Source organism: Malus sylvestris, chromosome 1 (assembly GCF_916048215.2).
Source record: "Malus sylvestris chromosome 1, drMalSylv7.2, whole genome shotgun sequence".
Taxonomy (NCBI): domain Eukaryota; kingdom Viridiplantae; phylum Streptophyta; class Magnoliopsida; order Rosales; family Rosaceae; genus Malus; species Malus sylvestris.
The window spans coordinates 14,480,690-14,755,938 of NC_062260.1; the positions used below are offsets into that span (position 1 = coordinate 14,480,690).

At 38.5% G+C, this 275,249-nt stretch overlaps 13 protein-coding genes, 2 long non-coding RNA genes, 1 other non-coding gene and 7 pseudogenes across 20 annotated transcripts; 17 read left to right on the forward strand and 6 right to left on the reverse strand.

Moving 5' to 3' along the window:
• Nucleotides 1-5,418: 5,418 nt before the first annotated feature.
• On the forward strand, nucleotides 5,419-7,705 carry LOC126619923 (aquaporin PIP1-1). The gene is made up of 4 exons (XM_050288368.1): nucleotides 5,419-5,774; nucleotides 6,473-6,768; nucleotides 7,174-7,314; nucleotides 7,419-7,705. The coding sequence occupies exons 1-4, from the start codon at nucleotides 5,447-5,449 to the stop codon at nucleotides 7,512-7,514; spliced, it is 861 nt and encodes a 286-aa protein (XP_050144325.1). The 5' UTR covers nucleotides 5,419-5,446; the 3' UTR covers nucleotides 7,515-7,705.
• Nucleotides 7,706-20,363: 12,658 nt separating this feature from the next.
• Nucleotides 20,364-22,715, forward strand: LOC126619958 (uncharacterized). The gene is made up of 5 exons (XM_050288400.1): nucleotides 20,364-20,520; nucleotides 21,529-21,666; nucleotides 21,761-21,880; nucleotides 22,077-22,179; nucleotides 22,260-22,715. Exons 2-5 carry the CDS (start codon nucleotides 21,572-21,574, stop codon nucleotides 22,509-22,511), a joined length of 570 nt encoding a protein of 189 aa, XP_050144357.1. The 5' UTR covers nucleotides 20,364-20,520; nucleotides 21,529-21,571; the 3' UTR covers nucleotides 22,512-22,715.
• A 3,281-nt stretch (nucleotides 22,716-25,996) lies between these two features.
• On the forward strand, nucleotides 25,997-27,559 carry LOC126620025 (uncharacterized). Its single transcript, XR_007622227.1, has 3 exons — nucleotides 25,997-26,214; nucleotides 26,358-26,429; nucleotides 27,227-27,559. It is a non-coding gene; the product is annotated as an uncharacterized LOC126620025 (long non-coding RNA).
• A 7,889-nt stretch (nucleotides 27,560-35,448) lies between these two features.
• On the forward strand, nucleotides 35,449-39,535 carry LOC126619859 (receptor-like protein EIX1; annotated as a pseudogene).
• Nucleotides 38,367-118,060, forward strand: LOC126619950 (receptor-like protein EIX2; annotated as a pseudogene).
• Nucleotides 50,694-57,876, forward strand: LOC126619966 (uncharacterized; annotated as a pseudogene).
• LOC126619988 (uncharacterized) lies at nucleotides 108,826-110,853 on the forward strand (annotated as a pseudogene).
• LOC126619756 (receptor-like protein EIX2) lies at nucleotides 114,092-160,916 on the forward strand. 3 transcript variants are annotated; one of them, XM_050288170.1, is made up of 3 exons: nucleotides 114,092-114,568; nucleotides 157,749-160,594; nucleotides 160,688-160,916. In XM_050288170.1, the coding sequence occupies exons 1-2, from the start codon at nucleotides 114,175-114,177 to the stop codon at nucleotides 160,589-160,591; spliced, it is 3,237 nt and encodes a 1,078-aa protein (XP_050144127.1). In that variant the 5' UTR covers nucleotides 114,092-114,174; the 3' UTR covers nucleotides 160,592-160,594; nucleotides 160,688-160,916. The 3 variants fall into 3 exon arrangements, with proteins under 3 accessions (XP_050144127.1, XP_050144134.1, XP_050144142.1); XM_050288177.1 differs by having other exon boundaries at nucleotides 114,097-114,194; nucleotides 157,480-160,594; XM_050288185.1 differs by lacking the exon at nucleotides 114,092-114,568 and adding an exon at nucleotides 157,288-157,374 and having other exon boundaries at nucleotides 157,480-160,594.
• LOC126619836 (receptor-like protein EIX2) lies at nucleotides 116,050-118,060 on the forward strand. Its single transcript, XM_050288251.1, has 2 exons — nucleotides 116,050-117,738; nucleotides 117,832-118,060. Exon 1 carries the CDS (start codon nucleotides 116,050-116,052, stop codon nucleotides 117,733-117,735), a length of 1,686 nt encoding a protein of 561 aa, XP_050144208.1. The 3' UTR covers nucleotides 117,736-117,738; nucleotides 117,832-118,060.
• Nucleotides 131,705-133,602, forward strand: LOC126620006 (uncharacterized). Its single transcript, XR_007622222.1, has 3 exons — nucleotides 131,705-131,853; nucleotides 132,273-132,410; nucleotides 132,972-133,602. It is a non-coding gene; the product is annotated as an uncharacterized LOC126620006 (long non-coding RNA).
• LOC126619913 (uncharacterized) lies at nucleotides 149,597-153,871 on the forward strand (annotated as a pseudogene).
• Nucleotides 160,917-160,966: 50 nt separating the features above from the next.
• On the reverse strand, nucleotides 160,967-162,271 carry LOC126619975 (uncharacterized). 2 transcript variants are annotated; one of them, XR_007622214.1, is made up of 2 exons: nucleotides 161,493-162,271; nucleotides 160,967-161,286 (listed from the first exon to the last, which is right to left on the reverse strand). XR_007622214.1 is itself a non-coding variant. In XM_050288419.1 (2 exons), the coding sequence occupies exons 1-2, from the start codon at nucleotides 162,016-162,018 to the stop codon at nucleotides 161,177-161,179; spliced, it is 384 nt and encodes a 127-aa protein (XP_050144376.1). In that variant the 5' UTR covers nucleotides 162,019-162,267; the 3' UTR covers nucleotides 160,967-161,176. The 2 variants fall into 2 exon arrangements, 1 of the variants encoding a protein (XP_050144376.1); XM_050288419.1 differs by having other exon boundaries at nucleotides 161,745-162,267.
• A 5,509-nt stretch (nucleotides 162,272-167,780) lies between these two features.
• LOC126613788 (uncharacterized) lies at nucleotides 167,781-168,716 on the forward strand (annotated as a pseudogene).
• Nucleotides 168,717-171,852: 3,136 nt separating this feature from the next.
• On the forward strand, nucleotides 171,853-176,378 carry LOC126619866 (receptor-like protein EIX2; annotated as a pseudogene).
• A 1,596-nt stretch (nucleotides 176,379-177,974) lies between these two features.
• Nucleotides 177,975-183,622, forward strand: LOC126623705 (ascorbate transporter, chloroplastic-like). The gene is made up of 11 exons (XM_050292667.1): nucleotides 177,975-178,294; nucleotides 179,323-179,915; nucleotides 180,219-180,326; nucleotides 180,633-180,788; nucleotides 181,208-181,423; nucleotides 182,016-182,231; nucleotides 182,443-182,580; nucleotides 182,679-182,780; nucleotides 182,846-182,911; nucleotides 183,121-183,205; nucleotides 183,308-183,622. Exons 1-11 carry the CDS (start codon nucleotides 178,240-178,242, stop codon nucleotides 183,403-183,405), a joined length of 1,833 nt encoding a protein of 610 aa, XP_050148624.1. The 5' UTR covers nucleotides 177,975-178,239; the 3' UTR covers nucleotides 183,406-183,622.
• A 1,041-nt stretch (nucleotides 183,623-184,663) lies between these two features.
• On the reverse strand, nucleotides 184,664-187,554 carry LOC126623707 (cytochrome P450 86A8-like). Its single transcript, XM_050292683.1, has 2 exons — nucleotides 186,636-187,554; nucleotides 184,664-186,512 (listed from the first exon to the last, which is right to left on the reverse strand). The coding sequence occupies exon 2, from the start codon at nucleotides 186,499-186,501 to the stop codon at nucleotides 184,840-184,842; it is 1,662 nt and encodes a 553-aa protein (XP_050148640.1). The 5' UTR covers nucleotides 186,502-186,512; nucleotides 186,636-187,554; the 3' UTR covers nucleotides 184,664-184,839.
• A 5,986-nt stretch (nucleotides 187,555-193,540) lies between these two features.
• LOC126621285 (origin of replication complex subunit 5) lies at nucleotides 193,541-198,242 on the reverse strand. 2 transcript variants are annotated; one of them, XM_050289702.1, is made up of 5 exons: nucleotides 197,997-198,242; nucleotides 195,608-196,452; nucleotides 195,111-195,524; nucleotides 194,511-194,823; nucleotides 193,541-194,407 (listed from the first exon to the last, which is right to left on the reverse strand). In XM_050289702.1, exons 1-5 carry the CDS (start codon nucleotides 198,081-198,083, stop codon nucleotides 194,360-194,362), a joined length of 1,707 nt encoding a protein of 568 aa, XP_050145659.1. In that variant the 5' UTR covers nucleotides 198,084-198,242; the 3' UTR covers nucleotides 193,541-194,359. The 2 variants fall into 2 exon arrangements, with proteins under 2 accessions (XP_050145659.1, XP_050145667.1); XM_050289710.1 differs by lacking the exon at nucleotides 197,997-198,242 and adding an exon at nucleotides 196,858-196,922 and having other exon boundaries at nucleotides 195,608-196,445.
• An 877-nt stretch (nucleotides 198,243-199,119) lies between these two features.
• On the reverse strand, nucleotides 199,120-201,976 carry LOC126625672 (ATG8-interacting protein 1-like). Its single transcript, XM_050294706.1, has 3 exons — nucleotides 201,813-201,976; nucleotides 200,213-201,105; nucleotides 199,120-199,583 (listed from the first exon to the last, which is right to left on the reverse strand). The coding sequence occupies exons 2-3, from the start codon at nucleotides 201,083-201,085 to the stop codon at nucleotides 199,479-199,481; spliced, it is 978 nt and encodes a 325-aa protein (XP_050150663.1). The 5' UTR covers nucleotides 201,086-201,105; nucleotides 201,813-201,976; the 3' UTR covers nucleotides 199,120-199,478.
• Nucleotides 201,977-202,976: 1,000 nt separating this feature from the next.
• On the forward strand, nucleotides 202,977-205,087 carry LOC126625494 (uncharacterized). Its single transcript, XM_050294576.1, has 8 exons — nucleotides 202,977-203,153; nucleotides 203,256-203,336; nucleotides 203,649-203,905; nucleotides 204,031-204,100; nucleotides 204,276-204,355; nucleotides 204,497-204,559; nucleotides 204,649-204,725; nucleotides 204,828-205,087. The coding sequence occupies exons 1-8, from the start codon at nucleotides 203,076-203,078 to the stop codon at nucleotides 204,926-204,928; spliced, it is 807 nt and encodes a 268-aa protein (XP_050150533.1). The 5' UTR covers nucleotides 202,977-203,075; the 3' UTR covers nucleotides 204,929-205,087.
• On the reverse strand, nucleotides 205,019-206,926 carry LOC126625500 (uncharacterized). Its single transcript, XM_050294579.1, has 3 exons — nucleotides 206,565-206,926; nucleotides 205,632-205,760; nucleotides 205,019-205,369 (listed from the first exon to the last, which is right to left on the reverse strand). Exons 1-3 carry the CDS (start codon nucleotides 206,898-206,900, stop codon nucleotides 205,190-205,192), a joined length of 645 nt encoding a protein of 214 aa, XP_050150536.1. The 5' UTR covers nucleotides 206,901-206,926; the 3' UTR covers nucleotides 205,019-205,189.
• A 4,340-nt stretch (nucleotides 206,927-211,266) lies between these two features.
• On the reverse strand, nucleotides 211,267-211,815 carry LOC126613798 (uncharacterized). The gene is made up of 2 exons (XM_050281395.1): nucleotides 211,774-211,815; nucleotides 211,267-211,668 (listed from the first exon to the last, which is right to left on the reverse strand). The coding sequence occupies exons 1-2, from the start codon at nucleotides 211,813-211,815 to the stop codon at nucleotides 211,267-211,269; spliced, it is 444 nt and encodes a 147-aa protein (XP_050137352.1).
• A 52,241-nt stretch (nucleotides 211,816-264,056) lies between these two features.
• On the forward strand, nucleotides 264,057-269,503 carry LOC126632106 (L-3-cyanoalanine synthase 2, mitochondrial). Its single transcript, XM_050302339.1, has 10 exons — nucleotides 264,057-264,344; nucleotides 267,380-267,489; nucleotides 267,621-267,678; nucleotides 267,788-268,051; nucleotides 268,166-268,303; nucleotides 268,413-268,464; nucleotides 268,594-268,673; nucleotides 268,792-268,851; nucleotides 268,932-269,012; nucleotides 269,199-269,503. The coding sequence occupies exons 1-10, from the start codon at nucleotides 264,159-264,161 to the stop codon at nucleotides 269,295-269,297; spliced, it is 1,128 nt and encodes a 375-aa protein (XP_050158296.1). The 5' UTR covers nucleotides 264,057-264,158; the 3' UTR covers nucleotides 269,298-269,503.
• Nucleotides 269,504-269,969: 466 nt separating this feature from the next.
• Nucleotides 269,970-270,058, forward strand: TRNAY-GUA (transfer RNA tyrosine (anticodon GUA)). Its single transcript is given in 2 exon segments — nucleotides 269,970-270,006; nucleotides 270,023-270,058. It is a non-coding gene; the product is annotated as a tRNA-Tyr (tRNA).
• The last annotated feature ends 5,191 nt before the right edge of the window (nucleotides 270,059-275,249 follow it).

Below are 275,249 nucleotides of genomic sequence, written 5' to 3' on the forward strand. Positions count from 1 at the left end.
ATGGATGAGTTCATGCTCATGTACTCTAATTTAAATTTGGCCCATTGGCTTTCTATATGCATATTAGGGTTTTTATTTTATTTTTTTATTACAAACGATATTACTCATAAAAAAAAAAAGTGTTTATCCACCAGAGAGAATCAACCACCTGTTGTATAGAGTTTTTAATTAGCTAAAGGGTGCATACTTTACTTGCACACTGCAACATTTTACTTTATTTGCTAAGACTTTAATGCTTGTTTGTTTCTAAGACTTGTGCTCAATATATTGAGTACCATGTGAGTTGGTATCTGAATTATTACGCGAGTAGAAATTAAGTCCTTAACACTCATTTCTACTATAAGATTCAAAATTATTCTATTTATATTATTGAGGGGACTTTTAGGTTGAGTTGGACTTGAGTCTCGATGGAAACCCTTGTACTTTCCTTGGTTCGTTCCAACATGAAGTCCCAAAATACCTCAAAAGAATTAGCGCGTCTTAGGAAATACTCTGCTTGTAATAGTGGCACAAAAATTGAATGATTAAGGCAAATTATGGCTTGCCTAAGAAAGACGTGGTGTGGAAGCTAAAAGCTTATCAGTTTAGCATGAGATCAAACTTGTGCATGGTTGCATGGTTTTGAAAGATGAATCATCTGGATTCCCTAAGGGTCTAAGGGTGTTTATAATGGCTAAGGAAGCTCAAATGAAACCTCAAATAACCCCTGAAACTCCAGGAAAGTGATTTCCTAAGGATTAAAGGCTTTCTGCACTTAGAGAAGAATTTCCATGCCTCGTGCAATTTAGTCTTGAATCCTCTCTACCTTGTCTCTCCTTTGCATTAAGTTCATCCTTCCCTTTTGTAGGTGCAAGGTCTCTTTCTATCTTTCCTTAGGGAATTCCTTGACTTCCTTGTTTCCTCTCGTTTTGGCTTAGTCTTCCTTTTTCTTTCCTTTGGCACATCTATGACCTTCCTTTTTGGTGCAACATTGAGAACGTCGTTGCTCCCCTGAAGATTGAGTCGCGCACTCTGCCCATAGAGCCCTCTTCCCTGGTCAATTATCCACGGACGTTACTTTTAACAACGCTCTTCCTTGTTTTCCTTCCTCATTTTTCTGTGTGAGCTAGGAAGAGAAAGATCCATTCTCTCCTCATTAAGGAATGCTTTGCACTAGGTTTTCACATGATCCTGAAGCTTTGGGTTCTTGTTTCTTCCTAAGTGGGTTGGTTTGCTTGTTAAGGGAAAGGGAAACTTGGTTTGTTCTCTCCTAGACCTACCTATGTGGAACTCAAGAATCATGAGCTTGGACTTTTGGTGCTCCAAGAAGCTCAAAGTCTTCCACAATTTTGGTTTCATATAGGTTCGATAATCTTTTGTAACCATCCACACCACAATCCACTTGTCAAGCCCCAATATGTGGCTTGGGCTCATTTTATCGTGTAGCATGGTTAGCTTGACTTGTCTACAATGACCACATCATGCTTATGCATGGATTTTCATGGGCTTGTTGTGATCATGCAAACATCACGCTCACAGATTATTATTTTATTGGCTTGATGTGATTGTAAATACACTTCCTTCTTGATTTCGCACCTTTGCATGTATTTAAGCTTGGATTGGGGCATTTTTATGACAATCGGGCTTTGAGATGTGATTGAGCTTGTATGTGAGATTTTTGGGCCCTAACACATATTTTGTCACTTTAAGTCACATGACTTACACGTGAGACACTTCATGTGTTGGTCGGCTGAGCACCTGAGCTTTGTTAGGCTAATGTATCAAGAAAACATGCACCACATAGAGCAATTGATGGAACAGATTCATTGTAATCGTGACATTTTAGACAAAATATTATCGTCATTGTAGCGTCCTGTATTAATAATATAAGGTCATGTATATATAAACTTCAATATATCATTATCTTATTAAATAGAGACATAACGGTGATAATAAACCTGTTTCATATAAATCTTCCGCAACATGACATCCGATGGCTGCCACGTGGACTGTAGGGTTCATGGACGGTCGATGAAAAGTGCGTGGTGGTTGAACTTGAAAACGTGAAGTGTCAGCATGATTGAGATGGTGCCCACGGAGGCATGTGAGTAGGTCACAGGGAGGATCACAGCAATGGTATGAGTTGGATTGAATGAATGACCGGCCAATCCTTTGAGACAAAGGATTTTTAGAGGAGTTTCAAACAAAAGCGTTCGTGGTCTCTCCCTCGGTCCTACTCATTTGTGTGTTTTTAGCAATGATTCATTCCTACTATCTTTTTTTTCTTTTTTTTATATAAATAGGGCATGGATAATGTTGATATATATATAAAGATAGATAATAATTCTATTAATCAATGGTTTAATCAATTATATTCGTATTAGTAATATATTGGGATACCAAAGTGTTTGGCCTTAGCTCAAATGGAGAGAGAATGTATGACACTAAATTAGAATTACGGTATGTGTTAAAAATTAGATTATGGTATGATCAAGTTTCTTTTTCCTTCAATATACACAATTTGAATAAGTCCACGCACCTCATGTATTAAGTTTTTTTATATTCAGCAACTATTGTTAAAAAATAATTGCATAAATCCAAACATTTATTTATCCAGCCTTGAGGTAGATCGACTGCTACTCCTCTGATAGGAAAATAATGATACATCATTCTCATACCGATGACAATTTCGAATAGATAAATACTAATTCTCCTTCTCTCAATATATAGAAAAAAGGAAGTTTGTGTACCAATATCCGCCATAAAGGGATCAAGTCATAACATAGGAGAAGCTATTACCTTCAATATAAAGAAAAAGTCAAATAAGTCCATGCATGGTGCATGATTTAATAAAAATTGTAAAAATTAGGACCGGCACAAGATTTAGAATCATTGCAAGAGAACTTGTATATGCTTAAAAATAATTAAGCTACTTCTTATATTGCCAATTGATTTTATAATATAATCCCAACGTTCTTCACTTCGTCTTTGAGTAATTCAAACTTCATTAGTACATAATTTATTTGTTTTATAGTGTAGCGACTTTTGCACAATGCATGCGCCTTTTATTTTTCTAGCATTAAGGCACATACCATCATTATCACATACTTGTTGAACTTTTGTTGTCATTTTATTTTTATTTAGTGGAGAATTTTCACACAATGACCAAAGTAATTGATGGTGGACAAACTCAGAAGCTAATTTTATCAATTTTAAATCTTAGAAATCAAAATGAAGAGTTATTTAAATCTCAAAAATTATTTTGATTAAAAAACTATCAAAATATAAAAATGTAGCCGTTGCGTTCCATTCTATTGCAAAATGCTCTACTTTTCTTTACTAGAAGTAGAAGACCCTCACCTGTCGTTTGATGCTTTATAGGCTGCCATGATGCCATCCCTTTCTCAACGGTCCTCAAAACGGAGGTGAATAGTCTGCCTTCCATTTCCATGCTTTACTCATACACTCTTGTGGTGTATGGTCACAGTTAAATCACGTCAACATTTTATATTAATTTTTTATAAAAATAATTAAAAAAAAGTAATAAAAATATAAAATGTTAACATGATTTAACCGTAACCATATATACAAAAAATAACAAAGAAAATATGAAAATAGGATGACAGATAATCAACCTCACCTCAAAACACCCAAATTTCCTCAAACCTCTACAAAATTCATAACTTTACTTTTTCTTTCTGTGGGCCGTGTTCTAATTCACAACTAAAATTTAGCAAATGGGACGGTTTTATACCGTTAAATTATCTCATTGCCCAAAGTTGCCTTTTGCTTTATAAAGCTAATGCCTCGGTAATAGGGTCTTCTTTTTTTTTTTCCTCTTTTTAAACTTATCGTTATCATCCAACACATATTTTTTTATAGTTTAAATGGGTGCTATTAGTTTATCTTCACTGGCCTGGATAACAAGATAGTCCGATCTTTTATTTATTAAATTGGCATGTTAAGAAAGATAGTAGTTTCTTGATTCAATCATGACCGTCGATTTTTCATACTACTAAGTACTGCTAAAGAAAAATTGTTATATTATAGCAAAATTATGTATCGTTAATTCACATGATGAGAAATGCAAATACATGTATAAAGTATCTTCGATATGAACACACAAAATTTTAATATTAGAACATCATTCACGAGAATCAAACTTAAAATTAATGAAACATAATAGATCACATTTATAAACCATATGATGTGTCACCAATATAAAATAAAGGGTAATGCTATGGAGACCAAAATTTTCAAACCAAATTTGCAAACCAAATGATGTGATTGCTGATGATTGAATTATTACTTAAACGTTGGTTAACGTACTTATTTTCTATTGGTGACAAGACATTTGGTTTGCAAATTTAATTTAAAATTTTGATATCTCTAACATTATCCAATATTATTCTAGACTAAAATAATAATTCAATTATCAATAACTAAATTATATAATTTATAAAAAACGGTTTAAGTAGACGGTATCCTTAAATAACTAAAATGAAACTTAGCTTTAAAAGATTGGAAAAGTGGATTAAAAGGCAAGGAATAAATAAAAGCGAAGAAGAAAAGAAAAGGTGGAGGGAAATAAGATTAAATTGTCCAACGGGTCTCTGGAAAGACAAAGACAACCCACCATTCATGACATGGATTGGTGACAGCGACGTTGTCCTCATCTTTCCTGCACTCTCCAGAAACATCTCTTGATTAATCCACATAAAACATCCATTACCACTAATTTACTAGAAAAAGGCATAAAGGTTAAGATTAAGCACACACCTTTTGAGAATAGTTCCAAATAATTCACCTACCAAAACTTGAAAAGGATGTAACTCATGTATATTTTGTTTTTCTGCTACAATGTTTGATTTTATTTTCAACATAAGAAATACAAAAGAAAATCTGTCCGATATACTGAGACTGATTTTATTTTCGAATGCTGTCGTCTTGTTTGACTTGAATATTTTTTTTTTTTGTTACAATGTAGTAGAAGGATTATTTATTTAATAGATCATATTGAAAAAATTAATTAGGTTTGAAATCATTTAGTCATTTTAAAATTATTTAATAAATAGACGAATTATATCTTTTAATTAAATAATTTTTTTTTACAATAATGATCAAACGGTTAAATAATTTATAGTTTGGTTAACTGGTTCGAAGTTTTCAATCATCAAGAATAATTGAAGAATGAAATGAGAGTAGAGAAAGGTAAACCGCAAAGATTCTAGCGAGATCCTTTTTTTTTTTAATATATATTTTAGGGGGATAAAGAATAAAGGGAATAAAATGCCTTTTCATCATTTCATTTGTTTAGCATACTTTAACAGCTCAGGCAGACAAACAATTTTCCTTTATAAATCTCACTCAGTCATCCAAAAACCAAACCCTTGCATTCTTTCAAGAGAGAGAAACCACACACAACCCCCCAAACCAGAGAGTTCTAGAGAGAGAAAAACACAAACCCATGGAGGGTAAAGAAGAAGATGTGAAGCTGGGAGCCAACAAATTCGCAGAGAGGCAGCCCATAGGGACCTCAGCACAGACAGACAAGGACTACAAGGAGCCACCGCCGGCGCCGCTGTTCGAGCCCGGCGAGCTCAAGTCCTGGTCTTTCTGGAGGGCTGGGATTGCTGAGTTCATGGCCACCTTTCTCTTCCTCTACATCACTGTCCTCACTGTCATGGGGGTTTCTAGGGCACCCAACAAGTGTGCCTCTGTGGGTGTTCAGGGCATTGCCTGGGCCTTTGGTGGTACCATCTTTGCCCTTGTTTATTGTACTGCTGGTGTCTCAGGTATACTTCTCCTTCTCTCTCTCTCTCCTGTTTTTTCTTTTGTTTCTTTGGCTTGATCTGTTGCTTGCTATGCTTCCTTTTATTTTGGTGTTTTTTTGGTAAGTTTTTGGTTAAGTAAGTGCAGATATGTACAAGAATATTTGGGTTTTGAGTTGTTTCTTAAGTTGATGTTTGGTTCCCAGGAAAATGAGGGAAAGAAAAGTAATAGTGGAGAAAGAAAGTTTCTTTTTCTTTTACTTTAGCTTTCTGAGAGAACCAACTGGAGGATTGGAGGACTTTACTGTTTTACTTGGGTGTGTGAAAATTGATGAAAAATAAATAAACCACTTACCAAAAAGAGAAGAAAAAAGTGAGAACTTTAGATTATTGGGATTAACTGTAAGGGTTATTTTTCTTAAATTCTTGTATAGTTAGCAATTTTTACTGCTGAAAATCAGAGTAGTAGAGTAAAAAATTTTGGATTTGTTAAAGATATCAACTTTGTTCCTGATCTTCTTGTTGGATTTACTGGTCTTTTATAACTTTACCTCACAAATTCAAATTTCTGGAAAAATGAAAATCTGCATCTTTATTTTGCAGTAAAAATTTGACAGTGTATAAATTAAGCCAAAAATGAATTCAAATCATATGTTCCTCACCAATTTTCATATTTCGTCGTAACATTATATTAACCTTTGATATATTGATAATTTGGACAGGTGGTCACATAAATCCAGCTGTGACATTTGGTCTCTTCCTAGCAAGGAAGCTCTCCCTGACCAGATCCGTGTTCTACATCATCATGCAAAGCCTTGGGGCAATGGCTGGTGCCGGGGTGGTGAAGGGGTTCCAACCGAAGCAGTATGAGTTGCTCGGCGGTGGAGCTAATGCGGTGAACCATGGCTATACCAAGGGTGACGGCCTAGGCGCTGAGATTGTTGGCACTTTTGTTCTTGTGTACACTGTTTTCTCTGCCACTGATGCCAAGAGAAATGCCAGAGACTCTCATGTCCCTGTAAGTATATCTCACCTTTACTTGTTTACACACTGCGCTCATAACTATTTTCTGTAAATGTTGCATCTGTCTACTTGTATCATTGTAATGCCATGGTTACTAAGGCATAGATTTCATTGAGTTTTTAGTATATTGTGATTGACTGTTTAGCTAACCGCCACTCAATCGTTGTTGCTATTTGCAATATCTTTGGTTAAAAGTTAATGTTTTATGGCTCTGGTACATGATTACAAACTTGTTCTTTGTGCCAAAATTACCATGCCGATTAGTCAATCTTCTCTGTGATTTAGAACACTTTATCTACAATACTCGAGCATCATACGAAACTCTTTCATGTAGTAGCAACTGGTATCCCTATTGCAGCTATGTCTATAAACATGTTCTTATATACGAATGGAAATGCAGATCTTGGCTCCACTCCCCATTGGGTTTGCTGTATTTTTGGTGCATTTGGCAACCATCCCCATCACCGGAACTGGCATCAACCCTGCTAGGAGTCTCGGAGCTGCCATCATCTACAACAAGGGCCATGCATGGGATGATCATGTGAGTAAAACTAAATTGTTTACATCATGAAGTTGCATCGATCTAAATGCGCGGGAGAGGATACATATGTCTTACATCTTCAATGATTTTGTTGTGTGTTGCAGTGGATCTTCTGGGTCGGACCATTCATCGGAGCTGCACTTGCTGCACTCTACCATCAGATAGTCATCAGAGCCATCCCATTCAAGGCCAGGGATTGACATAGTAATCCCTTTCGGGTCTCCCCGTCGGGCCTTGTTCTGTCTAAATGCTGTGATTGTGTTTATTTCGTTCGTTGTGTTTTAATGTCGAGAGTGGAGTATTTGGGGTGCTAATGTGCATATAAGTTATTTATCCTGTTACATTAATGGAAAACTTTATTTAATTTATTTATACTTTGTTATTATGTTAATCCTTGCTTTTGCATTGGAAGGCTTTAGGCATTTGTTACCAAGTAATTTGGGACTCGAAAGCTTTATTTAATTCATGACTTGCGTAGCCACATTTAAATTGTCTAATCAACAAAAATCATTCTTGAACCGAGTTTATAACAAGAGACAATGCGTTTCCTCTGTCTGGTTTTCTTTGGATTTCTTCTACTTAATCATTTTCATCAAATAATCTGGATCCTTGAAATTTGATCTAATGGTTGTAAATAGGGGTTTAGATTTATTCTAAAAGTTATAATAATTTTAACTGTTTAATCAAATTTCAAGAGCTCGAATAGTTTGATGAGGAAGATTAGGTGTAAGGGATCTATAGATGATCCCTTTCCGTCTCATTTCTAATTTGTTGACACATGTTCCTTAATTGTAAATTTAACACTGTTACTTAGTCCTCTTCATCAAATAATCTAGATCTTTGAAATTTGATTCAATGACTACAAATAGGGTTTATTCTAAAAGTTATAATAATTTTAACCATTTGATCAAATTTCAAGAGCTCAAATAGTTTGATGAGGAAGATTAGGTGGAAGGGATCCAGAGATGATCCATTTCCGTCTCATTTCTAATTTGTTGACACATGTTCCTTAATTGTAAATTTAACACTGTTACTTTACATAACATTTGATTGGAAAAAAAACCTGAAAAATTAAAGGCACCATAGCTGATGAAACCCTTCAGCATCCTCCCCCAATCTATCATCGCAACCACCAAACCCAACCTCCCCACCATGCATTTCGGCCACGAGATGGATCGATTAGATTAGATATTCTCAATCTATCATCGCAACAACCAACCCCAACCCTTCAGCATCCTTCCCCAATCGATCGATATGATATTCTCAAATTTCAAACTTCACACACTATTTGTCAGTTGTGACTGTTACACCCCACCTCTGTTTTATTTAAAAATGATTTTTAGTTCTTAATTGGTGAGCCCAAGGGGCCCACCCCTTTATTTGTGTGTCCCCATGACCCTCTTCTTTCTCTCTTTCCCTCTTTCCCTCTTTCTTCTCTCAACTCTATCCGCACTCTCTCCTTTGGCCCGAGCACCACACTCACGCACCCACCATTGTGGCTCTCCGATGACACACACACACACACACACACATCCTCACACCCAACTGGCCACGACGCACCACCCATCACCATCACTCAGACCTCCATTATCTCCCTCACATCTTCGGTCTATCTTTGGCACTATGCACAATCACTGTACAAGTGTTTTCCAACGAAGGTAAGTTGAACCCCACTCTTCCATCTTTCTCCCTGGTAGTCTAGAAGGCTTAGTGGTTGCTAAAAAGTGGTTTTTTGTGAAGGTTTAAACGTGAAAACTGCTCGGGGAGCATTCTCCATATTTTCCGGCGAGCACAGTCCATTTCGAGGCAATTTCCGGCCAAACTACAGCTAGTTGGCCAGCTTGCAAGGTATCAATCTCTTCGTCTCGCTGAGTACTACAACTTTCCTTTTTGAATCACCCAATTTCGTTGAGTATTGAAGAAGTTATATTCATTTGAATCTTACCTAGTTTCTGGCGCCCTCCACGGCTTTCAAGGCGTTTTTCGGTCAAACCACGGCGAATTAGACATCGTGCAAGATACCATTCTCTTCGACTCTTCGAGAACTACAACTTTTGTTTTTGAATCACTTGATTTCGTTGAATTTTGACAAAGTTATGAACGTTTTAAATTAAGGAACTTTCCGGCCGAATTCCGACCTTCTTCTTCCTTGGGTCTGGCCACCCATCAAACATAGGCCTTTGGGCCTGTCCTGCTGAGCCCAACCCAAACCCATTTCTTTTAATTATTTATTTTGTTTTAATCTATTTGGTTTAATAAAAAGGCATTTGGGCTGTAGATGTTGGGGGCCCTAAGCCCAACCCCAACCTTTTTAATTATTTTTGTTTATTAAATTATTATTATTATTTTTTAATCCTGAGGCCTTCGGGCCATGTTCCTTAGGGTCTTAGGCCTGTGCCCTCTAAACCCCAAAACCCCTAGGCTTAACCCAACACCCTTAAGACCTAAGTCCAATTTGGCAGAATATTCTGAGGAATATTCCCCTATTAACTTCTATTGACGTTTACGAAATTTATCCGGGACCGTTCTTAGGGTAATTTGAGGTCCTAAATCTGTTTCCGACGTCCGTTTTCCTAAATTCAATTGTTTTAATATAGTTTTATTAAATTGGACCCTTTATGTGCTTAAGGGCAATTTATTGTGGCGTTCTGTCTCCGCTAGTTTGCGTGGCTCTTCGGCGGCTAAGTATCTGTGAGTGGACCCCTTCTAAAAATGCATGTTTTGATAGTAGAAATGCATACATGAAAAACATGATTTGATGACTACGTTTTATGAGATAATATGCTTATTGAGGCTAGTTTGAATTATTACTATTTTTCCTATAACTCGTATTCTTATAGAATATTCGATGGATGACGATATGATATTTAGAACATGTTTTGAACACCTCCTTATAATATAGATGATGGATGACTTTATACTATGAAGTTGTTTTTCAATATATATATGTTCAATGATTTTGTACTTACCTAGTGGTCCTTTCCGCTACGGAACGTAGGGATAGATTCATGTCCGTCATGGGGCCTGAAGTGTTTCCTCTGGCTATTTAGCACAGGGACGGGAAGCCGGCATGAGGCCTGAAGTGTATTTTCCTCTGACTGTCTGCTCAGAGACGAGGAGCCAGCATGGGGCTTGGGGGTTATCGGACAATTCACTAGTGATTATTATATATACGAGTTATGATTTGAGACATTACACGACATGCTAGGTTTCAAAAAACATATGTTTATCATAATATACGTGTTTTCATAAAACCTGGGGGTTAGTATGTTGATAACTATTTTATTATATATATATATATATATCAACTTGGTCTACTCATGTTTGTTTTGCGCCTCCTTTAAGGGCTTAGAATCGAGGCATACAATCCCGGCGTCAAGGCACTTCCGCATCGGCATCTTCGAGTCCTCTCGGTGTAGGACCCACCCCTTTGTTCATTCAATTTTATATTAATTCTTTTAGTATTCTAGTTAGTTGTATGCTCTGAACACGTTCCTTAAATGCTTATTCTTTATTCTTTTATATTTATAAGTCTTATTTATCCTTTATTTTCAGCAATTGCACTCAATAAATGGCTTTCTCCACCCTCGGGTGTTGGTCAGCACCAAGGTATAAAATATCGATGATATCGGAAATATCGGTAGTCCAAAAACACGGAAATTTCGATGGAAATATCGGGATATTATATATATCGATAAAAATTGAATAAAAACCACGGAAATTGTAAGAAAAACTTGGAAATTTTTATTGAAACTTTGCAGGATGTTTATTTAGTCAATTATCTATTAGTTTATCACAAAAATTGGAAGAAAATGCATTGCATTATAGATATAACTGATTTAAGTTGATTATATAGCGAGCTGGCAAACATTGTGAGTGTAGAAAATATGTAGTAATTAATGAAAGAAGTTTAAACACACCATAATCATTTATATATAATGAATTAGTACAATATTTTACATTTTATACATTTCATGGTAAGATACATGAGTGACTTAGTAAGGTCTAAAATATCGATGATATCAGAAATATCGGTAGTCCAAAAAAATATCGGTAGTCCAAAAACACGGAAATTTCGATGGAAATATCGGGATATTGTGGATATTTTAGACCATGGCCAGCACGTGCCTATCTTGGTATTCGGGGAATATCGGGATCGGGACATGTCAGTGACGAGATGGATCGATCACATACCGATCAATTAGATATTCCAAATTTCAAACTTCAAACTTCACACATATTGACGAGAGTACGAGAATTTGAAAAGTGAGAAAGGAAAGGAAAGAAAGCTTCGTTGTTGTGAGGAGCGGCATCGGCGGCGATGGGGTGGTGTCATTGGTGTGGTTGCAGTGGTCGGCGGTAATAGGTTGTGTGGTTGCAGTGGCCATCGGCGATGGGATTCTGTAGTTGCAGTGGATAGTTATCGAGTGGGTTTTTATTTTCTTTGATTTTTAAATTTTCAATTAGTTTATAAAAAATTACAATGTTAACTTTGGTGTTAAATTAATAGACAAATGTCAAAAAATTAAGAACGAGACACAAATGAGACATTAAATTCGGAAAACAGATCCCCGACCCTCGAAAGCTTTATTTAATTAATGACTTGGTTAACCACATTTAAATTGTTTATTCAACAAAATCATGCTCAAGCAGAGTTAATAACAAGAGAAAATGTTATTGATTCTCTAAAAAAGTTGTTACTTAATTTCTTCGTTATTTTCACAAGGGTTAGATGGTTAGACATTAGGGTTTGATGATTCGTTTTGTTTGAGAGGAATGAAGAAGAGAGGAAAAAATATTATATGTTAAGTAAATAGGTTGAAAAAATTGTCAACGACTGTATTTTTACTTTAAAATCTATTTTGGTCATCAGTAGTTTCTGTTGTAGGCCTATTTAATTGAGCGATCTAAGGTTTAGAGAGAGAGAGGGAGGCCGACCACTTTAGAGAGAAGAGAGATTGATTTAATTGTGAGGTGTGTTTGATTCACCCCATTGTGCCTTTATTTATAGTAGTTGGAAGGGTAAATACCTTTCCCTTTATGATTACAACATTTAATAGGTAATCTAATCCTAATAGGAATATATAATACTTTCCCATATTCTCTAGGATTTACACAATCACATTCCTATTCTAAATAGAACTGCAACACTCCCCCTTGAGTGTGTAAATACTCAACAAACCATCGCATCAGATCTTCAGCAGAGAAGGTAGAATAGTTGATGAAGTCATTAGCACAACGAGTCATCGCGAGTCTCAAATTTAATTTGAAGTATGCATTTGTAAAAACTCACAAAACCTCGCTATGGTAAAACTCAAGGAATGGGGAAAACCTATAGACTAAGGAGAAAAGTAAGAAAATATGCATAATGTCTAAAACAATCGTCAAACTGGACGAATGTAGTGAACTCAATGGAGTATGATCATCCCAGAATGGGTGCCTCGTTAAAACCTAGTTAGGTAGCAAAAACCCAGTGGGAAAAATGCTCCTAATCGTAGGGAAAAAGAGTACATTAAGATCATGTGAGTATGTTTCTAGATACTCCCCCTGAGTTAAACATAACTTCTTAAATAAGAGAACTACAAGCGATTTAATTCTGATAATTTACGCATACCGATTCCTTGGACGAGCTTCTGAAATGTAGACTTGGGCAATGACTTGGTGAAGAGATCGGCCAAGTTGTCCTGGGAACGGATTTGCTTGACTTCAATGTTCTGATGCTGCTGCTACTGGTGTTAGTAAAAGAACTTTGGCGCTATGTGCTTGGTGTTGTCTCCCTTGATGTATCCCTTCTTTAACTGCTCGATACATGCTGCATTGTCTTCAAAGATTGTCGTAGGAAGGTTAACGACTGATGTAAGACCACTAGTGCTTCGAATGTGTCCCATCACTTCTCTCAGCCAAAAGCATTCACGCGATGCTTCATGTAGGGCGAGAATCTCAGCATGGTTAGACGAAGTCGCAACTAGCATTTGCTTGGTAGACCTTCAAGAAATAGTGGTGTTTCCAACGGTAAAGACATAACCCGTTTGAGAACGTGCTCTATGTGGGTTAGACAGATATCCAGCATCTGCGTAACCAATAAGGCGAGAATCAATCATAGATCCATAGGGGGCGGCAACACTAGGAGATTTGTGGGTATAGAACAAGCCCAAATCCGTAGTACCATTGAGGTAGTGGAAAATGTCTTTGACACCATTCCAGTGCCTGCGTGTAGGCGCATTGTTGTATCTAGCCAATAGATTCACAGCGAAGGATATGTCGGGTCTAGTGCACTAAGCCAAGTACAATAAAGCACCAATTGCACTTAGGTAAGGAACTTCGGGTTCCAAAATCTCTTCCTCATCCTCCTTTGGATGGAAGGGATCTCGTTTAGCATCTAGAGTCCGAACGATCATGAGTGTGCTCGAAGGCTTAGCTTTATCCTCATTAAAGCGACGTAACACCTTTTGGGTGTAGTTCGATTGATGTACTAAGATTCCATCTGAACAATGCTCGATCTCCAGGCCGAGGCAATATCGAGTTTTCCAAGATCCTTCATCTCAAATTCCAATTTCAAGTGTGCAGCAATTTCCTCAAGCTCTTCGGGAGTACCAATGAGGTTCATGTCATTGACATAAACTGCAACAATTGCAAATTCGGAATGTGACTTCTTTATGAACACGCATGGGCATAGTTCGTTGTTTACATAGCCCTGACTTGTCAAATATTCACGCAGACGGTTATACCACATCCGCCCGGATTGTTTCAATCCGTAGAGTGACCTTCTCAAACTAATTGAGAGAGTGTTCCGTGGTCTAGAACTATTTGAGCCAGTCAATGGAAGTCCTTCTGGAACTTTCATGTATATTTCCGTATCTAGATCCCCATAGAGATACACGGTTACCATGTCCATAAGCTGCATATTCAGTTTTTCGGAAACTACCAAACTAATAAGGTAGCGGAACGTTATAACGTCTATTACGGGGGAATATGTCTCTTTGTAATCAATTCCAGAGCATTGAGAGAAGCCTTACGCTACGAGGCGTGCTTTGTATCGCACTATTTCATTCTTCTCATTACGCTTCCTCACGAAAACCCACTTGTAGCCAATAGGCTTCACGCGTGGTGGTGTAGGGACGACAGGTCCAAACACTTTACGTTTCACGAGCGAATCAAGTTCGACCTGGATTGCTTGTTTCCAGTTTGACCAATCGGTTCTACGTCGGCATTCATCGACGGAACGTGGTTCAATGTCATCGCTAAGCATGATGTCAGTAGCTACTGAGTACGAGAATGCGTCGTCGACGATCATCTCATTCCTATTCCAAACCTCATCCAATACTGTGTAATGGACCGAAATCTCGCGATTCTCGGGAGGCCGACATGTTTCATCTGAAGCATCATCGTAATCTAGAATAACCTCATGCATTGGAACAGATGAGTCAGCGATGGTCGGATTCAAACTAGGGTCACTAGTTGGTGCCATTTTCCTATTCCGGGGTTGTGAATCCTTTAAACTAGGGGGTCTGCCATGCTTCAGGGTCGGAGCAGATGATTGGTTAGCTGCCAATGTACCATGCCGTGTGGAGGGTGCGACTTCCCCACCTTTGGGGACAGCTCGGCATTCCCAAACGGGCTGTTGATGTACACGGGGTACATCTATCCTTGCAGGTGTGTTTTGCAGCGGGTATATGTGATCTTGTCACCTTTGCTAGATCATTAAAAGCATCCGGCATGCTTTGAGCAATGCTCTGAAGATCTATAATTCGTTGCACCTCAGTTTCAGACTGGGCAGTGCGGGGATTTAAATGAGACATAGTGGGAGCATACCACGACAATTCGCGACGTTCTACAGGAATGTTAGCATGCTTATCTCCCTCTAACGATGGGAAGACTGTCTCATCAAAGTGACAATCCGCAAAACGTGCGGTAAAGAGATCTCCTGTCAAGGGTTCTAAGTATCGAACAATTGATGGCGAATCATAACCGACATGGATTCCCATTTTTTCTCTGAGGACCCATTTTGGTACGTAGCGGCGGCGCTATTGGCACATAAATGGCGCACCCAAACACCCGTAAATGCGAGACGTCAGACTTGTATCTAGTGACCAACTGTAACGGTGAATGTGGTTGGGTAGCGATGGGCCTCAGGCGGACCAACATAGCTGCGTGCAATATTGCATAGCCCTAGACAGATACCGGCAGTTTGGTTCTCATAACCAAAGGCCGAGCTATCAATTGAAGGCGCTTTATGAAAGCTTCTGCCAGGCCGTTTTGGGTGTGAACATGGGGCACAAGATGTTCTACATTAATCCCTACTGACATGCAATAATCGTCAAAAGTCTGTGACGTAAACTCTCTAGCATTATCCAGTCGAATCGACTTAATCGGATAATCAGGGCGGTGAGCCCTTAGCTTAATGATTTGAGTTAGGAGTTTAGAAAACGCGGCATTGCGTGTGGACAACAAGCAAACATGTGACCATCTTGTCGATGCATCAACCAACACCATAAAGTATCTAAATGGTCCGCATGTTGGTTGGATAGGTCCACAAATGTCCCCTTGAATCCTTTGAAGAAATTTAGGAGGGTCTTGATTAATCTTTGTATGGGAGGGTTGAGTATTCAACTTCTCTAAAGAACACGCTATGCATGGCGGGACTCCAACGTGTGGATGTAACTTATGCTCGTGTGAAGATTTGAGGATACGGCGCATCATGTCACGTCCAGGATGTCCCAAATGGTCATGTCAAAGCAACAAAGTGTCCTGGAACTCAGGCATAGAGCCAGCCACACTGTGGGCCTCTATGCTGCGAATGGTTGTGATGTACAACCCACTCGGCAGACGTTCCAACTTCTCGTGAATATGCTTCTGGCCATATTCGTATGAAGTGATACAAAGAAATTCAGAACCATGATCTTCAGTGGTTTCAAGATGATATTTATTATCTCGAATATCTCTAAAACTCAGCAATGTTTTTCCGGAACGTGGAGAATAGAGTGCCTCATTAATGGTCAAGATTGTACCATTAGACAACATGATACGTGCCTTTCCGTATCCTTCAATCAGGTTGGATGAGCCTTAGAGAGTTGTCAAATGAGCTTTCTTGGGTATGAAGTTAGTAAAATATTGTTGTTCACGCAAAATGGTGTGCGTAGTTGCACTATCTGCCAGACAACTAACTTCCCCACTAGACATACCTAGAAATAAATTGATTGAATTGGTCACATGCATAAATATAAGTCCATTCATTCAATTAAGCAATTCGAGAAAATAATATCCATTCCAATAACAATCCATAATTCAAAACAAACCAAAACCAAACAAATGATTCCAAATACATAGAAAAATTGTTCAAAATTAAACCATAAACCTAGCAAAATAGGGGGTAGGGGCCGGCCACTCCTAGTGGGTTCGGCCACTAGGGGCTAATGCCCTAAAACATGTCTAATTTAGTCTTCCATAGGTGCTGATGCCTCTTGGAAGTCTGATATCTCCATTGATGTGGTTGCATCGTCCGGATGATCCACATGTACAAAGTTAGACTCAAGACGGGAATGATACTTGACAATAGCCTCAGGGGAAGCTCGGCATACGTGTGACCAATGATCCTTTGATCCACAGCGATAGCACATATCCAGTTCAGTAGAAGCGGCCTGAACGGGAGCTTTGCCCTTGTTCTTGAAGTTTGGGACCTTAGGTGCGAGTGGTGGACGTTGTTGGGTTGCAATTCTTCCCTTAGGTGCGGCACTCTGTTGGCCTTGGGCCCGTGGTTGGGCTTGCCGCCCATTTCCACAGCCACGACGGTTTTTTCATCGTTTATGGCTGCTAAAATTGGTCGCATACGCTTCAGGCGCAGCGTTTGAGCCAGTGGGTCGAGCTTGATGATTCCTCATCAAAAGCTAGTTCTGTTTTTCAGCAAGAAGTAAAACAGAGATCAAATCCGAAAACTTGGTGAATTTCTATGCCCTATATTGTTGCTGCAGGACAATATTGGTGGCATGGAAGGTCGAATAGGTCTTCTCCAGGAGATCTGATTCGGTTAGTTCCACTTTGCAGAATTTCAACAAAGAACGGATTCTACAAACTTCAGAGATGTATTCATTCACGGACTTAAAATCTTGGAAGCGAAGATGCTACCAGTCGTGTCTTGCTTTAGGCAAGTATATGTCTTTCTGGTGATCGAAACGGTCAGCTAGAGCAAACCAGAGGGTGCGTGGGTCTTCCTCAGCGAGATACTCAGTTTGCAATGCATCATGGATGTGTCTTTGAATGAAGATCATTGCAGTAGCCTTATGAGCTTCGTCGACAGGTTTGTCGGCAATAGGTGTCTCAATGGTGGCTCTAATACCCTTTGCAGTGAGATGAAGCTTCACATCTTGAACCCACTTTAGATAGTTTCTTCCAGAGACTTCGAGAGCGGAGAAATCGAGCTTGTTCAAGTTCGACATGTCCCTAAAACAGAAGGAAAAACGTGATTAGTTATATGGTAAGCCATAGACATATATCGTAGAACATACAGGTTATATAGACATGTATTGGTTTAATTTATGCATGAAAACTTCAGGTTTCATGTGGTATGTTTTGAATGAAAACTTCAGGTTTCAAAGACACTAATTTTGAAACTACAGGTTCAAATTAGTTTTATGAACGATTAGTTCATAATGAGAGGTTCCTGCAAGAAACACATAATGCAATATACTAAGTGTAGTGGATTTGAGTTGGCTTCGGGAACTCAAGTGTGAGAGCTTCGGTACTACGAAAGTATGTGATGGTTCAAAGTATAAAAATAAATTATTGAATCGTTAATGTCCAAAAGTGATCTTCAGGTCAATAATTTTGGATTCATTATTAGATTAGTGGACTACATGTCACTTTTAATTAATTTAATACATCGGGCCATATAGGGTCGATTGTAGAAGCAAATAATATTAACATACTGGTTAAATTATTTAAAATGCTAAAATAATAGCTTGTGGGTGGAAAAATGCCCCAAAATAATTTGGGCATGGGTGCTGTGGGTAAGGGAAGGCACGGGGTGCCTTAAGTAAAAACAGCAGGGCCTAACAGGGCCTAGGGTATGGCTGCAGGCCACGAGAGGGACAAAACCCCCAGCCGTAGCTGGTTTAGGTGTTTTGGTCCAAGGGGTCACGGGGGCAAGCCCAAGGCTTGCATGTTGGTCACGCAGGAAGCCCAGCTAAGCTGGGGCCTTGATTTTGTGGCTCAAGAGGCCCTCAGGCTTTGTGTGCCTTGTGTGCATAAGGCGCCCAGCCGAGGGCTGACAGGTTTTTGATGCAGGCCGAGAGAGGCCATGGGCTGCAGGCCCATCAAAGAAACCAAAATCAGGCCGAAGCCTGTTTTCCTTTTTGGCACAGGGATGGTGCGATGCACCAAATCCCATTCCCTTTTTTTTTTTTTTTTTTTTTTCAATTCCCTTTAGGTTTTAGGAAAAACCTAATATGCTTCTAATTTAATTTTATACATTGACTCACAAATTCCACATAACAATTTAATTGTGCGATGCATGAAACAAATATATATAGTGACAAATATATGAACATATACAATATATATATTGGAAGGAAAATATAAACATAGGGGGTTCATGCATCATGGGGAATGTTTTCATGCTTCATTGGTCGTTTCAAATATCTTCCTTTATTTTAAGAGTACATGAGCAGCAGAAAACGAATAAGCCTTTGAATGTGGTGGATGATAGCCTCCTCCTACGATGCTTCAGTTCCTCAGCTTCTGGCAAGAGCGTGCTGATAACGTGTTGTAGGCCTATTTAATTGAGCGATCTAAGGTTTAGAGAGAGAGAGGGAGGCCGGCCATTTTAGAGAGAAGAGAGATTGATTTAATTGTGAGGTGTGTTTGATCCATTCCATTGTGCCTTTATTTATAGTAGTTGGAAGGGTAAATACCTTTCCCTTTATGATTACAACATTTAATAGGTAATCTAATCCTAATAGGAATATATAATACTTTCCCATATTCTCTAGGATTTACACAATCACATTCCTATTCTAAATAGAACTGCAACAGTTTCTAAATTCTCTTCCATTTGTTTTGTTTGTTCTTTTATTGTGGCACGTAAGTTTTCTTTAAGTTCATTCACAATGGAAGAATTTCATACTTACTATTATAGTCTTGAATAAAATGATAAAAAAAGGAACACAACAAAGTCGTTCGGTATGTGACAATCGAATATCACTCACACCATTCAACAGACCACGATTGATTTAAGCTTACGGCTGGGAATGACAGAATATCAGAATTATGATTCAGCAAAGGACAGCAGAACGAGCAATGCCAAATTTTGTCAATTAGGACCGAACATTGTGACAACTTACGAGCATTTTCAAAGGAGATATCAAATTTCAAACATAAATTTAAATTTGATAGCTTATATAACACTTTGACATCTTTTAAAGTTTTATTCTCCACCTAATATGTCAAATTAAACTATTATTTTATTATAATAAATGTTTTTTATTTTAATTTTAACAAACGATATTTAACATTGAAGGGAGGAGAGTGTGCTTAACCTTACAATGAGTTAACAATAATGTGGTTCAAATTCGCCTTTGGTGAGAATTGAACCTAAGAACTCTCACTTACAAGTGAAGAGGAATACCACTAGATCGTAGTACTTAGTGGCATTATAATAAATGTTTTATAACAAAAAACAATTATAATATTAGTAAAATGCATTTAGTAATCAATTAATAAAAGATTTGAAGGTGATGTCAGTTTTGGCAACAAGAGTGAGGGCTGCCAAACTCTTTTTCCTAGTTCGACTTTTACTGAGATCCACTGCAATGCATTATTTTTTTTTGAACAAACTATATTATCTACATTAACAGAGAATGAATGTGAGCTAAGCCTTACAATGAGCTAGCAAGGAAGTGGTTCAAATTCTCTTTTGAGAGAATTGAACCTAAAACATATCACTTATCGATGACAAAAAATATCATTAGATTGTAGTATTAAGTGACGCATCCACGTGTTCTATCAAAAGTTGTGTTTTTTTTAAGCAGAAAAATTGGGTACCAATAGTGGGCACCCAAAAACAGACACAAAGCGCGGGCCTTTCAATTCTTCCCCATACAAAAGCCCAAATTCGAGTAACCCAAACTCTCCTGTCACCATTTCTCCCACTTCTCCCTCGACATTTTTCCATCTCTCTCTGCCCGTGGTCAGCCTTCACGCCACCTCTACCAGGTAACACCGCCACTCATCCTCCACTGCACTTGCTGATTTTTCAGTCTCTAGCTATTTTATCGGAATAAGTTCAATTTTTGTATTTTTTTTTTCTTTTCATATGGTTTAGATCAGTGCATATCCAATTCTCCGAAATGAACATTTCTGCTTTGATTTGTGCTGCGAAGCAGTCTCTGCTAAGTTAATAAAACCCATATAATATAAAGTTTCAATTTTGATTTGAGTTCCAGTCTTTGAATTGTTTTCTTTCAATTTGGTAGCTTGGTAGAGCAATTTGCTAAAGTGGGTAGTTCCTGTTCCCCTCAAATTTGCCGAAAGATTTGAAATTTTAGATGATGTTAGGATTCTGGATATGGGATTTGGTGGGTTTTGATTAGTTTGGCATCAATTAGATGGGTTTTGAGCAATGATGGATTGAATGGGCTTTTGCTGGTTTTTGTGTTTAGTTTATCTTTGGGTTATCTGTGAACTAGTTTTTCTTTTAGTACCAAAATAAAATTTAATTGATGTCAAGGGCAGTTTAAATAGGGTTTTAGTAGACAATGGAACTTGTTTTTCGTCAAATTCTCCTTGTGATGTAGTTTTTGTAAGTGAATTCTTCTTTTAATGATTCAGTTCTGTGTTGAAATCAATTCCCGGTGTTAATCTTCCTTTTGTTGTTCTTTGGATTACAGATTCTACTCGTTTTGTAAACTTTTAAATATTTAATTTGTTGTAATACTTGGTTGTTCTCTTGATTCCTAATATTTTTATTCTGTTAATTTTTTTTATTTGTTATCGCTTAGTTTCTCTAGTAATGGCTTATGAAATTTTTTCATAAATTGCCTTGCATAATTTAATAATCCTAGTAAACTTTTTTATTTATAATGTATATCTTGTTGGAAAAAAAAATTCTCTCCATTAAACTTTGAGTTTCTTCTCTTGGTGGTTAATAACAGATAATACAAACTATAGTCAACCAAACAGCTATTACACTGCTGTGCTAATCTACTGCTTTCTTGTTTCTAGGTAGAAATTAATCATTGGTTGGAGAACCTAAGGGGAGGCAACTATGTCGTTCATGAAGGGAGATTTACTTACGAGAACTAGAAAGCTGGTGAAGGGCCTGGCCAAGGCCGAGCCTGTTTGGCTCAAAGCCATGGAAAAGTTTGCCCCTCTCTTTCTCACCATTTTGTAATTCTTGGAATGCCTTTTCGTTTTACTTATTTGTTAAAAACTTCATGTATTGTGAATTTTTCAGGGCACCGCCTGTAACGTTTCCTCGTGCAAATGCAATTCAGAAAATCACTCTCCCAGAGGATGTTTACATAAAGAAGTTTTTCCAGAAGCATCCAGATTCCAAACATGAAGATGCCATCAAGTATGGTTTATCTTTGTTTTTTGGTATAATATGAGTTGTTGTCTCGTTACTGTTATTTGGTCTTGTCATGAGTTTATCCTTGGCTAGTAGATGTGGTTGGTAATTCAGGATTGAACATGTTGCGTGAATCCGAAGACTTAATAACTTCTTATCAGAAAACGCAGGGCTTATTAACTTATCCGTCATGTTTGAATAGGATTTCTTCTTTTGATCCTCCTCCAGCCCGCATATTTGGTTTGCGGGTACTTGAGTTGAAGGAGCAAGGTGTTGCTGAGGAAGAAGCAATGGCAGTAGCTGATGTAAGTATTTGGATTTCCTGTCCCTAAATGTGTGCTTTTTCTAAGTTGTTTTCTGACTGTTGTTTCACGTTGTCTTCTAGATGGAATACCGGATGGAGAGAAAAGAGAAGAAGAAGGCATATTCCCGCTTGAAGAAAATTGCACGCCTTCAAGGGAAGAGGCCTCCTCCCAACCCATATCCCAGCGCTATCAAGGAAATACAAGCTGAGGAGAAGAAGTTTGTTCGTGACCGTTTTTACAATCCCAAAATTATTCAACTTGTAAGGCAATTGCAAGAGGACAAGGCAGCTGAAGCGCAGGAGAGATTCAGAGCAGGAGGAGGTTCCGGGTAACTTAAAGTGCCGTCTTTTGATAATAATTTAGTTCAGTTAGCTTCCTGAGATTTTTACTGATTTGCTCTAGCTTTTGATCAAGTATTAGCCTAGTGTATTGGAAATGATTCTTAGGTACTTCTCATTTGCATCCATTTATGGTCGATGAAATGCTATACATTTGTGAAAATCATGGAATATGAATGCTGCATTTTCCGTTTTCCAGTTTGTGTATTTTTATGAACTGCTTATCCTTCCAGACCACTGGTAACGTCTTTCGTAATCCCATACTCAATAATAGATATTTCCAGTGTTCGAAATGTTAGCCACTTGGTTTTAAGATGCGACTAACTACTCTTGGTCCATCGGTACTTCTCTCTAACTATTTTGCAGTATGGCAATTCAATTGTTATAGGGCTTCGGGTTCATTTCTAATAAATCATTAGGCATCAATCATACCATATTTATCGTAGACTTGCATCCAAACTTGTTGAAGATGGTAGAACTTCTATGCTAGTAAATAAGGGGGCAGTGTAGAACATATCAATGGAGAAGAACCATCTAACTGGGACGCCAAGGTGACTGTTTTCCAACCAAATCACGTTAAGCCATGTGAGTAAGTTAAAACACATGATGTCGGGTAATAGGCTTGACATACCACCACCTTGGCGTCTTGGTTTGACTCTCATGGTGAATGGATAGATATGACAAAGAATCCAGCTAATGAATGTGTTTAGTATGCGTTCCATTAATGTGTGAAGATTGTGCATCAGCATGTCTTTATCATTTCATAAGCTGATTCACCGTCGGAAACTAGTGCCTTTTTACCAGTGATGATATTGCCAATCTAACGTTTTAGATTGTCTTACAAAAGAACATTTCTCTGAGCGATAAAAGATATACTCCTAATAACAATTCATTTGAGATTGATTCTGTATGAAGTAATATTGCTTGTAAGCGATTCAGCTAAAAGTTCGTTTACGACAAACATGTAAACAAAGTTTATTAAACTTGATTCTACAACCCATAAACGTTTTCAAGTTTCTTTGCCAAACATAATTCAAAGCATTCTTAATTGCTAGAGAGCACTATACTTCTCACACCCCATTTTACTTCTCACACCCTTCTTGATAATTTCTGTCTGTTGATCTTCTTCAATTCATCCGATCCGACGATCGAAAATTAAAAAGATGTGTGAGAAGTAAAATTGGATGCATGGATATCACATCCCTTGTTTAAAGTCAAAGTGTAGTTCAATGTTGTCACCATCTACCTAAATCAATTCCCACCAAAAAATATAAGCTGATAAATTACACATTCAATTACAATCAACTTATATCAGTTCAGATTGATAACATTTTAGACTATCTAACAAAAGAAGAAAATATTATCAGCGAGATAATCATAAAAGAGGAGAATAACGATTCATTTGAGGTTGCAAAATACTGCCCATAAGCGACCCAACCAAAAGTTGTTTTACAATAAACCAAGTTTATTAAAAATTGATTCTACAACCCATAAACGCTTTCAAGGTTTTTTATTTTTATTTTTTTTCCAAACATAGTTTAAAGCGTTTTTAATTGCTAGAAAGCACTTTTAGCAATTTCGGAAGTAGTCTCAAATAGATTGGAAACAAAAAGAGGTATCATTTGCTAGTGCTGAAAATAGTATGTATTGGCAATTGGTGTTAACCTAATGGGTGATTTTCCTCCTAAACAATGAATTTAACAACATTATCACACATAACAAAGGTAATAAACATTTTCTAGGCAACCAAACAAGTCCTAAAATTAATTCCTTGCACGCAATCATAGAAGTTGAAACATATTAGATAAGATAGACCAAAATGAAGGGGAAAAGTATGGCCACCAATAAAAAGCAGAGATGAAACAAACATTTAACAATACTATCGGATCCTCTTTGTGAGATCGGAGGATTAATCAATCATATCCGTTTATCATATATTATACGATAAAAAATCACTTTGAAATTTTTATTTAAAATTGAAGACAAAAAGTATATAACGAAAATTAGCCGCATGATATACGATAATTGATCTTCTAAATCTTCACGAAGAGGATCCGGACAGGATCCTCATTCACTTTAAGGCTTCACCAACTCCAACCAACCCCCTAAATAAAAGTATTAAATTTGCTCGGATTGATGATCTAACTTCCAACAGTATTCAGCTCCCTCCCTCTATGCTTCCTACATTTAATTTCTTGGGAGACAATTTTCTTCACTACAAAGTGAAATAGCAAATCTAGATGAGCTGCCAAGGCAATGTGGTTACTTATTCGAATTCATTTGTTCGTAAATTAGACTAGGTTATGAGTATGACATTGTCTTGTCAATCTATTATTTAGGCCTTTTATAATGTGTAGAAAAATTGAGTTTGACTCTAATTTAAAGCCGAAAAATTTGAGTTTGATTTCAATCTACTAGCAGATGCTATTTAAGTTAGTTGGTTAGAGTAATGTACCCGTCTACTAAGTTTAAAATTACCTACCATTGATTAAATTAGAGTATTTTTGAATATTGAATTGTAAAAAAAAAAAGTATTTTTGCTCATCAACTCTTTTATTACTGTTAAATGAGTTTAAATTCAAGATATGTATAGTGAACAGACACAGATCTTAAAATTTAAAGAACTATCTGTCACCAAAGTTGCACATCATCACACATTAGATTGTTATGCTGGAAGATTTTGCCATACAACAATGTTTGTCATTGTTCAATTCGACTGGTTCAATATTCTCTATCGTTCTGTATATCTCTTAACTATGTCTTGTGATTTTGAGGAGAGAGTTTTTAGCAAAAATAATAAAAATCTTTTATACACACTTTGCTTGTGAGGAATTGAATTATATAATAAAGCTGTAAACGCATCAACATCTCTGGTCCCATAGCCATTTTTGGGTGTGGCCAGCAATTTAATGCTCGCTTGATCCTACAGCTAGCTAGCTGCAGGTCAATTATTTTGGTGGTAATGCTTTGAAGATAAAATTTACAAATTAAATTATACGTCACTGATAAAAATGAACACGATTATCAATACTTAAATAGTAAATCAATTATCAATTTTTATGTTTTTAAGTATTCAAAATTTTGCCTACAAATTAAGTCCCCTATCATTACCCTTATTTTGGTGACAAATGAGATTAATCACTTAGTTAAAAGTCAATAGAAATCAATCATATATACTAAAACCCAGTTCGGGTGGGTACTGTTGATGACTGTTTTGCCCCTCAGTTTATCCTTGCTTTCATCCGTTGTGGTCTGCTTCGTACAGTAAATTTACGGTTTTGCCCTTTTCCATGCGTCTCTTATCTTTGATATGTCTGCTTCGAGTACGAGAGTTTTCTATTTCGTTTAAACCTTTATTTCTTCTGCTCATTCTCTGATCCGTGCCTTATTCTCACTGTTTTTCTTTGATATTGTGGTGTTTTGAACCCAAAATTTTTCGTATTTTAAGAGATATTATTTCTGGTATCTGATTTGTGGAGGGTTTTGGATCCTTTTAAGCGTGGGGTTGTGGGTGTTTTGTCCAGCTTCATAAAATTGGTCTCTGTTTCTAGAGTTGTGATCGGGAGGGGCGAAGATTTGGCCCTTTTTTCATTCGAATCCGTCTGGGATCGACGAGATTCAGAGTACTTATTATCAAATTGGTCGCACGGACCACTACGAGGAAGACATCCTCTAAACCCTCTACATAAGCATCGAGGTAAATCCGACTTCTGCTCTGCTTCACAAATTATTTGTTATTTTCCGTAATATATTTGATTTCTAGAACTATAATTTCAGATTATTGCCCCTTCGATTTTTGTCAGTTTGGACCAAACCCTAACCGTTTGGTTTTGTGATCAGTTGCACTCTTTGTTATCTCACTTCATAAATCTCGGATTTGGCAGGAATTGGAACGGCGCTGTTATTTTTTGGGTGTGTTATCTCTGCTTCTGTTTATCCCAATTTTAATATGTATTTGCAATTGTTGGATTAAAAAGGGTTTGTGATTTGTGAAAAAAGATGAGTCAAGCGACTCCAATTTTTGAAAGTTATCTGGTTTTGGTTTGTATCGAAAACAGGGAACACTGAGAGGGAGATGATGACATAAAGTATTAAGTTTAATTGTGATTTAATTTTTTTTTTATGTTGTTAGTGGATGAATCCATCTGTTGGTTGAAGTGATAGGTTTTAAAAAATGAATATGTCAAGGTGTAAATAGTCGGAGGTTTATGGTATTTTGCAGGTTTTCTGTTGGTTCATGGTTTTGGTAGTTTTGATTTTTTGGACGTTATGATCTCATTTGTGATTATCAAGTGGATAATGGTTAATTGTAATTTTCAATTTTTTATGCTATTAGTAGTTAAAATTAGGGGAATGGCTTCAATTTTGTTAGTCAATTAATTTAATTTTTTGTGTATCTCAAGCTTCTAATTGATTTCCTGCATCATTGCTTAGTTTTATTCACTGAGATTTGAGTGGTTAATTTTTTTTACCTTATGACCTCATTTGTGATTATCAAGTACATAATGGTTAATCGTAATTTTCAATTCTTTATGTTGTTAATGGTTAAAATTAGGGGAATAGCTCCAATCTTGTTGGTCAATTAATTTAATTTAATTTTTGATATATCTCAAGCTTCTAATTGATTTCCTGCATCATTGCTTAGTTTTATTCACTGAGATTTGAGTGGCTAATTTGGATCAAACTCTAATGATTTTCCTTTTCAACAGTTGTGGTCCTCTGTTAGGATTTTCCTGGAAAAGAGTATATTTTCCGTTTTGGTTGCTCAGTTGCTCAATCACAAATTTGCAAATAGCTCTGGTGGTGCTATTATTTTTGGGTATGTTTTCTGTCATTTTTTCCCCTGTTTGATCATGCATTTATGAATGTTGGATTAAAATGTGTTTATTTTTGGGAAGAAATGAGACGGCTAGTTAGAGTTTTAGAAACCTTTGTCTTTCTTGCTTTTTATGGCAATGAGAAGAAGGAAGAAAACATTGATCTTAATTGTAATTTTCAGTTTTTTACACTGTTAGTGTTGAAACCTCTGTTTTGTAGACAAATAGCTGACATGTGAACATTTGCAAATCCATGTTATTTTCGAAGTTGTTTTTTGTTTTCCAATGTATTTTTTTCTTCATATCAACCTGGATGAAATGATTGTTAGTGGTTTTTAACCAGATGCTTGGTTTCAAAATGATTAATCCTATTAAGAATAAATAATTGCTTGGGGTATAAAATGTGTATTGTTGATGCTTTGGTCAACCTGACCATAAAAATAGAGTGGATTTTGGTTTCTTTGACTCTTTTGTTTGCTTTGTTTGTTGTTTGGACCTAAGCTTAAAATACTTACACAATACTTGACAAGAAAAATAATATTTAGGATTAGGTTAGTGTTTATGCAATGATAACCATAGACAATTAATTCTCTGGTGGCTTATTTCATGCTTTAGTGTTTATGCAATGATAACCATAGACAATTAATTCTCTTGGTGTATGCTTTTCGCAGACGATATAGTGTTGATAGATGAAACTCAGGAAGGGGTAAATGCAAAGCTTAACCTTTGGAGAGAAGTGTTGGAATCTAAAGGTCTTCGCCTAAGCCGATCAAAGACAGAATATATGGAGTGCAAGTTCAGTGCAAATGGAGGCCAAAACGAGTTAGGGGTGAGGATCGGAGATCAAGAAATACCAAAGAGCGACCGTTTTCGTTACCTAGGATCTATCTTGCAAAAGAACGGAGAATTAGATGGAGATCTCAACTAGGCCTGGCAAACGGGTCGTGTCTGTCGTGTTCGTGTCGTTTTCGTGTAACACCTGTTATCTTAACGGGTCGTGTCGTGTCACACCTATTATCTTAACGGGTCCTTAACAGGTCGGGTCACTTTACCCAACGGGGAATTAGATGGAGATCTTATAGGACGGCAATAAGGCCGGCGATGCTGTATGGCACAGAATGTTGGGCGGTGAAACATCAACACGTACACAAAATGGGTGTAGCGGAGATGAGGATGCTTCGTTGGATGTGTGGGCACACGAGAAAGGATAAGGATATCCGGGGTAAAGTAGGAGTAGCCGAAATTGAAGGAAAGATGAGAGAAAATCGGTTACGGTGGTTTGGACATGTGCAAAGAAGGCCCACTGACGCTCCGATTAGAAGATGCGACTATGGGACAGAGGTTCAGGGCCGAAGGGGTAGAGGAAGACCTAGGAAAACTTTGGAAGAGACTCTAAGAAAAGACTTAGAGTACTTGGATCTAACGAAGGACATGACACAGGATCGAGCACAATGGCGTTCTAAGATTCATATAGCCGATCCCACTCAGTGACTTGGATTTTCCAAGTCTCCAACCGAGAAGTTTTCCTCACTCGGAAAATTAAGGGAACACTACCCCAACCTACATGCTCCACTCAGAAAGCTTCAACATACAAGCTTCAACAAAAGAAAATTCAAAGAACTTAGCGAAGAAGGCTTTGGTGTATTTAACACAATACGTTGAAATGAAGGAAAACTTATTTATTGATATCCCCGATAAGCTACAAATATGTACATATACATGAGTCAAAATAAACAAACAAGATAGAGCCTTTACAAAGGTTGCTTAGGAGAAGTCTCAGCAGTCGGTAGAGCCCCAGAAAGAGAAGGCATCGAAGGGGGATCATTCAGAGCCTCAGTACTGGACAGAACCCTAGAAGGAGGAGGCATCAGAGGTTGATCATTTGGAGCTTCATTACGCGGTACAGCCCCAGAAGACGAAGGCAATAAATGCCTTTGGAACAAACCCACAAATCTCTGATGATCAAGTAAAACCTGACCATCAGTTTCCTTCATCTGGTCAAGCTTCCTCTTCATGTTTGTAGTATAGTCATGTGCGAGCCGGTGCAACTGTTTATTCTCATGCTTGAGCCCTCTAATCTCCTGTTTGAGACTCATCACTTCGGCCGCCAATGATTCAACTTGGCGGGTTCGAGCAAATAGGCGTTGGGCCATATTAGACACAGAACCTGCACACTGAACACTGAGAGCCAGCGAATCCTTAACAGCTAACTCATCAGACCGTTTGGAAAATAGCCTGTTATCTTTGGGAGTGAGAAGGTTCCTGGCCACCACCGCAGCGGTCATATCATTCTTCATCACGGAATCCCCAACGGTAAGAGGACCAGTAGGGGAGACGAAGGATGGGCGCCATATGTTGTCTGGAGAAGGCGGGGCTGCCTCTTCAACAAGGTTCAAGTCAAAACGACGGTCGGAGGGGCCAGACATTTTCAAAGGTGTTGAAGAGAGAAGAAGTCGGACAAATCAAGATCTTAGAAGTGCAAGAATGGAGCTTCTACTGGTGGAGATTCAAGTGTGCTTTGGAACTTAATGCCAGCCCCTATAAAAAGCTGCACTCGACGGAGCTTCAGACATCGAAGAGGCGCCTGCTCAGAAATCGAAAAGGCGTTTGCTTTCTCAAAAGCTGGGCTGCTTAGAGACCACGATGGTGATCTCATAAATCGAAGAGGTTTTTGCTTTCTCAAAAGTTGGGCTGCTCAAAGACCATGAAAGCCGATCTCAGAAATCGAAGAGGCGCTCGCTTTCTCAAAAGCTGGGCTCCTCAGAGACCACGAGGGCCGATCTCAGAAATCGAAGAGGCACCTACTTTTCCAGCCTTGTCAGCACCTGTCACACGCACACTTAGCTTTGCGGAAATTATGGGTATTCTGTCGAAGACTTCTGGGGAAGTAGAAAACACATGAATCTTACTGTCCAATCACCCACTTCCCACACGCAACAATAGCTCATGGGTACCACAGATAACTTTGCCAAAGTTCTCTGCCAAAGTTGAGCACGTGAAGCTTGCAGTTCCCACTACATCGCTCTGACCAAGAATGGTAAAAGAATAGCAAAGAAATAGCACTAACAAAGTTTAGACCCATAAATTTTGAAGGTCTAGCTACCATATTATTACCCATAAGGGTAAAGGAACAGTACCACTGCTAGATAATTGGAAAGTCCCTGTGTGTCAACCTCTGTGCCTTGTGGCAAGGTAGACTAGCAAACATGCCCAACCTTTACTCACATTTCGAGAAAACACTCCCAATAAGATTGCTTGCTCCAAAATCGAAGAGGCATCGTCCTCCGAATCTCGAGAGCCAGACTCCCAACATGACTACTTTCTCAAAAATCGAAGAGAGGGTAAATGAACAGTACCATTGCTGGATAATTGGAAAGTCCCTGTGTGTCAACCTCTGTGCTTCGTGGCAAGGTAGACTAGCAAACATGCCCAACCTTTACTCACATTCAAGAAAACACTTCCAACAAGATTGCTTGCTCCAAAATCGAAGAGGCACCGCCCTCCGAATCTCGAGAGCCAGACTCCCAACATGATTACTTTCTCAAAAATCGAAGAGACACTGCTCCCCGAATTTCGAGAGCCAGACCCCCAGCATGATTGTTTTCTCAAAAATCGAAGAGGCATCGTTCTCCGAATCAATCGAAGAGGCGCTCGCTTTCTCAAAAGCTGGGCTGCTCAGAGATCACGAGGGCCGATCTCAGAAATCGAAGAGGCACCTACTTTTCTAACCTTGTCAGCACCTGTCACACGCACACTCAGCTTTGTGGAAATTATGGGCATTCTGTCGAAGACTTCTGGTGAAGTCGAAAGCACATGAATCTTACTGTTCAATCACCCACTTCCCACACGCAACAATAGCTCATGGGTACCACAGATAACTTTGCCAAAGTCTCTGCCAAAGTTGAGCACGTGAAGCTTGCAGCTTCCACTACATTGCTCTGACCAAGAAAGGTAAAAGAATAGCAAAGAAACAGCACTAACAAAGTTTAGATACATAAATTTTGAAGGTCTAGCTACCATATTATTACCCACAAGGGTAAAGGAACAGTACCACTGCTGGATAATTGGAAAGTCCCTGTGTGTCAACCTCCGTGCTTCGTGGCAAGGTAGACTAGCAAACATGCCCAACCTTTACTCACATCCGAGAAAACACTCCCAACAAGATTGCTTACTCTAAAATCGAAGAGGCACCGCCCTCCGAATCTCGAGAGCCAGACTCCCAACATGATTACTTTCTCAAAAATCGAAGAGACACTGCTCCCCGAATCTCGAGAGCCAGACCCCCAGCATGATTGCTTTCTAAAAAATCGAAGAAGCATCGTTCTCCGAATCTCGAGAGCCAGATACCACATGTCACTTTTTCAAAGTGCTCTGACAGAGTTAAAACATGTGAAGCTGGCAGGTCCCACTACCGTGCTATGACCAAGCAGGGTAAAGGAATAGCATTACTACTTGTTGTTAGGGAGACTCCTATATGTGTCGACCTCCATCCCCAACGGACAGGGCAGACCTACAAAAATGCTTAACCCTTCCTCATATCTGAGAGGGCACTCCCAACGAAGCCTTTCGAAATATTCAGCTGTCTTTCCCCCCGATAATACCTCTGCAAACAAGCTATACTAGAGCAAGAATATCTCATATCATCAGGGTTAAAAGCAAGAGTATCCCATATCATGCTTTTTCCCTGTCTTTTCCTTTGGCCTTGTTTTTACCTGCAAGACAAGGAGAAAAAGAGCAATCAGTCAGCACTTGAAATCAAGCTCCCAACCAGGAACTGACTGCCTGGAACCCCTTACCTGATTACTTACCTGGCATTGCTCTCGAGTACTCATCTTCAACATCTTATGTTTCCAGGGAAGATACTGCATCTGCTTGAGGAACAGATAGGGCAAGTGCGAAGGATACAAGGAAGCATGTGGAGACAAGCGTAACAGCACACGTGCCTATACATCCATTACTCTGTCAAAAGCAAAAGTATCCCATATCAGCAGGGTCGAACGTACTCTAGATTTGATGGACTTGTTTTGACCTTCAAATTCTTCAGTCGGCCTTATACTCTGGAGGAAACCAGAAAACCCTCCAGCTCAGTTCAAGAATAAGCCTGTGGAAAGCTACTTCTTCAAAAGCAAAAGTATCCCATATCATCTCTTCTCATTTTTCTTCTCTTTATCCTTCATGCTGCTGCAAGATGGGGAGAAGGTGAACAATCAGCCGGAGCTCTGATTGCTTACCTTGTCTGTCACCTCTTTCAGCAGATCCCCTAGCTCGGCGACTTGGGGGACTCCTACTACATGGTTTGTATCGCGCTTGACCAAGCCTGAAACTACAAGTAAGCTTCAAGTGAAATTGATACATTACCTTGTGCATCTCCACCAGTTAAAGATACCACTCCTGGATGGAGGAAGAGTACTTCTAGAGAAGCTGCCACATCTACCTATGAGACAGATAAGGCAAGTCAAGATGATACCACACTTCGATACTTAGAAGTTTCGTGATTACGAGATCATTCTCCCACAATATTTCCTAATGTCATTTGTACTCTAATGTCATTTGTACTAAATCATTCACTTGTACTCACTAAAGGAGAACTTAAACCTATGTAATTGTGTAAACCCTTCACAATTAATGAGAACTCTTCTATTCCGTGGACGTAGCCAATCTGGGTGAACCACGTATATCTTGTGTTTGCTTTCCTATCTCTATCCATTTATATACTTATCCACACTAATGACCGGAGCAATCTAGTGAAGATCACAAAAAGCGACCGTTTTCGCTACCTAGGATCTATCTTGCAAGAGAACGGAGAATTAGATGGAGATCTCAACCATAGAATACGAGCTGGATGGATGAAGTGTAAGAGTGCATCCGGCGTGTTGTGTGATCGTAAACATCAACACGTACACAAAATGGGTGTAGCGGAGATGAGGATGCTTCGTGGGATGTGTGAGCACACGAGAAATGATAAGATTGAGAATGAGGATATCCGAAGTAAAGTAGGAGTAGCCGAAATTGAAGGAAAGATGAGAGAAAATCGATTCCGGTGATTTGGACATGTGCAAAGAAGGCCGACTGACGCTCTGGTTCGAAGATGTGACTACGGGACAGAGGTTCAGGGCCGAAGGGGTAGAGGAAGACCTAGGAAAACTTTGGAAGACACTCTAAGAAAAGGCTTAGAGTACTTGGACCTAACGGAGGACATGACACAAAACCGAGCGCAATGGCGTTCTAGGATTCATATAGCCGACCCCACTTAGTGGGAAAAGGCTTTGTTGTTGTTGTTGTTGTTGTTGTTGTATAGAATACTAGCATGGCGTGCAAATGCATTATCGATGGACTTCTAAATGGTGGTTAATTTAGTTTATAAATTTGTAATGCATGTGTTCTCTAACCTTGAGCGACTGTACATGAGGACATAAGACGTCTTTTGGGTGAGAAATCTGCTTCCTTGATATGGGCAGCCAGTCAGTTTGGTTCGACTCTTGATCCGGAGCAGAGACTAACTGCTCTTCACATCCAAGCTCGTCGTGTGATAGGGTCCTTTGATCTGTACAGAATCTGAACATAGAAACGCACCCTAGGCATTTTGTTTTGTTTTTCTCTGTACTTGAATGAAATACAATCAGTAATATGTAAGAGAATGGTCGGCTTCAATGAAATGTTTGCCTTGACATTTTGTGCAGTATAATTTCAAAATCATACAACATTCTACGGACTAACGTGACGGTAGGTAAAACTCCTCATGCGAGTCTGGAAGCCCTCGCATTGACAATAATCACACAATGAATGAACAGTCACAAGTGAATAAAACGCAAGAAACCGTTGTCGCTAAAAGACCAAATATCAATAATAATGTTCCAATAGTATTGCATTAACAACACTTTAGCATAATTTCTATGCAAATACATTTAAGTCGGTCAATTATTGTGTGAATAAATTTGTAAAGACCCGAGTAGAATAAAGTCGGTCAATTATTGAAGTATCACATGGAGTGTCGCATGGGGTCCAAGTCAAGACAATAGTTTCACTTGCATCGTGGAAATTTTGGTTTGTAAGTCTCTATTGTTCTTAATTTGTAATTTACTTTGAAGCGTGATTAAGATAAATGACAAACGAAAGTGGAGAAGAATCATTATTTTATGAGAGTCATTCATCCTTCCTCTTATCCTCCAAAACGACTTTTGACTGTTTGCAACTTGTTTGAAAAGAAAAAAAGTGATGATTCTTCATTAACAACACTTTACCATAATTTCTATGCACATACATTTAAGTCGGCCAATTATTGTGTGAACAAATTTGTAAAGACCCGAGTCGCGGTAGAATATAGTCGGTCAATTATTGAAGTATAGCATGGAGTGTCGCATGGGGTCCAAGTCAAGACAATAGTTCCACTTGCATCGTGGAAATTTTGGTTTGCAGTTCCTATTGTTCTCAACTTGTAATTTACTATGAAGCGTGATTAAGATAAATGACAAATGAAAGTGGAGAAGAATCATCTATTTTGTGGGAGTCATTTATCCTTTCTCTTATCCTCCAAAACGACTTTTGACTGTTTGCAACTTGTTTGGAAAAAAAAAATGTGAATTTGTCTCTCAAAAGTTGAGGCTTTTTTTGCTTATTTTAGCCTGATCTAAATAACATAAATTACGCATTCTGACTATTTGCAACTTGTTTGAAATTAAATGTAAATTTGTTCTCTCAAAAGTTAAGATGGTTTCTGTGTTTTTTAGCTTGGTTCAAATAACATGAATTACGCGCATATATGTTGTTTTCTAATTTCACAAAAAACAAAAAAACTTCTAAAACGTAAACAGAACGAACAATCAACGCGGAATTGTGTTGATTGTTGCAGGCTTTGCCATTGTTTTGGAGAGACGAGTCATCCTCTAATTACTACACCTACCTACAGAAAAGTAGCTGGTCCACTCACACATGTTAATTACTACACCTACCTACCTACAGACGAGTCATCCACCTATCTACCTACGGACGAGTCATCCTCTTATAATACACTCGCAGCTTTCCTTTTGCTCCTAAATCAATTCTGATTGTACACTTCTTCTTCTTCTTCAATCTTCAATCGTCTTTGCCTTGATTTTGTTGAATTAAGATGGAGAATGACGGAACGGCGCTTGAAGAAACTCTTTCATACTTCCATTGTGGTGCTGCTTTTTCTACAATGTTTCAACCCTTCCCTATCCTCTGGATTCAATCATGTTTCTTTCGGTTTCGGAGCAATTGCCCACCGGGTGGTGACGAGGTGCATAGAGAGTGAAAGGGAAACACTCCTTTCTTTCAAACAAGGTCTGATTGATGACTACAATCTCCTCTCCTCGTGGGGAAGAGAAGAACACAAGCAAGATTGTTGCAAATGGCTTGGCGTCCACCGCAGCAACCGAACCAACCATGTTGCTCAACTTCATCTTGGATGGTTTTCTATGCGTCAAGCTTACTCACTTCAACACAAAGGTCACCTGGAAGATACCGAGTATTATTTGCAAGTAAGATGATGAGTCATAAACTGATTGAGTTGCAGCATTTGAAATATTTGGACCTTTCGTTGATTAACTTCAATGGAAGCCAAATTCCAGATTTCATTGGTTCTCTTTCCAACTTAAGACAACTCGATCTCTCTGTTGCTTATTTTGGTGGTCGAATTCCAACTCAGATCGGAAACCTTACTCACTTGCAATATCTTAATCTCAGCTACAATAACTTTGCTAATGTAGAAAATCTGAATTCATGGCTGCCTCATCTTTCTGCTTTAACATATTTGGACCTGACATACAGCAATCTCAGTAATGTTCCTGACTGGATGGAAGCAGTTAATAAACTCCCTAAACTTACAAACTTGTCTCTGTCTTATTGCAGTCTTCCTTCTCGTCTAATTCATTCCAGTACTCTTTTTAACATAAATTCTTCTGAATCTCTTGCTCATGTTAATCTCAGATCCAACCAACTCTCATTTTCTTCATCTTCTTCCATATTTGTGTGGTTATCCAAATACAATGCCAGCCTTGTTCATCTTGACCTCTCTGAAAACCAAATTGAAGGAGGGATTCCGCAATCTTTTTCCGGGTTATGTAATCAGCAAGAATTGTACCTTTACAATAACACTTTGAGTGGACAGCTTTCCTGGTTGGTTCAAATATTAATGTCTGCATGCCCTGATTAGAACTCATTAGAGACTCTGTCCCTCTCAAAGAATCATCTTTCTGGATCAATTCCTAATCTCACAAACTTTTCATCATTGAAAGAATTATCTCTCGATGACAATCAATTGAGTGGAACAATACTTGAAAGCATTGGGCATATGTCCACGCTTGAGGCTATCTACCTTGGTATGAATGCTTTGGAAGGTGTGGTTTCGAAAAGCCACTTCTCCAATCTCTCCAGATTAAGGAGTTTGGATATGTTCAATACCTCACTATCTTTAAGCTTCACTTCTAATTGGTCTCATCCTTTCCAATTAGAGTATATAAAATTATGGTCTTGTAAGGAGGGTCCACATTTTCCAAAATAGCTTCAAAATCAGAAAAGTTATAAGAGACTTGATATTTCTAATGCCAGAATTTTTGATATCCTTCAAAGTTGGTTTTGGAGCCTTCTGTCTCATCAGGATCTTAGATCTATTTCTATAGATTTTTCCCACAACCGAATTAGAGGAACAATTCCAAATTCAAGATTTGAGTTTTCCTCATCTTCCTTTAGTCTAGTGAATTTGAGTTAGAACTAATTGGAAAGTCCAGTCCCTTCATTCATTTCCACATCGATATATCTAGATCTCTCCAACAATAAGTTTTTAGGGTTAATTTCTTTCATGTGTCCAAGGACTTCGAACAAGGTTAGTCATATAGCCTTTCTTGATCTCTCAAGCAACAATTTGTACGAACAACTTCCTAATTGTTGGACACGTTTTGAAAATCTTGCCTTTCTTGATTTGAGTGATAATGCTCTTTTTGGAAAAATTCCTACCACAATGAGCTCTTTACCTTCTATTCAAACACTAGAGTTAAACAAGAATAGGTTTGTGGGGAATTGCCTTCATCCTTGAAGAACTTTACCACACTCAGTGTTTTTAATGCTAGAGAAAATAACTTATCAAGTTTGATACCTGAATGATTAGGGGTTGAACTTCCAAATTTGGCTATCCTTATCCTCCGTTCTAATCACTTCTATGGAAGCATTCCACCACAATTGTGTAAACCCAACCCCTAACCATTCAGGTATCAAACCTGATAAGTTATTTTCTCCAACATCAAAAACACTGAGTGTGGTAAAGTTTTTCAAAGATGAAGGCAATTCCCCCACAAACCCATTCTTGTTTAACTTCAGCGTTTGAATAGAAGGTAAATAGCCCATTGTGGTAGGAATTTTCCCAAAAAGATCATTATCACTCAAATCAAGAAAGCCAAGATTTTCAAAACGTGTCCAACAATTAGGAAGTTGTTTGTACAAATTGTTGCTTGAGAGATCAAGAAAGGCTAAATGACTAACCTTGTTCAGAGTCTTCGGACACATGAAAGAAACTAACCCTGAAAGCTTATTGTTGGAGAGATCTAGGGCTATTGCTATGGAAAGGAATGAAGGGACTGGACTTTCCAATCGGTTCCATCTCAAATTCACTAGACTAAAGGAAGATGAGGGAAACTCAAATCTTGAATTTGGAATTGTTCCTCTAATTCGGTTGTTGGAAAGATCTATAGAAATAGATCTAGGATCCTGATGAGATAGAAGACTGCAAAACCAACTTAGAAGGATATCAGAAATTCCTGCATTAGAAATATCAAGTCTCTTATAACTTTTCTGATTTTAAAGCCATTTTGAAAAATGTGGACCCACCTTACAAGACCTCAATTTTATATACTCTAATTGGAAAGGATGAGTCCAATTAGAACTGAAGCTTAAAGATAGTGAGGTATTAGACATATCCAAACTTCTTAATCTGGAGAGATTGGAGAAGTGGCTTTTCGAAACCACACCTTCCAAAGCATTCATACCAAGGTAGATAGCCTCGAGCGTGGACATATGCCCAATGCTCAACAATTTGGCTAAAAAAGTAAGTTCAAGTATAGCATCCTTGATATGGAAAGGCATTCTATCCAAATACAGAAGTACTATGGGGCTTGTAAAGTGTATTCATTTGTCGAGTAATCGATTAATAGGGGAGATTCCTAGGGAAATCATTGATCTTGTGAGGTTGGTTTCTTTAAACCTGTCAAGAAACAATTTAACATGTCAAATAACTCCAACGATCAGGAAGTTGGAGTCCTTAGAGTCCCTTGATTTGTCAAGAAACCACATATATGGTGGAATACCAACAAGCCTTTCTCAAATATATGGTCTTGGTGATTTGGACTCGTCAAACAACAACCAGTTTGGAAAATTCCAATTGGGACTCGGCTCCAAACCTATGATCCATCTGATTTTGCTGGAAATACTCTACTTTGTGGAATTCCACTTCAACAGTTGTGCTGTCCTGAGGAAACAAGTCCAGAGGAGCAACCAATGTTTGGGGATCAAGTTAAAGATAATGATGGGCTTATAACAACATGATTTTACTTGAGTTTGGTGCTTGGTTTTGTTGTTGGATTTTTGGGAGTTTGTGGGAGTTTGATATTCATCAGGTCATGGAGATACACATGCTACAAGTTCTTGAATTGTGTGTACGATTGGCTTTTTGTGAGGGTGGCGTTGATCAGGTGACGAAGAATGATTGATGGGTAAAATGTAAGTACTCTTGCACATAATGAATAATATTATTGCAGTTTTGAGTCTATTAAATTATGACTAATATATGTTGCGTTTGTTTTAATCTTTTTAGCTCGTTCATCTACCGTTGGCAAGCACTGCTCCCTTTAAACTAGAGAAGAAGGAGATTGAAGAGTGCAATTTGAAGTTATAATTTAGTGAAAGTGTTGTGTTTAATTTAGTGGCCTTTTTGAGGCTATTTACAGTGACCGTATTCTTTATGCCGACACCAAACTTTAAGTTCATGTGGAAATCTATTTATACGTTGAATAACACACTAATCTGTAAATATTTTTTTACAGATAGTGTGCAAATTTCTTTCTTTCAGACTATGTATGCTTATGACGTGATAAACATATTAGAAATTTGCGATTTAATATGTTACTCCCAAATGTGATTGTTATTCTGTGAATTCGCTAAAATTTAAGGTTGTGTGTATTGTTGTTTTTAAAACCCTTTGCTTAGTAATACATAATTGAATATGAGCTCTTCCATTTGGTAATATCTTAAACTGCTTAAGATATACATCATAAGCAACCATGCTTACAAATTTCAGCACTCTTAGAAACAACATGCACTAATCTACAACGGTTTCTAATCTTACTCAAGGCTTTAAATACACTCATGTGTCACATGATTTGAAACGTGCAATTTAATTACAATGTATTTGGATTGCACATTTCAAATCTTGTGACACACAAGTGTGAGTGTTTTAGATTGATGAATTTTAGTCATCTAACGAGATATAAACTTGTTTCGTTCCAAGTGAGTAATTAAGCAAAAATAGTACTCATGTGACCAGCAGGCAGCAAGGATGTGAGGCATCTGATATACATGCAATGGCTAAAGTTACTTACAAGGATGTGAGGCATCTGATATACATGCAATGGCTAAAGTTACTTACAAAACTAAACGAAACGTCGTCGTCTGTTAGGCAAAAAGCAGAAGAGAAAGATTGAAATTCTAAAAAGAGAGAGTAAAAGACTGGGGCGAGGTCACGCTCCAGACCGCCGTCCACCGCCGTAGGCGATCCGGCCAACTTGTTGACCTGCATAGATTCTATAGCGAGGTCACGCTCGCGTTCTGGAACGGCCTCCGCGACCTTCCGCCGAGTTCTCGTTCCTCCGCGTCCGCGGCCTCCTCAATTTCCTCCGATCGGTCGCCGAGTCCGATTCCACCGTCAACCTCTTCTCTCAAACGCAATTGCTCCCCGAGCTTCAAGGTAACCAGAAAATTACAAAATTCCTAGTACATGGCGAGGAGGTTTGGGGAGAGAACGTGGTGGCTGCCTCAGTGAGTCACGTGGTTGCCGAAGTGACAAGGTTGTTGAAGGTTCAGCGCGGGAAAGTTTGGTTGATTGGTGCAACGGCTAGCTATGGAAGTTACGTTTGTGGGGAGGTTTCCATCTGTTGAAAAAAAAAAAAACTGGGACTTGCAGCTTCTGCCCATCACTTCTCTCAGAGCTGCTTCCATGGCTGAATCATATCCCAGGTCCAGCTTGATGGAGTCGTTTGTTCCATTTGGTGGATTCTTTTCAGCACCTTCTGACCTAAAGCTCCCACTCGCTGCGCTCTGCGGTATTTGTATGGAAAGTTTAGTTGATTGGTGTAACGGCTAGCTATGGAAGTTACTTGAAGTTTGTGGGAAGGTTTCCATCTGTGGAAAAAAAACTGGGACTTGCAGCTTCTGCCCATCACTTCTCTCAGAGCTGCTTCCATGGCTGAATCATATCCCAGGTCCAGCTTGATGGAGTCGTTTGTTCCATTTGGTGGATTCTTTTCAGCACCTTCTGACCTAAAACTCCCACTCGCTGGGCTCTGCGGTATTTGTATGGTAGCCGATGCAGCGGGAGTGGAGCATCATCGTTGGGCAGAGGAGAAGAAAACTGGAGACGATGGAGACTGCCTGGCCATCATAGTAACTCGCTGCTGCTGACCAGTCACGAACCTTTGTTGGTTGTCTAAAGAACTTGACGTTTGACCGTCTCAATGTTGACTTTTGAAGTTTCTGATTTTGTATTATGGAAATCGTAATAAGAGCATACGTAGGTTACAAATATATATGGGAGTTTGAGTGAGTTGCAAACTACACTCAACACTCAAGTTACCTATCCCAAATCTCCTTGAATCATGCTAAACAGCCGGTATAGGTAACATAACTAAGCTCCTTGGATTAAGGAGTTGACAACAAGATAAGACCCTTATACAAGTTGATAAGAACAAGAAAATAAACGGCTATTAACTAGGTAAAACACTAAAGGTTGACACAAACCCTATTACCCAGATAATACTAAGAAACACTAATCATGAGGAACCTTAAGTAACCAGAGGTCTTTCAATACTCCTCCTTAAGCTGGATCCAGAAGGTTGATGGATCCAAGCTTGCCGAGAAGCTTTTGAAACTGATGGGAGGCTAATGGTTTGGTGAATAAGTCTGCAAGTTGATCGTAGCTCCTGCCAAAATGAGTTTTGATGACCTGTGATTGTACTTGTGCACGAACATAGTGACAATCAACTTCAATGTGCTTGGTTCTCTCGTGGAAGACGGGGTTGGAAGCAATGTGCATTGCTGCCTGGTTGTCACAGAAAAAGGGACATGGAGTGAGGAGTGAAGACACCTAAGTCACATAGTAGACCTTTCAGCCATATTAGTTCACACGCAATAGATGCCATGACTCAATATTCAGCCACATCACTTGATCTTACAACGACTGCTTGCTTTTTACTTTTCCATGTAACAAGGTTGCCTCCCACAAACGTGCAATACCCCATTGTAGACTTACGATCAATAGAGTTGGCAACCCAATTAGCATCAAATAACCTGTGATCTAAGTGCTCTCATTCTTCTTCATGATTATGCCACGACCCACTGAACCTTTTAGGTACCGAAGTATTCTTTTGACAAGATTAAAATGCTCTATCGTGGGAGAGTGCATAAATTGGCTAGCAATGCTTACTGAATAGGCTATGTCAGACCTTGTAATAGTCAAATATATCAACTTACCAACAAGTCGTTGAGAATAGCTTATGTTTAGAAGTGGTTGCCTCTTCAAGTTGAGTTTGAGCTTGATGTCAAGAGGTGTATGGACATGTTTAGCATCACTCATGTTTGCTTCCTTGAGAAGATCCATGACATATTTCCACTGGTTGAGAAAGAAACCCTTGTGAGAGGTTGCCATTTCTATTCCAAGTCAATATCTCAGTATTCCAAGATCTTTGATTGCAAAACGTTGTTGTAGTGAATGCTTGAGCTCCTTTATTTCTTCAGGGTTGTCTCCTGTAATGATCAAATCATCTACATATACAAGGACTACCAATTTCCCAGCAGTTCTTGTGCACACGAACAATGAGGAGTTTGCGTTGCTTCTTTTAAAACCAACACTTGTAAGGACTAAACTGAGCTTGGCATACCAAGCTCTCGGTGACTGTTTAAGACCGTAAATTGATTTGTGCAATTTACACACAACATCATGTTCATGACTTTGAGGATGACTTGGGGGTAATCTCATGTAGACTTCTTCTTCAAGATCACCATGTAAAAAGGCGTTCTTTACATCTATTTGATACATAGGCCACCCTTTGTTAACAACAACTGAAATGAGTACTCTCACTGAGTTCATCTTTGCAATAGGAGAAAAGGTTTCCTTGTAGTCCACATCAAATGTTTGAGTAAATCCATGAGCCACTAATCTTGCCTTGTGTCTTTCTATGGACCCGTCTGAGTTGAATTTAACCTTGTATATCCATTTACAATCTACTGTCTTATTTCCTTTGGGCAGTGTCACAATGCTCCAGGTTTTATGTTGATCAAGGGTATGCAGTTCATCTTGCATAACTTGCTGCCAAACCTGTGATTGATTTGCTTCTTGAAATGACTGAGGCTCAACATGCTCAGATACATTACAAACAAAAGCAGTGTATTTAGATGACAATTTTTGATAGGACACATAGTTGGACAGTGGATGCCTTGGCTTGTAAGTGACAAAGTCTTGCAGTCTTGCTGGATGATGTCTTTCACGAATGGGATTTCGTTGAGGCGCAGCAGAATGAGACTCATATGAAGATTCCTCAGGTGCAACACTATGGAGAGATTCATCTTCAACAGAAGTGTTGGTGTCATCACTTGAATCTGGTTGGTCAGTTGCAGCGCGGGACTTTGTGTGATGTGCAGACACCATTGCATTAGATTGAGTGACTTCAGTGGCAAGTATCTCAGTCCATGGCAATGGAAAAAGGTCCAAGAAACACTTCCCATGACTTATACTATCCAGAGATTTGCTGTAATAAGGGTTAGTTTCATGAAATCTAACATCCTTGGAAACAATTAATCTCTTAAGTTGTGGATTGTAACATTTGTATCCTTTTTGTGTGGATGAGTAACCAAGGAAAATACATTTGGTTGCCCTAGGATCTAGTTTGTCTCGATGCAAGGGCTGAACATGGATAAAACAAATGCATCCAAAGACCTTAAGGCGTTGCAAGTCCATTTTTCTATTTTTGACCATTTCCATTGGTGATTTGAACCCTAAAACCCTGCTAGGTAACCTGTTAATCAAGTAAGCTGCTGCCACAACACTTTGAGACCAAAATCGTTTTGGTACATTCATTTGGAACATCAAGGCCTTAGTTTTTTTAAGAAGATCTCGATTTTTTCTCTCAACAATACCATTTTGTTGGGGTGTGCCAACACAACTAGTTTGATGCATGATGCCATTGTTGCTCAAATATTGAGTCATGACTTGGGACATGTATTCGGTGCCATTATCAGACCTTAGAGTTTTGATTTGAGAGGAAAAATGATTTTTAACAAGGTTATGAAAGTCCTTAAACACTTCCATCACTTCACTCTTTGATTTTAACAAATATAACCAAGTGGCTCTTGAATAATCATCAACAAAGGTTATGAAATATTTGTAACCATCAAAAGATTCACTAGTTGGCCCCCATATATCAGAGTGTACAAGTTCAAAAAGATGAAAAGCTTTAGACAAAGATGAACCTGGAGCTAGTCTAGTTGCCTTTGACATATGGCAAGTTTCACAGTGAATTTGTTCTTTGCCTAAGTCGGGAAACAAGGTTGACAAAACATGTTGAGAAAGGTGAGCTAGTCGCTGGTGCCACAATGAATGATCTTGATGGAGGCATGGATAAACTTAGACATGGCTTGGAATCCATTGGGAGAGCTTTTCGATATGTAATAGAGACCGTCTAGGTAAAACCCCTCACCAATCGTCCTCTTGGTGACACAATTCTGAAAAATGACATTTTCTGGTGAAAAAATGGCTAAATAGTTTAAGGAATTTGTGATTTTTCCCACTGAGATAAGTTGGAATGGAAATGAAGGAACATATAAGGCCATAGACTCTATTTGGTCTGATATCAAGTGAATTTTTCCCTTTCCTACAATCCTAGCACCTTCACCATTAGCTACAAACACATGTGATGGTTTATGAAGTTTCTCAAATTTATGCAATTTTGACACTTGATTAGTCATATGATTTGTGGCACCTGAATCTACAACCCAAAAATCATGCAACTTATTGATTGTAAGAGCAGTTTCGAAAGCATTCACGATACCTTTCATGTCTTGTTGAGGTAAGCGATCAGCATCGACCAAAAAACTTGCAAACTTGCCCAACAATGCAGTGGCACTTCCATATGGTCAACAACTCGATCTTCCCTTCCCGTCTTCTATTGGAGATAGGCTGCAAACTTATTTATAAGAGTAACAAGATTTGTAGTGAACTGTTGGTAAGAATTTGAACTGTTGATAGATGAAGATGATGCAGTGTTGGCATGAGGATATGCTTGACTTGTCTTCTGTGCAGTCTTATCATTCATGAATTCAGGCTTGAGCTCTGGATGCAGGATCCAACACTTATGTCTCACATGCTCAATGTTGTCACAGTGTAAGCACTTCAGATGAGGGTTTTTTCCTTTGTACCTTTTTTCATGTCAGATAAGCCCTAGCTTCAATCACATTGGTTTTTGTACCACTGTTCATGACTTTTCTTCTCACTTCCTCACGTTAGATGGTTAAACAAATGCTAGTGAAGGATGGTAGCTCAAGATTCATGAGGACATGACTTCTCAAATCCTCATATTCTGAGCTCAAGCTAGACATCAATTGAAATTTTTTATCTTCTTCATTTCTTTTAAGAATCACCTTGGGATCAGTTGTATGAGGTCTGTAGACATCTAGCTCATTCCACATGCTTCTTAGAGAACCAAGATGTTGAACAAAAGTTTTACCTTTTTGTTGAATGTTGGAGATATCCTTCTTGAGTTGAAAGATGCGTGCAAAGTTGTTTTAATTACCATACATCTCCTTCACAATTGTCCAGAGAGTGAGAGATGACTCAGAATAGCTGAAGATTTCAGCAATCTTCCTTTCCATGGAAATAAGCAACCATGACATGACCAATTGATCTTTACATAGCCACCCTTCATATTTTGGAGAAGTAACTTCAAGAGCAGAATGACTGCCATTGATGAAACCAAGTTTGGTTCTTCCACCAAGCGCAAGACTAACAACTCTTGCCCACGACACATAATTAAACTCATTCAGTAACACTGAACTAAGTCGTTTATTTGGATTGATATCCATTTTAGAGATGCGAGCAGAAGGAGAAGCAATGATGCTTTCATCCTCTAAATTCTCATCAGTTATATTTTTGCTGAAGGAAAATCACAACAAGTGAGATATACAAAGATAGACTCAGAAGGATGCCCGCTCTAATACTATGTTGACTTTTGAAGTTTTTGATTTTGTATTATGGAAATCATAATAAGAGCATACGCATGTTACAAATATATATGGGAGTTTGAGTGAGTTGCAAACTACACTCAACACTCAAGTTACCTATCCCAAATCTCCTTACATCATGCTAAACAGCCGGCATAAGGAACATAACTAAGCTCATTGGATTAAGGAGTTGACAACAAGATAAGACCCCTATACAAGTTGATAAGAATAAGAAGAAAATAAACGGCTATTAACTAGGTAAAACACTAATAAGGTTGACACAAACCCTATTACCTAGATAATACTAAGAAACCCTAATCATGAGGAACCCTAAGTAACCAGAGGTCTTTCAATACTCAACTTGTACAATTCCTTGTTGAATATGGGCCCACGAGAGATGTGAAGATGATTGATTGGCGTTTGAAAGCTGTCCCATGAAAATAGTGTTGAAAGCCCAAAACCAACGCCAGTCCAAAACAAAGGCGACCCTACATTTGTGGGTGGGGGAGGTACTGAGATTTGTGGTTTGACACCAACTGAAGATGTTTCTTGGGTACTCGAAGAAGAAATGCTCGCAAAACGTTCCGCTTCTAACTTTGCTGGGAGGCGAGTGGCACTGAAGCGACCATTGGCTCTGGAATTCTGGTGATTTTTGGAGTTTCTGAGATTCGCAGAGCTTTGAAAGAGAGGGAACCGACTAGAGTCTATCTTTTTTTTTTCTTCCAAAGAATATGTTGCCTTTGTAATAAAATTGACTTTCATTAGTCAAACCTTTATTTTGATATGACTGAACTCGAAGTTGAATGTTCGAGCTACCTACATACCCTTCCAAAGAAGAGATCAAGTCAGAACGTAGTTCAAATATGTTTTGTTTTTGTGCTGTACGTAGTTTATGCTTGTGCGGGCCAGGAGCATTTGGTGTGGATTTGGTGCCATTTGCAGTTTCAACTCATGCAGGCAATAAACTCTTGGTGTGGATTTGGTGCTGTTTGCAGTTTTAGCTCGTGTAGGCAATGAGCGTTAGTTGTCGCCTTTTAGGCTCGTGCGGATGATGAGCTCTTGGTGTAGATTTGTCAAGCGATTTTGGAGAGGTGTTCATCGCAATCTTTATAGCAAGAAGTCTTGATCGAGTGATTGAAGAAGTCTTCGGGGAAGAAATCGCGCATCGTGATGGGGATGGACGATCTTCGTGTCGAAATTTCATCATCCTCAACATTTTCACGTTGCCTTGGAGGTTGACAAGAGCTTCTTTGCCCTATTTTCGATTGTTGAACTTGTGGACGACAAGTGTCACGCCCCGATCCCGACATACGTCCAAGATCGACACGTGATGTCAACAAATACCCATATCTCAAAAGTCAACCCTCGGTCAACGGTAGGGTCCACAACTCTACATAATTCAATCCGAAAGATCAACTCATCGGATTTCAGATCCGTAACTTCCTAAGGTCTCATTATACTCATAAAACATCATACTAAAGTCTCACCATAATCCGACGGTTGGATCTTCGCCAATTGCTAGAATTAGGTGGCGGTTAACAATTAATTTTACTAACTTAGAAATCTAATTCGGGAAAACCCATACGTCGTATTCCCGATCCGTCAGCTCCAGCTATCCTCAAATATTACGTTCTATAAAGCATTAAAGTTTGGTGACGATCCAACGGTCGATTCGTATTTTGATCAAGTAATGTATCGTAATGAAACGAAGTTCAAACAATCAAACCACTTCATATGGATATCAATTATGAATTCAGGGCATTTAATTGGACTTAGAAAGACATCGTCGGCCCACTGGCCACGCGTCGCCGCCGGTGGTGGTCAGCAGCCACGACTCGCCGGAAAATTCAACAATTTCCAAAATTTATCAAAACTCATAGAATTGTAGATCTCAATGAGTATAGCAAATTTTGTACCTGTGACCAAGGCCAATTTGGCCTGGAAACACTCCAAATCACCACGCACCCGCCATAACCCTAGAAAGAGTGTGCTCCGATTCTTCCTCCTCGGTGTTCCACCACCCCTACAACTGATTGGGATTTGTTCAGGGGCTCAATGGGAGTCTAATGGTGGTAAAGATAGAGGTAATTTGCATAAAAAATTGGCGGATTGTCACCAAGAACACCATAGTGCCGCCGCACCCTACGATGTGGTTTTTCACAAAATCAAGGCCAAACATCTTCAATTTTTGGGTGTAATAGGTAGATGAAACGATAAGGAATGTTTTCCCGATGGTTAAGTGAAGGGATTTGTCGGAAAAACCTACGAAATCCACCGGAAAGATCAAGGGGAACCGGTCGGGTCGAAATAAAGGGGGACGAGTTGATGATCTCATGCCTTCCCCTACCCTAATTTCCCCACCTTTCTTCTTTTGCTGATTGGTTCTCCCCTCCTATCCTTTATTTCTAATTGGTCCCTAAAAGAAACTGATTGGTCTCTTTCTCAATATTGATTGGGCCTCTTGTGGGAATTTATTTAACTTAAAAACTATAGTTTAGCAAGACGACTTCAAATGTCCGTAACTATACCGTTATAATCCGGATTCTCAAACGGCTTTCGCCTATGCGCTCGTGGTTTCGAGATCTATTCGAAAACATTAACTGTGACCTCGAAAGGTCTATAGATTTTAATTAATTAATTTCCAAACTTCAAACTTAGTTTAATTAAAATCTAAATTCAAATAAATTGATATAAATTCTCGAAAAAATAATATACAATCTCAATAATACCAATACGTAGATTATAATAGTGAAATCCAGGAACGGGGTTTCACAACACGTATGCTTTTTGTGCAGTTTCTTTGGAGTGACATGAGTTCATCCTTCAACTTCACTTGGCTTGACTGGTATGGTTTTGGAGCATGCCCCCCAACGATTGAGGTGAAGATATTGAGTTGGAAGAGCCAAAAGTGACGGTGGTATGGTTTGACCCTAACACATCGTTAAGATCTAGCTTGATGATTCGTTTTTGGGCTAGCTTCATGATGAGATCTTTTAGCACGAAGCACATTTCCGTCAATGACTGATGAAGCGGTGGTACTTACAATATATTGGGTTGCCGGTGCGATTCATCTCTTCCGGCCGTTTGCACTCGGGTAAATCGATCACCTTTTTGTTGAGCAAGTCCTTCAACATGGCAACCACATTAGAGTCAGGGAATGGATAAGTCTTCTTCTCAAGCTCCTTCAAAGTGCATTTACGCCTTTCTTGGTCACTAAAAGCTTTGGTCCGAATCACCTTGTCTCGTGTAAAGATTTTAACGGAAGCTGCGTTGACCACCATTGCTTTATTGAAACCCTCACGAATTTGTCCATTTTCTGCCCAAAGACCTTGTCATTTCTGTAGTTAGCAATCGATTCTTTCTTCTCATGATGGGCAATGCTCAACTCAATGTCGTGGGCGGGGGTGGCTAACTCCTCGAAGGTCCACGGTTTGATGCCTTGAAGAATGTAGTGTAATCCCCAATGCATGCCTTGTACACACATCTCCGAGAGTCTGTCTTTGCAGTCAAGACTTAGAGTGTGCCATCGGTTGATGTAGTCGACGATTGGCTCATCCTTCCATTACTTTGTACTTGTGAGCTCCATCATGCTGATAATGCGACGAGTACTGTAGAAACGGTTTAAAAACTCCCGCTGCAATTACTCCCAACTGTTGATGGACTCGGGTTCTAGGTCCGTGTACCAATCGAATGCATTCCCATTCAGACAGCGGACAAACTGCTTTGTGAGGTAGTCTTTCTCAGTCCCCGCATTGTTGCAAGTCTCGATGAAATATGCGACGTGCTGTTTTGGGTTTCCTTTTCCATCAAATTGCTGAACTTAGGTGGCTAATACCTCATCGGCATCCGCAAGCCATCAATCCGCCTGGTATATGGCTTCGCATACAGCAGTGTATCCCGCGAAGTGCCTCCTACCTGTGTTCTGATGGTGTTCGCAATCATGTCCTGGAGCTGCTGGATGGAAAGAGAGCCCATCGAGGTAGCTTCAGTATCCGGTTAATGTGATTGATTTAGCTTTATATAGTTGTTTCTTGTGGTTAACACTATGTTGATCTATCATAATATAGTATATGGAGAATCAAGTCTTGCCCTTAATTTTGGGTATAATAAATTGGTATTGAAATCACTATTCACGAGGTTCGAACGTAAGACATTCACTTACAAGTGAAGTTGAAGTACCATTAGACCGTAATACTAAGTGTCATTTGAAATTGATCATAAATCAAAATCTCAATTGCTAAATTAATCAAAATTAAATATTGACCACATAATATCAAAGATTGACAACAATACAATCACGTATTGACGACGTATAAAAAAATTGGTCATTTTAGTAATTAGAATTTGAAAGATGATCATTTTGATCAATTTTTCAAGTAACTTAACAATTAAAAACATAAGGAAAAAAAGAAAGAATGAAACACGAGTAATGATATGAATGTAGTTTGTTTGTTTTGTTTTGTTTATACTCCATTTCTTCCATGTAACTTCACTTCAAATTCATAAACAATGAAGTTTCTTCAATTTACATTGTTAAAACTAGAAGAATTGGGAATAAGAATTTTTTGGCCCATCCTTGTCTACCATTTTTAGACGAGGAAATATTGGATGTCATTGAATATAAGGCATAATGATCTCTGAAAATTTAATTTACATTCCATTCAACGTAACTGCAATGGTTAAATTGATGAATTTTCACTTATCTAGTAAGATATAAATAAACTACAACCAATTACCAATTGAAACGTGTAAAAATAAACGGAAACGTCGTCGTCTGTTAGCTAGGGTACCAAAATGTCGTCGTTTTGGTCAGAACATTTCCGGAGCAAAAGCCAGAGGAGAAAGAAAAAAAATCTCCAGTGTGAGAGTAAACAACTGAGGCGATGTACTTGAAGAAGGCGCTATGGAGCGAGGGGATAACGCTGAAGCCCTCGTCGGAATCTGAACCAGAGCCGCCGTCCACCGCCGTAGGCGATCCGGTCAACTCGTTGACCCAGCAGAGAGTGTACCGCGAGGTCATGCTCGCGCTCCGGAGCGGCCTCCGCGATGTTCGCGCCGTGTTCTCCTTCCTTGTGTCTGCGGCCTCCACGACGTCCTCAAGTTCCTCTGATCGGTCGCCGAGTCCGATTCCACCATCAACCTCTTCTCTCAGACACAACTCCCCGAGCTTCAGGGTAATCAGAAAATTACAAAATTCCTAGTTTCTGCTTAATATTTTGTTTAATTTTTCTGAATGTTGAAATTGATTTATTCATCGTTTTACAGTCGTGGCGATTCTGTTTGGGCACTCGCTGAAAGATTCGGGCGATGAGATAGTGCGGAATTTGGATCACATATTCGGCGTCGAGCCGCTGAAGAACACAAGCCCTTCAACCGATTTCGAGGTCTCGCTTGCGCTTAGGGTTTTGGAGGGTTGCCGCCTGCTTCATTCGGACAGCGCGGTTTTGGCTCATCAGCACAAGGCCATTCAGGTACTCAATGTAGCTAAATAGCTTAACCAAAATTTATGGAGGTTGGATTTCTGAGATGAGAACGCAGTTTCTGTAATTGGGTATTTGTAGGTTTTGATGAATATATTACCGACTGTTATGATCTTGCAATTGGCCTATTAGTGAATCCTTGGATCACTATGAAGTAGTAGTTAAATAATGGGGGTCAGATTGTATTAGAGTAAGGATTAGATTGTAATAGTCTTGTTAATTATGGGTTTTAGTTTTAATTGAGTTGTTGTTATGCCAGATGGCACTCTCGCGAATGTAAGGGCTGGCTTGTGGGTTAAAAGCCTCAGCTAGTGGATTGAAAAGCATATATGAAAAACAATTAGAAATTTCCTTTTTCTTGCTGTGCAATTCCTCTCCTCAGTACCCACCATTACCACACAGTCAAGGTTGTAGCTAGGTATTGGCTTGGGTTTTATCATTGGTATCACCCTCCGATTCTGGTATCCCTTCTGTATATGCCCCGTTCCACCACCACGGCCCGCCTCTTTGCCATGGAATCTCGTGTTGCTGTTATTGAAACCATCTTAGCCAACCTTCCCAATCAGTTCGCTGAAGCCATTGATCATGCTTTTGAAACTCGATTGCCTGTCTATTTCGAGCAATTTCGTCGTGAGCAAGCTGCTCGCGGCGGCGGCGAGGGTTCTTCTGCTCCTCCTTTCACGGATCTTCATCCACCTCGTGACATGGACCGCATCCACGCGCCGCACAGTCCGGTCACCCCTGGCAGTGCTACGGTCAAGCCACCGTGGTCTCCGCGCATCGACTTTCCCCGATTTGGCGATGGTGATGATTTGTTAGCCTGGATCTATAAGGCTAAACAATTTTTTGTTTATTATGGCATTCCCGCTTCTCAGCGCGTGGTCACAGCTTCATTCCACCTCGAGGGGGAGATACTTCAGTAGTATCGATGGATGGATTGTTCCAATACTACTCTCTGTTGGGAGGACTTCACTCAGGCACTGTGTAAGGAGTTTGGTCCTTCTGAGTTTGACGATAGTACTGAGGCACTCTTCAAACTTCGCCAAACAGGTACCCTGCGTGATTATATTGCTGAATTTCGAAAACTGGCTAATCGTACTTGTGATGTTGGTAATCTCTTGTTAAAGAGTTGTTTCCTTGGTGGCCTTAAACGGGAATTAAAGTATGATGTGAAATTGTTGAAGCCTCATTCTGTTCATGATGTTATTGCCATAGCGGTTCAGTTAGATACTAAGTTTCAAGAGCTCAAAGGCGGTATCACTAAACCATCACCCACAGTCCCTAAACACCACCCAAACACTACTACTGCCATCAATCCATATGTTCCTCGGGTCCAAAATTATCCTGTTAAGAAGCTTTCTCCAGCTGACATCCAATTAAAACGGGACAAGGGCGAATGTTGGTTTTGCACTGACAAATGGGTTCCGGGTCATAAATGTGGGTTGAAGCAATTGCTTATGCTCGATGTTGCTGACCAAGCGGAGCTTGATGCGTTCACCTCGGACTCACCTCCTGAAGTTTATCACATGGAACTCAGTGAGTGTGCGTTCTATGGGACAACCGCCACCCCGAAAGCTCAAACTATGAAAGTGCAGGGCACTCTCCAGGGTCATTCTGTGCGGATTTTGTTAGATTCCGGCAGCACGCACAACTTTGTCGACACTCGGTTGTTAAAACAATGGGGCCAACCAGTTCATCCTACTAAGTCATTTGAGGTCATGATTGCCGATGATGGTAAAGTCCAAAGTTCAGGTTCTTGGCGGTCCGGTGCACTGTCCTTAGGAGGTTATACTTGCAGTGTTGATTTGTATTCATTGCCTCTCAGGGGTTGTGATTTAGTCTTGGGGGTTCAGTGGCTCTCTTCCATTAGCCCTGTCTTATGGGATTTCCATCACTTGACTATGGTATTCACGAAGAACAATCAGCACTACCAATTGTTTCATTCTGCGGCTCCACCTTCTCTTATTCAAGAAGTCTCCTTACAACATCTTGAGAAGGAAGTTGCTAATTCCAACTTGGGCCTTTTGTTGTATTCTATGGAGACACAACCGGTGCTTGTTCGTGACTGTGAGTTGTCCTCAGCTCAATCTACACAACGGAATGCGTTATTGGCCGACTTTGAGTCCCTCTTTGTGCTGCCATCTCAACTTCCACCCTCCCGCTCACATGATCACCACATTCCATTGTTGCCCGGTGCCAAACCACCTAATATACAGCCCTATCACTATGGTCCTCTTGCAAAGGATGAGATTGAACGAGCTGTCAAAGACTTATTGGATGCCGGTTTTATCCGACCCAATCATAGTCCCTTTTCCTTCCCTGTACTTCTTGTCAGGAAGAAAGAGGGCACTTGGCGTATGTGTATTGATTATAGGGAACTTAACGCTCTCACAATCAAAAACAAATATCCAATTCCTCTTATTGATGATCTCTTGGATGAACTTTGTGGTGCCACCTATTTTTCCAAGTTAGATCTTCGCTCCAGTTATCACCAAATCTTGATGCAACCTGCTGATGTTGAAAAAACAGCATTCAAAACTCATGCAGGCCATTATGAGTTCTTGGTAATGCCTTTTGGGCTTACTAATGCCCCGACAACATTTCAACAACTCATGAACGACATTTTTCGGCCTTTATTAAGGAAGTGTGTGCTTGTATTTTTTGACGATATCCTCATCTACAGTCACTCTTGGGAGGATCACATATCCCACTTGTTGGCTGTTTTCCAAATCTTACAGCAACATCGCTTGTTCCTTAAGAAATCCAAGTGCTCTTTTGGTCAACAGTGTGTTGAGTACTTAGGCCATATCGTGTCCCGAGAAGGGGTAGCTGCAGATCCTTCCAAATTACAAGCCATCCGAGATTGGCCTATTCCTAAGACTCTTAAAGAATTGCGGGGTTTCTTGGGTCTCACGGGATATTATCGTAAGTTCATCGCTGGATATGGTCAGATTTGCCAACCCTTATATCAATTGACCAAGAAGGACAAATTCTATTGGACTCAAGAAGCTACAGTAACTTTCAATCAGCTCAAAGATATTATGACATCCCCACCAGTTTTAGTGTTACCTGACTTCTCCAAACCCTTCGAACTGGAGTGTGATGCCTCAGGTAATGGCATTGGAGCCGTGTTGCAACAAGGGGGAAGACCTATTGCCTTTACCAGTCAAGCACTTGGTCTAAAAAATCAATCTCTCTCAACCTATGAACGGGAGCTTATTGCCATCGTTTATGCTGTGAAGAAATGGCACTCCTACTTACAAGGCAGGCACTTCACCATTAAAACTGATCATTGCAGCCTCAAATACTTCTTGAGTCAGAAAGCCAATACTCATTTCCAACAAAAATGGGTCTCTAAGCTTCTCGGCTATGACTATGAGATCCAGTTTCGTAGTGGCAGTGACAACCATGTAGCTGATGCTCTCTCTCGCGTACATGGCTCTCATCTACTTCCTGAATGTGCAGCAATATCATATCCTCATTTTGGTTGGTTTGATGAACTTCGACAATATAATGAACATGATTCTTGGATTCAGAGTAAAGCTAAGGAGTATTTCCAAGCACATGAGACTAATGCTACCACCCCTACATCTTTCAATTACTCTTTCCAGAATGGGTTTTTACGGTACAAGGCACGGATATTGTTAAGCCCTTCCTCTCCTTGGCGCACCAAGCTTGTCGAAGCTTATCATTCCATACCTGCTGCAGGTCATCAAGGTGTGATTAAAACCTACCACAAGCTTAAGAAGGACTTTTATTGGCCGAGTATGAAGAATGATGTCAAACTCTTCGTTTCAGAGTGTCACATCTGCCAACAACATAAGTATGAAACAGTGGCACCTCCTGGAAAACTGATGCCTCTTCCAATTCCTGAACGAATTTGGGCTGATATAAGCATGGACTTTATCGTCGGACTTCCTAATTGCAAGGGTAAGACTGTTATCATGGTGGTGGTTGATCGACTGTCCAAATATAGTCATTTTGTTCCTATGGCACATCCATATACAGCGGCTAGTGTAGCACAGCTTTTTCTTGAGCATATTTTCAAACTCCATGGCATGCCCAACTCTATAGTCAGTGACCGTGATCCGATCTTCATAAGCGCCTTCTGGAAAGAGTTATTCAAACTGCACAATGCCAAGTTGTGTATGAGTTCGGGCTACCATCCTCAAACTGACGGTCAAACTGAGGTTATGAACCGATGCTTGGAAACCTACCTGCGCTGTTTTGTTGGAGGCCAACCTAAAAAATGGGTACAATGGTTATCGTGGGCCGAATGGTGTTTCAATACCTCATACCACACTTCTTCTAAGTTCACACCCTTCGAATTAGTGTATGGTTATTCCCCACCTTATATCACACCGTATGAACCTGGTTCTACAAAGTTCGCTTCTGTGGAGCAATGTTTGGTTGAGAGGGACAAGGTTTTGGAGATTCTGAAAAGGAACCTTGAATTAGCTCAGACAAGGATGAAGTCACAAGCTGATCAAAAGAGATTGGAACGGAGTTTTGAAGTTGGCGATATGGTTTATATAAAACTTATTCCTTATCAACTCCAATCCTTGGCTGCACACAGTTATCATAAACTGTTACCCAGGTTCTATGGTCCCTATAAGGTTCTCAGCCGAGTAGGTGATGTGGCTTACAAACTTGAACTTCCTGCCATGTCTAAAGTCCACCCTGTTTTTCATGTCAGCAGTCTTAAGAAGCACTTAGGGTCGAATGTGGTAGCCAACAACCTGTTGCCCCAAGTTACAGAAGATGGTCTTCAACAGTTGGTTCCTGCCTCCATTCTTGCCAGGCGCATGTATAAGAAGGGTAATTCTGCCGGCGTTCAATTGCTTGTTCAGTGGTAGGATCAAGATGCCAGTTCTGCAACATGGGAGGACTTTGAAGACTTCCAAGCTCGATTCCCTACTTTCTCTCTTTAACCTTGTGGACAAGGTTTTCTCGAAGGCGGGAGTAAATGTTATGATCTTGCAATTGGCCTATTAGTGAATCCTTGGATCACTATGAAGTAGTAGTTAAATAATGGGGGTCAGATTGTATTAGAGTAAGGATTAGATTGTAATAGTCTTGTTAATTGTGGGTTTTAGTTTTAATTGAGTTGTTGTTATGCCAGATGGCACTCTCGCGAATGTAAGGGCTGGCTTGTGGGTTAAAAGCCTCAGCTAGTGGATTGAAAAGCATATATGAAAAACAATTAGAAATTTCCTTTTTCTTGCTGTGCAATTCCTCTCCTCAGTACCCACCATTACCACACAGTCAAGGTTGTAGCTAGGTATTGGCTTGGGTTTTATCACCGACTAGCGGCGTGATTGAGCAATGAGCTTGTTTGGATGCTTTGATTGCTACTATGTTGGACTCATCAGCTAATCAAATGGTAAAGCTTCAAACTTCAGTTTCGCGTCAAATTAATGGAGTATAATTGATTTGTAGAGATTCTGTATAAAGTTTTGATTCATTTCTCTCGAAATCTCATGAGAAGACGTGACATATGTTGATGCTTAAAATACATCCCAATTGAATACACCCCTTATTGTGATTGGTTTCGAAGCGGTGATGGGTTTTTTATGATTGAATTGTTTTCTTGTGAGTAATGTGTAGGATTTTGAGGCTTTTCATGGTATTGAGGAAGTTGCAGAGCTCATAATGGGCAAGCAAGTTGATGAGAATCTCAGGTTTTGATTTATTTCTCTTTGCTTGCTTGATTCTCGTTGTCTCTTTTCAAAAAAAAAAAAATTCTCGTGTCGTGAGTTATGATTTGAAGCTCCATCTACTTAGTGTAGTTTTCAAAGGGTAAAGTCTTTTGAATTAGTCCTCTTGATAAATTCTTTGGTAAAAATGTTAAAAAATAGGTTTGTGGTAGCCACACAGTTGCTGTGTGTGCTACTACTTCAAAATCATCATTATCACAGGCAATGCCATTTTTCAACTTGTTCATCGGACGATTCTTAATAGAATCCCGTCTTTCCTTATTTTCTAGGATTTTATTTAAACCATGTTGTTTTGCCCATTTAGAGGTCGCACTTGGTGCGATGGCAAGTGCCTTCGCCCATGAGTGGTAGGTCTCGGGTTCGAGACTTGGGAGCAGCCTCTCCATAAATGGGGGTAAGGCTAGCCGACATTCACCTCTCCCAGACCCTGCGTAAAGCGGGATCCTTGTGCACTGGGTACGACCATGTTGTTTTGCTCATTTTCATGTTTGTCAATTGAGTAACGAGGTCATCTGCTATGAATGAATTAGAGTTGAGGATTCTGAACACTGGTGTGCCTAGGCTGGATCCTTTCTTTGCTAATATAATGCACACTGAAGAAAAACGTGTGTTGCTTTTGATTAGGTTGAAATGTGGAGATTTCTTGCGGCTTCCGATTGGTCATGTAAATGGGAGGGATAGGCCACCCTTGGCGACTGTACATGAGGACATATGAAGTATTTTGGGTGAGAAATCTGCTTCCTTGATATGGGCAGCCAGTCAATTTTGTTTTGTTTTTCTCTGTATTTCAATGAAGTACAATCAGTAATTTGTAAGAAAATGGTCGGCTTCAATGAAATGTTTGCCTTGACATTTTGTGCAGTATAATTTCAAAATCATACAACATTCTACGGACTATCGTCACGGTAGCTAAAATTCCTCATGCGAGTCTGGAAGCCCACGCATTAACAATAATCACACAATAAACGAAAGGTCACAAGTGAAAAAAATGCAAGGAACTGTTGTCGCTAAAAGACCAAAAATCAATAATAATATTCCAAAAGTATTGTATTGATCAAATGACAGTGATGATTCTTTACTAACAACAATTTAGCATAATTTCTATGCAAATACATTTAAGTCGGTCAATTATTGTGTCTTCTAATCTACTAACTCCAAGACTAAATTTGTAAGAGTAAACTGTCATTTATCCCCCTAAACTATCACGTGAGTTTCAATTTCCCCTGAACTATTTTTTCAGCCAATTGACCTCCTAAACTATATTAAAGTGACCAATTAACCCCCTACCGTTAAATATCTTTAACTCCATCCAATTTTCTGTTAGAAAGAGTCATGTGCTTGGCACATGACCACCTTTTTACGTTTTATGTCTAAATCTTTACAAAGAAAACATATAAAATAAATATTAAAAAAAAAAACATACAAACCCTAAACTTAATCATTCAAAATAATAGAAAAGGTAAGGCTTTTTATATTAACACCCCACAAAATGTTGAATGCACCCCATATTAAAATTTAATATTAAATGACTTATTTACTTCACTATGCAATGACAATTTTGACTTTAGCATCTCAAGCATAACTACACACTCACACGATCTTTGTCGAAAGGTAGGAGCATTCGGTAGAACCGGTGAACTAAAGTACATATGTATTAATAGACACCTCATGGGGAAGAGAAGAACTCAAGCAAGATTGTTGCAAATGGCTTGGCGTCCACTGCAGCAACCGAACCAACCATGTTACTCAACTTCATCTTGGATGGAAACATATGGGTAAAGTTTACTCACTTCAACATAAAGGACAGCAGGAATATCTCGAATGTTATTTGCAAGGTAAAATGATGAGTCCTAAATTAATTGAGTTTAGGACTCATCATTTTAATGTCTGCATGCCCTGATCAAAACTCATTAGAGACTCTGGACCTCTCATCCAATCATCTTTCTGGATCAATTCCTAATCTCACAAACTTTTCATCATTGAAAGAATTAGTTCTCTATGACAATCAATTGAGTGGAAAAGTACCTGAAAGCATTGGGCATGTCTGCGCTCGAGAGTATCTACCTTGGTATGAATGCTTTGGAAGGTGTGGTTTCGGAAAGCCACTTCTCCAATCCTTCCAGATTAAGGATTTTGGATATATCCTATACCTTACTATCTTTAAGCTTCAGTTCTAATTGGACTCCTTCTCTCCAATTGGAGTTGATACATTTGAGCTCTTGCATGATGGGTCCGCATTTTCCAAAATGGCTTCAAACTCAAAAAAGCTATCACGACCTTGATAATTCTAATGCAGGAATTTCTGATATGTTGTTTTCTAATTCCGCAAAATACAAAAAGACTTCTAAAACGTAAACAGTACATAAATGTAATTCAAGGACGTAGATGTATCGGTACATAAGTTTCAGCACGATGTATCGGTACATAAGTTTCGGTACATAAGTTTCGGCACGATGTATCAGTACATAAGTTTCGGTACGATGTATCGGTACATAAGTTTCGGCAAGATGTATCGGTACATAAGTTTCGGTACAATTTCATCAGTACATAAGTTTCGGTACGAATGCATCGGTACATAAGTTTCGGTATGATGTATCAGTACATAATCAGTACGATTGCATCGATACATAAGTCTCGGTAAGATGTATTGGTACAAAGTTTCGGCACGATGTATCAATACATAAGTTTCAGTACGATTGCATTAGTACTTAAGTTTCGGTACAAATGCATCGGTACATAAGTTTCGATACGAATGTATCGGTACATAAGTTTCGGTACGATTACATCGGTACATAAGTTTCAGTACAAATGCATCGGTACATAAATTTCGGTACAAATGTATCAATACATAAATTTTGATACAAATGTATCAGTACGTAAGTTTCGGTACGAATGTATCAGTACATAATTTTCGGTACTAATGTAGCAGTGCATAAGTTTCGGTACGATTGCATCGGTACATAAGTTTCAGTACGAATGCATCGGTACATAAGTTTCGGTACAATGTATCAGTACATAATCTGTACGATTGCATCGATACATAAGTTTCGGTAAGATGTATTGGTACAAAGTTTCGGCACGATGTATCAATACATAAGTTTCAGTACAATTGCATTAGTACATAAGTTTTGGTAGAAATGCATCGATACATAAGTTTCGGTACGAATGTATCGGTACATAAGTTTTGGTATGATTATATCGGTACATAAGTTTCAGTACAAATGCATCGGTACATAAATTTCGGTACAAATGTATCAATACATAAATTTCGATACAAATGTATCAGTACATAAGTTTCGGTACAAATGTATCAGTACATAAGTTTTAGTACTAATGTAGCAGTACATAAGTTTCGGTACGATTGCATCGGTACATAAGTTTCGGTACGAATGCATCGGTACATAAGTTTCGGTACGATGTATTGGTACATAAGTTTCGGCACGATGTATCAATACATAAGTTTCGGTATGATTGCATCCGTACATAAGTTTCGGTACGATGTATCGGTACATAAGTTTCGATACGATTGCATCGATATATAAGTTTCAGTAAGACGTATTGGTCCAAAGTTTCAGCACGATGTATCGGTACCTAAGTTTCGGTACGATTGCATCAATACATAAGTTTCGATACAAATGCATCGGTACATAAGTTTCGATACGAATACATCGGTATATAAAATTCAGTATGAATGTATCAGTACATAGTTTCGATACGATTGCATCGATACATAAGTTTCAATACAAATGCATTGGTACATAAATTTCGGTACGAATGTATCAATACATAAGTTTCGGTACGAATGTATCAGTACATAAGTTTCGATACGATTGCATCCGTACATAATTTTCGGGACGAATGCATCGGTACATAAGTTTTGGTGGAATGTATTGGTCCTTAAGTTTCAGTACGATTGCAACGGTACATAAGTTTCGATACTATGGCGAAGCATCTGAAATATAACTGCACACTCACAGGATCTTTGTCGAAAGGTAGGAGCATTCGGTAGAACTGGTGAACTAAAGTACATATGTATTAATAAACACCTCATGGGGAAAAGAAGAACTCAAGGAAGATTGTTGTAAATGGCTTGGCATCCACTGCAGCAACTGAACCAACCATGTTACTCAACTTCATCTTGGATGGAAACAAATGGATAAAGTTTACTCACTTCAACATAAAGGAGAACAGGAATATCTCGAATGTTATTTGCAAGTTAAAATGATGAGTCCTAAATTAATTGAGTTTAGGACTCATCATTTTAATGTCTGCATGCCCTGATCAGAACTCATCCAATCATCTTTCTGGATCAATTCCTAATCTCACAAACTTTTCATCATTGAAAGAATTTGTTCTCTATGACAATCAATTGAGTGGAACAGTACTTGAAAGCATTGGGCGTGTCTACGCTCGAGAGTATCTACCTTGGTATGAATGCTTTGGAAGGTGTGGTTTCGGAAAGCCACTTCTCCAATCCCTCCAGATTAAGGATTTTGGATTTGTCCTATACCTCACTATCTTTAAGCTTCAGTTCTAATTGGACTCCTTCTTTCCAATTGGAGTTGATATATTTGAGCTCTTGCATGATGGGTTTGCATTTTCCAAAATGGCTTCAAACTCAAAAAAGTTATCAGGACCTTGATAATTCTAATGCAGGAATTTCTGATATGTTGTTTTCTAATTCTGCAAAATACAAAAAGACTTCTAAAACGTAAACAGTACATAAATGTAATTCAAGGACGTAGATGTATCGGTACATAAGTTTCGGGACGATGTATCGGTACATAAGTTTCGGTACGATTGCATCAGTACATAAGTTTCGGTACTAATGCATCGGTACATAAGTTTCGGTACGATGTATCAGTACATAATCAGTACGATTGCATCGATAAATAAGTTTCGGTAAGATGTATTGGTACAAAGTTTTGGCACGATGTATCAATACATAAGTTTCAGTACGATTGCATTAGTACATAAGTTTTGGTACAAATGTATCAGTACATAAGTTTCGGTACGAATGTATCGGTACATAAGTTTCGGTACGATTACATCAGTACATAAGTTTCAGTACAAATGCATCGGTACATAAATTTCAGTACAAATGGATCAATACATAAATTTTGTTACGAATGTATCTGTACATAAATTTTGATACAAATGTATCAGTACATAAGTTTCAGTACAAATGTATCAGTACATAAGTTTCGGTAATAATGTAGCAGTACATAAGTTTCGGTAAGATTGCATCGGTACATAAGTTTCGGTACGAATGCATCGGTACATAAGTTTCGGTACGAATGCATCGGTACATAAGTTTCGGTACGATGTATTGGTACATAAGTTTCGGCACGATGTATCAATACATAAGTTTCGGTATGATTGCATCCGTACATAAGTTTTGGTACGATGTATCGGTACATAAGTTTCGGTACGATTGCATCGATATATAAGTTTCAGTAAGATGTATTGGTCCAAAGTTTCGGCACGATGTATCGGTACATAAGTTTCGGTACGATTGCAACAATACATAAGTTTCGGTAGGAATGCATCGGTACATAAGTTTCGGTACGAATACATCGGTATATAAAATTCTGTACGAATGTATGAGTACATAGTTTCGATACGATTGCATCGATACATAAGTTTCAGTACAAATGCGTCGGTACATAAATTTTGGTACGTATTTTCCAAAATGGCTTCAAACTCAAAAAAGTTATCAGGACGTTGATATTTCTAATGCAGGAATTTCTGATATCCTTCCAAGGTTGTTTTGGAGCCCTCTGTCTCATTTGGATCTTGGATCTATTTTTATAGATCTTTCCAACAACCGAATTATAAAAACAATTCCAAATTCAAGATTTGAGTTTCCCTCATCTTCCTTTAGTAAAGTGAATTTGAGTTGGAACCGATTGGAAAGTCCAGTCCCTTCATTCCTTTCCACAGCGATATCTCTAGATCTCTCCAACAATAAGCTTTCAGGGTTAATTTCTTTCGTGTGTCCAAAGACTCCGAACAAGGTTAGTTGTTTAGCCTTTCTTGATCTCTCAAGCAACAATTTGTACGAACAACTTCCTAATTGTTGGACACGTTTTGAAAATCTTGCATTTCTTGATTTGAGTGATAATGCTCTTTTTGGAAATATACCCAAATGCATCAACAATTTGACTAAAAAAGGAAGTTCAAGTATAACTATCTATCATATCTATAATAGCTCAATTGGTGGACAAGGTTATTTTGAGGAAGCATCCTTGATATGGAAAAGCAAAATGTCCAAATACAAAAGTACTTTGGTGCTTGTAAAGAGTACTCATCTGTCGAGTAACCAATTAACGGGGGAGATTGCTACGGAAATCACTGATCTTGTGGGGTTGGTTAGCTTAAACCTATCAAGAAACAATTTAACAAGTCAAATAACTCCAATGATCGGAAAATTGGAGTCCTTACAGTCCCTTGAACTGTCAAGAAACCACATATATGGCGGAATACCAACAAGCCTTTTTCAAATATATGATCTTGGTGATTTGGACTTGTCAAACAACAACCTGTCTTAAAAGATTCTAATGGGGACTCAGCTCCAAACCTATGATCCATCTTATTTCGCTGGATATCCTCTGCTTTGTGGAATTCCACTTCAACAGTTATCCTCTCCTGAAGAATCAAGTCCAAAGGAGCAACCAATGTTTGGGGATCAAGTTAAAGAAAATGATGGGCTTATACCACAGGGTTTTACTTGAGTTTGGTGCTTGGTTTTGCTATTGGATTTTGGGGAGTTGTGTAGGAGTTTGATATTCATCAGGTCATGGAGATACACATACTACAAGTTCTTGAACTGTGTGTACGATTGGCCTTATGTGAGGGTTGCGTTGATCAGGCGACAAGGAATGATTGATGGGTAAACTATAAGTACTCTTCCACATAATGAATAATATTATTACAGTTTTGAGTCTATTAATACGATTGGCTAAGTGCACTTTTATACAGAGAACTGCAGTATAATGATATGGCATCATTGCCATCATGGTTAATATCATTTTGGTCTCTACAATTATCTTTAAATTATGACTAATATATGTTGTGGGTTTTTTTAATCTTTTTAGCTCGTGCATCTACCATTGGTAAGCAATGCTCCCTTTAAACTGGAGAAGAAGGAGATTGAAGAGTGCAATTTGAAGTTATAATTTAGTGAAAGTGTTGTGTTTAATTTAGTGGCCTTTTTGTTTTTGCAATGACGTTACTTAGATTATCTTTGAGGGGTTAATTAGGTTCTTTTCATCCTCCTTTGCTAAGTGTACCGGTTGATCAACAACAACAACAACAACAAAGCCTTTTCCCACTAAGTGGGGTCGGCTATATGAATCCTAGAACACCATTGCGCTCGGTTTTGTGTCATGTCCTCCGTTAGATCCAAGTACTCTAAGTCTTTTCTTAGGGTCTCTTCCAAAGTTTTCCTAGGTCTTCCTCTACCCCTTCGGCCCCGAACCTCTGTTCCGTAGTCACATCTTCGAACCGGAGCGTCAGTAGGCCTTCTTTGCACATGTCCAAACCACCGTAACCGATTTTCTCTCATCTTTCCTTCAACTTCGGCTACTCCTACTTTACCTCGGATATCCTCATTCACAATCTTATCCTTTCTCGTGTGCCCACACATCCGACGAAGCATCCTTATCTCCGCTACACCCATTTTGTGTACGTGTTGATGCTTCACCGCCCAACATTTTGTGCCATATAACATCGCTGGCCTTATTGCCGTCCTATAAAATTTTCCCTTGAGCTTCAGTGACCTACGACGGTCACACAACACGCCGGATGCACTCTTACACTTCATCCATCCAGCTTGTATTCTATGGTTGAGATCTCCATCTAATTCTCCGTTCTCTTGCAAGATAGATCCTAGGTAGCGAAAACGGTCATTTTTTGTGATCGTCGCTAGATTGCTCCAGTCATTAGTGTGGATAAGTATATAAATGGATAGAGATAGAAAAGCAAACACCAGATGTACGTGGTTCACCTATATTGGCTACGTCCATGAAATAGAGCGGTTCTCATTAATTGTGAAGGGTTTACACAAGTACATAGGTTCAAGCTCTCTTTTAGTGAGTACTAGTGAATGATTTAGTACAAATGACATTAGGAAATATTGTGGGAAAATGATCTCGTAATCACGAAACTTCTAAGTTCCGGAGTGTGGCATCGTCTTGACTTGCCTTATCTGTCTCGTAGGTAGATGTGGCATCTTCTCTGGAAGTACTTTTCCTCCATCCAGGGGTGGTATCTTTAACTGGTGGAGATGCACAAGGTAATGTATCAATTTCACTTGAAGCTTACTTGTAGTTTCAGGCTTGGTCAAGCGCGATACAAACCATGTAGTAGGAGTCCTCCAAGTCGCCGAGCTAGGGGATCTGCTGAAAGAGGTGACAGACAAGGTAATTAATCAGAGCTCTAAGCAATCAGTCCCAGATCAGAACTTTGATTTCGAGTTCCGGCTGATTGTTCACATTTTCCCTATCTTGCAAGCAGCATGAAGGATAAAGAGAAGAAAAATGAGAAGAGATGATATGAGATACTTTTGCTTTTGAAGAAGTAACTTTCCACAGGCTTATTCTTGAACTGGGCTGAAGGGTTTTCTGGTTTCCTCCAGAGTATAAGGCCGACTGAAGAATTTGAGGGTCAAAACAAGTCCATCAAATCTATAGTACGTTCGACCCTGCTGATATGGGATACTTTTGCTTTTGACAGAGTAGTGGATATATCGGCACGTGTGCTGTTACGCTTGTCTCCACATGCTTCCTTGTATCCTTCTCACTTGCCCTATATGTTCCTCAGGCAGATGCGGTATCTTCCCTGGAAGCATAAGATGTTGAAGATGAGTACTCGAGAGCAATGCCAGGTAAGTAATCAAGTAAGGGGTTCCAGGCAGTCAGTTACTGATTGGAAACTTGATTCCAAGTGCTGACTGATTGCTCTCTTTCTCCTTGTCTTGCAGGTAAGAACAAGGCCAAAGGAAAAGACAGGGAAAAAACATGATATGGGATACTCTTGCTTTTAACCCTGATGATATGAGATATTCTTGCTCTAGTATAGCTTGTTTGCAGAGGTATTATCGGGGGGAAAGAAAGCTGAATATTTCGAAAGGCTTCTTTGGGAGTGCCCTCTCAGATATGAGGAAGGGTTGATCATTTTGGCAGGTCTGTCTGTCTGTTGGGGATGGAGGTCAACATATATAGGAGTCTCCCTAACACCAAGTAGTAATGCTATTCCTTTACCCTGCTTGGTCATAACACGGTACTGGGAGCTGCCAGCTTCACATGTTTTAACGCTGTCAGAGCACTTTGAAAAAGTGGTCTGTGGTATCTGGAAAGCTGATGTTGCGTGTAAAGATTACAGACAAGCTTTATCCAAGAAGATCCGGGTCTTGAAGTTGGGAAAGTGGTGCCTCTTCGGTTTTCGAACAAGCAATCCTGTCGGAGATCTGGCTCTCGAGATTCAGAGAACGTTGCCTTTTCGATTTTTGAGAAAGCAATCCTGCTAGGGGCTGGCTCTCGAGATTCGGAGAGCGGTGTCTCTTCGATTTTTGAGAAAGTAATCATGTTGGGAGTCTGGCTCTCGAGATTCAGAGGGCGGTGCCTCTTCGATTTTGGAGCAATCAACCTTGTTGGGAGTGTTTTCTCGAATGTGAGAAAAGGTTGGGCATGTTTGCTAGTCTATCTTGCCACGAAGCACAGAGGTTGACACACAGGGACTTTCCAATTATCCAGCAGTGGTACTGTTCCTTTACCCTTGTGGGTAGTAATATGGTAGCTAGACCTTCAAAATTTATGTGTCTAAACTTTGTTAGTGCTGTTTCTTTGCAATTCTTTTACCCTTCTTGGTCAGAGCGGTGTAGTGGGAGCTGTAAGCTTCACGTGTCTCAACTTTGTCAGAGAACTTTGGCAAAGTTATCTATGGTACCCATGAGCTAATGTTGCGTGTGGGAAGTGGGTGATTGAACAGTAAGATTCATGTGCTTTCTACTTCACCAAAAATCTTCGACATAATGCCCATAATTTCCGCAAAGCTGACAGGTGCTGACAAGGCTGGAAAAGTAGGTGCCTCTTCGATTTATGAGATCAGCCCTCGTGGTCTCTGAGCAGCCCAGCTTTTGAGAAAGCAAGTGCCTCTTCGATTTCTGAGATCGGCCTTCGTGGTCTTTGAGCAGCCCAACTTTTGAGAAAGCAAACGTCTCGTGGTCTCTGAGCAGCCCAGCTTTTGAGAAAACAAACGCCTCTTCGATTTCTGAAGCTCCGTCGAGTGCAGATTTTTATAAAGGTTGTCATTAAGTTCTAAAGCACACTTGAATCTCCACCAGTAGAAGCTCCATTCTTGCACTTCTAAGATCTTGATTTGTCCGACCTCTTCTCTCTTCAACACCTTTGAAAATGTCTGGCCCCTCCGACCGTCGTTTTGACTTGAACCTTATTGAAGAGGCAGCCCCGCCTTCTCCAGACAACATATGGCGCCCATCCTTCGTCTCCCCTACTGGTCCTCTTACCGTTGGGGATTCCGTGATGAAGAATGATATGACTGCTGCGGTAGTGGCCAGGAACCTTCTCACTCCCAAAGATAACAGACTACATTCCAAACGGTCTGATGAGTTGGATGTTGAGGATTCTCCGGCTCTCAGTGTTCAATGTGCATGTTCTGTGTCTAACATGGCCCAACTCCTATTTGCTCGAACCCGCCAAGTTGAATCATTGGCGGCTGAAGTGATGAGTCTCAAACAGGAGATTAGAGGGCTCAAGCATGAGAATAAATAGTTGCACCGGCTCGCACATGACTATGCTACAAACATGAAGAGGAAGCTTGACCAGATGAAGGAATCTGATTGTCAGGTTTTACTTGATCATCAAAGATTTGTGGGTTTGTTCCAAAGGCATTTATTGCCTTCGTTTTCTGGGGCTGTACCGCGTAATGAAGCTCCAAATGATCAACCTCTGCTGCCTCCTCCTTCTAGGGTTCTGTCCAGTACTAAGGCTCCAAATGATTCCCCTCCAGTGCCTGCTCTTTCTGGGGCTCTACCGACTGCTGAGACTTCTCCTAAGCAACCTTTGTGAAGGCTCCCTCTTATTTGTTTATTTTGACAAGAGGCGAAGAAAGCTATGAGAGAAGCTAAGTTAGTGGCTTATGACGATATGTATAAGCGACTAGATACCAAAGAAGGAGAGTTGGATATCTATAAACTAGCTAGAGCAAGGGAAAAGAAGACAAGGGACCTAAACCAAGTGAGGTGCATCAAGGATGAGGATGGAAAGGTTCTTGCTACAGAGAACGCAGTTAAAGACAGATGGAAAGGTTATTTTCATAATCTTTTCAATGAAGGACATGAAATGAGTGCTTCTTTAGGGGAGTTGAGTAACTCAGAAGAGTGTAGAAATTACTCATTTTATCGTAGAATCCGGAAGGAAGAAGTGGTTGTAGCTTTGAAGAAGATGAAGCATAGAAAAGCAGTAGGCCCAGACGATATACCAATCGAAGTGTGGAAAGTTTTGGGAGAGACAGGTATAACATGGCTCACTGACCTTTTCAATAGGATTTTGAAAACGAAGAAGATGCCAAATGAGTGGCGAACGAGCACTTTGGTGCCTATCTACAAGAATAAGGGCAATGTACAAAATTGCATGAACTATAGGGGTATTAAGCTAATGAGTCATACAATAAAGCTCTGGGAGAGAGTCATTGAGCATAGATTGAGGCAAGAGACACGGGTTTCGGACAACCAATTCGGGTTCATGCCAGGGCGCTCAACCATGGAGGCAATCTATCTCTTACGAAGATTGATGGAAAGATATAGAGATGGGAAAAAGGATTTACACATGGTCTTTATAGATTTGGAAAAAGCCTATGATAGGGTCCCAAGAGACATTCTTTGGAGGATTTTAGAGAAGAAAGGAGTACGAGTAGCATATATCCAAGCTATACAGGATATGTATGAAGGAGCAAAGACTGCCGTAAGAACTCATGAAGGACAAACCGAAAGCTTTCCCATTACTGTACGATTACATCAAGGCTCATCTTTAAGTCCTTACCTTTTTGCGTTGGTAATGGATGAGTTAACATGACATATTCAAGATGATATTCCTTGGTGTATGCTTTTTGCAGACGATATAGTGTTAATAGATGAAACTCAGGAAGGGGTAAATGCAAATCTTAACCTTTGGAGAGAAGTGTTGGAATCTAAAGGTCTTCGCCTAAGCCGATCAAAGACAGAATATATGGAGTGCAAGTTCAGTGCAAATTGAGGCCAAAACGAGTTAGGGGTGAGGATCGGAGATCAAGAAATACCATAGAGCGACCGTTTCCGTTACCTAGGATCTATCTTGCAAAAGAACGGAGAATTAGATGGAGATCTTAACCATAGAATACAAGCTGGATGGATGAAGTGGAAGAGTGCATCCGGCGTGTTGTGTGACCGCCGTATGTCACTGAAGCTCAAGGGAAAATTTTATAGGACGACAATAAGGTCGGCAATGCTGTATGGCACAGAGTGTTGGGCGGTGAAGCATCAACACGTGCACAAAATGGGTGTAGTGGAGATAAGGATGCTTCGTTGGATGTGTGGGTACACGAGAAAGGATAAGATTAGGAATGAGGATATCCGGGGTAAAGTAGGAGTAGCCGAAATTGAAGGAAAGATGAGAGAAAATCGGTTACGGTGGTTTGGACATGTGCAAAGAAGGCCTACTGACGCTCCGATTAGAAGATGCGACTATGGGACAGAGGTTCAGGGGCGAAGGGGTAGAGGAAGAGCTAGGAAAACTTTGGAAGAGACCTTAAGAAAAGACTTAGAGTACTTGGATCTCACAGAGGACATGACACAGGACATAACACAATGGCGTTCTAAGATTCATATAGCCGATCCCACTCAGTGACTTGGATTTTCCAAGTCTCCAACCGGGAAGTTTTCCTCACTCGGGAAATGAAGGGAACACTACCTCAACCTACATGCTCCACTCACAAAGCTTCAATATACAAGCTTCAACAAAAGAAAATTCAAGAACTTAGCGAAGAAGGCTTTGGTGTATTTAACACAATACGTTGAAATAAAGGAAAGCTTATTTATTGATATCCCCGATAAGTTACAAATATGTACATATACTTGAGTCAAAATAAACAAACAAGAGGGAGCCTTCACAAAGGTTGCTTAGGAGAAGTCTCAGCAGTCGGTAGAGCCCCAGAAAGAGAAGGCACCGGAGGGGGATCAGTCAGAGCCTCAGTACTGGACAGAACCCTAGATGGAGGAGGCATCAGAGGTTGATCATTTGGAGCTTCGTTACGCGGTACAGCCCTAGAAGACGAAGGCAATAAATGCCTTTGGAACAAACCCACAAATTTCTGATGATCAAGTAAAACCTGACCATCAGATTCCTTCATCTGGTCAAGCTTCCTCTTCATGTTTGTAGCATAGTCATGTGCGAGCCGGTGCAACTGTTTATTCTCATGCTTGAGCCCTCTAATCTCCTGTTTGAGACTCATCACTTCAGCCGCCAATGATTCAACTTTGCGGGTTCGAGCAAATAGGCGTTGGGCCATATTAGACACAGAACCTGCACATTGAACACTGAGAGCCAGAGAATCCTTAACAGCCAACTCATTAGACCGTTTGGAAAGTAGTATGTTATCTTTAGGAGTGAGAAGGTTCCTGGCCACTACCGCAGCGGTCATATCATTCTTCATCACGGAATCCCCAATGGTAAGAGGACCAGTAGGGGAGACGAAGGATGGGCGCCATATGTTGTCTGGAGAAGGCGGGGCTGCCTCTTTAACAAGGTTCAAGTCAAAATGACGGTTGAGGGGCCAGACATTTTCAAAGGTGTTGAAGAGAGAAGAGGTCGGACAAATTAAGATCTTAGAAGTGCAAGAATGAAGCTTCTACTGGTGAATATTCAAGTGTGCTTTTAAACTTAATGTCAGCCCCTATAAAAATCTGCACTCGACGAAGCTTCAGAAATCGAAGAGGCATTTGCTTTCTCAAAAGCTGGGCTGCTCAGAGACCACAATGGTCGATCTCAGAAATCGAAGAGGCGTTTGCTTTCTCAAAAGCTGGGCTGCTCAAAGACCACGAAGGCCGATCTCAAAAATCGAAGAGGCCTGCTTTCTCAAAAGCTGGGCTGCTCAGAGACCACGAGGGCCGATCTCAGAAATCGAAGAGGCACCTACTTTTCCAGCCTTGTCAGCACCTGTCACACGCACACTCAGCTTTGCGGAAATTATGGGCATTCTGTCGAAGATTTCTGGCGAAGTAGAAAGCACATGAATCGTACTGTTCAATCACCCACTTCCCACACGCAACAGTAGCTCATGGGTACCACAGATAACTTTGCCAAAGTTCTCTGACAAAGTTGAGACACGTGAAGCTTGCAGCTCCCACTACATCGCTCTGACCAAGTAGGGTAAAAGAATAGCAAAGAAACAACACTAACAAAGTTTAGACACATAAATTTTGAAGGTCTAGCTACCATATTATTACCCATAAGGGTAAAGGAACAGTACCATTGCTGGATAATTGGAAAGTCCCGATGTGTCAACCTCTGTGCTTCGTGGCAAGGTAGACTAGCAAACATGCCCAACCTTTACTCACATTCGAGAAAACACTCCCAACAAGATTGCTTGCTCCAAAATCGAAGAGGCACCGCCCTCCGAATCTCGAGAGCCAGACTCCCAACATGATTACTTTCTCGAAAATCGAAGAGAGGGTAAAGGAACAGTACCACTGCTGGATAATTGGAAAGTCCCTGTGTGTCAACCTCTGTGCTTCGTGGCAAGGTAGACTAGCAAACATGCCCAACCTTTACTCACATTCGGGAAAACACTCCCAACAAAATTGCTTGCTCCAAAATCGAAGAGGCACCGCCCTCCGAATCTCGAGAGCCAGACTCCCAACATGATTACTTTCTCAAAAATCGAAGAGACACCGCTCTCCGAATCTCGAGAGCCAGACCCCCAGCAGGATTGCTTTCTCAAAAATCGAAGAGGCATCGTTCTCCGAATCTCGAGAGCCAGATCCCCAACAGGATTGCTTGTTCGAAAACCGAAAAGGCACCACTTTCCCAACTTCAAGAGCTGGATCTCCTTGGATAAAGCTTGTCTGTAATCTTCACACGCAACATCAGCTTTCCAGATACCACAGACCACTTTTTCAAAGTGCTCTGACAGAGTTGAAGCATGTGAAGCTGGCAGCTCCCACTACCGTGCAATGACCAAGCAGGGTAAAGGAATAACATTATTACTTGATGTTAGGGAGACTCCTATATATGTCGACCTCCATCCCGAACGGACAGGCAGACCTGCAAAAATGCTTAACCCTTTCGAAATATTCAGCATTCTTTCCCCCTGATAATACCTCTGTAAACAAGCTATACTAGAGCAAGAATATCTCATATCATCAGGGTTAAAAGCAAGAGTATCCCATATCATGCTTTTTCCCTGTCTTTTCCTTTGGCCCTGTTCTTACCTGCAAGACAAGGAGAAAGAGAGCAATCAGTCAGCACTTGGAATCAAGCTTCCAGCTAGGAACTGACGGCCTGGAACCCCTTACCTGATTACTTACCTGGCATTGCTTTCGAGTACTCATCTTCAACATGTTATGCTTCCAGGGAAGATACCGCATCTGCCTGAGGAACATATAGGGCAAGTGAGAAGGATACAAGGAAGCATGTGGAGACAAGCGTAACAGCACACTTGCCGATACATCCACTACTCTGTCAAAAGCAAAAGTATCCCATATCAGCAGGGTCGAACGTACTATAGATTTGATGGACTTGTTTTGACCCTCAAATTCTTCAGTCGGCCTTATACTCTGGAGGAAACCAGAAAACCCTCCAGCCCAGTTTAAGAATAAGCCTGTGGAAAGTTACTTCTTAAAAAGCAAAAGTACCACATATCATATCTTCTCATTTTTCTTCTCTTTATCCTTCATGCGGCCTGCAAGATAGGGAGAATGTGAACAATCAGCCGGAGCTCTGATTGCTTACCTTGTCTGTCACCTCTTTCAGCAGATCCCCTAGCTCGGCGACTTGGGGGACTCCTACTACATGGTTTGTATCGCGCTTGACCAAACTTGAAACTGCAAGTAAGCTTCAAGTGAAATTGATACATTACCTTGTGCATCTCCACCAGTTACAGATACCACCCCTGGATAGAGGAAGAGTACTTCCAGAGAAGATGCCACATCTACCTATGAGACAGATAAGGCAAGTAAAGACGATACCACACTCCGGTACTTAGAAGTTTAGTGGTTACGAGATCATTCTCCCACAATATTTCCTAATGTCATTTGTACTAAATCATTCACTTGTACTCACTAAAGGAGAGCTTGAACCTATGTACTTGTGTAAACCCTTCACAATTAATGAGAACTCCTATATTCCGTGGACGTAGCCAATCTGGGTGAACCATGTACATCTTGTGTTTGCTTTCCTATCTCTATCCATTTATATACTTATCAACACTAATGACCGGAGCAATCTAGCGAAGATCACAAAAAGTGACCGTTTTCGCTACCTAGGATCTATCTTGCAAGAGAACGGAAAATTAGATGGAGATCTCAACCATAGAATACAAGCTGGATGGATGAAGTGTAAGAGTGCATCCGGCGTGTTGTGTGACCGTAGTAGGCCACTGAAGCTCAAGGGAAAATTTTATAGGACGACAATAAGGCCATCGATGTTGTATGGCACAGAATGTTGGGCGGTAAAGCATCAACACGTACACAAAATGGGTGTAGCGGAGATGAGGATGCTTCATGGGATGTATGGGCACACGAGAAAGGATAAGATTGGGAATGAAGATATCCGAGGTAAAGTAGGTGTAGCCAAAATTGAAGGAAATATGAGAGAAAATCGGTTCCGGTTGTTTGGACATGTGCAAAGAAGGCCTACTGACGCTCTGGTTCGAAAATGTGACTACGGGACAGAGGTTCAGGGCCGAAGGGGTAGAGGAAGACCTAGGAAAACTTTGGAAGAGACCCTAAGGAAAGACTTGAGTACTTGGATCTAATGGAGGACATGACACAAAACCGAGTGCAATGGCGTTCTAGGATTCATATAGCCGACCCCACTTAGTGGGAAAAGGCTTTGTTGTTATTGTTGTTGTATATGTACATATTTGTGACTTATCGGGGATATCAATAAATAGCTTTCCTTCATTTCAACGTATTGTGTTAAATACACCAAAGCCTTCTTCGCTAAGTTCTCTGAATTTTCTTTTGTTGAAGCTTGTATGTTGAAGCTTTGTGAGTGGAGCATGTAGGTTGAGGTAGTATTCCCTTAATTTCCCGAGTGAGGAAAATTTCTCGGTTGGAGACTTGGAAAATCCAAGTCACTGAGTGGGATCGGCTATATGAATCTTTGAACGCCATTGTGCTCGGTCCTGTGTCATGTCTTCCGTTAGATCCAAGTACTCTAAGTCTTTTCTTAAAGTCTCTTCCAAAGTTTTCCTAGGTCTTCCTCTACCCCTTCGGCCCTGAACCTCTGTCCCATAGTCGCATCTTCTAATCGGAGCATCAGTAGGCCTTCTTTGCATATGTCCAAACCACCGTAACCGATTTTCTCTCATCTTTCCTTCAATTTCGGCTACTCCTACTTTACCCCGGATATCCTCATTCCTAATCTCCGCTACACCCATTTTGTGTACGTGTTGATGCTTCACCGCCCAACATTCTGTGCCATACAGCATCGCCGGCCTTATTGCCGTCCTATAAAATTTTCCCTTGAGCTTCAGTGGCATACGGCGGTCACACAACACGCCGGATGCACTCTTCCACTTCATCCATCCAGCTTGTATTCTATGGTTGAGATATCCATCTAATTCTTCGTTCTTTTGCAAGATAGATCCTAGATAACGAAAACGATCGCTCTTTGGTATTTCTTGATCTCCGATCCTCACCCCTAACTCGTTTTGGCCTCCATTTGCACTGAACTTGCACTCCATATATTCTGTCTTTGATCGGCTTAGGCGAAGACCTTTAGATTCCAACACTTCTCTCCAAAGGTTAAGATTTGCATTTACCCCTTCCTGAGTTTCATCTATCAACACTATATCGTCTGCGAAAAGCATACACCAAGGAATATCATCTTGAATATGTCATGTTAACTCATCCATTACCAACGCAAAAAGGTAAGGACTTAAAGATGAGCCTTGATGTAATCTTACAGTTATGGGAAAGCTTTCGGTTTGTCCTTCATAAGTTCTTACGGCAGTCTTTGCTCCTTCATACATATCATTTATAGCTTGGATATATGCTACTCGTACTCCTTTCTTCTCTAAAATCCTCCAAATAATGTCTCTTGGGGCCCTATCATACGCTTTTTCCAAATCTATAAAGACCATGTGTAAATCCTTTTTCCCATCTCTATATCTTTCCATCAATCTTCGTAAGAGATAGATTGCCTCCATGGTTGAGCGCCCTAGCATGAACCCGAATTGGTTGTCCGAAACCCGTGTCTCTTGCCTCAATCTATGCTCAATGACTCTCTCACAGAGCTTCATTGTATGACTCATTAGCTTAATAACCCTATAGTTCATGCAATTTTGTACGTCGCCCTTATTCTTGTAGATAGGCACCAAAGTGCTCGTTCGCCACTCATTTGGCATCTTCTTCGTTTTCAAAATCCTATTGAAAAGGTCAGTGAGCCATGTTATACCTGTCTCTCCCAAAACTTTCCACACTTCGATTGGTATATCGTCTGGGCCTACTGCTTTTCTATGCTTCATCTTCTTCAAAGTTACAACCACTTCTTCCTTCCGGATTCGACGATAAAAAGAGTAGTTTCTACACTCTTCTGAGTTACTCAACTCCCCTAAATAAGCACTCATTTCATGTCCTTCATTGAAAAGATTATGAAAATAACCTCTCCATCTATCTTTAACCGCGTTCTCTGTAGCAAGAACCTTTCCATCCTCATCCTTGATGCACCTCACTTGGTTTAGGTCCTTTGTCTTCTTTTCCCTTACTCTAGCTAGTTTATAGATATCCAACTCTCCTTCTTTGGTATCTAGTCGCTTATACATATCGTCATAAGCCGCTAACTTAGCTTCTCTCACAGCTTTCTTCACCTCTTGCTTCGCTTTTCTATACCTTTCACCATTTTCATCGGTCCTATCCTTTTATAAGGTTTACAACATTCCTTCTTAGCCTTCACCTTTGTTTGTACCTCCTCATTCCACCACCAAGATTCCTTTTGGTGTGGGGCAAAGCCCTTGGACTCTCCTAATACCTCTTTTGCTACTTTTCGGATACAACTAGCCATGGAATCCCACATTTGGCTAGCTTCCCCCTCTCTATCCCACACACACTGGGTGATTACTTTCTCTTTGAAAATGACTTGTTTTTCTTCTTTTAGATTCCACCATCTAGTCCTTGGGCACTTCCAAGTCTTGTTCTTTTTTCTCACTCTTTTGATATGTACATCCATCACCAACAAGCGATGTTGATTAGCCACGCTCTCTCCTGGTATAACTTTGCAATCCTTACAAGTTATGCGCTCAAAACTCATTAAAGTTTCTGGACCTCTCTTACAATCATCTTGTCGGGCCATTTCCTAATCTTATAAAGTTTTTGTCGTTGAAAGATTTAGATCTCTCTGGCAATCAAGTAAGTGGAATAATTCCTGAAACTATTGGGAAAATGTCTAAGCTCGAGAGTATCGACCTTAGTATGAATCATTTGGAAGGGGTGATTTCCGAAAGCCATTTCTCACGACTTGCCAGATTGAAATATTTGGATTTGTCCTTTAACTCTCTAGTTTTAAACTTCCATTCGGATTGGATTCCTCCTTTCCAATTGGATTATATAATACTAGGTTCTTGCAAGGTAAGTCCAAATTTTCCACAATGGCTTCAAACTCAGAACTTTTATTCTAGACTTGATATTTCAAATGCTGGAATTTTCGATATCCTTCCAAGTTGGTTTTGGGGAGGAATGTCTCCTAATTTGGCCTTCATGAATCTCTCACACAATCAAATTGGAGGACCAATACTTGCAAATTTGACATTGGAGTTTGCATATTACCCTCAATTACATTTGATTTCCAACAAATTGGAAGGTCCAAACCCCTCATTTCTATCACAAGCGTCATTCCTCGATCTCTCAAATAATAATTTTTCCGGGCCGATTACTTGGTTGCGTGCACCTACCGCATCAAGTTTAACCTTTCTTAATCTTTCAAGTAACAATCTCTATGGACAACTTCCGATTTCTTGACATATTTGGACAATTTGGTCATGCTTGATTTGAGTTACAATGCTCTTTCTGGAAAAATTCCTGCCACAATAGGCTCCTTATTTCGGATGGAAACGCTGAAGTTAAGAAGCAACAGGTTTTTGGGAGAATGGCCTTGCTCCACTTGCCAAGTTTATCAACGACAAAAGGACCGAAGAGGTAGATGTGCCTCTTCCTTCAACATCATTCCTAGCAGCACTGGAGCCACCAAGGCCATTGGAAAGTCAGGTTTGAGAAAGCTACAACATATGAACAGATCAAGGTTGCACTTTACAACCATTCATACAAGTTTCTCAATGGCTTTCCAAACCATGCATTATTCCCATTTGTTACAAGAGAAAACATGACTTGGTGGCAAGGCTTTTTCCAGGTGATCTTCATGCTCAATGTCTCTTATGATTATTATATGCTCAATCTTCTAGGAGAGCCTATGAGAGTTGTAAATTTCACAAACTTTGCTCAAATTTGTAAAACTTGGGAGGCTTCTGTTTGCACCTAAAATGTGCACCATTTCACTTATTTAGGTCATTTGGGTAAAATATGACATTTGAATGATTAATGTGCAAGAAGGCTAACTTGGAAGATATTTAGCTATCAAGTGGGATAGTTTGGCATTAAAATAATGTTTTTCCCTTTTTATGTGGGTGGTAGAGGTTTGCCAAGAACTTTATTTAATCAAAACAAATGTTTGCTTATGGATTGGAAGATAACATGCAGACATGGACGTGGACATATGGATGAAACAAGTCACCTTGCTTCTTTTAAATGTTAGTTTATTGCAAGTGGTGGAGACATGTGGTGAAAACATGTGGTGGAGATACAAACTTGCTTATTTTAATATTATTTCACAATGCAAGCTGTAAAGGAGTTTCTTTCGGGCAAGTTCAATATTCTCAGCAAGGGCTCTTTCAGATCTCTATATAAAGAAGCAGAGGCAGAAAGATTAAGGACACTCAAACAACCAAGCAATCAACTCTACTCAAATTAGCTCATCAGCTTCCTTGTAGACATTTAGCTTTAGCCAAGCATCCATTGCTTTCCTTGTTTATTAGCTCTGCTGCTCACTAGTAGTATCGATCTCATTTGTAGTTTATATACAACTCTTTTTCAGTCATTTAAATTATAAGTTTTGGTACCATATATTGGGCCTCGTCTTTGGGCCTCACCCTTAAGCCCATGACAAATGTAAAAGGGGAGGGAGCCCTTATTCTATAAAATGGACTCGCCCTCACCCTCATTGGGGAGGCCTCACATCCAGAGAGAAACAAAGGGTCTCAGATCCATCCCTCACAACAATGGAGGGCAATACCATCTCAGCCAAACAGAGAGCAAAATGGCAAGGGTTGCATCCACGGAGAGCTCATTTGCCGATCTATTGTAATCCATACATTCATACAGTAAATGGAATCAACATCAGTGTGGACGTAGCCCAAACATTGGGGTGAACCATGATACATCTTTGTGTTCTTGAGCGTTTGTGTGATTCACGGCCGGATTTACGTTGGTCCAAGATCCTCCGGATTTTGTGCATCAACATTTGGCGCCGTCTGTGAGAAACGACACGAAAAGCTATGTCGGTTATCTTTCATTTTTTTATCAAACCTCCACCGTGAATCTGCACAACCCAAGAACCCAGAATCTCCCTCCTTGGGCTTTTCCAGAAAAACATTCACTAAACTCCTAAACTCAACCACAGTTTCTTCTCCCCCTCTTTCTACCCTTTCGTCAAGTCTCTGAAGCATTCGCTTCTTTGCGTGCTGCAGAAGACCTCCTGCTTCACTCACCTTCCCCGCTTCAATCCCCACCGCTTCAATCCCCACCGCATCGCATCGGGATTATCAGGTGCTCCCATGGCTTCCACACAGACGGATGCGCATGTTGCTGCTACAAAAACCCTCGGACCCACAGAGAGAGGAGAGTAGATCACAATCGGAGAATGGCTACCGCTCAAGCGACGCCCGACGGCGGCGGGCGCCAAGTATTGGAGTCTATGTACTCGATGATTGTGTTTGCATCTTGAGCTCATCTTTGTTTCTCCTCTAGATTTCTATTTCACCATAGAGTTCGGCAATCTATTTCTTGAGCATGTGTGTTTTCTTGGCATTGTTGTGCTCCTGAACAAGATCCTCCAGCTCTAATTGCTCCTCATCCTCACTTGTCCCACCTTTAAAGATGGTTGCCTTCAACCCGGCAGCATCCTCGCAGGATTCTGGCCTGCTGGAAAGATTGGCTATTTCACTATTTTTCTGCTCCAAAATTTCTTCCAGGTCTCGTACTGCAAGAATTAAATCAGAATTTGATTCTTGCGTCTTCTGGAGCTGTAAACGGAGATTGAAACTCAGACTTTAGTTTCTCACATTCCGCCTTGAAAGAATCTCGTTCGCCTGCGTTGAGCTCTGCGACGCCGCCACCGTCATCGACGTGTATCGGCTGATCCAGTACGACATCTCTGGTGCTCTTTTCAGATCTCAGCTCGCCAACCTCAACCACCATGCTGGCTCTTTGAACTTCGCTCCTGACTCTGATCTCTCCCGCACTGTCTTCATCATCCCTTTACACGAACTCAACATCTCATTCGTCACTGAATACAATACCCAGAAGCAGCCTCTTGGAGGTTTGCTGTTTTTGTTGTGGATTTCAGCCAAGGTTGCAAGATAGCCAACTGTGAAATCCCGTTCCTGGATTTCATTATTATAATCTACGTATTGGTATTACAGAGATTTCATATTATTTTTTTTGGGAAATTAATTATTTAAAATCCGTAGACCATTCGAGGTCACAATTTACATTGTTGAATAATTTCGAGACTACGAACGCATAGGCAAAAGCCGTTTGCGAGTTCGGATTATAACGGTACAATTGCGGACATCTGAAGTTGTGTTTCAAAACTATAGATTTTAATTTTCTTTAAAACTCCCCGTGGGAATGATGACCAAAAAAAAAAGAAAAGGGAGGACCAACCCAATTATGTATGGGAGAGTTAAGGGAGCCAATTAGAAGGGAGGAAGGGAGCCAATGAAAAGGAGAATGGGAGGGCGTCGGATTGGGCAGCGAGAAAGAGGAAAGAACAGAGTGCAGGAGGGAAAGGAGGAAAATGGGAGGACGAATCAGGAAGAAGGATAGGGAGGGAAATGAGGGAGTGAGAAGACACACAATCAACCCCCTCTTCCCTTGACCCATTTCCAAACCGTGACCCGTTTTTAGAATTTGGAAAACCGTGTCTTTTTCTGACGGTTTTAAGTCATTTTTCAGGTGAATTTAGGACCCCTCATCACCACTAAACATCATCACAACCTTCCATCGTTCCATTCTAGCCAAAATAGACAAGAATTAGTTGAGATTTCACGAAGATTGAAAGTATGGGTGTCGCGACCCCCTTGTTCGAAATCCACCAAATCTGAAATGATTTGGATCAAATAGCAGCACCCCTAGACTTATCTTGACGTCTGGAGCAAGGCCCAAACAATTTTAGGGGCAGCGGTGCACCGGAGGTGACGAATTGAGAACACCCATTTCTAGGGTTTCCAGCGAGTTCGAGGGAAATTGGAGCTTTTCCCGGCTAAATTGGACTTGGCCACAGGTATAAAACTTGCTCTACTCATTGAGATCTTCGTTTCTGTAAATTTTGGTAATTTTTAAAAAGAGTTGAATTTTTCGGCAAGTCGGGGCGGCGCGTGCGGCGGCGGCCTGGCCAGTGGGCTGACGATGTTCTTTTAAGTTCAAATAGATGCCTTTATTTCATAATTGATATCCGTATGACGTAATTTGATTGTTTGGACTTAGTTTCATTACGATACCTTAGTTGGTCAAAATATGAATCAACGATCCGACCGTTGGATCGTCACCAAACCATAATGTGTGATAGAACATAATATTTGTGGGTCATAGAAACTTACGGATCGAGAGTCCGACATATGGATCTTCCCTAATTGGATTTCTAAGTTTGTAAAATTAATTGTTAACCGTCACCTAAGTCTAGCAATTGACGGAGATTCGACCGTTGGATCGCGATGAGTATTTAGTATATGGTTCTATGATCATAATGTGGACTTTGGGAGGTTATGGATCGGAAATCCGATATACGGATCTTCCGGATCAAATTTGCAAGGTTGTGGACCCTACCATTACCCGAGAGTTGACTTTTGGTCAATATGTCTCGAAATGTTTTAATTACTAAATCTAGTACCACGGGATACGAAGTTAAGTCTAACGGGGTCACATTGGTTAGAGAGTGACTGGAATATATGTGATGTAATTACTACCTTAATTTCTTATATTAATATCATTTGTGAATATTATTTGGGTTATAAATGACATTTATATTGAAATGTGAATTATATATATATGCCATAGACCTATGTTTATTAAATGTAAATTCTATTGAAGTGTTTTCTAACCATTGATCTATTTTCATTAAGTATGATTTAACTTGTGCATTGGAAATATGGTTTGTATTGTATGATTGGATTGATGTAATAAAATGTGAGGGCTAATAGTGGACCGTTAACCCATTGTCATGGGGTTTGTTGCTTCGAAACATGTTTCACCCCTCGTGTCATTATTTCATTCTCGTTTCGTTGAGTCTTTGTAACTTGAGTAACTTGATTCATGTCTTGGTTCATTGAGTGGTGTTATACATTATACTCCACGATTCCGTTAAGTGATGGTCCGGAATCGTGTCCTGGTTTGGATTTCGTTGAATGATGGTCCGGAATCCCTTCTAATCCGTGATTCTGTTGAGTGATGGTCCGGAATCGTGTCCTGGTTTGGATTTCGTTGAGTGATGGTCTGGAATCCCTTCTACTCCGCGATTCTGTTGAGTCATGGTCCGAAATCGTGTCCTGGTTTGGATTCCGTTGAGTGATGGTCTGGAGTCCCTTCTACTCCGCGATTATGTTGAGTGATGGTCTGGAATCGTATCCTGGTTTGGATTCCGTTGAGTGATGGTCTGGAATCCCTTCTACTTCGCGATTCCATTGAGTGATGGTCCGGAATCGTACCCTGGGTTGGATTTCATTGAGTGATGGTTCGAAATCCCCTTTGTTGTCTTGGCTCCGTTGTGTAGTTAGAAATCTCGTTCTTTTGAGATGTAGGCTTCAACCGAACTGTGTCGCTCTAACCCTGCATTTCGATGAGTGGTATGTGATATTGATGATGCGATGGTTGGCATTATTGTTCGATGTGATTATGGAATGATGTTGGCTATGGTTATTGTAATTATGATTAGACTCGTTTACTATTGTGACTAGTGAATATGATTGTGCTCCGTCATTTGTTCTTTGTAATATTGTTTGATATGCATTGTGATATATTGTTGAGACATAGCGTTCTATGTGATGAATATTCGATTGTAGTGAAATGACGAACTACGAATGGCTTGATCCCTGTTGAGGGTACGTAGGCAGTCTAACGAGGAAGTTAGATGCAGCCATAAAGTATATGCAAAATTATTATGCATCTGGATCTTGAATTATATTTTGTACATATCAAAAAGGCGGGGTACGTTGAGTTATGTGCATTTAGTGAACTCACGTGTCGATCTTGGATGTATGTTGGGATCGGGGCGTGACACCAAATTTCTGCTCAAATGGGGCTTCAAAACTGTCGCCTTTGATATCAGATACGTCGATAGATTTGCAGCAATGCCTTCAAGCTTCACGGTGTAGTTGCTGACTCAAAAGGTCCCTTCCAATTCATCTGCAAAATCGGATTTCGTTTGCGTTGTTCTTCTGCAGGAACATTGTTCTTGTATCAAGATCCATTTACCAAGTATATGGAACTATGTTAAGATTTGTAAGGAGAGCTCTCATCTCAGGCTCTACCCTCATCCCTGGCTCTACCGGCACCCAGGACAGGATGAATGCACCAATTTCATGATGGCAAGCCCAGGCATCTACCTAGTGTAGTAAAGTCCACTAATCGAATTCATACAGCTCGAATTACTGCAATTCAGCCCAACAATCGCTTCATGTTCAGAAATGTCAGCCTAGAAGCAATCAGAGGAAACCATAACCTTTAACCAGACCGACAATAGAGAGGAAGAATATAAGCTTTCTCATAACAATTCTATTATTATTCCCTGCCATCTGCTAAAAGAAAAAAGAAAAGAGCTTTACTTTTCTTTTGTCTGCCATCTGCCAAAAGAAAAAAAAAAAGAGCTTTACTTTTTACATCATTATGTTTTCTTAAATTATTTATTTATTATTTTATTATTTTGTGATATTTATCACATGATCACTATCAACAACGTGGCAAAGCACATCACGCAAAGTTTTATTTTTAAAGTTGTGGTGATGTATCACTGGCTCCTGCACACTGCACAATACATATATGTAAGTTTAAATATTTTATTATAATGTTAATAGTCTTTCGGCACATCACTATTCCTATGCCATGTGACATAATCAGACATCACATCCTTTCATTTTGTGGTATTCACCTCATAATTATCACACATATTTACATAAACAATATTTATTCATGGCCTAGAATATTGTGACTGCCATTAAACTATGTCACTTATACAACATGTGATTTACCACACGACTGAATAAATTATTTATTTATAGAAGGCACATAGTACAATATTTTGCCTTGACAAACTTTGTCAATTTGATTTATTCAGTATACGATCATACTTATACTGTCATTTATTGTTATGAATTATTGAGCAACTAGATCCACTGATCAACATTATTGCTAATTAAAGAAGCCTACCGACACTATTGATCAGCCTATAGATCATTGAGCCACATGCTTATAGTGACAAATATTTAGTCTGAACAATGATATCTTGTCTAATCCGACAAGCGGACTCTCCCTCACCCTCATAACAAGGTCTCACCTTCAGAGATCCAGAGAGTCTCAAGCAATACCCTCTCAGCCAAACAGAGAGTAAAATGGCAAGGGCTGCATCCACATAGAGCTCCATTGCCAATCTATTGTAATCCATACATTCATACAGTAAATGGAATTAACATCAGTGTGGACGTAGCCCAAACATTGAGGTGAACCACGATACATCTTTGTGTTCTTGAGCATTTGTGTGATTCACCGTCGGATTTACGTTGGTCCAAGATGAGTACTGGTTCAAGACATCTAGTCACTTCGACCTGTACATGGATTGGATTTGAAGTCTCCAGCCAAAAGCCTCTCTTGACTGAAGACTTGGGGGACTCCTGTTGGTACCATATATTGGGCCTCACCCCTAAGCCCATGACAAATGTAAAAAGGGAGGGAGCCCTTATTCTATAAAAGGGACTCTCCCTCACCCTCATTGGGGAGGCCTCACATCCAGAGAGAAACAAAGGGTCTCAGATCCATCCCTCACAACAATGGAGGGGAATACCCTCTCAACCAAACAGAGAGCAAAACGGCAAGGGTTACATCCACAGAGAGCTCATTTGCCGATCTATTGTAATCCATACATTCATACAGTAAATGGAATCAACATCAGTGTGGACGTAGCCCAAACATTGGGGTGAACCACGATACATCTTTGTGTTCTTGAGCGTTTGTGTGATTCACCGCCGGATTTACGTTGGTCCAAGATCCTCCGAATTTTGTGCATCAACAATAAGCAATCTACAATACCAGTAATTTATTTTCCTCTGTCATTCACACTTCCAGTAACCTTGTGATTTAGTTGTTCTTACATTTCTCCATATAAGTAAAGTCCTTATCCTTAAGGCAAAGAAAGAACCTTAATTTGAGCCACTCCCACTCAATGGCACAATCTCTTGGTTTGATGTCGAATTCAGGTGCAGCCTCAATCATTCAAAATCCGTTTACTAGCGGTATCTAGTAGTGGCACGCCCCCACCCACCAATTTCATGTTTGAGTAAATTCCCAGCATGCCCGCGAGACTCATGTCGAATTTAGGGAGCAAACAGTATCTAAATATTTTAATTTAAAATGTTAATTTTGAATTTATGAAATAATTGTTAGGTTCTATGCGGCGGATGTGAGGGTGGAGAGTTTCGAGGTGTTTCAACGATCCAACCGTCAAACATGTTTGTATATACTTCGAGATCGCATATGCCAAAAATCGCAACAAACAAACATTCAGAGATCAAGTACAGGACAAAACTTTTCGACGGTTATAAACGAAAAATCACGATTTAACGGTAGTTTTAACTCCGATTTTGATGATTTTTTAAAGCGACACTCCTTGATCCTATATGAATACAATGAACTAATTAGATCGTCAATTAAAACATTTACACAAGTGGATACCACAAAATCTTATGTTATCCTTAATGAAAGTATAAATAAACTCCAAATATTAGTGAATCTATTGTTTTGATGGGATATGCATTGCACGAAACTAGTTTAGACGATCCAACTGTCAAACCTTTTTGTACATAATTCGAGATCGCATACGCCAAAAATCACAACAAACAAACATTCAGAGATCAAGTAACGGGACAAAACTTTTCTACGGTTATAAACGAAAAATCACGATTTAAAGGTAGTTTTAACTCTGATTTTGATGATTTTTTAGAGCGACACTCCTTGACCCTATATGAATACAATGAACTAATTTGATCTTTAATTTAAAATATTTACACGAGTGGATACAAAAAAATCTTATGTTATACTTGATGAAAGTATAAATAAACTCTAAGTGTTAGTGAATGTATCGTTTTGATGGGAAACACATTGTACGAAACTAGTTTCAACGATCCAACCGGCAAACTTGTTTGTATATGCTTCGAGATCGCGTACACCAAAAATCGCAAAAAACAAACATTCAGAGATCAAGTAACGGGACAAAACATTTCGACGATTATAAACGAAAAGCCCGATTTAACGGTAGTTTTAACTCCGATTTTGATGATTTTTTAGAACTACACTCCTAACCCCTATATGAATACAATGAACTAATTCGATCGTCAATTAAAAAAATTTAAACAAGTAGATACAACAAAAGAAAAAGGTAATGCAAGAACCCCAAAAGAAAAGCAAAAGAAAAAAAAAAAAACTTTGCGCGACGTAGGTACCTCTGCGTCGCACAAAACATCTTTGCGCGACGTAGCGGAACCTACGTCGCGCAAAGTTTTTTTTTTTTTTTTTTTAAATATCCTTCAATAGAATCATTATTGATTTGGATTTGCATTAAAGGGTGTATCTAAAATTTTGTCAATGCATACCAAAGTACAATTACGGCTAGCTCTACTTCAAAATCCAAAAACATACGGCAAAGATGTAATTACAAACACGTAAAAATGTAAATTTGCAAATAATTAATATTTTGTTATTTTTAAAATGTATGTAAAAAAAGGGTTGAATTCTTTCTCGGTTGAGCAAAAAGCTTATGGTTGTTATTGAGTGTTGATTCCTCAAGAAAAGACCTTATAACTAAGTTGATGTTGGAACATTGCTCTCGTCTTTCCCAACTGCATGTCATATCATTTTCGGTGTTACCTTACGGTCCTTACTCATCTAACAATTTTTAATTTTCTTTAATTGTTTAAATTATTTTTTTCTTATTCATAAAATTTGTTCTTTCTTCACCGCAAGTCAAGGACCTGTCGTCCCAGAAGTAGCCAAAGAAAAAGGAATTAACAGGAAGAAAACAAAAGGTCGTCATTTTTGCATATTAATAATTAAAATTAATCCAATTTAAGAATTCAATTTTATGACATGAGATTTCCTTAGTAATGCAAAAAAAAAAAAAAAAAAAAAAAACCTTTGCGCGACGCAGGTTACCTACGTTGCGCAAAATTAGGAAAAAAGCGGTAAAACATCTTGGTTTGGCGCCAAAACTTTGCGCGACGAAGACTGGCGTCGCGCAAAGCTGTTTTGCGCGACGTAGGTTCACTATCGTTGCGCAAAATGTCTTTGCGCGACGCCAGTCTTCGTCGCGCAAAGTTTTGTTGCGCAAAACAGCTTTGCTACGTCGCGCAAGTTTCCGTCGCGCAAACATGTTTTTGTACTAGTGTGGTGGTGGTGACGGCGAATCTGACAGTGATGGTGGAGCCGTTCGTGAAGGATTTTCTGGGCGGGGACAAGGTGCTGGGGACGGAGATCGAAGTGAATACAAAGACGAAGAAGGCGACCGGGTTTGTGAAGAAGCCCGGGGTTTTGGTGGGGAAATTGAAGCGTTTGGCGGTTCTCTCGGGATCGGCAATCGGAGCTCCGATCATGACTACATGTCACTTTGCAAGGTTGGATACTTCACAAATTTATCTAATTATTTGATACTTTTGTTGTTAATTTTGTTGTAGTAAAATTTCATGCGACCCATAATCTTAACAATCCCAACAACCAGCCAACTAAAATATTGATCCCTGTGTGGTCTATTCAAGAAAACCTAATTAGAAATAAAGGAAAAAAAATGAAAATAATTAAGGCAGTTGTTGTTCCAATTAAATTGGAGTAAACAATCATAACATACTTTGTATAATTGTTACTTTTCTAGTACACCACAACTATATATATATATAGCGTTTTAATAAAATTATAAGTAAAATATATAGGTAATTGTTTTATGAAATGAGGTAATTGACACAGTAATAAAAAAAATTATGAAATCATGTGAATAACAACTTCTAACACATTCATTACATGAAAAATGTCGAATTTTGACTTTTGTATAATATTTAACGGTTAAAAGCCTCAAAGGGGATACTTCGAAATATCAAATAAATCCTGTGAATAACAATTTCTAACACATTACACATTCATGACATGAAAAATGTCAGATTTGTTGTAAACATTCCTAGTTTAAGTATGATTGTGTAAATCCTAGATAAGATTTGCTTCTAGTTATCCTTTCCTATTACAACTTGTATTTCTTGGAGGAGAAGAAATATCTTCTCTACCTTTACTACTATAAATAAAGGCACAATGTAGGAGGGATAACAACACACACATTCCCCTACAATTCTACAAACACACATCTCTCTTCTCTCTTTCTCTGCCGCCGGCCCTAGTCTCTCTGTCAGATAAAATAGACCACAATACGTTATCATCACGCTCCTACCGCTGCGCTTAGGAATCTGACGTTGGAGATTTTTTTTCTGCATCAAACCAGTTCATCCATATCATCACGCAATCAGGTTCTTTCCAAACAACGGCTTTTAACTCGATATTTTACAAGCCCTGATAGCATGAACATTCACCATGATGCATGACCCAACTTTACGTTTAACGTATTTTAGATTCTACATAAATTGTGTATGCTTCATAATCAAAATTGCTACAATTATGTGAATTTGATATTTGTCATGAATTGAATCTTACATATGTACATGCATTGAAACTATTATTTGCATATGCATCAACGTAAATATGTGATTCATTGAATTTTACATGCATATAATTATATTTGAATTGAAAAAAAAATATATTTTTCTGCGATTTGGGAATTAGGGTTCTAGTCGAACCCGTGCCTTTGCACCATGCAAGGCCGCAAGCCACCAGGCCCGCAGCCTGCGATGGCCCAACCCAAACCGAGAACCCAGGCCGCAAGCCTTGAACCGAAACGGTGCGTTTGAAGCACCTTGTCCCGACCTACGGCCTGAAGCCCAGGTCCTCGCCGTCGATTTTCCGACACAACACGACCTGCAGTCGTGCAAACTTGGACACCACCCATCGTTTTCACCAACGATTTCTAGAAATTCCAGAAGAATTTCATGGGTCTTCACTCGAATTCAATTGAATTCATTCGGTTTTTTTTCTTCCATCGACGTCGAGATCTCTTCTTTGTCGACAAACACCTGGTTCTTCGACGAACCATGGCTTGCTCGACCCTGGACACACCGCCTGCCATGGCGCCGTCCACGAACTCCGGCTTTCTTCTTCGCCATCGCACACCCAGCACGGCTGGGATTTCTTTGGACCTCTTTCCCGAGCCCTACTCGGGCTCTGTCTCTCGGCCCGTGTAACACAAGAAAAAAAAACAATTTTTTTGCTGGGCTCGCTTGCAGCGGCCCAGCTCGCAAAGAAAACAAACTTTTTTTGTTTATTTCCTGGGCTCGCCTGCAGCGGCCCAGACCGAAAAAAAGAATTTTTTTTGTTTCTTTGGGCCAACCTGAAGTGGTCCACCCGCGAAAAAAAAAAAAAAAAGAGAAATTTTTTTTTAGGGCTGCACACAGCAGCCCATTCCCTTCTCACCCCGTGGGCCTGCAGCCTACACCCGGGGATACTCGGCCTATATTTTTAGGCCCCGAGATGTTATTATTTAATATTTTTTTTAAAATAATATGGGTTTTATATTTTCACCCACACTTTAATTTGGCCCCGAAGACCAAAAATAAATTAATTCACTTATCATTATACAATATTTCTGCATATTTGTTTGCATATATATTTGTATTTGCCTGCAGGAATATATGAACCTGAAGTTCATAATTACTTTGAAACCCGAAGTTTCTTCTAAACATGCCTTGTTTGAAAACCCGAAGTTTTCACTTAAATATATCACCCATGAAAACCCGAAGTTTTTCATGCAAAATTAAACCAATACATGTTTATTAGAACCTGTATGTTCTACTCCTATGTGAATGGATTGATTTTTCTCCATTACACTAACCACATCTTGTCCATCTACTTTGTGATAGGAACATGTCGAATTTGAACAAACTCGACTTCACCGCTTTGGAGGTTTCTGGAAGGAACTACCTCAAGTGGGTTCAAGATGTGAAGCTCCACCTCACTGCAAAGAACTTGCGTCCTGCTATTGAAGAAGCAACAGATAAACCTGTTGGCGAAGCTGAAAAAGCCACTGCTATGATCTTCATCCGAAGACATATTCATGACGCTCTGCAAACTGAGTACCTTGCTGAAGAGGATCCACGTGCATTATGGGTCGCTTTGGCTGATCGTTTCGATCACCAAAAGAACATATTCTTGCCTGAAGCAAGACACGACTGGCAGCACTTGCGCTTCCAAGACTTTAAGTCTGTGAATGAATATAATTCTGAAGTTTGTCGAATCCGATCACTTCTCAAGTTTTGCAATGAAACTTTGACTGAAGAGGATCTCCTGGAGAAGACCTACTCGACCTTCTCTGCTTCTAATATTGTCCTGCAGCAACAATATAGAGCTCAGAAGTTCACTAAGTTCTCGGATTTGATATCTGTTTTACTTCTTGCTGAAAAGCAGAACTAGCTATTGATGAAGAATCATCAAGCTCGACCTATTGGGGCTACTGCTGTGCCTGAAGCACATTATAGCACTAATCAGCACCCAAAACGCCAAAAGAGGCGTGGTAAGGGCGGCCAGAAACCATCCCACCAAGGTCAACAGAGCCAAGGCCCATCCAAGGGAGGAAACAAAGCCCAGAATCGCCCAAACCTCGCTCCCAAGGCCCCGAACTTCAAGAATAAAGGCAAAGCACTTGCCACAATGAATGATGATATGTGCTATCGTTGTGGTTCAAAGGACCATTGGTCCCGTATTTGCCGTGCTCCCAAGAAGGTTGTAGATGAATATCATTCTCGTCGTAAGAAGTTTGAATCAAACTTCATGCAAGTGGACGAACCGGAGACTACAAAGATGGAGGTTTCTGACTTTCAGGAGGATACCACTCCTATGGAAGATTAGAATCTTAGACATAGACTTATTTTTCAGTTGAAATAAGACAATTGGGGCCGAATTCCACCTAGTGGCCGAACCCCACCTTGTTTTTTGGTTGATTTTGAACAATTTTCCTTTATGTTTTGGATTATTAGTTGGCGATTTATTTTGGATATTAAGTTTTTAATCCTTGAATAAATGAAATTATTTTGAATTGATACTTGTTTTTATAAACTTTTATGCATGTGACCGATTCAAATTAATTTTTCATTCTAGGTATGACTAGTGGGAAAGTTAGTTGTCTGGCAGATAGTGCAACCACGCATACTATTTTACGTGAACGCATCTATTTCACTAACTTCGTACCTAAGAATGCACCTCTGACAACCCTCAGGCCCATCCAACTTGATCGAAGGATACGGTAAGGCACGTATAATGTTGTCCAATGGTACAATTGATAGGAGCATATTTATGCGCCTTAGTTAGCTAGTTCTTATGCATCTTTGTTATGTTTTCTTCGTTAAAGTAGTCTTTTAAGCTACTTTCTTGTGTTTTCAGGTTTAGCGGACGTATTACATGAAACGATGCAAATTGGAGCTTTTGGAGCAAAATGTGAGCTTGGATTGAAAAGGACATGCTTGGAACGCAAGGTTGGGATGGAATTGAAGAGTTGATGATTTGAGGTTTCCTACTTGAAGTAGGAAAGCTAAGCCTAAAAGTTTCCATTTTGGGTTGATCTTTCCTAAATCGGAATTGGCAACCAAAGTTTCTAAAGTTGGAAGTTTCTATTCTTGGAGGTTTCCATTTTCGAGAGTTTCTATTCTTGGCGTTGGGCTTTTAGATGACCTAAACCCAAATTTCCTTGTGGACCTTCAACCCATGCCGAACCCTAGGGCCTAATCATCTAAAATCTGCCATGTTAAACCCTAGCCCATGTTCACTTAAGTGCCGCACAAACCCTAGCCCATTGTGGTCTAATCTGATTTCATTAGGGTTTTAGGTGCTTATATATTTGTGTTTTACCACCCTAGCCGATCATCTTCTTCCCTCTCCATAAAAATCAGAAAACCATATCCCTTTCCCCACCTTGCCGCAGCCACCATCACCCAAATTCCTTCCTTGCCGCAACCATTCATCCATTCCAGCCACCATCCTCCACCTTTAGACACCATTCCACACCTCCATAACTCTTTCCCACACCTTGCCGCACCACCATACTATCCTATCTACCTTTCAAAAACCCAAAAACACATCCAGAAAACTCCATTCACGCCAGAACCTGTCCCTCACCTTTGCCGACCCCAACCTTCACCCAACTCCATATTTTCTGACCCCAAACCTTCCTAGCCGTGCCCTACACCCAGCCTAGACATTTTTCCACCATTCTTCCTCGTCCAAAATCATCCAAAACTACCCAAAAATCCCCTAAACCCTCTCTGCCGCAGCAAGGAGAAGAAGAAAGAGGAGCTTTCTGTGCAGATTTCAAAGTGGACTTCTTTGGCATTTTAGGTGTAATCTTTCTTATGTCTTCGATGTTTCAATTCAATAAACTTTGTGTTGTGAGTATGAGGAACTAAACCCCCTTAGTTGGGGGGTGATTCGAAACCATGTACATGCTTGCAATTTGATTCGATTACATTCAGTTGTTATTTCATAAGTTGTGGATTCAATTCGTTCATCTATTTGATTGATACTTATTTATGTATGTTGATTGAGAGTGCACGCTTAGTTTTCATGCATGAATATGATGCTAGATTATGAGGGAGTTTCACCTAATAGTTATAATCTTATAATCACAAGTAGTGAAGATCGCTTGAAACGATCGCGTTGAATGAATTCTTAGCATAAGTTTCATGCAATTCATAGTAACAAATGCTTCGTCAATGCTTATGTTTTTCATAGAACGTAATGATTCTTGCTTGTATCTCTATTATGCAATTCATGTAGGGAACTTGTAGGGAATGTTTTGAGTTGTCGTATGCAATCATCCAACTTGATAAATTCTGGAAAAACTGAGGGTTAATTAGTGCAATTCACGGTTAACTTGGGGCGTTGAGTATTCATAGTTTATTGGAAGAACAACTGAAAATCGTTTTGTTTGCAAGTGTGACATGTGTGGAGAAGAACCTCCTAACTAGCCTTTTATCCATCTATTTCACCAAAATCGTTTTTACAATCTGTTTAGTTTCAAGTTTCTGTTGTGTATTAAATTTTCGTCCAAAACAAATCCCCCTTTTATTTGAAGTCTTAGATTAGTTAGAAAGTGTTTTGATTTGTGTTTCTAAGTATTTTGATTCAAGTTTTCATCAAATTTCGTCCAAATTAGTGTAGGTGCTCAAAACTGCCCAGAAAGTGGTTTTTAGGCAGTTTTGAGCCTTCTAGTTGCTGTTTTAAGTTTTAGGTTTGTTTAAGTGTTTTAACTTTTAGTTTTGCATTCTTTGAGTCTAGTTTAGTGTTTTTAACTTTGTTTTTGAGTGTTTAAGTCAGTTTCCAAGCGTTTAGCAATCCCTCCTAATCCCCGGTCTAGAACGATCCCTACTTACATCTTTGCTACAATTTGACAAAAAGAGGGTTTAATTTGTGTGCTTAATCTATTTCGCATCAAATTTTTGGCGCCGTTGCCGGGGATTAGCAATTTTGCTAATCCCTTGGATTGTTTTTGTTTCTTTTATTTCACTTTGTTTCTGACTTTGTTTAAGTTTCTGACCTAATTTTGTTTCTTGTTTCTTAGGTACTAATGTATGACTAGAAGCTCTCAACCGATTCGTACAAACATCTTGGATTTTGACGACGATTTTGAGAGGAAGTTAAGAAGAGCTAGAAACCAGCAAGAACACCATCCACCCAGTTCCGAATCTGACTTTGAAGAAAACGTACAAGAAGAGGAGGAGGAAGCCACGGCAGGGATATTTGAAGAAGTCCAAGGCATGGCCATGGACAATCGTACACTCAAGGAGCTTTCCGCCTCGGGTTTGGATAATGCCGCACCCTTGTGCATTCAATACCCCATGGCTGCCCAAGGTAAGACGGATGAGTTTGAATTAAAGTCAAGTTTGCTTCATCATATTCCTAAATACCATGGCTTGTCCATGGAAGATCCTAACAAACATTTGAAAGAATTTGAAGTAGTTTGGTCTAGTATGACTCCCGTCAATGTTGACGGAAATATCTTGAAGATGAAGGCTTTTCCATTCTCTTTGATGGATAAAGCCAAGGATTGGTTATATGAGTTAGCTCCTGGAACTGTCACATCGTGGGAAAGTATGAAGAGAGCGTTCTTGGAGAAGTTCTTTCCAACTTCTCGCATCATCCTCCTCCGCAAAAAGATAAGCGGAATTCAGCAAGAAGAAGGTGAGTCTTTTCCTACATATTATGAACGATTTAAATCACTTGTTGCTTCTTGTCCACAGCATCAGATGAAGGAGGAGTTACTGTTGCAATACTTCTACGAGGGTCTCCTACCTCTAGAACGTCAAATGCTTGATGCTTCGGCGGGGGGAGCATTGGTGGACAAGACACCCATGGCTGCCAAGGTCTTGATTGCTAATAGAGCGTTGAACGCTCAACAGTACGAGGGTGTAGGCCAAAGAGGACCCCCACGGCACCAAGTACATGAGGTAAGTGCAACTTCCGATCTTCATTCACAATTGGCTAATCTTACTTCTATTGTTTCGCAGATGGCCGAGGGAATGAAGATGCAAGGACCTGTGATATGTGGCGTATGTTCTATCCAAGGACATGTCTCCGAAAAGTGTCCTTAACTCATCGAGAATGGCAGATGGGAGAGTGCGAATGCCATTGGGTTTCAAAGCCAAAATCAGTCAAGACACGATCCATACTCCAACACATATAATCCGGGGTGGCGAGACCACCCAAATTTCAAGTGGAGGGATCCCCAACAACCTCAAAACCAAGGAGGCTTTAGGCAACAACCCCCGGGGTTCTTTCCCAAAACCTACGGCCCACCCCAAAATCAAGCCCAATCCGGCCCAAGTGCCTCAGGTACGTCTCTTGACAATGATGCACTTCTTAAGATACTAACTAAGTTGTCTAATGGGCAGGAAGATCAAGCAAAGGCTATGCAAAACCAAGATAAAAGGGTGGATCAACTTGAGAAACAAATTGGGCAGATTGCCGAGTTTGTAGGTAAGTTTCGAGATCCCGGACAACTCCCTAGTTCCACCATTCCAAATCCGAAGGGAGGTTTCGAAAGTGCCAAAGCTATCACCCTAAGAAGTGGTAAGGAAGTTGGGGCAGGTCCTACACCAAAAACAGGTCATAATGAGGATGAACTTTTGGAAATGGAAGAGGAGGCATCAAAGCAGCCCACGGCAAAGGTGGTTCCACCTTTGCCGCAAGTCCCTAATGTCCCAAATCTGCCCAATTCGTCCCACAAAGGTAAGAATGTGTCCAATTCAGTTCATACTAATGTTTTCCCTTCAAATGTGCCTTTTCCTAGTAGGTTCATGCAAACGAAGAAAGAAGAGGCCGAAAAGGATATCCTTGAAACCTTTAGGAAAGTTCAAGTTAACATACCTTTGTTAGATGCAATCAAGCAAGTTCCGAGGTATGCTAAGTTCTTGAAGGAGTTGTGTACCACGAGGAAGAGGATGGCGACCAAGGAAGTGGTCAAGGTAGGTGAGAATGTGTCCGCCATCTTGCAACGCAAATTACCTCCCAAATGTAAAGATCCAGGTAGCTTTACCATTCCTTGTGTTATTGGGAATACTAGATTTGAGTCTGCCATGCTTGACTTAGGTGCTTCTATAAATGTTATGCCATATTCCATTTATGCATCTATGAACTTAGGAGCATTGAAAAATGATGGGGTAATAATACAATTGGCTGATAGATCTAACGCCTATCCAAAGGGAGTTTTGGAAGATGTGCTTGTGCAGGTTAATCATTTAGTTTTCCCAGCGGATTTCTATGTCCTCGAAATGGATGAATCGGACCATGCTCCTTCGCTGCCCATTCTACTTGGAAGGCCATTCATGAAGACGGCCCGGACGAAGATTGACGTGTATAGTGGAACTTTGTCTATGGAATTCGATGGGGAAGTTGTTAATTTTAATCTTTCTGATTCCATTAAATACCCTAGTGAGGACCATTCATGCTTTTCTATTGATATAATTGACTCTTTGGCGCAGGGATATCTCGACGATTTAAATGACGATGCGCTTGAAAAAGTCATTACACGAGGCATGGAACTCAAAACAAAGGGGGCTGATTGCATGCATGCTCACGGCATACATGGTTCATCCCATGTCGTGCCCCCTAGTGAGGAATTACTTGAAGTTGTGGCTGCCCTTGAGTCCTTACCTAAGCTTGATGGTAAGTATACTAACCGTGAGTCCATTCCCATTTCGACTAACAAATTGCTTCCATCTATAATTCAGGCACCTATCCTTGAACTCAAGCCTTTGCCAAGCCATCTGAAGTACATTTTCTTGGGAGAAAAGGAAACATTACCTGCCATCATTTCCTCTTCCCTCACGGCACAAGAGGAGGAGAAGTTGCTTCGCGTTTTGAAGGAGTTCAAATCTGCTCTAGGTTGGACATTGGCCGACATCAAAGGTATAAGCCCTACGACTTGTATGCATCACATATTTCTTGAGGAGGGGGCCAAACCAACTAAAGAGGCTCAACGCCGTCTCAACCCTCCGATGATGGAAGTAGTGAAAAAGGAGATCATAAAGCTTCTAGATTGTGGGGTTATCTATCCAATCTCGGATAGTAGGTGGGTTTCACCGGTTCAATGCGTACCAAAGAAATCAGGAGTGACGGTGGTAGCTAATGCTGAGAATGAGCTTGTCCCTCAACGGATTCAAACCGGTTGGAGGGTGTGCATTGACTATAGGAAGCTAAACACCACAACGAGGAAGGACCACTTCCCATTGCCGTTCATTGACCAAATGCTTGAGAGGTTAGCGGGTTATGCTTTTTATTGTTTTCTTGATGGTTATTCTGGTTATAATCAAATTGTCATTTCACCCGAGGACCAAGAAAAAACCACTTTTACATGCCCGTTTGGTACCTTTGCATATCGTCGCATGCCTTTTGGTTTATGTAATGCACCTGCTACATTTCAAAGATGTATGATGAGCATATTTTCTGATCATGTAGAAAAGATAATTGAAGTGTTTATGGATGATTTTAGCGTATTTGGTGATTCGTTTGATAGTTGCTTGCATAATCTAAGTGTGATCCTAAAACGTTGTGTTGAAACTAACCTTGTACTTAATTGGGAAAAGTGTCATTTTATGGTTAAACAAGGTATTGTTTTAGGTCATATAATCTCTGAAAAAGGTATTGAGGTTGATAAGGCGAAAATAGATCTTGTACGTCACTTACCCTCTCCGACTTCGGTTAGAGAGGTTCGTTCGTTTCTTGGTCATGCAGGATTCTATCGTAGGTTTATCAAAGATTTCTCAAAGATAGCACAACCTCTTTGCCGACTCCTACAAAAAGAAGTGGCGTTTGAATTCACCAAGGAGTGCACGGCATCATTCAACCAACTCAAGGAGTTGTTGACCACGGCACCCATCATTGTTCCACCGGATTGGAGTCTACCTTTCGAGCTCATGTGTGATGCGTCCGACTATGCTTTAGGAGCTGTTTTAGGACAAAGAAAGGACAAGAGGCCGCATGTCATTTACTACGCCTCACGGACGTTGAACGATGCACAATTGAACTACTCCACTACGGAAAAAGAACTTCTTGCCGTTGTCTTTGCTTTAGATAAATTTCGATCATATTTAATTGGAACTAAAGTAATTGTTTTCACTGATCATGCAGCTCTGAAGTACTTGCTCACCAAAAAGGAGGCCAAGCCACGGCTAATTCGATGGATATTGTTACTTCAAGAGTTCGACATAGAGATTCGGGACAAGAAGGGAAGTGAGAACGTGGTGGCGGACCACTTAAGCCGAATGGTGCATAATGAGGAGTTGGTGCCGATTTTGGAGACATTCCCCGATGAACAATTGTTGTCCATTAAGGTTAGTGCACCTTGGTATGCCGATATTGTTAATTTTTTGGTGTCAAAACGTATTCCAAGTGAGTTCACTAGGCACCAACGTGATAAACTTAAGCATGATGCACGGTTTTATGTGTGGGATGATCCGTACTTATGGAAATTTTGCCCCGATCAGATTATACGTCGTTGTGTGCACGATTCTGAATGTCATTCAATTTTGAGTTTTTGTCACACATATGCATGTGGAGGGCACTTTGGTACACAACGCACAGCCCTTAAGGTGTTACAATGTGGATTTTATTGGCCGAGTATTTTTAAAGATGCTAAAACTTTTTGCTTAACATGTGATAAATGCCAACGAATGGGTGGTATTAGTGCAAAGGACCAAATGCCGCAGGTTTCTATCCTAAATGTTGAAATTTTTGATGTTTGGGGTATTGATTTTATGGGTCCTTTTCCTTCTTCGTATGGCTTTACATATATTTTGCTTGCGGTCGATTATGTGTCAAAGTGGGTGGAAGCCAAGGCCACCCGGACTAATGATTCTAAGGTGGTTGCAGATTTTATTAGAACTAACATTTTTGCAAGGTTCGGAATGCCACGAGTGATCATTAGTGACGGAGGGTCACACTTTTGCAATCGGACTATTGAAGCGTTATTGAGGAAATACAGTGTCACCCATAAGGTTTCTACACCTTACCATCCTCAAACTAATGGGCAAGCCGATGTTTCTAACCGTGAGATCAAGCAAATCCTAGAGAAGACCGTTGGGCCAACAAGGAAGGATTGGAGCTTACGGTTAGATGACGCACTTTGGGCATATCGTACGGCGTACAAAACCCCCATTGGGATGTCCCCCTTCCGACTTGTCTATGGCAAGGCATGCCATCTTCCTGTTGAATTGGAGCATAAAGCACTTTGGGCCATTAAGAAGTTTAACATGAACCTCGAGGAAGCAGGAAGTCAAAGGAGATTGCAATTGAATGAGCTTGATGAGATACGGCTTGAGGCGTACGATAATGCAAGCATTTACAAGCAACAGACCAAAGCTTTCCATGACAACATGATCCGTGGGAAATCATTCTCAATTGGGCAGAAAGTGCTATTGTTCAATTCCCGTTTACGTTTGTTTCCCGGTAAGTTACGTTCTAAGTGGATTGGACCGTTTGTTATTACTAACATATCTTCTTATGGTGCCATCCAGATTCAAAGTCTCAAAACAGGTCATGAATTCCGAGTGAACGGACACCGTTTGAAGCCATATTATGAGAACTTTGTTGAACAAACCGTGGAGGATATTTCTTTGGGTGCCGTGAGCACAAATGGAGAATAAAAGGGCTTTTCGTCCGGCTGTACGACGTTAAAGAAAGCGCTACTTGGGAGGCAACCCATGCAATTCAACAAAGGAAGCCCATGGAATCACTCCAATTCCAGATTTGCGTTCCTAAACTCTTCCCTTTGTTATTTAGTTTGAATCTGCCTATTTAGTTGTTTTACTTGCTGTTTTATGTTTCTTTTTGTTTAGTGTGATTTTATGCTTGAAACATTGAGGACAATGTTTGATTTAAGTGTGGGGGGGTAACTAAGTGTTTTAGATGCAAATTCGTGGGATTTTATCACCCTAAACTTGAAGACTTGTTCCTTGCTGTTTTTAAGTGTTTTTGAGAAGTTTTGAGGTGTTTTAGTGTGTTTTGAAGTAAAAATCCGAAAATTACATAAAAATTTGAAAAATTTGTTTTAAAAACCCAAAAAGAGTTGTTTTTGTGTGTTTGTTTGTGTCTTAGGGTACCTTCCAACACAATGATGAGGATTCGGTTTGTAATTACATGACTGTTAAAGAGAGTGATTAACATGGATGAAAGTTTGATTTACTCTTTATGCTTAGTTGTGGTTATAACTTATGAATTCACATGCAATCATAAAAGAAAAAAAAAAAAAAAAAAAAAATTAGTTTTTGTAACATGCTTGAAGGAAGGAACTCAAACTAACGCTACAACCTTGTGAGACTTGAGCCTAACGTTTATTTGGAGAGTTAAAATCTGTGCATTCTTTGTTTTCTAAGTCGTTGCATGATCTCATTATTCTTTGCTTGGTTGCTACTTAGAAGGCGTTTCATCATTTAGTTCCAAATGCTAGAACTCATGCCCATTTCATTCAAAGCATGTTATTGAATTGCATAGTACATATTCAAGATGAAGTTGTGTAGTGACCACCACCTTAGCCAAAAAGCCGTGTGCCCTATGTCATTGTGATTTGTAGGTTTTAACCCCATTGAGCCTTGTTAGCCTTCGTTATTTGTTAACCCATGTTTTCCTCACCTAGCCTAGTTTAGGACCATCCAAACCCTTGTTCTTAAAGCATAGTAAAGCATGATTCAAATTGAATTCCTTTTGATTTATGTTGGCAGAAAACTAGTGTGGGGGAAGTATTTCTTTTGTGATTTTGTGTGCCATAGGCACGTGTGGAAAGAAAAGAAAAAAAAAATGAAGAAAAAAATATGAAAAGTGTGAAAAAGAGTTGAAAAGTTGAGAAAAAGAGTTCCAAAGTATTGTTTGTTGAAGTAAGGGTCCAAAACAATGAATTCGGCCCTAAGGAGTTGTTTAAATCTTTCCCTTGTGTTTTAAAGTTAACTTCTGCAATCTAAGTGAATTCTAAGTCTCAATTTCATTGCTTTGCTTACTATGGCTTGAAGAACGTTTGTTTTCCCTATCCTTTCCTTGTTAACCAACAAACTAAGCCCCATTACAACCCTTAACTTCTATCTTGAGTGTTATGTGTTTCAATTTGTGGAGTTTGAATTTGGTATGAGCATATGGTATCACTGGTTCTCGCATCTAAGTAGTAGCATTCCATTCATGAGATCATATCTAAACATGCTTCTTAACTCTAGAAATTGCGTTCTTTGTGAAACATATATGTGAGCATTCGTTTTCATATCTACATCAATCTTCTCACATATGACTAGTGTAGGGTGTGGAGTTAGAAAATCTGAGTGAAAATAGAGTGTATATCTTGTAAGGAATTGAGGGAATTCTCTAAGGCATGTTACTACATTCAAAGCATTGTTTTGATTGATTACTTGTGAATTAGTAAGTGGTGGCTTTAATTAAGTATGTGCTTGTGTAAAGATGACTCAAATCCGTGGGGATAACAATCTTTAACATGTCATGTGCATTGGAAATCCCTGAGGCAAACGTTGGAAGGTTTAGGTTTTGTTTTGGTTAGTTGGTTTCGTTCTGTTTCCTTTCTTTTGTTTGTTTTGCTCGAGGACTAGCAAAAGCTAAGTGTGGGGGAATTTGATAGGAGCATATTTATGCGCCTTAGTTAGCTAGTTCTTATGCATCTTTGTTATGTTTTCTTCGTTAAAGTAGTCTTTTAAGCTACTTTCTTGTGTTTTCAGGTTTAGCGGACGTATTACATGAAACGATGCAAATTGGAGCTTTTGGAGCAAAATGTGAGCTTGGATTGAAAAGGACATGCTTGGAACGCAAGGTTGGGATGGAATTGAAGAGTTGATGATTTGAGGTTTCCTACTTGAAGTAGGAAAGCTAAGCCTAAAAGTTTCCATTTTGGGTTGATCTTTCCTAAATCGGAATTGGCAACCAAAGTTTCTAAAGTTGGAAGTTTCTATTCTTGGAGGTTTCCATTTTCGAGAGTTTCTATTCTTGGCGTTGGGCTTTTAGATGACCTAAACCCAAATTTCCTTGTGGACCTTCAACCCATGCCGAACCCTAGGGCCTAATCATCTAAAATCTGCCATGTTAAACCCTAGCCCATGTTCACTTAAGTGCCGCACAAACCCTAGCCCATTGTGGTCTAATCTGATTTCATTAGGGTTTTAGGTGCTTATATATTTGTGTTTTACCACCCTAGCCGATCATCTTCTTCCCTCTCCATAAAAATCAGAAAACCATATCCCTTTCCCCACCTTGCCGCAGCCACCATCACCCAAATTCCTTCCTTGCCGCAGCCATTCATCCATTCCAGCCACCATCCTCCACCTTTAGACACCATTCCACACCTCCATAACTCTTTCCCACACCTTGCCGCACCACCATACTATCCTATCTACCTTTCAAAAACCCAAAAACACATCCAGAAAACTCCATTCACGCCAGAACCTGTCCCTCACCTTTGCCGACCCCAACCTTCACCCAACTCCATATTTTCTGACCCCAAACCTTCCTAGCCGTGCCCTACACCCAGCCTAGACATTTTTCCACCATTCTTCCTCGTCCAAAATCATCCAAAACTACCCAAAAATCCCCTAAACCCTCTCTGCCGCAGCAAGGAGAAGAAGAAAGAGGAGCTTTCTGTGCAGATTTCAAAGTGGACTTCTTTGGCATTTTAGGTGTAATCTTTATTATGTCTTCGATGTTTCAATTCAATAAACTTTGTGTTGTGAGTATGAGGAACTAAACCCCCTTAGTTGGGGGGTGATTCGAAACCATGTACATGCTTGCAATTTGATTCGATTACATTCAGTTGTTATTTCATAAGTTGTGGATTCAATTCGTTCATCTATTTGATTGATACTTATTTATGTATGTTGATTGAGAGTGCACGCTTAGTTTTCATGCATGAATATGATGCTAGATTATGAGGGAGTTTCACCTAATAGTTATAATCTTATAATCACAAGTAGTGAAGATCGCTTGAAACGATCGCGTTGAATGAATTCTTAGCATAAGTTTCATGCAATTCATAGTAACAAATGCTTCGTCAATGCTTATGTTTTTCATAGAACGTAATGATTCTTGCTTGTATCTCTATTATGCAATTCATGTAGGGAACTTGTATGGAATGTTTTGAGTTGTCGTATGCAATCATCCAACTTGATAAATTCTGGAAAAACTGAGGGTTAATTAGTGCAATTCACGGTTAACTTGGGGCGTTGAGTATTCATAGTTTATTGGAAGAACAACTGAAAATCGTTTTGTTTGCAAGTGTGACATGTGTGGAGAAGAACCTCCTAACTAGCCTTTTATCCATCTATTTCACCAAAATCGTTTTTACAATCTGTTTAGTTTCAAGTTTCTGTTGTGTATTAAATTTTCGTCCAAAACAAATCCCCCTTTTATTTGAAGTCTTAGATTAGTTAGAAAGTGTTTTGATTTGTGTTTCTAAGTATTTTGATTCAAGTTTTCATCAAATTTCGTCCAAATTAGTGTAGGTGCTCAAAACTGCCCAGAAAGTGGTTTTTAGGCAGTTTTGAGCCTTCTAGTTGCTGTTTTAAGTTTTAGGTTTGTTTAAGTGTTTTAACTTTTAGTTTTGCATTCTTTGAGTCTAGTTTAGTGTTTTTAACTTTGTTTTTGAGTGTTTAAGTCAGTTTCCAAGCGTTTAGCAATCCCTCCTAATCCCCGGTCTAGAACGATCCCTACTTACATCTTTGCTACAATTTGACAAAAAGAGGGTTTAATTTGTGTGCTTAATCTATTTCGCATCAACAATCTTGACCATTGCTGAGGAACTCTATTCTCCACGTTCCGGAAGAACGTTACTAAGTTTCAAGGACATTAGAGATAACAATTACCATGCTGAAACCCACGTAGAAACGGAGTTGAATTTTTGTGCGTAACTTCCTACGAATATGGCCAGAAGCGTATTCTAGAGAAGATGGAGCGTAGCCCGAGTGGTCTGTATACTATGACCATACGCCCCATAGAATGCCACTATGTGGCCGGCCCTACCACAGGGACCGCGCACGAAATTACACTTTGGCATGATCGTTTGGGACATCCTGGATGAATAGCGATGCGCCGTATCCTCAAAACTTCACATGGGCATCCACTAACCCGAAGCTTAGGTTCGATCCATGAAATTGCATGTCAAACATGTTCTATGGGAAAGCTTATTACTAAGCCTTCTTATGACAAGATTCGTTCGAATCCTCCCATTTTTCTACAACGGATTCAGGGGGACATTTGTGGATCGATTCAACCTTCCTGCGGACCATTTAGATATTTTATGGTTTTGGTTGACGCTTCTACACGTTGGTCACACGTGTGCTTGTTGTCCACAAGGAACGCTGTATTCTCCAAAATGTTGGCTCAGGTTATCAAGCTCAGGGCTCACTACCCTGATTATCCGATCAAATCTATTCGATTGGATAATGCTGGAGAATTCACATCTAAAACTTTTGATGACTATTGCATGTCGGTTGGGGTTGAAGTTGAACATCCTGTACCCCATGTTCACACCCAGAACGGCCTGGCAGAGGCTTTCATTAAGCGTTTACAAATGATTGCTCGATCGTTGGTCATACGTACCAAGCTCCCGATCGCTGCTTGGGGCCATGCAATATTGCACGTAACAAAGTTGGTCCGCCTGAGGCCTGTTGCGGCACAACCATTTAGTGCCCTTCAGTTGGTCACCGGATGCGAACCCGACATATCGCATCTGCGCGTTTTTGGTTGTGCGGTCTATGTGCCGATCTCGCCGCCCTTACGTACAAAAATGGGGCCTCAGCGAAGGATGGGAATCTATGTCGGATATGATTCTCCTTCGATTATTCGTTACTTAGAACCTTTGACAGGCGATCTGTTTACCGCTCGTTTCGCGGATTGTCACTTCTATGAGACAGTCTTCCCGTCGTTAGGGGGAGATAAGAACGTCAACGTTCCTAATGAACGATGCGAATTATAGTGGACGACTCCCACTTTGTCTCACTTAGATCCCCGCACCGCTCAGTCTGAAGCTGAAGTGCAGCGCATATTAGATCTCCAGAGCATAGCTTAGAGCATGCCAGATGCTTTCACCGATCTAGCGCGCGTGACAAGATCACATATTCCAGCTGCGAATACGCCTGCAAAGATGGATGTACCAAATGTACGATGGACTACCCTCCTGGAAGCCCGGGACGCCAATTCTGGTGATCCACGTACATTAGCGACTAGCCAATCATCTGCCCCTACACAAAAGCGTGGCAGACCCCTTGGTTCAAAGGATTCACACCCCCAGAAGAGGAAAACCACGGCACAAGGTCCTGAAGAGCCTACCGTGAATCCGACTATCGCTTACTCATTTTACCCAACTCATGAGGAAATTCTAGATTATGGAAGCGTCCTTGAAGAGACGAATCCTCCTCCCGAGAATCGTGAGATTTCGGTCTATTATACTAGCTTAGATGATATGTGGCGTAGAAATGAGATGATTGTCGACGATGCATTAGCATTTGCAGTAGCTACTGAGATCATGTTGAGCGATGACATTGAACCGCGTTCCTTTGATGAATGTCGACGTAGAGCTGATTGGTCAAACTGGAAACAAGCAATCCAAGTCGAACTTGATTCATTTGCGAAACGTAAGGTGTTTGGACCTGTAGTTCCTACTCCTCCACATGTGAAGCCCATTGGCTACAAGTGGGTTTTCGTTCGGAAGCGTAATGAGAAGAACGAAATTGTGCGTTACAAAGCTCGTCTTGTAGCACAAGGTTTCTCACAACGCCCCGAGATTAACTATGACGAAACTTACTCACCCGTTATGGATGTGATTACTTTTCGATACCTTATCAGTTTGGTAGTTTCCGAAAAACTGGATATGCAGCTGATGGACGTAGTAACCGCGTATCTCTATGTGGATCTTGATACGGAAATTTATATGAAAGTTCCCGAAGGACTTCCATTGACTGGTTCAAATATTTCCAAACCCCGGAACACGCTCTCAATTCGGCTGAGGCGTTCACTATACGGTTTGAAACAATCCGGAAGAATGTGGTATAACCGTTTGAGTGAGTATTTGACTAGTCAGGGATATGTGAATAACGAACTATGCCCTTGTGTGTTCATTAAGAAGTCACATTCCGGATTTGCGATTGTTGCAGTATATGTCGATGACATGAATCTCATCGGAACTCCTGAAGAGCTCGCGAAAACTGCTTCGCACCTGAAGTCAGAATTTGAGATGAAAGATCTAGGTAAGACTCGATACTGTCTCGGTCTCGAGATAGAGCATTGTTCGGATGGAATCTTAGTACATCAATCGAACTACACCCAAAAGGTGTTGCGCCGTTTTAATGAGGATAAAGCGAAGTCTTCGAGCACTCCTATGGTCGTTTGTACGCTAGATGCAAAACGAGATCCCTTCCGTCCGAAGGAGGATGATGAAGAGATTTTGGAGCCTGAAGTTCCTTATCTAAGTGCGATAGGCGCTTTATTGTACTTAGCTCAATGCACTAGACCCGACATCTCCTTCGCTGTTAATCTTTTGGCAAGATACAGCAATGCACCAACACGCAGACATTGGACTGGCGTGAAAGACATCTTCCGTTACCTTAAGGGTACTACAGATTTGGGCTTATTCTATCCCTACGAATCCTCGAGTGATGCCGCACCCTATGCTCATCGGGTTGATTCTCGCCTTGTTGGTTATGCCGACGCTGGATACTTATCTGATCCACACAAGGCGCGTTCTCAAACGGGTTATGTCTTTACCGTTGGAGGCACCGCAATATCTTGGAGGTCAACTAAACAGACCTTAGTTGCCACTTCGTCTAACCATGCTGAAATTCTCGCCTTACATGAAGCAACTCGGGAATGCTTTTGGTTGAGAGCAGTAATGGGCCATATTCGAAGCTCATGTGATCTTCATCCCGCCGTTAATGCCCCGACGACGATTTTTGAAGACAACACAGCTTGCATCGAACAGCTCAAGAAGGGTTACATCAAAGGAGACAACACCAAGCATATTGCGCCGAAGTTCTTCTTTACACATCAACAACAAGAGCATCAGATTGAAGTCACATAAATTCGATCATAAGACAATCTGGCCGACCTCTTCACCAAATCACTACCGAATGCGACGTTTCAGAGGCTTGTTCATGGAATTGGTATGCGTAAACTTTCTGAGTTGTAACTTTGCTATTTCTTTTTGGAATTATGTCAAACTCAGGGGGAGTATCTTCTGGATACTTGCTTGATCTTAATGTACTCTTTTTCCCTACGATTAGGAGCATTTTTCCCACTGGGTTTTTGCTACCTAACTAGGTTTTAACGAGGCACCCACCTTGGGCTGGTCATATCCCTGATGACGTCCTGTAGACGTTTCTTTTGACTTTGCATTTCTCACGCATTTTTCCTTAGATTATGGATTTTGTCCCTACTCGGGTTTTTGCCATAGCCTTAGGGTTTTTTAGTGAGACTTACTACTTATGCAAGTTCCTACCTTATTGAGAATAAGCGTTGTTCCTTGGAATCAATGCTGACGAGTCGACTTCCTCAACTTCTGCATGATGCTGAATCTACCTTGAGTATTTACACACTCAAGGGGGAGTGTTGTAAACATTCCTAGTTTAAGTATGATTGTGTAAATCCTAGATAAGATTTGCTTCTAGTTATCCTTTCCTATTACAACTTGTATTACTTGGAGGAGAAGAAATATCTTCTCTACCTTTACTACTATAAATAAAGGCACAATGTATGAGGGATAACAACACACATATTCCCCTACAATTCTACAAACACACATCTCTCTTCTCTCTTTCTCTGCCGCCGGCCCTAGTCTCTCTGTCAGATAAAATAGACCACAATAAGATTTTGATTTTTGTATAATATTTAACTGTTAAAAGACTCAATGTATTTGATACTCCGAAATATCGAATAGATCATGTGTAACAACTTCTAACACGTTACGCATTCATAACATGAAAAATGTCGGATTTTGATTTTTGTATAATATGTAACTGTTAAAAGACTCAAAGTATCCGATACTCTGAAATATCGAATAGATCATGTGTAACAACTTCTAACACGTTACGCATTCATAACATGAAAATGTCGGATTTTGATTTTTCTATAATATTTAATGGTTAAAAGACTCAAAGTATCCGATACTCCGGAATATCGAATAGATCATGTGTAACAACTTCTAACACGTTACGCATTCATAACATGAAAAATGTTAGATTTTATTTTTTGTATAATATTTAACGGTTAAAAGACTCAAAGTATCCAATACGCTGGAATATCAAATAAATCCTGTGAAAAACTTCTAACATATTATATGTTCATGACATGAAAAAATTCGTAAAGTGAACGACATTGTTTATATTTCATATGCTATACATATGAGTATCATTGTTATTTTATATCTTCTGGTAAACTTCAAATTCTCGTTTTCTATGGAGTTATGTCGGTACATTTTTGGTCACTATATGTTTGTGGTAATTAATATTGAGCAGAAGGCTACATGGTGCCGCCTAGCAAATCAGCCCGTCCAATTTCAAAGAACCGTCTCAAAAACCAAATAAATTAGTATTGATATTTGTGGAGAGTAGTTTAGGTAGTAAATTTGGGTTTAAAGAGATATTGATAGTTTAATTAAAAATGATATGGGTGTAGAGGTAAGTTATATGAGTTCAAATAAAATTTTCCTAATAAATTGGTATTGAATTCACCATTCACGAGTTTTAAATGTAAGGCATTCATTTATAAGTGAAGATAAAACAAAACTACATCGTAGTACTAAGTGTCGTGTGAAATTAATCATAAATTAAAATCTAAATTGCTGAATTAATCAAAATTAAGTATTGATATTGACTACATAATGATCAAAGATTGACAACAATACAATCAGATATTGAAGACATATACAAAATTGGCCGTTTTAGTAACTAAAATTTGAAAAATAATCATTTTGGTCAATTTCTCAAATAACTTGACATTTAAAAACATAAGGAAAAAATAGAGAAAATAATGAAACATGAGTAATGATATGAATGTAGTTTGTTTGTTTGGTTGTTTATACTCCATTTCATCCATGTAACTTCACTTCAAATTCATAAACAATGTAGTTTCTTCAACTTAAGACGTTGTTAAAACGAGAAGAACTAGGAATAAGAATTATTCGGCCCATCCTTGTCTATTATTTTTGGACGAGGAAATATTGGATGTCATTGAATATAAGGCATAATCTTTAAATGATCTCTCAAAATTTAATTTACATTTCATTCCAGCGTAACTGTAATGCTTAAATTAATTAAAATAGCTTGAAAATTATAAGTTTTAAACTACAACCAAATGAAACGTGTAAAAATAAACCGAAACGGTCGTCGTCTGTTGGCTAGAGTACCAAAATGTCGTCGGTGTGAGAGTAAACGACTGAGGCAATGTACTTGAAGAAGTCGCTATGGAGTGAGGGGATAACGCCGAAGCCCTCGTCGGAATACGAACCAGAGCCGCCGTCCACCGCCGTAGGCGATCTGGTCAACTCGTTGACCCGGCAGAGAGTGTACCGCGAGGTCGTGCTCGCGCTCCGGAGCGGCCTCCGCGATGTTCGCGCCGAGTTCTCCTTCCTCCGTGTCCGCGGCCTCCTCAAGTTCCTCCGATCGGTCGCCGAGTCCGATTCCACCATCAACCTCTTCTCTCAGACACAATCGCTTCCTGAGCTTCAAGGTAATCAGAAAATTACAAAATTCCTAGTTTCTACTTAATCTTTTGTTTAGTTTTTCTGATTGTTGAAGTTGATTTAATTATCGTTTTACAGTCGTGCCGGTTCTGTTTCGGCACTCGCTGAACGATTCGGACGATGAGATCGTACGGAATTTGGATCACATATTCGGCGTCGAGCCGCTGAAGATCACAAGCCCTTCAACCGATTCCGAGGTTTCGCTTGCGCTTAGGGTTTTGGAGGGTTGCTGCCTGCTTCATCCGGACAGCGCGGTTTTGGCTCATCAGCACTAAATAGCTTAACCAAAATCTATGGAGGTTGGATTACTGAGATGAGAATGCAGTTTTTTGTAATTGGGTTTTTGTAGGTTTTGATGAATATATTACCGACTTGCGGCGTGATTGAGCAAGGAGCTTGTTTGGATGCTTTGATTGCTATTATGTTGGATTCATCAGCTAATCAAATGGTAAAGCTTCAAACTTCAGTTTCGAGTCAAATTTATGGAGTTTAATTTTTGTAGAGATTTTATATAAAGTTTGATTCAATTTTCTCAAAATCTCATGGAATATGTGAGATACGTGGATGTTTAAAATACACTACGAAATCTTTCCAATTCCCTCGAATTCCTCAATTTTTTAAAATTCTTTCAAATCAATTTCTAATTGAATACACCTAAAATGTTATAAACTTCTTTAAAATTTTAATTGAATACACTCGGATTTCTAAGCATTTCAATAAACTATCTCAGAATCTTGATTGAATACACTTCGAATTTCAGAAGATAACTTAGAATCCTGAATGATGATTGAATACCCTAGATTTTTTAAAAGAATTAAAATCCCACAAAATTCCAATTGAATGCACCCCTTATTGTGATTGGTTTCGGAGCGGTGATGGGTTTTTTTATGATTCGATTGTTTTCTTGTGTGTAATGTGTAGGATTTTGAGGCTTTTCATGGTATTGAGGAAGTTGCAGGGCTCAAAAGGGACAAAAAAGTTGATGAGAATCTCAGGTTTTGATTTATTTCTCTTTGCTTGCTTGATTCTCGTTGTCATGAGTTGTGATTTAAAGCTCTATCTGGATAAATTCTGGGGTAAATGTTAAAGTTTTGGCAAAAATAGGTTTGTTCATCAGACAATTCTTAATAGAATCTCGTCTTTCCTTTTTTTTCTAGGTTTTTAGTTAAGCTATGTCCTGTTGCTCATTTTCATGTTTGTCAATTGAGTAACGAGGTCATCTGCTAGGAATTAATTAGATTTGAGGATTCTGAACACTGGTGTGCCTAGGCTTGGTCCTTTCTTTGCTAATATAATGCACACTGAAGAAAAACACTGTTGCTTTTGTTTAGGTTGAAATGTGGAGAGTTCTTGCTGCTTTTGATTGGTCATGTAAATGGGAGGGATAGGCCACCGTTGGCAACTGTACATGAGGACATAAGACATTTTTGGGTGAGAAATCTGCTTCCTTGATATGGGCAGCGAGTCAGTTTGGTTCGACCCTTGATCCGGAGCAGAGACTAACTGCTCATCACATCCAAGCTCGTCGTGTGATAGAGTCCTTAGATTTGTACTGAATCTGAACATAGAAAGCACCCTAGGCATTTTGTTTTGTTTTTCTTTGTATTTCAGTGAAATACAATCAGTAATTCGTAAGAAAATGGTCGTCTTCAATGAAATGTTTGCCTTGACATTTTGTGCAGTATAATTTCAAAATCATACAACATTCTACGGAGTGCCGTCACGGTAGCTAAAATTCCTCATGCGAGTCTGTGCCGACATTCACCTCTCCCAGACCCTGCGTAAAGCGGGAGTCTTGTGCACTGGGTACGACCTTTATACAACATTCTACGGAGTGCCGTCACGGTAGCTAAAATTCCTCATGCGAGTCTGGAAGCCCTCGCATTAACAATAAACGAATAGTCACTAGTGAATAAAACGCAAGGAACTGTTGTCGCTAAAAGTAAAAGACCCAAAATCAATAATAATATGAGTGTGTTCATGAAAAGAGCTTGGGTTAAATTTAATTTAATAAAAAAATCATCTATAATTTTATTTAATGAAAAAAACTTAAATTTTAATGAAAAACCCTTAACTTTTAATAAAGAGGACAAAAGAACTTAAATTTTAATAAAAATGACAGAATTTTAATATTTAAAAAAAAAACTTGACGTGCCTAGGTGTGCACGTCCATCACAGACATTATTTATGAAACAATACTACACTGTTTATGAAACTTAACAGTACTATACTATTTATGAAATTGCAGTGCTATACTATTTATAAAACTAAACGGTATTACACTATTTATTATCCAGATTCATAAATAGTATCTAGTTCTTGGTTCACTTTTGTAAATAGTGTTTGGTTATTGGATCCTATTTCATAAATAATTTATAGTAATTGGTACAGTTTCTAAATAGTGTCTCATTTTTTATCTGGTTTCATAAATAGTTTCTCATTTTTTATCCAATTTCATAAATAGTGTCTAATTCTTGGTTCACTTTCATATATAATGTCTAGTTCTGAATCATGTTTCATAATTAGTGTCTAGTTTTTGGTCTAGTTTCATAAATAGTGTGTAGTAATTGATACAATTTCATAAATAGTGTCTCTTTCTTGGTCTTGTTTCATAAATAATGTCTTTTTCTTAGTCCAGTGTTTTATATTGAACTCTTTCAATTATTTATATTTTCTAATTAAACAAAGAACCAATTAGAACTGGAGGTAATTGAAAATTCATATGGTTCACAACTCAAAGTCTTTTGTTGGAGTTCCTTATGTTATGTTAATGAACTCCACAAGTTCTCTCTAAGAATGCTTTTAAGTTGGTCAATTATTGTGTGTCTTCAAATCTAATAACTCCAAGACTAAATTTGTAAAGACCCCAGTGGCGATGGAATTATTCGAAATACCAGAAACTCTTGAGAACTTGCTGTCAATAACCTTGAAGTATCGCATGGAGCATGCATTTCCACTTGCATTGTAGAAATTTTGATTTGTTGGTCCTTTTTGTTCTCAACTTGTAATTTACTTTGAAGTGTGATTAAGACAAATGACAAACGAAAGTGGAGAAGAATCATCTATTTTGTGGGAGTCATTCATCCTTCCTCTTATCCTCCAAAACGACTTTTGTGTTGATTGTTGCAGGCTTTGTCATTATTTTGGAGAGACAAGTCATCCTTTAATTACTACACCTACCTACAGAAAAGTAGCTGGTCCACTCACACATGTTCCATACTTGACCATTTAAGTCAATAACCTTGAACTATCGCATGGATTTCCACTTGCATCTGGAAATTTTGGTTTGCAGGTCCCTATTATCCTCAACTTGTAATTTCCTTTGAAGTGTGATTAAGACAAATGACAAACGAAAGTGGAGAAGAATCATCTATCTTGTGAGAGTCATTCATCCTTCCTCTTATCCTCCCAGAATGACTTTTGCTTTTTGCAACTTGTGGAAAATAAATGTGAATATATCTCTCAAGAGCTAAAGCGTTTTCCGGGTATTTTAGCCTAGTCCAAATAATGTGAATTTTGCATTTTGACTGTTTGCAACTTGTTTGGAAAATAAATGTAAATTTGTTCTCTTAAGAGTTGAGACGATTTCCGCGTTTTTTAGCTTGGTCCAAATAACGTGAAAAATTTATGGAGTTTAATTGATTTGTAGAGATTCCATATAAAGTTTTGATTCAATTCCTTTGAAATCTTATGGGAAGACATGAGATATTTGGATGCTTAAAATACATCTCAATTGAATACAGGATTGTTTTCTTGTGTGTACTGTGTAGGCTTTTGAGGCTTTTCATGGTATTGAGGAAGTTGCAGAGCTCATAAGGGACAAGCATGTTGATGAGAATCTCAGGTTTTGTTTTATTTCTCTTTGCTTGCTTGATTCTCGTTGTCGTGATTTGTGATTTGAAGCTCTATCTGCTTAATGTCTTTTGAATTAGTCCTCTTGATAAACGAACAGTCACAAGTGAATAAAACGCAAGGTACTTTTGTCACTAAATGACCAAAAGTATTGTCTTGATCAAATGACAGTGATGATTCTTCACTAACAGCAATTTAGCATAATTTCTATCCAAATACATTTAAGTCGGTCAATTATTGTGTGTCTTCTAATCTAATAACGCCAAGACTACATTTGTAAAGACCCCAATTGCAGCGTAATTACTCGAAATACCGGAAACTCTTGAAAACTTGCTGTCAATAACCTTGAAGTATCGCATGGAGTATCGCATGGAGTATCGCATGGGGTCCAAGACAAGACAATACAATTCCACTTGCGTCGTGGAAATTTTGGTTTGCAGGTCCCTATTATCATCAACTTGTAATTTACTTTGAAGTGTGATTAAGACAAATGACAAACGAAAGTGGAGAAGAATCATCTATCTTGTGGGAGTCATTCATCCTTCCTCTTATCCTCCCAAAACGACTTTTGCCTTTTTGCAACTTGTTTGGAAAATAAATGTGAATATGTCTCTCAAGAGTTGAGGCGTTTTCCATGTATTTTAGCCTAGTCCAAATAATGTGAATTACGCATTCTGACTGTTTGCAACTTGTTTGGAAAATAAATGTAAATTTGTTCTCTCAAGAGTTAAGATGATTTCCGCGTTTTTTAGCTTGGTCCAAATAACGTGAATTACACACATATATGTTGTTTTCTAATTCCACAAAATACAAAAAGGCTTCTAAAATGTAAACAGAACAAAACAATCAATGTGGAATTGTGTTGATTGTTGCAGGCATTGTCATTATTTTGGAGAGAAGAGTCAACGTCTAATTACTACACCTACCTACAGAAAAGTAGCTGGTCCACTCACACATGTTCCATACTTGACCATTTGAGTCAAGACAACTCAGTGTGTGGATCGTATTGTGAACTATTACGTACTCACCCAGCCTTATAAGACACTCGCATCTTTCCTTGTGCTCCTAAATCAATTCTGATTGTACACTTCTTCTTCTTCATTCTTCAATCATCTTTGCCTTGATTTTGTTGAATTAAGATGGAGAATGACGGAATCAGGTGCTTGAAGAAATTCTTTCACACTTCCATTGTGGTGCTACTTTTTCTACAATGTTTCAACCCTTCCCTATCCTCTGGATTCTATAATGGTTCTTTCAGTTTCGGAGCAATTGGCCACCGGGTGGTGACGAGGTGCATAGAGAGTGAAAGGGAAGCACTCCTTTCTTTCAAACAAGGTCTGATTGATGACTACAATCTCCTATCCTCCTGGGGAAGAGAAGAACACATGCAAGATTGTTGCAAATGGCTTGGCATCCACTGCAGCAACCGAACCAACCATGTTACTCAACTTGATCTTGGATGGTATCATATGAATGAAGTTTACTCACTTCAGCAGAAAGGACAGCAGGAGTATCCCGAATATTACTTTCAAGGTAAAATGATGAGTCCTAAACTAATTGAGTTGCAGCATTTGAAATATTTGGACCTTTCTTCCGTTAACTTCATTGGGACCCAGCTTCCAGATTTCATTGGTTCTCTTTCCAATTTAAGACACCTCGATCTCTGGACTACTTCTTTTGGTGGTCGAATTCCAACTCAGATCGGAAACCTTACCCACTTGCAATATCTTGATCTCAGATCCAATCACTTTGCTAATTTAGAAAACCTGAATTCATGGCTACCTCGTCTTTCTTCTTTAACATATTTGGACCTGAGTTGGAGCAATCTCAGTAATGTTCCTGACTGGATGGAAGCAGTTAATAAGCTCCCTAAACTTACAAACTTGTCTCTGTCTTATTGCAGTCTTCCTTCTCCTCTAATTCATTCCAGTACTCTTTTTAACATAAATTCTTCTAAATCTCTTGCTCATGTTGCTCTCAGTGCCAACCAGCTCACTTCTTCCATATTTCTTTGGTTGTCCAAATACAATGCCAGCCTTGTTCATCTTGATCTCAACTACAATAACTTTGCTAATGTAGAAAATCTGAATTCATGGCTGCCTCATCTTTCTGCTTTAACATATTTGGACCTGAGTGGGAACAATCTCAGTAATGTTCCTGACTGGATGGAAGCAGTTAATAAGCTCCCTAAACTTACAAACTTGTCTCTGTCTTATTGCAGTCTTCCTTCTCCTCTAATTCATTTCAGTACTCTTTTTAACATAAATTCTTCTAAATCTCTTGCTCATGTTGATCTCAGTGACAACCAACTCACATTTTCTTCAATATTTCTTTGGTTGTCCAAATACAATGCCAGCCTTGGTCATCTTGATCTCAGATACAATAACTTTGCTAATGTAGAAAATCTGAATTCATGGCTGCCTCATCTTTCTGCTTTAACATATTTGGACCTGAGTAGAAGCAATCTCAGTAATGTTCCTGATTGGCTGGAAGCAGTTAATAAGCTCCCTAAACTTACAAACTTGTTTCTGTCTTATTGCAGTCTTCCTTCTCCTCTAATTCATTCCAGTACTCTTTTTAACATAAATTCTTCTAAATCCCTTGTTCATGTTGATCTCAGTGACAACCAACTCCCATTTTCTTCATCTTCTTCCATATTTGTGTGGTTATCCAAATACAATGCCAGCCTTGTTCATCTTGACCTCTCTTCTAACCAAATTGAAGGAGGGATTCCGCAATCTTTTTCCAAGTTATGTAATCTGCAAGAATTCAACTTTTACAACAACACTCTGAGTGGACAACTTTCTTCGTTGGTTCAAATTTTACTGTCTGCATGCCCTGATCAAAACTCATTAGAGACTCTGGACCTCTCAAGGAATCATCTTTCTGGATCAATTCCCAATCTCACAAACTTTTCATCATTGAAAGAATTAGTTCTCCATGACAATCAATTGAGTGGAACAGTACCTGAAAGCATTGGGCATATGTCTACGCTCAAGCGTATCTACCTTAGTATGAATGCTTTGGAAGGTGTGGTTTCGGAAAGCCACTTCGCCAATCTCTCCAGATTAAGGGATTTGGATATGTCTGATACCTCACTATCTTTAAGCTTCAGTTCTAATTGGACTCCTCCTTTCCAATTGGATTTGATACATTTGAGCTCTTGCATGGTGGGTCCACATTTTCCAAAATGGCTTCAAACTCAGAAAAGTTATCAGGAACTTTATATTTCTAATGCAGGAATTTATGATATCCTTCCAAGTTGGTTTTGGAGCCCTCTGTCTCGTCAAGATCCTCCTAGATTTATTATTATAGATCTTTCCAACAATCGAATTAGAGGAACAATTCCAAATTCAAGATTTGAGTTTCCCTCCTTTTCCTTTAGTCAAGTGAATTTGAGTTGGAATCAATTGGAAAGTCCAGTCCCTTCATTCCTTTCCACAGCGACATGTCTAGATCTCTCCAACAATAAGTTTTCAGGATTAGTTTCTTTCATGTGCCCAAAGACTCCGAACAAGGTTAGTCCTTTAGCCTATCTTGATCTCTCAAGCAACAATTTGTACGAACAACTTCCTAATTGTTGGACACGTTTTGAAAATCTTGGCTTTCTTGATTTGAGTGATAATGCTCTTTTTGGGAAAATTCCTACCACAATGGGCTCTTTACCTTCTATTCAAACGCTAAAGTTAAACAAGAATGAGTTTGTGGGGGAATTGCCTTCATCTTTGAAGAATTGCAGAATTCTGAGCATATTTGATGTTGGAGAAAATAACTTATCAGGTTTGATACCTGAATGGTTAGGGGTTGGACTTCCAAATTTGGCTATCCTTATCCTCCGTTCTAATCACTTCTATGGAAGCATCCCACTACAATTGTGTAATATGAGAGACATTCAAATTCTGGATTTTTCGATGAATAACATCTCTGGAAATATACCCAAATGCGTCAACAATTTGACTAATTTGGCTCTAAAAGGAAGATCAGGTCTATCTATCATTCATAAATATAATAGCTCAGATGGCATTTGGCTAGCTTATTATGAGGAAGCATCCTTGATATGGAAAGGCATAATGTCCAGATACAAAAGTACTCTGGGGCTTGTAAAGTGTATTCATCTGTCGAGTAACCGATTAACGGGGGACATTCCTACGGAAATCACTGATCTTGTGGGGTTGGTTTCCTTAAACCTGTCAAGAAACAATTTAACAGGTCAAATAACTCCAATGATCGGGAAATTGAAGTCCTTACAGTCCCTTGATCTGTCAAGAAACCACATATATGGCGGAATACCAACAAGCCTTTTTCAAATATATGGTCTTGGTGATTTGGACTTGTCAAACAACAACCTGTCCGGAAAAATTCCAATGGGGACTCAACTCCAAACCTATGATCCTTCTAATTTTGCTGGAAATCCTTTGCTTTGTGGAATTCCACTTCAACAGTTGTGCTCTCCTGAGGAAACAAGTCCAGAGGAGCAACCAATGTTTGGGGATCAAGTTAAAGAAAATGATGGGCTTATAACAACAGGATTTTACTTGAGTTTGGCGCTTGGTTTTGTTGTTGGATTTTGGGGAGTTTGTGGGAGTTTGATATTCATCAGGTCATGGAGATACACATATTACAAGTTTTTGAATTGTGTGTACGATTGGCTTTATGTGAGGGTGGCGTTTATCAGGCGACGAAGAACGATTGATGGGTAAACTGTATGTACTCTTCCACATAATGAATAATATTATTGCAGTTTTGAGTCTCTAAATTATGACTAATACATGGTGTGGTTTTTTTAATCTTTTTAGCTCGTGTATCTACCGTTGGTAAGCAATGCTCCCTTTAAACTGGAGAAGAAGGAGATTGAAGAGTGCAATTTGAAGTTATAATTTAGTGGAAGTGTTGTGTTTAATTTAGTGGCATTTTTGTTTTTGCAATGTCGTTACTTAGATTATCTTTGAGAGGTTAATTAGGTTCTTTTCATCCTCTTTTACTAAGTGTACCAGTTGATCCTTTTCAATAAATTTCTTTGAGAAACTTGTAAGAACTTATTAATAAAGTTATAGAGAGAAGAATCCGACAGATAATTCAATAAAAGATTGGATACATTAACATTGAGAACATCATACATTACATTAACAGACAATTCAATAAATATATCTCACATCATCAATTGTTGATTCTTTACATTAACAGAGAAAAACAATTTGAATTATGAAAATCTGATTTGAGTAAGAGCTCACTACTGGTTTAATTGACTATTCTCATCATTCATTAATTCTCATTGCCACCTTCAGCCAACGTAAAACATGAGTTTATCGAGTGCACCAATTGGGCAATAGCATGACAGATGATGCATGCAGCATTGCAATAACGTAATGGAAACTTGATTTTCGTACACAGCGTCCCCAATAATGCATCGGTTCAGCTGCGCAATGATAGAAAAACAAAATAAGGACCATATTCTGTAAAGATTCAACACACTTTAGCAAATTGATTAGTAGCATGCTGTAATAACGCAGAGCATCAAACTCCTACTAATACATCAGGAATCTTTTCACTGATTGAAGTAGAAGGTCCAGCTTCAGCAGCAGCCTCCATCCCCAGTTGACCTAAACCATGCTTGTATTCAAGTGCAGTTGCGAAGCCTATGAACATAGCAACTAGTAACCTTGCGAACATACAAGTTACTAATTTCAATACAAAATTCGTTGTATGAACACGAAAAGAAAAGCAATAAAGTTTCCACGTAATTAACAAAACACCAAAAACTCACCGAAAAACACATGCATGAGCTCTAAAAAGGTTTAGAAAACATGTTTTTGAGGCTATTTACAGTGACCGTATTCTTTATGCCGACACCAAACTTTAAGTTCATGTGGAAATCTATTTATACATCAAGTAACACACTAATCTGTAAATATTTTCTATAGATAGTGTGCAAATTTCTTTCTTTCAGTCTGTTGTATGTTTATGACCTGATAAACATATTAAAAGTTTGCGATTTAATATGATTACTCACTCCCAAATGTAAAAAGTTTGCGATTTAATATGATTACTCACTCCCAAATGTAATTGTTATTCTATGAATTCACTAAAATTTAAGGTTGTGTGTATTGTTGTTTTTAAAACCTTTTGATTAGTAATACAAAATTGAATATGAGATCTTCCTTTTGGTAATATCTTAAACTGCTTACGATCAAGGTTTTAAACATCGCTAGGTGCTAGTCGGGCAGCGGGCAGAGGTTTAGCGCCTAGGCGGTCAAGGCGGATTTATGTAAATTTATTATATATCTTGTAAATAAATGCCTATTTACACCTAAAAAAAACTATACTTGTATAGATAATAAAAAAATGATAAAATGTAAAAATAGAAGTAGAAGAATACACAAATTATATACATCCAAAAAGTTCAATATTTAAAAAACAGTAAGCATATAATCATAATGAGGAGGATTTGAATGATAGACTAAATTCTTCTTTGCCTAAATTATTTAACCTTGTTGTATCTAGTTTATTTCTTTTCTTTGTATGTATCCCCTAAAAAAAGCTCCAATTCCTTTCACTATTGGATGAACTTGTAGTAAATCTATCATTTGCAAATTAGGTACACCATTTCCATAAGTATACCACAATGAAACCAAAAAAGAAAAAAGCACACAATTAATAAAAAAAATATATAAAATATATAAATAAATAAAAACCGCCTAGGCTCCTAGGCCCCGCCGCCTAGCTCTCCACCTAGGAGCCGCCTAGCCCACCTAGCTTCCAGCCAATTTTTCCAAATGCCTTGACCAAAATCAGGGCGGGGCTCCACCACCCAGCACCTAGGCGCCGCCTAGGCCGATTTTTAGAACAGTGCTTACAATATACATCATAAGCAACCATGCTTACAAACTTCAGCACTCTTAGAAACAACATGCACTAATCTACAACGGTTTTTAATCTTACTCGAGGCCCCAAATACACTTGTGTGTCACATGCAATTTAATTACGATGTATTTGGATTGCACATTTCAAATCCTATGATGCACAAGTGTGAATGTTTTAGATTGATGAATTTTACTCATCTAACGAGATACAAACTTGTTTCGTTCCAAGTGAGTAATTAAGTAAAAATAGTACTCATGTGACTAGGAGGCGGCAAGGATGTGAGACTAGGGATGGGCAACGATTATGGCGGGCGGGTAACCGTGATTATTTACCCATAACTGTTTAAGCTTTTACCTGTATAACCGTTTACCCCGTTGGGTATTTACATAAATGAGTATACCCATACCCAAAGCGTTTATAAACGGTTAACCATAACCATTTACCCATAACCGCATACCCATTTAACCATAACCGCGTACCCATTTACCCATTTTTAACCCGTTTACTCTTCTTTTTTCACCCATCTACCTATTTTTTTAACAACTTGAAAATTAAAAAGAAATTTGTCATAATTTTCTTTTTCTAACAATTAAATACCGTTATAAATACATTTAACATGAATTTTTGTATATACGGCAATATTATTTATGAATATATGCGATGTCTCCCAATTATTTGACAGTCAATCTATTACAAGAATCATGCATGGTTGTAGGTTTTTGGGTCAAATACTTATTGAAAACTCGAGACCAATTAAATATATATACATATATATATATATATATATAATATAGGTACGCATCAGTCGATAATAACATATTTCTAAAAGCTCAAGGTAATCATTATTTTGAATTGGCCAAAGCTCCAAAAGACTCCAAAACAAAACTGTCGAACACTCTAATGTTTTAGCACATTCAATTACATATATTAAACATTGACCCATTCTATCAACTATATTTTTCTCTCAAGTAAGGCATATATATATATATATATATATATATATATATTATATGGCCCTTATGTCTCGGGATACTAAACTTAGCTAGAAACTTATTACTTTTTTTCTTTTAGTTTTACATATATTAAAATAAATGGTTAAATGGATATCCGTTTATAACCATGGATAATACCCATAACCGCCTATTTAAATTTCACGGGTAAACGGTTATACCCATAACCATTTATTTATCTAAACGGTTATCCTTAACTGTAATCATCAAATTTAAATGGACGGATAACCATGGTTATCCATAACCAATGGGTATTTCCCATCCCTATGTGAGACATCTCATATGTATGCAATGGCTAAACTTACTTACAAAACTAAACCAAACGTCGTCGTCTGTTATCTGTGTTAGGGCCAAAAGCGTGGTCGTTTTGATTAGAACATTTCCAGGGCAAAAAGCAGAGGAGAAAGATTGAAATTCTAAGACCATCTCCAATGGTAACTTATAACCTAAATTTTCCCCTTTCCCCCCCCCCTAAGTCCATTCCAACTCAAAACCTAAACCAAACCTAAAACCTAAAACTTAAAATGAAGGCAAATATAGGTCACAAATTTAGTCCACAAAAGCTGTTAGGACCCACGGATGAAAGTGAAAAGTAGACCTTGTCCTGTAGTCAACAACTACTTTTCTTCATTGGGTGGTGGTGGTAATTGGACCGTTGGTTAATCCAACGGTCCACATTCAATTTTGTTTTTTGTTTTATATTTATATATTTATTGAATCAAACGACTTAAAATCGAATATAATCAAATCTAATGGTAAAAAAAAAGATCTAACGGTTTAAATATAAATCCAATGGCTAGAATAATCTTAAAATTTATCAGAATTTAAATATTTTTTTCCAACAGCTAGAATAATTTTTGTTTTTAAGTTTATGTGTTTATCATGATTTTCATGTATTGATTTAGTGATTTTTCAAAATTTATCGGAATTTAAATATTTTTAGGTTAAAATGTTCATAAAATTAATTTAGGATAGTCTACATAATTTATTTTTTTTTAAAAGTTAATTTAAAAAAAAATTAGCCTTAATTAATTTTTTGATAATCTAGGCTAAAATTTTAGGCCAAAAAGGTTGGAGTAGAAAAACTGTTACTAGGCTAAAACCTAAATTTTCTGGGCTAAATATTTTTAAGTTTTAGGTCAGGATTGGAGATGGAGTGAGAGTAAAAGACTAAACCAGATCGCCGTCCACTCCGGAGAGAGTCTATAGCGAGGTCACGCTCGCACTCCGGAGCGGCCTCCGCGGCGTTCCGTCGAGTTCTCGTTCCTCCGCGTCTGCGGCCTCCTCAAGTTCCTCCGATCGGTCGTCGAGTTCAATTCCACCATCAACCTCTTCTCTCAGACGCAATCGCTCCCCGAGCTTCAAGGTAACCAGAAAATTACAAAATTTTAGTTTCTGCTTAATTTTTTGTTTAATTTTTGGATTGTTGAAATTGATTTAATTATCGCTTTACAGTAGTGCCCATTCTGTTTCGGCACTCGCTGAAAGATTCGGACGATGAGATCGTGCGGAATTTGGATCACATATTCGGTGTCGAGCCGCTGAAGGTCACGAGCTCTTCAACCGATTCCGGGGTCTCGCTTGCGCTTGGGGTTTTGGAGGGTTGCTGCCTGCTTCATCCAGACAGCGCGGTTTTGGGTCATCAGCACAAGGCCATTCAGGTACTCAATGTAGCTAAATAGCTCAACCAAAATCTATGGAGGTTGGATTACTGAGATGAGAATGCAGTTTTTTGTAATTGGGTTTTTGTATGTTTTGATGAATATATTACCGACTCGTGGCGTGATTGAGCAAGCAGGTTGTTTGGATGCATTGATTGCTATTATGTTGGATTCATCAGCTAATCAAATGGTAAAGCTTCAAACTTCAGTTTCGCGTCAAATTTATTGTGATTGGTTTCAGAGCGGTGATAGGTTTTTTATGATTGGATTGTTTTCTTGTGTGTAATGTGTAGGATTTTGAGGCTTTTCATGGTATTGAGGAAGTTGAGGAGCTCATAGGTAGACCTGCCAGTTTCTGATGCGATACTTAACACAACACGAAAATAACAAGTTTCGGATCAATACGATAACTTATCGGGTCACTATCGGATGACCCGTTAAGAACCCGTTAATAACTAATTCTTAACGGATATACACGCGGGTAACACGTGTCGACCTGTTAAGAAAAAAATTATTTTGATAATTTTAAAGTTTAATTACTAAACGATTTATTATAAAATACAATAGTCATATTAATATATACAATATATTCTATATTAAATATATAGTTTTGTATTATTATTCTATATAAGTTTAAAAAAAAAAGTTTTGGTCATTATTTATTTTTATTATGAGAGTTCCTTAATATCATTATTAGGATAAATTTTACTTAACATGTTGTTGTCCAAAATTAAAATAAATTAATATAGTATTTGTATATGCAAGAACTAAGAAGACATACATACAAGTATGAAAAATGTGAAAGAATATATAAACACTCGTGATTCATCATTATTCATCCACGAGTAGATAATGGTTACACTTACATTCTTGTTTAGATTTTTAAAATCCTCTAAACCTTCATGAATAATGTTTTTTATTTGAGGGAAAAATTAATAATATTTATTGTAGAAGTGTAATAAATGTAAAAAAAATATACACTCATAGTGACAAACTTTACAACTTCTAACACTATAATTCATAAACCTTAAATTTATATTTAATCGTTGATTGCCAATTACGATTTATTCTTCTTATTGAATTTCATTTTTTAAATTTTCATTTTTGAAAACATGATCATCTAGTTGATATAAGAAGATGAATGGTTCAGATCTTTAATATCATGTTTCGATATTTACGATTAACTGAAATATGAGTCGATGTCATATAGTTTGTAAAAACTTTATAAACATCAAGCAATATTTTCACTAACCGTAAAACTCTGAATATAATATCAACAATCCAAACCGTTCATCTTCCTGCATCCTCTAATAGATCAAAGTTTTCAAAAAAGAAAATCTGAAAAAACAAAATTTGATGAGAACAATGAAATGTAAATGTAAACAACAATCAACGATTAAATTTTGATCTATGATTTATATGATTATAGTGGCGAATTTCGAAGTTAAGCTCTTCATGAAAGTTGTAAAGCTTATCATTACGAGCGTTCATATATATTTTTTCTATATTTGTTTACACTTCTACATTAATTAAAAAAATATTAAAGACTTTAGGTAAATGAAAATATACTTAAAAGAAAAATGTGTTTTTATGTTTTTGATGTGACAATATCGTATGTATATACTTATTTAATATTATGTTTTTCATTTGATTATTTATTGGTTTAAAATATATTTTCTTTAACGGGTAACGGGTCGGGTCATATTAACTATTAATATTATCGGGTCGATTTCAGGTCGTGTCATTTTACCCGTTTATTTTAACGGGTGTTACACGACACGACCCGTTAAGATATCGGGTATGACACGAACACGGAAAACACGACACGAATGTCAGGTCTACTCATCTCAGGTTTTGATTTATTTCTCTTTGCTTGCTTGATTCTCGTTGTCGTGAGTTGTGATTTGTAGCTCTATCGCATAGTGTAGTTTTCAAAGGGTAAAGTCTTTTGAATGAGTATTCCTCTTGATAAATTCTGGGGTAAATGTTAAGGTTTTGGCAAAAATATGTTTGTGGTAGCCACACAGCAACTGTGTGAGCTACCACTTCTTCAAAATCATCATTATTACGATCCATGCCATTTTTGGTTTGTTCATCAGACGATTCTTAATAGAATCCCATCTTTCCTTATTGGATTTTTATCACAAATGGTCCATGAAATTGACCTATCCCATCAAGATGGTTCCTGAAATTGAAAATCAATCAATGTAGTCCTTGAAAATTAGTGTCGCAAATCAATGTGATCATTCCGTTACAATTCCGTCAAAATTTCTGTTATGTGCTGACGTGGCACATAATTGGTCCCACAAGTCTAATTAAATATTAGTATATGAATTAAAATGTTTAAATAATAATTCTCTCCAACACTTCCTGAGTTTTCCCCTTCCTGAGTTTACCCCTTCCTGAGTTGAGGCGTTTTCACCTTTAGATTCCAACACTTCTCTCCAAAGGTTAAGCTTTGCATTTACCCCTTCCTGAGTTTCATCTATCAACACTATATCGTCTGCGAAAAGCATACACCAAGGAATATCATCTTGAATATGTCATGTTAACTCATCCATTACCAACGCAAAAAGGTAAGGACTTAAAGATGAGCCTTGATGTAATCCTACAGTTATGGGAAAGCTTTCGGTTTGTCCTTCATGAGTTCTTACGGCAGTCTTTGCTCCTTCATACATATCCTTTATAGCTTGGATATATGCTACTCGTACTCCTTTCTTCTCTAAAATCCTCCAAAGAATGTCTCTTGGGACCCTATCATACATTTTTTCCAAATCTATAAAGACCATGTGTAAATCCTTTTTCCCATCTCTATATCTTTCCATCAATCTTCGTAAGAGATAGATTGTCTCCATGGTTGAGCGCCCTGGCATGAACCCGAATTGGTTGTCCGAAACCCGTGTCTCTTGCCTCAATCTATGCTCAATGACTCTCTCCCAGAGCTTCATTGTATGACTCATTAGCTTAATACCCCTATAGTTCATGCAATTTTGTACGTCGCCCTTATTCTTGTAGATAGGCACCAAAGTGCTCGTTCGCCACTCATTTGGCATCTTCTTCATTTTCAAAATCCTATTGAAAAGGTCAGTGAGCCATGTTATACATGTCTCTCCCAAAACTTTCCACACTTCGATTGGTATATCGTCTGGGCCTACTGCTTTTCTATGCTTCATCTTCTTCAAAGCTACAACCACTTCTTCCTTCCGGATTCGACGATAAAAATAGTAGTTTCTACACTCTTCTGAGTTACTCAACTCCCCTAAATAAGCACTCATTTCATGTCCTTCATTGAGAAGATTATGAAAATAACCTCTCCATCTATCTTTAACCGCGTTCTCTGTAGCAAGAACCTTTCCATCCTCATCCTTGATGCACCTCACTTGGTTTAGGTCCTTTGTCTTCTTTTCCCTTGCTCTAGCTAGTTTATAGATATTCAACTCTCCTTCTTTGGTATCTAGTCGCTTATACATATCGTCATAAGCCGCTAACTTAGCTTCTCTCACAGCTTTCTTCACCTCTTGCTTCGCTTTTCTATACCTTTCACCATTTTCATCGGTCCTATCCTTGTATAAGGTTTACAACATTCCTTCTTAGCCTTCACCTTTGTTTGTACCTCCTCATTCCACCACCAAGATTCCTTTTGGTGTGGGGCAAAGCCCTTGGACTCTCCTAATACCTCTTTTGCTACTTTTCGGATACAACTAGCCATGGAATCCCACATTTGGCTAGCTTCCCCCTCTCTATCCCACACACACTGGGTGATTACTTTCTCTTTGAAAATGGCTTGTTTTTCTTCTTTTAGATTCCACCATCTAGTCCTTGGGCACTTCCAAGTCTTGTTCTTTTTTCTCACTCTTTTGATATGTACATCCATCACCAACAAGCGATGTTGATTAGCCACGCTCTCTCCTGGTATAACTTTGCAATCCTTACAAGTTATACGATCCCCTTTCCTCATTAGAAGAAAATCTATTTGTGTTTTTGACGACCCACTCTTGTCTCTCTTCTTAAAGAAGGTGTTGGCTAAGAAGAGATCATATGCCATTGCAAAATCCAAGATAGCTTCCCCATCCTCGTTTCTCTCCCCAAAACCATGGCCCACCATGAAAACCTCCATAGTTGCCTGTCTCCCTGCCCACGTGTCCATTTAAATCTCCTCCTATAAACAACTTCTCCGTCTGAGCAATTCCTTGCACCAAGTCTCCAAGGTCTTCCCAAAATTTCTCCTTCGAACTCATATCCAACCCTACTTGAGGTGCGTACGCACTAATCACATTGATAAGTTCTTGTCCTATTACAATCTTGATTGCCATGATTCTATCTCCTACCCTCTTGACATCTACAACATCTTGTGTCAAGGTCTTGTCCACGATGATGCCAACACCGTTTCTCGTTCTATTTGTACCCGAGTACCAAAGTTTAAACCCTGAGTTTTCTAGATCCTTTGCCTTAAGACCAACCCACTTAGTTTCTTGTAGGCACATAATATTTATCCTTCTCCTCACCATAACTTCCACTACTTCCATAGATTTTCCCGTTAAGGTTCCTATATTCCACGTTCCTAAACGCATTCTACTCTCCTGAACTCTACCCTTCTGTCCTAGCTTCTTCACCCTCCCCCGTCCAATGGAATCAAAGTACTTCTTTTGTGTGTCCCGTGAAAAGTTGATAGGTGCATATGCTCCCAAACAACTTTGAGTGGAGTTGTTCGAAAAGAAGTTTCTATGGCCCCCTTGCTCATTTAACACTGCATCCGGGTGCCTATGGAGATACAGTGACCCTTGCTCACTTATCACTGTGCTCGGGCCACACAGCGCGCCACTTACGGGTGACGCCCTAGCTTTAGCGCGATTTCGTTCTGAATTCATTTTCATAAGGATTCGACGTAACTGTGGAGTGCCGGCTGTCGACTACCCCTTTACCCGGGCTTGGGACCGGCAATGTAAGATAAACTTACATAGGCGGAGTTAAGTGTACCGGTTGATCCTTTTCAATAAATTTCTTTGAGAAACTTGCAAGAACTTACTAATCAATTAGTTACAGAGAGAACAAGCAGACAGATAATTCAATAAAAGATTGGATACATTAACATTGAGAACATCATACATTTAACAGAATTCAATCAAGATATCTCACATCATCAATTGTTGATTCTTTACAGTTCAAGTCTGATCAGACCGCATTATCTTGACAACCGAGAAAAAACAATTCGAATTATTAAAATCTGATTCGAGTAAGAGCTCACTACTGGTTTAATTGACTATTCTCATCATTCATTAATTCTCATTGCCACCTTCAGCCAACGTAAAACATGGGGGTTATCGAGTGCACCAACCGGGCAATTAGCATGACAAACGTTGCATGCAGCATTGCAATAACGTAATGGAAACTTCATTTTCGTACACAGCGCCCCCAATAATGCATCGGTTCAGCTGCGCAATGTTAGAAAAACAAAATAAGGACCATATTTGTGGGTTCCAATTCCAAATCCAATTGCCTTTTTAAAAACAACATGGAAGTAAAAACCTATGACCCCATTAAATTTTTTCAGATTCATGAAAAACCCGAACATAAAAGAACAAAGGTATCGGAAGAGAACCATGAGATGAAAAAAAAACACCCTTTCACCAATTGAATTAGAAGGTCCAGCTTCAGCAGCAGTCTCCATCCCCAGTTGACCTAAACCATGTATAACTTCAAGTGCAGTTGCAAAGCCCATGAACACAGCAACTAGTAACCTTGCGAACATATAAGTTACTAATTTCAGTACAAAATTCGTTGTATAAACACGAGAAGAAAAGCAATGAAATTTCAACATAATTAACAAAACACCAAAAACTCACCGAAAAACACATGCATGAGCTCTAAAAAGGTTTTAGAAAACATGTTTTTGAGGCTATTTACAGTGACCGTATTCTTTATGCCAACACCAAACTTTAAGTTCATGTGGAAATCTATTTATACGTCGAGTAGCACACATCTGTAAATATTTTATACAGATAGTGTGCAAATTTTTTCTTTCAGTTTGTTGTATGCTTATGACGTGATAAACATATTAAAAGTTTGCGATTTAATATGATTACTCACTCCCAAATGTGATTGTTATTCTATGAATTCGCTAAAATTTAAGGTTGTGTGTATTGTTGTTTTTAAAACCTTTTGATTAGTAATACAAAATTGAATATGAGCTCTTCCATTTGGTAATATCTTAAACTGCTTACAATATACATCATAAGCAACCATGCTTACAAACTTCAGCACTCTTAGAAACAACATGCACTAATCTACAATGGTTTCTAATTTTACTCAAAGCCTCAAATGCACCCGTGTGTCACATGATTTGAAATGTGCAATTTAATTATGATGTATTTGAATTGTTGTTTTCAAATCTTGTGTCACACAAGTGTGAATGTTTTAGATTGATGAATTTTACTCATCTAACGAGATATAAACTTGTTTCGTTCCAAGTGAGTAATTAAGTAAAAATAGTACTCATGTGACCAGTAGGCAGCAAGGATGTGAAACATCTCATATGCATGCAATGGCTAAACTTACTTACAAAACTAAACGAAATGTCGTCGTCTGTTGGCTGTGTTAAGGCCAAAAGCGTGGTCGTTTTGATCAGAACATTTCTGGGGCAAAAAGCCGAGGAGAAAGATTGAAATTCTAGAGAGTGAGAGTAAAAGACTGGGGCGATGTACAAGAAGAAGCCGCTATGGGGCGACGGAATAACACCGAAGGCCTCGTCGGAATCTGAACCAGACCGCCGTCCACCGCCGTCGGTTATATGCTAAAACCAAGTTAGCTAAAATTCCTCATGCGAGTCTAGAAACCCTCGCATTAACAATAATCACACAATAAACGAATAGTCTCAAATGAATAAAACGCAAGGAACTGTTGTCGCTACAAGACCAAAGATCAATAATAATATTCCAATAGTATTGTCTAAATGACAGTGATATTCTTCATTAACAACAATTTAGCATAATTTCAATGCAAATATGTTAAAGTCGGTCAATTATTGTGTGTCTTCTAATCTAATAACTCCAAGACTAAATTTGTAAAGACCCCAGTCGCAGTGGAGTTATTCGAAATACGGAAAACTCTTGAGAACTTGCTTGAAGTATCGCATGGGGTCCAAGTCAAGACAATACATTTCTACTTGTATCGTGTAAATTTTGGTTTGCACGTCCCCATTGTTTTCAACTTGTAATTTACTTTGAAACATGATTAAGGCAAATGACAAACGAAAGTGGAGAAGAATCATCTATGTTGTGGGAGTCATTCATCTTTCCTTTTATTCTCCAAAACGACTTTTGACTGTTTGCAACTTTTGACTGTTTGCAACGTTTTCCGTGTATTTTAGTCTGATCCAAATAACGTGAATTACGCATTCTGACTGTTTGTAACTTGTGTGGAAAATAAATGTAAATTTATTCTCTCAAGATGTTTTTCGCGTTTTTTAGCTTGGTCCAAATAACGTGAATTACGTGCATATATGTTGTTTTCTAATTCCACATAAAAAAATATAGTAAAAAAAAAAACCAAACATACTTTTAGAATGTAAACAAAACGAAGGAATCAACACGAAATTGTGTTGTTTGTTGCAGGCTTTGTCATTATTTTGGAGAGACGAGTCATCCTCTCATTACTACACCTACCTACAAAAAAGTAGCTGGTCCACTCGCAGCTTTCCTTTTGATCCTAAATCAGTTCTTATTACATAGTTTATAAATCAACTAACCTCTCCGAACGCACATGAGACCTTTTTTTAATCACGGCTTTAAAAGTGTATTGATGCGCATGCAAGAAACATTTTTATTATCATAGACACTACGTGCACCTATATCCCAAGTGCCGTTAATGATCATTTATGCATGTTGAAACAACACGTCATTTGGTATTGGCCGTACTTGTAATTGCATACGATCGTGATTATTGGCATAAAATTACTATAACTCAAGTTCACTTCGCAATCACAAATGATCGTAATTGCATAGGATCATGATCATTTGGTATTGGCAGTACTTGTAATTGCATATGTATGTTGAAACAACATGTCATTTGGTATTTGCTGTTTTTTTTTAAAATAAAAAAAAACAATATTATCTATACTAAAAAATAAAGGGTGGGCTTAGTTTAGCAATAATGTGGTTTAAATTCGCTTTTGTCAAGAATCGTACGTAAGACCTCTTACTTACAAGTGAAGAGAAATACTACTAGATTGTATTATTAAGTGACAATAGTTGTTAAAATGGAACAATTTAACCAAATATTCAAATATGTTTGTCTAATTGGCAAGAATGGAAATAGAAAACTTGGAAGCAACTGTAATTAACAAAAGGTTTGTGCAGATGGAATCTAACAGAATTAGCTTTCTTACCACCGATCAATCCAAAATATTGTTAGGCAAAAAGGAAGAAAAATAAACGTAAAACCAAAATGAAATTAAAATATAATGCAGAACACCCATCTCAACATGTAAAGACATGATTGCCAAACCAGTTCAACTTCCAAAGCCAACCAAAAAAGAGAAGTAAATTGTATATTCCACATATATATTAACAATTTAGAGAGAGAAATTACCAACCTGCAAACTGCAAACCATGTTTTGATTCCTCCTCATTCTTCAACAGAGCTGTCTGCAAAGGAATAATTCCAGTATTCCACCACCAAGCAGGGATCCATTACAATTTAGTAGCATCAAAACATAGCCATTCACAAACTAAAATGATTAACTTTTCATCATAATTCGAAAAGAAAAAAAAAACGAAAAAAATAGCTAAAAAGAAAAATACTCGAGAGCATTGATGATTGATCCATGAATTTTCCTAAAAAACTTATGGACTTTCAATAATCACTGTTTGGACCAAAATTTAACAGTTGGGCCTGTCCAAGGCCCAATGTCTCACTTACCTCGTGCTTTTGTTGCTGGGCATTTAATATTTATTTTAACATAAATGAACAGTAAACTGCCCAGAGATTTATAAACACTTTTGACGTGGCATAAATGGGCAGCAAGACTGTCCTCTTTCACACTGAAAGAGGATTACTCAGCCGAGTTTTGCATAGGAAAAGTGCTTACAAAATCTGTAAATCCAAGAGGATCAGTGTTTGTTTACGTTCACTAGCTCTCACTGGACTGGACTGGACTGACAGTTAGTCCTATGTTTGTTAGCAACAGGACTGCTTTTAATGGAATTACTCGCGTCGACTAAAACCTTCGGTAGAAGGTCTCAGCCAAGAACCCCCAGAATTCTTCAGCCTCCACCAACTTGTTAATCAGGTTTGTGTTAATCGGGTTTGATAAAATAATGTTAATCAAGATTTTATTAATTTTTGGATTAAAATTTGGCACTTGGAGTGGATTATGGAGGTAATTTTTTGCTTCTTTGCTCAATGGCCTTCAAAGGCGTGTCGTCACTTTAGAAAGATGCTCTGGTTTAGTGTTCTGGTCTTGATCTTAATGCATCATGCTTGTGCTGCTATTGCCCCAACTTTTTGAACCTCAACTTGCTTAACTAGTATGCTGTAAGTTTGGTCATAGACTAATGGATTCACGATTCATCTCTTATATATTGCATAAGAATATCTGGGTCTCGTTTTCTGTGAGGTTTTAAACAATCTAGCTTATGTTTATGTCATGCGGAATATATTTTTCTTAACTGAAGCTTGCTGAATGCTTGTTTGCGTTGTTGACTGCAGAAGTCGCCGTGTGACCCATGCTTGACACACTGCTGCTTGCACTGGTGGCCCTTGTGCCATGAGCACAGGGAGATGAAGGGATAAACCCCAAAGATGTTGGGTTTAGTCACACTACAGTATAGCACTAGTGAATTGAAGGTAAGACGCCTTAAAAATAAGTTATTTGAGTATTATAAAATCATACTTCTTCAGGTTTTTGTTATATGGAAACATTACATATTTATGGCATCAACTTGTGTCCACCAGTGTTCTTTTTCTCAGCCGAGGAAAATTGTTAGAAATTACAAAATTGTTGGGATCTTTTGCTACCCTGTTTGAGTTCCCACAAATGAATCACATTTTCTTGAATCTTGCTCATTGAGTGTTTGCATCCAACCCTCTAATTGTCAATCTCTATTTATCTTCAAACTTGTACTTTTATTTTTAATACATTCAATTTATCCTCATAAACTATTGCGGGAATTATAGTTCCCAATGATTGATATTGTGAAACAACTCTGCTGCTGTACTAGTTTTGTTTTCCTTCTCTTTTTTGTTTATAAAGTTAACAATTCTTAAAAAGATACAACCCCTCGTTTAAAGCCACTACTGCTTCTCAATGTCAATCTTGTTTTTTCTAGAGGCCACAATTGGTGAAAGGAAATTTGCAACTGTTGTCCGTGGATTAAATTTTTATTTTTATATTTTTTCTTGCTGCAGCTGCGGCTCCACTGTTATTAACAGCCGTTAGCGGCGATTGTTAGTCGCTGGGAGAAGGTGAAATCTATTGCTGAGCTACCTCAACTCTCTTCAGAACACAAGGCAGCCAGCAACCACTGAAAGCCAATTGCCGTATACACTCAAAATGTTGCAGAGTGCAGGAAGTTATGGATTTTCTGAGTTCTGAAAGCGAATTGAGAGTGCTGCAAATCAGAAATGATGTTACACGAGGATGTGTCTTCGGGGCCAAGGAAGCGAAGGACAACACATTTTGTTGTGTAGTTATTTTGTAAAGGCTGGTAGTATTGCATTCGTTTATTCTTTTTCCTCATTATTGCAATAAGAAGCCCAAGCTGAAGAGAAATAACAGGTTGAGTGATATGAATTAGGATTTGTTGTTGTAGGTTCTTCTTGGTTGTGTCTCCTTTTTTGTCATCCATTTCAAATGAGCCCAAAAAGAAGGGACAAGAAATGGGAGTGTAAAGGAAAACTAGAACAAGAAAGAACACGTTCTAGTTTGGTTTTGTTGTTTCTTTGTTTTAGTTTGTAGTTAGAAGTTGAAATCTGGTTATAAGAATTGTGAGTGTAAAGGATAAGTGGCTTAAATTCACCTGTTATATTTTTTTTGGAATTGTTTCATTGATTTCTCAAATTTTTCCTAAGAATTGCTTATATTTAGCTTTGTACCTCGGTTCAGAATTGCTTAGGTTTCTGCTACTTTGGTGTTGGAATGAAGCAAATAGCATTTAATATTTTTTATACATCATTGGTTTTTTTTTCTCTTCATTATCGTGCTTCTTAGTCTGACATTGCACCAAACGCTTCACTAAATCAGTCCAGCTTAGTCTATTCTAAGCCAGTCCAGCTTAGTCCCAGAAGTTAGTCCAGTTCGAGATAGTTTGGTGTAATAAACATACCCCAAAAGTATTCAAGTGGGACAAACATTACATCAATCACTTGAATGAAAAGGAATGAACTGAGTTTGAATTACTCAATTCTGATGAAGAAAGTTTCTATAAAAGGTATAAAAATAGTAAAGAAAATGTCAGTCAACTCAATACAAATTCAGTCATAAAAAAATTTAAAATTAAACTCGTCATTCGCGTGCCGAATGTATCACCAAATATCTTTTTAACTGAATAGTTTTTTACTTCCAACTAGAATTCTCCTTTTCAATTGAAATACGTAAGATTGAGGTCCTACCAAGACTCGCAAGGCACCTGACATTCTCGCTCCTTAAAAAAAATTGAAATCGTTGATTAAACCAACATGGAGAACTCAATCCACAGATGACTCTTCCCTCCATTATCTCATTAGACTCTTCTTTCCCATTTTACCCCTCTTGTCAAGTCTCACTTTTATTTACCAATTGAGCTCCTCATCTACTTTTTGTAGTATATGTATAATGTATTTAGTATTTGACGAGTTCCTTTCAAATAGTTTTTTTTTTTTTTTTTTTTCCAACCATATCAGAATGACAGAATGGGGTGGTGGATTCTCGAAACTAGCTGTAGTGGATGTTGATACCAAAGTCTAAGCATTGAGGTAAAACATCACTTACAAAGCCACAACTTATATGAAATGGGTTAAAAGTCACGCAGCGTCTTGATCTATGAAACGAATGACATGTGTTGAAAAAAATTACTTGTCATTCTTTTGTGGAAATAGACGTCATGATGGTAATGAACCCGTTCCATGTATTAGAGTACTAGATTTTCATCACCACATACATCAATTTCCTCGTCACAATCTTCAACATTTGAGTTTAAATCAGCAGTCCACAGATGAGATTGACCAAGCTTCTGCTTCATTGCAAGTTTTCCTTTTCAGTTTCAGAAAGAGTTGTAATTTTGGTTAAGTGAATGACGATAGGAACATGACTGAGGGGCATTGAAGTTTAAAGCGGTAAAATAGGAAAGAGATGACCGATGAGATAATGGAGGGAAAAGTCATTCGTTGTTTGAGTTCTCCATGTTGATTTAATAAACAATTTCTATATATATTTTATATTTTTTTATTTTTAAAGAAGTTGTTCCGAGCTAGAATTGATGATGGGATAAAAATACCAAATGCCTAGCGAGTCTTGTAAGCAATTATCATAGCCTCAAACTCATAATTTGGATCGTAATCTTTGGATTGAGGTCGGTGGTAGACTAAGATAACTTAGTGGTTAACTCACTCAATAAATTGTTAATTTTCTACGCCCCTCATATGAAGTCATGATAGAGAGCTCAGTGGTTGACTCCCCCAATAAATTGTTCATTTTCTATGCCCCATATAAAGTCATGATTGCTATATATATTTAGTCTTTGCAGTGTGTTGGTCTTTGGTCTTTGTAAAGTTATTACTCTAGTTTTTCCAAGGAATATAAAGTAAGACACTCTTTAGTTTGAAATACATGCAATAATGCATAACACCATTCACTTTGTCTTTTCTTTAGTCTATAACAATATTAGTTCAATCCGATTCAGCACATTACAGATTCCGAACCTATATCAAAAGAACAAAAAACTAAGATACATGAATTTTCTTTTCCTTTTTCCTACTTACATAAAACCAGCATGCATAGTCTTGTTGCATAGCCAACTGGGCATACGCCTCTTTGTGGATTGCAAGATTTGAAAGATTAAATACAATTAAAATAAAAAATCAACCAAATCAAGGCAAAAAAATATGTAATTTTGCGTCAATATTTCAACTAGTAAAAGTATAGTCAATACCTGGCCACTTGCATTGAGCCAAGTCAAGCAGATATTGTGGGTTGGTTGGCCACTTGAACTTGCTTTTTCCATGTCACTGTTTTAGCTACAATTTGCTTCAACTAATTGTGTACGTATATTCGATGCAAGCTTGTTCGTGAAGTACTCATACATCCCCATATACTTGCACCTTCATTGTGCTCCCATCTTTTTTGATATTACATTCCATTAACAAACCCCAAATAGTTGTGCTGCTTCTTGATTATTCAATCGCCTCTACGTTGATTTGAATATTAACATGCACTTTTATGCTTTGATTGCGGTGCTAATCTCATTACAACATTTCAACCCTTCTCTATCCCTTGGATTCGATGATAAAGTTTCTTCAGGAGAAGCACTTGGCCACGGTGATGCTTCTGGCGGAGTGGTGAGGTGCATAGAGAGGGAAGGGGAAGCACTCCTTGCTTTCAAACAAGGCCTCGTGGATGAATACAACCAACTCACTTCTTGGGGATCTCCTTATTGTTGCACATGGGAAGGAGTTTTCTGCAGCAACCAAACCAAAGGTGATCATGTTATCAAACTTGATCTTCTACCATATGATTTGCAAGGTAAGACGATAAGCCCTAAACTGGTTGAGTTGCAGCATTTGAAATATTTGAGCCTCTATGGAATTGACTTCAATGGGAGCCAATTTCCAGATTTCATTGGTTCCCTATCCAATTTAAGATACCTCGATCTCTCTGACGCTTCTTTTGGTGGTCGAATTCCAAGTCAGCTTGGAAACCTTTCACACTTGCTACAACTCAATCTTGCCTACAACCACTTTGCTACTAATGTTGTGCAAAATCTCAATTCTTGGCTCCCTCGTCTTTCTTCATTAACACATTTGGATTTGAGTTACAACAGTCTCAATAACACTTATGACTGGCTCGAATCAATTAATAAGCTCCCTAAGCTAAGTGACTTTTCATTAAGGGATTGTTCTCTTCATTCTCCTCCAATGCCTTCCACTCTCTTTACCATAAATTCTTCTAAATATCTTGCTCATGCTGATTTCAGTTTGAACCGTCTCACATCTTCTTCAATATTCGTATGGTTGTCAGCCTACAGTACAAGCCTTGTTTATCTTGACCTCATTGGCAACAATTTAACTGGTCTAATTCCTGGTGTTATTGGAAACATGACCTCGCTTTCCTATCTTGATCTCTCTTTTAACCAAATTGAAGGATGGAATCCGCATTCTTTTGCTAGGTTATGTAGTTTGCGATCGTTGGTCCTCAGGAGCAACAGACTGAGTGGACAATTTTCCCAGTGGGTTCAAATATTATTATTAATGTCTGCATGCGCTCAAAACTCATTAAAGTTTCTGGACCTCTCTTACAATCATCTTGTCGGGCCATTTCCTAATCTTATAAAGTTTTTGTCGTTGAAAGATTTAGATCTCTCTGGCAATCAAGTAAGTGGAATAATTCCTGAAACTATTGGGAAAATGTCTAAGCTCGAGAGTATCGACCTTAGTATGAATCATTTGGAAGGGGTGATTTCCGAAAGCCATTTCTCACGACTTGCCAGATTGAAATATTTGGATTTGTCCTTTAACTCTCTAGTTTTAAACTTCCATTCGGATTGGATTCCTCCTTCCAATTGGATTATATAATACTAGGTTCTTGCAAGGTAAGTCCAAATTTTCCACAATGGCTTCAAACTCAGAACTTTTATTCTAGACTTGATATTTCAAATGCTGGAATTTTCGATATCCTTCCAAGTTGGTTTTGGGGAGGAATGTCTCCTAATTTGGCCTTCATGAATCTCTCACACAATCAAATTGGAGGACCAATACTTGCAAATTTGACATTGGAGTTTGCATATTACCCTCAATTACATTTGATTTCCAACAAATTGGAAGGTCCAATCCCCTCATTTCTATCACAAGCGTCATTCCTCGATCTCTCAAATAATAATTTTTCCGGGCCGATTACTTGGTTGCGTGCACCTACCGCATCAAGTTTAACCTTTCTTAATCTTTCAAGTAACAATCTCTATGGACAACTTCCGATTTCTTGACATATTTGGACAATTTGGTCATGCTCGATTTGAGTTACAATGCTCTTTTTGGAAAAATTCCTGCCACAATAGGCTCCTTATTTCGGATGGAAACGCTGAAGTTAAGAAGCAACAGGTTTTTGGGAGAATGGCCTTGCTCCACTTGCCAAGTTTATCAACGACAAAAGGACCGAAGAGGTAGATGTGCCTCTTCCTTCAACATCATTCCTAGCAGCACTGGAGCCACCAAGGCCATTGGAAAGTCAGGTTTGAGAAAGCTACAACATATGAACAGATCAAGGCTGCACTTTACAACCATTCATACAAGTTTCTCAATGGCTTTCCAAACCATGCATTATTCCCATTTGTTACAAGAGAAAACATGACTTGGTGGCAAGGCTTTTTCCAGGTGATCTTCATGCTCAATGTCTCTTATGATTATTATATGCTCAATCTTCTAGGAGAGCCTATGAGAGTTGTAAATTTCACAAACTTTGCTCAAATTTGTAAAACTTGGGAGGCTTCTGTTTGCACCTAAAATGTGCACCATTTCACTTATTTAGGTCATTTGGGTAAAATATGACATTTGAAGGATTAATGTGCAAGAAGGCTAACTTGGAAGATATTTAGCTATCAAGTGGGATAGTTTGGTATTAAAATAATGTTTTTCCCTTTTTATATGGGTGGTGGAGGTTTGCCAAGAACTTTATTTAATCAAAACAAATGTTTGCTTATGGATTGGAAGATAACATGCAGACATGGACGTGGACATATGGATGAAACAAGCCACCTTGCTTCTTTTAAATGTTAGTTTATTGCAAGTGGTGGAGACATGTGGTGAAAACATGTGGTGGAGATACAAACTTGCTTATTTTAATATTATTTCACAATGCAAGCTGTAAAGGAGTTTCTTTCCGGCAAGTTCAATATTCTCAGCAAGGGCTCTTTCAGATCTCTATATAAAGAAACAGAGGCAGAAAGATTAAGGACACTCAAACAACCAAGCAATCAACTCTACTCAAATTAGCTCATCAGCTTCCTTGTAGACATTTAGCTTTAGCCAAGCATCCATTGCTTTCCTTGTTTATTAGCTCTGCTGCTCACTAGTAGTATCGATCTCATTTGTAGTTTATATACAACTCTTTTTCAGTCATTTAAATTATAAGTGTTGGTACCATATATTGGGCCTCGTCTTTGGGCCTCACCCCTAAGCCCATGACAAATGTAAAAGGGGAGGGAGCCCTTATTCTATAAAATGGACTCGCCCTCACCCTCATTGGGGATGCCTCACATCCAGAGAGAAACAAAGGGTCTCAGATCCATCCCTCACAACAATGGAGGGCAATACCCTCTCAGCCAAACAGAGAGCAAAATGGCAAGGGTTGCATCCACGGAGAGCTCCTTTGCCGATCTATTGTAATCCATACATTCATACAGTAAATGGAATCAACATCAATGTGGACGTAGCCCAAACATTGGGGTGAACCATGATACATCTTTGTGTTCTTGAGCGTTTGTGTGATTCACGGCCGGATTTACGTTGGTCCAAGATCCTCCAGATTTTGTGCATCAACATTTGACACTGTCTGTGGGAAACGACACGAAAAGCTATGTCGGTTATCTTTCATTTTTTTTTATCAAACCTCCACCGTGAATCTGCACAACCCAAGAACCCAGAACCTCCCTCCTTGGGCTTTTCCAGAAAAACATTCACTAAACTCCTAAACTCAACCACAGTTTCTTCTCCCCCTCTTTCTACCCCTTCGTCAAGTCTCTGAAGCATTCGCTTCTTTGCGTGCTGCAGAGGACCTCCTGCTTCACTCACCTTCCCCGCTTCAATCCCCACCGCATCGCATCGGGATTATCAGGTGCTCTCATGGCTTCCACACAGAAGGATGCGCATGTTGCTGCTACAAAAACCCTCGGACCCACAGAGAGAGGAGAGTAGATCACAATCGGAGAATGGCTACCGCTCAAGCGACGCCCGACGGCGGCGGGCGCCAAGTATTGGAGTCTATGTACTCGATGATTGTGTTTGCATCTCGAGCTCATCTTTGTCTCTCCTCTAGATTTCTATTTCACCATAGAGTTCGGCAATCTATTTCTTGAGCATGTGTGTTTTCTTGGCATTGTTGTGCTCTTGAACAAGATCCTCCAGCTCTAATTGCTCCTCATCCTCACTTGTCCCACCTTTAAAGATGGTTGCCTTCAACCCGACAGCATCCCCGCAGGATTCTGGCCTGCTGGAAAGATTGGTTATTTCACTATTTTTCTGCTCCAAAATTTCTTCCAGGTCTCGTACTGCAAGAATTAAATCAGAATTTGATTCTTGCGTCTTCTGGAGCTGTAAACGGAGATTGAAACTCAGACTTTAGTTTCTCACATTCCGCCTTGAAAGAATCTCGTTCGCCTGCGTTGAGCTCTGCGACGCCGCCACCGTCGTCGACGTGTATCGGCTGATCCAGTACGACATCTCTGGTGCTCCTTTCGGATCTCGGCTCGCCAACCTCAACCACCATGCTGGCTCTTTGAACTTCGCTCCTGACTCTGATCTCTCCCACACTGTCCTCATCATCCCTTTACACGAACTCAACATTTCCTTCGTCACTGAATACAATACCCAAAAGCAGCCTCTGGGAGGTTTGCTGTTTTTGCTGTGGATTTCAGCCAAGGTTGCAAGATAGCCAACTGTGAAATCCCGTTCCTGGATTTCATTATTATAATCTACGTATTGGTATTACAGAGATTTTATATTATTTTTTTGGGAAATTAATTATTTAAAATCTGTAGACCATTCGAGGTCACAATTTACATTGTTGAATAGATTTCGAGACTACGAACGCATAGGCAAAAGCCGTTTGCGAGTTTGGATTATAACGGTACAATTGCGGACATCTGAAGTTGTGTTTCAAAACTATAGATTTTAATTTTCTTTAAAACTCCCCGTGGGAATGATGACCAAAAAAAAAAAAGAAAAGGGAGGACCAACCCAATTATGTATGGGAGAGTTAAGGGAGCCAATTAGAAGGGAGGAAGGGAGCCAATGAAAAGGAGAAGGGGAGGGCGTCGGATTGGGCAGCGAGAAAGAGGAAAGAACAGAGTGCATGAGGGAAAGGAGGAAAATGGGAGGACGAATCAGGAAGAAGGACAGGGAGGGAAATGAGGGAGTGAGAAGACACACAATCAACCCCCTCTTCCCTTGACCCATTTCCAAACCGTGACCCGTTTTTAGAATTTGGAAAACCGTGTGTTTTTCTGACGGTTTTAAGTCATTTTTCAGGTGAATTTAGGACCCCTCATCACCACTAAACATCATCACAACCTTCCATCGTTCCATTCTAGCCAAAATAGACAAGAATTGGTTGAGATTTCACGAAGATTGAAAGTGTGGGTGTCGCGACCCCCTTGTTCGAAATCCACCAAATCTGAAACGATTTGGATCAAATAGCAGCACCCCTAGACTTATCTTGAGGTCTGGAGCAAGGCCCAAACAATTTTAGGGGCGGCGGTGCACCGGAGGTGACGAATCAAGAACACCCATTTCTAGGGTTTCCAGCGAGTTCGAGGGAAATTGGAGCTTTTCCCGGCCAAATTGGACTTGGCCACAGGTATAAAACTTGCTCTACTCATTGAGATCTTCATTTCTGTAAATTTTGGTAATTTTTAAAAATAGTTGAATTTTCCGGCAAGTCGGGGCGGCGCGTGCGGCGGCGGCCTGGCCAGTGGGCTGACGATGTTCTTTTAAGTTCAAATAGATGCCTTTATTTCATAATTGATATCCGTATGATGTAATTTGATTGTTTGGACTTAGTTTCATTACGATACCTTAGTTGGTCAAAATATGAATCAACGATCCGACCGTTGGATCGTCACCAAACCGTAATGTGTGATAGAACATAATATTTGTGGGTCATAGAAACTTACGGATCGGGAGTCCGACATATGGATCTTCCCTAATTGGATTTCTAAGTTTGTAAAATTAATTGTTAACCGTCACCTAAGTCTAGCAATTGGCGGAGATCCGACCGTTGGATCGCGATGAGAATTTAGTATATGGTTCTATGATCATAATGTGGACTTTGGGAGGTTATAGATCGGAAATCCGATATACGGATCTTCCGGATCGAACTTGCAGGGTTGTGGACCCTACCATTACCCGAGAGTTGACTTTTGGTCAATATGTCTCGAAATGTTTTAAATACTAAATCTAGTACCACGGGATACGAAGTTAAGTCTAACGGGGTCACATTGGTTAGAGAGTGACTGGAATATATGTGATGTAATTACTACCTTAATTTCTTATATTAATATCATTTGTGAATATGATTTGGGTTATAAATGACATTTATATTGAAATGTGAATTATATATATATGCCATAGACCTATGTTTATTAAATGTAAATTCTATTGAAGTGTTTTCTAACCATTGATCTATTTTCATTAAGTATGATTTAACTTGTGCATTGGAAATATGGTTTGTATTGTATGATTGGATTGATGTAATAAAATGCGAGGGCTAATAGTGGACCGTTAACCCATTGTCATGGGGTTTGTTGCTTCGAAACATGTTTCACCCTTCGTGTCATTATTTCATTCTCGTTTCGTTGAGTCTTTGTAACTTGAGTAACTTGATTCATGTCTTGGTTCATTGAGTGGTGTTATACATTATACTCCACGATTCCGTTGAGTGATGGTCCGGAATCGTGTCCTGGTTTGGATTCCGTTGAGTGATGGTCCGGAATCCCTTCTAATCCGCGATTCTGTTGAGTGATGGTCCGGAATCGTGTCCTGGTTTGGATTTCGTTGAGTGATGGTTTGGAATCCCTTCTACTCTGCGATTCTGTTGAGTGATGGTCCGAAATCGTGTCCTGGTTTGGATTCCGTTGAGTGATGGTCCGGAATCCCTTCTACTCCGCGATTATGTTGAGTGATGGTCTAGAATCGTATCCTGGTTTGGATTCCGTTGAGTGATGGTCTGGAATCCCTTCTACTTCGCGATTCCATTGAGTGATGGTCCGGAATCGTACCCTGGGTTGGATTTCGTTGAGTGATGGTTTGAAATCCCCTTTGTTGTCTTGGCTCCGTTGTGTAGTTAGAAATCTCGTTCTTTTGAGATGTAGGCTTCAACCGAACTGTGTCGCTCTAACCCTGCATTTCGATGAGTGGTGTGTGATATTGATGATGCGATGGTTGGCATTATTGTTCGATGTGATTATGGAATGATGTTGGCTATGGTTATTGTAATTATGATTAGACTCGTTTACTATTGTGACTAGTGAATATGATTATGCTCCGTCATTTGTTCTTTGTAATATTGTTTGATATGCATTGTGATATATTGTTGAGACATAGCATTCTATATGATGAATATTCGATTGTAGTGAAATGACGAACTACGAATGGCTTGATCCCTGTTGAGGGTACGTAGGCAGTCTAACGAGGAAGTTAGATGCAGCCATAAAGTATATGCAAAATTATTATGCATCTGGATCTTGAATTATATTTTGTACATATCAAAAAGGCGGGGTACGTTGAGTTATGTGCATTTAGTGAACTCACATGTGTCGATCTTGGATGTATGTTGGGATCGGGGTGTGACACCAAATTTCTGCTCAAATGGGGCTTCAAAACCGTCGCCTTTGATATCAGATACGTCGATAGATTCGCAGCAATGCCTTCAAGCTTCACGGTGTAGTTGCTGACTCAAAAGGTCCCTTCCAATTCATCTGCAGAATCGGATTTCGTTTGCGTTGTTCTTCTGCAGGAACATTGTTCTTGCATCAAGATCCATTTATCAAGTATATGGAACTATGTTAAGATTTGTAAGGGGAGCTCTCATCTCAGGGTCTACCCTCATCCCCGGCTCTACCGGCACCCAGGACAGGATGAATGCACCAATTTCATGATGGCAAGCCCAGGCATCTACCTGGTGTAGTAAAGTCCACTAATCGAATTCATACAGCTCGAATTACTGCAATTCAGCCCAACAATCGCTTCGTGTTCAGAAATGTCAGCCTAGAAGCAATCAGAGGAAACCATAACCTTCAACCAGACCGACAATAGAGAGGAAGAATATAAGCTTTCTCATACCAATTCTATTATTATTCCCTGCCATCTGCTAAAAGAAAAAAGAAAAGAGCTTTACTTTTCTTTTGTCTGCCATCTGCCAAAAGAAAAAAAAAAAGCTTTACTTTTTACATCATTATGTTTTCTTAAATTATTTATTTATTATTTTATTATTTTGTGATATTTATCACATGATCACTATCAACAACGTGGCAAAGCACATCACGCAAAGTTTTATTTTTAAAGTTGTGGTGATGTATCACTGGCTCCTGCACACTGCACAATACAGATATGTAAGTTTAAATATTTTATTATAATGTTAATAGTCTTTCGGCACATCACTATTCCTATGCCATGTGACATAATCAGACATCACATCCTTTCATTTTGTGGTATTCACCTCATAATTATCACACATATTTACATAAACAATATTTATTCATGGCCTAGAATATTGTGACTGCCATTAAACTATGTCACTTATACAACATGTGATTTACCACACGACTGAATAAATTATTTATTTATAGAAGGCACATAGTACAATATTTTGCCTTGACAAACTTTGTCAATTTGATTTATTCAGTATACGATCATACTTATACTGTCATTTATTGTTATGAATTATTGAGCAACTAGATCCACTGATCAACATTATTGCTGATTAAAGAAGCCTACCGACACTATTGATCAGCCTATGGATCACTGAGCCACATGCTTATAGTGACAAATATTTAGTCCGAACAATGATCTCTTGTCTAATCCGACAAGCGGACTCTCCCTCACCCTCATAACAAGGTCTCACCTTCACTAAGAGATCCAGAGAGTCTCATATTCATCCCTCACAACAATAGAGGGCAATACCCTCTCAGCCAAACAGAGAGTAAAATGGCAAGGGCTGCATCCACATAGAGCTCCATTGCCAATCTATTATAATCCATACATTCATACAGTAAATGGAATCAACATCAGTGTGGACGTAGCCCAAACATTGGGGTGAACCACGATACATCTTTGTGTTCTTGAGCGTTTGTGTGATTCACCGCCGGATTTACGTTGGTCCAAGATGAGTACTGGTTCAAGACATCTAGTCACTTCGACCTGTACATGGATTGGATTTGAAGTCTCCAGCCAAAAGACTCTCTTGACTGAAGACTTGGGGGACTCCTGTTGGTACCATATATTGGGCCTCACCCCTAAGCCCATGACAAATGTAAAAGGGGAGGGAGCCCTTATTCTATAAAAGGGACTCTCCCTCACCCTCATTGGGGAGGCCTCACATCCAGAGAGAAACAAAGGGTCTCAGATCCATCCCTCACAACAATGGAAGGGAATACCCTCTCAACCAAACAGAGAGCAAAATGGCAAGGGCTGCATCCACAGAGAGCTCATTTGCCGATCTATTGTAATCCATACATTCATACAGTAAATGGAATCAACATCAGTGTGGACGTAGCCCAAACATTAGGATGAACCACGATATATCTTTGTGTTCTTGAGCTTTTGTGTGATTCACGGCCGGATTTACATTGGTCCAAGATCCTCCGAATTTTGTGCATCAACAATAAGCAATCTACAATACCAGTTGTTGATGCACAAAACCGGATGGTCTTGGTACAACGTAAATCCGACCGTGAATCTGCACAAACGCTCAAGAACACGAAGAACACAAAGAACACAAGGATTTTATCGTGGTTCACCCCAATGTTTGGGCTACGTCCACACTGTATATGTATTTATCTGAGAGTATTTGTGAGAGAAGGAACTCTGTGAGTGAAGAGCTTTGAGAGGGGGTGAGAGGCTTAGGAATTGGCCTCCCAGAGTGAGAGTGAGGCCTCCCAGAATGAGGGTAGGAGTCCCCTTTTATAGAATAAGGGGCTCCTCCTCTTTTACAAAGTATGGGCTTTAGTGTGAGGCCCAAATACAAGGCCCAAGGCCCAAATATACGAGGCCCTAAATATGGTATAAACAGTAGTCCCCCAAGTCTTCAGTCAAGAGAGTCTTTTGGCTGGAGACTTGAAATTCAGTCCATGTGTGGGCCGAAGTAACTGATGCTCGATATGAGGCGGTGCCCAATCTGAAATGATGCTCAACTAGAAGTAGCACATGTTGTGAGGCCGCTTTGCTTGTAGCTTATGTTGCCTTGGTTGGCTTGGCTTGTGGCGTTTGAAGGTGAGGGAGTCCCTTTTATAGAATAAGGGTTCACTCCTCAGTACATGAATAATGGGCTAGAGTCCCCCAAGTATTTTTCATGAGTGCTCTCTAAAAGTGAAGGAGTCCCTTTTATAGAATAAGGGCTCGCTCCTCAATACATAAGTGATGGGCTAGAGTTCCCCAAGTATTTTTCATGAGTGCTCTCTAAAAGTGAAGGAGTCCCTTTTATAGAATAAGGGCTCGCTCCTCAATACATAAGTGATGGGCTAGAGTCCCCCAAGTATTTTTCATGAGGCCCAGTTGAGGCCCAATATATGGTACATAATGTAGTCCCCCAAGTCTTCGGTCAATAGAGTCGGTTGGCTGGAGACTTCAAATTGAATCCATGTATGGGCCGAAGTGGCGGTTGTTCGGAGGCGGTATTTGTATACCCTGCACTGAAGCTTTGTAGGTGAAGCTTTGTAGGTGAAGCTTTGCAAGTGAAGCTTTGAAACTAGAGCTCTGTAAATGAAGCTTTTAAAGCTAGAGCTTTTGTAAATGAAGCTTTTGAAGCTAGAGCTCTGTAAATGAAGTCTTTGAAGCTAGAGCTCTTGTGAATGAAGCCTTTGAAGCTGATTTGACATGAGTGATGCTCATGCATGTTTATGTTGATTGACATGAGTGATGCTCATGAATGTTGACATGAGTGATGCTCATGAATGTTTATGTATGATTGGATGAGTGATGCTCATGAATGTTTATGTATGATTGACATGAGTAATGCTCATGTATGACTTGAAGTACTGGGCGTACTTTTGATCACCTGGTTGGTGGTAATAGCGGCGTTGCCGAATAATTGTGGAGTACTGGGTGTACTTTTGATGACCTGGTTGGTGCTATTTCAGGCCTATGGGCCTTTGCCCTCCACAACATGTCAGCCCATTTGTTTTGGGCTTTTCCTTTTTTTTTTTTTTTTTTTTTTTTTGACCCTCTGATGGGGTTTATACATATTACCCTCTGATGGGGTTTATACAGATGTCTCCGAAAGATAATAAAAATAAATTACATCATTCGGGTGAGGTGTTTATTCCTTGCTTTTGCAGTGTTTTTCTGCTGCCCTCTCTCTGTCTCTGGCAGACATAAAGAATCATAATAATACAAAAAATCTTTTGCTTTTCTCTTTTCCTTTTGCTTTTGTTTCTGTTTTTTCTCCAGACATCCATTTTCTTTTTCTTTTGCCGTGTCTTCCACTTCTTTGTGGAATTGTTTACAATTCCACTAACACCTTTTTCTTTCTTTATTCCTTTCCTCCATTTTCTTCTTCTTTTGTCGTGCCCTCCATTTCTTTGTGGACTTGTTTACAATTCCACTAACACTTTTTTCTTTCTTTATTCCTTTCCTCCATTTCGTGCCCTCCATTTCTTTGTGGACTTGTTTACAATTCCACTAACACTTTTTTCTTTCTTTATTCCTTTCCTCCATTTTCTTCTTCTTTTTGGGTTTTGTAGAGAGATAGAGAGAGAGGAGGTGGTGGTTTGGAAATGATGGCTGCGAACGTGATGTTGCAATTGACAGCAAAAATCTTGGTTTCGCCGCCGACGTAGCAGAGCCGGTTGTCTTGCAGGCAAGGGAGGAACCTTCCGCCGTAGCTGCACATGAACTTGGCCTTGTAATTTTGGGTCTCTCTCTTTCATGCATGCAACCACTCCTGTTCAGCCTCCCATTGAGCTTAACCACAATCTTTCCAGCTCTATGGTCATCACCATACTCAAAATCTGGTTTCCCCAGGAGGCCCACTTCCACACTAATATTTGAAGAATAAGTATAATAATAAAAATTATTAAAACAATCTTGCTTTAAGAAAGTGTGGCCAGCATCTTGTAGTAAAAGAAGACTTATCTTCTGTGGTTTGGATAGTGGGATTGTGGGCTGGCAGATAGTGGGATAGTGTCTAACAAGCAAAGTTGATGTCGTTGATGCTTTGTCGGTGCTGCCAAGTTGATGCTCTGTCGGTATTTCATGATTTCGTGCTGCTGGTCTTTTTTAGAGCGTGCATGGCCATGTCGGCCGCTGGTAGTGATGGCGGTGGCGGTGCTCTGTTCTTTCTTCATGGTTTCTTTGTAGAAGATGAGGTGGTGGTGTTGTCGATGGAACGGTAAATGGAGTCGAGGAGGGAGGAAGAGAAAGATGTGTTGAGGAGCAGCAGCAGTTGGGGCTGCAGCTTCGGCAACACCTGGGGCAGCGATGGAAACTGCATCGCCAAAGCCAGCATTCAGGACAAGATCCTCGATGTTTCTCTTCCCATAAAGTTTGGCGAAGAGGCCAGGCCAGTAAGACTTGTCAGGGACATTGGCAGCTTTCACCAAGGTTGCAATTTTCTCGACAGTGACGGGGATGCCTTCGTCTTGGAGGAAGGAAGCTTCTGGAGACACTGCACCGTAATCGCGGGGAAGTTGTCGGTGAACTGGATGTACTCCGACAAGATCATCGTACCTCGGGCCACGAAGCTGTAGATGAACGATTCCTGAGTCATTGTCGAGTTGGCGAGTGAGTTCGCTCGGAGGTGTGGAAACAGCGGTAGCAGACAAAATTCAAAGCTCTGGTTGGTCTTTGTTTCTTTGTTATCATGGCGATTTTTCACATTTAATGAGCTGATTTGTTTCTTTCTTTGTTTTTGGTTTCTGTGTGTGACTGGCTGACAAAGGAAGAGAGAGGTGGTTGGAGGTCTGCGACATTTTTTTTTTTTTGAAAAAGCTCAAAGAGTGAGGTTTTTGGGTTCTGCAAATTTTGCAGATTCACCGTGGAGGTTGTGAAGTTTTCACGATGGTGAGATGAAAAAATGAAAGAGAACCGACATAGCTTTTTGTGTCGTTTCCCACAGACGGCGCCAAATGTTGATGCACAAAACCGGAGGTCTTGGAACAACGTAAATCCGACCGTGAATCTGCACAAACGCTCAAGAACACGAAGAACACAAAGAACACAAGGATTTTATCGTGGTTCACCCCAATGTTTGGGCTACGTCCACACTGTATATGTATTTATCTGAGAGTATTTGTGAGAGAAGGAACTCTGTGAGTGAAGAGCTTTGAGAGGGGGTGAGAGGCTTAGGAATTGGCCTCCCAGAGTGAGAGTGAGGCCTCCCAGAATGAGGGTAGGAGTCCCCTTTTATAGAATAAGGGGCTCCTCCTCTTTTACAAAGTATGGGCTTTAGTGTGAGGCCCAAATACAAGGCCCAAGGCCCAAATATACGAGGCCCTAAATATGGTATAAACACCAGTAATTTATTTTCCTCTGTCATTCACACTTCCAGTAACCTTGTGATTTAGTTGTTCTTATATTTCTCCATATAAGTAAAGTCCTTATCCTTAAGGCAAAGAAAGAACCTTAATTTGAGCCACTCCCACTCAATGGCACAATCTCTTGGTTTGAAGTCGAATTCAGGTGCAGCCTCAATCATTCAAAACCTGTTTACTAGCGGTATCTAGTAGTGGCACGCCCGCACCCACCAATTTCATGTTTGAGTAAATTCCCAGCATGCCCGCGAGACTCATGTCGAATTTAGGGAGCAAACAGTATCTAAATATTTTAATTTAAAATGTTAATTTTGAATTTATGAAATAATTGTTAGGTTCTATGCGGCGGATGTGAGGGCGGAGAGTTTCGAGGTGTTTGACTAGTGCAAGTGGAAGGTGGTGGTGACGGCGAATCCGACAGTGATGGTGGAGCCGTTCGTGAAGGATTTTCTGGGCGGGGACAAGGTGCTGGGGACGGAGATCGAAGTGAATACAAAGACGAAGAAGGCGACCGGGTTTGTGAAGAAGCCCGGGGTTTTGGTGGGGAAATTGAAGCGTTTGGCGGTTCTCTCGGGATCGGCGATCGGAGCTCCGATCATGACTACATGTCACTTTGCAAGGTTGGATACTTCACAAATTTATCTAATTATTTGATACTTTTGTTGTTAATTTTGTTGTAGTAAAATTTCATGCGACCCATAATCTTAACAATCCCAACAACCAGCCAGCTAAAATATTGATCCCTGTGTGGTCTATTCAAGAAAACCTAATTAGAAATAAAGGAAAAAAAATGAAAATAATTAAGGCAGTTGTTGTTCCAATTAAATTGGAGTAAACAATCATAACATACTTTGTACAATTGTTACTTTTCTAGTACACCACAACTATATATATATATAGCGTTTTAATAAAATTATAAGTAAAATATATAGGTAATTGTTTTATGAAATGAGGTAATTGACACAGTAATAAAAAAAATTATGAAATCATGTGAATAACAGCTTCTAACACATTCATTACATGAAAAATGTCGAATTTTGACTTTTGTATAATATTTAACGGTTAAAAGCCTCAAAGGGGATACTCCGAAATATCAAATAAATCCTGTGAATAACAATTTCTAACACATTACACATTCATGACATGAAAAATGTCAGATTTTGATTTTTGTATAATATTTAACTGTTAAAAGACTCAATGTATTTGATACTCCGAAATATCGAATAGATCATGTGTAACAACTTCTAACACGTTACGCATTCATAACATGAAAAATGTCGGATTTTGATTTTTGTATAATATGTAACTGTTAAAAGATTCAAAGTATCCGATACTCTGAAATATCAAATAGATCATGTGTAACAACTTCTAACACGTTACGCATTCATAACATGAAAATGTCGGATTTTGATTTTTCTATAATATTTAATGGTTAAAAGACTCAAAGTATCCGATACTCCGGAATATCGAATAGATCATGTGTAACAACTTCTAACGCGTTATGCATTCATAACATGAAAAATGTTAGATTTTATTTTTTGTATAATATTTAACAGTTAAAAGACTCAAAGTATCCAATACGCCGGAATATCAAATAAATCCTGTGAAAAACTTCTAACATATTATATGTTCATGACATGAAAAAATTCGTAAAGTGAACGACATTGTTTATATTTCATATGCTATACATATGAGTATCATTGTTATTTTATATCTTCTGGTAAACTTCAAATTCTCGTTTTCTATGGAGTTATGTCGGTACATTTTTGGTCACTATATGTTTGTGGTAATTAATATTGAGCAGAAGGCTACATGGTGCCGCCTAGCAAATCAGCCCGTCCAATTTCAAAGAACCGTCTCAAAAACCAAATAAATTAGTATTGATATTTGTGGAGAGTAGTTTAGGTAGTAAATTTGGGTTTAAAGAGATATTGATAGTTTAATTAAAAATGATATGGGTGTAGAGGTAAGTTATATAAGTTCAAATAAAATTTTCCTAATAAATTGGTATTGAATTCACCATTCACGAGCTTTAAATGTAAGGCATTCATTTATAAGTGAAGATAAAACAAAACTACATCGTAGTACTAAGTGTCGTGTGAAATTAATCATAAATTAAAATCTAAATTGCTGAATTAATCAAAATTAAGTATTGATATTGACTACATAATGATCAAAGATTGACAACAATACAATCAGATATTGAAGACATATACAAAATTGGCCGTTTTAGTAACTAAAATTTGAAAAATAATCATTTTGGTCAATTTCTCAAATAACTTGACATTTAAAAACATAAGGAAAAAATAGAGAAAATAATGAAACATGAGTAATGATATGAATGTAGTTTGTTTGTTTGGTTTGTTTATACTCCATTTCATCCATGTAACTTCACTTAAAATTCATAAACAATGTAGTTTCTTCAACTTACGACGTTGTTAAAACGAGAAGAACTAGGAAATATTGGATGTCATTGAATATAAGGCATAATCTTTAAATGATCTCTCAAAATTTAATTTACATTTCATTCCAGCGTAAATGCAATTGTTAAATTGATGAATTTTCACTTATCCAGTAAGATATAAATAAACTACAACCAAATGAAACGTGAAAAAATAAACCGAAACGTCGTCGTCTGTTAGCTAGAGTACCAAAATGTCGTCGTTGTGAGAGTAAACGACTGATGCAATGTACTTGAAGAAGTCGCTATGGAGTGGGGATAACGCCGAAGCAATCGTCGGAATCTGAACCAGAGCCGCCGTCCACCGCCGTAGGCGATCTGGTCAACTCGTTGACCCAGCAGAGAGTGTACCGCGAGGTCATGCTCGCGCTCCGGAGCGGCCTCCGCGATGTCCGCGCCGAGTTCTCCTTCCTCCGTGTCCGCGGCCTCCTCAAGTTCCTCCGATCGGTCGCCGAGTCCGATTCCATCATCAACCTCTTCTCTCAGACACAATCGCTTCCTGAGCTTCAAGGTAATCAGAAAATTACAAAATTCCTAGTTTCTACTTAATCTTTTGTTTAATTTTTCTGATTGTTGAAATTGATTTAATTATCGTTTTACAGTCGTGCCGGTTCTGTTTCGGCACTCGCTGAACGATTCGGACGATGAGATCGTACGGAATTTGGATCACATATTCGGCGTCGAGCCGCTGAAGATCACAAGCCCTTCAACCGATTCCGAGGTTTCGCTTGCGCTTAGGGTTTTGGAGGGTTGCTGCCTGCTTCATCCGGACAGCGCGGTTTTGGCTCATCAGCACAAGGCCATTCAGGTACTCAATGTTGCTAAATAGCTTAACCAAAATCTATGGAGGTTGGATTACTGAGATGAGAATGCAGTTTTTTGTAATTGGGTTTTTGTAGGTTTTGATGAATATATTACCGACTTGCGGCGTGATTGAGCAAGGAGCTTGTTTGGATGCTTTGATTGCTATTATGTTGGATTCATCAGCTAATCAAATGGTAAAGCTTCAAACTTCAGTTTCGAGTCAAATTTATGGAGTTTAATTTTTGTAGAGATTTTATATAAAGTTTGATTCAATTTCCTCGAAATCTCATGGAAGACGTGAGATATGTGGATGCTTAAAATACGAAATCTTTCCAATTCCCTCGAATTCCTCAATTTTTTAAAATTCTTTAAAATCAATTTCTAATTGAATACTCCTAGAATGTTATAAACTTCTTTAAAATTTTAATTGAATACACTCGGATTTCTAAGCATTTTAATAAACTATCTTAAAATCTTGATTGAATACACTTCGAATTTCAGAAGATAACTTAGAATCCTGAATGATGGTTGAATACCCCTAGGTTTTTTAAAAGAATTAAAATCCCACAAAATCCCAATTGAATACACCCCTTATTGTGATTGGTTTTGGAGCGGTGATGGGTTTTTTTTATGATTCGATTGTTTTCTTGTGTGTAATGTGTAGGATTTTGAGGCTTTTCATGGTATTGAGGAAGTTGCAGGGCTCATAAGGGACAAACAAGTTGATGAGAATCTCAGGTTTTGATTTATTTCTCTTTGCTTGCTTGATTCTCGTTGTCATGAGTTGTGATTTAAAGCTCTATCTGGATAAATTCTGGGGTAAATGTTAAAGTTTTGGCAAAAATAGGTTTGTTCATCGGACGATTCTTAATGGAATCTCGTCTTTCCTTTTTTTCTAGGTTTTTAGTTAAGCTATGTCCTGTTGCTCATTTTCATGTTTGTCAATTGAGTAACGAGGTCATCTGCTAGGAATTAATTAGATTTGAGGATTCTGAACACTGGTGTGCCTAGGCTTGGTCCTTTCTTTGCAAATATAATGCACACTGAAGAAAAACACTGTTGCTTTTGATTAGGTTGAAATGTGGAGAGTTCTTGCTGCTTTTGATTGGTCATGTAAATGGGAGGGATAGGCCACCGTTGGCAACTGTACATGAGGACATAAGACATTTTTGGGTGAGAAATCTGCTTCCTTGATATGGGCAGCGAGTCAGTTTGGTTCGACCCTTGATCCGGAGCAGAGACTAACTGCTCATCACATCCAAGCTCGTCGTGTGTACTGAATCTGAACATAGAAAGCACCCTTGGCATTTTGTTTTGTTTTTCTTTGTATTTCAATGAAATACAATCAGTAATTTGTAAGAAAATGGTCGTCTTCAATGAAATGTTTGCCTTGACATTTTGTGCAGTATAATTTCAAAATCATACAACATTGAAATACAATCAGTAATTTGTAAGAAAATGGTCGTCTTCAATGAAATGTTTGCCTTGACATTTTGTGCAGTATAATTTCAAAATCATACAACATTCTACGGAGTGCCGACACGGTAGCTAAAATTCCTCATGAGTCTCGAAGCCCTCGCATTAACAATAAACGAACAGTTACAAGTGAATAAAACGCAAGGAACTGTTGGCGCTAAAAGTAAAAGACCCAAAATCAATAATAATATGAGAGTTTTCATGAAAAGAGCTTGGTTAAGTTTAATTTAATAAAAAATCATGCTATAATTTTATTTAATGAAAAAACTTAAATTTTAATGAAAAGCCTTAACTTTTAATAAAGAGGACAAAAGAACTTAAATTTTAATAAAAATGAAATAATTTTAATATTTAAAAAAAAAATCTGACACGCCTAGATGTGCGCATCCATCACAGACATTATTTATGAAACAATACTACACTGTTTATGAAACTTAACAGTACTATACTATTTATAAAACTGCGATGCTATACTATTTATAAACTTAAAAGGTACTACACTATTTATTGTCCAGATTCATAGTGTCTAGCTCTTGGTTCACTTTTGTAAATAGTGTTTAGTTATTGGACCCTGTTTCATAAATAGTTTATAGTAATTGGTACGGTTTCATAAATAGTGTCTCATTCTTGATCTAGTTTCATAAATAGTTTCTCATTTTTGATCCAGTTTCATAAATAGTGCCTAGTTCTTGGTCCACTTTCATATATAATGCCTAGTTCTTGGTCATGTTTCATAATTAGTGTCTAATTCTTGGTCCAGTTTCATAAATAGTGTATAGTAATTGATATAATTTTATAAATAATGTCTCTTTCTTGGTCTTGTTTCATAAATAATGTCTCTTTCTTGGTTCAGTATTTTATATTGAACTCTTTCAATTATTTATATTTTCTAATCAAACAAAGAACCAATTAGAGTAATTGAAAATTCATATGGTTCACAACTCAAAGATTTTTTTTTTGGAGTTCCCTATGTTATGTTAATGAACTCCACAAGTTCTCTCTAAGAATGCTTTATTTTCTTCCAAAAAAAAAACCCTTCTCCTGCAATTTTTTTTTTTATGAATCCCCTTTCTCCTGCCATCAATCACTCCACATAAATATTTTTTTTTTTTAAATTGCGGCATACATTTTAAATGGATAAAAGACCCCATTGAAGCATTTACATAAGCTGGGAAAAAGCACCAGCACACCAAACAAACAAAATCTGGGAAAAAACGCTGTGCAATTGCACGCGAGTAGGTAGGGTTTTTTTTTTCCATCTTGTCTTTAACATTAAATAAAGTTATAGGATGATTTTTTATTTATTAAAATTCAAAATTTTAAAGTTATTTTCATTAATTTTCTTTAATAATATTTCAAAAGTATTGTCTCGATCAAAAGACAGTGATGATTCTTCACTAACAACAATTTGGCATAATATCTGTGCATTTGCATTTAAGTCGGTCAATTATTGTGTCTTCAAATCTAATAACTCCAAGACTAAATTTGTAAAGACCCCAGTGGAGATGGAATTATTCGAAATACCGGAAACTCTTGAGAACTTGCTGTCAATAACCTTTGAAGTATCGCATGGAGCATGCATTTCCAATTGCATTGTAGAAATTTTGAATTGTTGGTCCTTTTTGTTCTCAACTTGTAATTTACTTTGAAGCGTGATTAAGACAAATGACAAACGAAAGTGGAGAAGAAGGACAAGGATTGTCTACCCTCCACTTCCGGTGTCCTCCTGTTTTGTGTGGTCAAGGTTAAATCATGTCAACATTTTATATTATTTTTTTATAGATATAATAAGACAAAAATGAATAGTAATATAAAATGTTGATGTGGCTTAACCGTGACTACACAAACAACAAAAGGACACGGAAAGGGTACCGGAAGTGGAGGGCAGACAATCCTTATCCGGAGAAGAATCATCTATTTTGTGGGAGTCATTATGTTGTTGCAGGCTTTGTCATTATTTTGGAGAGACAAGTCATCCTCCAATTACTACACCTACCTACAGAAAAGTAGCTGGTCCACTCACACATGTTCCATACTTGACCGTTTAAGTCAATAACCTTGAACTATCGCATGGATTTCCACTTGCGTCGTGGAAATTTTGGTTTGTTGGTCCCTGTTGTTCTCAACTTGTAATTTACTTTGAAGCGTGATTAAGACAAATGACAAATGAAAGTGGAGAAGAATCATCTATTTTGTGGGAGTTATTCATCCTTCCTCATATCTTCCAAAATGACTTTTAACGGTTTGCAAGTTGTTTGGAAAATAAATGTGAATTTGTCTCTCATGAGTAAGAGGTGTTTTCCGTGTATTTTAGCCTGATCCAAATAATGTGAATTACGCATTCTAAATGTTTGCAACTTGTTTGGAAAATAAACATAAATTTGTTCTCTCAAGAGTTGAGATAGTTTTAACGTTTTTAGCCTGAACCAAATAACATGAATTACGCGCATACATATTGTTTTCTAATTCCACAAAAACAAAAAGACTTCTAAAACGTAAACAGAACGAAACAACCAATGCAGAATTGTGTTGATTGTTGCAGGCTTTGTCATTATTTTGGAGAGACGAGTCATCCTCTAATTACTACACCTACCTACAGAAAAGTAGCTGGTCCACTCACACATGTTCCATACTCGACCATTTAAGTCAATAACCTTGAACTATCGCATGGATTTCCACTTGCATCGTGGAAATTTTGGTTTGTTGGTCCTGTTGTTCTTAACTTGTAATTTACTTTGAAGCGTGATTAAGACAAATGACAAATGAAAGTGGAGAAGAATCATCTATTTTGTGGGAGTCATTCATCCTTCCTCGTATCTTCCAAAATGACTTTTGATGGTTTGCAAATTGTTTGGAAAATAAATGTGAATTTGTCTCTCAAGAGTTGAGGTGTTTTCCGTGTATTTTAGCCTAATCCAAATAATGTGAATTACGCATTCTAACTGTTTGCAACTTGTTTGGAAAATAAATATAAATTTGTTATCTCAAGAGTTGAGATGGTTTTAACGTTTTTAGCCTAATCCAAATAACGTGAATTACAAGCATATATGTTGTTTTCTAATTCCACAAAAACAAAAAGACTTCTAAAACGTAAACGGAACGAAACAACCAATGCAGAATTGTGTTGATTGTTGCAGGCTTTGTCATTATTTTGGAGAGACAAGTCATCCTCTAAATACTACACCTACCTACAGAAAAGTAGCTGGTCCACTCACACGTGTTCCATACTTGACCATTTGAGTCAAGACAACTCAGTGTGTGGATTGTATTGTGAACTATTACGTACTCAGCCAGCCTTATAATACACTCGCAGCTTTCCTTGTGCTCCTAAATCAATTCTGATTGTACACTTCTTCTTCTTCATTCTTCAATCGTCTTTGCCTTGATTTTGTTGAATTAAGATGGAGAATGACGGAATGTGGTGCTTGAAGAAACTCTTTCATACTTCCATTGTGGTGCTACTTTTTCTACAATGTTTCAACCCTTCCCTATCCTCTGGATTCTATAATGTTTCTTTCGGTTTCAGAGCAATTGGCCATCCGGTGGTGATGAGGTGCATAGAGAGTGAAAGAGAAGCACTCCTTGCTTTCAAGCAAGGTCTGATTGATGACTACAATCTCCTCTCCTCATGGGGAAGAGAAGAACACAAGCAAGATTGTTGCAAATGGCTTGGCGTCCACTGTAGCAACCGAACCAACCATGTTACTCAACTTCATCTCGGATGGTCTTATTTGTATCAAGCTTACGCACTTCAACAGAAAGGACACCCACATTATGTCGAATATTATTTGCAAGGTAAGATGCTGAGTCCTAAACTGATTGAGTTGAAGCATTTGAAATATTTGGACCTTTCATTGATTAACTTCAATGGAAGCCAAGTTCCAGATTTCATTGGGTCTCTTTCCAACTTAAGACACCTCGATCTCTCTGATGCTTCTTTTGGTGGTCGAATTCCAACTCAGATCGGAAACCTTACCCACTTGCAATATCTTGATCTCAGATACAATAACTTTGCTAATGTAGAAAATTTGAATTCATGGATGCCTCATCTTTCTGCTTTAACATATTTGGACCTGAGTGGAAGCAATCTCAGTAATGTTCCTGACTGGATGGAAGCAGTTAATAAGCTCCCCAAACTTACAAACTTGTCTCTATTTTATTGCAGTCTTCCTTCTCCTCTAATTCATTCCAGTACTCTTTTTAACAAAAATTCTTCTAGATCTCTTGCTCATGTTGACCTCAGTTCCAACCAACTCACTTCTTCCATATTTCTTTGGTTGTCCAAATACAACGACAGCCTTGATCATCTTGATCTCAGATCCAATAACTTTGTTAATGTAGAAAATCTGAATTCATGGCTGCCTCATCTTTCTGCTTTAACATATTTGGACCTGAGTGGCACCAATCTCAATAATGTTCCAGACTGGATGGAAGCAGTTAATAAGCTCCCTAAACTTACAAACTTGTCTCTGTCTTATTGTAGTCTTCCATCTCCTCTAATTCATTCCAGTACTCTCTTTAACATAAATTCTTCTAAATCTCTTGCTCATGTTGATCTCAGTGACAACCAACTCCCGTTTTATTCATCTTCTTCCGTATTTGTGTGGGTATCCAAATACAATGCCAGCCTTGTTCATCTTGACCTCTCTTCTAACCAAATTGAAGGAGGGATTCCGCAATCTTTTTCCGGGTTATGTAATCTGCAAGAATTCTACCTTTACAACAACACTCTGAGTGGACAACTTTCCTGGTTGGTTCAAATATTAATGTCTGCGTGCCCTGATCAGAACTCATTAAAGACTTTGGACCTCTCATCCAATCATCTTTCTGGATCAATTCCTAATCTCACAAACTTTTCATCATTGCAAGAATTAGTTCTCTATGACAATCAATTGAGTGGAACAGTACCTGAAAGCATTGGGCATATGTCCAGGCTCGAGAGTATCGACCTTGGTATGAATGCTTTGGAAGGTGTGGTTTCGGAAAGCCACTTCTCCAATCTCTCTAGATTAAGGTATTTGTATATGTCCTATACCTCACTATCTTTAAGCTTCAGTTATAATTGGACTCCTCCTTTCCAATTGGATTTCATATATTTGAGCTCTTGCATGGTGGGTCCACATTTTCCAAAATGGCTTCAAACTCAGAAAAGTTATAAAGTACTTGATATTTCTAATGCAAGCATTTCTGATATCCTTCCAAATTGGTTTTGGAACCCTCTGTCTCATCAAGATCCTGGATCTTTTTTTATAGATATTTCCAACAACCGAATTAGAGGAACAATTCCAAATTCAAGATTTGAGTTTCCCTCATCTGCCTTTAGTGAAGTGAATTTGAGTTGGAATCAATTGGAAAGTCCAGTCCCTTCATTCCTCTCCACAGCAATATCTCTAGATCTCTCCAACAATAAGCTTTCAAGGTTAATTTCTTTCATGTGTCCAAAGACTTCGAACAAGGTTAGTCCTTTAGCCTTTCTTGATCTCTCAAGCAACAATTTGTATGAACAACTTCCTAATTGTTGGACACGTTTTGAAAATCTTGCCTTTCTTGATTTGAGTGATAATGCTCTTTTTGGGAAAATTCCTACCACAATGAGCTCTTTACCTTTTATTCAAACGCTGAAGTTAAACAAGAATGGGTTTGTGGGGGAATTGCCTTCATCTTTGAAGAACTTTACCAGACTCAGTGTTTTTGATATTGGAGAAAATAACTTATCAGGTTTGATACCTGAATGGTTAGGGATTGGACTTCCAAATTTGGCTATTCTTATCCTCCGTTCTAATCACTTCTATGGAAGCATTCCACTACAATTGTGCAATCTGAGAGACATTCAAATTCTAGATTTTTCGATGAATAACATCTCTGGAAATATACCTAAATGCATTAAGAATTTGACTAATTTGGCTAAAAAAGGAAGTTCAAGTACAACTATCTATCATCTCTATAATACCTCAACTGGCAGCCTACGAGGTTATTTGGAGGAAGCATCCTTGATATGGAAAGGCAAAATGTCGAAATACAAAAGTACTTTGGGGCTTGTAAAGAGTATTCATCTGTCGAGTAACCGATTAACAGGGGAGATTCCTACAGAAATCACTGATCTTGTGGGGTTGGTTTCCTTAAACCTGTCAAGAAACAATTTAACAGGTCAAATAACTCCAATGATCGGGAAATTGGAGTCCTTACAATCCCTTGATCTGTCAAGAAACCATATATATGGTGGAATACCAACAAGCCTTTTTCAAATATATGGTCTTGGTGATTTGGACTTGTCAAACAACAACCTGTCTGGAAAAATTCCAATGGGGACTCAGCTCCAAACCTATGATTCATCTGCTTTTGCTGGAAATCCTCTGCTTTGTGGAATTCCACTTCAACAGTTGTGCTCTCATGAGGAAACAAGTCCAGAGGAGCAACCAATGTTTGGGGATCAAGTTAAAGAGAATGATGGGCTTATAACAACAGGATTTTACTTGAGTTTGGCGCTTGGTTTTGTTGTTGGATTTTGGGGAGTTTGTGGGAGTTTGATATTCATCAGGTCATGGAGATACACATACTACAAGTTCTTGAACTATGTGTACAATTGGCTTTATGTGAGGGTGGTGTTGATTAGGCGACGAAGAACAATTGATGGGTAAACTGTAAGTACTTTTCCACATAATGAATAATATTATTGCAGTTTTGAGTCTTTAAATTATGACTAATATATGGTGTGGTTTTTTTAATCTTTTTAGCTCGTGCATCTACCGTTGGTAAGCAATGCTCCCTTTAAATTGGAGAAGAAGGAGATTGAAGAGTGCAATTTGAAGTTATAATTTAGTGAAAGTGTTGTGTTTAATTTAGAGGCCTTTTTGTTTTTGCAATGACGTTACTTAGATTATCTTTGAGGGGTTAATTAGGTTATTTTCATCCTCTTTTTCTAAGTGTAACAGTTGATCCTTTTCAATAAATTTCTTTGAGAAACTTGCAAGAACTTATTAATCAAGTTACAGAGAGAACAAGCAGACAGATAATTCAATAAAAGATTGGATACATTAACATTGAGAACATCATACATTACGTTGACAGATAATTCAATCAATATATCTCACATCATCAATTGTTGATTCTTTATGGTTCAAGTCTGATCTGACCTCATTATCTTGACAACAGGGAAAAACAATTCGAATTATTAAAATCTGATTTGAGTAAGAGCTCACTACTGGTTTAATTGACTATTCTCATCATTCATTAATTCTCATTGCCACCTTCAGCCAGCCAACGTAAAACATGAGGTTATCGAGTGCACCAATTGGGCAATTTAGCATGACAGACGATGCATGCATCAGTTTAGCTGCGCAATGTTAGAAAAACAAATTAAGGACCATATTCTGTAAAGATTCAACACACTTTAGCAAATTGATTAGTAGCATGCCGTAATAACGTAGAGCATCAAACTTCTATTAATACATCAGGAATCTAAGAGCGTGTTTACGAATGGGAAATGGGACGTGGGGAATGGGAATTGCACACAATTCGATGAATTCAAGTGTTTACTACCATAAGAGGAATGAAAATCAGTGGAAAAATGGGGTGGGACCCAGCTCATTTCTGGAATCAGACTTCGGGTAACACCGGAGTCGGATTCTCTAATAGTACTTGGTATTTGGATTCCTTGAAGGGGAGTCCTCCAAGAATCAAAATTTTGCTCCAAAATTACCCTAATTTATTTTCTTAATTTCAAAATAGCCTTACAAACTTCATCGGCAAATCCAACATAGATATCCATATCACTCTCTTCTCCAGTCTCACCAATTTTCCTAGGAGGAGCGCCAGTCCGGCCACACCCGAACCCCAGTTCTCCTTGTCGCTTGCAGAATTTAAGAACGAGAGAGACAGATGAGGATGCATGTGAATCTACGAATTCGAGAGGTGGTGGGATGGTTGTGGGGGCTAGGGAAGAAGAGGATATGGATGGAAGGGAGGAGAAGTGGAGGACCTGTGAATATGGGAGGTCGTGGGAAGGCTGTGGGGGTTGGGGAAAGATAGGATTGAAGAAAGGGAGGACATGAGGATGCTGGGACATCGGGAGGAAAGGGATGAGGTGCTGGTTTTTCTTATTTTTTTTATTTATGTAAATATTACCTTAAGAATAGCTACTTCAATTATTTTATGAATTAATATGATATGAAATATAAATCAATTCCAATAACTTTATATGAAAAATAATTATTTAGAACAAGGGGTAGTTTAGTAATGATTCTATTTTTAATTCCGATTCAACTAAATAAGTAAACAAGTTTTATGGAATTGACACCAATTTTATTTCAATCCAAATACTTTAGTAAACAACTTTAATAGAAATCTGATTCTGATTCCTCCTCAATTCAATTCCTCTCAATCTGATTACGAATTAGTAAAGGTGCTAGTACTATCGTCCCACTACATTCTCTGCAATTGCAAACTTGTGTCTGAACTATTCTCTAGTTCTCTCTCTCCCATTCTCCCTCTTCTCATTAGATCTTCCATTGTATGCGACATATGTGACAATGAGCAAAGACGAGAGATGCGACAGACCGAAGACGAGTGAGAGTCAGTACGCTAAAAAAAAAAAACCATTACCTAGAGAGCACTTAGGTAGGTGCCTAACTCTTACATGATTTTGTTGGACGATTTGATCTAAATCATGGAAACACTGCCAATTTCTAGAACAGTGAATAAAGTAACATATCGGTTGGAAATTAAAAGGAATGAAGAAGTCAAATTGACACATAAGCCATCAAATTTGAATTTGATGTTTAGTATTTGACATCACTTTTGGAGATGCTCAAGTGAGTATATAGTTTTTCTTCTTCATTCTTCAATAGTCTTTGCGTTGATTTTGTTGAATTAAGATGGAGGGTGATTGTTACACCCACCCCCACTTATAAATGTAATTCTGTAATTCTCCCCAAATATTAATAGAATTATCAATTTGGACCCTATTCCTTTACCCAATCATGCACTGAAAAGGAGATTTGTTCTCATCCTCAAACTGCCACGTGGCAGCACCCCAACACCCCTCACGTTTCTCTCTCTCTCCCCCTACCCCGTGACCCCCTTTCCTTTCTCTCTCTCTGTCTCTGCACTCACTCTCCTTTCCCTCTATTGAAACCCTCTCATCCCTCTCTATTCCCTTCACCCGTGAACACCCAAGTGTACCCACACCCTTACCATCGTTTAGGCATCATCATTGTCATCAGCATTCTGCCGTCTCTCTCTCTCTCTCTCCTGTCACTGCAAGGAACGGTGGAACCCAAGAACTCTCCGGCGAGTTTTCTTTCATTTTTCCTATTAGGTAAGCTTCAAGTTTCCTCTATCCGTGTTAGATTGATGCTTAGATGTGGTTTATTGAGTTTTACCTCGTTATTTCCAAGGTTTTAGAACGAGATTGGCTCAGGAGAAAGCTCACCCATATCCAGCGAGCCCGTGGTTGTCGAGGGATTTTCCGATCACCTCTGACCGTTCTACGGCAAACCAAAGGTATAAAAAAACTCATCTCGTCTAGTTCTTCATTTTGATACCTAGATTGGGGTCTAGGGTGTGCATTTGCAGTCGGCCGGACCTGTAGAAGCTCCGACGTTCTTCTCTGATTCACACTAGGCCTTTCAGGCCATTCTTAAAACCCACGGGCCTTAGGCCCGTTGTGAACGAAGCCCAAAACCCTTTTCCCTTTTAGTTTTTAATTTTTGTTTTAATTCCTTAAGACCCAAAGGCCTTCGGGCAGTTTCCTTTAGGGCCTTTAGCCCGTTGACCCAACCCAAAACCTTTTAAGTTTTATTTAATTGTTTTTAAAATAAAGGCCCTTAGGCCGTTTCTGTTAGGGGCTCTAAGCCCAAACCAACTCATTTGACCCAAATCCCTTAGGGCCCAATCGGCCCAACCCTAAAGCCCTAAACCCGGTCCAACCCTAAGCCAGACCCGTTTGACCTAGTCTGACCGTTGACCGTTGACTTTGACTTTCGGGTTTACCTTTCTATTTTCGTCTAGGACCTCTCCTAGACTAATTTCGACATCCTGGACCTGTTTTTGAAGTCCGTTTTCCCAAATTCAATTGTTTGAGTAGAGTTTGACTAAATGTACCCTTTATGTGAATATGTGCGATTATTAGCGGTGATTCTGTTATTCCTTTTTGGTACGGCTTTGCACCAACGGTGTACGGTGAGTGGACCCCTTCAAAAATAAATGTTTTATTAGTAGAAATGCATACATGAAAAGCATGATTTAACGACTATGTTTTATGAAATGGTTTGTGAGATAACATGCTTATTGAGGCTAGTTTGAATTACTACTATTCTTATAGAATATCTGATGGATGACGATATGATATTTAGAACATGTTTAGAACACCTCTTTATAGTATAGATGATGGATGACTTTATACTATGAAGTTGCTTTTCAATATATATATGTTCAATGGTTTTGTACTTACCTAGTGGTCATTTCCGCTACGGGACGTAGGGATAGATTCCGGTCCATCCCGGGCAACGGTTTGGTGTTGGCATAGGGCCTAGAGTGTGTTTCCTCTGGCTATTTAGCACAAGGATGGGGAGCCGGCATGGGGCCTAGGGGTTATCGGACATTCACTAGTGATTATTATATATACAAGTTATGATTTGAGATATTGCACGGCATGCTAGGTTTCGGAAAACCTATGTTTACCATTATATATATGTTTTCATAAAATTGGGGGGTTAGTACGTTGATAACTGTTTTAATATATATATATATATATATATATATATATATATATATATATATATATCAACTTAGTGATTATTATATATACAAGTTATGATTTGAGACATTGCACGGCATGCTAGGTTTTGGAAAACCTATGTTTACCATTATATATGTGTTTTCGTAAAACATGGGGGTTAGTACGTTGATAACTGTTTTATTATATATATATATATATATATATATATATATATATATATATATATATCAACTTAGTTCACTCACGTTTGTTTTGCACCCCCTTTAGGACCTCACAACGAGGAATACAATCTGAGCTACGAGGAATTTCCCTACCAGTGATTTAATGCTATACCTTCTCTGCTTCGGCACCTATCGTAATAGCACTTCTCTATCTTAAATTCTGCTTGTACTCTGTATTAGACGTATGCTCTGAACATTATGTGTGTTATCAAAATTTTATTAATTAGCAGTTGAACTTTAGTATTGTGTTATTAGTCCCTATTGCCTGTTTTAACATATTTCTCAGCTTTTGCTTAAATTAAATGGCTTTCGTCACCCTTCGAGTGTCGGCCAGCACGTGACCATCCCGATGTCCTGAGGACATTGGGATTGGGGCGTGTCAGTGACAGTAGGCGCCTAAAACTCTTTCATACTATCATTGTGGTGTTGTTGGTTCTACAAAGTACACAACCTGTGGGGCGCATGCCTAGTAATACTAAGAACTAACTACGTTCATCAATGGCTTAAATGCTGATGCAGCATTGCCAATTCACAATCGAGCTCGGTTAGGCGAATATCTCTAATGTGGTGATTTGGTTAAGTGCTTTGCTGACTTCTGAATCAAACGATTTTGCCCCAGGAAGGAATACCCTCGGCCTGGGGTTCTAAAACTTGACAACAAGGTTATGCCAATGTCTATGAAGTTCAATAATAGTTCGACAATCAGCGTGGCGAACATTGAATGTGACTTGAAACATCTTCGATTCTAATATATTCTGAAACTAGGGCAGCTTGCTCTCCATTCCTCTCATAATACACATTCATCAACCTCCTGCTGAAAACTGAAACTAAGAAATCTTAATTAAACAAAACCAAAATCAAGCATGCAAATATTCAAATTGAACAAAAGGGTTTAGTAAAAAATTATTTATTAATGTCCATATCTGTTTCCTGTACAGCTTGCTCTCCATTTTCAAGCTCTACTTGCTATTCTTCCTACTTGATCCATCAGTTTTATTATTCAATTTCCTTGCTAAACTTCAAATCAAGGGTGTAAATAATTCAAATATGACAGTTATCGAACTGCAATTCCAACTATGTTGTTTATGTCTCATCGTTACATGAATCCAATTGCCCTTATAAAAACAACATGAAAATAAAAACCTAAGACCCCATTAAAAATTTTCAGATTCATCCCGAACATAAAAGAACAAAGGTATCGGAAGAGAACCATGAGATGAAAAAAAAAAATCATCTTTTCACCGATTGAAGTAGAAGGTCCAGCTTCAGCAGCAGCCTCCATCCCCCAGTTGACCTAAACCATGCTTGTATAACTTCAAGTGCAGTTGCGAAGCCTATGAACATATAAGTTACTAATTTCAATACAAAATTCGTTGTGTAAACTCTTAAATTTCAGGGAGACGGGCCATGGGCCCACTCTAACAACACTGATACTGCCCCCACTTGGTCACCTGCTCAATCTGTCAGGTGTGGGGTTTTAATACAAAAGGCCTCGATTATAGTTAGAGTGGGGTAATTCTATATAAATGGCTTGTTCTCAAGCCTTCTGGCCGATGTGGGACAGAGGAATTCTAACACTTCCCCGCACGTGAGACCCCATTTTATGGGTCACACGTGGAGTTCCACACATCGGCAACCACGTAGAGCCAAGCCGGGGCTCACCCGTTCGCGTTGGGCCAATGCACGTGGCATCTCTTGGCCTACGTGGAGCCAAGTCGGGGCTCACCCATTTGCGCGGGGCCAAAGGGGACCCACCCGTTCACGTGGATGTACGGACCCGTCCCCTGGCTCTGATACCATCTTAAATTTCAGGTAGACGGGCCATGGGCCCACTCCAACAACACCGATACTATCCCCACTTGGCCACCTGCTCAATCTGTCAGGTGTGAGGTTTTAATACAAAAGGCCTCGATTATAGTTAGAGTGGGTTCTATATAAATGGCTTGTTCTCAAGCCTTCTGGCCGATGTGGGACAGAGGAATTCTAACATAAACACGCAAAGAAAAGCAATGAAATTTCAACGTAATTAACAAAACACCAAAAAACACATGCATGAGCTCTAAAAAGGTTTTAGAAAACATGTTTTTGAGGCTATTTACAGTAACCGTATTCTTTATGACGACACCAAACTTTAAGTTCATGTGGAAATCTATTTATATGTCGAGTAACACACTAATCTGTAAGTGTGCAAATTTCTTTCTTTCAGTCTATTGTATGCTTATGACGTGATAAACATATTAAAAGTTTGCAATTTAATATGATTACTCACTCCCAAATGTGATTGTTATTCTATGAATTCACTAAAATTTAAGGTTGTGTGTATTGTTGTTTTTAAAACCTTTTGATTAGTAATACAAAATTGAATATGAGATCTTCCTTTTGGTAATATCTTAAACTGCTTACGATATACATCATAAGCAACCATGCTTACCAACTTCAGCACTCTTAGAAACAACATGCATTAATCTACAACGGTTTTTAATCTTACTCAACGCCCCAAATACTCTTGTATGTCACATGATTTGAAATGTGCAATTTAATTACGATGTATTTGGCTTGCACAATTCAAATCTTGTGACACACAAATGTGAATGTTTTAGATTGATGAATTTTACTCATCTAACGAGATATAAACTTGTTTCGTTCCAAGTGAGTAATCAAGTAAAAATAGTACTCAGGTGACCAGCAGGCAGCAAGGATGAGAGACATCTCATATGCATGCAATGGCTAAACTTACTTACAAAACTAAACCGAAACAAGGATGTGAGACATCTCAAAAGCGTGGTCGTTTTCATCAGAACATTTCCGGGGCGAAAAGCAGAGGAGAAAGATTGAAATTTCAAAGAGTGAGAGTAAAAGACTGAGGCGATGTACATGAAGAAAGATTGAAATTGCAAGTGGGGCGAGGGACTAACACCGAAGGCCTCGTCGGAATATGAACCAGACCGCCGTAGGCGATCCGGTCAACTTGTTGACGAGCAGAAAGTCTATAGCGAGGTCACGCTCGCGCTCCGGAGCGACCTCCGCGACATTCCGCCAAGTTGTCGTTCCTCCGCGTTTGCGGCCTCCTCAAGTTCCTCCGATCGGTCGCCGAGTCCGGTTCCACCATCAACCTCTTCTCTCAGAAGCAATCGCTCCCTGAGCTTCAAGGTAACCAGAAAATTACAAAATTCCTAGTATCTGCTTGATTTTTTGTTTAATTTTCTGATTGTTGAAATTGATTTAATTATGGTTTTACAGTGGTGCCCATTCTGTTTCGGCACTCGCTGAAAGATTCGGACAATGAGATCGTGTGGAATTTGGATCACATATTCGGCGTTGAGCCGCTGAAGATCACGAGCCTTTCAACCGATTCCGGGGTCTCGCTTGCTCTTAGGGTTTTGGAGGGTTGCTGCCTGCTTCATCCAGACAGCGCGGTTTTGGCTTATCAGCACAAGGCCATTCAGGTACTCAATGTAGCTAAATAGCTCAACCAAAATCTATGGAGGTTGGATTACTGAGATGAGAATGCAGTTTTTTGTATTTGGGTTTTTCTAGGTTTTGATGAATATATTACCGAGTTGTGGCGTGATTGAGCAAGGAGCTTGTTTGGATGCTTTGATTGCTATTATGTTGAATTCATCAGCTAATCAAATGGTAAAGCTCCAAACTTCAGTTTCGCGTCAAATTTATTGTGATTGGTTTCGAAGCGGTGATGGGTTTTTTATGATTGGATTGTTTTCTTGTGTGTAATGTGTAGGATTTTGAAGCTTTTCATGGTATTGAGGAAGTTGAGAGCTCGTAAGGGACAAGCAAACTGATTAGTAGCATGCTGTAATAACGCAGAGCATCAAACTCCTACTAATACATCAGGAATCTTTCGTGAGAACAACCTCCGTGTAAGTTGCTATGCTCTAAGTACCGCCGTCCCACTACATTCTCTGCAATTGCAGACTTGTGTCTGAACTATTCTCTAGTTCTCTCTCTCCCACTCTCCCTCTTCTCATTAGATCTTCCATTGTCTTCGAGAGATGTGGCAACGAGCAAAGACGAGAGATGCGACAGACCGATGACAAGTGAGAGAAAGTATGCAAAAAAAAAAAAAAAAAAAAAAAAAAAAAAACCCATTACCTAGAGAGCACTTAGGTGGGCGCCCAACTCTTACGTGATTTTGTTGGACGATTTGATCTAAATATCGGAAACACTGCCAATTTTTAGAACAGTGAATAGAGTAACATATTGGTTGGAAATTAAAACTAATGAAGAAGTCAAAGTGACTCGTAAGCCATCAAATTTGAGTTTGATGTTTAGTATTTGACATCACTTTTGGAGATGCTCAAGTGAGTATATAGTTTTTCTTTTTCATTCTTCAATCATCGTTGCGTTGATTTTGTTGAATTAAGATGGTGGGTGTAGCTAGGCGGCCTAAAACTCTTTCATACTTTAATTGTGGTGTTGTTGGTCCTAAAAAGTACACAACCTACGTGGGGTGCATGCTAGGAATACTAAGAGCTAACTACGTTCTTCAATGGTTTAAATGCTGATGCAGCATTGCCAATTCACAATCGAGCTCGGTCAAGCAAATATCTCGAATGTGGTGATTTGGTGAAGTGCTTTGCTAACTTCTAACTCGCAAGACTCGCAAGGTACCTGACATTCTCGCTCTTTAAGAAAAATTTGAAATCTATACTATTAAGAGAACCCTCCTTGTCAACTTTTTTTTTCCTATTTTGCCTTCACTTTTGATACACATTATTGACAAAAGAAGGGCAAAATAGTAATTTTGAGAAAATGACAATCATATACTTATTTTTCCTATTTTACCCTCACTTTTGATACACAATATTTACATAAGAAGGACAAAATAGTAATTATGTAATATTAAAAAAAATATGCATTTATTAAGAGAAATTGTTCGCACACACAACAACATGGAGAAGGCTCACTTTTCTTTCCCATTTTACCACTCATGTCAAGGCTCACTTTTATTTTCCAATTGAGCTCCTCATCTACTTTTTGTAGTAGATGTATAATATATTTAGTATTTGACTAGTTCCTTTCAAATAGTTTTTTTTTTTTTTATTAACTATATCAAAATGACAGAATGGAGTGGCAGAGTGTCGAAACTAGTTGTAGTGGATGTTGATACCAAGGTCTAAGCATTGAGGTAAAACATCACTTACAAAGCCGCAACTTATATGAAATGGGTTAAACGCCACGCATGCAGCGTCTTGATCCATTAAACAAATGACATGTGTTAAAAAAATTATTTATCATTGTTTTGCTGAAACGAGACGTCATGGTGGCAATGAATCCATTCTATGTATTAGAGCATTAGATCTTCATCAACACATACATCAACTTCCTTGTCACAATCTTCAACATTTGAGTTTAAATCAATACTTAAGCTCATACTTATACTTATACCTTTATTAAACGAAAAAAACAAAAAAGAATTAGAATTGTATATCAATTATTAGCACTCTAGAAATCTGTACAACAAACAAGCATCATAATATAATGTGAAAATTGTATTTGCTGAAGAAGTTATTTCCTCATTCATTGAGTCTAAATAAAATATATATAATTACAAGCATACATGAGGGTGTAGATCGCTAAGGCTTATCAAATCTCACAATGGACTATCATCATACATTTATCTCAAAGTAAAGCATTATGATCACAACATCAAGTATAGCTTCACTAGAACTATACTTGACTTAAAACAACTAATGAAATTTGTCCCACAACAGTCCCCAGATGAGATTGACCAAGCTTCTGATTCACTGCAATTTTCCCTTTTCAGTCCTAGAAAGAGTTGTAATTTTGGTTAAGTGAATGACGATAAGAACATGACTGATGGGGCATTGAAAGTTAAAGGGGTAAAATAGGAAAGAAATGTCTGATGAGATAATGGAGGGAAAAGTCATTCGTTGTTTGAGTTCTCCATTTTGATTTAATGAACAATTTCTATAAAAAAAAATTTTTAATTTTTATGTTTTTAAGAAGTTGGTCCGAGCTAGAATTGATGATGGGATAAAAATAACAAATGCCTAGCGAGTCTTGCAAGCAATTCTCATAGCTTCAAACTCATAATTTGGATCGTAATCTTTGGATTGAGCTCGGGTGGTGGACTAAGAGAACTCAGTGGTTTACTCCCCGAATAAATTGTTAATTTTCTACGCCCCTCACCCTCATATGAAGTCATGATAGAGAACTCAGTGGTTGACTCCCCCAATAAATTGTTCATTTTCTATGCCCCATACAAAGTCATGATTGCTATATATATATATATAATCTTTGTAGCGTGTTGATCTTTGGTCTTTGTAAAGTTATTACTCTAGTTTTTCCTAGCAATATGAACTATAAGACACTCTCTAGTTTGAAATACGCAATAATGCCTAACACCATTCACTGTCTTTTCTTTAGTCTATGATAATGTTAGTTCACTCTAATTCAACACATTACAGATTCCGATCCTATATCAAAAGAACAAAAAACTAAAAAACATTAATTTTCTTTTCCTTTTTCCTACTTACATAAAACCAGTATGCATAGTCTTGTTGCATGGGCAATTGGGCATATGCCTCCATGTGGGTTGCAGCGTTTGAAAGATTAAATACAATTAAAATCAAAACTAAACCAAATCAAGGCAAAAAATCATTTAATTTTGCGTATACCTGGCCACTAGCATTGAGCCAAGTCAAGCACATATTGTGGGTTGGTTGGTCACTTTAACTTGCTTTTTCCATGTCACTGTTTTAGCTACAATTTGCTTCAACTAATTGTGTATATATATATTCGATGCAAGCTTGTTTGTGAAGTACTCAGACATCCATGTACACTTGCACCTTCGTTGTGCTCCCTTCTTTTTTGATATTACATTCCATTAACAAACCCCAAATAGTTGTGCTGCTTCTTGATTATTCAATCGCCTCTACGTTGATTTGAATATTAAGATGCACTTTTATGCTTTGATTGCGGTGCTAATTTCGTTACAACATTTCAACCCTTCTCTATCCCTTGGATTCGATAATAAAGTTTCTTCAGGAGTAGCACTTGGCCACGATGATGCTTCTGGTGCGGCGGTGAGGTGCATAGAGAGGGAAAGGGAAGCACTCCTTGCTTTCAAACAAGGCCTCGTGGATGAATACAACCAACTCACTTTTTTTGGGATCTCCTGATTGTTGCACATGGGAAGGAGTTTTCTGCAGCAACCAAACCAAAGGTGATCATGTTATCAAACTTGATCTTCTACTATATGATTTGCAAGGTAAGACGATAAGCCCTAAACTGATTGAGTTGCAGCATTTGAAATATTTGAGCCTCCATGGAATTGACTTCAATGGGAGCCAAATTCCAGATTTCATTGGTTCCCTATCCAATTTAAGATACCTCGATCTCTCTGACGCTTCTTTTGGTGGTCGAATTCCAAGTCAGCTTGGAAACCTTTCACACTTGCTACAACTCAATCTTGCCTACAACCACTTTGCTACTAATGTTGTGCAAAATCTCAATTCTTGGCTCCCTCTGTTGTGCGGAAGCGGCATTCGACTGTACGTGAATAAGTAAAACAGAACAGAATAAAACCAACACCAAGATTTATACTGGTTCGGCAATGCCTACATCCAGTTTGGAGACGACGGAGTATTCCACTATAATCAATGAGAACATACAATAGTGTTTATCACTCAATTTCCCAAAGACCCAAATAACCCAAGCTCTCACACTTACAATAGGAAGAGAAAACCAAAAATACAAAGCAAGACAATTTGAGAAAATTCTTCTCTATGCCGAATGGCTTCTTGCTATTTTTCTCTCTTCCTTGTTGTCCTCTTGTCTCTACTCCATGCTTATGAGCTGCACTTTGCTCTCCTTTTATAGCCAAAGAAAAGCTTCTCAAAGACATCAATGGCCAAACGCCTACCATCAAGTCAAAAGAGTTAGGCACAAATTAGGCACAAATTAGGCACAAATGTTGTTTGCCTCCCATTACCACAAAGTAGCCCAAAGATTTGGACTTTGACTACATGTTTGAGTCAATAATCAACACCCTCGTCTTTCTTCATTAACACATTTGGATTTGAGTTATAACAATCTCAATAACACTTATGACTGGCTCGAAACAATTAATAAGCTCCCTAAGCTAAGGGACTTTTCATTAAGGGATTGTTCTCTTCATTCTCCTCCAATGCCTTCCACTCTCTTTACCACAAATTCTTCTATATATCTTGCTCATGGTGATTTCAGTTTGGACCGTCTCACATCTTCGATATTCGTATGGTTGTCAACCTACAGTACAAGCCTTGTTTATCTTGACCTCATTGGCAACAATTTAACTGGTCCAATTCCTGGTGTTATCGGAAACATGACCTCGCTTTCCTATCTTGATCTCTCTTTTAACCAAATTGAAGGATGGAATCCGCATTCTTTTGCTAGGTTATGTAGTTTGCGATCGTTGGTCCTCAGGAGCAACAGACTGAATGGACAATTTTCGCAGTTGCTTCAAATATTAATGTCTGCATGCGCTCAAAACTCATTAAAGTTTCTGGACCTCTCTTACAATCATCTTGTCGGGTCATTTTCTAATCTTACAATTTTTTTGTCATTGAAAGATTTAGATTTCTCTGGCAATCAAGTAAGTGGAATAATTCCTGAAACTATTGGGAACATGTCTAAGCTCGAGAGTATCGACCTTAGTATGAATCATTTGGAAGGGTGATTTCCGGAAGCCATTTCTCACGACTCGCCAGATTGAAATATTTGGATTTGTCCTTTGACTCTCTAGTTTTAAACTTCCATTCTGATTGGATTGTTGGAATAATTAGGTCGAATTCCTATATTAAATCACATAAAAATTTAAGAAATAATTCTTGCAATTATATATCAAAATTAACGCATGCACATGAGTAACCAATGCTAAATGAACATGAAATAATGGATTAGAAAAACCTAGAAAATACAGTCGAGGCAAGTGTTGGACACTTTGTCCTTAAGACAAGTTTACGCCCCACTACGGTGCTCATGGTTGATCGGCGCATGTCTCTCGAGATACAATGACCACGTCCTTGTAATAGTAGCACTCCAAATCACAAGGCTCCATGAACCACGATTGTGTTGAAAACTCTCTCATATAAACTCAATGAGACTCTCTAATATTTAATGCACTATATGTATGTATGATGAAAAGTTATTTTGTGATTATAGGGGGCTTTCCTATTTATAGAATGTGAGATACCTCTTTGGAAAGCATGTGACTATTTATGAAGAGTCAAAAGTTGCAACTCTTTATTTGATTAGACACATCTTTCTAGCAAAAGGCTCAACTTCTAATTTCCATTCAATTAATAAATTTAATATAATAATATTATTATTAAATTTTCCAACATGGATTCCTCCCTTCCAATTGGATTACATAATACTAGGGTCTTGCAAGGTAGGTCCAAATTTTCCACAATGGCTTCAAACTCAGAACTTTTATTCTAGACTTGATATTTCAAATGCTGGAATTTTCGACCTTCCGAGTTGGTTTTGGGGAGGAATGTCTCCTAATTTGGCCTTCATGAATCTCTCACACAATCAAATTGGAGGAGCAATACTTGCAAATTTGACATTAGAGTTTGCATATTCCCCTCAATTACATTTGAGTTCCAACAAATTGGAAGGTCCAATCCCCTCATTTCTATCACAAGCGTCATTCCTCGATCTCTCAAATAATAATTTTTCAGGGCTGATTACTTGGTTGCGTGTGTAAAATTGTAGAATTTGTGATTTTATTGATATGTCTTTGTATAGAGAATACAAGGATTTATACAAACAGCTGAAAACAATTCTAGGTAAAAGAATCCTAATTTGATGCTAATTACATTTACTCCTAAAATCTCTGTCGCCAAATCGTTGACTATCTTCCTGATTCCTATAATCACTCATTAACAATTTTCTTCCTTTAACAGCATGCACCTACCGCAACAAGTTTAGCCTTTCTTAATCTCTCAAGTAACAATCTCTATGGACAACTTCCAGATTTCTTGACATATTTGGACAATCTGGTCATGCTCGATTTGAGTTACAATGCTCTTTCTGGGAAAATTCCTGCCACAATAGGCTCCTTATTTCGGATGGAAACGCTGAAGTTAAGAAGCAACAGGTTTTTGGGAGAATTGCCTTCATCCTTGAAGAACTACACAGGTTTAAGAGTTATTGATCTTGGAAATAATACATTATCAGGACCTATACCAAAATGGTTAGGAGTTAGTTTTCAGGATTTGGTTATCCTAATGCTTTCATCTAATCAATTCAATGGAAGGATGCCATCACAGTTATGTCGTCTATCACGCATTCAGATTTTGGATTTCTCTATGAACACATCTCGGGAGGTATACCCAAGTGCCTCAATAATTTGACTACTCTAGCTCAGAAAGGAAATTCAAATATGAAGATCACACATTATTACGAAGCGTCCGAGATTTCAGATGAGTATGAGGATGATGCGGCCTTCATATGGAAGGGAAGCATGCAAGTATACAGAAACACTTTGGGGCTTATGAAGAGAATTGATTTCTCAAGCAACAGATTAATCGGGGAGATACCAAAAGAAATCAGTCATTTAGTTGGATTGGTTTCTTTAAACCTATCGAGAAACCGATTAACAGGTCACATAACTCCAGACATTGGAAAGTTGCAGTCATTGGATGCCCTTGATTTGTCAAGAAACCAGTTCGATGGAAGAATCCGACAAGCCTTGCTCGAATAGATCGTCTTGGTGTCTTGGACTTGTCATAGAACAACTTGTTTGGCGAAATTCCCATCGGAACTCAGCTCCAAAGCTTTGATCCCTTTACTTACACTGGAAACCCTCAGCTGTGTGGACCTCCACTTCAAAAGCCGTGTATTCCGGAGAAAACAGATCGTCCAGATGAGAACATCGGGATGAGAAAAGAAGAAGAGAAGGCTGAGCTTATAAGCAAGGGATTTTACATATGTGCGGGGTTTGAATTTTTTGCTGGATTTTGGGGAGTTTGCGGTAGTTTGATATTCATCACGTCATGGAGATACTCGTACATCAACTTCTTAAATGTTTTAGATGACTGGTTTTTTGTGAGGATTGCCTTGATCAGGCGACGGTGGATGCTCAAACCATCTCAAACGATAAGCGCGCGGTAATTTTACTACGAGGTATGTACTGATCTTCATCTCACAGATGCACGTACACACGCACATATATGAGTAGTAATTTTGTTATCAAACGTAACTACCGGCGCTTGTTTACTTTTATCTCTTAGGTAGCTCCTGATATCTTCTGATCGAGAAAATTACCAACTGCTTCCCGTCATCAGTCAAAGTTGCCATGCATGCATCATTCGTGTGCTCTGTAGGGGTGCGTTTTGGAGTATGGAGCTAGGTCTTTATTGTTGTTTGTATTGTATTGTATTGTTTGTATTAAAAAAATGAGAGAGACTATTGTACTAAGAAAAAAATTAAGGGAAATATTATTGAAGTTTGATTTGTACTAGCCGCCGTTTTAGTGCCTTCTTTATGTTTTCTCTAATTACTCGACATGTGTTCACCCACTTAACTAAATAACTAACATTAACTGTTTTAGTCTCCTTTATATACATCTTCTCTAATTACTTGACATGTGTTCACTCACTTAACTAAATAACTAATATTGTTAACTGAATTAGAGTCGACGAATCAAATCAAACGTACTAAATCTAAGTCGACAAATCAAATTTGCTATCCCCAACTATGTGTCTCCTTCATGTGTTTTCTAGATACTTTTTCAACACGTGTCCTCCAACTTAACTAAGACTTAACACTGTTAAATTTTTTCACTGTATGTTTCAAAAATTAACTGAACATATAACAAGCACCTTCTATGTAGTATTTTAACGTATTTCAATACATGAAAATTGAACATATTTTTTAACCTATTACTGAAGTTCGATTTGTACTCTAATTGTATTTTAACTTATTTCAAAACTGAACCCATGACTTTTTTTACATGAAAAATTAAGAACTTGTACATTTCAATAGTGGCCAATGCACATTTTATAGTAGGATCGCTTGTAATGAAAATGCATTTGCTACAATTAATTTTTATCCATTCTACTGTTAGATTGGGTTACGTGACTACTCTGACTCGCTTTTGAGAAAAAAATTATTTATATCCTGTAATTTTAAATTACTGGTAAACTCTATTTTCGTGTACATAATCAAATTATTCAAAGTTGAATAAATCTCCTCTTTTCTCCTTGGTTTTTCGAGAGCATGAAAGATTCATTTCTTTTCAATTAACTAGCTCTTTTATTTGGGGGTATTGCATTAATAAGACGGGCAATACTAGGAGACCAAAATTTTAAATTAAGTTTGCAAATCAAATGATATGTTACCAATAAAAAATAAACACGTTAATCAACACTTAAGTAGCAAGAGACTCTTTACCACAGTGGTGAAAGGTGTTGAGAGCCCTTACATGATGTCATGGGTTCAAACTTCGTCGGTGACTAATTTAACATCTAATCTAAAAAAATTATCGTTTGACCAAAAGAAAATTAACACTTAAATAATAATCCAATCATCAACGTCCCCATCATTTTATTTACAAAATTTAATCTGTTTTAACATTAGGCCTAATAAGACTCCAAACCGACGTTACATTACCATCCCCACTTTCCACGTATTCCTTGGGTACGTATACGAATATTCCACGTCGGCTAAATTATGCGGCGAGAAAATTTAAACAAAAATAAACACAATAAATAAATAACGAAAGTATAAATTTTGCATAATCGTGAGTGGCCGATTGCTCGGTTGGTTCTTGAGGATCCAGATTTTTTAACTCAATTCTCAAAAATACCCATACTCCTTCACTCTAATTATCCTTTCACCCATCTAAATCCCACTGGATATCCAACTTGCATGGAGGGGTATTTGGATAACTTTGTCCTCATCCCTTCCCTTCCCTTCACGAGAAAGATGGGCCACGTGTCAGCCTGTCGACCCATCTTCCTTCGAGTGCAACGCCCACCCAATTTTTCCCGCTTGTTTAAATAATAAAAAATAAAAATAAAAATCAGAAAAAATCTTGCATAAAATGTTTGTATGAGAAAAAAGCCCCTGGTTATCCTCTCGAGCGTTGGGGGAGAGCGAAAACGACGGAGAAGCAACGAGGCACACAGAGAGAGCTCCAAAACGGCGACGCATCGATTCGTCCCTCGCAGTCACTGCCTCTAAGCTTTCTGGTTTTTGGATTCTCTGAGTTCTGGAATGGAGTAAAATTTTTGTTGGAGTTAAAAACTGTTGAGTCACTGAGATTATAGCTTGCTTTTGGTTGGAGATATATTCAATGGCGATCGGAGGTTTGATATCGAACCGGAATTTCGGTTCTTTTATCGGTTCAGGTATAGTAGCTTGCTTTACTACCTTGTTCTATAGTTTTTATTTTTTATTTTGTTTCAGTATTTTTATTTTTGGTTGCATTTGTGAATTCTTGCTTGTCTGCAGTGGAATAATTGCATGCATGCGGTTGAATTTGATTGTTGTATTGTTTGAATTTTCCAATTTTGTGAGGTGAACTGTTTAATCTGGTTGCATGTTGCTTCTTCCGCCTTACATTCTGTGTGGATAATTTGGATATGTTCATAGATTTTCAGTAGCAAATTATTGATTTTTGTGATGAATTTTGATGGGAATTTAGTAATTTAATTGAGGATAATACTTGTGTTCCCCCAATGGGGGAATGCACATAACCCACTTCTTTCGAATAACCTATGTCCACCCTATGAATTTTGTAATCGGAACCGTTCAACTTCTTAAGCTTTATTTGAAGATCATCCCTGATTCCCTATAGACAATCACTTGAATCGAAAAACATTTAGTCATCCAAATATCTCGATAACTAAACAATCTCCGATTGGAATAATTTTTTTTAGGGATGATCTTCAAATGAAGAGAAAGAAATTGAATGGTTTTTTTATGATGGTTATATGCAAAAAGTGGGATTGTGCATTCCCCATGAGGGAACGCAAGTATTATTCTTTAATTGGATTCTACTATTGAATTCAACAATTCAATACAATTCGCGGTTTTCGGTGCATGTAAATTTTTCGCCAATAAATTCGGATGGGTTTCTTGTTTTCACACAGACATGGATATGTACATTTATGCGTGCATGTGTGTATGAATATGTGCACGCAAGCACTAAGCAAGAAACTACTTTTTTCGCTAAACCACTGAACAAATTTGGGAATAATTTTGTCTTGCTAAGTTCATTAAGGACCTGCTTAATTTGGCTCAACAAAATTTGGACAAATCATATACCAGGAGACTACAAATAGATATGGGACAATTTAGGATTGCTGATACTGTTGACATTTTGATGCTTCAGAGGTGCTTACATTGTTACTTTATGACTCTTTGATATTGGCAGGAAAGGTATGTCAAACAAACCACGCCATTGTGCATCACAAGGGAGAGCGTCTGTATTATCAGGGGAAAACAGTTTACCCAACTTTATGTACTCCCAGGGCTAGTGGTTCTATATCTGGATACTCGTACAGCCCTTATCCGCGTGCAATTGATTCTTCAGATACAAACGTTCTGAAGGCAACAGATAGGGTGCGTGATGAAGGCGATAACCCATATCTAATGTCTTTGCAATCTGGTATAAGGTCTCAGAGCACCATTACTAAACAAATACTTAGAGGAAGATGTAAAAGCTATCTTTCTTCGAATCACTCTTTTAGAAGTTGTATTCAATCAAGAAAGCTGGATAAGCTTGATTACTGGAAATATCATAAGTATGAACATGCTAAGGTTAACAGGACCTGTGCTTATTACAAGTCGGAGGATAATGACATAACAGAATCAGAGGTGGACTCACTCACATCAATAGAGGGGTCAGGTGAAGCTATTTTGGCAGCTGGAAATATGCGTAAAGTACCTTCTTGGTGGGAGATTCCCAAGCGCTGGGTGATTGTACTCCTTTGTTTTACAGCATTCCTATTGTGCAACATGGATCGTGTGAGTATTTTTCTGTTTTGCATCATTGTGCATATGTGTTGTTTGAAAGGTTCAAGATATATAGACACACATATATAGCCTCTTTCTTGACAACATATATTCTTGTATAATTAGTTACAAGATGTCTTAAGCTACCAAGGCAATTCTCATCAAGATAAAAGTATTTCCTACATCGTAGTAACCTTGATGTTACATCATCTGTAAACAAAAGCATTGCACAATTCGAAAATATGTTTTTAATGTATTGGTTTTTTAATGTGATACATCTCAATCAGCTAACAGTGTAAAATTTTTATATTGTAGGTAAACATGAGCATTGCAATACTTCCCATGGCACAGGAATTCAACTGGAATAGTGCAACAGTCGGCTTGATTCAGTCCTCTTTTTTCTGGGGTTACCTGCTTACTCAGGTTTGACTAAGTTTACTAATGTATGTGCATTACTCAAAAATAAACTACACTTTCATTCTCAATCTCCTAAGCAGACCTTCATTCTCAATCTCCTTAGCACACCTTCATTCTCAATCTCCTAAGCACGCATTAGTGGGCATCTAATCATGGTTGTGTCCTTCTATGGTCTAGAGGATACTGTTTTATTAAGAATAGCATATATTTGTTGTTCAAGATACATATATGATATAGCATATATAAGTTGTAACTTCTACTCTCAGTTCTCCTGCATGATCGTATTAATTTTATGATTGCTCTTGTTTATAGATTCTTGGAGGCATTTTGGCAGATAAAATTGGTGGAAAGCGTGTATTGGGTTTTGGAGTGATATGGTGGTCAGTAGCGACAATTTTGACACCTATTGCAGCAAAAATCAGCCTCCCTTTTTTGCTTATCATGCGTGCTTTCATGGGGATTGGTGAGGTTCGTCTTTCTAGCGCTTTGCATTGGATCTCTAATCCTATTTTACTCCGATTCTGCAGTGTATTAGTTGACACTTGACACTTACTTTTCCTTTAGAAATTGGCTTGGAACAAATCATTCAGCTTAAGAAACAAAACAGGAGTAAAATAAATAACCTAAAATGATTACCCCTTAAAACTTGTAAAAGAATGAGGGACTTTTATTTGTATGACAAGTTAATTTGGACACCAATTGTCCCATTTCACTTTTCTAGTTTAGCACGCAGAAGTTTTCCTTCAGGTTTTATGTATAATTATTTAAATTTTTTCTCATTTGATATTTAATTGTATCTCAGCTTCCCTTCTGAAATAGGATTTTTCTCTTGGTAATTCAACTAAGGGTTCTCATTGCTGAACAGATATTCCTTGTTCGTTTCACAGGGTGTCGCTATGCCTGCTATGAATAATATACTCTCTAAGTGGATTCCAGTGTCTGAGAGAAGCAGAGCACTTTCACTAGTATATACTGGCATGTACCTTGGTTCTGTCACTGGGTTGGCCGTTTCTCCGATTCTAATCCAGAAGTTCAAATGGCCGTCCGTGTTTTACTCATTTGGCTCTCTTGGTAGTATCTGGTTGGCATTATGGCTGAATAAAGTATGTTCTTGCTTCCCTCAACATTTGAAATACTTGAATTACCTTGTCTACTCTTGATTTAAGATAGACTATTTCAAAAGAAGATAAATAAATATTATCACATCTCCAGACCGTTAATATGTTCTTGTTTGAGCTGTGCAATATCCGGTAATGCTTTCATTTAGATAGAAAAGTCCGATGTGATATGCAATTGTAGTGTTTAATGTATTCTTTGACTCACAATGGTATTTGATGAAAGTTTGTTGGATAGACTTGTTTTGATTGCTCGGGGGGTGATGTCTTTTTTCCTTTCATTTACGGGATTGTGTGAATGAACTGCTACTGAGTACTGAATCTTCATTTTTAAAAGTATAAGTGTACAGAATTATTGTTATTAAGGTCACCTGTCTTTTGAAATATGAAATGATTTACACTAATTGTTTCTCATGCCCATTCGTCGTACGTAACTGGTGATCTTCTCCTTACACCATGAAAATATACTCGGAATTAGACATGATATGTATGAAATATACGAATGAACTGATTTGAGCAGCATTTTGGATGTTGATCCATTAAATTTAACTCCAGATCATCTTTATTGTTGTATCGTTAGGCATATAGCACACCAAAAGAAGATCCGGAGCTTAGCGCAGAGGAAAAAGAACTTATCATGGGTGGAACTGGAAACACATCTAAGGAGCCTGTTAAGGTCATTCCTTGGAAGCTAATATTATCAAAAACACCTGTTTGGGCTCTTATAGTCTGCCACTTTTGCCACAATTGGGGAACCTTTATTCTATTGACATGGATGCCTACATACTACAATCAGGTACGGAATTGATTCCTCCAAAATTGAGCATACAGGCACTCACATGTATGGGAAAAGATAATAGCTCCATGCAATTTTTCGATGCAGAAAATAAAGTAATGTCTCACACAAAACCTAACCACATGCAAATCAAAAATTTTGACCCAGAAGCAGATTAAATTTCAATCCTAAATAAATTGTTGAGTCACTAAATTCCTTTTACATACTACAGGTTTTGAAATTCAACCTCACTGAATCCGGGCTCCTCTGTGTCTTGCCATGGTTGACGATGGCTGTTTTTGCAAATATAGGAGGCTGGATTGCAGATACACTTGTCAGCAAAGGTTTTTCTGTAACAACAGTTCGTAAGGTAAGGACTAAACTTCTTGACGTATTAAAAGTGGTTCAGGAGCTGGCTCTCCTGTTTTATGTTCCTTAAGATATCTACAAATCCGTTTTTCATTGCAGATCATGCAATCAATTGGGTTTCTGGGACCAGCCTTTTCCCTTACACTGCTGAGCCGTGTCAAGACACCAGCAATGGCAGTACTATGCATGGCATGCAGTCAGGTAAAAACTAGTTGGTAAGTATTACTCCTAGGATTATCTGTTCACGCGTTCTTTCTTATTGACAGGGATCTGATGCATTCTCACAATCCGGTCTCTACTCCAACCACCAAGACATTGGACCTCGCTATGCTGTGAGTTGCTATCTTATAAAGTTATAAAATCTATGTCTACTTGACGCAGTTTCTCCACCTTGGAATTTTGTGTTAACAATTTTTTGTGATCAATTTTTACTCTATTAAATTAACAGTGTTCTTTGTGCTTTCAATCCCATACGAAAGAACTAAACAAGTAATCAAATTGTCTGAATCCTGTATGATCAAACTTATAAATACAATTACAGGGAGTATTGCTGGGACTCTCAAACACAGCAGGAGTTCTTGCTGGTGTTTTCGGTACAGCTGCAACAGGGTACATACTCCAACGAGGTACAATCAAATGCTTCCCTCAACCTCTTTTCTGAATACGCTTTTTCCGCTCAAGTTCCAGTTTCAAGTTTTGTATTGAGCACTTGAACTTCGATTCTGCAGGTTCTTGGGATGATGTATTCAAGGTCTCTGTTGTATTGTACATCATTGGCACATTAATCTGGAACTTGTTTTCAACTGGAGAGAAAATCCTTGACTAGAGAAATGCAAGAACAGAAGGAACGGAACCATGACAAGATGGAAGCAACGCGTCACAAGGGAAAATCAGGCTAAGCGAACTAGGTTTTTAAATACCGCCATCGTTGTTTTTTTTAACAACCTCTGAGGCCCTTTCTGGGTGGGCTTGAGACCCCCATGAACCATTTTCTTTTGCCCATACAATGGTAATAGTATGTCATCCACCTGAGTTCTTTCTTACTGAAATTCTCCGCAGTTCGATTCACAGGCAACAGCAATGCTGCTCACATCACCGATTCAATTGCTGATCGGAATTTTGTTTAGCCGTTAATTTCTTTTCTAATTATAGTTCACAGATTAATCAGAAGAAGAAAGAACAAGAAACATATGTAGGCCTTTTTTTCTGGAGCTGGTAGACATTCTTTATACAATGTAAGTAGCGCCAGGCATTTCCATCCATCAGCTACATTCAAGAATGATGGAATATAAGAACCACATACATTGGATTATAGATAAGAATAGACCCCACCCTTATACCTTGCATAGAAATTTTTAAGAACACTTGGCTACTCAAAGAATGAGCAGGAGTTCCTACACAAAACTATTCGTTGTCGATCCAGAGAACTTTATGCTTGTATCATAACCGTTCATATTATAAATCATTTTATTTCGCCTTTGCAAAAAAATCAATTAAATTAAGGTTGTTTAGTCATTGAACTGTATAAAGACAGATGAACGGAATTGGTAAAAACAATACAAATCATCTATGTATTTGCTACAATAGATTGACTAAATAACTTTAGTTTTAATTCATTGTTTGCAGATATGATCTTTATAGAGTGATTTATAATATAAAAGGTTTTGATCATAAGCATAAACCTTTGTAATTCGAACATGGAAAGCTTTGAGTATGAGTTCTTACTTATCCTTGAGTAGCCAAGCATTGTTCAATTTTTATTCACCTTATCTCTCTTTGTAATTGTCATAATTACCATAAGCTCAAGGCTCAATGCTTGTAACTCAAGTGATTAGAATAAATAACGTTTACCTCAACGGTTGATTATACATAATAATGCATGTATCAAAAAGTTGCCATAAGATCAAATGGTTAATCAAATAAAAATTTTCTTAACAAAGTGATATACTCTAAGCTATTCTAATTTACTGGATGTGAAGTTCGAACTTAGATGTAAGAGATCGAACACATTACGCTAACTAATTATTCTTACTCACATCTTCATAGATCATATATAATTGAAGAAGCAGAAAATCAAATTGAGTAAAAATAATAATTTGATAAAAGCAATTTATAAAATCTGAACAAACAAGATCGACATAAAGAATATTAAATGGAAATAAAAATTTGCAAAGCTTTTTGCTTACAAGGGAAAGCTATCCCTTTCATTTCTCATAGGTTCCACCACTCCATAAATACACCACCCAAAAAATTAAACTTCTTAAGCCACCCCGACCACCGCTCCACCACCACCGTCACCGTTACATTCAACGGCCACACACTCTTGCTCTTCCCCTTGCAATTGTCCCTCCGTCGTCATCTCCTTTTTAATGCTTGATAAAATTGCCCCCAGATCCCTTTTGTGCACATTCACCATGAGTCCATATTTCATGAACAACGTTAACGACATCTTTTGCTCCACCTTGTGGCCCGGCACCACCGTGAGACGGTGGTGGAGCAAAACCGACGCGGTTACTGACTTCATTTGCAAGTAAGCCAAGTCCTTCCCCAGACATATTCTTGGACCGGCGTTGAAGGCCACAAATTTATTTGAGTCATGCATTATGAACTTCTTACCATCGGGAGATAGCCACCTCTCCGGGCGAAACTCTAGACAATCGTCTCCCCACGTCGATTTCATCCGCCCCGTTGCGTATATGGAGTATGTCACCGATGATCCGGCGGGGACAAATGTGCCATCCGGCAAAACGTCGTCGCACACCACATGCTTTGAGTCCTCGGGTACGGAAGGGTACAACCTAAGGCTCTCGCACAATGCTGCCTTGAGGTATATCAATCGGTCAATTTCCTCAAATTCCAACGGCTCGTCCAACCAACTTGCCATATCATCGCCACGTGTCTCGATCAGAACGGTGCAAATTTCACGCAGAATTTTGTCTTCAATCATTGGGTTTAGAGTGATCAACCAAAAGAACCAGCTTAGCGCAGCTGATGACGTGTCGCGTCCAGCTAGGATGAAATTGAGCGCCACGTGTTGGAGAAAAGTATCCGAGTAGTTCTCTTTTTTCTTCATGAACCTTGACAACATATCATCGTGTGGGTTCCCATCTTTTTGCTGACTCAGCAACTCGAGCTTACGGGATGCAATCACATCGGATAAATACTCCTCAATATGCACAAGGCTTCGGCTCAATGTGACTTCCATTCCAAGCCCAAGCCACTTTTTCAGCTTCCACAACACCTCTGGCAGGATAAACCGCTGCAGCGAGGCTTCGGTGGCTTGGTCGAAGGCCATGGCAAAGCCGTTGTCAGGAAAACCCGGGGCACAAGTCTCCGGATCCTTCCCGAAAGCCAAGCCGCATATGTTATCAAAAGTGAGCCGAAGTAACAGGTCTTGGAGATCAACCGGTTTAGCTTGGAGCTCAGCCGACTTGAGAATCGGGCAGAACCTGAGCTTGATGGCTCGGCTGACCCACCGAGCCATGGCTTGGCGCAGAGTCCGGGTGGTGAACTCAAGTGCGGCCGTCTTCCTCTGAAACAGCCACGTGTCGCCATCCGAGTTGAAGATGCCCTCCCCCAACAACTCGTGAAACACTGATTGCCAGGTGGGGCCCTTGGGGTAGTTGTCGAACCGGGTCTTGAGTATGTGCTCCAGATTCTTCGGGTCGCACGTGACGGTCACGAGGCCTTGCTTTTTGGCGAGGAAGGGGATGGCGCAGATGCAGGTTTGGTACGTGCCGCCGCAGGCGCGTAGGTTGTCGTAGATCCAGTCGTGCAACCGGTCCGAGTTTTCAATGAGCCCCGGGAGACTACCCAGTAACGCCCAGACACGTGGACCCTTCAGCGACCGTGAGATGAAGGTTAACCAAAGGAGGTAAGCCGTGATGGCTGTTAAAACCAGCAACGCCGTCGCAATCTCCATATTTTACTTGTCTGCCACGTGAACCAAACCCAAAAAAACAGCAATGCAAAAACCGCACTCAATCACTGAAGGGAAAGTTGCTTTTCCGGTATGAATTATTGTGAAGAAGCGGAAGAAGCTACTGTAAAACGTACCCTGGAGAAAAACCCAGGTAGGGATTTTGATGGATATGAAATGTTTGAGGGATTTGATTGAGAAAAGGAGGGGACTTTGAGGTTTGATGGATCTAATTAAAAAATGGGTAGAGAGGAATAATAACATTGATAGATGAAGATTATAAGGTGGTGATTTGATGAGGAAGTAGAGAAGAAGTAGAGAGAGAGGAAGCAGAAGATATGGAGGTGCAAAATTGAGTATTATAGAGAGAGATTTATAGGTGAGCAATTTATTGAGGACAGACTGGTCCTTGACATTGCTCTCTGTATTTTCTCTCACTAAAAATTAAGCTACACAGCACAGCAAAGGCGCCATAAATGTTTTCAGAGGTCGTTGAACTTTTTTAAAGCTAGCTAGCTCAAAACCTCTCTTTCCCTCTCTAGAAAACCAGTGGCTCTAGCAAATTAAGATGCAATTCTCTCTCTCATGCACACACAAGGAAGCACAGACATTTACACACCTAATTTTACTGGAAATGGAAGATGAGATTTAATTTAAGAGCATTGAATGAAGAGGAAAATTTAATGGGATTAGTTGAGGAACTGTATAACATAAGAGGAGAGGGACCAGGAACAAAATCAAACAATGATAATTATATTGCAAATATAAAAAAAGTCACCGTCACCCACAGACAATCATTTATTTTTCGTACCACTCACTATTGCATCTTCATTGCATAAAAATTGTTAAAGGGAAAAGAAACAAAATTTGAACTCAAATGCACAGAAGCACACTGAGTGTGTCTGCTGAATATAATAAGTCACCAATGGTGTTCTAAATGGGTCAATAGTGGGTTGAAAATGAGTCACTTTAACTTAGCGGATTCTTGCATGCACTGTAACTAGGAACATATCTTTACATACGTATCTTTATCCTCACATGACAGATTACAACAGAATTTCTCATAATTTAGGCTTTCCATTCTTATAATAAAGTTATCAGTCTTGAATTTAAATGAGGAAAATGGGGTTCTTCATGTGGGTCTTTTTGGTTAGGGTTGGGTAATACCCCAACCTCTCTTTGTTTTTAGCTTGTGAGACTCTTTTTTGCTTATTTAGATTTATCTTTATCCTCTCAGATTCTGCAGAGCCCCCTCCTAGAGCAGTAGAGAGTATGGATAGTAGTACAAACAATATTGTGGGATTCTTCACTCTCAGGTTTGACCCTCTCACTTTCAATGCTGTATAATCAATGAACGATCAAAAACTGGGAGCAAGATTCTCTAATAGGAGGGTAGAGAATCCTCCTCCAAAGACTCTGCGCCTCTCTCTGTATCTATAACATGAAGGAAGAAAGTCAAAACCCTTATACAATATATTTAGGTCACCTGAATGCCGACCTCAATTTTTGCACATTTGGGCAGACTCTGGCAGTTCAATGAGTTCACCATATATCAGGATGCATATGAAACCTGGCAAGCTTTGTGTTGTGCTCTTGTGCAGCAATAAGCGTTGACATTCCCTATCATAAATTGCAATGAAATGAAGGAAGTTTTACAGATTTGGTACAATCTTCTCTTATCAGACATATATAAGATGTGTATTTGTATGAGATCATGCATGTGTTATCCGACTATGAATAAGATGAATAGTTGTTCAGGTTGATTCTTACTTGAATGTGTTTTAGATTCACAGTATGGTAATATATCATATACATATACATATATATATATATATATATATATATATATATATATATGTGCGCGCGCGTGCGTGCACATGCGGGTGTCAAGCACACAAATCTAGCAAGAAAACATTACATATTGAACTTAGATAGAAGCAGCTTTCTACTTTAAAAGTGAAATTCTGACAAAAAAACACTACTCTACGAACTTATCTGATTGTATATGTGAATGTGAAGAAAACATTACTCTGCGAATTTATCCGATTGTAAATGTGAATGTGATTAAGCCAGCCTTACGTGAGGCCACCATGCATTTGATCATGAAATGGATTTGTGAGAGTGTACCTAACCTTTTTTTTTTTTTTTTTTCAAACCATTCCACCATTTAGGTGTGCTTGGCTAAGCACCATGTCGAACAGTGTCATCAAATTTAATCACATCATGTGCAATTCTGACAAAGCTTCACTTAATTATTAGCTAGGTTGCACATTGTATTTTGAGTACACACTGGTAAAATGGGTTAGAATTATATATAGGATAATGTATTTTTAACGTACAAACTTTGTAATCAGAATTTTTTTTTAATCATCATTTAAAGATGATCTCTATAAAAAAATTAATTTATAGATCTTTTAGTTATTTATTTGTAGACAGTTCATCATGAGGATGCTATTTGTTATAAAAAAAAATGTTGGTTGGTTTGATATATATAGATGGCTAAATGATATCTAGATTGATTTTTTGCAGTATTTAAATGATGATAAAGAAAATGAACAATTCCGATTATTACATTCGTACCTCAAATATATGTTAATGGATAATCATAGGTTCTCCGAACACAAGCATTATTAAGGGTACTTTAACGAAAAGATCCTGGTATTGTTCACTTTAACGAAAAATCACATTTTTACACTAAAAAGTCGATCATGGTACTATTCACTTTACCCTTTATTTTGTCCTTATCGTTAAAACTCAAAATTTTCAAACCATTTTCATTAGTTCTCTTTTATATACAACCTCCATTGATCATCTCAATTTCCCAGAACTGGGCCCATATTTGTGCTAGCTTTCCTCATCCGAGAATTATTAATCGCAATTCGCATGCAAAGCTAGCTAGCAAGTAGTTTGACTTGTAAACCATAAATTGAACTATTGAAGAATATGGCTTCGTTTTTATGAAAAGATTGATTTGAATAGCACTATTCACTATGTTGAATGTATTTTGAAGAAATAAATGAATGACAATTTTCTTTTGTCCAAGTTGAAGATTACTAATGAAGAAATATAATAATTAAGAAAGTTGTCATCCATTTCTTCATGGTAATTTTTAACTTGAACAAAATAATTAAGGAAACTATAATCAATTTCTTCCTTCAAAATGTCTTCAATATATATAGTGAATAGTTTTACCAAATCCAATTGTCGTGAACAAACAAGGCCTATAAGTGTCATCCATTTTTTACTTCAATATAGTTAAGGAAGTTGTCATTCATTTCCTCTTTCAATGTGCCTTTAATATAATGAATAGTTTTGCACAAATCAATCCTCTCGAAACTAAGTCTATAAGTGTTGATTTTTGTTTTTTAATTGTCATATCACAGTAAATCAATTAAAATAAAGAATTTAAACAAAATTGTTCTAGGAGAAAGTGCATAAAACACAAAATTGTTTAAGAAAAGAAAGAATTTTGTAATATGTTAAAATCAAATCATTTGTATTTGATATTGCATAATTCTTTAATTATTCGTTTTAGCAAAGCCATGGGATTTTCAAGCTCCATGTAAATGACCAATAGACCTAATTAAACTTGTTTATTCATGCCGAATCATTTCGTGTAAAACTTATCACATTGACCATGCACTGGTTAGATATTTTGCTTTCTTACTTTACAAGACCTTTTTTTTTATAAATTTTTTAACAAAAATATTACTCTTACTATTTATTTGTACTATTTATTTAATAAAAATAGAACCCACATGCGTTAGCATACTTTACCTCTATTAGAAAAATGATACAATAAATGGTAAGTGTAGCATTACTTATCTTTAATGAATTATATAGTTAACACCCAAACGTGTAAAATAAATGAAAGTGAATGACCTTCACTTCACACACTTATTTTTACTTTTTAGATATTTTTTTAATATATATTTGCATGTAATTCAAAAGTTTATAGACACCGACGGTTTGTGCACAAATTACATACTGCGGTTTTCCTCATCACCTCATGGTGCACATTGCATGAGAAAAATCATGGGGATAATGTTTTTTCTGACCGACAGCTTATCCACAAATTACACAAAACGGTGCATGCATGCACTACCTGTTAAAGTCCCACCTCGGTGGGGTGAAAAGAAACCGTAGGGTCTAAATAGTATTACTTTACTCTAACTAATACCGGGATTTTTGTGATAAAATTTCACATTTGACGAATTGGACAGTGGTAAAATTGGAGACAGTATCGAGGTTGTTAGAGTGAGGCAGGCCCGAGAATCCAAAGATTCCAACATGATATCAAAGCCACGGTGCGGGCCCGTGCAAGCCAATGAGCTTATCACCCATAAGAAAACAAGTCTGAACTCTTAATATAAAGACGACCGCTAAGTTCTATTGAAAACAAGTAGGCCCAACGGGAGTGGACCTCCTCTGAGTTTCAATTACCGATGTGGATCTCATGCGGTTACATGTGAGGGGAGTGTTAAAGTCCCACATTGGTGGGGTGAAAAGAAACCAAAAGATTTAAATAGTATTACCCTATTCGAACTAATACACCAATGCCTTTTGTGATAAAACCCCGCATCTGTGATAAAACCCAACATCTGAAGGATTGAGCATGTGGTAAAGTTAGATATAGTATCAATGTCGTTAGAATGAGGCGGGCTCGACGATCCAAAATTCCAACACTACCAACATTAACACATCCCTTCACATTCTTGACATGTATAACATTAACCCATTGACCCCTTATGTTGTGAAGAGCTTACATTAGTTTGGATCGACATGTATAACATTAACCCATTGACCCCTTATGTTGTGAAGAGCTTACATTAGTTTGGATCGTGGGTTGGGAAAGTACATATTGAACAACTTAATTAGGACTAGTTTGGAGTAGTGGTGGGTAAAAACCAAGTAAATTAATTTGTTCAAACTAGCCAAATCAAATCAATTACACCAAATTTGCACGAATGTTAAATTCTCCATATAAAATAATGACTCCTAGCGAACAACTTAAGACTAGTTTGGAGTAAGAATGGGCAAAGAATCGGTCAAACTACTCAAACTAGCCAACCAAACCAATTTCACCCGTTTGTAGGTAAGTAGGTCAAAACCTATAGCATGATCAACTTAGGATTAGTTTGAAATAAAGACGGGCAAAAACCCAACCAAATTGTTCAAACCAACCAAATCAAACTAATTTCACCGGTTCGTAGAAAAGTCAAAATCTTGAGTTTACCTAGGCAACCACTTTTGCATTTTTGTTTGGGAATTTTAACGAAAAACCACATTTTTACACTAAAAAATCAATCTTGGTACCTTATCATTAAAACTCAAAATTTTCAAGCCCTTTTCATTAGTTTTCCTTTTTTGTTTTCGTTTTTTCTCCCTATATGTAAGAGATGGTATCATATTATCACATTCATCATGCTAATTAAGGAAAACAGAGAACTTTGGTACTGAAACTTATAAGGGAAAACCAGCCTTCTTTTAGGCATTTCCTCAAAAGAGCAAAGCATTACATGCAAATAGGTTTGAGTTGCTATAATATCAAAATAATCATAGTGTATTTATCAAAATATAAAACTATTCAAAGACTGATCATCTCCCTCGTCCAAAATCCATCCACATCAATACAAAGCTTTCATTTGTGGAACTAATGACCATCCATTTTGTTATAGAAATCGAAACGGTTTAATTACACGATAACAGGAAATTTTCGGGTGAATGGTTTTGATCGAGACATTCCTTAGAAAAGCCTATGCTTCCCCCATTTGTTTAGATACAGATTTTGGCTCCTAATGACCTAGAATTAAGTAGTTGAACAGAACAAGAAAATTTAGGTACAACATCATGTAGGTCGGGTGGCTTGCAAAGCATGATCTCTGGTCGAGTTTTTTTTATTAATCATTGTCCATAAAATTTGAACTCAGGTCTTCTCCAATAAAACGAAGATCGTTTGTTGATAATGATACGTCGTCCGTGAAATTTGAACTTAAGTTCTTCTCCAATTAAATAATAAGACAGCATCTATTAATAATGATCAAGTGTTGTCAGCTTAACAATACCAAACTCTAGCTAGTGGTTAAAATTTTGACCACAACTCTAGTAGTTCTTAAGCAAAATATTCAAAACCGACTTGAAATAACATTAGGTTTTTTTTCTGAACGTTCTGGTACTTCTCTTTTTGATATTAAAAAAGATCACAAGTTAACATCCTCGCTGCCATTGAAACATCCAACTGTGCATTGATGACCAACAAATATTATAACATTGGTCCACCTTCCATGCTGGACCAATCCAACGCATTGATGACCAACAAATATGATACATTGATCCACCTCCCCGGCTGGACCAAACGAGAAATAAGGCCCTGGGGACCCCAATATACTAGAGCTAATTCAACGTTCTAAATACTAATTCCTTCTAGGACAATGCATGTGTTTCTCTTAAAAGGATTTACTCGCGCTCAACTTACGATTAATGAATATTTATTCTTCGAACATCATAAGCAGAATCGTTCATTGTTTTTGTCATCATCTAAAGATTATATTTGTAAAAAATCATTTAATTTAGTGATGGTTTAGTTATTCATACACGTTAAATCAATCAACGATTTTAGTCACAAATATCATCCTTAATATGAACCATCTGTTTTTTATGCATATGAATGGCTCTCCAAAATGAATATTTTTTTGCATGTATAATCATTAGATTATGAGAGGTCGCACTTGGTGCGATGACAAGTGCCTTCGCCCATGAGCGGTAGGTCTCGGGTTCGAGACTTGGGAGCAGCCTCTCCATAAATGGGGGTAAGGCTAGCCGACATTCACCTCTCCCAGACCCTGCGTAAAGCGGAAACCTTGTGCACTGGGTACGACCTTTATAATCATTAGATTATGATAAAAAGAATGAATGGTTCCAATCATGATGTTCAGACGATAAGGTTACAAAAGTGGAGGGACTTGGTCCCCATAGGGGACACAAGCATTATCCTTCTTTTCAACCACTCATGGGCTCAGATAAGGTTATGCAGCAACATATATAGCATCATCAACTCGTCACTGCTCTAAATTGCATTTAAGATGAAATTTTGAGTGAGACCTACTGAACAATCTGGCAAAGTCCACATTTTTCTGTCATATGATTCATCAAATAATAAAATTATCATCTATTGATACACTGTCCTATGATGCGTACATCTCTTGCAGCTGTGAGATATTCGCTTACCACTTTTTTTGTAAAATGCAGAGCCATGTGAATGTGATATAAAATTCCCTCTGCAGGGCCATAACTCTTTTGTTCTTCCTCTTTTGATTTGGATTCGGAGCGTACAATAGGCTTAGAATGATGTATCACATTGTGAGGCTAAAGCTTAGCATCAGCCGAGAATGTTGCTGCCCTTCTCTGCAAACAGCACTTACATCTGACCAAACCTTAATGGAAGAATCAACTACGTTGAAATTTAGCGGAAGGAAACAAAAATAGGAAAACAATTCCAGAATTGTGATCGACATTGTACAAGGAAACGACATTTCCATGCCCTGCAACTTACTAGGATGTAACACGGATAGGTGGTTTACTACAATTGTTAGATGGCAATCCTGCAGAAACTTGGCACCAAGATACTGTCTGAAACTTATGTTCAATGGTGTTATCCCAGCTGTCAGAAAGACCACGACAATCGGTATATCCACTCAATACCAGTCATTTCATGTTGCTCAACAAAGATGAGGATTAGAGAATTTGGAGAGTTCAATGATTCAACACGGTAGGAGGGTAACATAGTTGAAAACCAGGTTAGTTGCTTCATCCTCAAGAATAAATTGGCAACCGTATCACAGATACCTCACCCGAAAGCAGATCATCTGTATATATACTTTGAGAGAGGAAACTTAATACTCCTTGCTACCTGTAATCCAAATATAAACAAGATGTTACGTAATTTCAAAAGAATTACTAACCTTACAACATAAAATTTTGGTATAATTTCAATTTGGGAAACGTTAGGTTACCTTAAGAGCCATATCTTCACTCACTGTCGATCGATATCGAGTTGAGCCCTCCAGCGGGCAGCTTCCACCAGTGACAATAAAATTAGCACTGCAGAGACTGGACAGTTGTAAGAGAACATCAGACATGAGCCCGCCATTCCCATCTTGAATGCCTAACCCACCATCTTCTTGTTCCTCCTCATCAAGAGGACCTTCTCCTACAGATGTAATGCACTGAAATATGGCTAATAACCTTTCCATTGGGAATGATCCAGGATTCAAAAGCAATTCCTGTTCTGCAGTTTCCTTCTGTTCCATTGACTTGTCCGAAAGCCTAATCATCAATCAAGAAGCATTATTCAGAAGAATTCAGTGTTTACAACTGCTGCATTGCAAAATGCCAAAACAAAGGGGGCAAATATTTTGTTTTCCTCCACTCAATAAGTGCAGTAAAAAGATGTCAGAAATTTTGTCTAGGGTTTTCTACACAACATATCGAAAAAAAACTCACAAGGGAAAAAACTAAACTAAAATTTGTACCAGTGTCACTGATGTTAATCAACTAAACATATATAGAGTACAAACTACAGTAAATGCAAGAATTATTCTTGAAAGACTTACTTCCTCTTTCGTTTTCGATTATTAGAACCTCCTGTAGAATCAAACAGGGATGAATCAAGGGTAGCTGGGTTTCGTGAAGCAAGGAATGCAGCAATAAGAAGATATTTGGCGGAAGTAGGCATATGGAAATCTAATTCTTCAACTTCAAAATCTCTGGATTTCCTTGTGCCCCCCTTTCCTTTTCTCTCCTTAACTTCAACTTCGGGGGACTGCTGCGACGAAACCTTAAATGTCTCATTCAGTGCAGGAGCAATATGGGGACGAAAAAAATTATACAGCCTTTGGTTCGTCTCTTTATTGGGAACAACATTCAGATCAGTGATGGGTTCACAATATTTTGTGAATAATGGTGAAAAGGCAGAAGAAAGCTCGTCCACCCGTCTGGTAATTCTACAGAAGGGCCTTAGCACAACACTAACCAGAAAGAAAAAGAGTCCATCAGTAGAAACCAAAAGGCAAAAGATGAGTACAAAGAAGAAAAACAACTATTTTCGCACCTGAGAAAAGAGGAGTAAAGCTTTTTGTTCGCCTGGTTTCTCATGAAGATTTTCTGCAGATCATCTTGTGTATAATCAGGAAGATATAGAGGGATAGGCTCCACATAGCCCATATTTGAGTAATATGTATCTGGCGAGGCACTGCTGATAAAGATAAGACCGACCTCAGGCATTTTCAAAATGTCATAGAGATTAAATAGTAAAGGTAATATAGTGGAACCTTTATCCCATCCTCTAAGACGCTCCAAATTGTCAAAGACCAAGTAGATCATATTTCCATTAGACTTTCCTGACCTTTTGGAGGTTACTTTCCCCGAGTTTCCCTTAGTATTAACCAGAATGCTGACCAAGGCATCGCGAAGAAAATTAACAAAATCAGATGGGCTTTCACAGCGCTTTGCACTAGAATAACCATTTGCTGCATTCTTTCGGTGAAGAAATAGTTGGTTCAGAACGGATTCAAACAAGATTCGAGGATTATAACAGGTAAGGCAGCTTGAATAAACTAAAGGGCGCTTAAGATGCCTAAATGTCTCTACAACAATACTGGTTTTCCCGGTAGAAGTGCCTCCATACACAAAGACAGGAAACATGGGAGAGTTCTGTGGACCCAGAAGGCGCAGAAGCTCCAATATTTGATTACGTCTTCCAGGAAAACTAGACAAAAGATCATCGGCACTAAAGGATTCTCCTTTTTCACCCAATACTAGGTCACTGAGAGTTGGCGGGTGCGAACTACTTGCTTTAGTTTCTTCAACTACATTCTTTGAAGGGGTAGCTAAAGCGGAGGATCTGGTTGTTCTCCTTGTGGTTTTCGGACTTTCCTCTTTACCCATGTCTGAATTCTAGCCAAAATAAACATCAAGATTAAAGACAGAGAATTTTAGTAGACAACATCGATAACAAATAACTTAGTAATCACACCTCAAACCAACACGAAAATAGTGGATGCAAATGAATCAATGTATTACAATTAACTTCAAAGGAAATCAGCCTTTCAAACGCATGTTAAAGAACCGGAAAAGCCGATTACTTGGGCAAAATAAATCAATGTATTACAATACCCAACATCATAAAATCATCATTTAATATCCAAACACTCCCCTAGTCAAATTTTGAAGCAAACCCCCCCAAAAACAATTACCAAATTAATAAATTACCCTCACGAATTTGAGTTTTTTGGGGACAAAAGGGAAAAAGTATGCCAATACAAATTAGAAATTAAAGAGTAAATCGGGGGTTGAGGATACCTGATCGGAAAGCTCACCAGCAAGTCTGCCGGAACGATAATAGAAACGCGGAGGAGTGGCGGTTGTGTTTTCGTGAGAGTGTTATCTGATTTGAATCGAAACCCTAACAAAGTTAGCTGAGATAAAAGAGAGAATAAAAGTTAATTGGCGGGAAGTAAGATTCCCGCGCTTTTATTCTCTCTTTTATCTCAGCTAACTTTGTTAGGGTTTCGATTCAAATCAGATAACACTGTCACGAAAACACAACCGCCACTCCTCCGCGTTTCTATCATCGTTCCGGCAGACTTGCTGGTGAGCTTTCCGATCAGGTAATCCTCAACCCCCAATTTACTCTTTAATTTCTAATTTGTATTGGCATACTTTTTCACTTTCATCCCCAAAAAATGCAAAACAACCACAACATTCCTTGAGTTATATGCCAAGCATCCATTTCTTTTATTTGGTTCACAGAGTGCCTAGTATTTGGGTCATTGTTCAAAGTAGCCTTTCCTCTATGGAAAACAAATACAAAGCCATAAACAAAATAAGAGACGCAAAAGAATTTAATTCCCTTTTTAAGACTACACAGAGGAAGAACCATATGAAAATCCCAATGAGTCTTTGCTAAAACTTTACAACAAACCGAAAAACTTGAACTCAGCAATTTTAGGTACTAACCTTTCACCTTCATGCATTTTCTCACTAACCAAACATATACATTTTCTCACCTCAAAATCCCGAATATATTCAAGTAATTCAACTACTTATGATCAAGCAGATCGAGTTCAAATTTTCAAAACTTAAGCAAATACAGAAACATATATTCTTCAAGTACATCGCCAGGATTCAAAATTCTAAAAATTTAAAATTTACAAAATCATGAAATAATTCAACAAATTAAGATGCAGATCGAAACACAAAAAAAAAAAGCAAATAAGTTCGTCTAAATGTCATAATCGGACTCCAATATCGCATGCCCAGTGCCCACATTCAAATTCATAGTCAAGTCCACAATAGATCTAGAAAATTCCGAAACATATTCAAAGAAAAATACAAACTTTTTCACCTTAAATTACATAAATTTCAAATGGGTAACCATAAAATCGCCATGATCATAAAATTAAAAACCCATGAACTGACAAATAAATAAAACACACAACCTTTGCTGCAGCAAAATCGCCATGATCATCGCAAGCTCTAACAGTTCCTCTTTTCGTCGGGTCTCGAAAGGGGCGAGCGAAAATCATGATTTGGAAGAAGGAATCCGTGAGGAGGACATGAGAAGACTAGGGAGAAAGTGATTTGGAGGAAGAGAGGAAGGAGAGGGAGAGGGAGACAGAGAGACTGAGGAAGCAGCGGACGGAAGAAAGAAGTGTGAGATCTGAAATGAAATGGGAGTGAGACGTCGGCTAGGGTTTGTAAAGTTAAGAAATTTTATAAAGCATTAAACATAAGAAACCTATAAATACATTACTGGTACAATTACAACAACACAAAGCCTACAGTTAAGTTGGCTAGCAGCACCTTACCCCAACCCGCAGGTCAGGCGTTCAAACCTTGACGCGGCCAACATATTTTTTTTTTTTATAAATGATTTTTTTTTTCGGTTCGGTTCGGTTTTTTTCGGCCTTGGTTCGGTTTGATTTTCGGTTTTTTTCGGTTTTCGGTTTTTTGAACCCACCCCTAAACTGGAGTGTGGGTGTGAAGGTCCACCGTAAGATGCGGTACCATAGAAATTGTGATTAAGAGCAATTTTATGGCATGGTACACAGTGTCGCGCGACGCTTCATATCAAAGAAATAAAGACATGTAAATAAAACAAGGAACAATTATTTATTTTATTAGTATGGAACGTCATCATGATTTACGGTACAATCGAGTTATGATGGGCCGAGTACAATGTTTGGAGGTATTCTTTGATTTTTTTCAAACCTCAGTAAGAATCAACTATTTATTTTTTGTTTTAGATTGAAACGATAAAATGAAAATCAATAAAGAATATAAAATGAGCATGCATAAAGGAAATAAATGGTGCAAATACTTTTTTCCTAAACAAAAATTACGCATGAAAATTTTCATCAGTACCATATAACATTAAATGATATATGAATAAACGACTGAAATGTTAAAACACCGTATCATTATATGATATGTGGCATTGAAGCCACACAAAATTTATCCAAAATCAATCCGTCAAATCATCAAACCTATCAAAACTAGACAGGAATCGAATGGATCGGTTATTTTTACTAAATGAATTGCATTTTGAAATAGGCAAAGCAATGAGTGCAAATAGAGCTTTACCATGATAAAATTCACTCCGTATTCCGGTTTACAAATTCTGGAAATTCAACAAAATGTACTTCTATCTTCACAACAATCACAAGCAGAACTCCAGCCACAACACAAAAAAACGTAATCATAGAAATCGTAACAAGTAAGAGCTCTGTACAGCGGCAACTTCATGGTGATCGAAAAAGATCATACGACGGTTATATCAAACTTTTAGCATGTAGCCAAGTAAAACTATCCATAAAAGGAATATATATCAACCACATCGGAAACAAACTAATATGTAACCCTCATCTGCATCTCCAACTCCATCACTTCTCTCTTCACCCATGGTATTTTTCGTCATCATCTTAAGCCTCGCTTGAGGAGCCGCTCCCGATAAAGGATCCTCGGCGGTGGCTGCTCACTATAACGTCTTTAAGACGGGATATGGGACCAATCATCCTTCCTGTTTTCTGTCAATATAACATAATGTCAGTGTCATCGAACTAGGCTTTCCTCTTGGTAGAAGCAAACTCCATCATATAAGCAACTTATCACTAGTTCAAATCTTAGGATTCTAAGAATGCACATTTGCCTTGCATGTCAGTGCACGCTATTATTGGTTAACAACAAGCTACTTATCATCCGTACCATGATGTGAGTTCATGTAAGGTCATCAGATTGGGAAAAGTCGTGTTTCCAATGTAATTAATCTTTGGATAAAGAATTGGTATCAAATTTTAAAATATAATTAAAAGCCATAACCTGATTCTCCACTCAACTAGGAGACAAATCGTAACCCCATGTATATTACATCAAGAATAAGGAACTAACTGAATAATGTACAGACATCACGGTGAATCTTGCACAAAGAAAAGAGAGGAGGCAAAATATCAACTGAATCAACTACTTAACACTTTTCAAGGCATACGTCTCTAAATTGCATAAAATGCTTACATCATGAAATTTATGACATAATGTAAGATCAGGCCAAAAATAAAAACCAACAAACATGGGATATCGATTCCTTGACCAGGGAAAGAACAAGTAAATAGTTAAATGCAAATATAATCATAAGAGAAAACAATGGAAATCGACAGACCTGATCATTGACGCTCAACAGCCATTTTTGCTGTAGAGCCAGCCACCTTTCATTTTGCCACCGCTGCCCAAGTAACACAAGCCCCATCACAGCTGCTGCTACGAAAATAGACCAAACTGCATTTGCTTCTTTTGCATGAGAATACAAGGAAGCAGCTCTTCTTTTCCACCAAGCTCCACAGGGCAGGCGAGAAACATCAAGTTTATCATCTTTCTGAGACCTTGGGGATTGCATGATGTCCTCAGAGAAACCTAAACCTTGTTCTGAAGGTTCCTCGAGTCCAGGAATAGTGGGACTCTCACCAAAATGAGTTAAGCTGCCAAGATCTGTTTCACCGTCAAAATGATATGTAGCAGCATCGATTATAATCTGATCTTTGTGAGCCAAAATTAAACCTTCTTCAAACTCTGTATCACCAATCAATTGCATGTTATCCTTATCATATACAGACTGTTTTCCTGCAAACTCATCTGGCACATTCAACCCTTTCAAAGTCAAAGTTTCTTCCTCCTTTCCACTTGACCTACCTCCTTCTTCAATACCTATCTCAGCTAAGACATCACTGTCCAAATGTTCATTATGAATTTCACTTCTATCGGACTCCAACGGCAAATTCTCATGCTGACTGGGTGGAAAAGCAAAGTGACCAGACATGAAAAGAGCACGAGAAGATTCAGCATGCTCACCATAGGTATCACTCTGATCCTCATTGCTCAACTCAATTCCTCCTGGACCAGGAGCAGCAGCATACGTAGATGCTGTAAGTTGTACAACTTCCCATCCATTCCCACGAGCAGTACTTTCCTCCCCCTCCTCGTTATCTGCCATCTTACCCCGCACAGTGCTTTCCTCTCTCTCCTCATTATCTGCCATCTTAATGGACTTAAAGCTTCCTATTTCATATGTACAGGGCACAAGTAGACACAAAATAACCAACCGAAAAAACAATCAGAATTCAGTAAAACGAGATACCAATTAAATCCAATTCTGATTTGTTACAGCACAAAAACTTCCGGGTCACAAAATGCAACTTTTGTTTGAAAGCGACGATTAACTAAAATGAACCAACGGGAATTGAATAAAAATAAAATCTTCATACATAATCTCTTTTGGCCTCTAAACATTATGTTTATTCATTCCTACCGATACAATTCAAACGAACATAGTAATTCACAAAACAAAGTTCCGATGTGCAGTCAAAACCCCGAATCGAGGATATCAAATGACAAATACAACAATATCAAAAGTGAAATATTTTTTTTTTCAAATTCTTAACAAACATTAACACCAACAGAAAATTGATTAATAATCGAATACTTAATCACAAGTCCTAAAGAACTTAATCAAAATCTTCACTCAATAAACAAGTAAACAGAACAATTTGCGTGTGGATAACTATTGAATACACAAATTAACAATACAAATCATCCAAAAAATCAAATTAAAGCAAAACAAGAGTCAGTTCAATCAAAACTAGCAAGCACAACCCTAATCAAACGAGTTCAGATCAACAAACGAGCAAACAAACAACAATCAACGGACGATATAATTCCCCGAAACAAATAAAAAAATGAAATTAATATCGATACGAAGAACTCACAGAAAAAGTAAAGCGGTTAAATATAAACGGCCCGATGGGGGATCGGAACGACGACGTTCAGATGGGGTCGAAGGTTGAAGATTGAAAACTGTCTCGGGAAGTGGGGTGGGGTTTTTATATGTAGAGATTTCTGGAGAAATAAAAGAGAGGGAGGTAAAGAAGGAAACCGGGGATAGCGGTAAAGATGAAACTGGACGCATCGGTTGACCGGCTGTAGCAGGTAAGTTTTTCGTTTGTGTGCGTGCAGAGCGAGGAACTTTACTGCGTTACGCCAGCTTTCCTTGTTTTTTTTAGTGACGTTGTTGTCCTAAATTTTTTCCATCGCACACATGTCTTGGTATTTACATCTGAAATTTACTCACCATATCCATTTTTTCAATGTAAATTTTAGTATCCAATTTAATGTTAGATATGTTCCTATCAAATTAAGTCTTGAATTGAAAGCTAAATTTAGGATATGCAATTAAATATTTTACCTTTCTTCAAGGATGTGGTTGTGACGTCAGTTTGGTTTATGAGTAGAAATGTATGAAAAGAATTGTTGAGGTTTATCAGAATAGTTCAAATGTAAACATGTTTACATGTGAGCGCTGCAAAATTGTGCATGCCAATTGGACGGCAACAATATTTTAATAGTGTTTCAGTTAATTGTCTATCCCAAAAACATTATAATTTTCTTGACCAGAAGTCACATAAATATTTTTTTGGTCAATGAAGTCACGTAAATTTTATTCACACGAAAAGTAATATTGAACTGCAGAATAAGGGAACATTTGATTTTAAGATCTCTTAAAATATTGAAAAAATAGATATATCGCTAATCTCAAACTTGGTGGGGTCAAGATGCAAATGAATTATGAATGATATAGGCTTGATAACTTTCCTAATTCGTTTGTACCCCTTTTTCATATGATCAAAGTGCGTTGTATGATGAGCCTATCCCCACATTCCCCACCATACTCAATCATTGCGGGGCCAGCCACTCCCCCGGTGGTGGTGACACCTCCTGACCTCCGCCCTTCTCTTGTCGTTTCATATTTTGACGACATGTCGTTTTCTTTGGGTACTCAAAGACTGGCCACGCTTCAATCTAGTTGGGCCCATAGTGGCAGGCCTAACAGCTCAGCCCAATAAAAGTCCATCCAAAAGATGCGGAGAAGAATAATCGCCCGCTGCCTAAAGTCCTCCGTCGATAAAAGAACAAAAGAAACCACTCAGACCAGAGACTCTGAGAGGAGAGAGAGAGAAGAGAGAGAGAGAGAGATGGGGGATTTATACGCTCTGGATTTTGATGGAGTTTTGTGTGATAGCTGCGGAGAGAGCTCCCAATCTGCTGTGAAGGTAATGTTTTGTGTTTTTGTATTTATTTTTATTTAAAAGCTTATAAATGTTTAATTAATTAATTTGATTAGTTTGTTTGAATGGTGGTTATGAAATGTGTAGGCTGCTAAAGTGAGATGGCCAACTCTATTCAACGGCGTGGATTCAGCTTTGGAGGATTGGGTTCTTGAGCAGATGTACATAGTAAGTCCTCCAGATTCTCATATTCTAATTTGATAGAATCATCATTTCTGTGTGGTCATAATTCAAAGTCTGATAACGTACATGCTAGATTGTGGGACAGCGGAACGTTGTTCATGTGCATTAGATACAGTTACGGTATGTTCATGTAGGTGTTGTTGACTGTTTGATAACATAACATGCTTGACTGTCGAACGAGAAAACATAAACCCGCGTTTAGTAATAATGAAACGTAACACGCTAGATTGTCGGACAAGAGAACGTTAACATTTGTTGGATTGAAGGAGGAGTATAATGAATTATATGGTGTGGCAGGTGAGACCTGTGGTGGAAACAGGGTATGAGAACCTGCTACTAGTGAGGTTGCTGCTGGAAATGAGGATACCTTCTATAAGGAAGTCCTACATAGCGGAAGGGCTCACGGTGGATGGGATACTGGACAAGTGGTCGGAACTGAAGCCGGTGATCATGGCAGAATGGGGTGAAGAAAGGGATGCGCTTATTCATCTTTTCGGGAAGGTCAGGGATGAATGGATGGACGAGGACTTGAAAACTTGGATTGGTGCAAATAGGTACCCGAATTTCGGACTATTTCACTGTTGATCGATTTTCATTTCGCAGAATTCCCGTCTCTCTCAAACTTGTTGGGACCGGGAGAGTTCAGTGCATAACTGAGTAGGAGATAACTTGATTGCAGATTATATCCAGGCGTTCCTGATGCTCTAAGATTTGCAAGCTCAACCATATACATAGTTACCACGAAACAGGTGTGACCCCTTACTCATGCATCGATTATTTCTGAAACTTTCGGGTTTTCTTTCTCCCGAACACAATAAACGAGCGTTTTACAGATTTTTCTACTTGGAGAGTACACTTCTGCGTTTCTAACTTTCACCCTTGTCATTCTCTCACCTCCTTATTTCCCTTTCTTCGTTTGGACAGAGCCGATTCGCTGATGCTTTGCTGCGAGAACTTGCAGGAGTTACGATACCGCCTGAAAAGATATTTGGTCTTGGCAGTGGGTTAGTGTATTAAGTTATTGTTAATCCGTATTTCATGTTTCGGAACCAATGGTTATGGTTTGCTTTCCGTAATGTATAACTTTAATTACGTATGTATGCCTATGGATTACTCTTATACGAAGTATTGAATTCGTCTTCCAGTCCAAAGGTAGAAGTATTGAAGCAAATTCAAAAGAAACCAGAACATCAGGAACTGAAACTGCAGTAAGATACTTTTCTGCTTAGAACTTAGCATAATACATGTTCTAACCGAGTTTATGTGAACGAGATCAATAACGCTTGACATTGACCAGCTTTGTCGAAGATCGTTTGGCAACCCTAAAGAATGTCATCAAAGAACCTGAATTGGATGGTTGGAATTTGTATCTAGGTAAACTTTTTCTGTTTCCACTCTTCTCCCTTGAGCCTTATCAAACGTTGACACTTAAACTCGTCCGAGCTTCAGTTGCTAACTTGAAATTAATTGGATCAGGGAATTGGGGGTACAATACACAGAAAGAGAGGGAGGAAGCAGCTACAATTCCCAGGATTCAGATCGTCGAGCTTTCTGAATTCAGTAAGAAGTTGAAGTAGCTTCTGTTCATGCCAATCTTGTTCCCTATTCGGTTGGAGACTTAGACTATTAAGTCGGAACTTTGTATGCATCTTCTCTATTTAAACTAGTTGAACAGAGCAAGTTGTCTCCTTTCATTCAACAAATTCATAAATAAAAACAGAATTCTGAGAAACAAAGCTCGTTTACAGTTACCTTTTTCAACATCATTAGGAGTAGAGGTTGCTATGGTTTTACAACAGGGGTTATTATATTTCATGTCAGAAAACTTACTGGTACAACTACAATTCCTCTTTCAAATGTATATTGCTCTCTGTTGCACTGTCACTCTCCTTTCTCTTTTTCTCATCCCGGAGCTTCTCAACGAGTTCCTCTAAAGGAGGATCTCCTGGTCTTCGAAAAACTTGATCGCCAATCTTTATCTCATAGGCCTCTGGTTGTTTCAACGCAAACTCCTTCAACTGGAGAATTGAGAAAAGAACAAATTATATAACTATATTAGGAATAAACAAACACAGAAGCTCGCGACACGCAGTAATCAGCTCAATAATTCAAACAAACGAATTCATGATCAACAACAACAGGCATGCAAACCTTTCTCTATGTGAAAAGTATTCTTAAAAACTAAAGACATCTTAAGAGCAATTTCTTCAGCCGGACATGAGGGAATTAATACTTCTTTATCCGGAGGAAAAAAAGAGCCAGCGTGGGAGGAAAGTGTACCTCTGTTGTGTCTTGGCCTCTTTCCATGTTGAACATGATCGTGTTTAGATCAACACCCATGAACCTTGCCTCAATTGCTCCAGTCCTCAGAACTTGAGTCCACTTCATAGCAAGCTCGGCCACTGTATCCTGGGAGGGGGGAGAAGCACATATCAAATTTACCATTCATTCAAGCCTTGTAAAAAAACCCTCATTCAATCACATAAAAAATTAAAAACCATCAAAAGTTGACAAGAAAATGTAAATGAAGTCATCTCTATTACTTAGAAGCCACTAGATCAACTTCAAATTATGCTATATAGCATTGCAACATAGAGATCAGTAAGATATAGAATGAAACGAGAAATACAAACATAAAGCTATAACAGGTCTCCAATTCATGTCTCCATCCACGAAATTTCCTTATGGCATCCAGGAGTGTTCAGCAATATCAGTACTTTCCACACATTATTAGTCGCAAAGGTTAAAAGTAGTGTGCTTGTGCAAATGGGGTTACGCCAATTGGCCAGGGCAGTGTCCCCGCCCCATGTACCCGAGTTTGAATCCCCATCCCCACTGATCAAACATCGATCTGTTTAAAAGAAAAGGTGTGCTTGAAGAGCCGCGATTTCCATCATTCGACCAAATTCTTTCACAGGCACCCTATTCTATTCTAATTCCGAAGCATTTCACAGAAAGTCCCACACGCCAAATCCAATTCAAAACTTTCAATGAACTTCTCAGTGCCCTTCAAATTTGAAATGCCGAATCGATATACATTTGCTCAGAAACTTACCTTACTTATTACACTAAAATTAACAGATTCAAGTTCCAAGTAAAAATTATTAGATCAGAGACAAAACCCAGTAACAAACAACAAAAAATCCACATGCTCAGTTCACATTCAGCTGAAAACCCAATAAAAAGCAAAAATGAAGAGCAAATTCGAATTACCCGAGTCCGCTTCTCGCCCATCCGCAGCTTCACGAACCCGAAAGCCGGCCCGGTTTGCCGTTTCATCATCTCCGCCTGTATCTGCGACATGTCCATCTTCGACAAATCGGGCGGCGGATCAAAATCGGAAGAGGGTTTCGTTTTCTTGCCCCATTCTTTCCAGGTGTCGTCCTCCTCGTCGTCAAGGACGTCGTCCAGGTCGTCGGTGATGTGGACTCTGCGCTTTCCCGCCTCGGCGAACCGGACGAATTCGCCACTTGGGGAAAAGATGAAGGGCAGAATAAGGAGGAGGAGAAGGGCGAGGAGAAAGGGGACTGGAGGTGTTGGGTTTGCCATGCTTTGTGTGAAGCGAAGAATTGGAGAGGGCTTTAGAAGGGACCATTTTCAGCTAACCACATCCTCATCGTACACCTAATTATCTGGCACTGTATTTTTTTTATTTAATGGTTAATTTTTTTTTTTTTTTAAGAATTGAAAAAGTAATATTTAATATGAAAGTAAATTAGAATTAGGTGAAATGACACATGACAAATGTTTAAGTGTATAGTGAGCATACACCATACTTATAATGCAACCGGTTTAGAAAGTGTGGGGGAGTGCTTTGGATCCATGTGGCATCTATATTGTGAGACCCGTGACGTCCACATAGGCATTATACCGAAAAAATAATAGTTTTTTTATCTGATAGATAAAATTGAAATGAACACATTTCTTAATGATATATAAAATTGAAATGAAATAACAAGTAATGTATAAAATTGAAATGTTTTAGAAGATATTGTTTGAGGTTATAATTGTATGCAAACTGATGGTGTAAAATAAGTTACTCTTTTTTTTTTGGATCTTTTGATATAGGCGCCTCAGTTTTGAATTTTTTAGATCAAACATTCATGCTTTTTAGTGATTTGATTTTTTACCATAATTTTGGTGTTATATGCACATTATATTGTAATAAATTTCCTATAATCTAGCTTTTTTATTACACTCTCCTCCGTTAGAGACAATTGTAAAAAAAAAAAGTTTAGATTCAATTTATTTTCACAATAATGCTACAATTTAGCAATAATTATTTATGATTTAAGATATTTTCTTTCCAAAATAATTTAAAATATTTTTAAATCCCCCAATATCAAACGTACCGAAATAAGTTTTTCTTTTAGTACGTTAAGAGAAAATAGGATTGAGAATAATGTAAACGTACCAATACACAATGTGTACAAAATAAAACGTACCAAAATAAAAATAATGTACCAATATTAATAATATGTATCAAATCAAATGTACCAAAATTACAAGTAAATGTACCAATTAATGATTTTTGTAAATTCAAACGTACCTGCATATAATATATACATAATGCATTCTACCTAATAATAATTCGTCAACAACTGTACTTAAAAAAACAACAACAAAAAAATATAATTTCACAAAAAATTGAAAAAAAATTATACTGAGCTTTTATGTTGATCACCAACTATTTGAAAAAGATTTTGACAAAAAAAAATTGTGATCGAAAAAACATATTCGGAAGAAGAGAAAATATAGTTTAATTACTAATATCTCCACTAAATAAAGAAAAGTGCATCATGCAGATAAAATGACAAATTAAAAAATTATTTTAATTTTAAAAAATAGAGGCGACTATTGGTCAAAGCACTTTTGACACACCCCGACCGAGATCGAGACTTGTTGGCCGTCACGTGAGGGTGACGTAGCCATGTGCACAGTGCGGAAGCGATAAGGATAAGAAATATACGAATAAATAAAAACTGAAATTTACTAATGTGCACTAATAAGCAGAAAGTGCTAGGAGTGAGATACAAGAGTAAATACTCATAATCAGAGCATAGAAAGTCTAGGTGCAGTCCAGTATGACAAGTACTAGTAATACAGTACCAAAAGATATCCTGCGAATATTTTATTCTGTCAGAACCGCCGAGATCCTCAATGCCACCAACAGCAAGTTTACCTAAAACCTAGAGGGGCGCAAAACAGAAGATGTGAGTGGGCAAAAATAAAGGTTTTGATAACACATTAAATTTTCAAAAGCTCTAACCCCTCGCCGTAAAACATGTATATTTTTTCCTAGAAATAGAATACAAACAAATACATATATATATATATATATACACACACACACATTCAAATCATGTTACACATATTCATAATCATAATTATGCCATGCTAAGATATAAACAGGATAAGTAACTTAAGTGAAAATAAATTAATGGGAAATAACACATTAGTTAGAACCTCTGCATAAGTCTGTAAGGCTGAATTCATAGCTCATTAGTCAATTTAGCCGGAGTCACTACAAATGACCTATACGGTATTACACTGCACACACAAGTTGGAACCACTAAAAGGTCTGTACGACAAGACTGGGTATAATCTAATTATGCTCATTACTACATTCTCATTATAGCTGTGCGATAAATCGTTAGTCACTTACGAGTCAGAACCACCTATAATGGTTTGTATGACAAGACTGTGCACCTAAATTGGATCCAATGTGAGCATATGGTGCGGGAGATGACATTATATACAGGCATGTGCCATATCTCTAGCTAATCACTAACACCGGAGTGCAGGTTTAAGAGCTTAATGTTCTCAATTAATCACAACCATTCAATACACATTCACAATTCATAAACTCACCCGGTACTTACCTGAGCGCCCACAACACCAAATCACATTTATGCATACAATTCTAACTCATGGTTTAAGCATAAATCAATAGGCATGACATTTTCAAAGCATAACTCATTTAAATGCATTCTTCTAGGAAAATATCAAGCATATACGTATATACTTAAAACCAAAGCCCACTCACTGGTATGTCGAAGGGTCGTAGCCCCCGAGTCACCCTTGACTGCACTCGTCCTCAGGATAAGTCTCCCCTATATGCGAAACAACTATAAAAACGTTAATTTAAAGCACATAACCAAAACTACCTAATAACTTCTCATACATTGCTCAAATGAGGTACATGAATATACCATTGTGACCTACATAACTCCACGAACATCTCCATATTTTAAAAATAAATTTTGGAGCCGTCACATGTAACATCCCACATCGCCCAGGGGAGTGATCCTTAAATATATATTCCTATCCCTACCTAGCACGAGGCGTTTTGGGAGCTCACTGGCTTCAGGTTCCGTAAGAACTCCGAAGTTAAGTGAGAAGGAGGCCAGAGCACTCCCAGGATAAGTGACCCACTGGGAAGTTGTTTGTAAGTTCCCAAAAACAAAACCATGAGGGAATGGTAAGCCCAAAGCGGATAATATCGTGCTATGGTGGTGGAGCGGGCCCGGGAAGTGGTTCGTCCCGGGCTAGGATGTGACAAATGGTATCAGAGCCAATCCCTGGCCGGAAGCGTACCGACGAAGACGTCGGGCCCTTAAGGGGGGTGGATTGTAACATCCCATATCACCCAAGGGAATGATCCTTAAATGTATATTCTCATCCCTACCTAGCACGAGGCCTTTTGGGAGCTCACTGGCTTCGGATTCCGTAGGAACTCTGAAGTTAAGCGAGAAGGAGGCCAGAACACTCCTAGGATGGATGACCCACTCGGAAATTGCTCGTGAGTTCCCAAAAACAAAACCGTGAGGGAATGGTAAGCCCAAAGTGGACAATATCGTGCTACGGTGGTGGAGCGGGCCTAGGAAGTGGTACGCCCCAGGTCGGGATATGACATCACGCGCCGGCAAGGGCACGGCCCTATATGTGGCCATGCGCAGGGACCCTAACGGAATCCCTTAACCATGTTAGGATTATTCCATGGAATATTCCATTAAATAGTAACGGAAACAGTTAAACTAACCAACGCCGTTAGGAATATTCCGTCAAAGTTGAAGGAATATTATGTCCTCCCCTACCTTCGAACTCCGGTGACTGTCGCATTCGTCGGAAACTAGGAAAATTTTAAAATCCTTACATCTCCGTCATTTCTTAACCAAAACTCATGAAATTGGTCTCAATTTAAAGCTTATAACTAGAAGAACCCATCCTTACCAATTTCAAGGCTTGAAATCCACGAAAACTAGCCGGAGAAAGCTCGATAATTCTGGCCAAATTTCAAATGCATATATCTCGATTTCCCGACTTCCAAATCATGCTATTTTTCTTCTCTGAGCTTCGTGAGGATGATTCAAAGCTTCCTATGTCCTTAAAAACTCCTAAAAACCTCACAATAATTAGTGCATGAATAGTACCTAAATCGGAGTTCATGAGAAACTAGGGTTTTCAAAGGTTTCAAGTTCTAAAAATAGTACGAATAGACTCAGGAGCTTGTAAGGAACAAGAACATTACCTTTTTAACATTGATCCATGCATGAAAGCTTGAGTTCAAAGTTCGTCTGTACGGTTTGTATGGAAAATAAAAGAAGTCCAATAGGGAAGAGAGTGAGAGCACGGGAGTGATGGAAAGTGTGTGTGTGTGTGTGTCCACGCGGGTCACCCGCCAAAACCAACAAAACTAAGTCCATTTTAGTTCCCTTAGTTCTAAACTTAGGAAAATAATAGATGGATCCAAAACCTAAGTACACAATATACACAACACACTATAACGTCCAAGGATATTTTAGTAACTTCCGCGTTCGCGACCAATAATATTCCAAAATTCCGGGATGGTTTGTGACAATCTACCCACCTTATAAAATTTCATCCTCGAAATTATATACAACAAACCTATCCACTAATAGTCATAAAACAAGCGTGGATACATCTCTCTCATTCGATCCTCCGTTTCCCAAGTGGCCTCTTCCACTGAGTGATTTCTCCACAAAACTTTCACCAAATGCATTGTTTTATTCCTTAGCTCCTTATCCTTCCAATCCAATATAGTTACTGGCTCCTCATCATAAGTCAAATCTGAATTAATTTCCAACGGTTGATGAGGTATTACATGAGAAGGATCTGAGACATAATGTCGAAGCATCGAAACAGGAAATACATCATGCACTTTAGACAACTCTGGAGGCAACTCAAGCATGTAAGCGACCTCACCGACTCTCTCGGTGATCATATACGGTCCAATATACCTAGGACTCAACTTGCCTTTCTTTCCAAACCGCACAACACATTTCCATGGTGATAGCTTCAGAAATACCCAATCACCTACATTATACATCCGGTCAGTGGCATGCTTGTCTGCTAAGCTCTTTTGTTGATCATGGGCCACTTTCAAGTTAGACTTAATTACCTGAATATTCTGAGTAGTTTCATCCACAATCTCCGGGCCCATTAAAAGGTGCCATACCAATACTCGAATGGTAACTGTTGTTGTAGGCGAACTCCATCAAATCCAAGCAATTATGCCAACCATTGCCGAACTGCAGCACTAAAGATCTCAACATATCCTCTAATGTCTGAATAATTCTCTCAGATTATCTGTATGTCTGAGGATGATATTTCATACTATAAAGTAATCTTGTCCCAAGAGCTTCTGGGAACGCTATCCAGAACTTAGAAGTAAATCTAGGATCTCAATCCGAGATAATATCAACTGAAACACCATGGTATTTCATAATCTTCGATATGAATAACTTAGCTAATCGGCTTAATGAGTATTTTTTCCTTACTGGAATAAAACGTGCTGACTTAGTGAGTCAATCAACTATAACCCAAATGCCATCATAACCATTCTGTGTACGAGGAAGCCTGTACACAAAATCCATGGTAATATTTTCCCATTTCCACTATGGAATGGGAAGTGGCTGCATCAACCCAAACGGCTTCTTCCTTTCAGCTTTAACCTGTTGGCAAATGCACACCTACTCACATATTCGGCAATTTCTCTTTTCATACCTGGCCAATAATAAAATGGTCGAATGGTATGATACATCTTGGTGCCTCCTGGATGCATTACATATGCCAAAATATGTGCTTCATCAAGGATTTCTTTCTTTAACTCTGCATTATTCAGCATATATATTCTGCTTTCCTGCATAAGTATACCATCAGTTTCTCGAATTCTGAAATCTTTCTTCTTCCCCAAATTCCTTGCTTGAATTATTTCCTGGGTCTCTTCATCATTCATCTGGGCCTCGAGCACACGATCAATTAAGATTGGCCTAACTTGAAAATTAGCAAGCAAGGCTTCCTCTTTATCTTCCATTCCTAACTCCACTCTAGTGGACCTCAAATCCGCAAGAAGAGGAACATGACAATCATAGATGGTATTAAGTCTAGCTGGAGTCTTCCTACTAAGTGCATTCGCCATTGCATGCACGACCAGGGTGATACTCAATCGTGCAATCATAATCACTAAGTAACTCAATCCACCTCCGTTGCCGAAAATTGAGATCTTTCTGAGTGAAAAGATACTGAAGACTCTTATGATCCGTGAAGATCTTACATTTCCCACCATAAAGATAATGTCTAAAAATCTTCAAAGCAAAGATGATAGCCGCTAACTCCAGATCATGAGTAGGGTAATTCTTCTTATGAGGTTTCAACTGTCTCGAAGCATAAGCAATCACCCTACCATGTTGCATCAATACACAACCTACACCATTCAAAGAAGCATCAATGTAGACCTCAAAATTACCACTATCATCAGGAAATGCTAAAACAGGTGCATGAGTGAGATAATACTTCAACTGCTAAAAACTTTGCTCACAACTATCATCCCACTCAAAGTTAACATCCTTCATGGTCAACCTCGTTAATGGTAAAGCAATAACTGAAAAATCCTTAATAAACCGTCTATAATAGCCTGCAAGGCCACTTTTTGAGAATCCATTCGAATGCCTTGAGCTGATATAAAATGTCCCAAAAATGCCACTTGATCTAACCAGAATTGGCATTTGCTAAACTTAGCATATAACTGGTGTTCCTTCAAACTTTTCAACACTAATTTAAGATGTCTAGCATGCTCTGCTCTAGACTTAGAGTGTGCCAAAATATCATTAATGAAGACAATGATGAACCTATCCAAATATGGCTGGAATACTCGATTCATTAAATCCATGAAAGCTACTGGTGCATTAGTTAACCCAAATGGCATCACAAGAAACTTATAATGACCATATCGAGTCCTGAATGTTATCTTAGGGACATCTTCACTTCTAATCTTCCATTGGCAGTAACCAGACCTCAAGGTTCCATCTTTCTTCCTCACAAATAAGACTGGAACTCCCCAAGGTGAAGTACTAGGTTGAATAAATCCCTTATCAACCAATTCTTGCAACTGAACTTTCAATTCCTTTAATTCAGCATGAGCCATTCTATATGGAGTCAAAGATATAGGATATGTACCTGGAAGCAAATCAATAGTGAACCCACATCTCTATCTGGAGGCAATCCAGGTAAATCATCAAGGAACACATCCGAAGAATGCCTAACCACACGCACATCTTCCACACTACTAGGAACATTATCATTCAACACCACATGAGCCAAATATCCCTGACAGCCCTTCGACAACAATCTTTTGGCTTTCATGGCAGAAATAACACCATGCCTCACTCCGCTAGGCTCTCCTACAAATGTAACTTCAGGTAATCCAGGACGATGAAACGTGACTGTCTTTCCATAACAGTCTATCTTGACATGGTTGTAGTGTAACTAATCAGTGCCCAAAATCACGTCAAAATCCACAATATCTAACGGAATAAAGTTAGCTGGCATAACAACATTCTCCACCATCACTGGACATTCTGGATATACCCGATCAACATAACATCTCTCCCTTCTAGGCATAAAAAACTCTAAATCATATCCTAGAGGTGTAGGATGAGATTGCGTCACTTGAGTAAATGTATGAGAAACAACATAATGCTTAGCATCACAATCAATCAATACTCTAACAAAATGACCAAGAATATTTAACGTACCCATGATTAAGTCAGGATTGTTCTGAGCATCTTGCAATGTCATATTATGGATACGTCCCTGATAATGATGTCGTCAACCACAACCTCTGTTAGCATGAACACCACGTCTTTGTCTCAGCTGACCAGACTACCTCGAAGATCCTGCACTGCTAGCAACAATCTCTACCTGTTGGGGCTGTCCCCCCGGTACCACTGAGATCCACCTGCTGAATGTGGTTGATATGGCATAGAACCTCCCTGATACTGAGGGTAACTACCCTGATAATGAGGATTATATGAGTACTGATATTGCCTTGTAGCATAAGGAGCGGCGTCACCTTGATAATGATAAGCACCACCACGACCAATCTGGCCATAACCATTAGGTCCTGAAGTTTGCTGGATCGGCGCATGTGGTAGTAAGGAATGTTGTTGGGGCCTCTGCTGATTTTGAGGGCAATGTGCAGCCCTATGCCCCATCTGTCCACAAGTATAACATGCATTGCTGCCTCTCCTACATTCTCCAAAATGCCTATTATTACACATGCGGCATAAAGAAGCACCTGAACCACCAAAGTCCCTCTGCTTCTGAAATCTTGGGCCCCTAGAAAATCTACCACCTCTCATTTGCACATTAGAGCTCAAACCTCCACTATAAGAGTTGGAACAAACAACACTTCTCTTAAAATTCTAGGTTTTACGAGGTCCCTGAGATGATTGACCTTTACCTTTATCATCTCACCTCTGGTTCCCGTTCTTTTCTTCTTCATCTTCACTTTCAATGGGCATGTTCTCTAAGTCCTCAATCCGCAGTAAAACCTCATAAAGCTCCTGGTAAGTGGCACAAGGAGTCGATGTTGCTATAGAACGATATTTCTTCTTAGTACCCAACCTAAAGCGATAGAGCATCTTGACCGGATTAGCAGCAACCTCTAGATCGTATCGAGACAAATCAGTGAACCTTCTATAATACTCATTCACTAACATGTTTCCTTGTTTCAGATATGTAAACTCTTGTTTCTTGCGATCAATGTACTCAGGATGAATAAACCTTTTCCGAAACAATTATTTTAAAACTTCCCAATCTGCTACAACCTCTTGTGGCATCTAAAATGACTCATATCTCAACCAAGATATAGGTTCCAGACCCAAAAACCAGGTAGTCATCTCGACCCACCTATCAGGAGGAAGATTCCCCTAACTCTGCATCACAAGGAAAGTCTTCTCAACATGATTAAGCCACTTTTCCGCTCCTTCATGTCCCTCATTGCCCATGAAATGATTCAGCTTCAGGTTATACACAGTCTCAAGTTCTGACAGAAGACATCACAATGATTAAATCATTCACAAGATATACAAGACTGCTCAACCTAGGCTCTGATACCAAACTGACACACCCCGACCGAGATCTAAGCGTGATGGCCGTCACGTGAGGGTGACGTAGCCATGTGCACAGTGCGGAAGCGATAAGGATAAGAAATATACGAATAAATAAAAACCGAAAGTTACTAATGTGCACTAATAAGCAGAAAGTGCTAGGAGTGAGATACAAGAGTAAATACTCCTAATCAAAGCATAGAAAGTGTAGGTGCAATCCAGTAGGACAAGTACTAGTTATACAGTTCCAGAAGATATCCTACGAATATTTTATTCTGTCAGAATCGCTGAGATCCTCAATGCCACCAACAACAAGTCTACCTAAAACCTGGAGGGGCACAAAACAGAAGATGTGAGTGGGCAAAAATAAAGGTTTGATAACACATTAAATTTTCAAAAGCTCTAACCCCTTGCCGTAAAACATGTATACTTTTTCCTAGAAATAGAATATAAACATATACATATATATATACACACACACACATTCAAATCATGTTACACACATTCATAATCATAAGTATGCTATGCTAAGATATAAACAGGATAAGTAACTCAGGTGAAAATAAATTCATGGGAAATAACAGCTTAGCCGGAACCCCTGCAGAAGTTTATACGGCTGAATTCATAGCTCATTAGTCAATCTAGCCGGAATCACTACAAATGACTTATACGGCACTACACTGCACACAAGTCGGAACCATTAAAAGGTCTGTACGACAAGACTAGGTGTAATATAATTATGCTCATTACTACATTCTCATTATAGCTGTGCGATAAATCGCTAGTCACTTACGAGTCGGAACCACCTATAATGGTCTGTAAGATAAAACTGTGCACCTAAATTGGATCAAATGTGAGCATATGGTGTGGGAGGTGACATTATATAAAGGCATGTGCCATATCTCTAGCTAATCACTAACACCAGGGTGCAGGTTTATGAGCTCAATGTTCTCAATTAATCACAACCATTCAATACCCATTCATAATTCATAAACTCACCTAGTACTTACCTGAGCGCCCACAACACTAAATCACATTTATGCATACAATTCTAACTCATGGTTTAAGCATAAATCAATAGGCATGGCATTTTCAAAGCATAACTCATTTAAATGCATTTTTCTGGGAAAATATCAAGCATATACGTATATACTTAAAACCAAAGCCCACTCACTGGTATGTCGAAGGGTCGTAGCCCCCGAGTCGCCCTTGATTGCGCTCGTCCTCGGGATAAGTCTCCCCTATATGCGAAACAACTATAAAAACGTTAATTTAAAGCACATAACCAATACTAGCTAATAACTTCTCATACATTGCTCAAATGAGGTATATGAATATACCATCGTGACATACACAACTCTACAAACATCCCCATATTTTTAAAATAAATTTTGGAGCCCTCACGCGTCCTCATGTGCCGGCAAAGGCACGGCCCTACGCGCGACCACACGCAGGGATCGTAACGGAATCCCTTAACCCCGTTAGGAATATTTCGTTAAATAGTAACGGAAACAGTTAAACTAACCAACGTCATTAGGAATATTCCGTCAAACTTGACGAAATATTCCGTCATCCCCTACCTTCGAACTCTGGTGATAGTCGTCGTCGCCGAAAACTAGAAAATTTTTAAAATCCTTATATCTCCTTCATTTCTTAACCAAAACTCATGAAATTGGTCCCAATTTGAAGCTTATAACTAGAAGAACACATCCTTACCAATTCCAAGGCTTGAAATCCACGAAAACCCGCTGGAGAAAGCTCGATAATTCTGGCCAAACTTTAAATGCATATATTTCGATTTCTCGACGTCCAAATCATGCCATTTTCTTCTCCGAGCTTCGTGAGGATGATTCAAAGCTTCCTATGTCCTTAAAAACTCCTAAAAACCTCACAATAATTAGTGCATGAACAGTACCTAAATCGGAGTTCGTGAGAAACTAGGGTTTTCGAAGGTTTCAAGTTCTAAAAATAGTACGAATGGACTAAGGAGCTTGTACTTAGGAATATAATAGATGGATCCAAAACCTAAGTACACAATATACACAACACACTATAATGTCCAAGGATATTTTAGTAACTTCCACGTTCGCAACCAATAATATTCCAAAATTCCGGGACGGGTGTGGATGCAAATTTCTTCCTCCTTGATTTTGGACAAAACTACACCTACAAAACAATTAACACCTTAGGTCAAGGCAAGAGCCTCACGCGCCCACGATGAATGGGGGGCTTTGGCCGAAGAACCTCTGATGCTAAAGTTAGAATTTAGAAAGAAGAAGAGTGTTTTGTAAGAGAATTTGAATGAATTTTTGGTGAAAATAGGATTAGGCTTGTCTCTTTTCCCTCAAGGTGTGGCCGGCCTTGAAGGGATTTTGTGGTTATGATTTTGGTTTAATTAGTCAATTTATTGGCTAATTGAACCCTAAAGAATAAATTGGTGGTTACAAAATTGATTACTTGTATAAATGGGGTAATAAAATGGAGAAAAATGAAAAAGGCTAGGAAGAAAGGGAGGTGGCCGGCCATTGCCTATTTTTAGGGTTGAATGGGATATATTTTGGTGGTTAATTGGATATAATGGATGGTTTAATTGACAATTAATGGATTAATTAGGCAATAAACCCATTAATTAGCCAATTAACATAATTTAAAAGGAATGTGTTTGGGAATTACCTTGTAGAAAGGATTTGATGTGGTTGGTTGAAATAGGTTTTGAATTGTTACCTATTTTGGGCACTTTTGACTTGGTTGAAAGATGATTATCCGCTACTCGCGCGTAGGAATCCCGATGTGCCTCAAGGGTATTCTTGTCCTTTTTTATTCAAAGATCCATGTGTCGTCTTGTGATTATTTTTGGCTCCACAACGGGCTGTGACAACTTTAATAAAATTTTAAAAAGATATAAATGTTTAATCTAAATGATATAGAAAAACTGTAGGGAGTTCTAATTTTCCCTTTTTTTTTAATTTAACTTTTTGCATATTTTGAGGGGAAATGTATCAAAGAGCATGAATTGATGAATATTTTAAAATTGAACCCAAAAAAAAGATGGACACCATCTTAAAAGTATTTTTTTTCAATGCAAATTAACTTCTAAAATAAACAGAAAATGTGTTAATTACATCATTCAAATTACCCCTAAACACTTTTTCTTTGAAAAATTAGTAGTAGGTCGCTAATTCACATCTCTAAAATCTTTCAAAGACCCGTTGTGAAATTAATTTTACGTGTAGTTCCCTAAAATTGAAACATCATTTTTATCTCAATCAATTCCCTAATTGAGAGGCTTCATTTGTTGATAACTCATGTCCAATGGCTTCCTCTTATAGGAGTTTGTATGCTTGATGTTGATGGTGCCTTGGACACTAGGTAGCCGTGGGGCGAGGGTGGTGGCGCCAGATTGGCCAGAGAATTTATTGGGGACATTTGCTAAGAGCACATCTAGCCTTCTTTCACTTTTAATGGGGACACTAGGTAGCCATGGGGTGAGGGTTGTTCAATACTCTCGTTTTTGATGTAAACATTGCGATTCAAGTTTAATAATATTGGCTAGGGATTGAAGTACTTATTGCAATCATTTATTGATGGTCAAATATGATTGTTGAATGCCATTACATTATACCTGACCATTAATGAATAATTGTACTAAATACATGGAAGGGACCTAGCCAAGTTTTCATATTCGATGTCAATGCAGGTTCTCAAGTAGGGTGGGCATTTTTATCGGGTCAACTGATCAACCCAAACAAAATAATGTGGTACTTAAGAAATTTTTAATAAATTTGATAATTGAGCACGTCTTGATTTATAAATTTCATGGTCTATATGAATATGTACTTAATCGTGCATCATGTGTTATGGATTAAAGTTTTCAATAAGAATCGTTATCGTGCCTCTCGCACTCTCGTTTAATACGTCCACTAGCAATTATTCAAAACTATATTATATTTTAATAGTTTGAATGTTTCAAACCAATAAGAACTGTAATCCACCTTGATTAAAAACTGATTATATGCTTTGAATAATGTTCGCGTTGTTGTCGACAATGACAACCTATAAAAATAATAAGGCATATTAAATATAATATATTGGTAGATTAGACTTAATTAATCCGCATCATTTTCGTTATCGTAGCATGTATTATAGGAATATAATTTTCAATTGTAATTAGGTTATGATTCCTACCTAAATATGATTAATATAACCCTATATATATTGTAATATTTTTTCACACATCAATACAATGCAATGAGTCATAATTTTACATGGTATCACTCGTCTAGATTTGTTCTTAGGTCCTGGAGTTTCTCCCCCTTCCCTTCTCTTCTTGTCTCGACCATAAAAATAAAAAATAAAAAATAAAAAACCACAGCTTGTCCAGGAAGAGAGGAGGAAGAAGACGACGCCATGAGGAGAAAATTGAATGACAAGCTAGTAATTAGCTATCTCATGAGTATGACATATGAATCTTTACTTATCTGAATTTTGGTTGTGCTACATCCCATACTTTATGGGATTGTCTTAATACGCACTTTTCTCATACCTATGTTGCTAATGAAGCCACTATGCATTTTCAACTCATTGTTGATCAACTTGGTGAAATTGGTGAACTTGTTTCTGATAAAGATCTCTTTCAAAATATAAATTTGAAAACCACCCATATATCGTAAATCTCACTATCTAACAATGTAAATGTTACATATGCACATGTTATGAAAATAATAATACGAACAATAGTGTCCTAAAACTCTTTCCACATCATGTATTTTCTTATTTTCAACATGAATGTACTTTTCAAAAACACTAACGCATAACTAAAATTAGATTCATAATTATTAAGTGGATGAGTGAATACTATTACGTTTTAATCGCTTACGTATACTTGACGCGTTGGTTTGCAAGTCAAAAGAAATAGTATTGGCTTTATCTAATCAGCCATATCAACACATATAGTATTCACCAAATAAGCAAAATTATTTCTCCATGTTTGAAAATTTGGGAAATGATAATGACATGGCACCTAGAATGAATAAGGATCCTCTTAGTGAGAATTTTGGGAATCCGCGTATCTTGTCTATCCATTGTACATCGTGTGACCATAAATCATTTTAAATTTTATTATTTAACAGTGAATACAAATATTATCTAAAGAAAACTGACGGCACGATATACGATGAATGGACATAATTCACGGATCCTCGGGATCCTCACAAAGAGGATCTGGATTCCTCAAGAATGACATAACTTTGCTAGAGGTATTTGTCCGTTTGCTCCCTGAACTTGTATAGAGGTGCTAATTTCTCCACTGAACTTTAATTTTAGCTAATTACTCCCTAAACTTTTATAATTAGCCAATTTTCTCCCTGAATTTTGGATTAAAATTTTAAAATCTACCGTCATGGGGGGGGGGGAATTGACTATTTATAAAAGTTCAAGGGTAATTGGCTAAAATTAAAGTTCAAGGTGGAAATTGGCTGATTATAAAAGTTCATGGGGTAATTGGCTAAAATTAAAGTTCAAGGGAAAATTCACAGCTCTGTACAAGCTTAAAGAGCAAATCGACAAATATGCCAACTTTGTTATTTAATACCAGTTTGATTAAGTACATTACTTATTAATACATTATAAATAAGAATCTGAACGAATCTTGGAGATTGATTAAACAAATTACAAATACAACAAAACAAAGTTTTGCCACTTAGTACTACGATCTAGTGGTATTCCTTTTCACTTGTAAGTGAGAGGTCTTAGGTTCGATTCTTATTAAATGTGAGTTTTGAATCACATTATTGCTAATCCATCGTGAGCCTAAGTCCATCTTATTTTCCTTTAGTATAAATAATATCGTTTGTTCAAAAAAAAATAAAAAATAAACAAAACAAAGTCTTAATCATAATTTAAAATAATTGATCCAAGTTAGGGTACTAATAAATTCATAAAAAAGACTTTTTGCTTTGGATTGTGCAGCAAAAAGTCACAACTCATCAACATTATCTGTGTTAGTTAGGATACTACAAAATTAGGCATGTAACATCCCACATCGCCTAGGGGAGTGGATCATGTAAGCTTTATATGTATATTCTCATCTCTACCTAGCACGAGGTCTTTTGGGAGCTTACTGGCTTCGGGTTCCATTGGAACTCCGAAGTTAAGCAAGTTCGAGCAAGAGCTTTCCTAGGATGGGTGACCCACTGGCAAGTTCTCGTGTGAGTTCTCCTAGAAACAAAACCGTCAGTGTGTGGTCGGGGCCCAAAGCGGACAATATCGTGCTACGGTGGAGTCGAGCCCGAGATGTGGTAGGGGCTCGGACCGGGATGTGACAACGCCTAGAGGTGTGGATCCTGTAAGCCTTATATGTATATTCTCATCTCTACCTTGCACGAGGCCTTTTAGGAGCTCACTGGCTTCGAGTTCCATCGGAACTCCGAAGTTAAACGAGTTTGCACGAGAACAATCCCATGATGGGTGACCCACTGGGAAGTTCTCGTGTGAGTTCCCAGAAACAAAACTGTGAGGGCGTGGTCGGGGCCCAAAGAGGACAATATCATGCTACGGTGGAGTCGAGCCCGGGATGTGGTGGGGGCTCGAGCCGAGATGTGACAATTTGATATCAGAGCCAATCTCAGGCCGGATGTGTGCCGACGAGGACGTCGAACACCTAAGGGGGGTGGATTGTAAGATCCCACATCGCCTAAAGGTTTGGATCCTGTAAGCCTTATATGTATATTTCCATCTCTACTTAGCACGAGGCCTTTTGGGAATTAATCCCTGGCCGGATGTGTGCCGACGAGGACGTCGGGCCCCTAAGGGGGGTGGATTATAACATCCCACATCGCCTAGGGGAGTGGATCATGTAAGCCTTATATGTATATTCTCATCTCTACCTAGCACGAGGTCTTTTGGGAGCTCACTAGCTTCGGGTTCCATCGGAACTCCGAAGTTAAGCGAGTTCGAGTGAGAGCATTCCTAGGATGGGTGACCCACTGGGAAGTTCTCGTATAAGTTTCCAGAAACAAAACCATGAAGGCGTGGTCCTAGCCCAAAGCGGACAATATCGTGTTACGATGGAGTTGAGCCCGGGATGTGGTAAGGGCCCGGGCCGGGATGTGACAAGGCAAATATGTGAATGGGGGATTATATTGGAGATAAGGTCTTTCTCTTCAACCTATTGCACATCTAGTTTAAATTTTCTCCTTCTTCCTACTGTAGGTCGTTGTACCTCCCAAACTATCACCTAGTTGAGATTGACTCCATGAACTATTTTTTGGTAAATTAAGAACATAAACATTTGTAAATCAGTCGATTTACTCCCTACTGTTAGTTCTATCCAATTTGTTGTTAATACGTCAATATGTCGACTAAAGCTACCAATTAAAATACGACACATGTAGATAAAAGAACTACAAATTAATTTTTTTTTTAAATCGATTTGTAACAAAAATTATAATAAAATAAAATGCCATCTTCAAAGGAAGTGGACATGGACATGAGGGAAAAAGAAAGGGAGTGAGGTGATGATAGAGGGAAGGAGGGAGGTGGCTGCAGGTGGGAACAAACCCTCTCCACTCCACCTCAGATTGCACCAGTGAGTTCAAAGGAATTGGACATGGACATGAGAGACGAGGTGAGGTGGTGATGGAGGAGGGGGTAACCGCATGTGGGAATATGTTAGATTTTTTAGTTCAAATGGTTTATGAGATTGGTATAATTCCTCATTTTGATTTCTGACAATGAAAATTGATAAAAGTGGTTCCTAAGTTTGTTCATCATAAATTATTTTGGTATTTTCGTAAAAAATTTATCAATATTCTCGTTATGTGATCATCTTTTTAAAAGTATTTTTATCGAACCCACCCCTCCATTTAATGAGGACATTGATAGTTTTTTACGGAAAAAAAAAATAATAATTTGTGGTGGACAAACCAGGGACCACTTTTATTGATTTTCATATCAGAGACTAAAAGGAGGAATTATGTCAATTTCAGATATCATTTTGGCTAAAATGCCGAACATGTTATTAGGATTTTGTTTTGTTCTTTTAACCTTTTTATAATTAAAAATGTTATTTCATACTTTAATTAATTTAACTTTAGTAAAGATATATTTAATCTAATTCAGATTCTATGTTCACAAGTTTTTATTTATCCTAGTCCATGTGTTCTATTTTTATTGTTTGTCCTATGTGACATGTAAGAATGAATGATGAAAAAATTAAGAGCTCATTTGGAAGTATGTTTAAAATAACTGAAAGCGTTTTTAAAGAAAATGTTTTTTTAATTTAAAAGCACTGGAAGTGCTTCCTACGAGAAGCGCTAATTAAGTGCTTGTTGCAGAAACACTTCAGGATTTACTTGGATTTTTACTAAGAATTTTATCTAAAAATATTTTTACTGAAAGTGCTTTTAGTTATTTAAAAGAACTTTCAAACGAGACCTAATTTGTTCTTCAATTTGATGTGTGGATGGAGTCTAACAGTAAGGGATAAATTAGCTATTTTTCACACGTTTAGGTCCTTAATTTACCAAAAAAATAATTTAAAGGGTCAATTTCTCATCCTAATTTGAAGAATCAAATAGCAATTTACCTTAATATAAATAACGTTTGTATTAAAATAAAATAAAATAATAATAATAAAAATAATAATAAGACGGAGATTGTCTTGACTTTAGGGGAATAGGTCAATTGAAAAAGGAGGTTAGCTTGGGATTTTATTTGTTTGTCTTTTTTTATTATGTAAGAACGGATGCTTCGACTTGTATAATTTTTACACTTGGATCCCTCCCGGCTCGTTTATATTCAACTATCCAAACAAAAAGATTCGAAAGGAACCACCATCCGAGAAAAGCCATTTTTTTCTCAACAATGTCTTTGTCATTTGATTCCATAGCATTCCATTATATAGGAACAACTTTGATAAATACTGATAACTCTTGGATGGAGTATTAGAACGAAAAAAATCCATTAGATAATGAACTATTGGTTATAAGCCATCTTTGGAGATGAATTAACAATTCGAATTACCTTTCTTGCATATTCTCTGGCGATGAATTTAGTAGTTGGGATGAATTTTAAATTCGTATTTCACACGATACTGTGGAGCAAAAAATAATCAAACAAATTATGGAGGTGACTCGTGGGCTTTTGGATAAAAAGAACAAAATTATCCTCAAGCACATCGGGATTCTCACGCGCATGCAACGGACAATAACGGCTCAATTAAGGAAGAGTCAAAGGTGACCAAAATGGTTTTATTCAAATCTCTTTCATCACTTCTCATCAATCCCTTATTGATTGTATTCAAAAGGTAACTCCCAAAACTTACTATTTAATTTTGAAATAATTGTCATGTTAATTGCAAGATATTATTTCACATAATTTCTTGTAATTATTCTCCAAATACCATCATATATGGCTGGCCATTCTCCACCTTAAGGGCTGGCCACCCTTCTATAATTACTCATCTTATCCCACTAAAATGCTAATACATTTGCTACCCACAAACTCCTAAACACATTCTTTTCAGAATTTTAACTTTAGCATCGGAGATTCTTCTGCCAAAGCCCTCCATTCATCGTGGGCGCGTGATGGTTTTGGCCTTAATCTTAGGTGTTATTATTTTGCAAGTGCATTTTCGTCATATGAGAAGACGAAGGAAATTTGCATCCACAAATTGGTGCTTTCATTGAGAGTTTGATTCACATGCTCGAAAAAGACTCTCGCATTCAAAGTTTTTCATTTCTCGTTCGTTCCTAAATTATTTCGTACTTTCTTATTCTTAGAATTTTTGAATTCTTTGAATAAAGGTAAGGGAAAAATACAATGAAGGGAAATTCGAAAACCAAGACGAACGGAACTTCCTACATTCAAAGATTCGGATCGAATGATGGAGGACGAGACGTAGCCCCACCACGACGATCCACGAAGCTCAACGCAATGGCAAGATGAGCAACTTTGCCACCACGGAGCACCACCGCCATGGCATCCACGGGGATCACCGTGGTAGTGGAGAGTGAGCCAGCTCTATGACAGCAAGCCTACAGAGAGTAGGAAGCAGCAGCTCTACCAGCCCAGAAGGCGGCCCAAGTAGCCCACGCCGTAAGGCAATCGAACCAGGCCAGACGCGAGCCAGCCCAAGCCACAATCCGAGTAACGCAAGCCTAAGGCGCATCGCAGGCCTAGGCCGCGCCAACAAATATCTCGGCCCAGGCCGCAGCCCCAGCAACGTAGATCCAACGCGCTTTTAGCGTTACACCACACCCACACGCCCCACACATGGCTCGTCTCACTTCCGCAACCCAACCCGCTCATGTGGCCTACTTGGCGATGCCGACCTGTTCAACTGTCTCGACTTTAAATTTATGGACCGGCGATTGAACCTTAGGCATTTTCACCCCGAGTTTCTGCGAATTTGACTATCCCGGCTCAAAATTTTACAAATGGAGTCCACTACACTTCTACCATATATGGAGAAACCTACCATCCAGGCTTTTCCATCCCGCATGGCGAACAACACTTGTCCCGACAAGTCATAAAGTTGACAAGCGTCGTCGTGCAACGGACGACTTTGGTGAATCAGCTTTTGTAGCGTGTCGACATGTAGCGTGCCCTGGACAAGGTGTCTAAAAGCAGGACAAGGGCAGACAACGAACCTCTCCAGTAGCTTCCCGGAAAGCAACCCTTCAACCAGCCAAGAACCGAGCGTTTTGGCAATGTACACTTCCTTTTGGATTCTCGAGATATCGTATACTCTTATCTTAGCGCACGGAGAAGCGTGCACTACTGATTAAGTCTATGGGTGAGCATACATTCATAGTTGAGGCCACACTCCGATTATCAACATGGACAATCTTCCAAGCGAAGTGTTCATTCACAACTAGGCCCGCAATGAGCATCATCCACCTCACATCGGAATAGGCAGCACAGCGAACATAGATAAGCAGTCACTCAATCCAACTCAAGTTCAACTGTCAACCTACGAGTAACCCGCTCGCCTGCTAAGAACATATCATATGCACCGCAGTTGGGGTATTGACGAGCTGAGCATAAGAAAGAGAATACTAGACCAACAGGTCATGACTGGGGACAGCCGAAAACTTTGTTGTCCCAGCAAAGGCAAATTCAAAAAGAAGTTGAGAGACTCTCGACCAAACAATTGCGCAATTTTCAGCACAACGAAGCTACTGATGAGGCTCTCCGACTAGACATGACCAACATAAGCAAGCTATATTTCATTGACAAGATTGAGCAAACGCTACATACACTGGCAGATAAAAAGATTACTTTTGTTTCAACAAATGAAACAACTCAGCCTAATAGCGCGTCGGGGGTAGACGGGTACCAGAATGACACACCAGCCCAACCATAAAGAACTAGGGGCATGTCTTGGTTTTATCACTCCAAACAATTCAATACTGGAGTAGCACATCAACAGTAGCCGAGCATCGCTGACCTAGTAGTCTAATTCCTCCTGCTACGCACAACCTGGCCCAAGCTTACCCCCGACTCCGCACTGATAAGCTCATATTTATATATATTTTACATAAAATTCACTTGTCTTTTCTTAGTTAGTTCCTTATATTTTTGAGCTATTTACTATGTTTTTGTGTTTTGTGTGATTTATCAAGCAAAGAAAAGAAAAGTAGCACAAGTGAGTTATTAAGTAACAAATTCGTCAAAACTGCCTGTGCAGATTAGCTGACTTTGGAAGCATGTTACGAACAGCTCAGAATGAATAAGAGAATGAACCTTATATGCGTGGAAAGCTACAGATGTCTATTTTCTGGAGCAATTTACAGATTGTTAATATCATTTTTCTAGAAGACGTTATGGGCATTGTAACACTGAATTCAGAAAAGGGCTAAGCAGATTTGGCTAATAAAACGAGAAATTAAAGGTACTTGTTTTGTGTTTTGCTTTGTCAGCAACACTCAGCATTAAATGGGATTATGATTGCACTCATTTGGCTTTGGAGAAAGTGGAAATGCACATCTAGAAGATGAACAAGGCACATGGAAGAAACATGGACAGCACACACACAAAGAGAAAGGCACGGCATGGGCAGTTTGACATGGGCAGAAAATGGGTGGATTGTTGGCTGAAATAATGAAGAACATGTGTGTGCAAATGCAAAGGAAAAACACACACACATGGGTAAAGGAAAGACACACACATGGGCAAAGGAAAGACACACACATGGGCAGAAAATGGGTTGATTTGTGGCTGAAAGGATGGAGGTCATGTGTGTGCAAATGTAAAGGGAAACATATACATCACACACCCATACAAACTGCACATGCAAGGAATTGAAGTGGTCATCTCCTTAGCCTATAAATACATCCACCATCCCCTTCCTAAGAACAATCTTGATCCATTAAAAGAGATTAATTCACAAACACAAATCCCTTGCCTTGAGCTCCATTCCATTTCATCTATACATTTAAACACATCTCCATACATTTCCATTTTCCATGCCGTGCAAATCCATTCCATCCATATATCCATACACATCCTAGACACTTGTGCTACAACAAGGTGGTGAAAACAAAGGTCCTTGGCGTTTCAAGCTTGGAACTTTGGAGCGTTTTAGGTGTACTTCGTTCTTGCTTTCAATGTCTACTTTGTTATTTTCTAATTTTGTTGCAATTATGAGTGGCTAAACCCCTATTTAGTTAGGGGGAAGTTTGAAGCCATGAACATGCTTGAGATATGAACTGATTTCTTCCAATTGTGATTTGATAAGTTGTGATTGCAATTCAATTATCTATTTTATTCATAACTGATTCTTGTATGTTTACTAAGGATGCATACTTAGTTTTCATGCATGAATTAGATGGTAGAATATAAATGAGTTTCACCTAATCGTTACAAGTTTATATTCATGAGTAGTGAAGGTTGTTTATCACAATCGCGTTAATTGAATTCTTGGCAAATGTATCATGCATTCATAGTTATAATTGCCTCGTCAACACTTATGATTTTCATTGAAAGTAATGATCTCTGATTGTATCTCTATTATGCATTCATATAGGGGACTTTTAGAGAATGATTTGGGTTGTTGCATGCATTCATCCAACTCAATAAGTAAAGGAAAATCTGAGGGTTAATTTGTGCATCACAGTTAATCTGGGGTGTTGAGCATAATAGTTTATGGAAAACAATTGGAAATCAATTCATGTACAAGTGTGTCATGTGTGAAGAACGGACCTCTAACTAATCCATCCATCATCTCATTTCTTAAATTCGCTTTACAATCTGTCTAATTTTATAAGTTGTTTGTTTGTTTCGAATTCGTCAAAACCAAAATCCCCCTTTTACTTTGTTGTTTCAAAGTGTTAAATTTCTATTTCGTTAGTGTTTTTGAGTGTTTTGATTCAAACCAAAACACTAAATTCATCCAAAGTTGTGTTAGAGTCAAATCTGGCCAATAAGTGTTTTTAGGAAATTTTGAGTGTTTATAAGTTGTTTTGCATCTTTAGAATCTGTTTTGAGTCCTTTGAGTCTATTCAAACGTTTTTAACTTTGTTTTTATGTTTTTGAGTTAGTTTAGAGGTTTTAGCAAGCCCTCCTAATCCCCGGTTTAGAACGATCCCTACTTGCATTTTTACTACAATTTGACAACAAGAGGGTTTAATTTGTGTGTTAAGTTAATTTTCGCATCAAATTTTGGCGCCGTTGCCGGGGATTAGAAATTTTGCTAATCCCTTGTTATTTCTTTTTGTTTATTTTCATGTGTTTTTGTTCCTAGTTGATGACATTACTTGTTTTCTTGTTTTAGGTGGTTTATGACTCGAAGTTCTCAACCTATTCATAAGCACATCCGTGACTTTGACGACGATTTTGAACGAACTTTGAGACGAGCAAGGAATCAACAAGAACCCCAACCATCTCAACCTGCACCAGATCTTAGAGAAGACAAAGTAGAAGAGCAAGAGGAGCCCACGGCACAGGTTGTAGAGGAAGATCCCAACATGGCAGCGGACAATCGAACAATCAAGGAGCTTTCCGTTTCAAGATTAGACAATGCCGCCCCCCTATGCATCCAATACCCCATGGTTGCCCTAGGGAAGACGGACGAGTTCGAATTGAAATCAAGTTTGTTGCATCACATTCCTAAGTTCCACGGGATGTCCATGGAAGATCCTAATAAACACTTGAAAGAGTTTGAGGTTGTTTGCTCGAGCATGACCCCTGTGAACATTGATGGGAGCATTCTGAAAATGAAGGCTTTTCCCTTTTCTCTCTTAGAAAAGGCTAAAGATTGGTTTTATGAGCTAGCCCCCGGAACTGTCATATCATGGGAGAGTATGAAACGGGCATTTTTTTAGAAGTTTTTCCCAACTTCTCGAGTCATTCTAGTACACAAAAGGATTAGTGGCATTTAGCAAAACCAAGGTGAACCATTTCCCACTTACTATGAGCGTTTTAAAACCCTTGTTGCTTCATGTCCACAACACCAGATGAATGAGGAGCTTCTTCTTCAATATTTCTACGAAGGGCTTCTACCAATTGAACGACAAATGCTAGACGCCTCAGCGGGAGGAGCTTTGGTGGACAAAACACCCATGGCTGCCAAGACCTTAATTGCTAACCGAGCATTGAATGCTCAACAATATAAAGACGTTGGTCAAAGGGACACCCCACGACAGCAAGTGAATGAGGTAAGTTTCACATCCGACATTCAATCGCAATTAGCTAATCTTACTTCCATTGTGTCTCAAATGGCCGAAGGAATGAGGATGAAAGAACAAAGTGTATGTGGTGTGTGTTCTATCCAAGGACATGCCTCTGAAAAGTGCCCGCAACTGATTGAAAATGGTGGATGGGAAAGTGCCGATGCAATTGGATTTCAAGGCCAAAACCAGCCAATGAACGATCCATATTCTAATACGTACAATCTAGGTTGGAGAGACCATCCAAATTTCAGGTTGAGGGAGCCCCAACAACCCCAACAACAAGGAGGCTTTAGGCAGCAACCTCCAGGCTTCTATACCAAGCAATACGCACCAACACAAGCCCCACAACAACCTGCCCAAAATACCTCAGGTACATCTTTAGATAATGAGACACTTCTTAAGTTACTCACCAATTTGTCTCAGGGGCAAGAAAATCAAGCCAAAGCAAATCAAAACCAAGACAAAAAGGTGGACCAAATGGAGAAGCAAATTGGGCAGATTGCAGAGTTCGTAGGACAATTCAGAGAGCAAGGTAAGTTGCTTAGTTCAACCGTTGTGAATCCGAAGGGCGGCTTCGAATCTGCCAAAGCCATCATGTTGCGTAGTGGAAAATAAGTTGGAAGTGAGTCCAACACTCCCAAATCTGCCCAAAAAAAAGATGAAAAGCTGTAAAACGAGGAGGGGAGCACTAGCACACCCACGGAAAGAGTGAATCAACCATTGCCCCAGGCCCCTATCATTCCTAAATTGGCCAAACAAGGTAATTTGAGTTCAAATTCACTTAATACTAATTTGACCCATGGTACTTCAAGCTTCAAAGCATCCAATGATGGATTAGAATACGAGGTTTTACTAGCAGCCCTTGTTAGCGAAAGACTTAGTGGTGAAGAAGCTTGCAATCCGTTCAGATTCTCAATTGACCACCAACCAAGCATCAGAAAAACACATAATGAAACATCTAAGGATGACGCAATACTTAGAGAAGGTCTGAAAGCAGCTCAATGCACTTCCCACTTACACCCTTACGCGGGTTCCATAAACAGTTCGAAGTCTCAAGCAGATTGCCAAACAAGACTTCATAGGCTGAGGATTATTTCAATTGTTTAGCAATCAAATTTTCCTCAGCTACGCTCATGGCAACAACTTCTATGCTATCTAGTGTGAAAGGGTAAACCAATCCCCCGACACGCATCTGGGTAAGCTCTCTGTGCGAGAGGGTAAACTAATTGTTTTCCAGTGCGAGATGGTAAACTAATTCTCCGACAGATCTCCAGTGTGAGATGATAAACTAATTGCTCTCCAGTGCGATAGGGTAAGCTAATTCCTCGACACGCATCTTGGTTTGCTCTCGAGAGGATAAACTAATTGTTATCCAGTGTGAGATGGTTAACTAATTCCCTGACACCCATCTGTGTTTGTCAGTGCGAGAGGATAAATTAATTGATCTTCAATGCGAAAGGGTAAACTAATCCCCCGACACCCATCTAGGTCTACTCTCCAGTGCGAGAGGATAAACCAATTGCTCTCCAGTGCGATAGGGTAATCTAATTTCTCGACACCCATCTGGGTCTGGTCTTTAGTGCGAAAGGATAAACTAATTGTTCTCTAGTGCGAGAAGGTAAACTAATTCCCCGACACCTATTTGGGTCGGCTATCTAGTGTGAGAGGATAAACTAATAACTCTCCAGTACGATAGGGTAAACTAATTCCCCGACACCCATCTAGGTCTGCTCTCTCGTGCGAGAAGATAAACTAATTATTCTCTAGTGCAAGATGGTAAACTAATTCCTCGACACCTATCTGGGTCTGCTCTCCAGTGTGAGAGGGTAAACTAATTTCCCGACACCCATCTGGGTAATCTCTCCAATGCAAGAAGATAAACCAATTCTCCAACACCCATATGGGTAAGCTCTCCAATGCGAGAGGATAAACCAATTCTCCAACACCCATTTAGGTATACTCTTCAACGAAAAAGGGCAAACTGCCCATAAATTTCCACATAACTATTCATTTTGATGTGATTAGTTAACGATTTTCATATTGCACAGATCTTTATCATTTTTTGATGCAGTCCACACAACTTAAAGGATCGAATACTCAAATACCAACTAAGAAAAAATGGTCAGGGGGCAACAACCGACAATGAACTCAACAGGTAGACGCCCCAAAAATCCAAAACTCATGGCCATAATGACTTCATGGGATCGTCAACCTTTTTCGAAGCAACGTGCTCAATTGATGGTTTTATGACTAAAAGTTTTGCAAGACGCTTCAAGCAAGCAAAGTTTCAAGAAAAACAAAGATTGAGTAAAGTGAAAGCAGTATATTAAATTTCTAGCAAATTGATAAACTTATACAAAGGTTGCCGAAATCAGACACAAGCTAAACAGAGCAAACTACTCATTTAGTAGCTTGGATAACCTTAGGGGCTCCAGCAGCCACTCACTCTCAGTAGTTTGCTCACCCGACACTTCATCTTCAGCAGCTCCAATATGAAATTCCATCTCCAGAATTTCATTATATAATTTACATATTTCGTATCTATTAGATTTTATTAACTATATTTTTGTTAATATTAGAATTTTAATTATTTAGTTACAAAGTTTGGTTTTTCATAATTAGTCATAAAAAGAAAGAAAAAAGAAAGAAAGACTAGAATCTGCCAGATGGCAGTAGGAGAGAAGGAAAAATGAGAGAAATGGGGGAGAGAGGGGGACGAATCAGAAAAAAAGAAAGAAGGGGAAGAGAAAGAGGAGAAGCATGGGATTCCTCGACCTATTTCCCTTTGCGACCCAACTCAGCGGGAACCATGGAATCCGATGCTTTCTCTAGCCAAATTTCAATGAATTACGCTGAGACACCACTTGGGAAATACTCCATGACCCTCTATCTACCAATTCCACCCCAAAATCGATGAAATTGGGCTCGAATTCATGAAGAACAGCACAAGTGGGCACTGTGGTTCCACGTCGATGATCTGTTAATCCCGAAGTTAACTCTGTCTATTACCACCACCAATCTACTCCCCCTAAACTCAAGAACAAAGTCCAAGTAGTGGTTGAGGTGTCAGAGTTCGTTTTGAGGTCGAATTGAGAACACACATTTCTAAGGTTTCCGACGAATCAAAGGTAATTTCAGGTATTTCCCAACCTAATTGGACTTCGGCCTAGGTATGAAAGTCTTGTTGTGTTCTACAATTATGTAAAATTTGGTAATTTTTGGAGTTAGGTAAATTTTTCAGCAAGTCAGGGCGGCCGGCGCGTAGCCCGATGAACCATTTGATCCTTCTAGGCTACATTTGATACCCCGTTCCATATTTGACACTTGATTAGTGAAATTTTTTCATTTGAATATAGTTTCATTAAGGTAGACCACTTGACCATTGTAGCGAACAATGATCCGACTGTTAGATCATCACCAAATTTTAGTATGTTCTTGTACGTAATGTTTAAGAACTTTAGGAACTTACGGATCGGAAGTCCGATGGACGGATCTTCATGGTTGGATTACTAGGATTGACTTTGATCAAGATGTTCTGAAGCGTTCTTCAGTACTAAAAGTAGCATTATTAGAGACCTAATGGAGCCTAGCAGGCCTATCTTAGTTAGCGAGTTATCCCAGGTGATGTGTACCTTGATTTACATGCAAGTGGTGCCTTATTGTGTTATACATGTTTACTAAACTTCTAGATGATATGAATGAAATGTACGATTACTAGTATAGAAATGCGAGCCTAGAATCTTATTAGAAGTATTATGTAGAACTTATATGCTAGTATGACAAGATAGTTAGTGGTCATGATAAGACAATATTGTAGGTGCTTACGTTGTAAATCATAAGGGTTGAGGTAGGGGTATGTGTGTGTTGATCTAGTTGCACCATGTAACAGTGGTATATGGATGGTTTTGCTTGGTATATCTGCGACATTGGACCATATGTATTTCAGGGGTGATCATGCTTGGTATATCCGCAATGGGTGATCACCGCCTGCACGATTAGACTATGCTTATGGTTTTGCTTGGTATATCTACAATGGGCGACCATACGCATTCTATGAGTGATGATCATGTTTTTTTATCCACAATAGGTGATTACTACCTAGAGCTATAGAATACAGTCTTGCTTAATATATTCGCAATGAGGGACTGTTATGGGTGATCATACTTGGTATATCCGTGATGGGTGATTACTGCCTACATTATTAGACTATGCATATGGTTCTGGTTGATTTATCTCAATGTGGGGACCATACGCATTCTAGGAGTGATCATGCTTGGTATATCCGCGATGGGTGTTCACTACTTAGAGTTAGGATGTGGTCCTGCTTAGTATATCCGCGATGGAGGACCATACATATTTCAGGGTGATCATGCTTGGTGTATCCACGATGGGTGATTACTGCCTGCACATTTAGATTATGCATATGGTTTTGCTTGGTATATCCACAATGGGGGACCATACACATATTAGGGGTGATGAGGATTAGTTGTACTTGGTACATTTTGGTAGGCGACCGTATTTTAGTTCGATTTCGTTGAGTAGTCTGGAATCATTACTCTTGCTCATTTCCATAAAGTCATACTAGAACCCTAGATTCGAATGAATGGGAATTACCCACAGTAGATGTTGTGAGTATAAATTAGATTTACCATGTTATTATTTATAATCCAAGTAGGGAATTGTGTAGAGTTCTTTTATTAAATTTTTTGAAATAATATGTGATCTTTTTTATTGATTAACAAAGTTAAATGTTAATATCGTGCATCTTTGATTCATGGTGTTGATGCACAAAATCAGTGAGGACTTTGGTACAACAGAAAATGTCAAGTTTGTGACCTTCGCTAGATTGTTCCGGTCACTAGTGTGGATAAGTATGTAAATGGATAGAGACAGGGAAGCAAACACAAGATGTACGTGGTTCACCCAGATTGGCTACGTCCACGGAGTAGAGGAGTTCTCATTAATTGTGAAGGGTTTACATAAGTACATAGGTTCAAACTCTCCTTTAGTGAGTACTAGTGAATGATTTAGTACAAATGAAATTAGGGATTATTGTGGGAGAATGATCTCCTTTTATAGAATAGAGTTTCTAGCTTTGTTATGGACACGTGCTGTGATTGGCCTTTGATGTTGACACATGTGGCTTTGTGATTGGCCTCTTGGTGTTGACACGTGTTGCGCTATGATTGGCCTCCTGGTTGGAGGGAAACTCTTCTGGGTCCTTGACGGTATAACGTTGACCGGTGCTTGGTAGTTTCGAGATTGGTTAAGTATGGTACAAATAGTGCTCCCCTAAGTTCTCGAGTGAGGGAAGCTCCTCGGTTAGGGACTTGCAAGATCCAAGCCGCTGAGTAATTACGAAACTTCTAAGTACCAAAGTGTGGTATCGTTTTCAGTTGCCTTATCTGTCTCGTAGGTAGATGTGGCATCTTCTCTGGAAGTACTTTTCCTCCATCTATGGGTGGTATCTTTAACCGATGGAGATGGACAAGGTAATGTATCAATTTCACTTAAAGCTTACTTGTAGTTTCAGGCTTGGTCAAGCGCGATACAAACCCTATAGTAGGAGTCCCCCAAGTCTCTGAGCGAGGAGATCTGCCGAAAGAGCTGACAGACAAAGTAAGCAATCAGAGTTCCAAGCAGTTAGTCTCAGATCGAAAGTTTGATCTCGTGTTCCGACTGATTGTTCTCTTTCTCCTTCTTCTGTAGACATCAACAAGGACACAAAAAAAGAACATGGAGAAGAGATGATATGAGATATTTTTGCTTTTGAAGAAGTAACTTTTCACAAGCTCATTCTTGAACTGGGTTGGAGGGTTTTCTAGTTTCCTCCAGAGTATAAGGCCGACTCAAGAATTTAAGGGTCAAAACAAGTCCATCAAATCAATAGTGCGTTTGACCTTGATGATATAAGATACTTTTGCCATTGACAAAGCAATAGATAAATCGGCATGTGTTCTGTTGCCCTTGTCTCTACATGCTTCCTTGTATCATTCTCACTTGCCCTATCTGTTCCTAAAGCAGATGTGGTATCTTCTCTGGAAACACAAAATGTTAAAGATGAGTACTCGAGAGTAATGCCAGGTAAGTAATCAGGCAAGGGGTTTCAGGCAGTCAGTTCCTGACTGGAAGCTTGATTCCAAGTGCTAACTAATTGCTCTATTTCTCCTTGTCTTGCAGGTAAAAACAAGGGTGAAGGAAAAGACAGTGAACAAGCATAATATAGGATACTCTTGCTTTTAACCCCAATGATATGAGATACTCTTACTCTGGTGTGGATTGTTTGCAGAGGTATTATCGGGGGAAAGAAAGCTGAGTATTTCGAGAGGCTTCGTTGGGAGTGCCCTCTTAGATATGAGGAATGGTTGAGCTTTTTTGCAGGTCTGCCTGTCCGTAGAGGATGGAGGTCGCCATATATAGGAGTTTCCCCAACAAGTAATAATGTTATTCCTTTACCCTTCTTGGTCATGGCAATGTAGTGGGAGCTACAAGCTTCACGTGTTTTAACTTTGTCAGAGCACTTTGAAAAAGTGGTTCGTGGTGTCCGGAGAGCTGATGTTGCGTGTGAAGATTGCAGACAAGCTTTATCCAAGGAAATATGGCTCTCGAAGCTCGGAGAGTGGTGCCTATTCGGTGTTCGGGAAAGAAAATATGTTAAAGATCTAGCTCTCGAAATTCGAAGAGCGTTGCCTCTTCAATTTTTGAACAAGCAATCCTATTGGGAGTCTGGCTTTCGAGATTCGGAGAGCGGTGCCTCTTCGATTTTTGAGAAAGCAATCCTGTTGGGAGTTTGGGTCTCAAGATTCGGAGAGCGGTGCCTCTTTGATTTTTGAGCAAGTAATCATGTTGGGGGTCTGGCTCTCGAGATTCGGATAGCGGTGCCTCTTTGATTTTTTGGGCAAGTAATCCTGTTGGGGGATCTGGCTCTCGAGATTCGGAAAGCGGTGCCTCTTCGATTTTTGAGCAAGCAATCTTGTTGGGAATGTTTTCTCGGATGTGAGTAAAGGTTGGGCATTTTTGCCAGTCTGCCTTGCCACGGAGCACGGAGGTTGACACACATATGGACTTTCCAGTTATCAAGCAGTGGTGTTGTTCCTTTACCCTTATGGGTAATAGTAGGGTAGTTGGACCTTCAAATTTTATGTGTCTAAACTTTGTCAGAGATCTTTGGCAAAGTTATCTGGGATACCCGAGGAGTTGATGTTGCGTGTGGAGATTGTCGACAGATTTTACTCAGGAAAATCCGCTTCTCGAAATCCAGAAAGTGGTGCTTATTCGATTTTTTAACAAACGGCCCTGCTGCCCTTTCTTTTATATGGGCACCAATCGTGTGTAAGAAATACGTTCAGAGAGTTATTGCTTGTAGGAATTTTCCCCTTATTTTTGTACTTCAGAGATTTATTGGATCTCATTTCTCCTTCATCATTTCTGAAAATGTCTGGCCCATCCGACCGTCGTTTTGACTTGAACTTTGATGAAGAGGCAGCCATGCCTCCTCAAGACAACATATGGCGCACATCCTTCTTATCCCCTACTGGTCATCTTACCGTTGGGGACTCTGTGATAAATAATGATATGACCACTGCGGTGGTGGCCATGAAACTTCTCACTCCCAAAGATAACAGACTACTTTCCAAACGGTCTGATGAGTTGGCTGTTAAGGATTATCTGGCTCTCAGTGTTCAATGTGCAGGTTATGTGTCTAATATGGGCCCAATGCCTATTTGCTCGAACTCGCCAAGTTGAATCATCGGCAGCTGAAGTGATAAATCTCAAATAGGAAATCAGAGGGCTCAAGCATGAGAATAAACAGTTGCACAGGCTCGCACATGACTACGCTACAAACATGAAGAGGAAGCTTAACCAACAGCAAGAATCTGATGGTCAGATTTTACTTGATCATCAGAGGTTTGTGGGTTTGTTCCAAAGGCATTTATTGCCTTCGTCTTCTAGGGTTGTACCGCGTAATGAAGCTCCAAATGATCAACCTTCAGTGCCTCCTCCTTCTGGGGTTCTGCCCAGTACTGAGGCTCTGAATGATCATCCTCCGGTGCCTCCTCTTTCTAAGGCTCTGCCGACTGCTGAGACTTCTCCTGAGCAACCTTTGTGAAGGCTTCCTCTTGTTTGTTTATTTTGATTCATGTATATGTACATATTTTAACTTATTGAAGATATCAATAAATAAGCTTTGCTTCATTTCAACGTATTGTGTTAAATACACCAAGGCCTCCTTTACTAAGTTCTTTGAATTTTTTCTTTTGTTGAAGCTTGTATGTTGAAGCTTTGTGAGTGAAGCATGTAAGTTGAGGAAATGCTCCCTTAATTTCCCGAGTGAGGAAAACTTCTCAGTTGGAGACTTGAAAGATCCAAGTCACTAAGCAGTCGTAAAACTTTCAATTACCGAGGTGTAGTAGCATATGGTAGAAGTCCCTCAAGTCTCCGGTCGAGGGAGTTGACAAATGAGGTGTCTTGCTAGTAGCCAAGGTTCCAAAGTAACAAAACTTCACCATTTTCCTTTCTAAGTGGTAGGCCAAAACTCCTCTTTCATATATATTTGTTATGAAAGTTGTTAGGCTCAAAGAAGAGGATGCCTAGGCCCCTTTTTTTTTTTTTAATTTTTGATTTTTTTTTATAATTTTCGAATTTCCAAATTCCGAATTTTCGAATTTTTGAATTTTTGAATTTTCAAATTTCCGAAAATATATATATATATATATATATATATATATATATATGAATAGTGCCTTGTCTGCTACTGCTGTTTTCACTTGCGGCGAGCTTTGTCGTCATATGCAGCTACTGCTTGATGATACAAGATTACAAGATACTCTACTGAGTCTAAATACAATGTATCCTACTGAGTCTACATTCATACGAAATTAGAAATTCCTATACATGCTATTGCAAATTTAAAATTCGTATGGGTCTTGAGAATCAGGCGGGAAAATATTTCCTTGTGTGGCTACTGCGCACTGTGATGAAGCATCCGAAGAGTTGTCAGAGTCTGAACTATCTTCATTTTCTTCTTGCAGTTCCTTCATGAGGATTTTGGCTAGAGCCTTGAGTTTTGATGATTTCTTCTTCTTCGAACTGCTCGAAGATTTGGATGGCTTGGTCTTGCCCTTGAGCGAGGAAGAAGGACTAATGTCCGATAATGACTCGATTTCTTCCTTGGATAGTTCTGGTAAAGCCGTTGCTGGAGGAGCTGCTACTGCAGGTACTGGACTGGAATTCATGGGGAAGTCCTTGAGTATGACTTCAACGATCTTCTGGTAGTTGAACTTGTCCCACCATCTGATCATTCTCTGTCGAAAGATTTGATTGGATTCAATCTCGTAGTTCCAGCGGAGGATCCAGGGGACCTTGTATTTTGCCATGAAAAGGGCGAACAAAGGGATTCCTTCATCAAAACGTGTTCTATCAAACTTCTTCTGGAAAGTGCCTGATAAGACTTGTTTGAAATCATCCGGCATGAGATCAGAGATAAGGCCATGATCTGACCACCATCTAGGGAACCATGCAGGAAAATTTAATCTGAAGCTTCTATCAAAGGTTATAAACCATGAATGACTAAAATCTTCCGATTGATGCAGGAAAATATTAGACCAGGCTTGGATGTAATCATAATAAGTATAATGATTTGAATGGTTAGGGAAATTGGTACTCCTAAAGGGTTTCGGCTGAAAGAGAGGTATTTGCCAATCTGACTCAGTCAAGAATTTATTAATGGTAAGGGAATGATACAGGATTCTGTTTTGATTACCCTGGGATTTATCGAAAATTGGTTTTATGGTAATGGATGAAGTCTCATTGAGAATAGTGGTGTAGTAATTGAGGGTTTTGTGAAATTCACTTGGTTGAAAATGGGAATTAACAGGAAACATCTTTTTGGTTATGACCTCAGGTGTTTTCAGATGTTTGAAGTTGAAGGGGATGCTGAATAGGTATTCTTTTGAAGGTTTAATAACATAAGGAGATGTTTTGGTATAGCTAACAGAGGGGGATGGCGATTGCCTGTAGGTAGAGGAGAAAGGGTCATACTGGTTTACTAACGCTGTTTGGTAGTTTGGTCGGATACTTCCTAGTGTTGATCCTAATGGAGTAAATCTATTGGTAATGGCTAAGGCCGAGGAACCAGGAATAGGTTCCTGTTTTGGTGGTAGTAGTGAGGCAGGAAGCCTCATTTGTTGGCTACTGCCTTGTGGAGAAGCTGTGTTTTTATTAGACATTCTTCCCCTGCAAAAATTCTCTGGTTAGGAAATCTGGGATGCAGTTATGGCTGCCTTTAATGTATTACACAGCCTTTGGCCTTGATTTTTAGAATCTATTATAAAGTCACTGGCACAAATATGAACTTTCAGGCTTTAACCAAAAGTCCGAAGGATCATACTCTCTTGATCCAGACAGATCAAGAGAATGCCAATATTAAAATACCTCGAACCATTAGGTGGTCAGAAATCAATCTCCCTTCAGATTGGTGTCTGATAAACGAGAGTCGGCCAGTAGCCATCCAAAATAGTCTAGTCAATTTAGACAATGTAGAACAATACTTTGACGGTACGGTTAAAATTAATTTTGATCGTCCTGCCAGAAAATCCTGTGATTCTAATCGATCACTCAAATCCTTTACTTCCAATAGGAATTCTTTTTCTGGATCTATGCCAAACGATAGGCAAGGTCGAGACCAAGAATTAATCAATTCCCTAGCTAATAGGAAATTAAGATCAGATCCTCATAAGGAAGAACAAACATCCCCAACTGCTTCTGATTTTGACGCAGAACCAGTTCATCACCAATTATTGGTTTTAACCAGACAAGAACCTTTTAGGTATAACCGTAAGAAACTCTGTAGAGACATAGAAGCCTTAGAAAATGTCCCTCGACGAAACATCTTCAGAAGTAAGTATACTACTGAAGAAAAACTGCTAATCCATAAGGCATGGAAAGATTTCATGCAAACCAACAGACTTGAGATATTTTTCTTCGACTTCGTAGAAAAACATTATGAGTCTGACCAACAAGTAAAGGTAATAACCAAAGAAAATTGGGTAAAAGAAGACAAGACAATTGTCTCCTCCAGTCACCCTCCACAAGAAACTATTCTTGTTAGTACTGCGAATACGCAAGTCCCAGCTTCACCGTTCAAACTTCCTAAGGAAGATGCAGGTGTCAAACCTGTCATTGAACAAAACAATTTTACCAACCAAAGCCTACATGTCATAGGAAAACAGTTGGACAAAATTGAAACAAAGATTGACCATTTGTCAGCCAAACCTCTTAGTAAAGAATTACCCTTAACCAGTTTTAGAGAGTCACCCTCTTTAAAAACCTCAACCTCTGTTAAGATAGAACAAATGCTTCATAAGCTAGAAAAAGACAAATCAGTTCGTGTGATTAATAATCCACATGATTCTGATACACCTTCTTCAATTCCAGATTCAGAAGATGAAAGTGTTGATTCCATCCATCAAATGGAAAAAGCCTTTCAGAGTCTTGAATTAAAACGTCTTAACGTCAAAAGAACTAATCCTACCTCCTTAACCAAAAACTGGTATCCCAGACCAACACCTCCTGATCTTCAATTTGAAGAAAGGAATTTCCAATCCCAATTCACTGTTTCATCTGATAAACTCTATGAATGGAATATAGATGGTTTATCAGAACAAGAGTTATTAAACAAACTCCAGCACATCTCCATGGTAGCAAATAGCTATATCACTAATCATGACCTTAGTCAAACCCAAATTGTTGACATCCTTGTCTCTGGATTCACTAGAATGCTTCATTCCTGGTGGGAGAAACATCTCACTGAAGAATCCCGTAATCTAATAAGAAATGCTGTAAAACAAGATGAAGAAGGAATACCTATCTTCGATGAACATCTAGGACGTGGTGTCCCAGATGCAGTCAATACACTTCTCTACACAATCATACAACATTTTATAGGAATCCCTTCCAACATCACATCTAGAATCCATGACCAACTAAGTAACTTAAGGTGTCCTACCCTAAGTGATTTTAGGTGGTATAAAGATGTCTTTATGTCAAGAGTTATGCTTAGAGATGATAGTAATCAACCATTTTGGAAAGAAAAATTCATAAACGGATTACCAAACCTTTTTGCACACAAAATCAGGAATACCCTAATAAATGAAGATGGTATCATACCATATAATGATCTTACTTATGGACATATCATAAGTACTATCCAAAAAGAAGGTATGAAAATGTGCATAGATATGAAAATATCTAGACAGGCACAATCTGATAAGGCAATAGCCAAATATGAATTAGGAACCTTCTGTGAGCAATATGGTTTACCACCTATCGCTCCTTCCAATCTCAAGAGAAAATCAACTACCTTCAATAGATCTAAGATTTCCAAACCCCGGACCAACTATTCCAAATATCGTAAAGGCAAGTATGCCAAACCAAACCCGTTCTATGAAAACCCTAGATCCAAGAGTTGGAAAGGAAAGAGAAAATCCTCTGGAAAATTCCATTCTAAAGACAATAGTCATAAGGGAAAATGCTACAAATGTGGCAAAGAAGGCCATTATGCCAATAAATGTAAAGTTAAGAAAACTATAAGTCAGTTGAAGATTTCTGAGGAAGAAAAGCTTCAACTTATCCAAGCCTTAGAACTCCAAAATACCGACAGTAGTCATTCTTCAGAAGATGATCTAGGATCTACCTCATCATCCTCTTATCAATCTGCTTCTAGTAAGCACTCTACTCCAAACATCAAGCTCGGATGTCTTGATGCTTGTTGTAAAAACATATCAGTATTAACTAAACAAGAAAAACAAGAAGAATTACTCTTAGAACTAATAAGCAATGTTGAAGACCCTGAACTCAAAAGGTTTTACCTTAAAAAACTTAAAAATTTAGTCTCCCATAACGAGGTAGGCACTAGCCAATCTCAGATTCAGAAACCTCAAATCTCTCTTAGTTCTACTTTAGCAAAGTTTACCAAGACTAAGAAAGAAATTACGGTCAGTGACCTCCAAAAAGAAATCAATCAGATAAAGGAAGAAATTAAGCTTCTAAAATCTGATAATAACGACATTCGCTCACAACTCACTAGAGTTAATATTCCTCCAAAAGAAGAATTATTTAGTTCTTCTTCCTCCAGTAGTCACCATGAGTCAGAATCTGATACACATTCAGAACAGTTAGTTCTGAATCTTCTTCACAAGATCAGAATCCAAAAATGGTATTCTAAAGTAACAATAATAATTGAAGACTTTCGTTTCGAAACAATCGCATTGATTGATTCGGGCGCAGACTTGAATTGTATTCAAGAAGGTCTGATCCCCACTAGGTATTTCCACAAGTCAAAGGAAATCCTTAGTGCTGCTAATGAATCTCCAATGGAAATCAAATACGAACTTCCGAAGGCGCATGTTTGCCAAAATGAAGTTTGTTTCAAAACACCTTTTGTTCTAATTAAGAACTTATCTGACCCTGTCATATTAGGATTACCCTTTATAGCACTCCTCTATCCTTTCAAAACACATCATAATAGGATTACCTCAAAAGTCTTAGGACAGAAAGTTACATTTGAGTTCTGCCTGGAAACAGATCTCAAAAAACTTAGACATCTCCAGAAGGATAGCACTTCGCGATCCTTAAATATAATTTCTAATAAGACTAAGCACCTTCAATATATATATATATATATATATATATATATATATATATATATATATATATATATATATATTAAGCTTTGGTGTTGAAACTTTGTAGGTGAAGCTTTGAGGTTGAAGCTTTGTTGGGTACCATGAATTGATTTTGCTTCACACTATCTTGATCAAGAGTGTGTGAAGCTTTTGGCATTTGTAGTTGAAGTTTTGGTGTTGAAGCTTTGTAGGTGAAGCTTTTGTGTTGAAGCTTTGGAGTTGAAGCTTTGTGGGTGAAGCTTTGGAGTTAAAGCTTTTATAGGTGAAGCTTTGGAGTTGAAGCTTTGTAGGTGAAGCTTTGGAGTTGAAGCTTTTGTAGGTGAAGCTTTGGAGTTGAAGCTTTGTTGGTGAATTCCTTTAATGAAGCTCTTATTGGAACGATAAATTGGTTTTGCTTCATACTATCTTGATCAAAAGTGTGTGAAGCTTTTGAGAGTTTGTAGTTGTCCTCCATTGATGAAGCTTTGTTGAATTTCCCAATTTCCCTTTTTTGATTTTTTTTTTTTTTGATTTTTTTTTTTTGGGAAAACTAGAAATTTGAAAATGTGGGAGAGACAACATATACAAATTTTGCTTTCTCACTGTTGAGCAAGAGATTGTGATGCAAGTCACACCTTGTAATAGTCGAAGGTTTGGATGAACCATATAAATTGAATTTGCTTCAAACAGTCTTAATCAAGAGTGTGTGAAGCTTTCTACGAGTTGTAGTGTTTGCATTGTTACAGAGGAGAAATGTCTAAAGCAGATGCAAGAGGGCTGAAGAGCTTGATCTTCGTATACCATGCACTGAAGCCGTTGTTGGCTTGCAATAAGACTTTGTTAGTGATTATAACTCTTGTTAGGTATAAGTGCTCCCCAAGTTGAATTGTAAAGCTTGAGGGTTTTTTATTATTTGTGAATGCTAGGAGTTCACATGTACAGGTTGTACCACTCGTCTTCTGGTTGGTGGAATGAATGGTGAGTTGCTTTCATCACTTGGTTGGTGGTACGAAGGTGAGTTCCTTCATCACCTTTCATCACATTTCATCACCTGGTTGGTGGCACAAAGATGAGTTCCTTCTTCACATTTCATCACATGGTTGGTGGCATGAATGAGAGTACAGGTTGTACATTTCATCACCTGGTTAGTGGCATGAAGATGAGTTCCTTCTTCACCTGGTTGGTGATAAGAGTGGCAAGTTGCCAAATAATATTAGAGTACGGGTTGTACATTTCATCACCTGGTTGGTGACATAAAGGAGAGTACGGGTTGTACATTTCATCACCTGGTTGGTGGTATGAAGATGAGTTTCTTCTTCACATTTCATCACCTAATTGGTGGCATGTAGGAGAATACGGGTTGTACATTTCATCACCTGGTTGGTGGCATGAAGATGAGTTCCTTCATCACCTAGTTGGTGAGAATAAGGGCAAGGTGTCGAGGCACATTGTAGCAAATGTCGAATGACACAAACTATGTTGAACCCTTTCGAAGCACAGTTGGCTTATGTATGAATGTGTTGGAATGTATGATGTTTATGTATGAATGCGTTGGAATGTATGATGTTTGTGTATGAATGTGTTGGAATGTATGATGTTTATGTTGATTGACATGAGTGATGTTTATGAATGTTTTGTTATGCATGAAGGGATCCATGCTTTCGATATGTGAACCATGTTGGTTGTAACACTTAGTATGACATACTTTGTGTCAAAGTACGCATGTTGAAGCTTTGAGTTGGAGTATAGAGGTAGGTCAGCGTAAACCAAGAGTTCCAGTACTAGGAATGCAAAAAACTCAGAAGATATTGTCTGAATTCCCTCTTCTTTAAATATTTGCCGAATGGCTTGTGTGACAAAAGATCTCAAGCGGTTGAGAGTCAAAACATTTGTAATGTGTATGCCTTCTTATGATAGCATTTCCTTCAGTACATAGTCCTCCACTTTGAAAGAGTGAGGCTTAGCCCCATAGTCATAATAGTCGATAGTACGTTCACCCTTGGTTGTCTTGATACGAACTTTTATCCCTCTTGTTGTAATAGGCTTGCTGAGAGTAAAAATCCTTCCTCTTACCAAGAGACAAATACGTTTGGTGACTTAGCGAGTAGCTAAATGAGGCATGAGATGATGCAATGGGTGTCTGAATGGCTAAAATCTCCTAACTTGGTAAAACTTGACTTCCACTTCTCACTTGTTGATAGGGGTTAACCATATAGGGGTTCCATTGGTATGTCCTTGCTTCGGCGGAGCTGTGGTTATAAGTTTATGCCATCACCTCAGAGTAAGTCTTCCAAGTGTTGGCATTGATCATGTACTTGAAGAAACAATCACGTAGGCCTGTCATGAAGGCTTTGAGGGCGGTTTTGTCATCTACCTCAGCGCAGTGAGAATACTTATGGCTGAAACGACCAGCATACTCTCGTAATGACTCGTCCGGCTTCTGGCGAATAGTGTACAAGTCATCTGCAAAATGTAAGCGATCGTTCTGGAAGATGTGTTGAGAAACAAATAGTTTCCTTAGTTTCTTAAATGAGTCTACTGTCTCGGGTGGAAGACGACAATACCAGTTTAGAGCTCCGCTAGAGAGGGTGGAAGGAAAGAGAAGACATCGCTCTTCGTCGGTGTGCATCTGATATGCCATGGTGGACTCAAAGAGGTTAAGGTGTTCAATCGAGTCCTCCCTTCCAATATAGAGTTGTAAACCAAGCTTTTGTTTTGTCTTCGCTTAAAGGGGGTGTCGAGGATCCTCCTTGTGAGAGGGCCAGGCCTGGGTTGGTTCTAGTCAGGTATCTCGGCCTAACGTTCGGCCTTCAACTTGTTTACTTCCTCAATGAGCTGTAGGACAATGGGGTCCTGAGTGGAGTCATGTACCACTGGGATTTTCTTTCGTAAGTCTCCATCGCCTCTTGGAAGTAGGAAAGTTTGAGCAAGGGCGTATGATTTTTCCTTGGAATCGCCGTACTGACTTCTAGGACGAGTTTATCGGAATACCTCCGAGTCCCCTGTACCTTTATGTTCCCCTGGGACCTGTCGTTCCTTCCCTAGATTGGCAGCCGGCCTGGGCCATGGTAGAAGACCAAGTCTCTCAGAAACCCTTGGGTCATTGATCTTTGAGCTTATGTGGATAGAGTTCTCTCGACGTTGCTTCAGGAAGTCCCGATAATTACGATAAACAGTTTTCGATCCTTCCACCCCTTCCGCAAAGAGGTGTCTTCCTCCACTTCTCATACTTCTGGTTGAAGCAACTAGGTTAAGAAAAGTCTCATGTTGATTATCACATCGATGGGTAGATCGCTCCCTATCAGGGATATCTATGTCGAAGGTAGGTGACCCTCCATGTTGGGGGGGCACCCAGTTGATGGTTAACTTCCATGGGGGCAACGAGCTTATGTGTTTGAGCATGCCTAGCTTCGTGGAGCGTCTCAAAGTGCTTCTCATATTGCTCCTGGAGGACCTTATTCTTCATTGCTATCTTGTTGTTCTGAGCTTCTAGCTCATCGACTTTAGCTTGAAGAGTAACCTTTTTTCCTTCCTTCTTTCATTACTTCGCACTAGGTGCAAGAAGGGTGTCATTCTGTGTACTGTGGCTTCCTTCGTTCCCCATGTTGGAGAGGGATGCCTGGTCAAAAGAGAGTGTACGAATGGTGGAAACCAACTTGACAAAGCTGAAGAGAGTGGGAATAAGTGTCGTTCCCACAGACGGTGCCAAATGTTGATGCACAAAATCAGTGAGGACTTTGGTACAACAAAAAGTGTCAAGTTTGTGACCTTCGCTAGATTGCTCCGGTCACTAGTGTGGATAAGTATGTAAATGGATAGAGACAGGAAAGCAAACACAAGATGTACGTGGTTCACCCCACGTCCACGGAGTAGAGGAGTTCTCATTAATTGTGAAGGGTTTACACAAGTACATAGGTTCAAGCTCTCCTTTAGTGAGTACTAGTGAATGATTTAGTACAAATGACATTAGGAAATATTATGGGAGAATGATTTCATTTTATAGAAGAGAGTTTCTAGCTTTGTTCTGACATTGACACGTGTCGTGTTGTGATTGGCTTCTAATGTTGACACGTGTCGCGCTATGATTAGCTTCTGATGTCGACACGTGTCGCGCTGTTGTTGGCCTCCTGGTTGGAGGAAAACTCTTCTGGGTCCTTAACGGTATAACGTTGACGGGTGCTCAGTAGTTTCGGGAACACATGGAATTGGTTAATTGAAGTGATTGTGGAATGATGTTGGATATGATTGATATTAATAAGATTAGATTAATTGATCAAAGTGACTAGAGAATAATAATGTGCTTTGTTAATTCTTTGATATGTTACATGCTATGGATTGTGGTATTATGTTGTAAACATAATGATTTATATGATTGATGGAATGGAAATCTTGAATGTCATGTGGGTTCATTATGTAGCCTGAATCAAATAATTCATGCTTGTCAAGTCCCAATAATTAATTGAGGAATGCTATGCCTTTCCATTATAACGTATTTGGATAAATGTATGAGTGTAGTGAAGGGTGAACTACGAAAGGCTTGACCCCTTCTTAGGGTATGTAGGCAGTCTAATGCTAAGGTTAGACGCATCCATGAAATAAAAGAAAACGATTGTGTGGTTGAATCATTGATTGTGTTTTGGAGGCAAGACATGATGGATAAACAATGATGTAGTGACGTCACGTGTCGATCTTGGACGTATGTCGGGATCGGGGCGTGACATTTAATCTTAGCAGCACCATCTTTGATTACTCCATCTACAGCAGCTCAGAAATCAAACTCAAGCAATTTCTTCGTTCTTGACAAGCACCCCAACCGTGGCAGCCCAAACCATGGCCTCTGCCACGCCACTTCCTCGACCAATGCCAAGCCAGCCCTTGGCTCTAGCCAAGCCATGGCCCTTGCCACACCACTTCCTCGACCCATACTGAGCCGACTCTCGGCCCATGCCAGCCAACGTGCCGCACTATCCCTACAACTGCCACGCGACAACACCACCCAAGAAGAAGACAAAGAAAATTAAATTTTTTTTACCTTGGTACCGTGGGGAGAAGACAAAGAAATCAACGGAAGATGGTTCTTTGCACGGGCAAGCAAAGAAGAATGATAATGGAGGAGGAACAAATATCCTCTAGCTTTCTCTCTTTCTTGTAAGGATATTGCCCTCTGAAGTTAATTTAATCCTCTACTTAAGGTAGGCTTAAATAGGCTTTGGAGGCAATTTATTTTCCTTTCCTAGAAAAATCTCTACACCTACTGCCCTTTCCTGCAAGCAACCCAGCAGGTGTGGAGGCATTTGTGAAGCCAAAAATAATCAAGAAAATTATGGAGGTGACACGTGGACTTTTGGGTTAAAAGGACAAAATTACCCTTGAGGCACACCGGAATTCCCACACGCATGCAACGGACAATAACGGCTTAATAATCTAGAATTTCCCACACGCATAGTATTTATTCAAATCCCTCTCATCACTCCTCATCAATCCCTTATTGATTTTATTCAAAATATAACTCCCAAAACTTCGTATTTAATTTAGGAATAATTGTCATATTAATTGCAAGATATTATTTCACATAATATCTTGTAATTATTCTCCAAATACCACCATATATGGCCGGCCATTCTCCACCCTAAGGGTCGGCCACCCTCCTATAAATACTCATCTTATCCCACTAAAATGTAAGTCATTTGCTACCCACAAACTCCTAAACACATTCTTTTCAGAATTCTAACTTTGGCATCAAAGATTCTTCGGTCAAAGCCCCCCAATTCATCGTGGGATCTTGAGACTTTTGGCCTTAATCTTAGGTGTTATTATTTTACAGGTGCATTTTCGTTAAAGGAGAAGATGGCGGAAATTTGCATCTACAAATACATCTTGAGTTCGATTTCTGACACTATGTGAATCACACAATGGTAGCCAGGGGAAGAATGCAACTCCTCGTGAGTCTTCCCGGCCCAGAAATGGTAGACTGAAGTAACGAAGTCACCAACTGATCTCCTTTAAAAATAAAAATAAAAAGAAATCCCCTATATTAATTAATCATTTTGCTTAAATCACATCCTTTCACAAGGGTCATTCTTGAGTTTTTGGTTTTCCAAGGCGACAAAATAAAATGAGGCATCTTTTGCATATTATTTTCATAACAAAATAAATAAATAAAAAACACGTCTCTATTTTAAGCTTAAAACATAATAATTTGAACAAAATAAATATATTGTTGTGGTCTATTTTATCTGACAAGTTTTAGGGTGGTCGACGGCAAGGAGAAGAGAGAAAGATATGTGTTTGTAGAATTGTAGGGGAATATGTGTGTTGTTATCCCTCCTACATTGTGCCTTTATTTATAGCAGTAAATGAGAGAAGACATTCCTTCATCCCCAAGGAATACAAGATACAATAGGAAATGATAACTAGAATCAAATTTAATATGGGATTTACACAATCACACTTAAACTAGGAATGTTTACAACACTCCCCCTTGAGTGTGTAAATACTCAAGGTAGATTTAGCATCATGCAAAAGTTGAGGAAGTCAATTCATCGGCACTGATTCTAAGGAACAACACTAATTCTCAATAAGGTAGGAACTTACATAAGTACTAAGTCTCACTAAAAAAACCCTAAGGCTATGGCAAAAACCCGAGGAGGGACAAAATCCATAGTCTAAGGAAAAATGCGTGAGAAATGCAAAGTTAAAAGAAACGTCTAGATGATGTCATCAGGGATATGACCAGCCCAAGGTGGGTGCCTTATTAAAACCTAGTTAGGTAGCAAAAACCCAGTGGGAAAAATACTCCTAATCATAGGGAGAAAGATTACATTAAGATCAAGCAAGTATCTTCAGGATACTCCCCCTGAGTTTGACATAATTCCAAAGAGAAATAGCAAAGTTACAACGCAGAAAGTTTACGCATACCAATTCCATGAACAAGCTTCTGAAACGTCATCTTCGACAGTGATTTGGTGAAAAGGTTGGCCAGATTGTCTTGTGAACGGATTTGCGTGACTTCAATCTTCTGATGTTCTTGTTGTTAAAGTGAAAAGAAAAACTTCGGACCAATGTGCTTGGTGTTGTCTCCTTTGATGTAACCTTTCTTAAGCTGTTCAATGCAAGCTGTGTTGTCTTCAAAGATCGTCGTCGAGACATCAACGGCGGGATAAAGATCACAGGAGCTTCGAATATGGCCCACTACTGTTCTCAACCAAAAACATTCCCGAGTTGCTTCATGTAAAGTGAGAATTTCAGCATGGTTAGACGAAGTGGCAACTAAGGTCTGTTTAGTTGACCTCCAAGAGATTGCGGTGCCTCCAATGGTAAAGACATAACCCGTTTGAAAACACGCCTTGTGCGGATCAGACAAGTATCCTGCGTCTGCATAACCAACAAAGCGAGAATCAACTCGAAGACCATACGGTGCGACATCACTCGAGGATTCATGGGGATAGAACAAACCCAAATCCGTAGCACCCTTAAGGTAACAGAAGATGTCTTTCACGCCAGTCCAATGTATGCGTATAGGTGCATTATTGTATCTTGTCAAAAGATTAACAGCGAATGACATGTCGAGTCTAGTGCATTGAGCTAAGTACAATAAAGCACCTATTGCACTTAGATAAGGAACTTTACGCTCCAAAATCTCTTCATCATCCTCATTCAGACGGAAGAGATCTCGTTTTGCATCTAGCGATTGAATGACCATAGGAGTACTCGAAGGCTTCACTTTATCCTCATTAAAGCGGCGCAACACCTTCTGGTGTAGTTTGATTGATGTACTAGGATTTCATCCTAACAATGCTCTATCTCAAGACCGAGACAGTATTGAGTCTTACCTAGATCTTTCATCTCAATTTCTGACTTCAGGTGCGTGGCCGTTCTCATGAACTCTTCAGGAGTTCCGATAAGGTTTATGTCATCGACATATACTGCAACAATCGCAAATCTGGAATGTGACTTCTTAATGAACACACAAGGGCATAGTTCGTTGTTCACATATCCCTGACTAGTCCAATACTCACTCAGACGATTATACCACATTCTTCCGGATTGTTTCAAATCGTAGAGTGAACGCCTTAGCCGAATTAAGAGTGTGTTCCGGGGTTTGGAAATATTTGAACCAGTCAATGTAAGTCATTCGGAAACTTTCATATAAATTTCCATATCAAGATCCCCATAAAGATACGCGGTTACTAGATCCATCAGTTGCATGTCCAGTTTTTCGAAAACTACCAAACTGATAAGGTAGCGAAAAGTAATCACATCCATAACGGGTGAATAAGTTTCGTCATAGTCAATCCCAGGGCGTTGCGAGAAGCTTTGTGCAACAAGACGAGCTTTGTAACGCATAATTTTGTTTTTCTCATTACGCTTCCGAATGAAAACCCACGTGTAGCCAACAGGCTTCACATGTGGAAGAGTATAAGCTACAGGTCCAAACACCTTACGTTTCGCAAGCGAATCGAGTTTGACTTGGATTGCTTATTTCCAGTTTAACCAATCAGTTCTACGTCGACATTCATCAACGGAACGCGATTCAATGTCATCGCTCAACATGATCTCAGTAACGACTGCAAATGCTAATGCATCGTCAATAATCATTTCATTTCTACGCCACACATCATCTAAGCTAGCATAATAGATCAAAATCTCTCGATTCTCTAGAGGAGGATTAGTCTCTTCAATGACGCTTCCATAATCTAGAATTTCCTCATGAGTTAGGTAGAATGAGTAAGCAATAGCTGGATTCACGGTAGGTTCTTCATGACCTTATGCCATGGTTTTCCTCTTCCGATGGTGTGAATCCTTTGAACCAAGGGGTCTGCCACGCTTTTGTGTAGGGGCAGATGATTGGCTAGCCGCTAATGTACGTGGATCACCAGAATTGGAGTCCCGAGCCTCCAGGAGGGAAGTTCGTCATACATTTGGTACATCCATCTTTGCAGGCGTATTCGCAGCTGGAATATGTAATCTTATCACGAGCACTAGATCGGTGAAAGCATCTGGCATGCTCTGACCTATGCTCTGGAAATCTAATATGTGATGTACTTCAGTTTCAGACCGAGCAGTGCGGGGATCTAAATGAGACAAAGTGGGAGTCGTCTATGATAATTCGCGTCATTTTTCAGGAATGTTAACGTTCTTATCTCCCCCTAACGACAGGAAGACTGTCTCATAGAAGTGACAATCCGTGAAATGAGCAGTAAACAGATCACCCGTCAAAGGTTCTAAGTAATGAATAATCAAAAGAGAATCATATCATACATAGATTCCCATGCTTCACTGAGGCCCCATTTTTATACGTAAGGGCGGCGAGATCGATACATATACCACACAACCAAAAACGCGCAGATGCGATATGTCGGGTTCATATCCGGTAACTAACTGAAAGGCACTAAATGGTTGTGTCACAACAGGCCTCAGGCGGGCCAACTTTGCTGCGTACAATATTGCATGGCCCTAAGCAGCGATCGGGAGCTTGGTATATATGACCAACGATCGAGCAATCATTTATAAACGTTTAATGAAAGCCTTTGTCAGGCCATTCTTGGTGTGAAAATGGGGTATATGATGTTCAACTTCAACCCCAACTGACATGCAATAGTCATCAAAAGTTTTGGATGTGAATTCTCCAGCATTATCCAATCGAATAAATTTGATCAGATAATCAGGATGGTGAGCCTTGAGCTTGATAACCTGAACCAACAGTTTGGAGAATGCAGCGTTCCTTATGGACAACAAGCACACGTGTGACCAACGTGTGGAAGCGTCAACCAAAACCATAAAGTATCTAAATGATCCGCATAGAGGGTGAATCGGTCCACAAATGTCACATCTCGGCCCGGGCCCCCACCACATCCGGGGCTAGACTTCATCGTAGCACCATATTTTCCGCTTTAGGCCCCGACCACGCCTTCACGGTTTTGTTTATGGGAACTCACAAGAGAACTTCCCAGTAGGTCACCCATCCTAGGATTGTTCTCGTGCGAACTCGCTTAACTTTGAAGATCCTACATAATCCGAAGCTAGTGAGCTCCCAAAAAGCCTCGTGCTAGGTAAAGATGGGAATATACATATAAGGTTTAGAGGATCCACTCCCCTGGGTGATGTGGGATATTACAACAAATGTCCCCCTGAATCTGTTGTAGAAAAATGGGAGGATTCGAACGAATCTTGTCATAAGAATGCTTAGTAATAAGATTTCACATTGAACATGTTTGACATGCGATTCCTTAAATCGAATCTAAACTTCGGGTTAGTGGATGCCCGTGTGAAGATTTGAGGATACGGCGCATCACTATTCGTCCAAGATGTCCCAAATGATCATGCCAAAGTGTAATTTCATGCGCGGTCCCAGTAGTAGGGCTAGCCACATAGTGGCATTCAATAGGGCGATGATCGTAGTATACAGACCACTCGGGGTACGCTCCATCTTCTCTAGAATACGCTTCTGGCCATATTCGTAGGAAGTTATGCATAGAAATTCAGCTCAATTTTCTACGTGGGTTTCAGCGTGGTAATTGTTATCTCTAATGTCCTTGAAACTCAACAACGTTTTTCCAGAACGTGAAGAATAGAGTGCCTCATAAATGGTCAAGATTGTACCATTGAACAACATTATACGGGCCTTACCGTATCCGTCTATCAAGTTGAATGGGCTTGAGAGGGTTGTTAGAGGTGCATTCTTAGGTATGAAGTTAGTGAAATAGATGCATTCACGCAAAACTGTGTGTTGGTTGCACTATCTGCCAGACAACTAACTTTCTCAATAGTCATACCTAGAATGAAAAATTAATTTGAATCGGTCACATGCATAAAAGTTTATAAAAACAAATATCAATTCAAAATAATTTCATTTATTCAAGGATGGTAGCTAATTAAAACTTAATATCCAAAAAACAAATCACCAACAAATAATCCAAATATAAAGGAAAATTGTTCAAAAATCAACCAAAAAACAAGGGGGGCTCGGCCGCTAGGTGGAATTCAGCCCCAATTGTCTTATTTCAACTAAAAAATAAGTCTATGTCTAAGATTCTAATCTTCCATAGGGGTGGTATCCTCTTGAAAGTCAGAAACCTCCATCATTGTAGTCTATGATTCGTCCACTTGCATGAAGTTTAATTCAAACTTCTTACGACGAGAATGATATTCATCTATAACCTTTTTGGGAGCTCCGAAAACACGGGACCAATGGTCATTTGAACTAGGGGTGGGTTCCGTTCCGTTCTGTTTTGTTTTTTGACAAAACTGGAAACCGAACCAAAATTACTGTTCAGTTCAGTTTTCTATCAGTTTGTGTTCGGTTTTTCTCGGTTCGGTTTCATCCCTGTTCGGTTTTTTTTTTCCAATAGCAAAAAAAAATTCTATGAAAACAACTTGCAGCCAGTTTGTAATACATCTTCCAAATGAGTATAAATAAAATCAAAGTCCCATTTCAACATAATCAATAAAATAAGCTATTTTATTTTGATTTCATTGAGTTTGAACTTGAGCTTGAGGCCCTTGAGACCTTTGACGCCTTTGACTTCATCTAATTCACACAAAATAATAAAAGGATAGTAGTTAGTACTACAAACTTATACAAAAGTAAATGTTAATTAAAATCTGGAAGCCCAATGATACAAAATCAAGACAAAATATGGAAGGCCAATCATCATTTACAGTTTACAGCAAGACAAAATCAAGTATCCCAACAATGAATTAGAAAGCACCTATTTATAATAACCTAATCCTACAACTACTCCACAACAACAAGGGCAAGAATCAAACTGATATCGAAGAAATGAAACAGGTTCATGGTGGCATACAGTAGAATACATCCACTAGACAGTTTCTCGCAGAAGGTTTGCGTTGAGAAATGGAAAATCTATAGCTTTATCTAACTGTATAATTATTTGCAGATGGGATTCTTTTGGGAGGCATTCTGCTCATACAGCGTATAACCCAAACCTATTTCCTAGCTCATACAACATGCATTGAACTATACATAAACAAATGTAGCATAACCCATTATACATAAACAACAAAGTACAAGTATAAACAAAGTATATGATTAGTCCCCTTGATAAATAGTAATTAGTTCCATAACTTCTTGAGACCTATCCTTCTCCTTTTTCTTTCTACAACTAAAGCCTAAAGGGGCTCCAATGAGCTCCACTCAACCCTACTTGTATATACTTCCAGATAATTAGAGCCAAAAAGTCCAAACAACCACAAAGAGCAAACATTCAAACCAAACCTCTAAAACTGTATAAGCCGCGATATATCTCTGTTACATAATCCAATCAGAAAAAAAAAATCACCAAACCTTAATAACCCAGAGGATGAAAACCCTACAAATATAGAGCAACAAAATAGTCAAGCTCTAAACCCCTTCATTTCTCAGAATTCCTCAGCAACCAAACATACTTCAAACCAAAAATGAAGAATCACATCCAGCCAAACACGTTAAAAATCTAACCCTAATCCTAAAATCCCAAAACACAAATCGAACAAAATCGCAATACAATTCATAAGAAACAAAGTCAAAATATCCAAAACAGACAGAATAAAATCAATTACAAAACAAATCAAATTCAGAAATAGATCTAACCAAGAAGGGGGAAAAATTATAGGGGATCAGATAGGACAAAAAGGAATCGAACAAAAAATTAAACGTCGGAGTGTGAGTGAGACTAACCTTTTGTTGTGATTGAGAGTGAGAAAGGTCGCTGCTGGGAATAAGAGACAGAGAGTTTGAGAGTTTGATTGAATTGAAAACCGAGAAAGAGAAGAGGCTGCTGCGCAAACTAGGAAGTGGGAAAACAAGAGAGACCGAGAGAGGAGGGTTAGGATAAGGTTACACTTCAAGGTAAAAACGGTGTCGTTTTAGAGTTTAGGATTATTAATTAATAAAATATCATAAAACAATGTCGTTTTGAAGAACTTCGGTTCGGTTCGGTTTTCAAACCATAGAAACCGAAACTTAACCAACCAGATTCGGTTCGGTTTTTTTTTTCAGTTCTGTTTTTTCGACCTCGATTCAATTTTCGGTCCAGTTTTTTTCGGTTTTTGGTTTTTCCAACCCACCCCTAATTTGAACCACAGCAATAACACATATCTGCGTATATGGTTTAAGGTGCTTTGCCCTTATTCTTGAAGTTCGGGGCCTTGGGAGCGAGGTTTGGGCACTTCGAGGCTTTGTTTCCTCCCTTCAATGGGCCGTGACTCTGTTGACCTTGGTGGGATGGCTTATGGCCGCCCCTACCACTCCTCTTTTGTCATTTTTGGCGTTGGTTGATGCTATAATGTGTCTCAGGCACAACAGTCGCCCCAGTAGGTCGAGCTTGATGATTGATGATTCTTCATCAATAGCTGGTTCTGCTTTTCAGCGATAAGTAAAATAGAGATCAAATCCGAGAACTTAATGAACTTTTGAGCTCTATATTGTTGATGCAGGACAATATTAGAAGCAGAGAAGGTCAAATAGGTCTTCTCCATAAGATCCTCTTCAGTCAAAGTTTCGTTGCAAAACTTGAGAAGTGATCGGATTCGACAAACTTCATAATTATATTCATTCACAGACTTGAAGTCTTGGAAGCCCAAGTGCTGCCAGTCGTGTCTTGCTTTATGTAAGAATATGTCATTTTGGTGATCAAAACGATCAACCAAATCAACCCATAGTGCACGTAGATCCTCATCAACAAGATACTCAGTTTGCAGAGCATCATGGATATGTCTTTGAATGAAGATCATAGCAGTGGCTTTTTCACCTTCACGAACAGGCTTGTTCGTTGCTTCTTCAATAGCAGGACGCAAGTTCTTTGCAGTGAGGTGGAGCTTCACATCTTAGACCCACTTGAGGTAGTTCCTTCCGGAGACCTCTAAAGCGGTGAAATCGAGTTTGTTCAAATTCGACATGTTCCTATCACAAAATAGATGGACAAGATGTGGTTAGTGTAATGGAGAAAAATCAATCCATTCACATAGGAGTAGAACATACAAGTACTGATAGACATGTATTGGTTTAATTTTGCATGAAAAAACTTCGGGTTTTCATGGGTGATGTTTTTAAGTGAAAAACTTCAGGTTTTCAAACAAGGCATGTTCATAAGAAACTTCAGGTTTCAAAATAATTATGAACTTCAGGTTCATATATTCTTGCAGGCAAACACAAATATATATGCAAAAAAATATGCAACCATCATATGCAAAACAGAACTTTAGGTTTACAATTATAATTTAATTTAATTATTTAGACTTTGGGCCAAATTAAAGTGTGGGTGAAAAATATAAAACCCATTGGGCCTAAAAGAATTAGGCAAATAAATCTCAGGGCCCAAAAGAAAAATAAGCCTTTGGGTGGCTTGAAAAAATTGTGTCGTGTATCCCAAGCCCTAAGGTGGGCTGGGTTTGTTCTCGGGGTGGGGCTGCAGGCCCACGGGGAGGTTTGGGCAGAGGGGATGGACTGCTGCGGGCAGTCCCAAAAAAAATCCTTTTTTTTTCTTTTTTTTTTCAGGCCGAGGGAATGGGCTACAATCTGGGAGCCCAGATTGCAATGTCTCTCCAGTGGGCTTCGAACAGAACACCAAAACCCAAAGGGCTGGTGTTGAAACCGTGTGCAGCCAAGCCCTAATGGGCTCAGGTCAGAACCAAAAACACCCCAGCGCTTGCTGGGAAGGGTCGCCGAAGCACCGCCATTGCTGGTGGCCGTGTTCTGGGTAGCTATCAGTCGGGGGGAAGCACGGGTTTGAACGGAAACCCTATATTTAAACGGAGAAATTTCGATTTCTCGACGTTTGGGTGTGAAAACCATAAGGTTTAATCGAAATCCTTGAAAACCTTATGAAATTCGACGAGAATATCAATGAATATCGTCGGAGATGATGAGATTGTCCCAAAAAAAGCACAACTTCAGGTCGTGTCTTTAATGGAAGTTAGCGGTGGTGTTGTGACTCGTCTGCGGGCGAGTGAGGTTTTCTGGGGAGAGGGAAAGCTGTAGGCTCTCGGCTAGTGGCTTGGCTCGGCTCAACCACACAGGTTGCGGGCCTGGGCGAGTCGAGGTCCTGGGTTCGAAGAACCCTAGCGCTGCCTTTTCCGATTTTAATTTTTTTCTTTTTTTTTAATTCAATTCAATGCAATTTAATATAATTCAAAGCATATTCAATTAGATAGTATAATGCATGTTCATATATTTGATGCAATTCATGGCAAATATCAAATTCACATAATTCAACAATTATGATTATGATGCATGCACAATTTATGTAGAATCTAAAATTCGTAAAATGTAAAGTTGGGTCATGCATCATGGTGAATGTTCATGCTATCAGGGTTGCAAAAATATCGAGATAAAAACCATTGTTTTGAAAGAACCTGATTGCGTGATGATATGAATGAATTGGTTTGATGCAGAAAAATTCTTCAACGTCAAATTCCTAAGCGCAATGGTAGGAGCGTGCTGATAACGTATTGTGGTCTATTTTATCTGACAAACTTTAGGGTGGCCGGCGGCAAGGAGAAGAGAGAAAGAGATGTGTTTGTAGAATTGTACAGGAATATGTGTGTTGTTATCCCTCCAACATTGTGCCTTTATTTATAATAGTAAATGAGAGAAGATATTCCTTCATTCCCAAGGAATACAAGATACAATAAGAAATGATAACTATAATCAAATCTAATCTAGGATTTACACAACTTAAACTAGGAATGTTTACAACATATATAAGACTATATTCACTGAAATTTTTATTTTCTAGCATTTTTAGAGGTAAAATCATCAATCAGATATCACTCTTAATGCACAAGATTGCCACTTAATTTAATCTTTCATGCGTATGAAAGTAATTAGTCAACAACTTTAATTGATATCTCTTTTTTAGTTTCTTATCTTATGCAAGAACTAAAACTAGGGTAAAAAACTCTAGAGACATTTGAAGGAGATTGAGAAGGAGAGAACGAAAAAGGAAAAGAAAACTGCGAATGTTGTTTGGAGTTGGGTTTGGGAAACAGATAGGCGCAAATTATAACTTATAATTAACCTTTTTTTTATATTATTATTGTTCTACCAATATACAGTTCGTTTGGGGCCTTTACACCATACCAGAGTTGGGTCCTTAGAAAAAAAATTGAGATTTAAAAACTTCAGTTTTGTATAATCTAATATTAAATATTTACGTTATTTATTTTTTTCATATATGTACACTAATAAAAAAAAAAAATTGGGGCAGCCTTGATGCGGGGCTCCGGACAGTCAACCTTCTCGCCCTTGCTCAGGAACAGCCCTGCTCACATGTGGCAAGCAGGAAGCGGCTCGACTTTTTGTTGTAGCATAATTTTTCACGTCACCATAAGCCTAATACGTGAACAATATATATTAAGTGACGTAAAATACGTGTGATCAAACTTTACATGTGTACTATTAACATGCTATGATACTATGAAGAAAATTAAGATTTTATCATAAAACTAATTGACAACATAAGAAGTCGCCAACTCGTTGTAAGGCCCTTGCAAGGTTTATTAAATTCTCCCTATGAGGCGACTTTTCACGTCTTCACGTCCAATTCAAACCAATTGATAATTCATGAATAGGTCAAAGATCATTTAAGCTATTAGATAAGAGTTTAGTTCCCCATTTGGGGATCACAATTCAACATAATTCCTCATGTGTGAGGTTATCTAAATTTAACATGTAAAAAACACATATTGAATGTCACAGTACGTGAATAGCATTAACTGATAACATATTAGAATGCAAGCGTTCAACTAATAAGAAATTACAATAAATAGCAACATTTTAGTCTCCAATATTTTTTTAAAAAAAAAAGAGAGGAAAACAAAAATTAAACCATAGCTTCAACAAAACCTGTCCCTTTCTTTACCTCAAGCACATGTAATTGCTTGTTGGAATTCTGACCACATGCAGAATATCTCAAGGCAAACAGTGACTTATTGGCATGATTAATCTCACGGGCCACAGAAGAGAGAAAATAAGAGAAACGATTTGCCACATACTAGTTCTATTTGTTGGGAAGAGCCATCCTCTTCTGGCTTCTCAAATTTCCCAAAAGTGCTTTTGGTTTTACGTGTGTTCATTTGTGGTGCATTGCATTTGCAGTAGGTCCAGCAATCTTGTTCTCTCCAATTACTTTTGCTGTTAGACGAAAGCAGCTTATATACGCTACATAAATATCTCGATTGGGATTGAAAAGAAAGCTTTTTCTTGCTTGGAAAAAAAAATGAAAAAGAAAGGTTAAAGAAAAAGGAATTTCTCAAAGCTGAATTTGACCATCCAATTGTTACATACATGCAATGAATTTATAGATAAAAAGGTCATTTTTCAATCTTAGGCAATGTTATCATTAGATTTCGAGCACCAACAAATCTAACAATTAAAAACGAAATGAAATGGCTATCAAACTAATTATGAATAAATAATTTAATAAATTTGGGTTTGCTGAAGTTCTAACCAAGCTAAACTTTGAGAGTTTTAAATCAAGATAATTAGGTGAAAAAATGTTAAGGAGACTATATTTTTGTACCACATGGTTAAGGGCGGATGTACATTGAAACCAAGGTGGTATCATGGCCGCTCGAAGTCCGAAAAGTATACATATGACGGTCTTCCGGGGACTCTTTGAATGTTTGGTATAGATTCTTTTGTGCCCATTAAGTGTTTGATCTAATGTAAGTTAGGCATATCTCGGCAGCAATTGCCAGATTGCGTCGAGAGCACTCGACAAATTCTCTCGATAGCACTCATTAGATTGCTTCGGCATATATGTCAATATTTGTTGACATATGCTCAACATGATTCGGTTGACAACAAATAGCCCACCAAGTGTGCAACGAAATGCCTCAGTGAATAAATTGAAATTTTTTTGAGCTCTCTGCGCTCTTGTCCTACCTAAAAAACTTAGACCTTTAACATTGTGACCCTTCAATGTTCGAATATTGGATTCACCACTGCACATGGTATCATTTGATGTGCAAGTAATGTGTACATGTCACGTCAATTAATGGGTTTATCTCATTGATTATTAGTTATATGTATCTTTTGCCACATTATGTGGTATAACCATATAATATTAATACGTGGTCTCCCAACATTACTTTAATTAGGTTGAGCCTCATGATACACTATTTTTCCTTAATCTACATCATGTAACATTTGACATTACTATTTGATTGTGATCACAGCTAGAGGTTTCAATGTATTTAGCTTTTTCAGACCTCATCGAGGATTATTCATGACCTTTGGGGTGTGGGATACCTTAGAATAATCTACAACATGTGATCTATTTCAACGTACTAAAATCAAATTTGTGAAGAAAATGTTTTTAACTTTAGACCATAGCTAGTTTGATTGATGACCCTAAACAAAAGTCAATAGTAAAGGATTCACTTAATGATTCTTTGTAGGACATAATATGAAAACTTAATTGGTGGAGAAGGGAGGCTATCAAAGTTGGGATTGAAGGAGACTGGAAAGAGATCTTCTTTGGATTTCTTCCTCCAAAACCTAAAGATCAAGTTATTCATGTTTTTGAAATTTGGTCTAACGGCTAAAAACAGAGAAGTTAGTAAAAATTTGTAAAGCTATAATAATTTTTAACCATTAGATCAAATTTTAAATATTCGGATCACTTGATTCTTGAACTTTGAAGGAAGAGATCCGGAAATGATCTCTTTCCGAATGAGACAGGTTCTCCAACTGGATGTAAACTGTAAACTGTAAACTGTACTGGCTGCCCAAACCCCAAGGGTTGCATTATTATTTATGTCTTTTAGTTTGAAAAAACAAAACAAAAGGAAACTTGCTACTAGAGTTGACAGCGTCCTGAGATGCACAACAGCCGACGTAACCCCATTTTTATATGGGATATGATATCTACACATCTTATTTTACTTCTTACACACTTTTTAAATTTTCGATCTTCAGATCGAATAAATTGAAAAATATCAACTGACATAAATTACCAATGAATGTATGAGAAGTAAAATAGAATATGTGGGTGGATAGCACACCCCTTTTACATGACTTTCCTCAAACTCACTATAATATAGAATTGCTTCACTCAACTCAAATTATAAAATTTTAAGTAGAAAAGGAAATGATCCATGCACAATAATTTTTTTTTTCAGTTTATTTATTTATATAGTTGATAATTTTTTTACTTAATTTATTCATTACAAAGAATAGTTTATCTGATGTCGAAAAGTTTATACCAGTAATAACAGTAAAAAAAATAGCACTAATGTTTCCAACCGAAATGTCAATTCTTATGTGGCATGACATGAAATGACAGCAGCTTCAAATAATTTTTAATTAGTTATTCATTTTTTTATTAATTTTATATGGTTTAAACATTTATTATAATTATTTTCTTTTATCAATTTATAATTAACTGTTGATTGCGTGACTCTTGTAATTTGTCTTTTATCCTGCCTTTTTTTTTCTTAATCAACAAATTCTTATTTTTCCTTATTTAAGTGACGGCTGCAATTTCTAATAGAAGACGATTAGTATTCTGTTGTTTTACTAAGGAAATTTTTTTTTTATCACGAATTATTTATATATTTAAAACTTAATAATTAAAAACTGAAAAAATTAAAAAATACAACTAAATTTAAAGAATAGTGTTAGAATGATCAAAATTTTAAATCAAATTTGCAAACCAAATGACGTGTTATCAATAAAAAATAAAAATATTACACTTAAATAATAATCAAATCATTAACATCTATATTATTTAATTTTAAATTTTGATTGTACTATCATTACGTAAACTTAAAATCATACGCACAAACAATTTAATGCAAAAACAACTGAATTAGCTGTGCGCGCGCCTGCACTATTCTCTCTACTCTCCACTCGATTAGAGAACTTTTAACCCAGAGTTAATGTCACCGTCGTCGTCCAAGTATCCAGCCACCTTCTTTCCTCCCAAAAACTTTATAAAAACGCCCTCTCCTCTCCTCTCCTCCTTACCAATCAAACGCCTCCCCCCCCCCCCAAACTCAATTCCTTCTCTACCTCACTACTTGCAGCACAGTAATAGTAGCTAGCATCCATTAATGGCTGCCCTAAGGAGCTTTCTCAAGAAAAGATCCTCTGTGCTTTGCAATGGAGGAGCAGTGAGACACAGGCTCTTCTCCTCTCAGGTGTCCCAACCCATCCCCGATTCTCCATCTTTCGCTCAGAGAATCGGAAATCTCCCCAAGGATCTTCCTGCCACCCAAATCAAAACCCAAGTTTCCCAAGTACCTTTTTTTCCTCTCTCTCTCTCTCTAGAAATTTCGTTCTTTGGTAAACTGGAAATGTTTGATTGCATGATATGTTATTATTTCAGATTTTTATTTTCTTTTGGTAATAATCAGTCCAGTTTACCATGTAAAAGTTTAAACAAAAGAGTAAGCTATCCACAAATTTATTTTTTATTTTTCACATATTTTTTTATTTTATACTGTCAAATCGAATGAATTGAAGAAGATTAATGATAAAAAATTAATAAAAGTGTGTAAGAAGTAAATGAGTGTGTAAATAGCATTTTCTTATACAAAAATGTTCTTTTAGCCGCCAACCACTGAATTACACATCGTCAACCATTGTTGACACTTGAATTTAATATGAAAAGTGAAGAACAAATAGACATGCTTTTATGGTTCATTCGCTAACCAATAGTCAGGAACGAGAAAAATTGCATTGATGAAGAATTAAATTGTGGAAGAGTTAAAATAGAAAAGAGCCAGAATCGAGTATGTGTTAATAAATTGTTTTATCATTTGTTTTTTTGTTAAGAATTTATTTGATAGTCTAATTAATATAATTGTTCTTTTTTTTTAGCAAACAATGTTATCTGCACTGCATTAAGGGGGAGGGGTAAGTTTAGTCTTACAATGAGCTAGTAATAATGTAATTCAAATTTATCTTTGGTGAGATTCGAACTTAAAACATTTCATTTACAAATGAAGAAGAATATTACTAGCTGTAATACTAAGTAAATATTTATTAATCTTCTATTAATTTTTAACAAGAAGCAGCCTTGGGATTCTTTTGTGGAATGAAAGGTAATTTTGGTATAATTAGAACCAAGTGAAGGCATAATCGGTATAAGAAATCCATTCCATTCTCTACATATCCCAAAATTCAAATATCTCCCTTGTTTAGGAAGTCCAATTCCTAAAAAGATGAGAATTCCTAAATACGTATGGATCCAACATGTATTTTGAATCTTTACAGTTAAGTAAACAAAGAAGTATCCTTAATCGGAATTTTGTAAAGTGATGCCATTAGTGTTTTAATGTTTTGACACTTGATGTCAAGTTCAGAGTGAGCATTTAATCATTAAGAGCATTTCCACCCCATCCCAAGTAGAAGGAAATTGGGTAACTGAATCAAAATCCACAAAACCTTCTCCACCCCAGCCCTAAAATTTGGGCAATAGCGGGCCCAACCGAATCGGACTGAGCGATCTGATAGGGATGGCCTATGTGTATGCCTGAGCAGGTCTGACGTGCTGACGTCAGCCATATTATTTTTATTTTTGCGTCAGCCGTGTGGATCGAGTGACCCGACAAAAAACATGAGCTGGGCCAGCGCTGCAGCCAGTTAGCCCATTTGTGCACTTGGCCGTTGGATCTCCACAAATTAGACGTTCCATGTTAATTCGACTTTTTTTTTAATTCAAAAAAGAAAAAATATCTGAAAAAGTATTTGTGACCATGTGGCACAATCTTGGCTATTGGACTGGAATTTTTTTTTTTAATTCAACGGTCCAGATTAATTTAGTAAAAAAAATTTAAATATAATAAAAATACAAATTTAACGGAATATGTTTCGTGGTGTGACAGTATTTGTTAAAACTCTTATTTGAATTGGAGTATAATATTTTTCTAAAGTAGTTTGTCAATGTCAATTATTCAGGCAAATCATTTACGGGATTTAGACAATTACTATTTACTAAAATAATAATTGTCTTTGCCTAATTGCTTGGACAATTATTTATTGTCTTAGTGGAGTATACTTGCTTGCTGAATAAAAGAACGAGACTTTGAGTATATAATCTTAGTTTTATATGTTGAAATTTTAATTAGTTTTATTTTCATGAAGAATAAAATTTTGAGTGTATAATCTTAAATAGTTTTATACGTTAAAATTTGGAGTATACTTGCTTTCAGATCTCCTTTTTTAAGTATGTTTCATTTCGGGCCTCTCATTTTGTGCTACGTGTTCTGAACCTTTCGTCGTTTTGGCTTTTTGAAAGCATAATTTGTGTAGGAAGCTCAAATAATCCTTCTTTTTTTGTTGTTATTTTGTCGTTATTTTGTCATGGTTGATAAACCACTTTTTTTTTTTTTTTTAGCGTGAAATGGTTGATAATCTACTTGTAATCTATTCGTCGATACTTCTAAAATGACTAAAAGAGTTTGTGACAATTTAAAATTGACAAAAAAACACTTGAAGTGCTATTTTGATAAAAACACTTTTATTTTTAAAAGATCAAAACGTATACGTATTTAAATATGTATTGTTTTTTTTTTCCTAGTAAAAGAGATTTGACTGTATAGATCTGTGTAACTGATTTGGGGTGTGGAAGTTACTAGCTGAGGTAAAATGATCATCTACTTTACAAATCAAAGTAGAGGTGTCCTATCCTAGGACCTTCGTCAACTCCCATTAATTTCTTGTACGAAATTGTCACGTGCGTAACACATTAGACTGTGAAATATTTGATGGATTAAGACCTAGTTTGGGAGTGAGGTGCTTAAAAAAAAAGCACCCATGAAAAAAAGCTGTGAGGGTTTTAGGTGTTTGGTAAACTGAAAAAAAAAGGGCTTATTTTGGAAGCTGCTGTGAAAATAAGCTGAAATCAAAGGAAAAAGTTGAAGCTGCTATTTGTAGCTTTGGAAAACTGGCTTTTTTTCAAAGCACACGGAGCTACAGTGCTTCTTTAATGAAAAGACCCACTATTAGACTACTTTTTTTTTCCAAAAGCACTTTTACAAAAAAGTTTACCAAACACTCTGCTGATTTATTTCACATCCGCTTATTCTCACAGCAGCTTTTTTTCAAAGCACAGCAATACCAAACCAGCCCTAAGTACAGGAAGTTAAGAAAAGTTGATGAATGTTGTTGGATTGGATAAATCTGCAAATTTCATGGACCAAATTCGATGCAGTTGAAAATACAGCAACGAAAGTGGAACTTTGAAAACTATAGGGACTAAAAACGTGTCTTAGCCTTTGTTCGTTCTTCTTCTAGCCTTTTCACTGATAATATTTTTGCCATATTTCAGCTCATTGGTAGAACTCCCATTGTTTATCTTAACAAAGTCACTGAGGGATGTGGAGCTTTCATTGCTGTCAAGCAAGAGATGTTCCAACCCACCGCTAGCATCAAGGACAGGTACGTTGTGACTTCACCGGATCACCCGCATGAGAAACATAAAGTCTTACTGCTTAACGTTGTTTTTGTTTATACGCATTAAGCACCGAGTACAGATCAAATGAAAATTTGTTTGCTTAATTTTGGTGCAGACCGGCACTTTCTATGATCAACGATGCAGAAGAGAAGGGCTTGATAACTCCCGGGGAGGTTAGCTGAAGATTTCTCTTTGCTTTCTTATTTCGGGTTAACCGCATATGTTTGTCTTGCATTACTGTTTCAGATTTCCCTAATTACTGTTGTGTACATTCTGCATCAGACAACGCTGATCGAGCCAACGTCGGGGAATATGGGAATCAGCATGGCTTTTATGGCGGCCATGAAAGGGTATAAGATGGTTCTAACTATGCCGTCTTACACTAGTTTGGAGAGAAGGGTGTGTATGAGATGCTTTGGAGCTGATTTAATTCTCACTGATCCAACCAAGGGGATGGGAGGGACTGTTAAGAAGGCGTATGATCTTTTGGAATCTACGCCGAATGCCTTTATGCTCCAACAATTCTCAAATCCCGCCAATACTAAGGTACACAATATTTTCTTTGACTTAACTTGATCAAATTTTGCACCAGTCTATCATTATGCTATGTATGATCATAAAATCGAAGGCGGATATACGACTAACCTCGAAAAAAAACAGGTGCATTTTGAAACTACAGGCCCTGAGATATGGGAGGATACCAACGGACAAGTTGACATCTTCGTAATGGGAATTGGTAGCGGAGGCACTGTCTCTGGGGTCGGGCAGTATCTCAAATCTAAAAATCCTAATGTTCAGGTGATGGCATTTGACCTATCTTATAATATTTTCATGCATTTTGTGATGTGTGTCGTTATATTCTGTTTTTATTTCCTTAGTAATGTTGAATCTCTTGCAATCATGGTAGATATACGGAGTGGAGCCTGCTGAAAGTAATGTGCTGAATGGTGGTAAACCAGGTAGAGTATTGCTTAACATCTTGTTCCAAAGTTAACCTTTATGATTATGTCCGTGATTGTATTTTTGGAAGTTTATAACTTTTGCAAGATGTATTTTCCCTTCTTATATAAAACTGTGTATGGTAATAGGTCCTCATTCAATCACGGGCAACGGGGTTGGATTCAAACCAGATATATTGGACATGGATATGATGGAAAGAGTGATTGAGGCAAGTACCAAATTTGACGATATTTTCTTATGAGGAGCCGAACTTGCTGAACAAAGGAAGTTTTTGTGTTTGTATTTGGAGTTGTGGCTTTTACTGAGTTCCGTTTCTTATTTTTCAGGTTCGTAGCGAAGATGCAGTAAACATGGCAAGACAATTGGCACTGAAAGAAGGGCTTATGGTAATATTCAGTGACTAAAAATCACATTGTGTCAACACATTGAAACGTATTCACTTACGTCCTCCTTCGGATTCATGCAGGTGGGAATATCGTCTGGAGCCAACACAGTGGCAGCAATGGAGCTTGCTAAAAAGCCAGAAAACAAAGGCAAACTCATTGTGGTAAGGGCGACATATCCTTTGTTTTTCCTGCATGTAAGATTAAAGTTAATAAGATGTCCTGCTAACATTTTAAGAGACGGGTTGATCGGTTTCTTCCTTGTTGACATTTTGAGTTTGTGACACGTGATGTGAATTGCGACACACGTTGACTCTTCGTGATCATTTGCTTTTTTGTTTGGTTTCCAGACTGTTCACGCGAGCTTTGGGGAGCGATACTTGTCATCTGTTCTATTTCAAGACCTGAGGCAGGAAGCCGAAAACATGCAACCAGTTGCAGTCGACTAACCTTAAGTACTCCAAGGATCTCCGTGTGACATGTAAAATCGCTTGTATCAGTGTATGCGTTGATGTCTGTCTTGACGATATAAGGCCTTATGTCTTGAAGTTAGATTTTTATGCATAGAACATTGTCTGCAATTTACCTTTCTTGTGAAACTTGTGTTGTGACTCTCTGAAAGTGTAATGTAATGCAATTCATCTTTGAGTCTGCAGAGCATGTGTGCACACGTATAACCACACATATAACCTTCGGAATCTCTCTTATGAGTTTTGAGGTAATATATGTTCAAGGAAATCAAATCTAGAAGGACAAAGTATATCCACACACTAAGGCTTTGTTTGGTGACTTGGATAGGATCGGATATGATAATTCACTAGATTCAATGTATGTTGTAGGAGAAAACAGATGACTTTCAAACTTTGCCCGAGTTGATGTAGAAGATGAATTAGTTGTGAAGAAAATTTATTCCCAATTTACCATTTTTGTGAGGATTAGAAGGAATAATTTTACTTCATGACTAATTATCTTTTACCTTCAATTTCGACAATTTGAAAGTTGACATTTATTTGTTATTTCAGCCTACATTACGTCTAGTGAATTATATATTACAATCAAATTCTATACACCAGGTGAGGTCTAATTGTATAAATAAGCAAAAGTTGGGGATATGACAACATCCGACCTTAGCTCAGTTGGTAGAGCGGAGGACTGTAGTTGCGAAAAGCAGATAATCCTTAGGTCGCTGGTTCGAATCCGGCAGGTCGGATCCTTTTTTATGGTTTCTTAAGTGAGTAAATTGAAAAGAAAAGTTCATAAAAAAATAAAACTTACAAAATTAAATCTCTAGAAACTTTATTTATTTTTATTTTGCTGGAAAAGAAAATTCATTCATAAGTTGTCTAATACAATAAGTTCCAATACAATCGACTATTAAAAAGCATATGAAGCAATTGTGGGATAGCTCTATCCCAAATATGCATATTAGAAATCGATAATCATTTACTAGTGATAGCATCAGCTACAAAGTTTGCTTCTTAAAAGATACGGTACCATGTCACACATTGAAAAAAATTAAAGATGACAACTAGTGAATGTCCTCAATGATAGCTCTTATTCATCAAGGAGTGTCGCACTTATTTTGAACTGCATCAATGACCAACTTATAATCTATTTCCACACTAATCATCTAGAACCCCTTGAGCTTTGCAAAATTTAAAGCATCCCTCAACGCCAAAGCTTCCGGCTATAGAGATTGTGTTTTCTCCCAAATTTTGAGATCCAACAATAACAAGGACAACCATTGTTTCTGACATGAGCATGCTCAGTCTTCTTCTTCATGTTCTTGACATTCAACCAAAAGAAATCCATGACCACCACTTCAACCCAAGACGAAGCAGGGTGAGGTTTAATATTTCTAAAAATCAATTTGTTTCTGTCATCCCATATTTGCCATATATAAACAAAACCTTGCTAAGCTTTGATAACTCAGTTTCGTAAACATTCGACAAAGATTCTAACCAATCTAATATATTTGTATAACCTTGCATGCTATTAGGAAAATGAAAGTGAGAGATGTCAGGCAGCTTGCCTTTTAATTCAAATGCAACTTTAAATTCTAATATTCACATTTGAGTTTTGAATAAATTTATATACATGTATACTATGATGTCTAATAAAGCATCTTATTCAATAATAAAAATCGTTAGAACATTTTTTATGGTTATTTTTTCTTTAAAGAAAATAAATCATAAATTTGAATCTCCAATAAATAAACGTTTGTATAAACTGCCAAATCACATGATGAACTCACAAAGTTCATTGGCTTAAACTATTTTACTTTTTTTCTTTAGTGAGTGGAAGTTGTCTTTTTGCTAGGATTGGATTTGGGGTGTAGAAATTAGAATGCCTTCCTTGCCCTTGAATATAGCAATGTTTTGCGTTTTGCTCTAAAATTATTATGAAATTTGCAGCATTCCAACTGTTTTATTTTCAAAATTTGTAAATAATAAAATCCACATCTTAGTGCGTAAATACATATTAATTTGGCTTGAAATTTCACAAAATAAAAGTATATATAGTATGTCACAGCCCGTCCCAAATATATATTTATCAACAGCGTGAATTGACAAAAATACCTTTGGACGTTAGTTGTGTAATGTGGTTTAAGTGTGGTTTTGGATCAATATTCTTAAATCCTAATTGTTTGGAACCAATTAGGATTAAGTTATGCTATTTTTGGTAGTTGACCAATCCTAGGCCACACACACACACTCTCTCGCTTCTCTCTCCCTTACCCTCTTATCTCTCTCCTCTCTCAAACTCTCTCTCTCTCCTTCTTCTTGTACGGACGAACACCAAGGACCTATCAAACCTCACTGATCGAAGAAGAAAATGGTACCATTGTATTCGTGAGGACCCTACGAGTTCAAAGGTATCAATTTCTGGTAAGGAAACCTTTGATTTCACGTCGAAACCATAACCCCGATTTGGGGTACTGTTCATGCAAACATTAAATCTTGTGTTTTTGGAAATTTCAAGCTCACAGGAAGCTTAAGGAGGTTCTCACGAGTCTCGGGGTACTTCGTTGGAAGGAAATGGACGTCGGAGGGACGAAATCAAAGCTATTCTAGGTAAGCCGAACTATCGAGCTTTCCCTAGGAAAAATGTAGCAGTTTTTAGGTCTTAAAACTATTATAACGTGATTGTGGATGTCCCTAGCTTCATTTTGGTACAAATTTCATGAAAAATGGTTAAGAAACGAGCGAGAATAGACGTTTTAAAGTTTTACCCAGTTTCCCGGCGACCGGCGACTCGCCGGAGAAGATGACAGAATATGCTGATGCCGTCAATTAGTTTTAACGGAATCCATTAGGCTTTAACAAAATATTCCCTAATGGTGGTTAGGGAATTTGTCAGGTTTGGTCGCGTGTGGGGGCGCGTTTTGCTGTGCCCTTGCCGGCGCGTGGCGGAGCGTGGGAGCTCGAAAAATTTATCTAAAAATTTGGGGATGATCCTGAGGTTGTGTAGATCACTGTGGTATATTCATATACCCATTTTGAGCAATGTATAAGAAGTTATTAGCTAGTTTTGTCTATGTGCTTTAAAATAACGTTTTTATAGTTAATTCGCATATAGGTGAGACTTATCCCGAGGACGAGCGTATCCACGGGCGACTCGGGGGTTACGACCCGTTGACATACCAGTGAGTGGGCTTTTGTTTTCAGTATATACTTATATACTTGATATATTTCCCAGAAATGCATTTTTAGGAAAGTATGCTTTGAAATAATATGTCAAATGCTTTTATATTCTGAATATGCATTTCATGGTTGCATATATATATAAATGTGGTGTTGTGGAGGCACAAGTAAGTTCAGATAAGTTACGTTTGGTTATGTGGATCATCATTGATGTGATATGTGATTGAATAATGTTGAGCTCATAAAACTGCACCTAGGGTGATTGTGATTTAGCTAGAGATAAAGTACATGCCTGTTTATTTACGTCACCTCCCGCACTATATGCTCAAATTGTATCCAACTTAAGTACATAGTCTTGTCATACATACCTTATTTATGGTTCTGACTTGTAGGTGACTAGTGATTTATCGCCCGGCTATTATGAGAGAATAAAATTGAGCATAATTATATTACACCCAATCTTGTCGTACATACCCCTTGTTAGTGGTTCTGACTTATGTGCAATATGTTGTCGTATAGGTCATTGTAGTGACTCTGGCTAGAGTAACTTTGAGCTATGAATTCAGCCGTACAAACTACCACAGGAGTTCCGGCTAACATATCATATTTCTATGAATTTATTCTTACCTGAATTGCTTACTCTGTTATATATTGGCATGACATATATTTGAAAATGATTATGTGAAGTATGAATTGAATTAATATGATTTCATATATATATATAAATTATGTATATGCTTATATTCTGATTCTGGGAAAAATTATACATGTTTTACAACGAGGGGTTAGATATGTTGATAAAGAAAATGATTTTGTAAAACATTTGTTTTTGCCCACTCACGTTTTCTGTTTTGCGCCCCTCCAGGTTTTAAGTAAGCTTGCTGTTGGTGGCTTGAGGACGTCGGTGGTTCTGACCTATCTAAATAATAGTAGGACATTCCTGGTACTGTATAATTAGTACTTGTCATACTGGACTGCACCTAGACTTAATATGCTCTGATTAGGAGTGTTTACTGTTGTAACTAACTCCTATCACTTCCTGTTTAGTAGTGCACCTAGTAATTCGGTTTTTAATTATTCGTATAATTCTTATCTTTATTGCTTCCGCACTGTGCACATGACTACGTCACTCTCACGTGACGGCCAGCATGCCTTGATCTCGGTCGGGGTGTGTCATAGTACATACAATCTATTTTTTTTCCTCGATTAATATGAAATTAGTTTTGTTATTCTTTTCTCAAATTATGTAGTTTAGAAATCACAACAAGTGGTTCAGTGGAAAAATGGGTAGGATGCAATTCCCACCTAGTCATCTCCGGGTCAAGAAAAGATGAATAATCGTAGCTCGTCACTAGTTGTCCCATTTAAAAAAAAATTTATGTAATTTAGAATCATTATTCTATCATGACTAAAACTAAATTTCTTATTAAATAAAGGAAGTCAATATGTGCAATAATAGCTACCCATCATATTGGAATAAAGAACGATGTGTACTTGTTAAATTAATCACTATGATCAATCATAATTTTTTTTTTAACAAATCGATGATAAATTATAAAGGAAGTGACATATTATCTGTTGCGTAATGATATCACCGTAGTTAGTAAAAATGATTGCACATTTTTTTCTCAAACAATGAAAATGCTCACATTTTGATACATTGGTTGGTAGAATAAAAAGTATAACTTTAAGGATAAATGTTCCTATTTTTGGAGACATTTTGATAGGGGAGGAGGTCTCTCCCCTCATAAACTCTCTCTCATTTCCTCCCCTCTTACTTGAACGGTTACGATTAAGATTATATCACGTCAACATCTTATATTAATTTTTTTTTATAGAGACAATAAGGCAAAAAACAATATATGAGAGGAGAGGAGGAATAAGGATGAGAATAAAAGAGAAGAAAATCCTACTCCTTTATAAGGAAGCCAATTTTGCTGCAAATGCTATTACTAGCGAAGGAGATTCTTCCCAATGTTTGATTTGATTGTATAGGCTCTTGTTCTAAGGAGGATTATTTTCATACGGGCAAATTGAATTCGCATTTATTTTAGACAAAAACTATCTTGTTTTTTGTCTTCGTAGTTTGCTTCACTTTTCACTTTGATCTTTATCACTTTAATTTTAGCAGTTTAGTCAAGTCCTACAAATTTAACATTGCTAAGAAAGATAGACGGAGTTATGGTTTGGGTTGACTGAAAATAATTTAGAAAGACGAAAATGCCCTCACACATGGCGTTGACGAAGTTTACAATGTGAACTCAACTGAAACCAGACAAACTGTAATATTGAAATTGCCAAAAATACCCTTTGTAGTTGTCATACCACAAAACAATAACTTCTACATCTCATAATAATTACTGTGACCAATGAGAATTTATAAAATTGTATAAAATTCTCAAACAACAAAAACGCTCAACGCTCATGTTTTCGATACACTAGTGCATGTCTCGGAACTATAAATTCGTCATTTTTCGTAACTAATGAATTTATACGTAATCTTTTAATGAATTTAAAAAATGTACACAAAAGTTTTACTCATATTTTTGGGTGAAAAAAAAACAATAAGATACACACAATTAGGGACAGGATAAAAACACACATTTTTTCTCTTACACACCCGTGTCGAACTAGGTATCTAACTGATACACGAGTCAAATTGATGACCTCATTCAATTAAATATAGACAAATATCAATAGATAAAATAAAAGTAATTTCCATCCTCTATAATATATTGTTTTAAATTGTAACTAATA

What these genes read in the sequence shown, in the direction of transcription:
- LOC126619923 (XM_050288368.1), top strand. Translation starts at nt 5,447, where the DNA reads ATGGAGGGTAAAGAAGAAGATGTGAAGCTGGGAGCCAACAAATTCGCA. An exon ending in TTGTACTGCTGGTGTCTCAG is followed by an intron (nt 5,775 to 6,472) that starts GTATACTTCTCC and finishes TAATTTGGACAG; the next exon opens with GTGGTCACATAAATCCAGCT. An exon ending in GCCATGCATGGGATGATCAT is followed by an intron (nt 7,315 to 7,418) that starts GTGAGTAAAACT and finishes TGTGTGTTGCAG; the next exon opens with TGGATCTTCTGGGTCGGACC.
- LOC126619958 (XM_050288400.1), top strand. Translation starts at nt 21,572, where the DNA reads ATGTCGTTCATGAAGGGAGATTTACTTACGAGAACTAGAAAGCTGGTG. An exon ending in TGGCTCAAAGCCATGGAAAA is followed by an intron (nt 21,667 to 21,760) that starts GTTTGCCCCTCT and finishes TGAATTTTTCAG; the next exon opens with GGCACCGCCTGTAACGTTTC. An exon ending in AAACATGAAGATGCCATCAA is followed by an intron (nt 21,881 to 22,076) that starts GTATGGTTTATC and finishes ATGTTTGAATAG; the next exon opens with GATTTCTTCTTTTGATCCTC.
- LOC126619756 (XM_050288170.1), top strand. Translation starts at nt 114,175, where the DNA reads ATGGAGAATGACGGAATCAGGTGCTTGAAGAAATTCTTTCACACTTCC. An exon ending in TCCCGAATATTACTTTCAAG is followed by an intron (nt 114,569 to 157,748) that starts GTAAAATGATGA and finishes ATTATTTGCAAG; the next exon opens with GTAAGATGCTGAGTCCTAAA.
- LOC126619836 (XM_050288251.1), top strand. Translation starts at nt 116,050, where the DNA reads ATGAATGCTTTGGAAGGTGTGGTTTCGGAAAGCCACTTCGCCAATCTC.
- LOC126619975 (XM_050288419.1), bottom strand. Translation starts at nt 162,018, where the DNA reads ATGTCCCAGCATCCTCATGTCCTCCCTTTCTTCAATCCTATCTTTCCC. An exon ending in CGCTCCTCCTAGGAAAATTG is followed by an intron (nt 161,287 to 161,744) that starts GTGAGACTGGAG and finishes AACATTGCGCAG; the next exon opens with CTAAACTGATGCATGCATCG.
- LOC126623705 (XM_050292667.1), top strand. Translation starts at nt 178,240, where the DNA reads ATGGCGATCGGAGGTTTGATATCGAACCGGAATTTCGGTTCTTTTATC. An exon ending in CGGTTCTTTTATCGGTTCAG is followed by an intron (nt 178,295 to 179,322) that starts GTATAGTAGCTT and finishes TGATATTGGCAG; the next exon opens with GAAAGGTATGTCAAACAAAC. An exon ending in TATTGTGCAACATGGATCGT is followed by an intron (nt 179,916 to 180,218) that starts GTGAGTATTTTT and finishes TTTATATTGTAG; the next exon opens with GTAAACATGAGCATTGCAAT.
- LOC126623707 (XM_050292683.1), bottom strand. Translation starts at nt 186,501, where the DNA reads ATGGAGATTGCGACGGCGTTGCTGGTTTTAACAGCCATCACGGCTTAC.
- LOC126621285 (XM_050289702.1), bottom strand. Translation starts at nt 198,083, where the DNA reads ATGATTTTCGCTCGCCCCTTTCGAGACCCGACGAAAAGAGGAACTGTT. An exon ending in CTTTACTCCTCTTTTCTCAG is followed by an intron (nt 195,525 to 195,607) that starts GTGCGAAAATAG and finishes CTTTCTGGTTAG; the next exon opens with TGTTGTGCTAAGGCCCTTCT. An exon ending in GTGAAGATATGGCTCTTAAG is followed by an intron (nt 194,408 to 194,510) that starts GTAACCTAACGT and finishes TTTGGATTACAG; the next exon opens with GTAGCAAGGAGTATTAAGTT.
- LOC126625672 (XM_050294706.1), bottom strand. Translation starts at nt 201,085, where the DNA reads ATGGCAGATAATGAGGAGAGAGAGGAAAGCACTGTGCGGGGTAAGATG. An exon ending in TGTTGAGCGTCAATGATCAG is followed by an intron (nt 199,584 to 200,212) that starts GTCTGTCGATTT and finishes TTATATTGACAG; the next exon opens with AAAACAGGAAGGATGATTGG.
- LOC126625494 (XM_050294576.1), top strand. Translation starts at nt 203,076, where the DNA reads ATGGGGGATTTATACGCTCTGGATTTTGATGGAGTTTTGTGTGATAGC. An exon ending in GCTCCCAATCTGCTGTGAAG is followed by an intron (nt 203,154 to 203,255) that starts GTAATGTTTTGT and finishes TGAAATGTGTAG; the next exon opens with GCTGCTAAAGTGAGATGGCC. An exon ending in ACATAGTTACCACGAAACAG is followed by an intron (nt 204,101 to 204,275) that starts GTGTGACCCCTT and finishes TCGTTTGGACAG; the next exon opens with AGCCGATTCGCTGATGCTTT.
- LOC126625500 (XM_050294579.1), bottom strand. Translation starts at nt 206,900, where the DNA reads ATGGCAAACCCAACACCTCCAGTCCCCTTTCTCCTCGCCCTTCTCCTC. An exon ending in TGGGCGAGAAGCGGACTCGG is followed by an intron (nt 205,761 to 206,564) that starts GTAATTCGAATT and finishes CCCCCCTCCCAG; the next exon opens with GATACAGTGGCCGAGCTTGC. An exon ending in GAGGCCAAGACACAACAGAG is followed by an intron (nt 205,370 to 205,631) that starts GTACACTTTCCT and finishes TCAATTCTCCAG; the next exon opens with TTGAAGGAGTTTGCGTTGAA.
- LOC126613798 (XM_050281395.1), bottom strand. Translation starts at nt 211,815, where the DNA reads ATGGGCCCGGAGATTGTGGATGAAACTACTCAGAATATTCAG. An exon ending in AAACTACTCAGAATATTCAG is followed by an intron (nt 211,669 to 211,773) that starts GTAATTAAGTCT and finishes GTATTTCTGAAG; the next exon opens with CTATCACCATGGAAATGTGT.
- LOC126632106 (XM_050302339.1), top strand. Translation starts at nt 264,159, where the DNA reads ATGGCTGCCCTAAGGAGCTTTCTCAAGAAAAGATCCTCTGTGCTTTGC. An exon ending in CTAAAAATCCTAATGTTCAG is followed by an intron (nt 268,304 to 268,412) that starts GTGATGGCATTT and finishes CAATCATGGTAG; the next exon opens with ATATACGGAGTGGAGCCTGC. An exon ending in CACTGAAAGAAGGGCTTATG is followed by an intron (nt 268,852 to 268,931) that starts GTAATATTCAGT and finishes GGATTCATGCAG; the next exon opens with GTGGGAATATCGTCTGGAGC.